This window comes from Drosophila nasuta, chromosome 3 (assembly GCF_023558535.2).
Source record: "Drosophila nasuta strain 15112-1781.00 chromosome 3, ASM2355853v1, whole genome shotgun sequence".
NCBI lineage: Eukaryota > Metazoa > Arthropoda > Insecta > Diptera > Drosophilidae > Drosophila > Drosophila nasuta.
Window position 1 is genome coordinate 23088512 of NC_083457.1, and position 231564 is coordinate 23320075.

General features: G+C 41.7%; 35 protein-coding genes across 56 annotated transcripts; 17 read left to right on the forward strand and 18 right to left on the reverse strand.

The window, feature by feature from the left end:
- Positions 1-11177: 11177 nt before the first annotated feature.
- Positions 11178-12547, reverse strand: LOC132793656 (MIP18 family protein galla-1). 2 transcript variants are annotated; one of them, XM_060803673.1, is made up of 5 exons: positions 12440-12547; positions 11927-12382; positions 11747-11859; positions 11537-11687; positions 11178-11476 (listed from the first exon to the last, which is right to left on the reverse strand). In XM_060803673.1, the coding sequence occupies exons 2-5, from the start codon at positions 12138-12140 to the stop codon at positions 11379-11381; spliced, it is 576 nt and encodes a 191-aa protein (XP_060659656.1). In that variant the 5' UTR covers positions 12141-12382; positions 12440-12547; the 3' UTR covers positions 11178-11378. The 2 variants fall into 2 exon arrangements, with proteins under 2 accessions (XP_060659656.1, XP_060659655.1); XM_060803672.1 differs by having other exon boundaries at positions 11927-12535.
- A 756-nt stretch (positions 12548-13303) lies between these two features.
- On the forward strand, positions 13304-16423 carry LOC132793655 (maternal protein exuperantia). The gene is made up of 5 exons (XM_060803671.1): positions 13304-13463; positions 13753-13924; positions 14028-14180; positions 14259-15424; positions 15641-16423. The coding sequence occupies exons 2-4, from the start codon at positions 13766-13768 to the stop codon at positions 15402-15404; spliced, it is 1458 nt and encodes a 485-aa protein (XP_060659654.1). The 5' UTR covers positions 13304-13463; positions 13753-13765; the 3' UTR covers positions 15405-15424; positions 15641-16423.
- Positions 16424-16696: 273 nt separating this feature from the next.
- Positions 16697-22089, forward strand: LOC132793654 (protein fem-1 homolog B). 2 transcript variants are annotated; one of them, XM_060803670.1, is made up of 7 exons: positions 17998-18132; positions 18196-18295; positions 19505-19787; positions 19852-20594; positions 20652-21067; positions 21135-21361; positions 21419-22089. In XM_060803670.1, exons 1-7 carry the CDS (start codon positions 18113-18115, stop codon positions 21580-21582), a joined length of 1953 nt encoding a protein of 650 aa, XP_060659653.1. In that variant the 5' UTR covers positions 17998-18112; the 3' UTR covers positions 21583-22089. The 2 variants fall into 2 exon arrangements, with proteins under 2 accessions (XP_060659652.1, XP_060659653.1); XM_060803669.1 differs by lacking the exons at positions 17998-18132; positions 18196-18295 and adding an exon at positions 16697-17095.
- A 4-nt stretch (positions 22090-22093) lies between these two features.
- LOC132793660 (uncharacterized) lies at positions 22094-22929 on the reverse strand. Its single transcript, XM_060803680.1, has 2 exons — positions 22320-22929; positions 22094-22257 (listed from the first exon to the last, which is right to left on the reverse strand). Exons 1-2 carry the CDS (start codon positions 22666-22668, stop codon positions 22163-22165), a joined length of 444 nt encoding a protein of 147 aa, XP_060659663.1. The 5' UTR covers positions 22669-22929; the 3' UTR covers positions 22094-22162.
- Positions 22930-23452: 523 nt separating this feature from the next.
- Positions 23453-43272, reverse strand: LOC132793653 (slit homolog 1 protein). Its single transcript, XM_060803668.1, has 6 exons — positions 42357-43272; positions 26805-27222; positions 25554-26744; positions 25344-25490; positions 25195-25280; positions 23453-25133 (listed from the first exon to the last, which is right to left on the reverse strand). Exons 1-6 carry the CDS (start codon positions 42407-42409, stop codon positions 24542-24544), a joined length of 2487 nt encoding a protein of 828 aa, XP_060659651.1. The 5' UTR covers positions 42410-43272; the 3' UTR covers positions 23453-24541.
- LOC132793659 (lysozyme c-1) lies at positions 26630-29598 on the forward strand. 3 transcript variants are annotated; one of them, XM_060803678.1, is made up of 4 exons: positions 26630-26716; positions 28773-28861; positions 28927-28990; positions 29046-29598. In XM_060803678.1, exons 2-4 carry the CDS (start codon positions 28820-28822, stop codon positions 29177-29179), a joined length of 240 nt encoding a protein of 79 aa, XP_060659661.1. In that variant the 5' UTR covers positions 26630-26716; positions 28773-28819; the 3' UTR covers positions 29180-29598. The 3 variants fall into 3 exon arrangements, with proteins under 3 accessions (XP_060659661.1, XP_060659660.1, XP_060659659.1); XM_060803676.1 differs by lacking the exon at positions 26630-26716 and adding an exon at positions 28405-28709 and having other exon boundaries at positions 29046-29576; XM_060803677.1 differs by lacking the exons at positions 26630-26716; positions 29046-29598 and adding an exon at positions 28382-28709 and having other exon boundaries at positions 28916-28990.
- LOC132793657 (lysozyme) lies at positions 29685-32153 on the forward strand. Of its 2 annotated transcripts, none has more exons than XM_060803675.1 (4): positions 29685-29772; positions 31415-31588; positions 31643-31795; positions 31872-32153. In XM_060803675.1, exons 2-4 carry the CDS (start codon positions 31417-31419, stop codon positions 32054-32056), a joined length of 510 nt encoding a protein of 169 aa, XP_060659658.1. In that variant the 5' UTR covers positions 29685-29772; positions 31415-31416; the 3' UTR covers positions 32057-32153. The 2 variants fall into 2 exon arrangements, with proteins under 2 accessions (XP_060659658.1, XP_060659657.1); XM_060803674.1 differs by having other exon boundaries at positions 29709-29930.
- Positions 43273-43874: 602 nt separating the features above from the next.
- Positions 43875-45715, reverse strand: LOC132794220 (DNA methyltransferase 1-associated protein 1). The gene is made up of 4 exons (XM_060804513.1): positions 45514-45715; positions 45054-45443; positions 44399-44988; positions 43875-44327 (listed from the first exon to the last, which is right to left on the reverse strand). Exons 1-4 carry the CDS (start codon positions 45612-45614, stop codon positions 44107-44109), a joined length of 1302 nt encoding a protein of 433 aa, XP_060660496.1. The 5' UTR covers positions 45615-45715; the 3' UTR covers positions 43875-44106.
- A 116-nt stretch (positions 45716-45831) lies between these two features.
- Positions 45832-46282, forward strand: LOC132794224 (DNA-directed RNA polymerase III subunit RPC10). The gene is made up of 2 exons (XM_060804518.1): positions 45832-46027; positions 46097-46282. Exons 1-2 carry the CDS (start codon positions 45887-45889, stop codon positions 46280-46282), a joined length of 327 nt encoding a protein of 108 aa, XP_060660501.1. The 5' UTR covers positions 45832-45886.
- Positions 46283-46290: 8 nt separating this feature from the next.
- On the forward strand, positions 46291-47069 carry LOC132794221 (threonylcarbamoyl-AMP synthase). Its single transcript, XM_060804514.1, has one exon. The coding sequence runs from the start codon at positions 46291-46293 to the stop codon at positions 47038-47040; it is 750 nt and encodes a 249-aa protein (XP_060660497.1). The 3' UTR covers positions 47041-47069.
- A 155-nt stretch (positions 47070-47224) lies between these two features.
- LOC132794222 (mitochondrial inner membrane protease subunit 2) lies at positions 47225-48209 on the reverse strand. The gene is made up of 2 exons (XM_060804515.1): positions 47929-48209; positions 47225-47872 (listed from the first exon to the last, which is right to left on the reverse strand). Exons 1-2 carry the CDS (start codon positions 48020-48022, stop codon positions 47457-47459), a joined length of 510 nt encoding a protein of 169 aa, XP_060660498.1. The 5' UTR covers positions 48023-48209; the 3' UTR covers positions 47225-47456.
- Positions 48210-48295: 86 nt separating this feature from the next.
- Positions 48296-49070, reverse strand: LOC132794223 (transcription factor MafG). Its single transcript, XM_060804517.1, has 2 exons — positions 48931-49070; positions 48296-48850 (listed from the first exon to the last, which is right to left on the reverse strand). Exons 1-2 carry the CDS (start codon positions 48961-48963, stop codon positions 48485-48487), a joined length of 399 nt encoding a protein of 132 aa, XP_060660500.1. The 5' UTR covers positions 48964-49070; the 3' UTR covers positions 48296-48484.
- A 399-nt stretch (positions 49071-49469) lies between these two features.
- LOC132794217 (protein rigor mortis) lies at positions 49470-56447 on the forward strand. Its single transcript, XM_060804511.1, is given in 10 exon segments — positions 49470-51189; positions 51249-51561; positions 51619-51736; positions 51738-51782; positions 51853-52006; positions 54039-54907; positions 54965-55130; positions 55188-55338; positions 55401-55658; positions 55720-56447. Coding segments are annotated over 10 exon segments (3852 nt in total). The 5' UTR covers positions 49470-49601; the 3' UTR covers positions 55910-56447.
- On the reverse strand, positions 51784-53982 carry LOC132794218 (cilia- and flagella-associated protein 206). The gene is made up of 3 exons (XM_060804512.1): positions 53223-53982; positions 52817-53166; positions 51784-52761 (listed from the first exon to the last, which is right to left on the reverse strand). The coding sequence occupies exons 1-3, from the start codon at positions 53863-53865 to the stop codon at positions 52018-52020; spliced, it is 1737 nt and encodes a 578-aa protein (XP_060660495.1). The 5' UTR covers positions 53866-53982; the 3' UTR covers positions 51784-52017.
- Positions 56448-56906: 459 nt separating the features above from the next.
- LOC132792473 (uncharacterized) lies at positions 56907-64668 on the forward strand. 3 transcript variants are annotated; one of them, XM_060801873.1, is made up of 5 exons: positions 56907-57134; positions 57809-57896; positions 60730-61215; positions 62580-62819; positions 62876-64668. In XM_060801873.1, the coding sequence occupies exons 3-5, from the start codon at positions 61033-61035 to the stop codon at positions 64028-64030; spliced, it is 1578 nt and encodes a 525-aa protein (XP_060657856.1). In that variant the 5' UTR covers positions 56907-57134; positions 57809-57896; positions 60730-61032; the 3' UTR covers positions 64031-64668. The 3 variants fall into 3 exon arrangements, with proteins under 3 accessions (XP_060657856.1, XP_060657858.1, XP_060657857.1); XM_060801875.1 differs by having other exon boundaries at positions 61045-61215; XM_060801874.1 differs by lacking the exon at positions 57809-57896.
- Positions 64669-64823: 155 nt separating this feature from the next.
- On the reverse strand, positions 64824-70527 carry LOC132792469 (WASH complex subunit 2). The gene is made up of 3 exons (XM_060801867.1): positions 70099-70527; positions 69704-70041; positions 64824-69648 (listed from the first exon to the last, which is right to left on the reverse strand). Exons 1-3 carry the CDS (start codon positions 70198-70200, stop codon positions 64947-64949), a joined length of 5142 nt encoding a protein of 1713 aa, XP_060657850.1. The 5' UTR covers positions 70201-70527; the 3' UTR covers positions 64824-64946.
- A 44-nt stretch (positions 70528-70571) lies between these two features.
- On the forward strand, positions 70572-72968 carry LOC132792471 (PIN2/TERF1-interacting telomerase inhibitor 1). Of its 2 annotated transcripts, XM_060801871.1 has the most exons (3): positions 70572-70778; positions 70837-72434; positions 72562-72729. In XM_060801871.1, exons 1-3 carry the CDS (start codon positions 70706-70708, stop codon positions 72583-72585), a joined length of 1695 nt encoding a protein of 564 aa, XP_060657854.1. In that variant the 5' UTR covers positions 70572-70705; the 3' UTR covers positions 72586-72729. The 2 variants fall into 2 exon arrangements, with proteins under 2 accessions (XP_060657854.1, XP_060657853.1); XM_060801870.1 differs by having other exon boundaries at positions 70837-72968.
- Positions 72843-75317, reverse strand: LOC132792474 (DDB1- and CUL4-associated factor 11). The gene is made up of 7 exons (XM_060801876.1): positions 75063-75317; positions 74732-75002; positions 74517-74663; positions 73915-74457; positions 73702-73857; positions 73537-73643; positions 72843-73473 (listed from the first exon to the last, which is right to left on the reverse strand). Exons 1-7 carry the CDS (start codon positions 75234-75236, stop codon positions 73327-73329), a joined length of 1545 nt encoding a protein of 514 aa, XP_060657859.1. The 5' UTR covers positions 75237-75317; the 3' UTR covers positions 72843-73326.
- A 389-nt stretch (positions 75318-75706) lies between these two features.
- LOC132792470 (hillarin) lies at positions 75707-90484 on the forward strand. Its single transcript, XM_060801868.1, is given in 10 exon segments — positions 75707-75806; positions 80380-80881; positions 82958-83099; positions 83168-83361; positions 87286-88263; positions 88265-88281; positions 88741-89227; positions 89290-89403; positions 89461-89624; positions 89694-90484. Coding segments are annotated over 9 exon segments (2457 nt in total). The 5' UTR covers positions 75707-75806; positions 80380-80692; the 3' UTR covers positions 89866-90484.
- Positions 90485-90620: 136 nt separating this feature from the next.
- Positions 90621-92924, reverse strand: LOC132792472 (uncharacterized). Its single transcript, XM_060801872.1, has 2 exons — positions 90803-92924; positions 90621-90709 (listed from the first exon to the last, which is right to left on the reverse strand). The coding sequence occupies exon 1, from the start codon at positions 92446-92448 to the stop codon at positions 90853-90855; it is 1596 nt and encodes a 531-aa protein (XP_060657855.1). The 5' UTR covers positions 92449-92924; the 3' UTR covers positions 90621-90709; positions 90803-90852.
- Positions 92925-93225: 301 nt separating this feature from the next.
- Positions 93226-115195, reverse strand: LOC132794276 (heterogeneous nuclear ribonucleoprotein K homolog). 5 transcript variants are annotated; one of them, XM_060804588.1, is made up of 9 exons: positions 115013-115195; positions 105041-105144; positions 104865-104921; positions 103073-103116; positions 101852-101924; positions 101690-101785; positions 94112-95071; positions 93870-94039; positions 93226-93320 (listed from the first exon to the last, which is right to left on the reverse strand). In XM_060804588.1, the coding sequence occupies exons 2-9, from the start codon at positions 105137-105139 to the stop codon at positions 93287-93289; spliced, it is 1533 nt and encodes a 510-aa protein (XP_060660571.1). In that variant the 5' UTR covers positions 105140-105144; positions 115013-115195; the 3' UTR covers positions 93226-93286. The 5 variants fall into 5 exon arrangements, with proteins under 5 accessions (XP_060660571.1, XP_060660572.1, XP_060660573.1 ...); XM_060804589.1 differs by having other exon boundaries at positions 93846-94039; XM_060804590.1 differs by lacking the exons at positions 103073-103116; positions 105041-105144; positions 115013-115195.
- A 701-nt stretch (positions 115196-115896) lies between these two features.
- Positions 115897-118870, forward strand: LOC132794275 (autophagy-related protein 9A). The gene is made up of 2 exons (XM_060804586.1): positions 115897-117720; positions 117788-118870. Exons 1-2 carry the CDS (start codon positions 116028-116030, stop codon positions 118789-118791), a joined length of 2697 nt encoding a protein of 898 aa, XP_060660569.1. The 5' UTR covers positions 115897-116027; the 3' UTR covers positions 118792-118870.
- An 11378-nt stretch (positions 118871-130248) lies between these two features.
- Positions 130249-131544, forward strand: LOC132788099 (uncharacterized). Its single transcript, XM_060795417.1, has 3 exons — positions 130249-130347; positions 130415-130675; positions 131467-131544. Exons 1-3 carry the CDS (start codon positions 130249-130251, stop codon positions 131542-131544), a joined length of 438 nt encoding a protein of 145 aa, XP_060651400.1.
- A 4367-nt stretch (positions 131545-135911) lies between these two features.
- LOC132789158 (NADPH oxidase 5) lies at positions 135912-144697 on the forward strand. Its single transcript, XM_060796953.1, is given in 15 exon segments — positions 135912-136809; positions 136811-136856; positions 138520-138614; positions 139283-139397; positions 139463-139560; positions 140503-140623; positions 140677-140827; positions 140884-141094; positions 141159-141385; positions 141445-142711; positions 143086-143416; positions 143507-143677; positions 143755-144071; positions 144131-144227; positions 144288-144697. Coding segments are annotated over 15 exon segments (4020 nt in total). The 5' UTR covers positions 135912-136234; the 3' UTR covers positions 144486-144697.
- A 70-nt stretch (positions 144698-144767) lies between these two features.
- Positions 144768-149180, reverse strand: LOC132789159 (inhibitor of Bruton tyrosine kinase). The gene is given in 9 exon segments (XM_060796954.1): positions 144768-145857; positions 145921-146602; positions 146662-146785; positions 146839-147311; positions 147313-147432; positions 147556-147699; positions 147766-147893; positions 147949-148522; positions 148589-149180. Coding segments are annotated over 9 exon segments (3582 nt in total). The 5' UTR covers positions 149020-149180; the 3' UTR covers positions 144768-144951.
- A 590-nt stretch (positions 149181-149770) lies between these two features.
- Positions 149771-158583, forward strand: LOC132789970 (sodium/potassium-transporting ATPase subunit beta-1-interacting protein). Of its 6 annotated transcripts, none has more exons than XM_060798339.1 (7): positions 149771-149844; positions 150710-151265; positions 151453-151590; positions 151707-151787; positions 151873-152064; positions 152191-152251; positions 153095-156176. In XM_060798339.1, the coding sequence occupies exons 2-7, from the start codon at positions 151206-151208 to the stop codon at positions 154744-154746; spliced, it is 2184 nt and encodes a 727-aa protein (XP_060654322.1). In that variant the 5' UTR covers positions 149771-149844; positions 150710-151205; the 3' UTR covers positions 154747-156176. The 6 variants fall into 6 exon arrangements, with proteins under 6 accessions (XP_060654322.1, XP_060654324.1, XP_060654328.1 ...); XM_060798345.1 differs by lacking the exon at positions 149771-149844 and adding an exon at positions 157032-157179 and having other exon boundaries at positions 150720-151265; positions 153095-153149; XM_060798341.1 differs by lacking the exons at positions 149771-149844; positions 153095-156176 and adding an exon at positions 157032-158583 and having other exon boundaries at positions 150718-151265.
- A 237-nt stretch (positions 158584-158820) lies between these two features.
- On the reverse strand, positions 158821-170497 carry LOC132789971 (angiotensin-converting enzyme). Its single transcript, XM_060798346.1, has 8 exons — positions 170255-170497; positions 169708-170184; positions 160399-161381; positions 160046-160337; positions 159423-159989; positions 159221-159361; positions 158992-159164; positions 158821-158931 (listed from the first exon to the last, which is right to left on the reverse strand). Exons 3-8 carry the CDS (start codon positions 161111-161113, stop codon positions 158912-158914), a joined length of 1908 nt encoding a protein of 635 aa, XP_060654329.1. The 5' UTR covers positions 161114-161381; positions 169708-170184; positions 170255-170497; the 3' UTR covers positions 158821-158911.
- On the forward strand, positions 162875-202099 carry LOC132789967 (sodium channel protein 60E). 4 transcript variants are annotated; one of them, XR_009632757.1, is made up of 29 exons: positions 162875-164348; positions 166009-166031; positions 166131-166745; positions 180832-181040; positions 184677-184885; positions 184948-185358; positions 185532-185751; positions 185811-185945; positions 186013-186808; positions 186866-187080; positions 187145-187315; positions 187377-187570; positions 187632-187734; positions 187792-187920; positions 188763-188777; positions 189150-189377; positions 189437-191709; positions 191771-192098; positions 192163-192263; positions 192877-193051; positions 193156-193452; positions 193912-194066; positions 194998-195131; positions 195185-195854; positions 195958-196317; positions 196416-196524; positions 196587-196768; positions 198949-199164; positions 199245-199369. XR_009632757.1 is itself a non-coding variant. In XM_060798335.1 (28 exons), exons 3-28 carry the CDS (start codon positions 166703-166705, stop codon positions 199411-199413), a joined length of 8031 nt encoding a protein of 2676 aa, XP_060654318.1. In that variant the 5' UTR covers positions 162875-164348; positions 166009-166031; positions 166131-166702; the 3' UTR covers positions 199414-202099. The 4 variants fall into 4 exon arrangements, 3 of the variants coding, with proteins under 3 accessions (XP_060654318.1, XP_060654320.1, XP_060654319.1); XM_060798335.1 differs by lacking the exon at positions 198949-199164 and having other exon boundaries at positions 199245-202099; XM_060798337.1 differs by lacking the exons at positions 188763-188777; positions 198949-199164; positions 199245-199369 and having other exon boundaries at positions 196587-196772.
- On the forward strand, positions 175351-177053 carry LOC132791001 (keratin, type I cytoskeletal 9). The gene is made up of 2 exons (XM_060799775.1): positions 175351-175463; positions 175543-177053. The coding sequence occupies exons 1-2, from the start codon at positions 175446-175448 to the stop codon at positions 176749-176751; spliced, it is 1227 nt and encodes a 408-aa protein (XP_060655758.1). The 5' UTR covers positions 175351-175445; the 3' UTR covers positions 176752-177053.
- Positions 178853-184098, reverse strand: LOC132789972 (mitochondrial thiamine pyrophosphate carrier). 2 transcript variants are annotated; one of them, XM_060798347.1, is made up of 4 exons: positions 183972-184098; positions 183759-183851; positions 183236-183658; positions 178853-179995 (listed from the first exon to the last, which is right to left on the reverse strand). In XM_060798347.1, exon 4 carries the CDS (start codon positions 179993-179995, stop codon positions 178970-178972), a length of 1026 nt encoding a protein of 341 aa, XP_060654330.1. In that variant the 5' UTR covers positions 183236-183658; positions 183759-183851; positions 183972-184098; the 3' UTR covers positions 178853-178969. The 2 variants fall into 2 exon arrangements, 1 of the variants encoding a protein (XP_060654330.1); XR_009632758.1 differs by having other exon boundaries at positions 179939-179953; positions 183972-184097.
- On the forward strand, positions 199411-202099 carry LOC132789974 (sodium channel protein 60E-like). Its single transcript, XM_060798350.1, has one exon. It carries the CDS (start codon positions 199526-199528, stop codon positions 199823-199825), a length of 300 nt encoding a protein of 99 aa, XP_060654333.1. The 5' UTR covers positions 199411-199525; the 3' UTR covers positions 199826-202099.
- Positions 202100-203199: 1100 nt separating this feature from the next.
- LOC132789969 (transient receptor potential cation channel protein painless) lies at positions 203200-213129 on the reverse strand. The gene is given in 5 exon segments (XM_060798338.1): positions 203200-206102; positions 206160-206219; positions 206221-208134; positions 208196-208442; positions 213024-213129. Coding segments are annotated over 4 exon segments (2745 nt in total). The 5' UTR covers positions 208415-208442; positions 213024-213129; the 3' UTR covers positions 203200-205550.
- Positions 213130-213271: 142 nt separating this feature from the next.
- Positions 213272-214260, reverse strand: LOC132789973 (uncharacterized). Its single transcript, XM_060798348.1, has 2 exons — positions 213552-214260; positions 213272-213487 (listed from the first exon to the last, which is right to left on the reverse strand). Exons 1-2 carry the CDS (start codon positions 214221-214223, stop codon positions 213377-213379), a joined length of 783 nt encoding a protein of 260 aa, XP_060654331.1. The 5' UTR covers positions 214224-214260; the 3' UTR covers positions 213272-213376.
- Positions 214261-215100: 840 nt separating this feature from the next.
- LOC132792214 (uncharacterized) lies at positions 215101-216007 on the reverse strand. Its single transcript, XM_060801474.1, has 2 exons — positions 215321-216007; positions 215101-215253 (listed from the first exon to the last, which is right to left on the reverse strand). The coding sequence occupies exons 1-2, from the start codon at positions 215990-215992 to the stop codon at positions 215116-215118; spliced, it is 810 nt and encodes a 269-aa protein (XP_060657457.1). The 5' UTR covers positions 215993-216007; the 3' UTR covers positions 215101-215115.
- Positions 216008-216926: 919 nt separating this feature from the next.
- LOC132791527 (uncharacterized) lies at positions 216927-229403 on the reverse strand. The gene is given in 12 exon segments (XM_060800489.1): positions 216927-220742; positions 220744-220875; positions 220939-221202; positions 221263-221301; positions 221303-221748; positions 221810-221890; positions 221949-222185; positions 222260-222370; positions 223930-224136; positions 224248-224346; positions 224686-225207; positions 228711-229403. Coding segments are annotated over 11 exon segments (5310 nt in total). The 5' UTR covers positions 225116-225207; positions 228711-229403; the 3' UTR covers positions 216927-217478.
- Between the last annotated feature and the right edge of the window lie 2161 nt (positions 229404-231564).

Sequence of the window (231564 nt, forward strand, 5' to 3'; positions counted from 1 at the left end):
AGCCGCGCATCCATTTAATTGAAGTGAAATAACATTTTGTGTCAGCAACTGTATTGTCAGTGGTTGTGTGTGAGTCTATGTGTGTGTGTGTTTGTTGCTTGTTTACGCTGCAACGGCTGGCACACATTGCGTATGCGCAACACTGCACAGCACAGCACAGCAAAGCAGAGTTGAACTCAAACGCAAGAAAGTGAAAATGTTTTGTACTCACATCTGGCAAATGTGTTGCAACTGCGACTAACATGCAATTTGCTGCATTCACTGGGCGACACTCACAAATACGGGTTGAGTGTATCCAACTGAATGATGCTAAGTGCGACCATGAGTGTGAATCCCTCTGTTTGTGTGTGTGTGTGGTTCGAGCCAAGTTACAATACTATATATTGATGCAACACATAACAGTGGCAACTGTTTTCGAGTGCAAGCTCAGGCAGCTGTCGTTGCTGCCTTTCAACTATGGAGTAACTGTCTCTGCTAGATACACAGATCGTTGTTGCTAAGCAAACATGCCCGCAATTTGGCTAATGAATTTGCAGTTTCTTATTGATAATAGCAATTGACAGAAGCAGACAGAGCACACAACTCAAATATATAATTTATTAATGCATTTGCCAATTACTGCGACATGAGCATATTGCATTTTAAACATTTCTCCCCAAATGTTAATTTTGAATAAAAAATGTATATATTTACTCTTGGCATTCTTTATAATATATATGAAAACAAAATAGTTGAAGTATGAGTTGTAATACTTCTTTGTTTATATTTACAAAGTCAACCTCTTGTTTGGTAAAATGAAAAATATATCATTTATTATTGATTTAAAAAATGCCAAATTTCCAAATGAGAGGTTATTTCTTCAAACTTATTTTCTGTTAAGTGCTCTTAATTGTAAATTATTGGAGTCCATTCGTAAATATCACTCCAGTGCGGTATTCTATTTTATATCAACTCGCTTTTACTTTTATTAATTTCCGTTTCATTCCCTCGATTATTCGAAAATAAAGATGCTCGGAAAACGAAAAGACATTTCACGACGCGTGGTATTTATTTAATCAATAATATTTAGCAGCTTTAGCGAAATTAAATAATACAACACCAAATAATTTCGAGCATTGTTTAAAAGAGGAAATCAAAATATGAATTACAATGTTACATATGACTGCAATCAAGAACTTTTTTTAATTGAAGAGGTTTAATTGTAGATGAGTGTTGTTGGTCACGATTGTAATATTATATTTCTACAGAATAGCAATACTTTGCAACCAATAAATGTAAATGTAGAAAAAATGACTTAAACTTCTTGGCTTTTAATCGAAATAAGATATGAAAAACAATTTAAATGTAATTAATAATTTTCTGTAAGTGATTTGCATTTCACAGCATCTAATTCTATCTTTATAATGAGCTCTTCTCAACATCTGTAAGCCTGAATGGCTCTAAATAGATGCTTTTATAGCCGTAATAAGCCACACATGTTATGCTTAGAATCATGTTGCATAATCTCTTAGCATGGAGGCGCACTCATGTCTATCAATCGTGGGCATCAAACTTGAGTGGGTCAGTGGAAAGTGTGCTGATGTGTTGATGCTGCTTTTAGCAAGGCCTTGGCTTAGTTTTTATCATTACACTTTGTGCACACAGTGCAGCGGGGAAAACATGAAGAAGCTGTGTGTGTTGAAGGAAGCGGAAATGCGAGGAAAAAAACTTACACTGGCATTGTCAAGTGTGGAATGTGCACACACATTCGGTCAAGTCAAGTTTTTCTTTTTTGCATTTGCCTTAACTGAACTTGCTGTTTTCATTTTAATTCGTTTAAACAGCAAAATGTGGCAAAAAACTTAACTGTCTTTCGCTCTCTGACTGGCTCAAGGTCCAGAGCAGTGGACCATTACGTTAAGTGCCGTGAGGCAGGACGCTCCTGCAGGATATGCGCTGCATTTGTCACTGTGGAATGCATTTTAGCAAAATGTTTGGGCCCGCACGTTTGAATTACATGACACAAATAGCAATGGCAACAGCCACAACAACAACAACAACAAGAACAAGACGGAGATGATGCTGCCACTTGCCACTTGCCAGTTGCTGCCACCTCCCACACACACTCTTTCTCTCTCACACTCTCTACAGTTGCTGCCTTTGTGCGCCAGCTGAAATTAATATTTGCACTCAAAATGCAATTTTCCAGGCATTTCCCTTACAACCCAACCAACATGCCTTGCTGCTGCTTTGCTGCTGCTGCTTTTTGTTGCTTTCAGTTTGCATTTTCCGTTTAGCAGCGTGACAAATGCTATATGCTACGCGCACTCTTAAATGAATTTGCCATTTCTCTGAGTGTGGCAAGTGCCACATACATTTTTCGGACACTCCAACAATAGTTTGTGGTTGGAGTGTGTTGCATGCCACACACTCCCACTTACTTTAATCATACACCCTTTTGAGTGGTCAGGTGTCAAGGCCCAGGCTAGACAAACAGGCAAACAGCCTAGGCATAATTAAGCATCTGCTCCAGCTGCTTCGACTACAACTTGCACAATAATTGCATTATTCATGAGCCCTGTTCGCTGCAGCTGTGTGACTGTGTGTTTGTCTGTGCTGTTTTGGCGACTCAATTTCATAAGAAGCAAGTGTGCAAATGCTGTAAACAAGCTACGGAACAAGTCGCAACGCTGTTAACAAGTTCAAGAACTCAATTTCGAGAAGACAGCAACACTGCAGTTGCAGTGGCAAGGAGTTAGCTGGAGTTCTTGCCAGCAGCTTAGCTCTGTCGCCCTTTTTTGTTGCCTACTTCGCGGCGTGTTTTAATCTCACAAGCAAATTCATATTAAAACTCTGCCGTCGACTTGCAACTTGCAGTAAAACTTGTTAATTTTGCATACCAACTGCAGTGTGCACACTTTATTCACACACTTACACTCACATTCACATACAGACACTCACACATTCACACTCGAATTTTGTGCTGTTGTGTTTGCTTTTCAAGTTGCTTTTGTTTTGGTTTTTGTTTTTTACTGCAACATTCTGATGGCAATGCACTTGTGTGTGCCCAATCTAATGCACTATTGTTGATTCAACCAAATGCGGCAGCTGAATGAAAGCTGCAGCATCATTAGCTCTTAATGGCGGCGCCACTATGTGTGGCACTCATGTAATATTGCATAATTACTATATAAGCTATCTTCAATCAAGCTCGAATTAGGTAAGTGTAGTAATGTAACTATATGATTCGAGATTCGCTTGTACTTTTATGTTCAGTTATAAATTTATTAATTGTATACTAACTGAAACTGCCAAAACAAAAAAAAAATTATCTATCATTAACTATTCCTGAAATTTTATTATTATTACGAAATTATTTACGAAATGATTTCATATGGCAAAAAATACACTTCAAGTGTAGGATCTCAATTGCTATAGTTGACAATCTGGTTTATAAATTTGGCATAATTCAGAATATATTCGGTTATTAATTTGGTCTAATTCAGTACATTTTCGGAATATATTAAGTGTATTACCAAAATCAGCCGGTTTTGCATACATTTTTAACATTTAAGTTAATATTTTATTAACTTTTTATTTTATTACTCTTATAGATACCGAATTTACATTAACACTATAATAAAATACAGATCATATAAATAGAATAATTTTCTCAACAATTAACTTCAAATTATATGCATTAATTACAATATCATATTTAACAAAAACGCAATTCTTCCAAATCATTGAATTTTCCTATTATTTGTTTAATAAGATAAAACAAAACCAGTATATGCATTCGCCATTAGATAAAATAATAAAAATGATCCAATGAGCATTGATAATTAATTTAGCTGCAAATGACAATCTCAGCGAAGAGTCGAGTTAGTTTCACTGTTTGTCTCATTCCACTCAGCTAACAACAGCAACAAAAAACAACGTCAACAACAACGACAAAAAAACGAAAAAAAAACTTGTATAGACAACAAGAACAACAACATTGCCCGCAGTGGATGCAGATACAAATACGATTGCAGTTGCAGAGAGACAGATGCAAATGCAAGTGCAGATATGTTGGCTGAATTGGGCGCACGCTGCGTATGAGTGCTCGTCGCACATAGGGGGGGGGGGAAGCTTGTCTCGCCGCCAGCCAAAACAAACATGCAACGAAAATGCTAATGAGCCTCTCTGTAATTAATTTTCACATAACACACACTTACTTCAAGCGATAGAGAGAGAGAGTGAGAGAGCGATGGAGTAAAAGAGAGGAAGGCTTAGAGCAAGTAAAGCAAAGCGAGAATTGAAGATGTGCGCAACAAACTTTTGATGCAATTTCAACTAATTAAAATTGTATTACCTGGAAAATACTATAAACGGCAGCAGAAAATGAAAATTGAAATGAACATGCTCGTCGTCGTCTGTCTGCAAACGTGTTAATAGTATTTGTGTATTTGATAGAAAAACTAATTGAATTTCGCCAAACGATAGTTAAATAGAATCCGTAAAAGGAGGCAGATTACTTATACGCCATGTCAGCCGAAAACGTAACGTAACGAAAGCAAATCTGTATGACAAATAAAGGCACGTTTTCAAGGCCAAACTCAACATTTATTCATGACAAACACACAACTACTACTCATAATACCCGGTCATGAATCGCTATTGAAAACTTGCATATCCATACAAATACGCGTATAATTTGACAATAATCCAAACAGAGCAAACAACAGCGAAGCGTCGCCGACAGTCGACGTCAACAATGCCAAAGGAATGCTCTAACAATAATCTCATGAGAACAGAAGTTACCAACTGCATGGAATACGGCATATGCTCGACTCACGTCGAAGAGCGACAAGCTCAAGCAGGAAGAAGGAAGAAGGAAGGAGGAAGTGGGAGCTTGGCTTTTTGCACATCGTAGGCAATTTATTGTACATGAAATGAGCATAAAAAAGCTGGCATAAAATCAGAAAATAATCCACTGGCACATCGAGCTGCCACAGCAACCGCAGCAGAAAACAAATTCGAATGAAAAACTTTCTAATGAGTCCGCATTACAATTTCAAATTTGTAGCGCAAATTATTATAAAAGTTTTGTGTGCTGAACAACATACTCGTCGTGCCGTGCCCCGCCCCCCGTACCGCTCCTCTTTCCTTACGTTCCCATCCCAGCCAGCAAGTCGTACTCAAACTTATGCAGAGAAGTCGGCATACAAATGCCACAATCATTTCACTCGCCTACACTCGCATACACACACTAATACAGACAGAGGCACGCATAAAGTCACACAGATACTAGAACATTTGCTGTTACGGATACACAAACTTGTAGATACATTTACAAGCGTATTACGACGCAGCCTAGTTTTTTGTCAGTCATAGAGTTATGTGATACCCTGGAATAGTTACAATTGCCTGTTGAGGTAGTTGTGTTATAAATAGTTGCATACATTCAATATATAATTCCGATTGATATACAAATTTTCGATATTCTGTTGACTTTTTAAGCAACTCAATTGAAAGTAGAAAGTATATTAAATAAAGCATCTTGTCTGTCTAATTTTGAAGCACATATTTGTGCTCTATGTGATAAAGTTGCTTGTGAAAAATACCCTGTGCATAGCAAATGTTACCTCAACTTAATAAAGGAGTCGTGTAGATATTACTATTTGGCAATCTAATTAGACAGCTTGAATCTAATGTGAATAGTCAAAGAGTTGATCAACAAACATGGGGCGCAGCTTGTTTAAAATTTAATTAACTTACAACAAAGCAAAAAATGTCATTTTAGCTACACGCAGCTTAAAGGATATCTGCGAGTCAATAACTCAACTTAAAAGTGCTTTTTTTTTAACTGCTTTTCGCTCTTTTAGAAGTTTATTTTATTCATGGTGGATGCACGTTGTTATTTACGACTTTTTTCTATAGTTTTGGCAGTTAATTATTAATTTATAATTATTTGCTAGGCAGACAGTGCTGTTGTGCACGACCTAAGGGGGAGAGAAAAAGCACTTGAAACAAAAGTTTCCGATTACCCATTAAAATGTTGCAACAGTTTTGCTTTCAATTGGTGCCCGCAATTAAATGTTTTTGACAGTTTTGGCCATTTAAATGTTTGTACCGGCCACGACTGGAGCAAAAAATAAAAATATATAAAAACACAAAATGAGAGCCGGACAAATTGGTTTAGTACGCGGGGCAAAGGAGGATTGCGGTGGCGGAAAGGAATGCGGTAGTGGCAGCCATGCAATCTCGAAACGAAATAAAATAAAACCGCGCACAACAATTTGCACCTAATTCAGTTTATTATTTCATGATTTCATTTATTTCAGCCTGCGGTCAACGTAATATACAAAAAAAAAACATATACACAGTGAAAATATTAAAAAAAAAAAAAGTACACATCGAAATTTTAATACACTTTCTTTTGAACAGTCACATCTTAAGTATGTTTTGAGTTAAGCCTTAAGTTTAATTCATTTTCTTCATTAATTTGATGTACATGAATTAAAATTCATCTGATTGAATATGCAGTTCATTCAACAACTTGACAAACTAAATATTCTCTCTCTCGTAAGGTATGAAAATAAGTTTAGTTGCCTTAAATTCAGTGGCAAAGTGAATTTAAGCGCAAAACTTTGAGTTGCCAAGTCACAAAGAGAGCGGCTGAATGCGGGAGCAAGTTGGACACACGGTTTTGTGGCACGGTGTTGTGGCAAGGGCAGGTCCAGTAAATAACTCAGTTGTGAGAGTTCTGACTGTGTGTGTTTATTATGTATGTAATACGAAATTGTTGCATAAGTAATTTGCCTGCCACAAAAATGCGTGTTTGAGTGCTGTTTTGAATATTTAAATCATTTTATTCGGCCAGCACTTAGGCAGTGCCACAGTTTGTGGCATCAACCGCAGTCGGTTGCACTTGCTGCGCTATCAATTATTTAAACAAAATGACCGCCAAAATTCAGCCACATGCCGCATGCCCCATTGCCACATTGCCCCACTTGCCCCATTGCCACAGTGTTGTGCATTTAGCGTGTGACGCATGAATTTAGATTAAACATTTTAGCGCCAAGTTAAATTCTCCTTGCATTTTGCATTTGTTGTATTATTTATGATTTCAATTATGAATGCATAATTTTTGTACACTATTCACATATTTAGACGCCTTTATAACATTAGCTGCCAGTTGCCACTTGCCACTTGCAAAGCAAATTGAGGCCAACAAATAATTAGTAGTTCGTTTAATAATTGCTATTATTGTTATTATGTGGCACAAACAGGCGCATTATCAACAAATATAATTCAGTTGAGTATACACTGCATGCATATTCATTCGACTATTCAAATAGGCAATCATTCATTCATTCTCCCCAAATAGGATATTTCATAATCCCACAATTGATTGGCGTCCTTTGGAATAATTTCAACATAAATAAGTGTTGCATACTTTTCAGCTGGCACTCAATTTTCGATAAATTGATTTCATATTGTTCCTAAAAGTAGGCAGCACTTTGTTAAGTAGTACAACTTAAATTTTAACCTCAACTTAATTATGTTAGATTTACATTTTCACACATTACTATTTTTTTAAATATATGTAGAAATTAGCATAAATTTAATGCATTATCGATTAGATTACCTTTCAGCTGATAGTTTCTGCATGCAACTCCCTTCAAGAGCTGATTGATTTCATGTTGCTCCTAAAAGTATGCAACGCATTATTTTGTGTAATTTGAATAATTTCTGGCCTCAAGTTATGTTACTTGTGCTACAATTACATTTTCACTCCTGTTTATATTAAAAACATGTGCAAAGTTGCACGTATTAAATGTATTATCGATTGGTTTACCTTTCAGCCAATAGTTTGTACCTGCAACTCCATTCAAGTGCTGTGTATTCAATTGCCTGCTTCTCAGCCCATTTATCAGCATTGTAAGCAGCATTCAGCAGTTGTGCACTATCGATTAAAAGGAGCCAAGGGAGGAGTTCTCGAGAAGAACACGGATGCGACAGATTCATGGCACGGATATGGCAGATTCATGCTACCAATGACCAGGCCAGAGCAGGCCATTGTGTGGCCATTCAGTTGCATTGTTAATTGCACTAACAAACGTCTTCTTGTTGGCCTGCTCAATGAGCATAGCATAGTAGTAGAAGGAGGAGGAGAAGGTAGAAAGCAAAGCGGATGGCACTTGATGTGCATTCGACATTAGTTCGTTAGCAGCAGCAACACTTAAGCGGCGGGTCGGAGTGCAGCTTAAGGTCCAGGTTAGAGTCCAATTCCGGCAACGAATCCAAGTCGAGTCTGGGTCCGGGTCCGGGTCCAAAGAGCGGCGACCTCATGGCGTTGCGGGGCCAATTTGATGGCAGCAGTGCAAAAGTCAGTTTAAGAAGCAGTTCAACACACAGATATCTACATAAATGCAGCCATATAGATGTCTCTCTTGCCCTCTGTGTTAATGTGTGTGTGTGCATCTGCAGGAAGCACAAGCACGAATAATAAAGGGCCAACACACACACACACACACACACACAAACAGAAACAGAGACACACCTTCTATGTGTGTGTGCAGCACGGCGACAGTAACAAAAGAGCTGAAAATTAAAAAGAGACAAGCAATTAAAATGGCTTACAACGCTGCGCTGACTGCAATAACAACAACTACAACGAGAGGAGTCGACGGCAACAGCTGTAACTGTAATTGTTGTAGTCGCTTCCCCGTTGCCAACCCGTTGGCGTTGCTCCTCAGGCATAATTGCTGACAGGATGCGACGCACGCGACCACTTCCGCATGGCAGCTCCAACAGCAGGCAGTGGATGGGGGGATGGGGTCGCTACCCCTCAGACCACATCAGCATCCGCGCATCTGTGGGGCTTGAGCTGCTTTCATAACGTTGGCACATTTTACGTGCGAAATAAATGGCAATCCGAGTGCAACAGAAATTAAGTGCAGTGCAAACAATAAAAGTCCAGGAGCAGGAGCAGAACAGAAGACTTTCTGTTCCAGCTTTTGCTCGCAGCATCAGCTTCAGCGTGGTCACGACTTTTGCTGATGCGTAAGTTGCCCTTACCGTCGACGTTGCCGTTGCCGTTGCCGTTGGTCACCACAGTAGCTGCACTTTCCTGTTGGCTTTGCATAATGCGCATACGCAGCGTAAGCAGCTCGCCAACAACGCCCAACATCAAGTGTTACTTCCGCTTTTAAGCGCCTGATGAGCGCATCCACAGCAACAGCAACAACAACAACAACAAAAATAATGTATGTACAATTGTATGCGCGACAGCAAAAGAACAACAATGACAATTCGTGACAGTTGCACGTGTAAATGGAACGAACCGAATTTTAAATGTTCTTTGCAGCAAATGAAAACAACAAAGTTTGTGTAATAAATGCAGTTTTTTTATGGCTATCATTAATTTTTTATTTAGCTTTTAAGAGTCGACTTTTGTTAAATTGAATTTATTTATTTATATTTCTCCTTTTGCTATAAACTAATGCTTATTTTAGTTGCATTCATTAAATGACTATTAATTGAATGTTTCTACCTTATTTAGTATATCAAATACAGTTCATATTATTAAATTTGTATCGCTACACTTCAAAGTTCGTTTTCCATGAATTAAAAGTTGTGAAACAATAAGTATAACCAAATATATTATGTGCAATTTAACAAATTCTTGAGTATTATTTTTTCATAAATAAATTTAATAAACATTATTGTTAAAGAAAAAAAATAAAAATTCAAATATTTATAATTATAGTACAACAATTCTAGAACCTGTAGATCATAAATTTTGACTTCAATAAAATTTAATTCTTTTATTTACCCACCTAAAGTGACAAACTGTACTTTTAAGTAAGCAAACTTGAACACCTTAATCATACCCTGTAGAATGAGCAGCAAGTAGCAACTGTAATAAAATACATGCAATATGAGCACTGACTGAAATCCAATGAACATTTAAAAGTAAATGCAAACTGTGCACTGGCAATTCGTGGTGTCCTTTCGCCTCTCTTCGCTTCCCTTCCCCCTTCTCTTGACACTGGATGTGCAGCCAACCACGGCAATCATAATAATGGCACACAATTGCAACTGCAATGCCTATCGGAAGTAAATCTCGGTGACCGCAATCTGTGCAACACTCACGACATATATAAATATATATCTGGCATTTTCTGTCTGTTGCACATAACATACATATAGCAAGGGGAAAGCAAATAATTTAAGGTGCATAAAAGTCATGGAAAGTGGCTTAACTTCCTTTGATCTTCTTGGCTCGTTTCGATCTTAGCCTGCAGTCTGCAACCTGCAGCACTTTTTTTAATTGAAGCTTGCTTCAATATTTGCCACGTCGCCTTTGGCGACAATAGACAATTTTCCTTACCTTTTTCTTATTCCCGTTTTTCTCTCTCATCCTTGTGATGACGACAGCCTTGGGTGCGACAACGTGCCTGAAACGTGGTGTCCACTTTGATTGCCGACTCCAATTAGCGTAATATTCGCAATATGCTTTTTCCCATCCGTTTGCCTTTTATTATTATTTCTTTCCGTTTTCCCGACGTCTCTTGCACTCTCCCTCTCTTTTTAGTCTCCCTCTCTCTAGATCGATAGAATATTGGCTGCTTGACGGCGTTGTGACGCTGCAGTTGGAAGTTCAAGCAGCAGCTTGTTTTAATTGCTCAACAAGGAAATGTTCACATAAGTGCCGAGCAGTTTTCTTTTATGTGCAATGTCATTGGTACTTCTTCTTAAAAAAGAAACGTCACTAATTAAACGAATCAAATGCTTAAACACACTGCTCTCAAGCAATCAAAAAGCAACAAAAATCTTTTCAAATTAAATTGAACTGATATTGCTGATAACTTAAGCGGCAACCAATATGGCCGAAATGGCCGCAAGAATTCATTCACAAAATTCGCTAAGATAATGGACACACATGCTGCACACGGTTCGAAACGGGTTGCTTAATAGATTAACAAGCAAATGGCTTCCAGCAATATTGTAGCGCAGATAGCGGGAGTGCTGTAGAGCTCCAGCTTTAGAGAAAATGGGCCGTTGCGTGCCGCATTATCAGTCAACCAGCAGCAAATAACACAAAAACAATTAATCATACCGTCCAAATGCGAGACTGCTCGACTTTTCTAGTGCGACTGCAGTGCGCTCTCAACAATATACAAACCTATATAGAGAAAACTAAAGTGGCGTTCCTTTTATATATATATATTACTTGTTAAGTCCAGAAGTTAACGATACATCTTATAGCTTACAGTATAGGCCACAAACACTTGGTAGACTTAATATTAAAGCGACTTAAATCATTATTTACATGCAAGGGGCACAGCTCCCAGTCTCCAGACTATTCCTATTCCTTATACTCCATGCAGTACCACTCTTTTCCCTCACTCTTCATCCTTGATGCAATTCTCGACCAATTCTCGCAAATTTGGATTTTCCATAGCAGCTGCAATGCGTTCCTTATCATTGATTTGCTTGTTGACTAGCAAAATAAAAAAGTTGATATTAAACGAATATTGAAAGGTAAACACACAACGCTCACTCTCTTCCTCCGTTTGATGGGCGCCCTTCTTGATGTAAATGTCCAGCTTAATGTTATGGGGCAAGCCACGTTCCACCTTGACGCGTATGCAGAGACCAATCAGCGTGGCGAGCGAGCAATGCGGCACCGTGGGATTAAATTCGATGCGCACCTGCAAGATCGACTCTTTGATAACAAATCACTCTCTTAAAAAACAATTGTTTATCGCACCACAGAGACATTTGAGCGGGTCGGTTGCATGACAAAGATTCCATCTTCGTAGATGACATTCAAATCCTCCAAGGTGCAGGGCTTCTCTGGATCTCGAATGGTGCGCAGTAGATCTTTAAGCAATGATAGCAATTACATAATGTGAATGACTATGTGACTTTATTATTAATTCGTATTTACCGTAGATAGTCTCTTGCAGATCGGTAGCATTGCGGTAGCCAAGCTCATGGAGCAGCGCGTCTTCGCCATAAGCGATCGCTCCATTATCCAATGACATTTGACTTGTTTTCCGCGCAAGCTCTGCGGCTGTTGTGCTGCCGTTGCTGTTGCTGTTGCTGCTGCTGTTGGCGACGCTGTCCGATTCAGAGAGTTTGCGCTTGATGTAAGACAACATATTTAGCGTTCTGTTTTGTGCTGTTCTGTTTGCTCTAATTATTCCCCAGCTGTCTGTGTATGCGTCTAAGTGTGTACGTGTGAAGATAGGTGTGTATGTGCTGCTCTGCTGTTTGGCACGTTTGATTGGGGCGCTCTTATCGCGTCAGTGTTTTTATCTTTTACGCGTTGTGTCGAACCGTTGTATTCCTCGTTTCGGCTGTGTGCAGTGTGCGTCGTTGCTCTTGTTGCTGCTTCTGTGTGCTTGGACAATGCAACATAATCTTTGTTTCGTTTTTACTATTATGAACTTTGATTTACCGATTTAGTCAAACAGATTTGCGTGTTAATTTTCGTCACAATTCGACACTATGAACACAAAATTTCACAAAACAGCTGGTTTTTGTTTTGGTCGTAACAGGGTTGCACAACCAACTTGTGCGATTATCGACAGAAAATAAGGTAGCGTCTAGTGTAGCTGTCAGTCGCTCAAAAGTGCACAAATGTGACGTCACCCGCGGAGAGCGCCACTTATGCAATTTGAATGAAGTTTAAGATGTAAATGCAACTGGCATATAATGTTTAAATAACCATATGTCACAATGTTATTGGAATATTATTGCAGCCCTGGTATTAACGATAATAAAAATCCTATAGCCATGCAGTATGTGTAACGGACAAATTTAAATTTATTACGTAATTTCTATAATATCGAAATAAATAAAATAAAAACTAACGAAGTAATTACATACTGTAATTGCTTTCGCACTTTGTTCGCACTTTGCTGAATTAGGCAACACTGTTGCTTATCAACGCTTCTTGGCTTCTTTGCTTCTGCGTTTTGGGCCTAATAAACTTGTGTACATACAAACATACAGACATACAGTGCATTAGTTTCTTTTGCGCCGGCTCGTTTTACTTTTGAACCAAGGGGAGAATCAATAATCTCAACTAATTACAACCTATAATGTGACTATATTTATTCTTCCGCCATAGAAAAATATATTAAAATAAACAAAACAATTTGTCCATTGTGGTAAATAACTGTAACTTGGCATGGCATCAAATTTAACTTAAACTTTTAGGATCTTTGCCCATTGTGCTTAAACAGCAATGTGATTTGAAGAGTAGTAGGCTCTGACATCGAAAATTTAGTGCACTAAGGCGAATATAAAATTTGTTTTAATCATTTCGTTTTTGTTAGTCTTACGAATTGTTTCTTCTTTGTGAAAGCTCGTCGAACGGAAGCAAATCTCGCTTTTTTACCCTTTTGAAAAATAAAGGAAAAAGTTCGTAAAAAGCGAAAAAGCCCATTGAACTGAACGCGAACGAAAGTGGTAAAAGGGTAAGACAAGGGAAATATTTTTTTTTTTCATTTTTTTGCAAGTGTGTCAGAATGCAATAGTTTGTGAAGAAAGATGGCGTGAGCAAATTAAACTGTTTGGGAAATGTCCCGTAATTTGTATATTCCATATATATGTACAAAGTTTAGAAGATAGTTTTTGCTAAGCAGCTCGCAATTCATTTTCAGTCTTCGTTCGGTGCACAACGCCATTTCTCCATATTTTTTTTTCACCAGTGAGAAATTAATAGAATTAATTTTGTGGAGTGTATTAACAGTTTTTTTTCTGCAGATCATATACTAAAATGGTTGCGGATAACATTGATTGTGGCGTTGCTATTGCTGCTGCTGCGGATCAATCCTCTGCCGCGGCAGGAGTTTCCATTAAGGATGAGCTGCCAAGTGGCAATTATGTTGTGGTATCAGTGGATATCGATACCACTGGACGTCGCCTAATCGACGAGGTAACTTGTGAACTGGAAATGTAAACTAGGGGAAAGGGTTAATGAACTTTCATTCAACCGTAACCTAACTTTTCGCAACTTTCCAATCGTTTTCCTTTCGTAGATTGTCCAATTGGCCGCCTACACCCCGTCGGATCATTTTGAGCAATACATTATGCCGTATATGAATCTAAATCCGGCTGCCCGTCAGCGCCATCAAGTTCGCGTCATTTCCATTGGATTCTTTCGTATGCTGAAGTCGATGCAGACGTACAAGGTGAGTTGGAATGCAAAAATATTTTCAGAATCAAATCTACAAGAAATTCTCTTCCCATTCAAAAATACTATAATATAGATCATTAAATCAAAATCTGAGGTTGCTGCGCTCAAAGACTTTCTTGAGTGGTTGGATCAACTAAAAGCCAAGAATCCCGATTCGGATGGCATTGTTCTTTTCTATCACGAGGAACGCAAATTTATACCCTATATGATTTTACAATCGCTCGTAAAATATGGCATGTTGGATAGATTCAACAAGACGGTCAAGTACTTTGTGAATAGCTTTAATCTGGCCAAATCCTCCATTGGCGACACTAAACACTATAGTCTACGCAATTTAACCAAGATACTGGCCAAAGCCAAGGAGGAGAATGCCAAGGATAAAAGCGAGAACGTGGCAGATAGCAACACTATTACCAACAAGCGCATCAAGAATGCCATCCATAAGGATCGCGACGAATTCGATGGCAGTGCCAGCGTTCGTGCCAAGCTCGCTTACACTGTTGCTCTCCAGCTGAGCAACTCTAATGCGAGCGGTACAGCTCCGGCATCGGCGGATTCGCAGAGCAATCTATTTAATGCCCTGAAGCCCTACACTGAACCTATCAGTGGCGATGTCAAGGAGCTGGACACGCAGAACTTGAACCTGGAGCGCCAGAACTCGTTTCGTCCGGTCTTCTTGAATTATTTCAAGACTACACTGTATCACCGTGTTCGTGCTGTGAAATTCCGTATTGTGCTCGCCGAGAATGGTTTCGATTTGACCACATTGAATGACATATGGACGGACAAGCATGCCGCTGGTTTGGAAGCAGCTCTACAGGGCATTGCCCATCTAAAGACTGAGGATAGGACGGAATTGGTTGAGCTGCTGGACAGCTTCTTCGATCCCAACAAGGTGACCATTAAGCCGGTGGTTAAGCACAGCACAATGAGGCGTCGTAACAAACGCAATACGCTTACCCAAAAGTCTGGCTCGCATTCAGCTACCAGCGAAGAGTTTGGCGCCGGTGGCGATAAATCGCAGAGCGTATCCTCCGTGCCGGATTCCACCACCAAGACGCCGTCGCCCCTTAAGAACGGTAGCCGAGCGCAGCGCAAACGCAACTCGCGAGTCAACCTCGAAGTCAAGGAAGTGAAATCCACAGATGCGTCACTGAATAGCTCGGCGCCTGCTAGCATCTCAGTGCCCAGCTATATGCCCATTGCAGCCAGTAACTAATCCCGAGCGGCGCAAAATAAGTAATAATTGTATTTGATTTTTAAAATCTTATATTTTAATGCTTTTATACTTAGCTGAAATGCTTATGTATTTATATATTCTTATATATGTAGTTTAGCATTATCCAGCTTTAAAAATGCGCTTTTATACATTGTATATTATTTAAGCCAATTGAATTATTGAATTTATGAAAACGTTGAAAAACAAATATTTATTCATTTTACATTATTTTACAGCCTCGTGAAGAAATTGTCATAAAAAAACCTACACGAAGTTGACAAAGAATCAAATGAGAAACGAAGAAATTTATAATAGCGAACTCTTTTCCTTTTTGAAGAACGACACAGATTAGAAACAAATTTTGTCCAAATTTTAGTGGCACGTATAAATTTCCTGTGGTAATACGCATCATGTAAATGTAATTAAATGTGGAGTGAACACGCTAGTGAATGGATACACATAATCCTATAATGAACAACAGATTAATCGGTAAACCCGCAACACAAAGAAGTAATTCCTAACAATGGATCATCGGATTGTTGCATCGTCCATTGCACACTCGTCCATTCACAACCAAAAAATGGATATATTGTAATTGTATATGCAAAACAAACTTCGTTGCGTTTAGGGGACATCATTTTTCAGAACTAAAATACAAGACAACACTGGAAGGAAAAATGCATGAGCCGCCGGTAAACGCTTCGATTAGATAAACATTGGGTAAACCTTAGAACACAAATGGAATATACTAATATAAAATAGGTTACCCAATGTTGAAAATGTGCATGAAGAGAGAATAGCTAACCTACACTAAATATAATAATAAGAGAAGAAAACTATAGCTGAAGAATCTATACTAAACATTAAGCAGTAAGACATATATGTATGTAATTGTTTATAGAGAAAAACAAATATTTCAAGCTTATATTTCACACAAGTATTTCATGTTTGCACATAAGTTTGGCTTTCAATTTCAATAAATATATGAAATTATAAGGCATTTAAAAATGTAACAGAAATGTTTTGTTTTTAAATTTATCGAAATCTCTACGACAGTGTAACCAGCTCGCTATTTTCTATGTTCTGTGTTTTTGGTATTTATCAATGTCACGGCGAATTTTTTAAAATATAGAATTTAATAGATTTGAGAGAAATATTCGCAAGGAAAATACATTAACTAGAAAATAAATTAATATACATTACGCATAGCATTGATGATAATTGATTGGAACATCGATATTTTCAAAAATATGCAATCGATGCATCGATAAGTGTGGGCGATGTTCCTCCACATCTAGTTAGTTTGTTGTTGCCCGTTGCAGTGATCGCCTTCGACTGACGAACGGACGAGAAAGAATATAAACACAGCTAATTAATTGCACGCTGCGTTTTAGCGTCGCAGCAACAATCCCATGATGATGATGGAAGTTGATCCCGACGAGGAGCAGCAACAAGAGACGAATACGTCCATCTATGAAGATACCCTAGACTTTGGCTACTACAACATGGCACACGGCATGCTCATCGACATTGAAGAGGAGCTGCGTGAAAAGTTTCCCAATGAGGAACGCGTTCGCTTCTCCCAATTGAACACATTATATTTGGCAGCTCGCAGCAACCATATGATGAGATTTGTGGAGGCCCTCAACACGATCAATTCGCAACAAATGCAAACGCATTTGGTAAACACAGTAAGTGTTTCTACCTCTCCCTCTCCCTCGCACCACACTTGCCACTCTCAATGTTGTTAATTTATTTTGCGTAATGTCCGCAAATTGACTACTGCGTCATTAATGAAAATTTCCACCTATATATAGGTATTGTTTTTAATACGTGCATATAGATGCTCGTAATTCGAATAGAGCGTATTTCGCTCGGCCAGCTCATTTGGTTGTTCTTTGTTTATCGCCTCATCTCGGATGCGATGCGAGATGCTGCTGCTTCCTCTCTATAACACCTAAATACATACACATGTGTATTTAATAGCTTTGGCAAGCGGTGACGGCGTAGTAATTGTTGTTAATTTTCAATTAATGCCGCATGCACAGAGAAACATGCTGTGTCACGTTGAATTAGAGATTGTGCCACAATATTGAGGCAAATTACTCATTTGCAACTCAACGTGCGATCTTCTCTATTCGCTGGACAGGCCAACAAGAACTTGGCCCGTTGCCAGCCACTTTTAGCAGTTCCTCAAATGTGCGTTGTTTTTAATCATGAATAATATTTCACATAAATACGCGAAAGAGCAACTGCAGTTGTCTTAAAGGGGAAATCGAATTCAACTGCTGTATTGGAATGTGACTAAAACAGCTGCGTACTGTAAACAAACCCCCCTCCCCCCTTTTGCAACTTCCTTGTGCTCTCTCAGCTGCTCAAATGAGCGAGAGAGCAAAACATAGAGAGCGTGAGAGTGCGCTTACTCTCTTGCCATCCCTTGCGCTCTCGCAGGCTCTAAAGCTGGTCAGCTGTTGTGCGGGTTTGGAATGCACAGGCGCACGCTCTTCTACCCTGTATGACAAGAGTCCTTTTATTATCAACCCCCATCTATATATGCATATGGCATACTATGTGTGCTGGGGGTTGGGCGCAGGACACGAAGTTTTATCGAATTTTTCGTGACTGGCTGGCTGGCGTCAGGACCTTTTGCAGTATTAGAGCCAGGCAGCTGCTTGCAGTTCAATTTTTGTTTGTCAGTCAGCAGCGCCATGCACGCGGAGTTATATCGGTAAGGATAACATAATATGTCCTTCCATATCGCCTACCCACTACTGCATCATTATCTTTATAGTACACGCAAACGCTGGTACGAATCCGCCTGGCCAGGAGCGAGCTTCTGGCGCGGCGCTAGCGACACATTGCCACTAACCAGCTATATAACGTATCCGGCGGTAAGTCTACCCTGCCTTCGCTCAGTTTCTTGACCCACTTAGCTATTTCTGTAGCCAGCACAGACAACAACAAACAGCCAACAGCCAAATGGGCATTTAACCATTTAAAGCCAAAAACGCAATTTGCCCTGAAAATGTCGCTGCTGCTGATGTTGTTGTTGCCTTGGACTTTGGCCACACAATGCCTGGATCTTGTCTCCTCAGCATCCATATGTCAGCAGCCAGACAAAGAGTGTGTGTGTGTGTGTGTGTGTCAGCACAGTTTGCAATATTTACATGTGGCATGCCAAGCAAACGGGGGAAAACAATCGGGCGACGACAAAAGAAAAGCTTTCTTTTTGCTCGTCGCAGATTTATGCTGTAAAAAGTGCTCGACGCTCAACGCTCGATGCTCAACGCACTATTTTCAGCCTCAGCCAGCCTTGACTGTGAAAATTCGAAAATGTGAAAACGCGAATGATGCGCACGCATCTCATAAGCACACAACTCAAGTGCTAAACACGCTATAGCTACAGTAAGAGCACGCTATAGCGAACCATAAAAAATATCTATAAAATCTTACTTTATGGTGATATATAGAACGATGCTAGTTACAGTAAAGCTATTCAAAGTCTTTAAAAAGAGCCAAAAATATAGTCCGAAAAAGCTGTATAAATAAGCAGTTTAAAAACCTTAAAATGTAAATAAGAACATAGAATAATTGAGTCATGTCAGTAAAAATAACAAAACAACTAACTAAAAGTAAATAATCATTTAGTCAGAATCAGCTCAGTAAATTGGATTAAATAGGTAAATAAGACATCCAGAAAAAGAAATAGGCAAAAATTGAGTCATCTCTATAAAAATAACAAAACAACTAACAGTGCATTCAGAGACCGTATATATAAAGAATATATATTTTTGTGCAAAGATAGAAGCAGAGTTTACTCTCTTAAAATAATTAAAGCCGTAACCGTAAGCCGAATTGGAGTCGCCTAAATTTAAATTACCAAAGTAAAATTAGCAGTGTTATCATAAACCATATAAAGAGTATTCTTACTTGTATAAACAACATAGGTATTTTGACTAACAATTTGACAATTTTTCAGAAGTGTAATATAAATCTAATCTACATAATTATCTAATCCTCCTATAGAGTATATTATACGATCGTTTCTTTCGTTAACTTCGTGCCTAGCAAATTTCATACTTGTTTTATCTCATCCGCAGAACTTTGATCAGCCCGATGGTCAGTCCCTTACCCCGCTGACCATGGCCGCAATGTCCGGCAATGTGACATTCGTGAAGACGCTACTCTCGCACTACGATGTGGATCTGGAGCGCGAGTGCAATGTCATCTTTGATGGCTTGGTCGTCTATGGGGCAACAGCACTGTGGGTAGCCGCTGGCATGGGGCATCTGCAAATTGTCAAAATGCTTGTGCAGGCAGGCGCCTCTATCAATCACAATACCAAGGCGCAGTCTTCTCCGCTGCGTGCCGCCTGCTACGAAGGTCAGTTTCATCTGCGTGTTACCTTGAAATAATTCTAAATAAATTTTGTATTTTCTACTTGCAGGTCGATTGGACATTGTGGAGTTTCTGATCGAGCATGGCGCCGATGTGAATGCCACAAATTTATTCAACAACAACACGCTGATGATTGCCGCCTATAAGGGACATCATTTGGTCGTCAACACGCTGTTGCAGAACGGTTCACGACCCAATGATCAGGCTCTCTGTGGCGCTACGGCGTTGCACTATGCCGCAGAGAGCGGACATCTGGATGTGGTGGTGGCATTGCTGAATCATGGTGCCACACTGCAGCTAAATGAGGCTGGCATCTCGCCAGCGTTGCAGGCTGCCGAGCGATTGCACGAGGATGTGGTCGAGGCATTCATACAGCGTCCGGGGCTAATGAGCAAGGAGGAGCAGATCACAGCGCTGGAGTTGCTTGGTGCTACCTATGCCAATGACAAGACCAAATACGATGTGCAACGTGCACACAGCTACTTGATGCGTGCCATGCAACTTCGCTACAGCGATGCGCGGCATGTGGTCCGTAAAAAAGTGCAACAACCGGTGCCCGCCTATGACAGCTGGTTTGAGACCGAAACCCTGCCCGAACTGAATGCCATCAAGCTCAACCATCACTCCATACACATGGAATCGCTGGCCATACGCGAGCGTGTGCTGGGCAAGAACAATCCGGAGCTGCCACAAGCCATCATATATCGCGGTGCGGTTATGGCGGATCAGGGACGCTTCGAGCAGTGCCAAGTGCTGTGGAACTACGCCATCGATCTGCGCATGCGCAACAATGTAAGTTACCTGCAAAGAGTTTCGATTGCATTCGCTAAATAAACCTGCTTTTTACAGGTCTCCGTTGAACGTGATTTGCTGCGTTTCGCGCAGCTGTTTGCGCAAATATTGCGCGTAGAAAACCATCGTCTAACGCTGGATCAAGTGCTGCCCGTGCTCTCCAAGTGTCAACAGGAGATTGAGAACAATAAGCACAAGATGCTCAACACCAAGCCAAACACATGCGCCAGCCTGCTGCAGGATCAAAACAATCAGAACTGCATCACAGCGTTGTATTTAATCAAAATTGTCACACAGCTGGCACGTCGCAAGAAGGATCAGGACATCAATGAGGAGCACATACAGCAACTGTTTCTTGTTGTGCGCAAGTTCATACAGCACGACACCCGCCTCCAAGATGGTCAAACGCTGCTTCATCTCGCCGTCAACGGCGTGACGCCCGTCGACGAATTCTATACCAACGAAATTTGCAAGTGAGTGGAGAGAGAATTAAATAAGCTCTAAATGGAAATGCATCTAAATATCTCTACTTTATGTTAGATTTCCCTGCTATGCTACTGCTCTGGTGTTGGTGCACTGTGGCGCCTCGGTTGTAGCTGTGGATGCTGCACGCAATACGCCGCTGCACATACTGGTGACCAAGATAAACAGCTCACAGGATCGCCAGGGCGAAATGGCGCGCATTTTGCAGCTGTTTGTGGAAGCGGGCGCACATTTGGATGCGGTGAATGCGGCTGGCCAAACAGCTGCCACAGCCTGCAAGCAAGGTAATATGAAGTTATCTCCTGTCATTATAAAATACTAATATTATATTGCATTTGCAGTTAACTTGTCCAATCTGTTGCATGGTCATCAGAACGCGCACACGAGTTTGAAGTGTCTTGCAGCACGCTCGATTGCCACAAATCGTTTGAACTTTAGGGGCATGATACCCACACAGCTGGAAGCTTTCATCCAAATGCACAGCGTGCACAAGGTGCTTACATAGATAGCCAAAAGAAAACAAAAAAAAAAATGGATTGACCACCGCAGAAGTCAATGTCAAAACCTCTAACAAACTTAAGTCATTAGGAACTGTGTATATTTTGGAGTCACCGCACATATGAATGTTTAAATGTGTATCGAATTTAGTGACTTAAGTTAGCCAAATGCCAACAATTTTTATATATTTTACACACAACTCACACATTGCGCACTCACACTTTGTTGAAATTATTTTGTTTTTATTTTTTTAATTTCATTATTTTTTTTCATTCATTATTTATTTATTTTGCAACTCACACTTTGGACTGACTGTTTGTTTATAAACAACATATGTAAAATCATTTTGTACATTTTCTATGTGTATTAATTAATTAATGTTAATTGCGGCGGCGGCATCGTTTAAATCAATTGAATTGATTTTGTTGCTCGACCCCAGAAAAAGAAACAAACAAACACACACACACAACACAAATGAATAAAATATCAAATACGCAATTCAAATTAATTGTTATATGTATTTACAAATCGAAAATCACAGCTGATAACGAAACTATGTACACTAACTTAGTACGATTATAAATTCCTTAGATATTCACATCGCTAATCTTATGGTTATTGTGACGCGCCTGCGGATAAACCTGCGGCTGTCGCATTACCTCCTCATACGTGGGCGGTGGCGCTGCAAAAAACAATTAATTTCCATTACAATTAATTACTTTGAAGTGCTAGTCGACCACATACCGTTGATGACATAGTCCTCGTCGTGCATGAAGGCGGGATTAATGACGGCATCTGTGGGATACGTGCGTTCGATGGTGCGCTCCTCGAGGGTTGAACGATGCGAGTAACGCTGCAAGTTATCCGACTGTCGATGAAAGTTATTCATATAGTGATCCTCCTGTTCGATATCCTCGCTCTGCAGTTGTATCACATGCACCGAGGGACGACGCTCTCCGGTCTCAGCGATGGCATCGGTGTAGTTCTCGCTGAAGCGAAACGGCGCCGTCAGTGACTTTTTACACTTGAGAAACAGCACGATCAATATCCAGCCCAGTATGAGGACCAAGTACACAAATCCCAACATGCTCATCGAGAGGCCGTTCTCGTCTCAGGCAGGCATCAAACGCCTGCCTGTCTATCGCAGCTGCCTGCTAAGTATTTACTTTTATTTTGTAGGGATATTTTAACTGGCCAAGGCTCGTTGTTGATGTGTATCAAGAAAATCGATAAGCAAAGTGTTCGCTCTTGTTGTTGTTGTAGTTGTGGTTCGCGTGTGGCCAGCACTCTTGGTCTGGCCGTGCTCATTGTTGTCGCCAAACTGACAGCGCTCACAACGGCGCAAAGAAGGCGAGGCCCCACAAATGGGGACGCGTCGCCATATCACCACAGTGACCACAACACAAATGGCCAAAGGGAAAAGCTAAAGGCAAGCGAAGCAACTGGAAAAAGGAGCAAACGGAGCAGGAGGTCACAGTGCCAAACTCTGTGATTTCTGTTTGCCCATGACGAGTTGACTGACAGCCAATAAATAGCTAATCCTTTAGAGTCACATTAAACATGCAACTCTGCTAGTCTAAAATTCCATAGAACTGCTACCAATTGTTTCACGTTGCTCCGCCTCCTCTTGCTTCCTCAATGAGCTCATTTCTCTGATATAATTGGCTAATTTGGGCAGAAGCATGACGTCACACACACGGCATCGGCATAAAAAAGTTAATAGTCCACTTAACATTATGCGGCCCGTTTGTCAGCTTATATCAAATATGCATGTACAAAAATAGTCTACGAAATGGCCCAGTTGACCTTATGCGAGAGGTTCATTTCCTCCTCCTCCTTCTTCTCTTGGATTGTGTTCCCCCGTAAAAAACAATTGCAATGGGTGTAGTCAGTTTTTTTGTTTCTTCTATTCAACATTTATTGTGTCCTGTTGCTTAGTTGGAATTCAGTTTTGTGTGCTTTCGTTTTGTGGTTAATAAATTATTAAAGCCTTATGCCTAGGGTCATGACTTATAAAATGCCTTAATGCTAAAAGCTAACAGGGTATGGGCGTAACCATACAACCCCTTCATCTAGTCTATGTACGTGTGGAAAGTTTTGTGCTTTTGTGTGGCATTTAAAATGTGGCGCTAACAGAATACCATTATCGTCTCAAGGAATGTAATTATGGATTTCTAATAGATAATAGACGGTTATGGATGAATAAACAAGCAGAGTGCAGACTATAGAATGCATAATTAGATCGATAGTCAGATTAAATTCATACATCTAGCAAACCCTTGAAAAGCATTCAAATAGAATACTTAGGATTATATATAAAAATGAAAAGCTTGCATAAATTATATAGTTTTTTTTTTAAATTTTTTTAGGATTTGTTTGGTAGGTTTGCAAACTTGAAAAGCAATGTGTAAGAACTAAATAGAAGATATATTTGTGAAGTAAAGAATATATTCTAATAACAAGTTTAGAAAGGAAAGTTTTATATAATATATAGTTTGTAAATTCAATAAAAATAAAAATATTTCTATTTGCAGTACCCTAACATCTCATATCTCGAAAATCTCGTAGGTAATTCAAAAAATAGTTTCAATATTCAAAATTTTGGAATGCAGAAAAGTAAGGTAATATATAAGAATAGTATTACCAATAAACATAACATAGGTACAGATTTATAGTATGTCAAGAAATTATTTATGTAGCTTCGCAAATAATGCAGTAAATTTTGCAGTTGGTGAATAAATTTAATGAGTTAGTTTATGGCACAATTTGGTAAGTGTTAGGCCAAGTATTTGGATTAGTGCAGGAACCCTAACTACAGCTCGTCTATATAGTAAATATATATGGTATTATAGTTGTATATATCTAAAGTATTCGGCACAAGCATAATGCATAATGATGATGCTTGCACTATCACAAGATCCCAGTTCGAGGATTGGGTTATAGATGCCCTCGCAATTTCTCTCTCTTCAAAGACTCGTCGTTGCCTGCAGCTTGAGGTACCGCGTTCCATTCTCGGCATCCGCCAGTCGAGCGATGTGATCGGAGGCGGCATAGCAAGTGGTTGCTGTGGGCGTGCCAGGTCGACTGTTGCCACTGCAATTGTTGTTGTTGTTATGCATGCTGCTGCTGTTGCTACTCAGACTAGCATCGCCTCCATTTCCCCCACCTCCCACACTGCGTCTTATGCGCGTGGCACCCCAAATCAACACGACAACCGAGGTCACCAAGATGCCCAGTCCCAGGCCAGGCAGAAAGCTCTTGTTCAGCGAGTCGATGACATCGTAGTTGTGCAGCAATGTTGGTGCCACGGGCTGTGGATGTGTCTGCTGTTGACTGCCCACAATACTGTTAAACTGTCGCTTGTTCAGCGGATAATCCTCGCCAGCGGCGTGCTCTACCTCCAGCTCATGGGGCGTATAGTAGGGACGTCGTTGGTGCTGACGCAACACGGGCATGGAGCCAGGACTGCTAAGTTGCAGCTGCGTGATGTTGGAACAGCCAATGTTGAGCTCTTCCTTGGGCTTCTGCTCTTGAACCATGACCAGACAGAAACGGTAGCTAAGGAGAGTGCAGAAAGGTGAATAAAGAACGATACAAGAATTTAAAGAGCTTATCACACCTTTCGCCTATGTCCAGTGAGGAGCTGTCGGGCACAATGACGCTCACAGTGTTCTGTCCATTGACTACCTTGCTCTCGCAGTGAATCTGCAATGGAAGAATGGAAGTTATAGCAAGAGAAGAGTCTCACTATCCACTTCAACAACTTACTGGTGAGTTATCGATGAGAATCTCGTTGATGTTCTCTTCCTTGTAGACAAAGATGGCATCGCACATGTAATCCTTTTTGCTCAGATTCAGCAGCCAGGTGAGTATAAGACCATAATCAGCCGAGTAGTGCAACTCATGTAGAATAATCTGTAATTACGCAAGGAATTTAATTAAATAGCTCTATGAATTAAAGACTATTTAATAACTTACCTCTTCAGACAAATCTTTGACGTGAGACGTCGTCTGATTGGGTTTGGCCAGCGTCTCGAGGTGCTCCATAATGTTTACATTGTCCTTCTCCACATTGTCCATATCGCAGGTCAACGTCTCCACCGGCACCTGCAGCAGCGGAGCACCCTCGAGACGCGGTGGCGTCACACAGGAAGCACTCAAGCTGGAGGAGAGTTTAGACACCTGCAACCACTCGGCAAAGGGACGAATGCTGCAGTCACAGGACAAAGGATTGTCTTGCATCTGCAGGCTCTGCAATTCATGCGCCCGATCCATGGCATTCCTGGCCACAATGGAGATATCGTTGCCATCCAGTCGCAGTTCACGCAATGAAGGCAACGGTGCTATCAGATCCGACGTCAAGGCGCGCAGAAAGTTGTGCGTCAGATCCAAGACAGTGAGACGCGTCAGATGCTGCAACGAGGCACTCGAAATGGCCACAATGCCATTGTAACTCAGATCGAGAGTGTCCAGTGCTCCCAGTCCATAGAAGGCATGATCCTGCAGCACATCGACCTGATTGTGACGCAGCGAGAGACTCACGAGTCGTGAAAAATTCGCCAACGCTTTGTTCTGTATACTCTTGATCATGTTGCGATTGAGGTTCAGATTCTCCAGATTGCGCAGCACAGGCAAAGTTTGCTCGCTCAGCGGTCCATTCAAATTGTTGGCCGTGAGATCGAGTTGACGCAACGCGAGACACTGACTCAAGGCCTTCAGACTCTGTGGATAATCACCTAGGCGATTGCCACCCAACTTGAGTACTTCAAGTTTACGCAGACCGCTGAAAGTGCGCTGAGAAATGCTGGAGATTTGATTGTTGCTCAACTCCAGATACACCAGATTACCTAAGCTCACAAAGTCTGCGGTGCCCAGCGCCTTAATCTTATTGTTGGCCAAATCAAGACGCTCCAAGGCGCCCAGAGTAGAGAGCGCATTCCAGGGCACGCTGAGCAGCGCATTGCCGGGCAAACCCAAGGCCTGCAGCGGTCCCTTGATGCCCAGAAAGGCAGACTTGTGCACACGCTTAATCTCGCCGGAGGAGATGACCAGACCATGCAGCGAGATGCCATCAAAGATCTTGGCATCACTCAGAAAGGTGACATTGCGCAACGAACAGTCGAGCAGCGAGATGGAATAAGGTGAGCTGCGCAGGCGATCGGCAAGTAACTAAAAGTTGGGAAAGATTGGCATTAATTGGAGAATTGAAGTATGCAACTTGTTGCTCACCTGCAACCCGTGCAAATCGATGTTGCAGCGCAGCGTGTGCGGCAAATCGCAGCCACACTCGAGGTCTGCATTGCGAGTGCCCGAAATGTTGGGACATTTCCATTCCAGTTGGCCGTCGGAGTCGATGGGCAGCGGCAACGAGGACACCTCCTCGGCCTTTCGCTTCTTGGGTGAGCTCTTGTTGAAGTACTTGCTGCCGGGCAGCTTCGACTTGAGTTTACTGGGCGGGGCTGCATTGTAGGCGGGCACAGCAGCAGCTGATATAACATAAGCACTGGGCGTGGTCGCCGTTGAAGTTGTCGTAGTTGTTTTCACAGTAGTTGTAGTTGTTGTTGTTGTTGTGGAATCCTCGAGGAGATCCTTGAGTTCATTGGCCGTTGCCAGCGGCAGCAGCACCAAGAGCAGCAGGAGCAAACAACTGTAATGGAAAAGTTTTGCATTGCAGTTTCATGGGAATAAAAATAAAAGAACGCTTAAAGATAGATTTCTAGAAATTGCATTTGGCATTTGTTGTTATTTTGCCAGCAAATCTCGACAAGCCAAGTGAATTGGATTGTGCGTTTTTTTAGGTCAAGCGGCGTTTGACACTCTGACACACAAAAAACAGTTCGCTGCAGTTACAACAACAGCTACAGCTATAGATACAGATACAGATAGAAATAAAGATACAAGATACGCTGCGCTGATGTGCAAGACAAGACAATTTGCCAATTTAGCGCTTAACGCAATCAAAGGCGTGCGATTTATTGGATACATGCACCACACAAGCGAGCGTGTGAGTGAGTGTGTATCTGTGAGATAATTTGTTATCTTTCGGTGGAAAATGCATAAAAGCGAACGACATTCTTAAGCTAACTACACACATTTCCCAATTTCTTAATTTTTGCGTATGCCAAGTGTGAGATACTTTTATATCTATGGGATACTTGTGTATCTTTTAGTGGGACAGACATTTCACTAATTCCTAATTTTCAACCATTCCTGCTCTAAGATACCATTGTAGCTGTGAGATAATCTTTTATATTTTAGTGAACAATGCATAAGAAGGGAAATTTGCTTCCATTTCTTAATTTACACACTCCTACTTGCAGTAGATACTTTTGTATTTATGAGATACTTTTGTATGTTCGAGTGGAAAATGCCTAACTACACACATTTTCGAATTTCATAACTTTCACGCATGTTAGGTGTGACATACATTTGTAGCTGTCAGATACTTATGTATCTGAGGACTGCTTGTGAATCTTTTGTGTCGATCAAGCTGCTTAGCTCCACTAAGTGCATGTGTAACATCGATTTACTGGCCTTGCATTTCCCAATTTCCTAATTTTCAGAACGCATTTCACAGCTTGCAAGCTGAAAGCGAAAGCAAGAGAGAGAGAGAGAGAGAGAGAGAAAGACAAGTTATTCATGTGACAACATTGCACAGTTGTTGTTGTTGCTGCATGCTAATTGAGTTGTTCCTTTTGTTGCTGTTGTTGTTGGCGATGTATGTCAATTTGTCTGCGGCATAACGAGCTCGTCAGCAAAGAATTGCGTGCGAGGCTTTAAAAACCCCGACTTGCGCAGCTACGCGTGTTTAGTTGTAGTTGGGCAGTTGCTGGGGAAGCGCTTTAGGATTAAAGTGGTCCAGGCAACCAATCCATAGAGCTTAGAAGCGAAATTCCTACTTAAATTTTCGAGTAACAACAACAATAATAACAACGTCCTTGCATTCTGAGCACATATCCTTGGCATCACAAAAACAAATGGCTCTGCCGCATCACAAGTTCAGCGCCGTTGTCCTGAGCCTCGTCCTGCTGCTGTCGCTGTCGCTGTCAGAGACGCAGTCAAAGCTCCTCACACGCTGCCAGCTGGCCAAGGAGCTGTTGCGTCACGACTTCCCGCGCAGCTATCTTTCAAATTGTGCGATTGTTTAATGGCTGTGGAAAATGAGACCAACTAATTTGTGTCTTTTGTGTTTCGCAGGGGTTTGTCTCGTGGAATCGGAGAGCGGCAGAAGCACATCAAAGTCAATGCAGCTGCCAAATCAGAGCGTTAGCTACGGCCTCTTCCAGGTAGGTGCATCCATAAATCGCTGGCTTGTAGTGCCATTTATTTATTCCATCCAGCCAATCAACAGATAAACAGTAAGAACTGGTGTCGCAAGGGACGTCGCGGTGGCATATGCAACATCAAATGCGAAGGTGAGTGCAACCAATATTTGCCTTCAAGGTGTGTGTTTATCTTATGTTTCCCCAGAGTTCCTCAACGATGAGATCTCCGATGATTCGCGTTGTGCAATGCAGATCTTCAATCGTCATGGATTTCAAGCCTGGCCTGGCTGGATGACCAAATGTCGTGGTCGCACATTACCGGATGTCTCACGCTGCTAAGCTGCAGTTGCAGATGCAGTTGAGAACTCGACGAATTTAGTATTTTAGCTGTTAGTTTTAAGTCTCGCTTCATTTGCTTTCCATTGCATTTCAATTCAATTATATAAAACCTTAGGCGTATGTCGTATTTATTTTAAGATTAACTCTGTTCCAGGAATTAGCAAAAAACCAGCGTCTCTCTCTCCCCTCGACTGCAGCAGATAAGGCGACTGATAAGTCAAGTGGGATCAGCCATAGTCACTCAGGTATAACAACGAGTGCTCAACTGGCTGCTTATCACTGAATCGCCAACAACAAACCACAAAAAACAATAAGTACAACACTTTAAAGCGCGGCGCAAACAGTGTGTCAATAAGCAGAATCAATTCTCTCTCTCTCTCTAAAAGTTTTGCTCTTGCTTTTCCTCTCTCTCTCTCTCGCTGTGTGTGCGATACTTCCTATTTGTTTTTGGGCAGCGCAGCGTAAGAATACTTAAACATTTTAATAATTTTTTAGTAGCTGAGTTGTGGCCCACAGCGTCGCACATGTGGAGCGCCAGCAGCTCACATTGAAATCGCTCGCAAGCTCGAATACAAAAGAAGATACAGATACAGGTACACATACAGATACAGATACATTTCGTACTCGCCTCGCTAAACGTGAATAAACTAGTTATTATTGTTGTCGTTGTTGTTGTTGATATTATTATTATTATCATTACTGCTGTTTTTGGCGTCGCTCGCGTGCATTGTGCTCAGTTAATTAACAAAAGGTAAACATTGTAATTACTTTGTAATTAAGTCGAAAAGTTCATAAAACAATACAATACAAAAAAAACAAAAAAAAAACCGAAATACTATTGCCCAAAATTCGCCAGAGTTGTCGACACATTCGCTGAATACTCAATTTCTTTGAGAGGAAATAAATCAATTATTATGCATAGCACATTCGAGTATTGTTTCAACAACTCCCATCGAACCATTCATCCATCCATCGTGAGCTGAGCTCACCCAAAATGTTGTTGTTTTCTCTGCAATTTAACATTAATTAAAACGAATTCTTCTCATGCCTTTATTTAACGACTATCTTTATCTTCGCGTACACTTTGTTCTAACAATTTCGACTTTTGGCAGATAGCAAAAGTGATGTGAAGTATTCCGAGATACCAACAACAAAGTTTCTTAGTTCCCTCTTCTATTTGTTTTTCCCCCCTCGCAGCAAGTTGAAAGACAAATGTGCTCACTTGTTCTTTTCTATTGTGCGACGTTTTGTTTACATTGAACAACAGAGCATTGAGAGAACTTGTTGCGAGAATAATAGCATAAATTATTATTGTTGCTTGAGGTATAATCATTATTGTTATTAAAATTACATTTATTGTTAATAAACTGTGCTTAACAATTGACCAACATTAATCAATAAATATGAAAGGGAAACATCTTTACTATTCAAAGATTATTTATGTAAGTCTTGTAAATTATTGGAATTAGCTGAGTGCTTATGATAATTACTCTTTTATGTAGTATTTCATCATCAATGGCAATGAATGTGCAACGTCATTTTCATCTGCAAATATCCAAGATTAGATATCATCATGAAGGGAAAGTAAAATGTCACATATTTGCTAGAGTATTTTGCGTCAAGTGACAACGCATTTAAGCTCATTGACTATTCGTGTATAAGCACAATGAATGCCCTTTTGTTAATTAGATTTACCGCACACGAATACCTAGAACTAATTAATTTATCCTAAATTTCCAATTTACATTTTAAATACATGCAACGCCGTAAATTTAGCACCAGGTATTGAAGCAAGCAAATATAAAACAGCTAATGAATATAATTTAAATTAAAAATAAATTATTTTTAACTTGATTTTTAAATAAGCACTTGTCCGTTTATTTATCAATTGTGCTTAAAACAGAAAGAACAGCGATTACATTATTTATTTGAAATGTAATCAATCGATTCAAAAGTTTCATATAATATATATTAAAAAGTATTCAATAGATTAAAAAGAGGACTTTTTTAAAACCTTATAAAGTTTTATACTACTATATATCTGTTAATTGAGAAAGCAATCAATGGATTGATTGCAATGGATTTAAAGGGAAAACCTAGTCAAGCCTTATACAATATTTTTTCTATATGCAAATTTTATTGCCTTCCTTACCCATGCATAATATCATTGGTCATACATTAATTTCTGAAATTACCTATAATATTCATTTATTTATTCAACTTTATTCAACTCAGTCATGCTGCTGCCGGACATGTCGAATAGATCTGAAGTGCGTTTCTTGATTGTGCTTGGAGTCTTGGCGCTGATGCTTTGTGGATCAGAGGTTGAGTCCAAGAAGTACATGAGATGCGAGCTGACCCGAGTGATGGTCGAAAACTACAGGTTCCAAAAGACACTAATGTCAAACTGTAAGTTATTAAACATAAGAATAAACTACAATTAACTAATATTGTAATTTAAAGGGATTTGCTTAATTGAGCATGAAAGCAACTTGGATACAAATAAAGTGACACGGAATACTAACAATAGCAAAAACTACGGACTGTTCCAAATCAATAGCAAGGATTATTGTGCAGAGGGACGTAAGGGAGGAGTGTGCAACATGAAGTGCGAAGGTAAAGTTGTAATTAATGAATAATAATGCATTTTAAATTTGTACTATTTAATTGATGTTTTTTCACTTTTCTTTAGATCTATCTAATGATGATATTTCTGATGACATTGCCTGTGCAAAGAGAATTCAAGAGCGCGATGGCTTCAAGTACTGGAAAGGCTGGAGTCGGTATTGCCGAAACACCCAAAACTTGCCCAACTTGGATGTTACCTGCAAGCTTAGCTCGCTTTCTTCAGCTTATCGCAGTCCCAATGCCTATTAGAGCTTTTTAAAAGAGCTTATAGGTCAGCTGAATTACTTACACATTAGCTTGTAGAAAAGGAATTTAAATAAAATGAAATGACGATAAATATCAAGTATACGACCATTTCATGTCTGTGGCATATATGGTATAAAAAAGTAGTCTATTTACATTCAATTTTAAAATACTCATACACATTAATGAAACCCATTGAATTAAATTTTATCTAGTAGTCACATTTGATAATAATATAAGAAAAAATAAGTTTTCATGCATATACGTATGTATATGAAAATTGATAGTATCACAATTTAATTGAAATATTCTTTTCTTAATTTAAAATCTTAAATTGATTTTATTTTAATTCAATCTAATCATATGAATCATATAATTTTCATTTTAATAATTTAGGTTTAATTGTCTGGTTATTTAAACCAGTTGATCTATTAGAAACATTAAATTATAGGAAGAATTAGTTATATATTAATTTTAATTGTGTAATAAAAGGTTTAGATCGTCCAATGAATAAGCCACGTTATTCCAGAGATAAAGTTAGGCGTTATTGTGATAATAATGGAGCACAAATTTGACATTCGTATAATTTACGTTGACAAATATTGCCATATAGACGAGAGTTTAAATAGAGAACGCCCTAAAATTCGCTCAGATCTCTGCATCACTTCGTTGTGTATGTTTTATGAGTATTTACGTGCCGTAACTTTGGCACCACGCCCACACCTTTTTATTGAGCTCTATGGCACATGGCAAGCTTCAGCTTGTGGGCGTTATTGGAGTTTTTTCTCCTTTTTTTTTAGAGCTGTATAGTTGAAACGCCTCGGCATTTAAAGTCGTAACAAACACTGGCGACAACGAGTACGAAGCGAGCATCTGCATGAGATTCAGACTGTGCAGACTGTAGACTCCTAGACGAGACTCATGCTGTGTTGTTGTTGTTGTCAGCTGGTTGCAAGGGCGTAGGGCAACCTACGGATTTGGGTCTAATGAAATGCAGTTTGCTGTAGGTAACAAGAAAAAAACAAAAACAGTTTCATTGACATGGGCAACAAACTGGAGGATGATCTGGGCTGGGTTCTTTGAACTACTTTAGAAGATTGTGCCTTCACTTTTGTAATTGATAGCCAATTCTATGTGCTGCTGTTAATGTTGCAGTAGTTGTTGTTGTATAAGGTAATGCAAAACCAGCTTATACAATTCCTGGTAATGTCTACAATATCATTTGCATTTCCGTTGCAACCAAAAGCGGCGTTTCCGCTTTTAGCTGCCACCACCGCTCACACAACAATCAAAAGAGAAACAATGAACAAAATCTCGACGTTCTTTCACTATGCCACATGCCGCAGGGCAGCATGGAAGCGTGCAACAGCCACAGCCACAGCAACAACAATAACAATAACAATAACTGTGGGCAACAGGTGAAGCAGCTACAAATGAAACTCAAAAATCAGAGCGTAACTACAAATTACAATGCGCAATGCCTGTTGTTGTTCCATTAGAATGCGTTTTGCATATGTACGTGGTCAAAATAAATCACACTGGCCACAGCAACAACATCAACAGCAACAACCATAACAACAACAGCAGTTGTTGTTGCTGCGTACATTGCCTATTTGGTCAAAAAGGCACAGCAACAACATCCTCCGCACACTTGTTATATAGCCATCTCTTTTTAACTTGGACGCATTTCAAATGCAGCTCAGCTGTCGCTCATCAGCCTCTTCTTCTTTTGCTTGTGCTCCGCCTGTTGTCACGCTACTTTGGCCACACAACAAACAACGTAATGTTCGAAACGTTTCAGTGCGTTTAATTTCCGTTGTCGCTGTCGTTGTTGTTGTTGCTGTTGTTGTTGTCGCTGTTTTGGTCACTGTCTCTGCCCAGCTAATTATGCATAAAATGCATTGACAACAACAATGCAATAATCAAAGCACAACAACAACAATGATCCTAGCTTACTCAGCTGAGTCAGCAAGTGCTAATCGCATGTGTCTATATTTTGATATGCATGCTTGGTCACACTGTCCAAGAACACAACAAAGCTTTTGCGTAGACCGCGTCAAAGGAAACGTTGTGCATGAATGATATTTTTGCAGTCTGTTGTAAATGCCAACTTGTTAGCTTATGACCGTCGATATACGAGCTTAGTTCTGCTTTTAGCACTCGCTCGCTAATCCCCACGGAGAGCCACCAACACATCTCAAGTGAGACGCGACGCCAGCAGCATTGGCAGCATTAACATTCCACTGTCGCCGCTTCTCCCACACACAGATTGCAAAATTCACAACATCCAAGACGAATTGCCAATACACTTCTGATATACAACTGTACTTTAATGCTTGAAAAGTGCAGCTACCCCAATGCAATACACTCCAGCAGCCACAAGCGATGTGTAGGCGCAGTTGTAGCGCCAGCAGAAAAACCCATCCACAGAGCCAAAAAAAAAAAACTGGCTGAAATTAAGGCACGTCAACGGAAATAAACCTTTTTTGTAGTTTTTGTTTTTATTTCGCTGTATGAGTCAAAATGTGTTGTTGGTAACGGCATTGCAACGTTTTCTGTGGAATAAGTCGCGGCTGTTGCTGCCTCTTTTTGATTATTGTTGTTGTCGGGTTGCAGACAAGCTCTTGATGATGCTGGCAAAGGCAAAAGCAAAAGCAATGCTCAGATACAGATACAGATACGTATGATAATGATGTTGAAACTTTGAATGGCAACTGGGTGTGTGAATGAGTGTGTGTGTGTGTGACTGCGGCACCACACACAACGCACAGCTGACGATCTTTCACTCTCTCCCTATTCCTCTTTCTGCCTCTCTTCCTTTCATTGCTGTCATTAGCAAAACTGATTTAGAATTTCTTATTCAGCTTGCCTCGGCATAACAAGGCAAGATTGACCTGTTGGCCACTGCCTTCTGGCCATCAAAAAGCATTGACAACAAAAGGCGTTGTGGCCACATGCAGCGCCTTCATGCGCATGACGCCCACTGTGCAACAAGCAGCAGCCGATGGCAATGGGCAAACGGAGGCGATAATCGAAGCTGTCTCTGGCACCGTCTCCAGCTGCTTAAACTGACCAAACGATTGGGCAAACTCATAAACTATACCCTGTAAATATGGAGAGTATCAGAAGGCAACTGCGATGCCAAGATACGCTACAATCGATTAGGAATAAATAAACAAATACAACTATAAGCGCTAAAGCAATGAATTTGTAACTTTCAATTAAGATTACATTATTACTTTTTCATACAGACCGATTCTAACAACGTTTTTAACTTAACAAAATATTCTTGATTAGTATTTTATTTTTTCTGCAAATCTTTAACTTGCAATTAGCAATACTCTATCAATATTGCTTATAAGCATAGGCTAGCCATGTTCCCATATAAAACTCATATTTTTGTATTTCTATATTTATTTCATTTATGTTACTTCAACATGAAACATTGAGGCTACAAATTTATAATTTTCGATTAGCAATGCTTTATTAATATTCTTTAAAAATAAATTCTAACCAAGGTCTACCAGGCACTCTCACTAAATTAATTAATTTATTTTTTGTTTTCGAAAAAAAACAAAACCACATATTTTTGCGCTCCCAAAATGGCCAAAAACAAGCGATAAGCCACCGAACAATTAAAAACGCGTTTTCTGTTACTTTGCCTTCTTTGGATGTGGCAACAATTTCGTATCCAATTGATACGACAACGAATTGTGAATGCTCTGCCATTTCCAATGACGTCAATACAAGTGTAAAGTCATAAATTGTGTAATGTTCCTTTTGATTTTTGCCAACCAAACTGTAAAAGTCTCTTAAATGGCTGCGTTTATTGCCACACAGTGCCTATTAAAAGTGAGTGACACTTGCTGGCAAGTTGCAGCAATTTGTTGCAGCTGTTGCGGTGAAACCTGCAGATTGTGTTCCCTCTGCCCACATTGGTATAATGTACATTAGCTAAATACAATTTGCTACTCGTAAGTAACGAACAAAAAAAAACGAATGCTGCAGCAGGCAAATTAGGCAACATGTTGCTAATAATGACAGCAACATGTTGCCGCAAATCGAAAAGGCCAAAGGCTAAATTCAAACATATCAGCGCTTATGTTTGTTGTGTACCATTTTTGGCTCTGCTGCAAATTCAATATCAACCTGTTGCTGTTGGTCTTGCTGTTGTTGTTGTTGCTGCCGTTGCTGTTGCATTGTTATCTGTTGGCCAAACGCCAAAGCCGTCTGCCGAAATCGGCAAGCGAAATAAGCTCGAAAGCGCAACGAATTAAAGTTGCCGCAGCCCAAAGCAACAGTGCGGAGCAGGTGAATAGATAAAGTTTATATTTAAGATTTAATTGTATTCATAGCAAAGTTAATATAAGTATTTCATATATCATACTTCCGAAAAGGAACATTTAAATAAAACTACAAAAAATTTAAAAAGACAAATTAATATTGAAGTAATATTCTTTACATCATTAAAATTTTAAATAATACTCATACTCGTAATTTTAAGATTTCAAATTTCAAATTAGTTTTCTTAAGAAAACCAACAAAAAAATAAAGAAATTCCACTGGTTAAGATCCTTAAAATCTCTTTACCTTATCTCTATTCATTTGACCGCTGCTGTATCAAACACTTGTGTGCCGCAAGCTGTTGCCAGTGCGGCACGTACATGTGTGTTTCTCGATTATCTCGGCAAGTGTGGCAAACGAAATTTATGCGAAGCGCATGAAAATAGTAAAAGTTGCGACTGAAGCCAGCCAAAGGTCGAGATGTCACGCAACGCAAATAGCGAAGAGGACACACACAACAAACACACACACAGGCGGACACATGGCAGAGTGTCACTTTAAGTGGCAACCACAAAACGAAATGCCGCACGAAGCGAAGCGACGTGCAACAAACAAAAGCCACCGCAATGCCAGCTGCAAAGCAGATCGCTTTGAATGTGAACTTGAGTAAAGTGAAATGAGTGAATGAATGAATGTGTGAGAGTTGCGCACAGGAAACAGCCGAAAGGGATTTGATTGTTGTGCTCAGCAAGGATGGAATGAGAGCCTGCGTCTTCCTGTGCAGTCGTGGCATTGAGTGGTGGCTGCAGATTAAGACGGAAGCGGATGTTGTCCTTGCGATAAAGCAAAAGCAAACAAAGTCTGATTGAATTACTTAAGCCCAATGAGAACTTAACACATCTAAATAAATAAATAGTAAATTTCGGGCAGTGTCAAAATAGGAATTACGCGATACGGAACCGTGTCAAAAGCTAAGCCTATTAAATTGCCGTAAACGAAAGACTTAGGCAACGAACTCGCACGTGCCCAGCAAGGAATTAGCCAGGTATCTGGTCATGGTCCTTCGTTTAATTAGTTAGTTGGCCAGAAGGCAGGTCTTAATAGGCATCCGTTGCGCTGCATCATAAATTTGACGTTAAATTACTTTTTGAAGGCCAAAGGCAAGAACACTACACAACATTCATATGCAAATGTTGCACACAGATGAAATGCGTTTAACCAAAAACGAAACAGAAATGCAGCAAATAACGAACGCAGCAAAAAGGAGCACAGAAACCAAACCAATTTAATTTAAATGAAATTCCGTTTTCGCCTGGCCCAAAAACCCGATCGAACCGAAGTTCTTTATATTTCATTTTGAAAAAGAGAGACCTAAGCTGGGGCGCGTTGGCCACCGTTTGTTTGTTATTGTGAGGCATTGTTGTTATTGTAGCAGGTTCTGCAGTCCATAAAATGAATGATTTGGGCAACCTGCTGTAGACAAATCCCGGCTTAAAGTCATTCCAAAAATGGTTTGTTTACCTTTCGGGATTAGCCAACTTGGCCGTCTTTATCGCATTTTGCTTTTGTTGTCTTTGTGTGTACGCTGTGTGTATGTGGTGTATTGATTCACTTTGGATTTCCACATTTATTGACTGAACTTATTGCTGGCCTAACAGACCATGGCCAAGAGACTCGACGCCATATAACTTAACTCGTTTTGAATCGACTCAACTTGATTCTTCTCTCAATTGCCGTCACTTATTGGGCATTTTTAATTGTTCAAGTGCTTTTGATTTTATTTTTATTACTTTATATGCAGCCTACCTACACTCGCATATGTGTATGTACATATATATATAGTTTTAACTGTAGCTGTGTTCAATTAAAAAGTAATTTGCCTAACAACAAACAGCTTGAAAAGGCAGAGAAACAAGCAGCCTCAAAGACGACGACTCCCACACATTTCCGTTTCTCAGCCCACTCTCGAAATAATGTTTACCAATTTTTGTAGCAGCTCAGCGCGTTTTAAATATACAGTTGAAGAGACAGATACAGAAACACGTTTGTAAACTAATTTGCAGCGGCTTGACAATATTGCCCGTCAAGAAATAAATAACGAAACAGCCGCTGAAACAAAAATGCCAAAATAAAGCTAGAAATTAAGATGTAGCTGCAATAATCACAGTGGTAGAAGGCTTACAAAAAACATGTATGATATCTTTCAAAATGTTTGCAATTTTATATTTTAAGTTGATGTTAGAAACTTGACCCACTTTCGAGCAAAAAAAAACTATATAATATGCAAATTCTAGAGCGAGCTAGGCTTCAAAAGCTTATCAAAACAAGATCATTGTTATAGCAAATCTGAAGTTAATGCTCAAGAACTCGCATGCAAATGTGTGGGTGATAAAAATGCCGTAAAGTTTATATAAAGTTCTAGACTACAAAACACCCCCAGTCTATGGATTAAAAGCATAATCATTGCGGTATAAATTTGTTAACAAAGATTGAATATGAGATTATTTGTTCGAAATTCAAATTACTTTGTTGGCCAACGCCTAAAAGAAAACACAATATGCACTCAATGGATAGACATATGTTATATTTATTTAATGCTGAATAATTCATGTGCGGCTGTCAAACGGCATGAGTGATTTAACATGCCCTACGACGGAGTGAGTAGCCAGTGTAGCGCAGCTGATGACTGAAAAAAAAATACCAACCCAAGTTCACAGCCCACGCCAATGGCAGAGACGTTGACGATGATGCCGCCAACGCACGTGCATAATGCTAAATCGCCTGTTAATTGCGACATTTCGAAAGTCAACACACACACACAGAAAAACAATACTCAAGATTCAAAGTGTGCTTGTTGAGTTCATAAAAAGTCTTTAATTTTGTGTTTTCGTCTGTCAAAATTGATGAAATTTAAGCGCGAGAGAGGGAGAAAAAACAAATAACAGCGGAAGAAAGCCCATGTCGAATGTCAGCTGTCTTCAATATCCAATTCGTATGCATTTCTGATATCAATTGGATGCCTTTAAATGGCGCTCAATGAGCTGCTTAAGTGGGCGGGGCCAGTTTACGTGGTATTAAGTTGCGTATACGCTGCGGAAATAGATTTGGAATGGACCAGAATTTAAACTTATTGTACGATGTTGCGACGTTGCGACGTTCGCTTGACAATGCGGCAAGCATGTCATACAACACACACACACACACACACACATACATACTGTGTATGTTAGCCCACACGGAGCGCGTACATCGAGTCAATGTCTCTCTCTCTGTCTCTCTCTATGAAAAGCACCGAAAAACCCACACACAAAATGCCAGCAGCCGCTTAACTTGTATGTCAAGAAATTGTTGCTGTTGTTGCTGTTGTTGTTGTTCGCATTGGATGCTGCGGAGGAGTATGCTAAGTGAATGGCTCTAGCTATAGCTGCTAGTTGTAACTCTTGCTCTAGCTTTGTCGAGAAATGTGCTGCGCTCTGACTGTGTTCATTAGCAGAAGAAATCGACACGCCTCCCCGCCCACTGTCGCATAAATAATTTACGCTAATTCCGAAATGCAGAACTCATTCCAGAGACTCCCCAAAATGATGTTGCTGCTGCCAAGTTCTGTTCGATCTGCGTGACATCGATATCGATGTGCAGACTTACTTGATGTTGATTTTATGTGTGTGGCCCGCATAAGTAAAAGAAACGCAAGTGGGCCGCGCGCGCTCCCATTGCCAAATTTGGCAACTTGTTTTGTGGACCAGACCAGCAGCAACAATAACAAAAAAGCAACTACAACGGTGGCAAGTAAGTAGCACAGTTGTATTTCAGTTGCGATGACTTTTCTTTCTTTTGCTGGTTTTTGCTGCTTCGACTGCTGCTGCAAATGATGGCTTATAAATGACGCCCACAGCTTGGGCGCAAACAAAAGACTTAGGCAACGAACTTGCTGCCACAATAGAACAACAACAACAATAACAACAGCGAGCGTAGCACAAACCAAGCAAGCGGCTAATGAGCACATGTAAAGCAGTAAAAAAATTATATAAACATTAATTATGTACATTTTGTTTTCTATTTCGTCGTTTTTGGTTTTTATTCCTCTCTCTGTTGTCTTTCGCCCAAAAAAGGAAACGTTGTAGGCGTACAAAATGAAATGAAAATAAAACTGTAATGTGAGTGTTCGAGTGTGTGTGATTGTGCCTATGTGTGTGTGTGTGTGTGTGTGTGTGTGTGTGTGTGTGTGTGTGTGTGTGTGTGTGTGTGTGTGTGTGTGTGGAACTGGAGGCACATTCAGTGGGGTCATGCTGTGAAAATTATGAACTATGTTTATGAAATTAGAAAACATAGAAAGGTTGCCAGCAACAACAACAGCAACAACAATGGAAATGGTATCGAATGAACGAGAGAAAGAAAAAAGAAAACAACGACAAAGCGCTAATTGCGCTTAAACTGAATAACTGCCTCAGTGTGTGTGTGCGTGTGCTATGTATGTGTGTGCGTGAGCTTGTGAGGTGCGTAGGTTGAACAAACTTCTTGCTTGACTCCGTTTGAAGTCATTCAAGCTGTCAGCAGCAACAACAATCACATTACAATTTAACTCTGTCGGTTTAGGTTTTCATTTTCCTGAATATAAACACTCACACGCACACACACACACACACACAGTCGCACACACTTTTGGTAATTTTTGAAAACTTTAACGCATTTTGGATTCGAAATGACAGCAGGGAGTCGCAATAATTGCCGCCGCAACGGAAGTGCGGCTGTCTGACGAAGTTAAATGAGCCCACAACACAGCAACAACACAATACAACAACTGAATAATGACGCAACGCGCATTTAGCTAATATTATTTATTTAAATGCAAAAGTGACAAATAATAATGAATGCGAAATTAAGTACAATCAAATACTTCAACTACATACCATATTATTCCGCAGAAAAGAATTTATAGTATATGCCAAAAATGTTTTACAAATAAATAAATATTAATCATCTTCTTCATTCAAGAATTGCTCCGTTAACATCATTTATTATTCAGTGCAATACTCGAAAGCATGCAAAAATAAATCTATGAATTTTAAGCACATTATTTTAAAGTCAATTTAATATTTTTGTAGTGAAAATCTGATGTGCTTTTATAGTCGCCACAAAGATAAATTATTGAGTGATAGATGAATGACTAACATATGAATACTGTTCTTCAGTTCAATACAAATTTCTTCTCAATTTATGAGAATGTAATCTTAAAATAAAAACGTTATTAAAACTATTTTTCAGAGTATACGCAAAAGCTTGATGAAATAAGTGCAATGTATATTACCTAACTGGCACCTGTCAACTTTAGCAACGACACAAAAATATGCCAATAAAGCTAATACTTTGTTTAGCAACTGTAACAATTGCATTTGAGGCACTTTGTTACACATATTCATGCATTTTTTTAGCTGACACTTGTTGCGCTAAATAAACAAATTAAACCTGAACTTTACGCCCAGCTGTAAACCTACTCAATAATCAATATTATACTCAAAATTGTTTTTGCCATAAAAATGAAATAATTTTTAATAATACACGTATCTGTAGCGAATTGAAGTTCCTTCATATAGCTTTTATAATAATATTCGTTCGCTTAACGCTAATTAAATGAGTTTTAAAGCTAAATTTAACTTTGCGGTCCAAGGCTGAATCAGCAGACGCATCATTAACCAACAATTTGCAATTAGCCAGAATGTTAATCAACCAGAAAACGAAATGATACTATTTATTATACGCTACAAGATTAAAGATCTTAAAATGCAGATCAGATCTCTGATGTGAGATTTAATCATGTGGGTGGGATCGACAACAATGTTTCTGTAGCTGCTCCATTGTGTTCACAACGTAGCCAATTTAATGGTCTACATTTTAAGTGTCCCACAAAAAAAAAGAGAAGACCGAAAAAAAAACCGAAATAGAAACGCACATAAATAAGAGAAGATAATGTATTTGGCAATAAAATTAGCTCAGTGGCGTTAAAAGTATGGTCGAGACTCACCTCAGTTTGGGCCACATTCTGTCAAGCAGACCAGACGACGAGGATACACTCATTCCGATGACAGTGATCTGTTTGTTTTGTCGGTCGATTTCGAAGTTATCAGCGTGCGAAACTTAAACAGCAAAGTTTTGTTGTTGATGCGCGGCAATTTATCAGCGAGTGTGACAAACAGAACCGTATTAACTTGGCCCAATGTCAATTGTCTACCTGAGAAACGGTTCCTGCTCCAGAACGTAAGTGCTTATTTAAAATGCGATTAAGATCTTTACGGTGCACTGGCTGAGCCTGGGTCTGCGTCTAGCTCAGAACTAAAACAACAACAATGCACATTCAGTTGACACTGCTGGACATGAACATGACGCACAACCAAACACAAACACAAACACACACACACAGAGACACAGTCAAAATTCATTCATGAAAACGTTGTAGAATAATCAAATAACGCATATCAGCAGCAAGCGGACAGCAGACAAAGAGCCGGAAACGGATGCGACGTCGCGTTGTTGATTGTTGCTGCCCTTTGTTGTGTTGTGTGTTTGCTCGACTCGGCAGGATTCTAGCTTGTTGGGGATGATGATGACAGACGATGACGACGACAGCGCGCTCAGGTAGGCGTAACAACACAACTGACGATCGCCGACGGCATTCACAATTTCAGCAAAAATTGTCAAATTAACATTTGCATTTGCATATTCACAAACTGACTTTTTTATTCTTTGCCAATAACAAATGACTGAGGCAGCGAACTTTGCACTGCAGCACACTTCTGTTTACATTGACACAACTGTTGCATGCGGCAGCAACACACACACACAGAGAGAGATAGATAGACGGCGAGAAGACGAGCGATTTAACGAGCGCAACAGCAAAGCAGCTGCCACCACACACAACTGAACGCGCCGACGACAAAAACTCGACTGAGCTCAGGTAAACGAGTCTCAATGATTCGTTCATTTTCATTCACAAATACAATCGTTTCGGGTTCTCGTCTGCTTCGTCTGTGTCTTCGTCAACTGCCGCTGAGTCAGGCGTATACAACAGCAACAACAACGATGACCAGTCCAAACGCCTCTGCAATTGTGTGGGCAGCAGCAACAACGACATCGGCAGCAGCAGTCAACAGTCAACAGTTCCAACAGCCAGTCAATTGTACAGACAATTCTATATAGTTAAACTTGCCTTGGCATGCTGAGCCTGCCAAAGATTGCATGCCAGCCATATTTGGCCAAAGCCGCCACAGGAGCGTAACCCAAATACTGTCTGAAAACTAAGGCCAAGATCGTTCAGCATTCAGAGTCTGGTCAGAGCTACAACAAATATGAAAAAAAAAGAGTTGAAGTTGAGCTGGAAAATAAATAAATCACAGCGAGAAAAAGTTCTCACACTCGCACAGGCAATTGCATGCTGCTGACTGACCGACTGACTGTGTTGGCCATGCTGGTCGTGTTGACCATGTTGACCACACGCTGGCTGTTTGATTTTCCCATATGATGTCTGCCGCAAAACAATTTTCTTTCGTTTTTATACTATATATTTGTATGTGTGTATTTTTCCGTTTATTCTTGAGGCGTGCTAACAGCTAACTAGACTTGCGCGAGAGTAGCGCACATCTTGGGCTACAAATATGGTTAGTGGAAAACGGGTTAGCGCAACGCAGCAACGCATCAACTGTTACTGTTCTGTTGGCTGCCATGATTAGTACTCCGTGCGTATTGTTTGCCGTTTTTCCATAGAAAAGAGTTCAGCATTAAGTGGCACTATTCTCCAGCGTCTCGGTTTTGATGGGCACCAACGAGGGCGGTATATTGAGCGTCTTGCCCGGACAAGCGGCCTCATACTGATGCTTCAGACTCTCCATTTCGTAGATGCACGTGGACAATGCGGTGCGCAGCTCACACAGCAATACCATATCGGAACGTAGCTCATTGAAGGATGTGCATATGTCCTCTGTAGGTGGCGGAGCGGGATCTTTAAAAACAAATAGAGAAAACTCTTTAATAGTTTTATGTCTCGTGGTAGTAAACCGACTTGATACGCACCAACTTTGAACTCTTGTATGGCCTGCTCGAGCGCTTTCACCTTGCGTTGTCCTATATTCGCTGGCAGCTTCATTTTTTGCGAACGCAACGAGACCCCAGAGCCGCGCAGATCGGCAAACTTGATGCCACTGCTGCCAATTTCAATGGCATTTACCACAGAGTCCACCTTCGAGGGCCGCGGCGTGTGATGCACCTTTTTCTTGTGCAATTTCTTCTCGTATTTGCGTGTGCTTGGCGTATTAGCCGCATGCTCGTTTTGCTGATCCGCCTGAGAGATTAGCTTTTGCAGATCTTGCGTCTTGCGCTCACGTTCCTTCTTGCGTGCTTCGATCTTCTTCATTTCGTTTATTAGCATTTGCTCCTCCTCCACCTGCTGCGTGGTGCGTTTGAATAGCTTCTCCAGCTGCTCCTTTCGGCGGCGCTCATGCTCTGCATCATATACGAATGTTTTCTTCTCGATTGACTGATTCTTTGCCTTGGCAAGCAAAGCAATTACCTCGTAATAGCGCTCCTTGAGCTCTTCCACTGTTTTGGTACCATGCTGTTGGCGATTCCAACGATCCGCCATAACAATGAAGCGCAAGTCAAAGCTGTAAATGTTAAAGACATGCATTAGCGTTCATTAAATCAACTACACTTTATTTGATAGGCCTACCGTCTGGCCAGATCAAAGAGATGATCTGTTTGCACCTTGCTCCAGTGCTGAATATTGTTGCGCAGGTGGGCATTGTACTCGGTCATTGTATAGCTTGGTATCTCTAATTGTTTGTTGAACTTCGCAAACGGATAGTCCGTGGAATCATCACTGACTCGCTTCCAATGATGAAACACGGCCGCATCGTTGCGTGCCGGATTCGAAAACGGCGCCCATTCCCATTTGCGGACCTTTTTCATGCCCAAACGCGCCTTGTTCTGTTTGTAGCCGGCTCCAATACCCAGTGCCGTGTCCGTTGGCAATAGAGGTGGTGCATCCTTCTTGTCCGTGTACAAAAGCGCGAACACCTCACGATGCATGCCCTCGGGACGCCGCGAGGCATGTTTGGTGCTGCAGACACAAAATATTGTGTTATGTTTTTGTTGTTGTACAAATTTGCATGTAGTGCTTGTTTACTTACCGCTCGAAATTACGTTTTTTTGTCGCGAGGAAGGAGTCCCTTGTTATTTCTGGCGTATTGGCACGCTCAATGTCCAAAATATCACGCACATCAGCCGACATAATTCTTTAATTTTATAATAAAACAAATAATTCGCGAATTCAGTCAGAATTTGTGTACTTCTTGTTGTCAGTGTTCGTTAATGTTTACATTACCAGTGGTGGAAAGTCGATAGCGCAATAAACGGAGCTGTGTTATGTTATCGATGTATTATGTACTGTAACGAAGTAGCCGTTTATTGCGGCATTTTAGTATAAAAGTATATTTTCGAATGGTAACTTACGGTCACACAGTGCTAAAGCAAGCAGAAATTCCCACGCTGCTCGCATTCGCGATGTTGTTTTTTTGTCCATCGTGCGGCAATATTTTGATTATTGAAGAGGATACCTCAAGCCACAGATTCACTTGTAACACTTGCCCGTATATATCGAAAATTAATCGCAAGATATCCACCAAAACATTTCCGCGCCTCAAGGTAATTTGCGTTAAAAAAGCAATGTGATGCAATTTTGTGTAATTGTTGCACTTTTATTTTTCTTGACAGGAAGTTGACCACGTGCTGGGTGGCATTGCGGCCTGGGAGAACGTTGACTCAACGGACGCCGAGTGCCCGGCGTGCTCGCATAAACGTGCCTACTTCATGCAGATTCAAACACGCTCAGCTGATGAGCCGATGACCACATTCTACAAGTGCTGCAATCATCAGTGTGGTCACAACTGGCGCGATTAGAAATACTAATGCGCTATCTACAAACCGTAATCCTCAGACGCCTTTGCGCCCAATCTACCATGAAACCTAAACAACAAGACAGCCCAGCAACGCCGCCCGTAATCTGTCCAGTAGAATCGGTGGATGCCTTAAGGCTGGCCGAACAATGCCTGCATCAGGGCAAGGTTATTGCGTTACCCACAGACACAGTTTATGGGTTGGCCTGTGATGCCAACAACGAGGAGGCCATTCAACACATGTACGAGATCAAGGGACGCGATGAGCACAAACCCGTGGCCATTTGTGTCAACAATATTGCTGCACTGCGTCGCTTTGGTCACGCCAGCCACTTGAGTGACGAGCTGCTAACTCGCTTGCTTCCGGGGCCACTGACCATTGTGATTGAGCGTACGCCGCAGCTTAGCAATCGATTCTTGAATCCCAGCACCAGCAAGATCGGCATACGCATCCCGGACTTTAAATTTATTCGCGAACTGTGCGCTAAGTGGCACGAGCAACCACTCGCCTTGACCAGCGCCAATCGATCCAGCGCACCCAGCAGTCTGCAGATCAGTGAGTTCCAAACGCTGTGGCCGCATCTAGGCGCCGTATTCAATGCTGGCCGTATTGGACTGAGCGAGGAGCGGCGACTGGCTTCCACTGTGATCGATTTGGTCACGCCGGGTCGCTATGAGGTAGTGCGTGCCGGCGTAGCGCTCAAAGAGACGCTGGCGGTGCTGCACGAGTTTGGCTACACAGCTAAAAATAAGATACAATAAAGAACTATTGAAATACTAAACAGTTTAAAGCGATGCATTTTTAAAAATTGTAACTGGTTCTTGTCTTCGATAAGCACTGGTGGAAATGTCTTTTAAGGTTTGCTTCTAAGCTCAACAAAGAGATCAATTAACAGTATTGCGCGATGAAATATTAAATAATTCATATTAAATAAATCATTACGTATTTATAAATAATAGACAGATTCGTTAAAACAATGTCTCTACTTTATATCAACGGCATTTACAATTTTGAACATGGTATCTGCTTTCTGTGTTTTAAGATATTAAAATATATGTATGTTGTAGGAATACGCACACACATGCATATACGTATGTATATATGTGGTTACCATATACATACATATATATATATACATGTATATGTGCACAATAACAGCATTCAGTCTACTGGGCGATCAGTTGTAGTAGCTCGCCTTGGCCACCTGAATAGGACGTCGTCGCCTGGGCAGCTCGGTCTTCAATAAACTCCAACGTTCCGGTGGCCAAACAATAGCCACAGCTCTGGCCGACATCAGCCCCAAGGCAACGGGACCGAATGTGTTGCTGTCGAGCGAATGGCCCGTGTGATCGCCCTCTACCCAACAATGTCCATCGGGCACACGTACAATCTCGTGTTTATAGCCTAGAGTGGAGACCACGTCGCCCTGCATGCCCACCACACGCTTAATGATCTTTTGCGCCGGATCCTTGGGAGAGATCAATGATATGATGTCGCCACGTTCCACCGGACTATTGTGGATGCCCCAACGCAGCAGGAACACATAATCTCGCTCCTCAGCGACGGGATTTAAAGCGGGTTGCATGGAAGTGCCTATGCGTAAAATTATGAATGAAAGTGTAGTTGATACTTTGCTGTTTTGTACTTACCATCAACGCGGGCCACATAGCCAACGCAGTCAAGGAACGTGATGCCCAGCGGCAAACTGTACAGCAAGGATCTACCAAAGCGACGAAATGCCATGACGGCATGGCTTTGTGGCAGCTACTCTGGGAATGCGCGGGAGGGACCTTCTGGAATTCCTTGTATATATACAAAATCAAGTTGCACGGCTACCACATATATGCACACACATACATATATACATATACAATCAGCTTTTGATGCGACTTAGTAAGTGAATACATAACATTAAATATATAACAGCTGTTTCCAAACTATTTTGACATTCACATTCATGCGCTGTCAATTGGCTAAAGTTCACAGGGTGTCGCAGACAATTGTACAGGGTGCGACTTGGTTGTTCTCGTATACAAAGTTTATTAAAGTTAAAAGTCAAGTGGTTGACAAAGTGATGATGACAGATTATTACAACTCAAATTCCAGCTATTGTACTATGGTGACAGGTGTGTTTTGATTTTGATTGAATTTTGCAACTGGAACTGGAATGTGTGGATCAATTGCGCCACCATACTCATCAGCATATCAGCAGCCCTCCAACTCACTTGGAATTGGAATATCGTTTTGTATGGCAAATTGCAACAATGCCTTATATTTGTTTTTCCAGTTGTTCACATCCAGGCGTATTTGCTCATTGTCCTCATGCATTTGCTCCAACTCAGTCCATTCATACGATTTTTTCGTTTCCAGCTCATCCTTTTGTTCGATCCGTTTAATTCGACAACTTGCAGCATAGCCACGATTCTTCAGCGTGCGTCGCCTCTGCTTCATACGCACAATTTCCTCACGATTCAGGCCACGCATCTTCAGAGTCCTATTCAGATCTCGCACAGAAATCGTGACGAGTTCATCGTCCGTAATATCGGGAATTGGACATGGCGAAAGTGGTGCCTATGAACAATGAAAATTGTTAATGTGCCTGATAAATAATTTTCAATAAGTTTTTGTAAAGGTTTTTATTGTTTACTTACCAAGGATGACTTTCTCTCACGTTTGGCGTCCATTATTCATTAAAAACAATGTTTTATCAATATCAAATCTTGTTTTTATAAATATTTACCAACAAATTGCGTATATTTTTGCGAATTGCCATTCACTATGAACATAAAATCTTAAAATAGTGTGACCACTTAGAAATATTAGGAAAGTCAAAGATAGTATATTTTGGTATTCTATTTGATTGCACACATCGTTTGAAGCCCCAATTTGGGACATCAATTTCATTCGAAATCAAATAATAAATAAACAAAATTGTATAATAATAGACAGTATATTGCCAATAAAGTTTGCTAATAGTATAACTGATTACATGTCCAATTTATTTTATACATATTAATAAAATTCTGTTTATTTGCATGTATGGTAAATACACGTACCTTTCGCCTTGTCCCAAACATTAATAAAATATACCAAAATGTAACGTACAAAGTGTAACCAGAATTTAACTCTTGTGTGGTTTGCTTTGGTATTTTTCGACGTAAAAAAAGCTTATTTTGAAATTCTACCAGCGGACACACGCCTAAATAGAAGGATAAGTGAGAAAAAAAGGAAACGGAACAGGAAAATTCCAGCAGATGCGGAAGTCAAATTTACTGCAAAGTTCTCCATTTTATTTTCCTGGTGATTGCTAAAAGTGAACGTGATGAATACGGCCGCAATTTATAACAATGTGCCGACGCCGATTTGCTCGCAAACACCGCTTTCAGTTGCAACTCCCGATGGCGGCATTCTTTACACCGGCTTCAAATGCATCAATTACATTGCGGCACCCGCCCAAAATGAAAATGATGCCGATGAAGTGAAGACAATGTCAACTCGCATAACTGTTAGCGCCCTCGATGTGAGTCCTCTATGGGGTCGCAAGCAACACAGCGAATCATCCAATGCATCGAGCAAACAATTCGCCATCGTTGCCGAGGATTTAAGTGTCCAAGTTTGGGATTGCGATCTAGGTGAATCCATCATGGGACACAAGGCGCATCAGCATCAACACGAGGCGCGCGATGTACGAATGTATCCTATGATTAAAGTGCTCATGGGCTACATTTGCAATGGCAACATATTGTCCATGGACGCCAATGATTTGGTCATATACTGCGTTGCATCCAACACCTATTGTCGTCGTCCTACATTTATCTCGGCGCGCAACCACCAGTTGACTGTGCTACGCTGCTCTCCCTACAACGAGAATCTCTTTGCACTCGGCACCAGCTCGGGTTTTGTGATGGTCTGCGATATGCGTAAAATGAACATCGTCTATAAGTTCACATGCCAGCAGTCGAGTATCTGTGGCCTTGCCTGGCGTGAAATGACCTTCCCCAGGGAGCAGCTCACATCCAGCGATCAATGGCGCAGCACATTAGCAGCTCCAATCGTCGAGAAGGTGTCCAACGATTGCGACGATTTCGTGGGACTTGAGAAGCCAACTGCCAAAGAAGCACTCGAGTTTGAAGAGGCCTGCAAAGGCATGAAAGCGAATCCCAGCGCTAAACAGTCAAAGACTAAGAAGCAAACCGGTAAAGCGCCGCTGTGTAAATCAAAGGCTGCTGAATCCGATGATATCTTTGACATCTACAACACTGATCATCTGGAGTGCGAGTTCGGCGCACCAGCTCGTCAGTCAGCCAAGAAGTCCTCCCAGTATTCTGATGATTTTGTTGGTCTCGAAAAACCAATAGACAACGCACAACTGGACTTCATGGAGGCCTGTCGAAACATGAAGGCCGAAATAAAAGCGCATCGTGAGCATGCATCTGATGAGCCACAAGTGGAGGTCACTCTAGCCGATTGTCAAGAGTCTGGAGTGCGCGGTCCACGTAGCGAGAGCACCATCTCGCAGAAGGGCGACAATAGCGACACGGTGATTAGTGAGTCCAGCGAAGGCAGCTTGGAAGTCATTCAGTTCAGTTCATCCAGTGATGATGCCGTCATTGTCGACGGTGAAGCTGCCAAGCCCAAGCGCGAGGTGCTGCATCATATCTATCATCAAGCTGAGGTACATGAAACTCCTAAATCGCTAGAGGTGTTGAAAACACAAACAAAGCCGCAGCCAAGCAACAAGTTTGTGAAGGATGCAACCATTGATACGATTACCGTTGCCTCCGCCGAGTCTGCACCACGTCCTGATATACTGTTGGTGTCCATCAACGACAACGATATTATTATGATTTGGAACACTCTAACGGGCGCCCATTGTGGCAAGACTTACAGCAAGGGTAACAATGCCGCAAGTAAGGGAAAGATTTCCTAAACTGAGTGTCAAATATTTAACAAATTGTTTGTTTTTCAGGCAAAGCGAAAGAAGTACATTGGCTGAATGACAACATCATTGTGTCGCTGTGTCGCCAGCAGCTGGTCTATTGGACACTTGACTTTGAGCCCAAGCAGCAACGCTATAAACTGCACAAGGATCACGTCAACAAGAGCTCGGTGCAAGACATCGTCACAATTGCGCCAATTGCCAACAGCAACAGCATTTGGATGAGCATGAGGAATCGTCGTGTGGGCATTTTAAATCCCAAGACTGGACTACTCTCTGCCGTCTATGGCACTTTGGCCTTTGGCGTGCGCGCCATAGCTGAGTGTCCCGATGACCTGAACAAGTAAATTGAAGCTTCTTTCATAATTATGACATCCTCTAAAAGTCTTTTTATATACAGAATTGCCCTGGGCTGCTCAGACAAGCGTGTGGCGCTATTTGATTTGTCCAAAATACGATCACAATACGCGCCCATTGATAGTGTGAATGTAAACAGCATTGTTTACTCGCTAGCTTGGGAGTCCCGACTGCTTGCAGTTGGCATTTGGCACCTACGATGGTGGGGTAAGCATTTTCACTGAGATTTATTGATAAAAAAAAAAAAATCGAATAAATACGAATACACACATTACAGGTGGGCATCATAGACGTGGACAGCATGCGAGTGAAGACAACATTTCGCAACGTGTACAAGAAGGAAGTGTATTCACTGATGTGGCAGGATAACTACATCTATTTCATTGTGAATCGTGTGCTGGGCGTCTACACTGCTAACCAGCCGAAGAAAGGCAAGTTCAGTTCACATATGATGCCTTGTATTATAGGCCTGAGATTGAGCATTGCGTTGGCCATAGCTGACCTTAGTTTGGGCATCGCGGGTCTGACACTTGCGTATGCCGGCCAGATGAATGGTCTCGCGATGATAGTCCCAGGCATTCCATGTCACATTGATCCAGTTCGATGGCGACAAATCGTTCTCAATCATCAATTCTGTTTGACCCTGAAAATCCTTTTTCAACGGCGGTTCCACAGCTTTTGGCTGCATTTCCTTGGCAATCAGAATGTCGTCTAACTTGAAAAGCAGACAAAGATTGGCATTGTTGAAGATTGCCTGCCTAAAGGCGGCAATGAAGTGCTCAAAGCTAACTTCCCCAATGCGCGCATATGTCTGATCTTGAAAGCCGAACTTAATGTCCAGATTCATGCAAAGCTTTCGTTGCACTTTTGCCGGCAGCAACAGGCCATTCGTCACAGCCAGCGATAGCCCGCAGAAGTCCTTGATGTCCGCCTCGGTCAGAGTACAGAAATTGCCGTCGGTGCGGAACTCATTCAAGGCAGCCATGCACTCATCGTAGCTGCGTTGATGTGGCTTGTGGCGGCGATGCGCCATCACTTGAATCTCTTCAATTATTTCCAATGCCCGTTCGTCCATTGAGTTGGGCACTTGCATCTCCAGTTGTTCGCACAGCTTATTCAGCTCCACAATGTGATTGAAATAATGATTCAGATTGCTCCACACCTTGGACAAGTACACAAAGTGTGGCTGCCAAAGAAAGATATCTGAGATCAAGTCATCACAGCAACCTTAAACTACTTACAAAGACCAGTTCGGAGTCGATGGCCGTGGGCATGGCCAAGGTGTCGTTAATTTTGGCCACCACACAGTCATAGCGTTCCTTTTCCACACCAATCAAATACGCAGTGTGCTCATAGCTTAGCCTTAGAGTCGTCAGACAACGATGCAGCATTATGAATGTGATTGTAAATTGATTGATGCGCTGCAATTGCTCTAGCGGCACTTGATAGTGCAGCGTCGTGTCCTGGTTGCTGAACTTCAATTGCTTGCTAATGGCGCGCTGACAGTTGCCACTCATGTTATCCATGCGTTCCAGCAATTTTTCAAAAACGGTCGAAGTATTGCGCTGCGCCATCTCCAGATCACAGATGACTGTCATCATATCACTTAGCATGAGATTTAAGTTAATTTTGTACTAACAAACTCACCGTATCGCACATTCTCGCGATCTCCGTCGGGTCCGTCGTTGTTGTAGATGACAATGCCCGCCACCGTGGCCGCCAGTCGCTGCAGATACTCCTGTCGGTGATACTTCTTCTTGAGCACATAGTTCTGCAGATCACTGCGTCCAATCACACTGTTTAGAGCCTGTGCCGTTAGCTTCAGAAGCACATGATTCTTGGGCGAACCCAGATGATAGCTGGCCACAATAAAGACCTTCATTTTGGCAAATAGCTGATCCAGCTGCAGCTTGGTGCTCGTCTCCGGATACTGTAGAATGTCGTGTATAAGCAGCTTGAGTTCCTGCTGAAACTTCAATTCATATTGCTCTTGCACAAAGGATAATTGAATGCCATAACCCGTCTTCATAATCCACGACATGCGTAGATTGGCCATTGTTGTGTCATTAGGATTCAAATAGCCAGCGACAATGTCGCCAATGAATTGATTCAATTTGCACTTGCTGGGATCTTGCAGGTCAGTCTTGAGCAGACCACGGCGCATGTCGCGCACCAAGAGATGCACCATAAACTTGACAAACTTTCCGTCCGGCTCAATATCGCGTTCTTTAAGCTTGGCCATGATACGTTGGCTAATCTCGTTGAGAGTCTTTTGATGGGGATGCGACATAGTGATTTAACTGCAATTTAAAATGGTGCTTATAAAAAAGAAACTCGAGAATGTAACGCAATTTATGCGATATTAATGTGTCTTGTTATTTAAACTGTTGACAAGTTGCCCCTGGTTACAGTTGCTAACATAATGAGAAACTTTGTTTATTAATTTTTATTCTCTTTTTGTAGATGCTATTATCTTTACGAACATCGAGCGTCCCAGTTATCTGTGCGTGCGAGATGCCTTCCTCTTCGTCGGCACAGAGGATGGCTTCCTGCAGCTGTATGAGCGCAAGCCGGACGCTGAGTTGGCCTACACTAGTGTGCGTCAGGCTGCGCTGCTATCGCGCTACATAACCGACATTTCCTTCAATCCGCTGCAGCGTAATCAATTTGTTGTTGTGGGTCACGACAAGTTCTTGCATATTATGGAATTCCAGCCAGAGCAACGCGGTTGGACAAAGCAGCTTTCGTTGACTGCCAGTGATCCCAAGGCCTCCATAACTTCGGTCAAGTGGAGCAACATGGATCCGCATTTGCTGCTCAGCTTTCACATTGAGGGCAAGGTATGCTTGTGGAATCTTAAGGAGTTGTCTGAGCCACCGCTCACCATCAGCTATCACTGCCCCATGTGGTGCGGCATGTTCTTGCCCACCGACGAGAGTGTTATCATGAGCGGTGGCAAGGCTCTCTCCCTGGAACTGATCAGCATCAAGGATGCGTTGGCCAAGAATGAAAAGAACATTTGCTGTAAGAGCGATGCCCTGCTGAAAGTCAAATGGGCCAGCAAATCGATGACACAGCCACAAGGTGCTTCGCTGAATGCTTCGCAAAAGAAACGTTTGCGTCGTGAGAAACGTAAAGCTGAAAATCAATTGCATCCAGCTCCTGAGGAGCAACCAACGAAAGAAGCGGAAATGAAGTCGGAAAAAGTGCTGAGTGATACTATGCAAATGCTTAGCTTGAGCACAAAGAGCACGAGCACGCAGGCAACTCAGATTGAACGGAGCAAAGCCAAGGAGCTGGAGTCACAAGCATATCCCGATAATTTTATGGCAGTAAGTTGAATTAGAAAGCTACAACAGCACTTTACTGACTCTTTAAATATTTTGCAGCATAGCCGCACATGTCTGTGTCTAACCCAGAAGGAGCTTAACAAGTATGCACTGGAGAAGCTGGCCGTTGTACTGACCGAAGATGCTGCCAAGATCGACAAGTCCGTGCTAATGTCCAAGCTGTTCAGCACCAAGGTGATGGCCAAAGACTTGATTGCCACCGAATGTAAGTTGAGCATTTATTTAATTAGATTTTTGAAAATAACTTCAACTTGATTTTCAGTAAATAATCTAAAACAATCTAACAACAAGGACATTGCTCCGCTCTGTCTGACCGTTTCCACTTTTAAAGTGCGCGACGAGTTGCAACAACATATTGAAAACAAAACCCTTAACGAGTGGCATCTTTCATTGGCGCCCGCCGTCTCCTATGTGTGAGTTAAGCTGAAAGAAATCGTAAAACTTCTCTCGCTAAATTTGATTTGTTTTCTTTTAGTTTTTGGCAGAAGTGCTGCAAGGCTTATGCTTCACAAATGGAGGAGAAGGGCTTCATAGTGCATGCTGCCACCTATTTGGGAGCAGTTGATATGCAAACGGAAGCCATCAACTTGCTGCTGAAGCACGAGTATTTTAAGGAGGCGTTGGCCCATGCTAGGATTCATTTGCCAGCCACAGATCCCATGATTAAAACCATTATCAACAACTGGCTGGAACAGCTTGAGAAAACTGGCAACTTTGCAGCGGCTGCATTGATGTAAGTTTATCTACGTAATTCTAGTAATCAAACTAATTTCTATATTTTCTCACACCAACAGCTGTGTGCTGGACAATGAGATGCTTCGTGGCTTCTCGTATCTGCGCAAGTTCCGCAACTGCACACCGGAAATAGCTGATCTAATGGAACAGATCAAGCGCATTGGTCAGCTGGGTTCGCTGTTCGAAGATAGCTGCATGGACAGAGCAGAGAATGCAGCCGAGAAAGAACTCAAGGAGGAGGCCAACTAAAGAGCCTTCAAAACGATCCCATCCCTCTCCCAGTGGCCAAAGCTCAATAGGCTGTTTATAATTAAGATTTAGATTTAATTATGTGAAACAACACAAAACAAATGAGCTTCTTCAGGTGTTTTTTTAGTTATGTTATGAGAGATGTATTAATAGCGGCAGCTTACCCAAAAAAACATTGTTAACAACAGTGAAGCGAAGTATCATTTAATGATTTAATGTGTCATTTAAGTTGGAAATAACATTTGACAATGGAGTCGTCAGACATTTTGTGTAATTCATTCGAAAAAATAGTTAACAATGGCACAAAGATGCTAAAGCTAAGCAAATTGATTGATACACAAGGGGACCGAAAACGAATTATGATTTCGAATCCATTGTAATACCGTTGCGACTTTCGATCAAAGAGAAAAACAAAAACAAACAAACGTTACAAGAATTTATACGAGTTACAATACAAAACTGTCCAAGGCACGATTTAGTTAGTAAAAGATGCGTAGAAAGCAAAATAAAACACATACCAACAACTCATGAAAAGAAATGAACATCTTTTTTTTACGTTTTTAATTAGAACAACATCCCGAGCGGCGTCTGCATGTTGCCCATTTGTTGTCTGTTGACCGGCCCAAGTAGAAGAGGCCATGAAACAAATGTGTTACCGTTAGGCAGAGGCCCAGAGTCTGCTGCTGCTTGAGTGCGTATTGTTTTGGTTTTGTGCCCGACGAATCAAATTATGCAAATGTTGCATGACCTAAGAGAGAATGACCCTCTCCGGCGGCAACTAGAAATTAAGTTTTGTTTTTTAATTGTTCGAACTGCAGTAAGCTGGAAGCTAAAGACGCAGCGCAAGTGAGAGAACAAGCGCACGAGAGAGAATTAATCAAATAAAAATGATAATAAGTTTTTTATTTTCAAGCGCAGCTGCGACGCGACTGCGGCAGCGACAGAAGCAGAAGCAGCGGCAACAGTGAGCTGAAGCATGTTTCAGTTGTTGAGCAGCCGCTGAGCTCAGCTGACGCGTCGAGTTGCGAGTTGAGAGTACGAATTGCGAGTCGAGTCCGAGTCCGAGTCTTGAGGCGCGCGCGTTCGTTGCCTAAGTCATTTGATTTTCACTTTTAACTGTTTGGAAGCGCGCGCTCGCTGGCTTAAACCGTTAACCGTTACGCCGTGCACGTTACGGTTCCGCCACTCCAGTGTATTATATCTCTCTCGATCTGTGTATGTGAATGTGAGTGTACATATATTTAGTATTGTTGTCTTTACGCATGATTTTTCGCTGTTCTCACGTCGCACATTTAACTCGGACTTGACCCAGAGCTGCCAGCGAGTTGCTTTTTGGCCAACAGCGACTTTGACCGTTGTGCGCGACAATTAAACAATCGCAATTACAACGACTGTAACAAATCGTAATTATGCTCAAGTGCATTTCGCTTTTAGCTCAAGTGAGCAACAAAAGAAGACAACAAATGAAACTCGTTCAATTAGCCCAAGTGTGGTTGTGGATGGTAGTAAAAGTGTTAGAACAAGTGCGCAAAGTCGTTGGCGGCCACCAACAACAACCATAGCAAAAACTACATTACTCGGATGAGTTGTTTTTCCGCTAGCGCCTTGCCATTTCCCTGGCACACATATGTCAAATATTGATGTCTGTTTCTTGTGCCCGCATACTGCAACGATAGCAACAACGACTGTGACTCTGGCTGTGACAGCGACTTCTCCCCCAGCATGAGTCAACGCTGAACAATTTGTCGCTCGTCGTTTTTTTCTGTGCTCCATGTGTGTGTACGTGCGTGTGTGTGTGAGATGTGAGGCCGGGGCTGGGCCCTGTGGCGCATGTGAAATCATTTCTTGCTTCAACGATAATTTCTACAATTCGTGTGTGTTTGTCTTCTCCCTTCTCAGTTGCTGTTGCTGCTGCTGCGACTGTTGCTGTAACTTACGCCGGATTAATGCCGACCGCCCCCTCCCCACCGCTGGCAGCAAGTGAAAGGTAAAACCTATCAAAGCTATAGCAACTTCAATACAATACATTTTTATTGCATTTTGAAACGCATTCAAAAACGGCAACGCACTCAACTCATTTTTTTTTTTGTGTGTGTTGTATTTATTGCTGTTTCTTTTCTTTCATTATTTAATTCGAATACGAACAACGAATTCCTAAAGTCATATTTTATTTATTTATTTGGATTTTATTGGATTTTTTGCGTTACTGCTTTTGCTTTTGGTTTTCGACACATTTGCATTTGCATAATAGTTATTTCGCCGACTGCATTGTTGTCTATTCATGCATTGGCGGTGATCATGCCATTTGTTATTGTTAATATTACTTATGCCTACGATGATTGTTGTCGATGCTATTGAACTCGCCACTGCAGCAGTCACACGCCACAGCAATGCAACACAGCATTTAGTGCCACGACTCTTGCGAGTAAACTATGTATAACAACAACCTCTGCTCTGCAGTCGTCATGCATAATAATAAAATTAATATATAATTTCATAAACAACTCGCACACTTATTCAGATTCTCACACACACACACTCGCATACTCACACTCTCGCACACTCACAATGCAAATTGTTGTTTCCATTTCGAAATATTTGGGCGCGTATTTCACAGCAATTTATGCGGCATCTACATAATTTTGTAATCCCAATCCCTCAGTCACAACATGCACGCTCGTAACTCTGTTCGCTCTTTTTTCCTCTTAACTCTTTAAGCCGCTGAAAGGCGCCGCCACGACTGGGCGTGGCAGTCAAGGGCACGCTTACCTTACACTCTTATTTTGCATACTTCAACATGCAAGCCAGATGCCATACTCTCTCGCTGTTCAGAGCTTTGTGACTTGTTTATGGCGTTGGAAACGCATGCCGGGGGGAGAGAGAGGGAGAGCTTTCTAATCTGACAACCTAGTAATTACTTTTACATTATCCACAAAATATGCAGATGATGTAGACTTAAAACGGGAAATGCTATGCGACGGGCTCTATTGCAGTTAAGTTTAACTTAAATGAAATATTAAACTAAAGAAAGTGTTTGGAGTACTAAGAAAAATATTATGACAGAACAGCAAAGTTAAAAATAACTTATACTTTTTAATAATTATTATCACTAATAGATTGTTGATCGAAGCGAACACAAGAATTTATTAATCTGCTATTGAAGTTGAGATTTTTTTTTTTAAATTTGGAAAAAATGTATAACGACTACAAAAAATTGTTTAAACACAAAAATGTTATTCAGAAATGATAAATAAATAAGATCTGCAATTGTCAAATAAATTCTTGAATAAATAGCCAAGATCAATCAACATAAAAATCTCCAGCTAAGAAACATTTGATATTTGATATTATTAAATATAGGAAATGAGTTATTGTTTTCCGAATTGTCATTGTCAATATTTTGATGTTGTCTTTTCCTCTTATGTTTCTTTATTAGTTCGCCATATTTCCGAATCACGCTGATCTGTTGACTAAGAGCATTTAAGCAGCGGCGCAATAGAGATCTATTTATCTCCCATTATCAGCTTCTCTCTATTTCTCTCACTATCGCCCGTTTTTGTCTGCTCCCCTCGCTTGATCTGTCGCTTGCTTCCCATTTAGTTATATTTCACTTAACACATTTTTTAAGCAATAAGCAATGCGAGATAACAATTTGTATCCGCTGCTGTTGCCTTAGTCATTTGTTGTTATTTTTTGTTCAATGTGGTGCTGTTTGGTGGTGGTGCTAATAATAGCCGCAGTGCGAGTAACTCGCCACTAAACTCGTTTCGACAACTGCCCAAAAACCGGACAATTTGAGAACCGCTCGCAATGTTTGCATAGCCAGTAAAGAATTAGCAAGCAAGGAGGGAGAGAGAGACAGAGAGGAAGGGAGGCGAGCAATAATTCTTTTGGCTTGCAATTCTTTCCGGCCAAAAGAAAGTGTGGCACAGGCAAACGGTCAACGGGGCAAGCGCAGACAACATTAGCGGAATCTCAATTGGGGGAATGCCGCCTAAGAGAGGGGCGCTGACCTGTTGCTTTAAGGCGCGCATATCCGGCCAATGACAAAACTTTGACTTGCTGCTTATGGCAATGGCAACAAGCGACAAACAACGGCAATCGCACCCAGTAGACGACAACGTTGGTTGGTTCGTTGGCTGCGTGTGTCGCCCACGCACCACGCACAGAGGATGATCATTGTAATATCGTTATGATGATGGCACACCTGTTGATGGCATTGACAGTGTCTCCCATTCTGATGATGACGACGTCTGTCTAACGCTTCGCTTTGCTATAATAGTGCGATTACAAAATGGTTGACTAAGCCCCACTTAAATTGCTGTCAAGTGCTGCGCTGGCGTGTCTACGATTGTGAGTGTGTGTGTGTGTGTGCCTCGATTTTAATTGATTATTTATTTAAGATTTGCACACGACTTCATGACATAAGTAGTTAATCATTTTGCTGACGAGCGAAGATTCTGCTGTAGCTGACATAAATTAGCTGGACTAGAACAAAAGACTTAGGCAACGAACTTTGCCAGCTGCCAGCTGAGCGAAACTGGTTGAAAAGTGAAAACCTTCTGGTCAATAGCTAAAGATCTGACTCTGAATCCGAATCTGCATCTGAATGTGAATGTGAAGACTACAAAACACAGCGAGCACATGCCGTTAGTTGACCGCGAAACAAGTTCGTTGCCTAAGTCTTTTGTGTTGAGTTTTGCTTTTAGGCACTCACTGTATATGTAGCATCACAGTGGCCACAACAAACAAACAAACTATTCACACTCTCATACACACATCACTAACATCTTCATTTCCATTTCCAATTCCATTTTCAGAGCAACGAAACTCTGGCGAGACACCATGACAAGGCTCAATTAGGCCGCTTAACGCTTTCCCATTTCGTACTGAAAACTCATTGAATACCATTGAAGCATCCATCCACAATCCATCTAGAACTAGAACTTGCTTGTCATCGCCTCGCACCACTGACCTGCTACTTCAGCTGCTTCAAGGCCGGCTCCGCCAAGTGCTTGGCCGAAATCTAAAAAAAAATAAAAAAACGAAATCAAACCGAACCGAACCGTACCAAACACGAAGCTTATTTTCTTTTTGGTCAACATCAACACCGCATTACGATAATGAATTATCAGAAGGCCAGTGAAACGCATTCGCCGTCCTCGTTCAAGAAGCCCAAACGGCCGCCGGGCAGCGGCAAGAGCAACGGCAACGGCATACAAAACTTTTGGAACGAACGCATCATGGAACGCTTTATAAAGGCGAATCTATTCATTATCTGCTGCGTGGCAGCGGGGCTCTTGCTGGTAAGTAAACCAATCGTGATTTACTTTTCATACGTTTAGCTTGAAAGATGAACAACTTGAACATCTCTTCACCCATCTCACGTCTCGCTTCTCGTCTTGTCTGTTTGGTGTGGGTACCGTTATCAGTCTGCCCGAAAGACGAGAGAAACATTATTGTGCCATTAAGTGAAAATGAAATGAAATCGTTTTGCACAAAAAACTGTTAAATTTTCAACTTTGTCTACCCTGTAATCAGCTTAAGACAACAAAGTTGTTGGCTGCTCTTAAGTGGCAATTGAGCTAAATATTGAAGCAATAATTTTTAATGGAATTATGCTTATAGTTCAAGTATTAATGGGAGTAGCGAGAGAGGGAAGAATGGTAAAGCTAATACCCTAGAAGCAAAGATAGAGGGAAGAATAAGGAATGTTATACCTAAATAGCTAAAATAATAGTATTTATCTTTTAGTATCAGAAATATATGCTTATTTATATGGCAGTCAAATAATTGTTAATTAGCTAACGAATTTAATGAAGAAAGTTAGTTGATTGATAAGATATGATTTTTATTTTGATTTCTATAGTGGAGTTCTAAACAATAAAAAGTTCTCTCCACTATTTAGATTAATGTAAATTGTAATTGTTGCCCGAAACTGTTAATTTTATTAAATATATGTTGGAAAAGAACTTCACAATGCCAATCTTTTGTTAAGAAACCATTTTTATAAAAAGAATTAACCAAGATAAAACTATTTAGATTACATAGATCCATACTTTATTTATTTCTATACACATTGTATTTTATAAAACGAAATATTCAAGGCACATAAATGAGACCTAACATAGGCCTTCGACTCTCACCGGTTTCTCTACGGTAGTTAACCAATTAATTGTGCGTAAGAAATAAACTAAACAGGGTGTCGCATGGTCGAGCAGACTCGTCTGAACAACACTCTTACTTTTGCCGTGGAATTCGTTCGGATGTTCGTGACAACAATTTGACAGCAAGTCAGACAAAATGGACATCGCGACAGCGAGACAAGCGACAACCGACAAGCGAAGAGCTCATTAATTGATTGATGGATGATTGCGGAGCAAGAGTGTCTCCGCTTTTTTAAACAACTGCCAACTGACAACAGCCAGTTGTGCAAGTGCAGCTCCATTTCCCTCCTCATTTCCATCTCCATTAGTTGCTACATCTGCATTTGCAACCCCAATTGCTACTCCAATTCCGTTTTGTTTATTTTTGCATTTCATTTGCGTTTTTCATTTTCATTTGAATGTTTTTTTGTTTGCATTTGATTTGTACGTTTACGTTAACACTGATGTTTTCGCTTTCCTGCTTTTCTTTTGCCGCACACCGCACAATTTTCACCTGGGCATAGATTGTGTATCTGGGGGCGTTCTCATGTGAGGTCTCGTGGTTGCTGGAGGCGCACGGGGAGTTGCCCATCGCCGCCTACACGCTGTGCACGCTCTACTTCGTCATGTTTGTGGCGACCACCATACTGATCCATGGCCTCGTCAGCGGCCTGTGCTGGCCATTGTTCGCCTGGTCTGTGGTTATTGGCCTGCTCTCCATTCCAGAGCTGGTGCTGGTGATGCTAATGACAACACAGCATTGGGTGAGTTGCAATGGCTTTAACTTTTTCAACTTTACGTTAATTGAACATTTTTCTAGGGTCTGCAATCGGTGCATGGACTCACTGAGTTGACTTCCTATCTGATCAGGCTGATCATCAATTGCCTGGCACTCATTTGTGTCATACCCACTGGCATCAAGTGGCGTCGCGAGATGCAGGTGCTCAACCAACTGCAAGGACTTGCCACGCGTCTCTCGCTGCAGACTCCGGCGCCAAGTGTGCCCATGACCAAGGCGGACTCACGACGTTCCAGCCAGCGTTTGAGTGGCTTTGAGAATGCCGGCTATCAGTTGTGCGATGAGACAAAGCTGCCCTTAGGCACTGGACTCAACAATCATCATGTCAATGGCGCGGCTTCACTTTTTGGTTCGCAGAACGAGTTCAATGCCAGCATGTTTGCTCCAGCGTTGGCTCAACAGTTCACCAATGGCAACATGTTGCAAGCACAGCGCAACAGTGGAGGAGGCGGCGGAGGCAACAATGGTAGCCATCGCGCACAGTCTCTAATGGATCTGCGCTGCACACTGCCGGGCATGTACAATCCGCGACATGTGCTGGATACGGAGGACAAGAATGCCAAGTACTTTAACATCACCATCGATGATCTGAAGAACAATCTGCAAGACTCGCACAAACCATCGCCGCCCTCGTTAATTGGTTCCACCAGCAACGATCCCATCTACTGTTCGATTGAGCCCAAGCAGCTGACGCCGCCACCAGCTCAGCTGCGTCACTATCAGCATCATCATCAGCAGGCAGCAGCAGCTGCGGCAGCGGCAGCTCAACGTGGTGGACAGCCAACGAAGCTGGCACGCAACTGCATCTCGCTGGAGAATCTCGATGGCATTAACAAGGTGCAGAACGATTTGGCCGCCTATGGCAACAATCTGCTGCAGAACTACACGCAACAGCAGCAATACTATCTGGCCATGCTGCTCAACAATCCGTTGCAGCAACAGGCGGCGGCAGCAGCGGCCGCTGGACTCTATCGTCGACCCTCCGCCTGCAGCTCGACGGGAGGACACACAGTGTTGGCTCAACCGCTGCAACGTCGCGGCTCCCAGCAGCAATTGCAGTACTATGGCGGCTTTGGCTATGCCAACTATGCCAATCCTTATATTACGGCTAACAGCAAGTTGTCGCTGGGCAACGAATCGGACGATTATCGCAAATACCGAGATGTGGCTCTCTAGGTGGCATGCTACGCTTGCAACGTTAGACTAAGTTCCAAGTCATTGAAAACTATTTCGCATACTCATTACTCATTAGTTATGTAGGTTATAACAAACAGAAAGAAGGAAAGAAACGTTTGACTATCACAAATGATATTCCGAGGCATCGGCATAACGACCAAAGAGCCACAAACTAACTCAGTTCAAGTTCAGTTCGTCAACTAACGTTTTTATGAGTACTTATTCCTAGTTGTATCATTCCCATTAAAAGGCCTAATCAGTCAGCCTTCTTCGACTACGAACTGCCCTCGATCCCACAACGAAAAGCAGAGTTGTGATCCTTAAAAATACTTTCGGCAACTACTTACAGTCAAACTTCGCTAAAAGAATCTCATTTTTAAGGTAATAACAAGCAGTTAAGACATTTACAGAAAGATGTGATTATAGTAGAGAAGAAAACCATATTACTTAATTGTAACTCTGAGCTAAGTTAGCCAGCAGAATATTGGATAGACGCGAGGAAGAACAACGTACAGAGCAATAAGTAACATGCAGATGCAGATATTCTTTATGGAAACCTTAAACCTTATCATACAATTTTGATAAGAACTAAACACTCTTCCAACTCTACTAAAAACTGAGTTCAACTTAGCGACGTTTGACAGTAGCACAGCTGCCATCATTTGCAATTACTTAAGTAATTAAAAGAATAATTAAACTATTAATTACTAGCTTAATCGAGGTAATTAGTCAAGTGATTGCAATGGCGAAAGTAATTAAATAGCAACTCTGCAAAATTTTAGGTTAACGAATTTTAAAACAAAACTGGTTTCTGTAGCATAGTTTATTTTACGATACAACAACAACAAATTAATAACTGTAAATACATACTTTTAGTAATAAAATGTAATCAAATGTTGCACTTTTCGTTGTTTTTCTACGGACCCAACAGATCCGCCAGAGGATTGTCTGAATTTCCTGATCCCGAGCTGGGCAAAGGCTTTACCTGGTGTTTGCCAGGCTTGGATTGCTTGGGTGGCTGACGCTTTGCAACTTGTGCTGGCTTTGCTTGGCTGGGGACAGCAGCACGCTTTGTTCCTGCTCCACTGCCAAATAGATCATCATCGTCCTCATCATCGCTAAAGAGACTTTTGCTTGGCATCGTTGGTAACTTTGCTTTGGTTGTCAATGCTTTCGGTGGTGCCTCCTTCTCACTGTCGCTGTTGTCAAATAATGAAGCTTTCGTTTTGGTGGGCAGCACAGTTGCTGCTGCTTTTGCGTTGCCGCCGCCAAAGAGATCCTCATCATCATCGCTGTCATCAAAGAGCTTGTTTGAGCTAGAGGGAATTGCCTTTGGCTTTTGTGGCTCTGATTTTTGCGTAGCAGTTGGCATTAAAGGTTTCTCATCCACTTTCTTTACAGTTTTTTTAGTTTTCGCTGCCTGTGGAGCAGCAGTTGGAGGAATAGTTGCAGGCTTTGGCAAGGAACTGAAGAGCGCATCATCATCATCATCGCTGTCCAAGAAAGATTTAAAATTGGTCGGTGGCCTGTTTGTCAGCGCAGCTGAACTAGTTGTGGCTTTTACTGCCAGTTGCTGCTTGGGCAGAGCAACAGTTGGTGCAGCAGATGGAACAGTCTGAGCTTGAACTGTAACTGTGGGAGCAACTGGAGAAGCAGCTGGAACAGAAAGTGGAGTAGTAACTGAAACTGGAACAGTAACAGGAGCAGTAACTGGAGCAGAAGATGGTACATCCTTAGCAGCAGCTTGAACAGACGTTGGTGGAACTGTAGCTGCTTTCACCTTTCCAAACAGCGAAGAACTCTCATGCTCCGCCTCATCACTATCCAAGAATGAGACCTGCTTTAAGGCACTTGATTTAGTTGTGGATTTGCCGTCAATGTTGGAAGCGACAGCTGGAGCAGCAGTCGGTGGACTAAACAGAAAGCCGCTGTCATCATCGTCACTATCCAAAAATGAAGCAGCTACTTTGCGCGGCTTGTCAACTAGCTTGCGATCATCCTCCGGCGGTTGCGTGGACAGCAGAGCAGCCGGAGTGGCAGCTGGCGCAACTACTGGCAACTTCTTAGCCGCACCAAAGAGCGCATCGTCGTCGCTCTCCAGAAATGAGACAGTCTGCTTAGCTGGAGCCGCTGACTTCGACTTATCAATGCTGTCATCACGCTCCAAGCTGTTTTGTTGGCTGGGAATGTTGGTTGAATGCGAGGAAGAAGGTGCAGTTTCTACTTCATTCTGTTCCCGCAACGACTTGGCATAGCTCTCTTGACGCGCACGCCTCGTCGAGGGACGTCGCGCAGGACCTCGAGCTCGTGTCTTGCCCACGCACTGCAAAATATTTTCTGCATCCGCTGAGATGGCGCTGGACTTTTCCTGTTTCTTTACAACAGTGTGCCTCGTTTGCTCCTTTGGGCGATCTGTAGTTTGATCTTTAACTTCACCATTTGCCTGTTCTTTAACTTGCTCTTCTTGTTGCTTCTTGGGCAACTTGGGAAGCGTTCCAGCGCCAGGCAGCAACGCCTTTACATTGATGTTGATGTTGGGCATTTGCAATTTCTTAACGGGAGACGTTGGTTTCTTAAAGTCGGAGCTATTACTGGGCACACTTCTGTCCACAACATCAGTGGATTCCTTAGTGGATTGAGGCTTGGTTTGTGTATCTCGCTGAGATTCAGCATTTGGCTTAGACTGTTCCTCAACTTGTGTCTTAGTATGTTTCTCAACTTGTGTCTTAGACTGTTCCTCAGTCTTTAGCTTAGTCTGCACCTCTAGTTTCTTCTCGGGCGTTGCCCTGGCAGTTTCGCTAAAGTCATCGTAGAAGATGGTGTGTATTCGCTTGGTAGCAACGCCGTCTGCAGTTGGCACACTCTGTCGTTGCACAGGAGCAACAGCAGGCTGCTCTTCGCCATCATCTTCGGGCGGCACATCGCTAAACAAACGCATGCCACCATAATCACTATTCGATTGCTCTACAGGCTGCTCCGCTGATTTGGGCAGCGCCGGCAGGCTGGGCTCAAAGAAGTCGTGTTCATTGTCGAACATCTTGGAGGCACTTAAGCTGTTCAGGCTGCTGGTGCCCAACGACTGAAAGAACTCGCTGTCATCCGGCGGCTCATCTGAGAACAGACTTGAATAGTTTTGCATGATTTTCTGCGCTGCTGCAATGTCTGACGACTTTGGAGGAGGCATTTGTGATTCATTATTCGGCTTCTTATTGCTGACATCAGCCACCAGACTGATGATCGGATCCTGCAGCAGCTCAGCTGCTTCAACAGCAACCCGTGTGTCGGAGAATTTGCCAAGCATGTCATCCAAGACAACATCCGCTGGTAGCAGCTCCTTTTCAGTTTGATCCTTAAATTCTACGTCTTCTTTAATGTTCGTTGGCTCTGCATTCTCTGCAATCTCTTTGGATGTATTTATAATTTCACTTGTTGCAGTGGCTTCTACAATCTTTGTAATGGGCTCCTCATCGCTGAAGTCATCACTGAATAGATCCGTTTTGGGATTTGCAATTTCCTTAAATTTAGTCTCTGACGTCTCCGCAGCTTCAATTCCTGGCTGCTCCTTCTGAGGCACTTCTGGTAACACATCGTCTTCAGGAGGTTCCTCGTTGACTGCCATAATCTCACTCCGCTTCTCTGTATCAGCGGCAAATACGTTCTTGTTGGACTTTGGCGTTCCAAACAAATCGTCATCGCCCAGATCATCAAAGAGACTTTTGTGCTGTACACTAGATGGCAGCTCTTGCTCCTTTAGCTGCTCCGCGGACTTAGCTGTAGCTCCAAATATATCCTTGACATTGTCCTCCTCCTCCTCATCATCATCAAACAGCGACGGTTTAGAAACAATTTTTGGTTGACTTGTTACTTGCTGTTTCTGTGAAGTTGCTTTTGCTGCGATTCCGCCAAATATACCTTTCACATTATTCTCCTCATCATCATCGTCGAAGAGTGAGCTTTTTGGTATCGCTTCAACTTGGATTTCCACATCCTGCTTCTTTTTCTCCGTCTGCTGTTTAACAGACTGTTCTGTTGCTTTTGTACCAAATATATCCTTTACATTATCCTCCTCTTCATCATCGTCAAATAGCGCAATTTTTGCTTTCGTTTTGGGTGGAATTGTGACATCCTGTTTCAAGTTTTGTTCTTCTTGCTTAAATTGCTCAGCAGCAGCACCAAATATATCCTTGACATTGTCATCTTGCACTTCATCATCAAATAGCCCAGTTTTTGCTATAGTTTTGGGTGCAATTACAACATCTTGTTCCGTCTTTTGAACCTGTTGCATAGCTGGCTGTATAGCAGGTTTCGATGCACCAAATATATCCTTAACATCGCTTTCCTCCTCTTCATCGTCAAACAGGGACGTTTTCGGTATCGCTTTGGGTTGAATTGCAACCTGTTCTTCCCTCTGCGGTGATTTCATTGCATCCTGTTTCATAGCACCAAAAATATCCTTCACATTGTCTGCTTTCTCATCGTCAAAGAGCGACGTTTTTGTTATAGGCTTCTGGGCTGGCAACGCCGCCTTTGGCTTCTTCGCAAATATATCATCGATATCCAAGTCATCGTCGTCATCATCATCGAACAACGAAGTTCTAGTTATCTGAGGTGTTGGCTTTGCTCTGGAGGCGAAGGAGCTCAGAAAGTCGTCGTCATCGTCGAGATTGTCATCGAACAGCGATGTGGGCAGCGTTTTAGCTGGAGTTGCCGCAGCCTGAGTTGGTTTATGCACCGGCGTGACAATAGGACTCAATGGTGGACTATCATCGAAGAGATTAAGCTTGCTGGCCTTAGCAACGGGTAGAACTTCGACTGGAGCAGCTTTTATAACCTTGGCTGGTTCTTTAGTCAGCGTTTTAGTTGGCGTTTGATTACCACCCGACTTCGACTGCACTTTGTCTACAATCTCGGACATAAATGAATTGAACTCATCGTCATTGAAGAGATTCACCGGCTTGCGTTTAATTTGACTGGCGGCAGCCACGGGTTTGACCTCAGTTTCCTCTCTAGCTGGAGTAGGAGCTGGAGTTGGTATTACAATTGGAGTTGGAGGTGGCTCATCGAAGAGCTTGGGAGGCGATTGCCGACCTGCCAACATTGGCTTGCTTACGCTGCTGCTGCTCGAGCTGAGCGAGGCATCCTTGCGAGGCAAGCCAGCGACAGCTGCAGTTCTATGCGAAATAGCTGGCGAAGAATTCAGCGATGAAGACGTTGATGGAGGATCATCGCTAGGGGGCGAAGCACGTAAGGCGGAGAATAGATCGCGTTCATGAGGATTTCGTTGACTGCTGATAATAGGACGTGGCTGCGCCTTGGTGCGCACAGCTGGCTGCGGAGGAGAAGGATGAGGTGCTTGCTTAGCAACCACATTCATAACCGGCTCCTTGGGCAGCGATGACAGCGACGAAGAGTCTGAGGCCAGAGCTTTAGGTATTGCTTTGGAAGCAGCAATTTCCAGTTCGTCGGAGGAGCTGGAAGAGAACTGCTCTGGTTGCTCATCTTCACTGTTCTCAGCACTGTAATAAAGTCCAGCGTATTTATGCTCTTGCCACTCCTTGGAGCCAATAATATAAGGCAGTGGAATGGCATCATAAGGATTCTTGGCACGAAATACGGTGCTGTAATGAGTTGAGCTTAGACTAAACAAAATTCGACTGCAAAATTCTTGCTTACGTTTGATTTGCAGCGCCTTCTTCATCGTCATCCGAGTCGGGCACTTCGATTGTCAGTGGCTCAAAGTTCTTGCGAAACATTTGCAGATTGTTATGCAGAAATTCGCTGGCCATCTCTTCGCTACTTTTTGCCGGCAGTGCTGGTTTATTGCTCTGCTCCTCGGGCATAGCAAAGTCATCGTCGTCCACCTCTTCCACCCGATACTCGACAAACTGCTGGCCAAACTGCAGCGATCGCAAACTATTGGTGGCATTGTCCAATGCAATATCTGAAAGTCGCACATTTCGCTCGAATTCATCAAATTTGTGGGTGGTGCGTTCGCTGCTCTCTTGCAGATTCTGTAAACAACGAACAACATTGATTTGCAAATTGTATCTCTTATTTTCCACGCCCACCTGCGAGATGCGTTTCATTAGCTCCAGCAATGCACAATCACCAGCAAAATTCCAATCCGGTGCTTGTGCTACAATGGCAGTCACATCTGCGCTAATATCCATTGCACTTCAACTTTAGTTTAGCTTTTTTTTGCGCAAAAGATAAACAAACAAAAGAAATCGCCGCTGCAGCAGCTGTGTTTATTGACCACTAGCAATATACCCGTATATTTTAGCTGCTTTAAAGGGCAATGCACGTTACGGCAGCCTTCGTTTTATACATTCTTTATTTTTAATTATATTATTTTTATGTGCACACTCGAGCAGTTAATTATCTTTTGATATATTGATATAGTATAAATAATATTAATTGTTGCACTCCAATTGGAATTGGATTGTTTTGAGTTGCTGTGCAGCCCTTGCACAATTGCCATATCGATAACAACTATCGATAGTTTGCGATAAGCAACAGCTGGTCTCGCTGTTTTGCACGTGTTAACAGAAGTAGCGTTTTTTGATTGTAGCCTAATGCTTTAACTTAAATTTATTATTATTTATTGTTCAAAACAATTAATGAAAGTTATTTAAAAGTGTTTATATTTAAAGTGCTCAAGAATTAGTATTCAAAATGGCTATGCTTGCTGAACCACGACGCCGTAAAAAGTACAATTTGTGTCCGCGCGGCAAAGCGCTTTATGAAGGTGAAGAAAAAATGCATTAAAATTCAACAATTTGTGTTATAAGTTTTGTGCTTTGCAGATTCCGCACGTTTTGGCACGAAAATGCTCGAGAAAATGGGCTGGTCTAAGGGTCGCGGGCTGGGTGCTAACGAAGATGGCTCACAAGACTTTGTGCGCGTTCGTTTTAAAAATGATGCCGAAGGATTGGGCTACGAAAACCGCGATGATCAATGGACCATCCATGAAGAGGGTTTCAATGGCCTGCTAAATTCACTCAATGGCGGCAGTGCCGACGATGCTCCAAATACAAATGATAATAGCGGTGCAGCATCCGCTTCCGAGGACGAAGCTCGTCCTATGGGCTTCGGTTTTAGGGAGACGACACCTGAAAAAAAGGTTAAGAGCAAAACCCTGAAAAATAACATAAGTGGAGTCTCGCTGGAGGAGAAGTCCAAGCAGAGCAAAGCCCGTGTGCACTATAAGAAGTTTACGCGTGGCAAAGATTTATCACGATACAGTGAAAAAGATTTGGCCAACATATTTGGCAAAAAGGCTACAGAAGACATCGATGCACCTTTTGAGCCTGTTGTACCCGCAGAGCAGCAGCCAGCAGAGGAGGAGAAGCCTGTTGATCCCAATTTTGCTGGTGTTCACACAGTGAGCACTGGACTGTCAGTTAATGATTATTTCAAACAGAAAATGGAAGCTATGAAAAACAGGTTCAAGAACAATTCTTTTGTTGCTGCCGAGGAAGCGACACCGCTTCCAAATGGAGATGGCGAAGCTGCTCTGAATGATGCTGAAGAGATTGAAGAGACAGCTCAACCGGAAAAGAAGAAAAATAAATCAAAGCGTGCCAAGAAAGAGGAAGAGGAAACGGTAATTGAATCTTCCCCAGTTACAGAAACTGCTTCCAAGATAAAGAAGAAGAAGAAGTCGAAAGAAGTGGTTGAAGAAGCTGAAGCTGAGCCAGAAGTAGAAGCAGAGATTGTATCTGTCAAGAAGAAGAAAGAAAAGAAGAAATCGAAGCGTGCATCTGAGGAGCAGAGTGAGTTGACTGAAGAGAAACCGCCACTGCAAAAGAAATCGAAGCATGTAGCTGAAGAAGCTGCAGATGAACCAGAAATAGACACAAAGGATGTTAATGAGGTGAAACAGAAAAAGTCGAAACGTGCACCTGAAGAGGACGCTGAACAGGCTCAGGAAGCAGTCGAAGCCACTCCAAGCGAGGAATCTGCTACCAAGGAGAAGACGAAAAAGAAGTCAAAGCGTGCTGCCGAAGAAACAGCTACAGTGGAGCAGCAACCTAAGTCCGAAGTGGAAGCTGTGTCTGTTGAAGCTGTTGTCAAGGAAAAGAAAAAGAAGTCGAAGCGAGCTGCCGAAGAAATCGAGGAGAAGCAGCAACCCGAACCTGAAGTGAAATCTGTGCCGTCCGATGAAGCTACTTCCAAGGAGAAGAAAAAGAAATCCAAGCGGGCAGCCGAAGCAGATGCCATTGAGTTGGAGCAACAAGTGGAGGAAGCCGAGGAAACAAGCCAGCCAAAGCGTAAAAAGAAAAAGAAGGATAAGCAAGATGAGGATGTCGATGTGAATGAAACAAAAGAAACCCCAGTAGAAGAAGAAACTAACAAGAAATCGAAGAAGAAAAAGAAGCCAGAGAATCATAAGAACGTTGAAGTAAGTGCTGAATCTTCTAGTTCTGATGCAGATACTGAGTCTGACAACAGCCAATACCTTTCTTACGAGGAACTTATTAAAAAGCGAGACTCATTCAATGTATGCCCAATCTCTTCATTTTGCGCAGAAAAATTCTACATCTTCGATATGAAGGCGTACAGGAACTCGACGATAGCACACATAACCGGATACGATGTCGACGAAAATATAAAACTGAAAGTGGTGCAAGCAAAAAACGATAATCTGCGTATTTTCAATCTTTGGGAAGGCAAAACTAGCAAGTACATCAATGAACCGAAGGTTGGCATAACAAAACCCAAACATAAACATAAAGCAGCTGTGAGAGCAGTGAAGAAACGTCAATTATTCTCAGGAATTTAGTGAACATCAACATTGAAACACGAAAAATATAATTCAACTGAATTCTTAAAGGCGTAGTATAATATTAGTGTTGTACATAGTTTACATTTTAATATGTAACAATAATGTAATAGTTATTATTATAATAAACAAACCAATATTTTTTAAATGTTAGTTGAGTGATTGTTTGAATTATGTTGTAGTTGGGATGGATGGATTTGAAGGTGGTGGAGATTGAAACTTGTTCCGAGGCCTGAGGCCGAATCAACAGCGCTCCCTCTTCTGCTCTCTCTTCTGTGTGCCGTGTCTTCAGTCTTGTTCATTGAACCAAGAGGGACTTTTGTGTTTTGGTTTACAGCTTACAGGTGTTTAGCGCGTGTGATTACGTGGTACCTTAGCAAACTTATAAATTGATTCCATTTGTAATTTAAAACTTATGTATTGATTCCATTTGCATAGCCAAAGTAATTGTAGTGTTAAACTAACGTTAATTATAATGTGTATCCTATACAGTATGTATACAAAACTAACATTATGCTCTGCTAGTTGAATCCGATCTGTTAGCCAGGCGACGCGACCGCCGCAATGGCAAATTGTCTCGCGCGGAGCTGCGACGTCGCTTATGCGACACTGGAGCCATATTCCTCTTAAAGTTGTTCAGATGCACATGTGAATCCCACTAAAAATTTGAAAATTAACAATTAGCTATTGCGAATGTGAAGCTGGACGACAATATTATTACCGAGCTGGACACAATCTCGGACCGCACTGGGTGCCAATCCAAATCACGTATAACATTGCGATGCCCCTCGATAGCCTCACGAATTTTGCCCGTAAGCACATCGTAAACTGGAATAATACTTGTTTAAGAGAAATGACAAGTAAAATTTCCTCGTATGAAACTCACTTATAATACGACCCGTAGCACAACCGGTATAAATGAAACGCTGGCCAGTTTGCTCCGCAGGCGAGAACTTGGCGCGAAGCAGAGTTTTGCTCACACGGTGGCCACGATAAGTCATAATGCTGCTGTCGCCATCGAGCGCTTTGTGTGGATTATAAACTGCAAAATGGTTGCGAGTTAATACCAAGAACAGAATTAATAAATATGCAAGCTTACATTCGCGTGGTACGCGATCCCAGCGATAATCCCACCTGGCCTTCGAATTCAGATGTGAGCGAGAAGCCGGACGATTACGGTGACTGTTGGGTAGGCGCATGTCCCAGATCTTAATGCTTTGGTCCTTGGAATTAGACAACACATGATAACCATCGTTGCGGGGATCAATGTACGTTATGCCGTCATAATGCCCAATAAATGATAGCACGGATTTGTTTAGATAACGAGAACGAAATGACGTACGCAAATCGAATACTTTCAGAAGGCCATCATCACAGCCAGCAATGATAATATTGGGATCCTTGTCATTCACAAAGCTAACAGCATTCACATCAATATCAGGCGCGCGATGAGTGCGTAAGATTTGTGTGGCGCGTGTGGCAACATCACCAATAATAACCGTAGAATTACCACTGCCACCAATGATTTTATCGCCAGTGGGCGAATAGCGCAGTGAAAAGATCGCCACACGACTGCTAGACGTATCGTCCACATCGATCCACTGACAGTCGTCGTCGGTGCCATTCACGGGCATGATGTAGACTGCAAAAGTGAAAGTCGAGTATGAACAATAGAATCGTAGTGTTTGCTGCGCTACCTACATGAGCGTGACCAGGTGGAGTAGGCAAAGTGCTGTCCATTCGGACTGAAATCAGCATCGGTAATGCTCCATTGTACGTCACGTGCGTTAATACGATTGATCAAGTGGTAAGTGCCTTTGGAGCCATCGTAAATCCTCACAAAGCCATCTGCAAAGCACAAATTGCGCATTAACAATTACAATGTCGAAAAGTGGTAACAAAAGATTGATGGTGACCTTGACATGCTGTTAACAGTTTGCTGCCGCTTTTATTGAACTTGGAGACAAACACTTTGGCGTCCAAAGACATCAGTCGCATTGCCTTCTGATTGGGTATATAGAAGTTGGACAAGAAGCGCTGTTGACTGGGCGAGAATGATGAATAACCAGGCGCTGTAATTCCATTTTCACGATGTTGCAGCGCGTTCAACAGATTCCAGCGTTGTTCTCGCGATTTCTTATTAATCAAACTGCTGCGTGCCTTTATTTCTTTATACATGTCTGTTTTCTGTATCAGCAAGAAGAAACTTTCAACAATAGGGTTGATAAGAAATAATTTCGTGCTTACTTGAAATTTGTCCAGATTTGGTTTGTTTAGAATTACAGGCAGCTTGTTTGGTATGTAATTTGGACGTCGCAATTGCACGTCCATTGCGTCGACATTAAAATTTATCACATCGTAGTCCTCGGGGAACTCCCAAACATCCTCGTCGTCACTTGGGAATTGCAATGCATTACCCATTCTAAAGTTATAAACTAACAACGAAATGATACTGGATGTTCCAATTCTCTATTTTGTTTGTAGATAATTTGTCGATATAATGTGGAGGTCGGTCGATACGATACCTTTCAGTCAGCTGTCAAGTTATCGATGACAGGTGCAAAGTGGCGTTATGGAACACTGTTCGGTATATTTTAGAGATTTAAACTGTTTTCGTTGCTAATCTATAACATTTTGCTTTTAGTTTTAAAAATTTCAAATTGTTGGGAAAAGTGCGAATCATTTAAGACAAGATAAGTCAGATCACATTAAGGAAACATTTTAGTTTTCTTCAAATAGAGATAATTTGAAATGTAATCAGAAAGTTATAAGCAAAGATAGTATTTTTGACATTTTCAACGACATTAGAGACCATTTCCTGTTAGTTAACAGACCTCTATTACTTAACATGAATGTTTTCTACTCAAAGCTTGTTCATAGCTCAAAGCTCTTCAAGAGTCAGTCTCAAAGCGATCGTCGTGAAAGTAGCGTGTAATAGCGGTCGGTTTTATTTTACCTTTGCACTTGTATGCGTGTATAAGTGTGTGTTTGGTAATGAATTTTGTTACATTCCCGTTTATATTTCGTATTTGTGTTAGTATTCAGTTGAACTGTATGCTTGCATACATCAGAAATATGACAAAAATGCCAAAAATGTTGTACAAATAAAAAGAATCTGCGTTGTGCTTCAGACCCAAAGCCAAACTTTTGTGTGTGCTCACTGAACTGAATGTGCGTGTGTGAGTGTCCATATGTGTGATTTAGTGGCGAGTTTTGTTGCTATACCAGCTTATGCTTATGCTTTCTACAAGTGTGTGTGTGTGTGTGAGTCTGTGTGTGATATATGCATGTGTGTGTGAAATTTATCATAAATACTTTTGCACAACGCGCGCCCCTTTAAAACGCATGAGAAGAAAGTTGTTTAGCTGCGTAGAAAACAACACACACAGACACACTCGCAAATGATCACATAAACAGCACATAAAACAAAAAAAAAACCGAAACTGAAGCCCAAGCGCAAGTCGTAAGAACAAGAGGAGAGAACAATTGAAAATACTAAAATACAAAGTATAAAGTATGTCAAACAGTTGGGAGTCTGGGGAGCTGCGAGAGCAAAGGGCCCAAAGTGCATAAAGTCTACAAACAAGAAAACTAAAAAAGGCAGCTTTCCAGTTCCACTTGCATATATCGCGTGTGTATAATCAAGGCAAAAATAATAATAATAATAATAATACACCAAAAACAAAAACAGACGAGAAATAATTTACAAAAAGTGGAGCGCGCACAAAAAGTGAAAGATTGCAAGCATGCGCCGCTGACGTTGCGAGAGAGCGAGACACCAAACCACAGAGAGGGAGAGAACGAGTACATAGATGCAAGCAAGTGTATAGTAGTTAGAGGGGGAGGAAGAGCGAGAGAGAGAGATAGAGAGAGCAGGGTCAACCAATAGCAGGCACCTGCTCTCATTGCTCTCGCTGCTATTGCTATTGTTGTTATGCTTTTTATTTCCTTTTGTTTGTTTGGTTTTGTTTTGTTTTGTTTATTTAAAGTTCTCCCACTCTGAAAGGCAGTGCATTGTTATTAGGGGAAGGAGGCGGCACACATTTTTCAATTAGCAGCTTGAATTTAGCACACTTGCAATTAACACAACTTGCTAACGAAAATAAAGTACTTGAGCAGAAAAATGTACTTCACATAGAAGTCACTCTTTGGGGGCATTTGTTTAAACTATTAACGAGACATGCGCCCACTTTCCTCATTCATATTTGCGTATTTCATTTGCCAAGTGGAAGCAAAAGATTTCAATCACAAGCAGCAGTTTTATTTTCTCGCTCGTATTGTTGTTGTTTTTTGTAGCTTAATGCTATTCATTTCGTTTCGTAAGCGCGCAATTTGAATGTGTTTATTTTTCTATTTTCGTTTTTATCTTGTATCTTTTAGCTATTGCTGTAGCTGTAGCTGTGCAGCGGGCTCAAAAGTGACGCAATCATTTGCATTTTGTTTAAATAACTATGATTGTTTCATTGGTAATGAGTTTGAAACCAGTTATAGATAACAAGAAACGACATGCTACATTCGTTTATTGTTTTGGTCGACAGCCCCTCCACCCTCCCCCCTCTCCACACCACTTGCTACCTGCATTATGATTAGCTGCGCTAATTATGCCAATACAGTCACATAAAGTTGTTTGATGTTGTTGTTTTAGTTGCATTGCTGCGTTTACCGTTATTATCGATTGTCATTGTTATCGGATTTTCAACTCGCATCGAAGCGCCAAACAAAAGACTTAGGCAACGAACTTGCCATCAAATTGATTGATAAAAGTATATAAAAGACCAAATCAAATAGTCAAAGCAACACACAACGCTCTTTATGCAAATGCAACCCGCTCTTTTTATTATTAATCTATTTAAATGTTTTGATTCGAGCCACTTTCGATTCCTTTATGTCTAGTTCAGCAACTGATTTCTTGATAGAAAAAGCGAAAAGTGTTTGACATTTTCGAGTGTGAAATCATCACACAACAATGAATACAAATTACTTAAAATGAGTCGCCTAATAATATGTCAGCAATTTAATGAAAATGCTCAGGATTTGCGTAATACTGAAGCAAGATTTGGAAAAACACTTTAAGATATTTACATGCGGCCTTCAATGTCTGGCAAACGCTAAAAGTTTAAACGAGTTTTTTTTGCTTCTCTGTTTTCTTAATTTCCTGTAACGATTTATCACAGTTTGTCTAATAAGAAATTCAAATTTTTCCATGTGAACTTGAAACACGTATTCCGTTTAGAAATTGTAATTAAACTGTTTAGTCACGTTGATTAATGAATCTTAAGAAGATGTTGCAAGCGAAATTGACCAAAATGTTATGAAACTATAAAAAGCGGTGGCCTTGTAATTTGTTGCCAGCATTTTTCCGCATACATTATTCAAATGCATTCAGTTGGAAAAGCCAAGTGATACACGAGACAACTTTTATGCTTGGCATGTGCGAAATTCAACGCCGACAAAGCATACGAAATCACTTCTCCTCACTTCACTTCAGTTCTTCTCCTCAGTTCTTCGAAGTTCTTTATAAACGGCAATGCGATAGCGATAGCGATAGGAATACGAATACGAATAGGAAGAGTGCCCCCCTCCGAGAGTGCGCTTCTTAGTCACACTACGTTGACCACGGTGCTACGTGATGTAAGCCTCACGAGGCGTTTTGTCACAGCCGCCCAGCTCAAGCTCAGTTGGCAGATTGGCTGGATGATTGGTGTGCAAAAGTGCTTTCGAGCACTTGTCATTATTACAATTATCATTACACGCTAATTATGTCAAAATCGGCAACTAATTAGACCATTCAATCACTCCCATTTTGATAATGATCGCATCATCATAGATCTGTTGTTGGTGTCACATTGTGGGCGTTTCATTCATGGCTCGCATACGTGATTGTCAATTGATTTTGTGTGTGGGTTTTTGTGTGTTGCGGCGCCAAATCAATTTACTTAGCTGGGCCTATCAAGCGATTTATGGACAGCCCATTGACAGAACTTACTTACAGCTCCGATCGCTGGGTGATGTGATGTGATGAGTGGCTAGCTCTCTGGAATGTGTGGAAAGCAGTTAAATAGCCAAATTCAATAAATGCCCATAAATCAGACAAGTGAAACAGGTATTCGATGGCTGAACAATGCATAGATTAAAAGCAGCTGCCGAGCTTATTCTAAGCTGCTTAAAGTTGCCAGCTCATTTCTATCATTTCACTAATTTTGCCTGCATTTTCCATTATTTTGTTGCGAGCAAATTGAATTCAACAATTTCCGTGCCGCAATTTTGTAACGCTCGATCGAGAGCAAAACCTCAAAGCGGAACTTGGAAAACATAATTTACAGCCAATCAAAATAATTTGGTGTTACAAAACGCTAGCTCGCTCGCTCGCTGCATTTACATTTCCATGCTCGTCGTCGTCGCTTGGCATCGTTGCATGCAGCCAACGCGGGCAGCAACCTTCAATGAGCTTGAGTTTAGATGCCGCAATAGTTGGCGCTAATCATAAAAACCACCTCTCTCTCCCCCTGCCCTCCCCTCATCTCCCATTGCGCGATTACAATTGCTTAACGTTCATTAAACTTGAAAAGAAAGCAAAGCTGTCTGAGCCGCATTTGTTTTAATTTTGGCCAAGTGCAGCTCACAAACAACAATCAATTAATATTACCTGCATGTGTGTGCGTGTATGTGTGTGAGTTTTATGGTTTTCCATCTCTGATTTAATTGTGGAAAATGTGCAAAAAGCAGCAACAACAATCGCAGCAATTAATCAAATGGAAATGGCAAAAATTCAATGGCGACGGCCTCCTTCTGGTGCCAGGCGCGATTTGCCATTTGCAGCGCGGCAGTCTCTCGTCGTCGTGCAGCAGTTGCTTGCAACAGTGCAACAGTTGCTTGCCACAACAACAAGTTCAATTGTTGCACGTTTGCGGCAAGTTGTTGTCGCGAGGTCAATGGCAATGCCGTCGTCGTCGTCGTCGGTGGCAAACATTTGTCGATGGCATCATAGAGACGGAGACAGAGACTGAGACTGAGACTGAGACTCAGAGAGAGAGAGAGAGACGCTGTGATACAGACCCTTCACATTAGTCAGCACAGATTTATTTTTTGGTGGGATGCTGGCGATGCTGCTTGCTGCTGCCCATTTACGACTTGGTGTCTGTGTCCACTTGATTAAAATTCATTAATTATATTTTCACAGTCACAACTTCGGTGGCATACGCTTCAGCTTCGGCTTCGGAACAAAAATGAAAGTTTTTTGGCCGCCGCCGACGCCAAATACAAACAAAAAATGAAGCAACTTTTTGGCTTTGGCTTTGACTTTGACTTGGGCTTTGTCGTTGGTTTTGGCCACTTTTGGTATTGGCTGTGTCGTGATGTGATCTGTTGTTGTCGCTATTGCTGTGTTGCTAGCTATTGATATGACCAATTTAAGTGTATGTGCGGGGCAGGTATATAGTAAGGCATAACATATTAAAAGGAAATTCAAATGCCCACACACACGCAACACGACTTTTTCAGCCGAGGCTTCTTCTTAAACTATGCGATTATTTGATTTGATTTGATTTTTGTTTTCGTTTTGCAGCTACAGCCTTAGCAGCTGATGTGGAACATGGCGCACAATTTGGCTGGCCAATAAATTAAGCATTGGTGTGTGTGTTGAAAGTGTCACGACAGCAACAGCAACGGCAACAGCAACAGCAGAAACGAGTAGAACCCGATAAACGTGCCGCACCAGAAAATCGGCAGACAATTGAACAGAATATAAATTGCAAGTGAAATTAGAAAGAAAAGTGAAACAGCAGCAGCAGCAACAACACACACACACACACACACAGTGAGGAATAACCGGAAATCAGTAAAAGTAGCAGCTGACTCTCGAATCAACTGGAATTGCAATGTATCGTCCAAATTTCTACGAGTCCACATGCCTCCGCTGCAGCGAGACCGTCTATCAGGTGGATCGCGTGGGGCCGCTCAAGGATTTCACATTCTTCCATTCCGGTTGCTTCAAGTGCGTCCATTGCGGCACCAAGCTGACTCTTAAAACATACTTTAACAATCAACACAAGCAGGACGACAAAGAGGTAAGTACAAGAGAGAGATAGAGAGAGAGAATAAATGACTTAGGCGACAAACGTGCCACAACAAAAAACAAACATATTTGCACAGCTGCCGCCGCATTTTGCATACATGCGAGTGTGTGCATAATAATAAATAACTTTTTGTTATTGCATTTGGCGAATGTGTGTCACTGCGGTCTCTCACATGCATATTTGTATATCTATAAACATATATGTATATAGCAGATATATGGCTACAGCTAAAAGGCGGCCACCTGCTGTGAGTAGGTGAATAGCATTGAGTTGTCGCTGTTGCCGTTGCACAGGGCAAAAAAGCTAAGCATAACACTGTCACAAGTTCATAAAGTGTACAGCTTAAACAATTTGACTTATGGCATTGCCATACAAATTGCTTAAAACAAGCTAAACTGATGATATTTCATTAATTAACATCCGAATTCGGCTTCATTTGCTAGTTTTCCCTTGTTGCTAACACGTTTGCAGCAATACTTGTTCTCAAGTCGCCTCATTGATGAGAAACTTATTCATGAAAACGATTCACGTTCGACTTGTCAATTATATTTAATAGCAGACGATCTCATCGAGAACTTAATACTTATGCAATCAGCCATCGAATCGTATTCGCATTCGATTTTAATTCATGCACTTGTGCCAATCAAGAACTTATATCATTTGACTGGTTTGTTAATCCATGTGTGCTGATAATAATACTACAGTGATATATTATAGATTCTTTAGCTATCTATATATATGTCACTGGTATTTAAAAGCAGACGATCTATTAAAGGAATGCCAAGTGAATTTGAATTCCATAGAATATATTATTTTATTATGCTAAATAATCATTTGAATATCGATTTGGTTTTGATAATATTAGTGAAGTTATTTTAAAAATATCTTAAATTATATGCATTATTTTAAATATAGTATTTTATTAAGCAGTAAATTAAATTGAGTATTAGTTGTTATTTGAGAATATTATTATAGTTATTTTAAATAACTTTTTTTCACATTTGCGATTGTTACTGCATCCATTTTCAATTCTAAGAATTCGAAGTAAATTCTGTAGAAATAAATTCAATATTGATTTATTATTTCAAATAGTAATGCAGTAACTTAAAATTAAATTAAAATATATAAATTATTTGAAATATATTCTTTTAGTCGGCAGTAAATTAATTTGAATATTGGCTCAATTTAAATTTTTTATAATGCATTTATTTTGAATGATTTTAGAATATATTAAGCGAATTCCAATTAAATTTAAATTCTGTAGCATTTTAGTAATCTCAACCTATTTTTGAATATAGAATACTACTACTACAATACAACAATTTACAATTGTCAATGTTTAAAGAGAAGAAAAAAGAGTACAGGCCAATTTGGTATTTTCTACTTTAACAGAATAACTTAGAGATAAAAGCATAATGTAAGGTATAAAATATAAAAATTGTAGAGTTATAATTTAAATATTTAGTTGTATTTGTGTTTAGAAAAAATTATCTGAAATAAAATAAAATAGCAGGGCTCATTGGAAACTGAAATTTTATAATAATTAATAATGATTAAACAGGCAGATTCTAAATAAAAGGAGAGAGTGGAAAAAAATTATCTGAAATTATAATCGAGTATATACCTATCAAATAATTTAAGGTTACTAATTGCCAACTAATCAGCAGTACATATTTAAATTCCAATCTATAAATTATCTGTGCTATATTCTCCTACGTAATTGCTGCAATTGTAAAGATTACCTAACAAACTGGCTAATAAACTTTTTCATAAATCTAATCTTTACAAATCTGACCCAATCTGGAGTCCAATTGCAAGCGAGCTTTGTGTATTACAAACGAACGCAGTTTCATCATGATAATCGCTTTTAAATGCCTTTTTACTTGCCACATTCCACAGGGTTTTTATATGTATTTTTTTTTTTGCTTTCTTCTTACCTTTTGTGTAATTTCAAAATTTAAATTAACATTTTGTTGTGCGTACTTACGTGAATGTTTGTTGATTTTGATCTGCGATTTGAAGTGCTCAGTGGTTGATCTTTCGCTTATGTTGTATATTGTATTGCAGGTCTATTGCAGTTCACATGTACCAAAGAGCGGACCCGGGCATCTTGACCAGACATCGGTGGGCATCAGACAGGCCTTGAATGCGCCGCGTACCAACAAATTTGTGAACGAACAAATACGCGGCACACGTACCGAGATCGATGGTGAGTTTGCTTTATTTCCATTACAAATAACTAACAATAACGAACAATCGGATAACAATTGACTGCAGGTGTCCTGAGCTCGCGCCAATCAACGCCCAATGGCTATGGGGGACGTGAGGTGAGCTCGCCATCGCAAAACGATTCCGATTACAAATATGGACGCTTCGATGCGAGCGCTTTGCATATTGCGCACGCTCTCAAACAGACGGAGATACAAAAGGCCTACAATAAGGCGCGCGAGAAGCCAATTGATTTCTACCTGGTGAGTCTGGCTCTTTATCACCTCCTCTTTACTTCACTCTCCCCCCCTTGAGACTCCTTCATCAATGAGTATTCTAACTGAGTGGCAAGTGGCCGCAAATTAAGAAATTATTTAGTGCAGAACATCTAATGAAATTTAACTGCGCGCTCGTTGCTGGTTGATGGTTGCTGGTTGCTGGTCAGCAATCATTGCTTCAGACGTTTATAGCGGGTTGGCAACACACACACACTGATACAGATACACACTTACTTACCTAGTTGTGTCTTGTAAACAAACGGTTGTGCAATGCTCCGTCAGTTGCCCGTTTGCCATCGCCATCTACGTTTATTATGTCCGCCTCAAGTTGAGCCGACGAGTAGCAAGTGAAGTTAACTCAAGCTGAGTTCAGTTAGGAGGGGGAGGTGGGTATATTTAATTAATGCAATCGCAGCTAAACTCATGATTATGTAGGCTAGTGTGCTATTTACACTTGTTGTTGTTGGCACAAGTTTGTTGCCTAAGTCTTTTGTTATACCGAACCATTTCCATCAATCTTTGTCTCAGTTAACTTTTACTTGCAAGTAGAATCATATTTTTAGATATTTGCAGTGCATATTTCATGAAGATTTATTTGATTTGCCGCATTAATTGCTCCAGTTTATAGCTGAAGCTTTAATGTTAACTGTCCTCATGTTTTAATCGTGTTATCTCTTTCATCTTGATAATTTCACATTCATTCAATTGGGGGGAAATCAGAGTCCCGGATACAGGGTATCTGCTCGTTGAGCAGTCATGTCCGTCATTTATTACTTTGCAACTTTTATGCGTTATCTTAACTGCTCTTTGGCTTTTAATGGCGAGGAGTGTGGGCTACTTTTGATGGCTCAAACAGGGGGAGTCTAGCTTGGCTTCCACTGACAGCTGCAGATGATTCCGGGTAATGTGTGCGTCGCGTCGCCAGTCGAGTTGCGGTGTTGTGGTGTGTGCAACAAGCGCAAACAGTGGTCAAGTTATTTTTTTTTTGTGGCGCCTCGATTACAATTTATAGCAATGTGCAACACTTATCGGCAAGTGCATGCGTCGGACTAACGGTCAGAGCTGATATCATTGGCGTCGGCTTTGGCGCATGACTTGCCACTTGCCACTTGTGCAAGTTGACGCTGCAAATCTGGCAAATCTGCATGACGGTGAAAGCATTATAATCGCATTTTACGTAAACGAACAAAAAAACAAAAAACAGAAAAAAGACTGATTTCAAAAACGAAATTAAAATCGCACAATTTTTTTTCCAGTTGTTGGTGATCTGCCGTTGGTTTTGTTTTTGTTTTAATTTTTTTTGTGGCAGTGCCACCAAAATAGCATTTCTTTCACTTTTGAGAATGCCACACGCGAGTGATCAGCAACAACAAAAACCAAACACAACTCCTAAGCAGCGGCAAGCGCATATTATTGCAACGCTCAATTTAACAAATTTTGAACAGGTGTTTGATGGCTTTGTTGTTGCCACACCGCAAAAGCCGCAACATTCCCCTCCCGTCCCGTCCCGTCGCCGTCGTCTAATAGAAAATATGTGAAAAATTGCATGCATGCAATCATTAAAAATTTTGCATGTTTTACAACTGCCACGCACACTCACACTCACACACACAGACTGACAGACAGACATATGTACTACATACTCACTCACACACCCACCAAAAAAAAACACAGAAGAGAAGAAACATAAAAAAACATAAACTATGCAGCACAACTTCAGAGTTCACTTGAAGCTGGTTTAACGCACCGTGCACATTATTTTGACCAGCAGTGTGTTGCTGTCCAGTCCAAGCGTCTCAGCTGCCAGCATAGATTTCCATATACGGATATCTATGCGCGTCGCCGTCACTTGTTTTTCCGGCTGCAGTGCACTGCGCCAACGTTGCTAAATCTAAATTATGCGCACCAGAGTGAAAGTAACGACGACATCGTCGCAGCATTTGCTTCATCATTCAGCTGACAGCAGCGTAGTCGCAGTCGCAGTCGACAGCGACGTCGCAGTTGGTAGCTTCATTCTTGTTGGCACATTGCTTGCTGCTCTCTTTCACGCTTTAACTGGCACTTGCACTCCCACTCTCACTCTGTGCGTCTTCTTCTCGCACCCTTCGAGGCCCTTATGCAATGCGTATGCGTGTAATTGTTATTGTTAGTGTGACTGCTCTCACAAATACTTCCTCAAGCTTAGCTTTTGCTTTGAGCTTTTTGCGCATTTTTTTTTCAGACGCAGCAAATGGCCAATTTACAATTGATGTCAGTCACTCCGTCTTTCAGAGTGTGTGTGTGTGTGCAGCTTTTGTTTGTGTAACTTATGCAATAATTAATTTCGACGCTTTTGGACTTTCGTTTTCAGTTTGGTTTTGCTTTTTTTTGCTTTTCGACTGCTGTCGGCTGCCGTTGCTACTGCTTCTCGTTGTTGTTGCTTTTATTCTTTGCTTTGCTTTTGTCACTGTGGGCGTAATAACTGTTGTTGCTCTCAATATTGTGCGCAGCTTTTTTTTTTTTGGCTCTGGTCTCACTAAGCCGCTCACGCAATTTCAACTGTCCATTGTCAACGGGGCTATGAACCATTTAGCTGGTGTTGTTGTTGTTGTTACTGTTTGGCTACTTTGGCTGCGGCTGCTTATTACTCTTTTTGTTTTATTTTATTTTTATAGTTATTGTTTTGAACTTGACATTGAATTTTGGTTTTAATTGCATATTGTTATTGCTTTTGCTATTGTTTACATATGTGTTTGCGTTGTGCGGCGCTAAATGCTTCAAAATTCCCATGCGGAAGCATTAATTAAGGCATAGCAAAAGCATAGCTAATTTGTTTAATGCCGTATTATTTGCCAGACTTATGGCCAAGGAAGTGGAGTGCAACATGCAATTCACAAATGCAGCAAGCCCTCTGTAATTATGAAAACCAACAACAAACAGTAATTGAATAATGCTCAAAACAGAAATAACAGTCAATTGTGTGAACGAGCGATACAAATGTCATGCTTTTTGTATCATTTTTCACAAATGTATTTTAATTGCTTGGTGAATTCGTCAGAAGTTTCAAATACTTTCAAGCTTATGTCACCCTTATGCCATTGTCAACCCTCGTTGCGCTTTGAACTTGTTTTGCGATGCAAAAGCTGCAGCTGTCGCTTGTCAACACTGGATACAAATTTGACTTGAAAGCTATCGTAGCTTGTAGCTATCGTTTGTCAACACTTGAAATGCAATTTCATTCAAATATTAAGCTGACCACAAGCCACAACACGCTTAAGCTTAATAAGCTTAATTTAAATTCATAAATATTGAGTCTCCGATTTAATTTCGTTTAATCCACTTGAAAATTGAAAATATTTCATTTTTTATTTAATACGATTACTGTGTTAATAACCTGGCGTATACTTAATATTTGTAATTCAGTCTACTATTTCGCATATAATTGCTAATATGGCATAGTTAAAAATAAGATTCTTTCGTTTTTCAATTGCTTGAAATAATGATGGATTCGTAGAATTTCCATTACCGTTAATTGTAGGTGAAACTTTTGTGAGATGGTCTAAAAATCGTGAGTCGATTGTAGTTGCAGTTGGAGTTGGAGTTGCATTGATCGGAAGGTGCACGCAATGCGTGACCAGCGAGCGGGGAGAGGGGCGGGGAATTGCGGGTGGCATGTATCGCTTGGACTCTGCTGCTGCTGATGTGGCTGTGGCAGCTAATGTCAGATATTTTGCCAAGCGTCGCAGCTGAAGCGTGGCATTATAATTAGCCAAGTTAACAAGCCAAGCATTGCAAAAGCCGCAGCGAAAATCCAACTGCAACTGCAACATACAGCCACAACCACAAGTTAAGATATAGCCACAATTCATTGAACGCTTTCTCTGGTCCGTTTGCCATAATTAATCCTTTTTTCCCCGCATTATCTAACAGGCACGCGAGGAGCAGGCGCGCCTGGAGATGAAGCATCGCAAAGAGGAGGACGATCTGTATAGGAAATTTGCGCGAAAACGCGAAGAGGAGGATCGCAAAATACAGAACGAGTTCCAGGACGAATGGGAGCGCGAGTTGCAGCGCCTGACTCACAAATTCGAGAAGGAGCTTGCCACGTCGCGTCGCAATCGCGATGAGGCCAACATTCTGACGCTGCGCCACGAGCAACAGAAGGAGGATCTGGAGAAGAACATGACGTTGAGACGCAGCAAGAAAAAGGAGAGCATCACACGCAAGATGCTGGAGCACGAACGCTATGAGACTGCAGCATTGGTGGATCGTCAGTCCAGCGAAATGTTGGAGTTGATTAGCGCCCGCCGTTCCGAGTACATGCAGAGCGAAAGTATCTTCCTCGACGATGAGTTCAGCGAGGGTGCCGTGCCCATTGAGTACCCGTTGAATGCTCCAATTCCAGCGCCGCCAGCTGTCAGCAAATTTCAAATCTACACGGATCCCATTGAGTTCGAGGATGTGGATCGCATTGCCATCTCGGTGGCACAGGAGGATCAGAAAACCTTCACGGATCTGGTGCGCCAGCTCGTCGGTCGTTGCACCACGGACATTGAGAAGGCGCGCACGATTTTCCGTTGGATTACGGTCAAGAATCTGAATGCCATGCACTTTGACGATGATCTCAGAGGCGACACTCCCATGGGATTGCTGCGTGGCATCAAGTACGGTACCGAGAGCTACCATGTGCTGTTCAAGCGTCTCTGCAGCTACGCTGGTCTGCATTGTGTCGTCATCAAGGGCTACTCCAAGAGCGCTGGCTACCAGCCAGGGGTCAAGTTCCAAGATTCACGTTTCCGCAACTCTTGGAATGCTGTCTATGTGGCCGGCGCCTGGCGCTTTGTTCAGTGCAACTGGGGTGCACGGCATCTGGTCAACGCCAAGGAAGCGCCCAAACAGGGACGCGGCAAAAAACGACAGTTTGCGGTAAGTAATTTAGATGAATTACATCCACCTTCCAAAGAGTAAAAACCTTTATAAATTAGGACCGACGAACTATTAAGTAATTGCGAAAAGAAAACGTCGTGAACTCTATAAACCATTCTTGATATCTATGGATTAGCCATTTTTTTTCAGTTCGTCTGACTATCTATATGAACATCATAAAATGAAGATCATAAAATCTAGATCAGCCGCATACAGAAATAATATTTCTAGATAAAAATTGATCTTTATTTGAAAGGTAGCCAACCGTAGGAGAATAAATATATTAAAGTTAGTTTTTGAGGTTTTTGTTAGGATTGGATAATAATCACATGAAAATTAATTGTGAGTCATTTACTGATGCTTTTATCATGCCAAGTATTTGACCATTCCTTGATGTTCGAAATATTTATCCTATTCTTGCCTGCAACTGCCTGCTCTAACTGGTTGACAATCTTTTAGGTACGAGTATGACGACCATTACTTTCTCACCGATCCGCGGGAGTTTATCTACGAGTTCTATCCGCTGCAGGAGGAATGGCAACTGCTAAAGCGTCCCATAACGCTGCGCGAGTTCGAGAATCTACCGTTTGTTCGCTCGCTCTTCTTCCGCTACGGTTTGCACTTTGCCGACGAGGGTTACGGGGCAGTGGTTTTCACAGACGATACGGGCGCGGCCACTGTGCGCATTGCCATGCCCACGGACATGCAGAGTTGCCTGATCTTTCACTACAACCTCAAGTTCTACGACAGCGACGAAGAGCTCTCCTACGACGGCGTCTCGCTCAAGCGGTTCGTGATGCAGTCCGTCATTGGCAACATTGTGGCCTTCCGCGTGCACGCACCGTGCTCGGGTGCCTTCCTGCTCGATATTTTCGCCAATGCAGTGACGCCCCAGGAGTATCTGACAGGCGAACCCATGAAATTCAAGTCTGTGTGCAAGTTTAAGGTGCGTACAAAAAATTCAACAACTTGTGAAACTGTTATTTATGGTTATTCTTTGCTTTGCAGATCTGCTGCGAGGAGCTGCAGACGGTTATGGTGCCGCTGCCGGATTGTGCCAGCGGTGAATGGGGTCCCACCAAGGCCACTCGTCTCTTTGGACTCATACCCATCACACATCAGGTAAATAGTTTTATCTAATAAAGAGTCGCAGTTTAAAACAAATTCATTTCCCTATAGGACCCGCTCATCTTTGCCGGTCGCAGCTTGGATCTGCAGTTCCGCATGTCACGGCCGCTGACAGACTTCATGGCAACGCTGCACAAGAACGGCATCGAGGAGAAGAAGCTGGCCAAGTATGTGACACACAGCACACTCGATGACATTGTCACGTTCATCATCAAGTGAGTCCCACTTCGACTATCGAGTGCCTTGCGCTTAATTCGCAATTATTTATCTCTCTCTCTCTGCAGCTTCCCGGAGGAGGGTCAGTATGGCCTCGATATATACACACGTGAGTTGGGCGCGCCGCAACACCACAATCACCACAACAACAACAATAACAATTCCTCCTCATCGTCCGGCGAGAAGCATTTGCTGACACATTGCTGTAAATATTTAATCAACTCGTCCAAGCGCAATTGAAGTGCAACATCGAATGCGACACCTTTTGATTGCTACCGTCATCAACCAACAACAACAACAAGAACAACAAATGCAATATTAATGATTAGTTTGTGAATTAAGTAATAGCTACTAAAGCGCATCGGTAGTAGTTTCCACTGTACAGGTGCTAAAATGGGAAATCATGTCCACATCAATCATGCTCAATCAATCATTTGTTAATCCACATTTCAGGCTTCAATCATTTTTTATACAAGCATACGCAAATTGCGTATAACTAATATTAACAGATTGGCATTCGAATTGAATTGGAAAGAACAAAACAAAAACTAAAAAAAGACAATGTAAATACTCTAGACTCTAATCATTAGTCCTTAATTTTGCCTAGTAATACCTGATTGATCCAATTCTTATATATGTGTTGTACTTATTATCAATTAATATTAATGCCTAATAATTTATTATGAATGAATGAGACAGAGATGTCTTGTCTTTAATACAAAAGTTTTTTTATTTAAATATTGATATCTGAAATTGAATCAACGCTACAATTTGTTGCAACAATGACAATCACCCTGTAATTAAACACTATGATAATGTGAAATCAATATTAAACTTATGTATTTTTGGCATACTAAAACGTGATTTATATTTATGCTTGTACTATGCATGTTTAGCCTTTTACCTTCCGCAGTTATCTAGACATATTTTCCTTTCACCAGAATCTTTTCCCTGACAAGAAAGGGAATATATGTATTTCTGAAGCCATGAGCTTCTTTTAAGGATCTTCAAATTTTCGTAGATATTTATATTTTCTATTTACGCATTGATTCTGAAGGATTGGCATATCCTTTGAGTGCGATGACTGAAAAAAAGAAAAAGATTTTAATGATTGTATGGCACACTTAATCGCATTTATTTCACAATAAGAAATGGAGTCACAGATCGAGGAACGTACTGGGAAATATATATATAGAATATAGATAAATATTCAATCCCCATGGAATGTTAATAATCCTCGATGAATCCTCCATCTCTATTGCGACCAAAGGAAGGAGAATGTTGATTTGCTCGCGACAGAACTTCACTTGAGGGCTTCTTTTGGCCACTGTCAACTTGCTCCAGTCCTCGAACAGGAATTTTGCTCATACGATAAAAGATTGTATGGCCGTTGCTGGCGATTTCAGCTGCGCTCTGATCGTCAATGCTGAACACAACCTCAGCATCACCATCTCTGCTATCCGCTCGACCGACTACAGACCACAAATCGATGTTGTGCGTGTTCTGTGATTTTATTAATTGGAGAAGAAAGTCTTCAGACTTGCCAGCACTACGAGGGAGGTAAACTGTAATAATATGCTCCTTCTGTTGCCGCTTCATCTTAGTCTCCACGGGATGACCGTGATATTCTGGCAACTGCGGTCCGGTTCTCATTAACCAATCAGCTGAAAACTTATTGAAGCATTCCACTTCCAAGTAGCCGGTTTTGAATGCTACCGAAGTGAAGCGTAAAGGAACTCCCAGCTTCGAGGACGCCACCTCCATTGTGATTGCCTCCTCTAGATCTAGTTTTTCTTGGTGGGTTAGCTTCTCCCTTGGATAACCCAGTGGCATGAGGCATATTTTCAACCGTTCTTCGTTTTCTTCGAGTCTTTTGGATGGGCCAGGACGGTCATCGTCCCACGATGGTTTTCGTCTTTTAGGCTCAGGACTTTGTCTATTCAACGTAGGACTTGGCAATTTGAGCTCACGACTTGGACTTATGACTGCAGTATTGGGTCTATGCATCAGAGGACTTGGTTTTCCATGTTTACGACTAAGTTCGGATCTGTATTTAGCTGATGGCTGAGTTGGCTCTTTAGCCATGAAAAATGCTTCGTCGCGAGAAAATCCTTGCTTGATATAGCGGTAGAACCACTTAACGCGGGAGCCACAGAGTTGTCGTTTGTTTGTATTGATCTTGTGCTCTGCTTCACCCATCTGAGGCTCACTTTGCTCTGGGACAACGTGACGATTGCTAGCACCAGGAGACTCTCGGGAGCGGCGTGAATTCTCCTCTTCCCTGCCGCGCCAAAAACTTATCTCTGGTGATATGCGTCCCAGATCCAGGTCATGTACCGGGCTACGACTGTGCTGCCTTGCTTGAGTAAACTGAGACAGTTGCTGCGGGCTGTTGTTAGAGCGCCTCCCGAAGACGGACGATTCTCTTTCAGGATTGCGGTTGTACTCTGGTGCCATTTGATACTGATTTTTAAAGAATCCTTGACCATCTGCCGTACTGGTAGCGTATGGCCTGCGGTCTAGCTGAAAATGTGTATCTGGAATGTTGTCATCCTGAGAGGTTTCAGGAGCTGGACCTCTTTGATTGTCCATTAGTTGGAGCCTATCGTGAGTACTGATCAACTGATCCCGATTGCGATTCCGCTGTTGGTTTTGCGGAAAGTGCGGTGTTGTTTTTGGCCTCCCCATGCGCTGTCCAGTTTCAAAATTATCGATCATTTGCCTCGATGAATTCTGTACTGGCTTAGCTACATTGGAGTTATTGCGAAAATGCATTCGCTTTTGTGTTCGATTGTTGGTTTGTTTTTGGTTTCTTGAATTCATGTTTGCTAGTGATTCCCACGAGTTGCGGAGAAGTGTGTGGTCCGCCCGGGCAGAGATCCGCGTTGCCCGGGTAAAGCACTAAATGGAACAGGCGGTGGCCACTTGCCTGAGCTCGCCGTTAGCGACTGAACTATTTGTTGATCCGGGCTTTCAGCCTGGCCGACTCTCGGCACGGCACGAATCACACGTTAGTCCAGCCCGGAGTGAGATACGAAATAAGAAGACAGAAGAGAAGAGTGTTTGTGTAGGACTATGCTTTTTGCAGGCGGTCCCACAAGCGCCTGGACGATAAAACGGAAACAGCCGCCGTATTATCCGCTAGCTGTCCGGGGCTGTTTATTCCGTATATTCACAGCTAACCTCTTATGCCCCACCACACTGTGGGGGCACGAGGCCGTTCGCTATCCGCAACCTGCGACCCGTCCGGTGGCCTCCAGCTAGGCCCCTGGCAAGAGCAGCAATCTCACTGTGCTGCCCGTGCCAGACCGGATAAATAAATGATGGAATTATACATGTATTTATACTTTATTTGTTCATGCTCCTTATCATATAGTATATAGAATTTCAGGGGCGGGGGACACATTCATAATATATATATGTACTTCTTAAACTTCATCATCAGCATTGAGTGTTGAGGGGGACAATTAATGGTAAAAGTTACTTAAATATAGAAGTGAATTATTTTTAATTTCTAAATATTTTGGGGCGACTGTTTGTTTTTTATTTAGTACAATTTGTTTTAACCGCGCAGTTTTAGCACATCGATGGTTGTTGTTGTTGTTTTTGTAGTTGTATGTTGTTGTTATTGTTGATGGTGTTGGTTGCAGACTTGTCTCACTTAAATGTTGTTTCGCCTGCCATTTTCGTGTACACTGCAATTGAAAAGAGAACTTCTAAATTAACTTGTTCAATTAGGAAAAGTTTAAAATAGGGAAAACATTCAGACGGATGTCTCTGGGATTGGAACGGGAAATTTACGGGAAAAGGGGGGGAGCACCGAGAACCGAGTTTTTGTCACCTAGTTAAACATTTAAAGAGCATTTCAATGTTGTTGTTGTTAGTGGCACACCAAGAATGAAGAGCACAAATGCACGCCATAAGAAGACAAGGGATTTATTGTTATTACCAAAGACCAAACAACAAAATCACTAGTCTTCCATACGGAAAGCATTTCCCAAAGGCCGAACGATTAGTTATTCCATTTTCTCATTTTTTGATTGTTTAATGAAAGCGATTTGAGTGATGCAGCATTAATTGTATTATTAACATATGAATTCGATTAGCACACTTGCGAGCGAGGAGGAAAGGCGAGAGATGTTGATGACGATGGTTGGTTGATTGATTATGAGATTATGGTTTGTGTTAGTAAGTCATATGAAAGGAGATTTTGTGCATACTTTTAGTCTGTTTGCGACACCAACCTCTGTTGCAGCAGATACTGTGCCATTTGTATTTGCTTGGGTGTGCCCGAAATGGTGATGATGCGATCATTGGAACCGGGCAGGGGCTCATCAATGGTGATATACGCGCTCGATTCGTTGCGTATGCGTCGAATCCGGCCGCCACCCTTGCCAATGATGGCACCAGCCAGCTGAAAACACAGAAAGAAAAGAAATTCGATTAAACTCGAGTCGATGATTAAACAGTTTATAGTGCTACTTACATCCTTGGGTATTGTGACCTGTGTGCTGTTGTTGGGATCATGACCCTGCGGTATGTTGGCTGACGAGTTGGTGCTGTTGTTGGGTCCAGCATTATTGCCGCCGGCATTGAAGCCACCAGCGCCATTATTGGCACCGAGTCCACCGACACCGCCATTGTTGACAGTGCCCAGACCATTGCCCAGGCTGTTGTTGCCAGCACCAAAACCAGCGCCGAGGCCATTTCCCAAACTGTTGTTGCCAGCGCCAAATCCAGTGCCGCCGCTATTGCTGCCCTGACTCTGACCAAAGTTGCCCAGGCTGGGCAGATTGCTGGTTCCACCGCCGCCGCCAAGCTGATTGCCGCCACCAAAGTCATTGGGGCCATTGCCGAAGCCATTATTGCTGAAGTTGCCACCGCCAAAAGGTCCGCCGCCACCGAAGTTGTTGCCACCAAAGCCGCCGCCATTGTTACCGACGCCAAAGCCATCGCCATCCCCACCACCGCCATTGGCCCACGGATTGATGAAGGGATTATCACGGGGTCCGCCCATGCCGCCGATGCCAGCAGTGCCTCCACCGCCAGCACCGCCGCCACCGCCTCCACGTCCACCAAAGCGATCATTGCCCCGGCCTCCATTTCCACCGCCGCCACCACCACCTCCAAAGCCACCGCCATTGCCAGCACCACCGCCGCCGCCACCGCCTCCACCACCGCCATTATTGCGATTATTGCCTCGCTGGCTGGGACGTGTGCTGCCGGTGCCAGTGCCATAGCCGCCATACTCATCCGCATAGACGCGATCAAAGTTCATGGGATCATAGTTGTGTATGGGACCCTTGATGGGTGTGTCCCTGGTCAATGTGATGACCTCACGCACCGCATCGATGACCTGGTTCTGCTTGCCCACCGTCTGCACCACGCGATCCGTGCTCTGTGGTGCCACATTTGAGAATACCTTGAGGAATCGGCAGCCAATGCGCTGTAGGAGGTAATAAAAAAATAAGTAACAAATTAGTAAAAGACAAGAGGAGTAAGATATTACGAAAAGTTAAAAAACTGAGATATCCCTTGGGAAAAATAATTATTAAGTCACGGAATTGGCTCGAAGTTTATCCCGAATTTGGTCTCCGTAACTCTTTTGTATTTCGCTCCTCAAAACATTCATTTAGATAGCTACAATGTCCTTCTACTAACAGAAAGACAAGCGTAGCTGATTATTCAGTTCCAACCCAAAGGTTCAGACTACAGATTAAGAGTGGGAACACACACAGTGTCTGTGTGTCTAGCATAAAGCAGCTGCTTATCCTTTGCATTGAAATCAATTTGACCATGACACTGACCCCTGCTGCCAAGCTAAGGCTTACGACGCATCGTCAGCATCCTCTCTGCAAATTCCCATGCCCCTGGCTCACATTCTCAATCTGTGAACGTCCCCCTGTCCCTCTTGTCCATTAGCAACGCATCGCGCAGCTGTCAGTCGCAGGATGCAGGCACTTCTACGTTTGCTACCTGCCGTCAGCAGCAAATTTTGGTTTCTCCTTCTCCTCTTTTTTACCTCACATTTTGGCAGCTGCTGCTGCTCGGCTCCCAATTGTGTCGGGCTTAGTTAGGGGCATGCACTGTATGTATGTATGCACATAAGGTAGTCAGTGAACGCCGGAAGTGCTTTCCCCCCCCACCATACTTTTCAATACTCGAATCTCGACTGCTTGCTCTTCTCATCGTTTAGTGCTCGACGCTGTCGTCTGCAGCGGAAGTGTAAATGTGAAATTCGATAGCCACTTAGGAATGCATGTTTTCAACTCCTGCGTGTGTGCGAGTGTGTGTGAATGTTTGTGGAGGGGTCACAGATTTGTGCCTACGTGCATGGGAGCCTGCTTCCGTTTCCTTTGTTCCTTCCTACTTCTCCATCTCCCTTTGCTGTGTATGCAACGACGCGCCTGCACCAACAACAACAACAACGCAAACTCTGCTAAGTTGCGTTGCCTGTGGCCTGATGATTGCATCATTTCTGAGCCCAAATTGCGTGCTACTCTACGCTTTACCAAATGACCAAAGGCTGCGTCATGTTTAGCTCTCTCCCCCCCCATCTTACCCCCCCTATTCGTCCATTCCTTCAGCGGCTGCTCCCTTGGCGACAACTCGTTGCGTTGCGTGTGACCCCCAGACAACAATGGCGACACATACACACACACACACACACAGTCACTTAGAACACAAGGAGGTGGCACATCAAAAAACTGTGTGAAGTGGGCTTATGAATGGCAGGCGCAAAATGTTGAGTCACACACAGTGACAACTTAAGTACACACGCACATCGGAAAAAAGTGGGAGAAGGAGATAAGAATTACGAGGGAATGGGGGTCAGTCTGCTGCTTTTATGTCATAATATAAAACTTCAAAAGGCAAACACCGAGTGGACGCTCATTGAATTTATTATTAAATTTAAAACACAAGCAACGAAAGCCACAACAACAACAGAACCGACGACGACGAGTCGGTTATGTCTAAGTGTACGTGTGTGAGCGCGCGCAAGAGTGTGACACACATACAGCGACAAAGACGAGCAGCGAGGCTAGCTACAAAAAATGTAGCATACTTTTCGTAGAAATTGCGAAGCAGCCGAAAAATACGAAAAGCAAATGCTCATGTGTTTGTATGTGTGTTCTGTGTGTGTATGGCATGACACAGCCAAATAGAACACCCAGCACACACATTCACTAATACGTTTACAATATAATTAATTTTTAAACATTTGACACACCTTTACACATTTTATATAGCCGTTCGTGTATATATTAAATAATAACGAGACACCACTCTTGGCGTTTAAATTGTTTATTTGCTTGGACACAAATAATAGTAAACTAGAGCAGCAGCGTAAGAAGCGCGTACACAACCGTGCGCGACCAGCGCCAATGTCGAACTAATTGGGTTCAACGAATGCCAGTTGCCATGTAAAGCAAAGACGCAGCCTGCCTAGTCATAGTGACAGAGAGAGGACGACAGCAGAGAGCAGAGCAGAGTTTTAACAGCGCTGCCAGAGAGCAGAACCATTTAACAGCACAAGCAGCTAAAGGAGAGCGGCAAGCGCAGAGAAGCAGAATGAATTAAGATGAGGTTGAAGAGCAGAGCTGCGTTTCAAACGAGCAGAGTTGACTATAACAGGGCAGAGCTGTGCCTTAACAGTGTCATGAGCAGAGCGCATTAACAGCGCAAAAGGAAGAATGAAAAAAAATGCATACAAACACACATGCACATGAAGAAGAGAGAGCAGAAGAACAGGAGAGGACCAGCAAGGCAAGGCAGGCAGCATGTGCGCGCCTTTCTTGTTGTTGCTCGTGGCTTTGCTGTGGATGTTGCTACTGCCAGTTTAAAGGATACTCAAAAGCTGAATGACTGGCAGCTTGGCAAGTAGCAACTGTTGTTGTTTTTGCTCTTGTTTGTTGTTGTTTTTGTTAGTGTAGTTTCTGTGTTGTATTAGAGGCGCAGCTGCTGGACGGAACCGGTGTATTATTCAGCTTCTTTAGACTCGCATTTTTATGTCGAGTTGCTCTCTGTACATGTGTGCATGTGTGTGTTTGGGACATGCGCAGGATCAAGCATCGAAGTTGATGTAGTCAAGGCAAATGAAACGTAATCATTGATGCTATCCTCTTATTAATTTTTATTCCACTTCAACATCCGTTCTTCCGATTATTGTTGATTTGCTCCATGTCTCGCATATATTGGCAGCATTTGACAACATGCTTAGTACCCATTAGCAGCACTTGCGGCTGCTACACAGTGCTTGCCTCTAATTGAGTTCTTAGCCTTTGGGATTACAGAAAAATCAAGCTGCAATTAGAAAAGTTTTCAGCTGCAGTCGGAGAAAGTAGTTGAGCTTCTAAAGCAGCACTTAAACAAAGCGGAAGTATGTGGCGACAACAACAACTACAACAACACACATAGTAAGCAAGCAAACCAAGCAGGAGGTATGTGTATAAACTGAACCGGATATTGGCAAGCTACGATGCTCCTACGGAGGAGCAGCAAGGACCTGTCAGCATCAGTCGTGTGTGTCGTCGCAGCCAAAAGTTCCATAAACTTATTAATCAAATGATCAAAGCGGAACCAAAGTTTCCCCACACACATACACATTCACAAACATACCGAAAAAATAAAAGGAGAGCATCAATTTGTGCAGCTTGTAAAGAAAATACCAAGAAACAGATGTCGTTGCTTCAGCTGCCGCACGTAACTCACTGCGATTGTGTGTGTGTGTCTTGTGTATTGTAGCACCTGTTAGGTATTCATTAAGTGCTGCCACAGGCCTAAGCAAAAGCAGCAGCAGCAATAACAACAAAAACGCGTCCCAAGCGAAGCAACAATTGTAAGCCGCAGGCAACGAGCTCAGCTCAGCTCAGTGAATAGAGGGAGGACACAGACACGAGAATGGAGGGAGAAATGGAACAAAAGCCAATGGCACGCTGTTCGAGAGTTAGACAGGCATTTGGATTTAGAACCGACATAACCGAAAGAAAGACAGGACAGACAGAGTGCGGCTGCTAGGCTGGGATCAGAGAGACAGCGACAGCTGCTGCTCATTATTAGCGATGCCTTAAGAGATACCTCAACTCAACTCAGCTCAGCTGCCTGGCACAGGACAATTTTAATGGGCAACAGCTTGGTACAAGCTGCGTCTCCCACATGAGGAAAATGCATGTTCGTAAATTGATAGAATTAGGAGAGACCGGAAGACAGATAGGGAGCACATGTTGGCGCTGAAGTGACAAATTTGGCGCCCAAAACGGAAATCTGACAAGCAGAAGATCTTTTCTGTGTGCCGTGTGGCAATTTGTATGTTATAACCTTCTGTCAAGGACAAATACAAAAAAAGGAAGAAAAAAACAGCAGCAGCAGACTAAATAACCGGCTGCGTAGAAAGCCAAAAACAAAAAGTCAAAACGGGAAACTGAAACACGCAAAGCAAAAACCAAAAGAGGCAGGACGAAACAAGGTAAGAGCGCAAAGCCGCTGATAGAAGGATACGGGCAAACGGAGACGAAAGGCAGACAACAGACAGCCAGATGAAGACAGGCAGAATGTCTTTTGAACGAAAGAATAAAACAGCTGCTCGCCTTCGCCTCTGTCTGCCTGGCTAAAAAGACAAAGGAATGGGAACGAGCAGAGGGAACACAGGGAACGGGGTCGACTTGCCGCTGCTACTTTAAGGAGGGACACACAAAGCAACAAAAAGACAACACATGCTGAGGCAGAGGCAGAGACAGCGACAAAGACACGGCTGTTGCTCCACACGGCTGCTGATCACAAACGCTGCTGGGAGACGGCAGCTGCAAGGATGCCAGGACCTACATACGTATGAATGTGCGTAGAGAGAGCCAGCCCATAAACAATTTTCACATTGCCAGCCAGTCGCCATCATAAGAAATTCTCTGAAAAACTAAATAAGTAAACGCAATGCTTTCAGCTGCTTCCCCTGCCTCTTTTCCTTTTTGTGTTGCTGCCGTGTTGTTGGACTTGTTGACCTCCATAGCGAGCAACGAGAGTACAGGAAGAGGAGCAAGCTCAACTTCTGCCCGCCAGCGTTTTGCTGCTCGATTGCCAGTTACTCTCTTCTACTGGGCCAAATAGTAAACAAATGAGCAGCTCTTCTCACTGTAAAACATTATTTACATGTGTACTATGAAACTAATAAAAAACAGACCCTGCGGGTGTTTCGAGCCGGATGAAACGTAAAGCAGATTCATAGAACAAATATGGAACATATTTTAAAGCGAGTGTAGAGAATATGAATCATGTTTAAAATAGAGAATGTAATAATAGTATTTCGCCAATATCTGTTTCAAAGAATAATAAAAGACAACCATTGAGCTACGAACTGCAATTATTATTATTATTATTACTAACAATTTTTTTTCTCACGAAGCAAATACTTATTAAGCTTATACAATTGTTTAGATAAATAAATATATCTACTAAAATTCGCGACAATATTTTTCTATCTCTTTATTTTGTAAACATTCCTGCATTCCATTGCAAAAATATTTATTTCCAAGAGGAAAACTCATCAATTCTGCGGCATTAAAATCAGTTTTGTTTACATGCATACGAAAAAGCATAAAAGCCAGCATGTTGCCGTTTGTCCGTCTCTACAGGGTACATTTATGAATATTCATAAGAATGCAGCAACAGCAGCAGTAGAACTGGAAGTGGAAGAAGAGACAGCAGCAAGAACAGGGCAAAGTAACAACGACAACGACAAAGCGAATACCCCAGTCCGGAGACTTTATACTTTTATTTTTGCATGCGCACAAAAGTATGCAATATTAAATTCAAGCGCGCCTTTGCAAATGAAAGCGACAAAAAGAGAATGAGCGAGAGCGAGCAAGGCGAAAGTGAAGTAAATACTGTGTGTGAGCAGAGCAAAGTCGAGCCAGAAGCAAAATAATAAAATACAGCAACAAAAAATGCGAGTGAAAGAGATTCCAATTAAAATGCAGCCACTTGGGCAGCACAAAACTACTCATTGCTAATTAACGAGACCTCGACAAATAATTAAACCGAATGAAAGAAGAGAGCAGGTAAACATGCATGTATTTGCAACTAGCAAATAATAATAATGCTGAGCAACAACCGATTGATTTCGGTGAGTGAGAGTATGTATAACAATTGCGCAATTGAAAAGCGCTTGACACGATGTCGTTGCTATAGGGATGCATCAACAATATGCAATTGAATGAGAGATGACGACGACGGAGCTGATAACCAGAGCAGAAGCAGAAGCTGTAGCTGCCTGTGAATGACGACAAGCATCGGTATGAACAAGAGTACTGCTGATGATGATGGTGATGGCGACAATTGCGTTATGAAAGAGCTGACACAAGCACTGGCTACACATGCCAGCAGTATGTTGTGCATGAGACTGTTATGCGCTACGCTGCTGCTGCGGCTGTTGCTATTGCTATTGCTGCCATTGACAGCCATCGACATCGACAAGTTAGCTACACAACTAGAGCTGTAGTTGTTAGTCGCCTTGTAGCGAATCAATTGAACTCGTACAAAGTCAAAGTCAAGTCGAATTCTAAAAAGGAGCCCTTGAACTGTCCCGCCTCGCACCGTTCCGCCTTTTCCTGTGAGTCACTTAACGTGACTATTGAAGCAGTTGAAGAAACTTGCTCAACTTACTCTCCAAACCTGGTCAAAAAGTGACGCCTGCGGGGCAGCTGCTATAATTAACCTATGCGTGAGTGTGTGTAGAGGGCAATTATGTGCATGACAGCAAGGCGACATGCATGGCAGGACACATAAGGACACATTGTAACATGTGTTCCCACCGCGTTTCCACGGAAATACAAGTAGGTCGCACCCAACTCGACTCTAAGCTATCCGCTAACCATTCTAAGATATTACAAAAGAAAATAAGTACGTTAGACTATCGCAAATCGATTGGAAAATTTATCTGCAAATTGATCCTTGAGTTCTCAACTGATCTTTTTAATAAATTCGAGACTGGAATTGCCTTCTTGTGCCCGTTTGGCATTAAATACAATGCCCTACTCTACCGAGTATACACAATAGTTGATTAGGTACTCACGTCGCGTATCTCCTTGATCTTCTGTCCACCCTTGCCGATGACACACCCGGCCAGACTCTGATGGATTAACAAACGCACATCGAATTCCTCGTCGCGCTGCAAAAACATTTAATCAGATAAATAAAGATACAAATACAGTTGTATATAGATCATGTTACTTACATCCTCAAAGTATTTCAGCATTTCCGTGATGATCTCCAGCGTGGACTCGATGTCCGCCGAGATTTGTATGGTGCTATTGACGTGCAGAGAGAAATAGTTGATGTTGTTGTTGGAGATAGAGTAGGAGAGAGAATGAAATAGAGAAAGAGAGAGAAAAAAGTGTAAAGAATACACACATATTAAAAAAACAATACATAAATATTTTATATGAGCAAACTTAAGAACTAGTCCTAGACATTACATAATCATTAATCAACTTATGATATGGTAATAAAGAGTCAAAGAGAACAGAGATAGAGAGAGAGAGAGAGGGGAAAAAAGAGAAGAGATTGTTAAACGAGAACTTCTTAAGCAGGTTCTACCTCTGATGGACTTCGGAGGTGCTGTTGTTGTTCTTGTTGTGCTTGTTACCCATCATACCACATTCAACAAGGACGCACAATTGACGCTTACTGGTTTCTAAGGAAGAGATAATGCTTAGGGTTCGATTTGGGTTTGGTTCTTCGTTTTCGGTATGGGGTTGACCAGCGCATATTGTTAGTATCGGAGTGTCCCGTGCTTGGATTATACGAGTATTTAGTACTTATATACAATGGAAGTTAATGTCGTGCATTTTGCTTTTGGTTTGGCAGTGCAACGATTAGTAGCTAGTTAGCGTATATATTTTTGTATACATATGAAGATTTGGTAGAAATCGATATCGAGGGAGCACACATCTGACGGAGGGATCAAAAAAAGCAGCTACAGATGCGACACAAACAAAAAGAGAGAGAGAGCTGAAGGATTGGCTGCCCGGGATTTGGATATTGGACACATTTTTGAGAGACGTCACTTTTAAAAAACACATTCAGGACATACAACAGATAGTAAAAAGAGAGAGAGACAGAGATAGATAAAGATTGTGGTGAGAGAGAGCGAGAGATAGAGGCGACAACGCGTCCAGCAGGTAATAATGTGGGGAGAGATTTAGCAGATTTTTTTTGGTTTGGTTTTTTGTTCGAAAAGAATATGAGATAACTATAAAACAATATAATATTTATAAAGAGAGAAAAAGATAAGATACTAGCTAAGAGACCTAAGTAGTATATAATCAAGATTTGTTTTTGTTTTTGCACTAAGGATATAAGTTCTTAAATGTTTTTGTTTTTTTGGTTTCACTGTAAGAGATATTTGGTAAGCTTATACAAGAAAAAATTGGTATAGATTGTTGTTGTGGTTTACCGTTCAGGGCCTTGGGAATCGTCCACAGATACAGTGGCTTTATACTGCGCATTACATTGTTGTTTTTTTTGTTTGGTATTTTTTGTTTGTTGATTTTGGTTGGTTCATTGGCCGGGAGGACGGACGGGCGGGCGGGCGAGACGGTCGGTCGGGCGTTCAGTTGGGCGCATGGACGATTTCGATATGGTTATCGTTCAGTTGATTGGTTGGCCGGTTTTTGTTTTTGTTTATAATATTATTATTACATTTTCGTACAAATACACACACACATATAAAGATATATAGATATGCCGTTGTTGTTGTTGTTGTCATTGTGCAGGTTGTTGTGTGACAAGAGAGGGATGGAGGGAGGAAATTCCCGAGCACAAAATAAAACAACAACAACCAAAAGCACACAACACAATGGAAGGGACGATGGTGTGGGCCCATGGCATGGATATGTTCAGATTTTGTACAGATTTTTATATGCGTATATTGCACATTTTTATAACAAATGCAAATATATATATTAAAACGTATATATATAATACATTTGGGGGCAGTCGATTGAATTGTGCATTGTTGGCATCGGTTTGGATTTGTTTTTTTCGGTTTTGGTTTTGATTTTTGATGGGCGGCCGTCATTTTATAGGATCGAGTGAGTTATCGACATACGATTGATAGGCGTTTTGATCAGTGATTCATCGGGCCAGTTGCAAATACATATTCAGATCAGATCAGATTCAGATTCAGAGCAGTGGCAGTGGCAGGTGACGAAGCGAGACCCAGACCCAGGACCCATGGGGGGCGCCAGTGTGCATGTGGGACAGACCAGAGCAGACCAAACCAAATGATGGTGCAGAGCGGGCAGGCGGGCGGTCGGGCGGGCAGTCAATCAATCGATCGATCAGTTGGTCAGACGATTGTCATTATTTTTTCGGTTTTTTTTTTTTTTTATACATGAGTTTTGATTTTTTGGTGTTTTTTTTGTTTGGTTACATTTTTGGGTCGTACGTAAGAAGTAGAAGAAGAGAGAGAGAGAAAGAGAGAAAATTGTTCATTTAGTTAAAAAGGTTAAAAGCGTGTAAATTGTTCATTGTTCTTGTTTTTTTTTATTGAATTATACAAAAAAAGTGGCATTTTCATTGTTTGGTTGATTTTGGTAAATAAAGCGCCTAAATATTACTTCAAATTGAGACTGAGTCAAGGCGACAGATAGAGAGACAGACTGAGAGAGAGAGAAAGTGAGATGTGGAGGCTGTTAGCTGAGTGCGGGCACCCGAGTGATTGAGACAGAGAGAGAGAGAGAGAAATAGAGAGACAGCGATTTGAGGTCAGAGTTAGTGAGAAAGCGTTTTGATTATTTCACTTAATATTTTCTTTTGTGGTTGGCAGAGTATTAATTCTACGGTATTAAAGATCCGAGCATAAGACGGGAGGAAGAGGTCTGCTATTGCGGGTCCAGTGCGACGTAAGACTTCAAGACTTTTTTGTATTTGGTTTCAACATGGAAACAGAGAGATAGACAGTGAGAGAGTCTAGAGAGAGGTTTACACTAGAGAGACAGACAGAAGAGTTTGAAATTGCCTTTCCTTTGATCAGTTTTTGTCTTTTCATTTTGTTGTCTTGGTGCAAGGCGAACAGAGATAGGGGAGAGAGAGAGAGGTGGAAAAAGGTGGTATATAAATAATACTAGACGCTTCAAATTTGCAGTATTTTTCTTTTGTTTTGTGATTGTTTAAGTGTTTTCTTATTTCGTTTCCAGTTTAAATAGTTAATTCTGGGGTCTGTGCTTTAGCACATTTTATAGTACCTGAGTTCGCATCTTCTGTATGTGTTGACCTCCCTTGCCAATGACAGCGCCGGCAATCTGCAATGGAGAGAGTAACAAAAAGCGACGGCAGAAACGATATTAAGCTCAGTTGCGGATATAGCTGGATTAAACCGCCCATCACATCACCCCCGGATTGTTGTTTGTTGAACACTTACACTGCTCGGTATCAGTATGCGTACTGTCTCCTCATTGCGTCTGTTGCGCTTCTGGTCCTGTGGTCCATCGCCATCATTGCTTTCGCGCTTCATTTTCATTCTCTCTGCAAGTATACGAAGAACGGCCATAAAAGCCAGCAAACGCGTAAATCAGTTTGGCTCTTAAAAACTTGGCAGTTGGGATAAGCTCAGCTCAGCAGATTGCACATACGCCACATGTGCCAGTTAAACAACAACTGAACGTCACCGACGATGGTTCGACACCGATGGCTAAATTCAACAAGTCAAAAACTTGTCTCGACAACGAAACTGCGATACGCTTTAAACTTATTTTCCATACACAAACATCGATCTATGAATTCACTTAAAAATAAAAAATGTATTCTGACATCACTGCAAATCATTGAAAATAATTACAGTACTCTAAGCTGGTATTATTTTTCATTTAGAAAGAATATCGCCTAAGTTCTAAATTCCACAAACATTTCAATCCCTCGTAAAAAATATAGAATATACTTTTAGGATCGACAAAAAGTACAGAATCATTAAAGTATGACGCCAAAAAGTATGCTAGAATATCGGTAAGATGTTTTCTCTTTTTTCGACAAAAGTGAAAATCGGAAAATAAACTAATTGAATATGGTAAATTTTTGCGTTACAATCATCATAACATAGTGCTTGGACTCTCTTTGCTTTGGCATTCAGCACGAAATTATAATGAATCCCAAATGGCAGCGCTTTGTGGGTTTGGAATTTGAGTTTTGCCAAGCGCAATTAAACAACAATTCAATTCGCTGCTACATATCGAATTCATTGAAGTCGAATAAATTGCCGACTGGTTCTTCAACTGAACGAATGACTGACTGACTGTTGTAACTGCCGGAATGTAATGTGTGTTGGTTGCAAGTCGTGCTGCAGCTGCCACCGTTTGACAAAAGGCGTCTAAATCAGCAGCATTTGTCTTTCATCCATCTATAGCTACAACAATATAAGCAGCGTTCTATATAGTTAGTTGCAACGCCCTATATGCGCCCAAGCACAGCTGCTCAAGCGGAAATGCCAGTCAGCCCACATATTATACATAGTATATATAATATGCATATCTAACCATCTCTCATATTTAAAGAGAACCACATTTGTTGTATACTAAAAAGGTTCCTTTTAGTATTCCAATTGCATAATTGACGAATGCAACAACAGCAATGCCGTGTGAATGAGTCTACATATTCAATTATATTAAATAATATTTTCTGACTCACAAAATTGTACCATAAAAAATGAAAACAATTGAGGGGCTTTGTCAGCTGCCCACATTTAAGGTGTGTGTACGCTTGTGTGTGTGTTTGTGTATTTCGTTTCCATTTCTAGGCAAAGGCACTTGAACAACTCTCGGCTCAGATGTCAAAACATCAATTGTCCGAACTGTTAAGTTGTCAAAAATATGTCCGATACGCTGCCAACAGATTTAAATGGGCTTTTGTCTAAAGCCGCTGCAAACACTGAACTTCTTTCTACCGCTCAGTAAGTATGTTTACCCCCCATATGAGTGTACAACGTATTTACTCTCGCATTTCATTAAACTGAAGCTGTGTGTGTGGGCAGCACTTGTTAAAAGGGTTAAGCCAGAACACCTTGACGACTGCCTGTCTCGAGCTGCCTGTCTTAATAGCCAGATCTTGTGTAATTATTATTGATGCCCAAAGTCAAGTGTTGGCAAGCTGCTCGCAGACACTGTACCCAGCAGACCATAAACTTGAGTTCACAACCAACAAAATTTGCTGCTTTTCCCTGTCGCGAGTTTCGCACTTTTGAGTTACTAGCTATAAAAGATGTTGGTTCAAAGACCCTAGAACAATTGGAGGTACAGTTCTACTGAAACCTCAAGAGAACTGAAGATGAAGGTGTGTTTTCTAATAGAAAGCTAAATTACAAAGTTCAATCTTAATCCATTGGTTGACTCATCTAGCTATGAGATAAATGTGAGATAATCATTTGACAAATTTCTTGCTAAGAATTCTTTTCGATTATATAATGCGAATTATGATGCACAAATTACCTTTTCAGTTTAAAGCCCGTAATAATATCACAATTTTAAGGTTACACTTTGCATTTCTTTCAGAAATTTACAGCCAATCTTGAAGTTTTCGAATATTTTTCACATTTCTTCACACAACTAAAGAATTTTTCTATACTGTTTCACAAGTTACATAATATCGACAGGCTTGATTTTTGGTATCAGATGCGGAGCTTGAGCGGAAGCAGCAGCAGGTGCTGTCCTGTTGCAAGTGCGGTTGGAAAACTAATGAAAATAGTTTCCAGAAATTGAGCTATTTATAGGCGAATCCTTTGAAAGGGGCAGCCAATGAAAATCAAAGATCGGATATGGACAGCTACGGAAACGGAAATTGCTGACCAATAGAAATCGTACAAATGTTTCAAGTGACAATACCAGAAAACCCCATTAAGACAGGGGAAATATAGTTCAGTTATGGATATCGGATGCTAGGCAACCGACCCACTAATTGTGCCCCCGGGCCACAACAGAAGCTATAGGAATCTACTATATGTACATGCTAGATAAGTGGACGCGACAGACTAGAATCGCACTAGTCTAAATGAGAGAGCATTATATAGTATATATAGTATATTACGGGTGGGTTATACGCGTCGTTTAGGACAGTAGCAGTGCCATACCTATGATTGATAGATCTACACATATGTGGGATTTATACATATATATACACTCTATGTACATATAGTCAAATTACATATTGGCTCTTACGAGTGTGTATATAGTAATTGCCGTTGGGCCACCTAATGAAACCACAATTCTAAACTAATAACTAAGGCACTCAAGGGGTTGTCCGAAGGGAAACAGACGGGACGGGACGGGACAGGACAAACGATTGCAGTGCCTATGAATTTTAGATGTATGCAACTTCAGCTGATGTTTTCACATTATGCATTTTTAAGACATCGAATCGTTTAAATATTGATAGAACAAATGGGGAACCGCAAACCGTAACGCCCCTTCTTAGAAAGAAATGGGGAGGAGTTCAGGCGATTTGCGATTGATCCGCTAAACGCTTGTGAAATGCAACAAATTGCGCTGACGGTGTAAATATCATTATAAGGAGGCTGACGTGGCTCAAGGCTGCAACACCGACCACCGTCGTCTGTGCGTCATTATAAGCTTGCAAAAAAGAAGAGTCCCTGGACTGTTCCCCCATATGGAGAGAGGACAAACAAAATTGTCTTTTATTCATATATAATTAGAGCAATTTGCCACTCGATAGAGTCTTTCGATGACTCTTGCTCCTTTCGTTCTATGCACTTTTCACACACACACAAAACAATCGAGGGGCATTTGCCAGCAGCAAGCAGCCCACTTTCCACATTTTTAATGAGTCCTGAGACTTTCAACAGCCGCTTGGCCTCAATAGCCTTAAAGACGTTTAATAATAGGGCAATTGCTTTGACGAAGCCGCAGAGCAGAGGAGACAAACGGGTCTCGATTCAAAGGATTCAACTGGAGACAGTTGTAGTGGTCGCCTTGAGCTGGAGCTGAGCGTATCTTAATTGCGCATTGATTGAAGTAACCGCAGATGGTTAATCAAATATTTACAGCTTCCCACGCATGAAGTGGGCAGTGTGTGTCTCTGTGTGTGTGTTAAGGGAAAGGAAATCATCGGTGGAGGAAAGGCAGGAACAGGAAGGGAAAGCAATTGAGAGCGCTCTAAGCAAGTGGCCTGAAAGTGACATAAATGGACAGGTAGCAATTATGTGAAAATCATTTGATTGCTACACCACATCCTGTTCAAATAGCTTTTGACAGCGCACACGCGCCTAACCACAGCCACAACCACAACTTTCCAGCCCCCGCCACGCCTACACCTCTCGCACACAAACACACACAATGGAAGAGAAAGAGAGAGAGAAAGAGACAATAAAGAAAATAAGTTAACTTGCGAGGGGGTAGCAACATTTTTTCATATTCCCGCAGAGACACTCACACACATTCAGGTGACCACAAAAATGTGTGTGCTGACCAGAAGAGGGAGCGGGAACAGGAGTAGGGGGCGAACTCGCGTCGCTTCGCGAGCAGAGAAACAAGGCTCGAACAGCAGAGCACAGCAGGAAACGGTTATATGCTCTGCCCCCGAGAGCACGTTGTTATTTTATGCAGGACACAAAAGCAAGGAGCATACTTTTTCGTTGCCCTCCTCCTCCCCCTCTCCCACCTTCCGCCTTATCGTGACTGTCCGTTGTCCTGTCGTGTCCACTGTGCAAGCGTATTTCTCTGTCTGTGTGTGTGTGTGTTGCATGTTGTTCTTGTTGTTGTTGCTGCCCCTGCCCACCTTAATTGGACGCTGTCCACTGCTGTGCTGCCGTGTGGCTGTGGCGGGGCATATGCGTTCGTCAGGCACTCTATAATTTAGCGGAAAAACAGCTAATGGACGCCATGTCCACAGTCGCAGTGTCCACGCAACAACAATGCGACTGGGACTTGTGCCAAGGCAAGGAAGAGGAAGAGAACAGAGGACAGAGAGGGGTAGAGTGAAGGAAAGCGACGGCGGAAATGCACACAATTGACAATTCTCATCGCTTGGAAAATAGATGGAAAGCGAGCCACAATCTATTTAGCCATCTTGCTCGCACTCGCTAGCTTGTGTCTGTCTGTCCACTTCAAGGCTTTTATGGACATGTCAGCGTGCTCAGCGAACCCACAAAAGGTGGCAGCGCGATGTGCGAGTAGTTCTGGCTACCGCTGCCGCTGCCGCTGCCGCTGCCACTGGCAAACCATCGCGTGTCTACCTTCCTTCCCTCCGGCTATCCCCGATGTGATCCCTGTCGGGCCACAGCTAATAACTAATGTGCTTATGGCGTGTGCTGACCCCCCTACCTCTCCCCTTACCCCTCCTCGTTCCTTTGTGGTACAGTAAAACTTTGTCCACTTTCAGTCGGCTGTTTGGTGAATGTCTGTCTGCCTGTCTTGTCTTCTTGTCTCGCTGCTTTGACTCTGCCTGCTACGTTAAGCATTCGATTTGAATTATTAAAAGCCTTCGATTGGAAAACAGTTACCCCCACATCCCTCCCCACCCACTCCAACTTCACCTGACCATCTAGCAAGCAAAAAGTGCTCTATATACATGAGCATAATAAAACAGCTACAAATTTGTATCCAACTCGAATTCAGCAATTGCATCTTGACTAATTGCCTGTCTACATGACCTGTTTCAGAAAAACCGGATTCATATTTTTATATTCCTGGTTCATTAACTAATTTCGTATTTTAATTGCACAGAATACTGAATATAATATATAGGTGTACTTAAACTCATCTCTCAATTTTTTTTTGTTTGCTGAAATTACTGCTTCATTAAATAACACTTGGTGTTGCCGTCCTCGCTTTTTGTGTTCATGGTGAGTAAGTGTCTTTGGTTTGCTGTTAGCCAATGTGTTGCAATTAACCATGTTCACAACTCATTCATCAACATAAATCATTGTAGTCCGTACTCAGTACTGTCCAAAAGGTGTACTTTAAGATTTAAAAACAGCTTTGCTTTTTGTTTACTACCACTTCGCAGAGATTTGCCTTCTTCATTCACAAGTTGCATCATAAATTTCATGGTTGGCATTAATGCCAAACTCTCTATAGAAAATTGATTTGAAAATATTTGCATATACTACAGACTATTGTTCAATCTTCTCATAGTCTTCAGCCCATCCTCAAACTATTGTCAATTATCAATTCCATAATTTTTTGCATATTCATTGAACTTTGACAAATTAGTTTTGAGAGTTGATCCGAGAGGAAAACTTTAACTTCGTGGAAGATTAAATAGAGAATGTTAACTGTTATATTGCCTTCACATCTTCAAAGTAATTTTAATTATTATTAATTTAATAATGTCTCGACGAATTAGTTAAGAGCTAATCTCATAAGCTGACTTTATCTTTACCTTTATAACAGAAATTAACACTACACTTTCCACTCTCTGAAGCGGAAATTAAAGAGTTGATAGTTCCCACAGTCTTCGGCACATCCTCAAACTGTAGTCAACAAAAAGTCGGTAACTCTTTCGCATAATTTATAGATATAAATAATTCAATGATTCGATTAAGCAATATCTTTATGACAAATTAGTTTCTTATTCAATAAAAAGACGCGCTGTAATCCAAAAGCTGATCCCACAAGTTGCCTTTACCTTAGACGCATCTTCAAGGTTTATGGTGTGGCATGCAATTGGTTTTTTTTTTTTTTGCCAATGTAATTGCCATATTTGCGTTTTCAATTTGTGAAAAGTCATCGCAAGTGAAGATGATTGTATAATAAACAGATATCTCCAAAGAGATATGCAGAGAGAACGTCTCCGTGTGTGTCATGGGAAAACGAGTAATGCTGCAAGGCAGCTCAAGGTTTGGGGGGCCTTGTCTCTGTCTCTCTGGGTCTCTGTGTTGTGTATGGAAGTGGATGTGGATGGATGGCTGAAACGTGTTTTAGGCATTCGAGATTAGCATGAGACAAACAAACAAACACACTCTCGCATACGATTTATGCCGTTTTGGTGCCATTCAATAAGACAAAAGCTATCAAAATACTTGAGCGGAACATGTTTTGCACACACACACACACACATACCCTGTGCGAGACGGGAGAAAGAGAAGCAGATAGACGGCGTGACGACTCTTGTGATAAGTAACAACACAAAAATATGTCAACTTGACATGAGATTATTATTATATGTATGCTATAGCAGCTGCGATGCTGTATTGCTGCGGTCAACAATTGTGACGTCACCGATGTCAAAGAAAAACATTCACTATCTTGTTTACCATCAATCCTTTTTGCTGGCGGATGAACCGAAGCGAAACTACGCATTGTTGACCCGCATCCGAGATTTATTCAAAATTTTTGTCCAATTGATGCGGGCAAAATGTGACTTTCAAATGCAAAATGTAAATTCATATTTTTCCCCACATACACACATGCTCTAAAGAGAGTGCAGGCCACACACACACATGCACACACAATCGCACACACATTTCAGCTCACATTGTGCAATTGCGGGCCTACGGGGAAATCAGGAAACAAAATGCTCGTACAATGGCCCAATTGCAGCTAGAAAGAGGCGACTTGGCTTACATGGGAGTGTTTGTTGATGCACTTGTTTTGCCCAAAACAACAAAAAATGAAAATAAAATAAAATTCAATTTAAGTTAAGCTGATTGCATTTGCAGTGCTGGAAAACACCATAAATATTGTATGATATGGATGCTCATATATTATAAATAATCAAAGCAGACCGAGGCTATAACAACAACAACAACAACACCAGCAAAAAGAGTCGTGTCATATAGGCTGAGGTGTGTTTAAGAGTATGTGTGCGTGTGTGCGTTTGTAAATAGGCCGATATACAACACCCCCGTAAGAGAAATTTCATTTACCCGAATACCAAACCATTTCTTGTTGGTTTTTTGGTCAACGAATTTTGAACGTGTTTTATATTATTTTCTTTTTATGTATTTTTTCGGGCCTGTCACCAAAAAGTACAACAAAAACAGCTACACTTACTCGGCATATTTTCAAAGAGGAGCAACAAACGAACGAATCTCGCTCTCTTTTTCGCTCGGAAACAATAAATAGAACAAAAATCGACAAATGAAAAGCAATTCTTCTTCAGTCGTAAATCTATTGCAACAATAAAATCACAATTTATTTGCAACAACAACAGCAGCAAAATATCAGCTCAATGTCAATGAACGCAACAAAGATACACACACAACTTTAGAGAGCGAGAACGAAGCGAGATACAAGAGAGAAATAGAGAGAACAGCAAGGCAGAGCGTGAGCTTCGAATAGAGATGTGCTCATGAGAGGAATCTCAGTGATTGTTGGAAGCAATTGGTATAGATTGCCTCATTGCCAAAATATGCAAGACGGGCACACACACATACATACTTGCACACTCCGTCAATGCAAACAACAACAAGTCAACACGCTAAACGAATTAACAATGTCGAGGTTCTGGAACAGGCCCCAACAAAAGAAGAGCGGAGGTCTCCCCCCCCTTGCGTCAGCAACTACCAAAGATGGCAAATAAAAGTGAACGCTAAACTGGAAATCGCAGGAACAAAAGCAAAAGTTAATCATAAAAATTCTAAAGAACTTGCGATTATTTAAGCCAAAAACCACTGTAAAAAAAAAAAAGCCAAGCCAAATTATTCAAAAACATCATATGCTTGGCTACGCTTTGAGGAGCGACATTTAAAAAGGTGTGAAAACTCATTAGTCTTGCCGTTGTACAACGTGTGTAAAAAATAACATAAGAGAAACTCGTAGAAACCGCAAAAGAGGAAACTTTATTTTTTAACGCTACGCCAATTTTCAGTTTATATCTCTTTAAATCATTATCTTTACTTGACTTGAAACTGAATTCGCAAAAAAAAGCTCAGTATCATAACTTTAAGAGTTACTAAGCATTAAATCAATTTGTATTACAATTATTAATAGCTAACCTCCATATTTGTTTTCCTAATAGCAAAACTGCAATTTATAAGCGATAAACCTATTGCAAAACAATTGAAGTCAAGTTTATTGCACAAGTGCTTTCTTATCGCATTTATCGATAACGAACGCATTGCGTCAACAAAAGCCTTTAAATTTGAAGACTATCGGAAATCGAAAAAGTGAAAACCGGTATTACAAATATTTGCTAACACCTGTATTTACATGTAAATTCCTATGGGCCTATATAGTTAAGTAAACAAGCCAACAAGAGTTGCTATTTACCTATTTAGTTAGCGCAATAGACAAAGTAGACTAAGCCTTACCCTTAAAAACATCGATTGATGCTGAGCATCCAACACTACTACAACAAAAACATCTGCAGCATCACGATGGCAACTACTATGCATAAAATATAGGTTAGGCAGTTGCCATTTTATTTTGTTGTATTTTTTCTATCCAAATTTGTTGAGGGAACGTTGAACTTTGTGGCTTAGCCAAGCGTGGGAGTTGTTTTGAGTTGCAGACAAATGAAAACATTTTGTTTTGATTTTTATCTGACTACCGCTACGAAACAAAAAAAAAAAGCAAAACAACAACAAAGACAACAAATAAATTACATTATAATGAAGTTATGCCGGCACACGCGGTAGCTCTGCCATAGTTGAGAGCAGTCGCTTTTCTTCGTAGTCACCGCAGCAGAGAAGCAGCAGCAAAAAAAGCGCGTGGAAAAAACGAAAACAACAAAGTGGAGAGGTGAGAGAGATGGCAGCGACATCGACGTCGTTGTCGACTGCGACGCCTTTGCACTTAAATGCGGGAAGAAACCGGCGCGCGAAGTTAACAGCGACATGATAGAGAGAGCAAGCGAGAGGGCAACACAGCAGAGAAGAGAACAGAACAGAAATACGAAGCCAAAGCCGACGACGACGCTGTAGAAATTTTTTGAGCCAAGAATTTTTTTTTGCACGGTGGTTGTTAGTTAAATGAACATGGGGAAAGAGGGGAAGGAAGCCAAAACGAAACAAGCAGCAACTGAACTCAGGAGGAACTGCAGACAGTGCAAGCAAAAGGGCAGGCAAGGGCTACACACAATTGGCAATGTGCCTGTCAAGAAACTCTCGCATAGATTGCCGCGGGCTGCTCTGCTCAACGTCGCTGTCCAACAAGCAAATGCAATGAAGAAAAAACCAATATAACATTTTACAAGTCTCTCTGTGTACACATACAATAACTGCGGCTATTGGCAAATATTACGCACCTCACACACAATGGCCGCGGCCCAGGCAAACACACACACACACACTAGCACACAATTACGGTAAATGTGTTGAGATAATTGTGTTATTGCAGAGAAAACATGCAGCGAATGTGTTCAATGTTTTCAACATTCGCAATTTCTTTGTCACAAATTCTTTACGGTTGTTTTTTTTCTCTACCCGTCGCGTCGCTTTCCCACTTACCTTGGCGTTCCTCTTTTGTTGGCCGAATCGTGAACACAATCGACACTTATTGCAGATGACACAAACACCAAGATCGCAGGAAAATTATTTATTTAAATATAAGTCTTTATTTAATTTATTACACAAACACGAAATAACCGAGATCAAAAATGACTGTACGACGTCTGAGAGGAGTGAGTACGAGTATTTCGATTGAGTACTTTTTATTTTGCAGTTTTTGTCAGAACGAGGGATGAAAATTCGATGCTGTTATCACAAGCAGTCTCTGCAGCCCTGCTGCTAACGAATGCTGTTCTGTTTAGTCACTGTTAATGTGAATTAAGCGCTCTTGAAATTTAAATCTTGACGATATCATTCGACTTAACTTGGTACTTGATTCAGTTGATTTTTTTTAATAGTATTATTGCAAATTTGGTTGGTAGTTTGTATAGGTTTTTTCTTTTGGTTACACTAATTCAGTTTATCGTTTAACATCACAATTCCTTACAGCTGTTATCGAACAGAATTGCTCCACAGTGGTAATATTTTTTTCAAGTTAAAGTTTTATTTATCGCTTAAAAGTATGCAACATTCATTAACTGTGATCTTCCGGATCAGGTGTTTTCAAGCAGCTGTAAAGTGATTAGCCATCAGCTGTATATTGGCTTACCTTCAATCAAAGCCGCGTTATTAGTGTGTGATCCTTGCACTTTACTGAAAATTGCTATTTTGCTCAGTACAAACAGGACACTCGCGTAGTAACAATGGTTGTCGCCTAGCCTCGCAAAAACACAAAGTCAAACAGTTGTTCAAAAAGTGGCGGTTGTTTGGTAATAACGAAAGTGGTATATCTTGGTATAATTTACGACGTAAATTAGCATGTGTTGAAATGAAAGTTTGCGGTCACGCTGCGCGTTATTCTAACAGCCAAATTAAACAACAAAGAAGAGAACAGATTATTCATTTTAAATTATACTAGATAGGAGGAAAGTGATATAAAAATAAGTGAACAGTTGACCTTGGGCCTTGGTGCGTCATGTCAAGCCCAAATATTAACTATCGCTCCTTGGCCGAGGAGAACGCGAATCCGTTTCGCGAAGCACAAATTCGCGATGAGCCACCACAGCAGCAGCAACAACAACAACAGAGGCAAGCAACAATAACAAAAGCAGACGACGCAAAATCATTTACAGCTGCTGCGCATTTAGACGCCAATGACCATGATAACACTGTTGGCGATGTGGATGGGGAGGAAGAGGAGGATTTGCACGAGCACGAGGATACACCGCGCAACATCATGATACATATTGTGCCCGAGACGGGCAAAGAGTCGCATCGGTGGAATCACATCGAAGATCTCGACTCGTTTTTCTCCCGCATGTATACGTATCAACAGAAGCATGGCTTTCGTGTCATTGCGCTGGACGAACTGTTCCAGGTGCTCGAATTTAGCTTCGTCGTTTGGCTGTTCACATTTACAACGCATTGCATCAACTACGACGAACTGTTTGGCAACTTGCCAAATCGTACAAAGACAACACTGGACGAGGTGATAATACCAACGGGCGTGTGCATCACTAAATTTGGATTCTTCACCTACCTGATCATCTTCATAGCTGCCATCTATTTGGGCATTCGAGTGCTCAAAATGATCTATCACATTACACAATATGCGGACATCAAACGTTTCTACAACACTGCCCTAGGCATCGAGGACAGCGATCTCGATAATATCACATGGCATGAGGTGCAACAGCGCACCCGTCGCGTCCAGGCCGAGCAACATATGTGCATCGACAAGGAGCTGCTCACCGAACTGGACATCTATCATCGTGTGCTACGCTTCAAGAACTATCTGGTCGCGCTGATGAACAAGCAGCTTCTGCCCGTGCGCTTCCACCTGCCGCTAATTGGCGAGGTTGTTTCGCTCAGTCGTGGCATGCTGCTCAACATTGATTTTATACTCTTCCGCGGTCCGGGATCACCGTTCCAGAACAATTGGCAGCTACGCGATGAGTTTGCGGTGCGCAGCAATCAAACCGAGCTCGCCCAGCGTCTATCAAAGCTAATCTTCTGGGTGGCCTTGGTCAATCTGTTGCTGTCACCTGTGATCTTTCTGTGGCAGCTCATCTACTTTAGCTTCTCATATGCAAACATTTTGCGCAAGGAGCCAAGTGCCTTGGGATTACGAACCTGGTCCAACTACGGACGTCTCTATTTGCGGCACTTCAATGAGCTGGATCACGAGTTGGATGCACGCTTGAATCGTGCCTACGAGTATGCGGATCGCTACTTAAGCTCCTTCTCCTCGCCACTGGCTGCGGTGATTGCGCGCAATCTGCTCTTCATTAGCGGCGGTGTTTTGCTGTTGATCTTGGCGCTGGGCATCTACGATGAGTATGTCTTTCAGGTGGAGCATGTACTCACGATTATTGCTGTGCTCACGATCATTGGCGTCGTCTGTCGCACATTTATACCGGATGAAAATATGATTTGGTGTCCCGAGCAGCTAATGACCGCCATTTTAGCGCATGTCCACTACCTGCCCACGGAGTGGAAGCAACAGGCGCACACCGCGCATGTGCGCAACGAGTTTAGCAACTTCTTTCAATTCAAGGCTGGCTACCTGCTCAGCGAGATATTCAGTCCATTTGTGACGCCGTTTGTGCTCATCTTTGTCTTCCGGCCCAAGGCCATGGAGATTGTCAAATTCTTCCGCAGTTTTACAGGTAAATTTTCCAAGCTGCATTCTCAGAAAAGACGCGACTTGCTAATCACTTTATTTACCTTTTGCAGTTTCTGTGCGTGGTGTGGGCAATGTCTGTTCATTTGCCCAAATGGATGTGCGCAAACATGGCAATCCCGACTGGCAACTCAACAACAGCGATTTGCCCGATGTGGCCAATGAACCAGCGCAGCATTTGCCGCCGCATCATTATGCTCAGCAACAACAGCAGCAGCAGCAGCAGAGCATGATTGGTGGCAAGACTGAGATGTCGCTGGTGCGTTTCACACTCAACAATCCCGAGTGGCAAATGCCCAAGGAGGCTTCGCAATTCATCAAAGGCATACGCGAGCATGCCATCGATGAGCTGGTCAAGGCCAAGACGGCATCGCAGCCGGCTGCCCGTGAGAATCCGCTCACGCACAGCCTGATCTCATTTGGTACCATTGGCGAGGAGTACTGCTCCATTGCCAACTCCGTGCTGGCTGCCGATCTGAGCCCCGAGCAGCTGCAGATCTCGCAGTCCATCACAGCGAGTCGCGCTGGTGCTGGAGTGGGAATTGGCGGTGCCCATGCCATGGGAGCTGGCTATGTGGCCGGCAGCGATTTCGGAATGCTGCAGATGCTGCAGCAGAATCTGGGCGAACCGATGAGCAGCACCAGCATGCGTCCTGGCCTCATGTCCAGCAGCGTGGGGCCAGCCGTAGCCATGGACAGCATGCGGCGACTGCGATTGAGCAAGGCCGAGGGCCGCATTGAGGGACCGACAGACACCTTGCTCTATAGCCTGTATGGCGGGGATCCGCTGCTGTCGAAGAATCGCATTGGTGTCACCGTGGCCGACATGTGCCTTAGTGCTCTCTATCTGCACGAAGTGAGCCAGCAGAAGCGCTTGGCGCGTCAATCGCGCATCGACGAAGCGGACGAGCAGCCGGGACCAAGCAATAGGCCGTCACGTCCGCCGGGTCCATCCGGATTGGGTTTGGGTTCGGGATCGGGTTCAGGATCTCGTCATACCGTGATTACCTCAAAGGCTGCCGAGAGCACTCCACTTCTGGGCAACATACGCTCATAGCAGCGGCCCGTTTGGATCTAATAATCATAGCGTTTAAGGACAAAAAAAAAAACAAACAAATGCAGATGCAAAAACAAAACTCGATGAAACAAAACAAAACAAAAAGCGAAACGAAGCGATAGAGAAATCAAAAACATGTTAATGCAGAATACTAGATCAGAACAGACGAGAAAGAGAACCCTGCTATTAGTTCTTAAGTTGTAAAGTGTTTTTGTGAGTCGGTCGATGACTAGTTCTTAGCTAAACTAAAAAACTAATACTTAAATCTAATACTATAACTAATACTAACACCAATACTATTAAATTAATACATCTACTAAACGAAAAAGCAATAAATAAACTGCGTCAACGATTAAATCACAAATTGCCCAAACATTTCTAGCGATGGCACTCGTGACACGGTCCTCTCAGCGTGAGTGATCGATTCCTCATTTATTTGTTGTAGTGCGAATGAGATAGTGAGCGAAGAAAGTCGCTTTAAGGGACGACCTTATGAACAGCATGTGTTCCTTATCTTAGGATAATCCCAACGTATTGCGAGCAGACTAAAATTAGCCGGAAATTTTGTAGGATTTTCTTTGAAAACTCATGTGTTTTCCATAGAATTGGGCTCGGAAAGTTTATGATATTTTGTAAGAGAAGAAATTTCGCAATTTTTGGAAATATGTGTGTACATATGAATTTTACTTCGGAAATACCATTAAATGCTTTACGAAGCCAACATCAAAAAGGTATTCAGAGGAAAAAAAATATTGACAAGAATAATAAAATATTACTTAAATTTATTTGTTTACTGCCTTGCGGTTTAAAATTTCGTTTGAATCATGAATATCTTTTGAAATTGATTTAGAATGAATCACAAAAAAGTCATGTAAATTTATGGATAATAATTTGTATTGAAATTAGGCTCTGAAATTTCGACAATTCTGGATTCGAATTACTCCCAAATCTTGTAAGTTTGTCAAAGTTTCTACGAAATAATGTTAGTTGATGTTATTATAAAGACTCTCTCTGTGTTACAGAGCTTACAAACTAATTTGAAGTTAATTTAGCTGACAGATCTATTAAGTGTTTACATAAGATATACGAAACTTTTCACAAGATGAGGGCAATTGAATTCGAAAACTAGAAAATTATCTTTACTAAGCATGTGGAAAATAAAAAGCGTTGTTTCAGTAAATATTGAGGTATTTAAAGTGAATTATTCGCTTAACTGGACCAAGAAATATAGCTGTTAGTTGTTGGATTTGTGTTGTGGCAGGTTGTCACGTTGCCATCGCTGGTTGCTTGATGGCAATTGGTGGCATTGTTGGCAGACAGGTTGGATGCGAGAGATGCATCCAGCTGTGCTGCAGCGCCTCGAGTGTCACTGGCCACACACGAGCGCCATTTGGCGTTTGGTGTTTATGGCGAGTGAAATAGAGGCCTGAGTTATGCAGTTGTGGGGATAGTCGTGGAGGGAGGGAGAGCGGGTGGATCATAGATATATACATATGTTGTATATGCATCTGCAGTTATTAGCTGGCAGCTGCAGTGCAGCATTTGCCAACGGCAAGAGCATCAGCATGCAATGTCCAGGGAATACGGCCAGAGCATATGAATTATGAGCGTGTCGCGTGAGATTGAGCAGCTGTTGTGCTGCAGTTGGAGTTGCAGGAGTTGCAAGTCTGCAAGCAGCGAACAGAAACAGAACACGTTGTCTCATTTTTACGCTGCACGCCAATTTTGGGCTCCATTTGCTGGACATTAACTTGTGGCCATTTGTTAGCGATTCCCGTTTTGGGGGCGCCGCTATCGCTGGCCATCTGCCGACCAGCCGACCAAGCGACCAACTAGCTTGTCACAAGCGTCTCCTCTCCATGCTGGCCAACTAGCCAACTAACCAACTGGCCAACGGAGTTGCATGTTGTACTAATTGTAGAGCTCATGTAGCCAGTCATGTTATCCGATCCAATGCGTTGCGTTGCGTTTGCGTTCCATTCCATTTCGTTGCGTTGCGTTGCATTACGTTCCGTTGCGACCTAGGCCCATCCAGTTGTGGCTGTGCAAATGTGAATGGCCTGCTGCCTGCCATAAATGCCAGGCGCAATTGAAAGCGCGTCAGTTGCTAAAATGGAAATATTTCACGAGCCTTGTCAAACAATCGATTTTAATTTATGATTTCCTGCGGCAATTGAACACAACCGAACACCGAATGCAGCCGGACAGACAGTCTGACTGCCAAATCCAACAAAAATCCAAACAGCTATATAAGACAACTATGAGAGTGAACTGCTGGCAGATACTCTTTATTTGAATTTAGTATTTAGATTTATGCTGCTTGCATTAAGTAAGGAAAGTGTACTGCTTGCATTTGCAGGAGAAGACACTGCTTTTACGAAAACACCCATGATGCAAGCAGTTCACTGCTTTGCCTTGACCTTTATACGTTTGCATTGTCTTGCTATCTCACTTAAACTCAAATGTAAGCAGTTTAGTTTTTTGAATTTGTCTTCCAGTTAACCCCGCTAATACCCTGTTAGCCTTTGACACACTCTACAGGGTATCGCAGGCAACACGATTGGACAACGAGTAATGACACTGCATGTGGTGGACGTGGCAAGATCATATGATACGCACAGCAGGGCCCGAAATTGTGCGCCAAAATGTTGTAAAGAATTGGAAAGGCATCTAACAGAAGGCTGGAAGGCCGGGAGCCGTTTTAGCAGCAACGGCAGCAGCAGCAAATCACTTTAAGAAGAGTGGGAAAGAGAGCGAAGATTGACAGCCGGGACCACCGCGTTAGCCGTTTTGCCGAGCTCCGGAACCAGTTCAAGATCAGGCGTCACTTTACATTTGGCACAGCAGCGCTGACGACAGTCGAACAGTCGCCAAGGCACACACTCAGCACACAGATAACCCAAGCAGAGGCAGCGAGGCAACCAGGCAAGTGGTAGCGGCTTTTGATGCTGGCCATATCCAGATCAGCAGCTGCCAGTTTGCAATTAGAAGCTGGAGAGCACACGGAGCACATCAAACGTGTCTGTATGCCGACTGGCAGCGACTAATGATGATAGTTTTGCAGTTTGCAGTGGAAGTTGAAGTTACGAGTTGGAAGTTGGAGTTGAGGATGAAGCACATCTCTGTGGTGTGAAGCATCTGTGTTGCGTTTGATTGACAACTGATCAGCAACGTGACGATTGATCGCAAACGACCAAAACGACCCATCGAACGATCTACTGATCAAACGATCGCCATCGCTGCCTTTTGCAGCAGCTCCTTCGCTAACATATTATACTCTCGTATCTCTCACTCGATTCTCGATTTATTATTTTTTTCATAATTAAAAAAACCAGTTCCTTGGTCCGTCGTAGTCCACTTACAAATAGGCCTCTCATATGCGGTCAGATAGTTTAGTCAAATTGCATTGGAGATCGTGATACAGATTCCGCTGCTCGCTGATGTTGTTGTTGTTGTTGTCGCAATCTTCTTTTGGAATCGTTACAGCCAGCATTTGCATTGCAAATTCGAAACGGCAGCTCTTCTGCTTCTCCTCCTCCTCCTCCTCGTCCTCCTTGGAGACTTGGGCCATGTAATCGAGCGTCGATTCAATAAAACATTTAAACATTAAACTGCTTTTATGCAAATTGCCAGCGTGCGCTTAATTTCGCCTCCAGCCTGCAGCTTACAGCCAGAAAAAAAACCTCCAAAACCCAATCTCGAACCCAATCCCAATCTCAACTACCTGTCTAGAGCGGCTTGGCATCCGGCAACATTTGGCTTGAATTATCTCTAGATCGCATGCATGTAACGTCGCTGCCTTTGGTTAGTGATCCAGCTCTGATAACATCTAGAGTGGATCGTCTACAATTTTACTGTTGCTCTGCCTGTCCACCTGCTGTCCTCCTGTCCGTCTGTTCTTGCTTCCTCCTTCTTCCCCTTCTCTTACTCTATTTTACTCTTTTGCTAGGCTAATCAATAGCTTATCGCTATTAATCTCGGGCTTCGATTTACCTTTGGCAGCAACTTTGCTACTCGTTTTGTAGCTGGCAAATGTTGCCTGGAAGCGACTGCAAAAAGAAGATGCGCCTGCCATGGCCAATTCATTAACGCATCCAATTGCTGTCGTCTGTTTGTAAATGTTTGCTGGCCAAAATCGCTAAACACCGGCAATTACTTTAATTGGGCATTGCGCATACGCCGCGTGGGTCAATGCATTTCTTCGCTTGGGGTCAACGAGTTGAGCGGGTGTTGGAGGTGAATACTTAAGGATTGCTGTGATAATTTTCTAAAATATTGCTGGCTTAATTTGTTCTTGAAAAATAAATAAATAGAGATAAATGTTTGATCAAGAGATCCTAATAAATGCGTAGGGAAATATTAATGAGTATTGTAAGAATATTGAGAATAATTTTTAGCTGAACTTGTTTTACAAAAAATGAAATATTTCGAATTTATTTATTACAGTTTTATCTGGTGAAAAGGAAAAAAACCTTTCTCTACTGCCACTGGTGAGAATTACAATGGAGTATTCTAAGAAGTTATAGATTTGGATCGAAAACAACTTTCTATTTAACTTTAATAATTAATAACATATAAAATAGAAAATACATTTATTGAGCAGTCTGTGACAACTAAGGAAAGTATTCTATTTTATATACTAGCGCTGATTATTTATATTTTTAAGTTTAAGTTATTTGGTAGAAATTGTAGCTCAATAGATTTTACTTGCTTTAATTGGAAATTCTACTTAGATCTTCTAGGCAATTAAATAGAAATCAACTTTTTATGGATAACGCAATTCTTAACCTGACTGAGGGTATATACAAATCATTTTGATTTGATCATTTATTTGACAAGTTCTTATATTATAGATTATCTACCTAAGGAGATTGTTTTCCATTGCTTAATTATTATTGATTATTTGGTTTGTAAATTACTTAAGTACAAAAGACAACGCTTTTCATAAGCTGACTGTGAAGTTATTAAGAAATATATTTCATTTTATTTTGCCTGGTGTAAAGCTAATCAGATCGCGGTCTCATCTCATCTCTGCCACATCCTTCTCGATTTCGCTGCCAACTTCACAAGCTGCAATCGAGACAAACTATCTTTGCAAATCGCAAATTAATTATAATACGATATCCCCGGCAATTTCTAGAGCGAATGTTGTGCACATTTCATTGCTGCTGAGCATGATTGCTTTGTACATGCAACTACGTAATTGATATGGCGATAAAGTCGCAAGAATTCAGTGAGCAGTCACCTCGCATCAGTTATATAACACACTATATACACACATACATACATATATGAATATCGGATACGAATAGTTGGCCATCAATTTTGGGCAACTTATGGGCCCTGTAGGTCAATGCGATCGTGCGATTGGCAACGGGACAAAATGCTAGACATGTTTATTTATGAGGCCGCTGCAGTTGCCGCGCCCAAGACTCCAGACAGCCAAAGATGTATCTGCAGAAGGAGTAGAGGAGGAAGAGGTGCAGCTATGGGAGGGAGGAAGAGTTAACATGAGCCTGCCGGGCGGCAATCGCATCGTTGTCTCGTTCCGACTGCGTCGTCGGCTTGGCGCGTGGGCTGGAGACTCGAGACTGAGATGGAGACTGCGGCTGCGGCTGCTGTCGCCTGAAGTGGATTTTCTGTTCAACAAGTAGTTTATGATGTTTTTGTCAATTCATGGCAAAATTAATGACGCTGCAGAAAAGCACACGCACAACGAGCTGACGATGGAGTTGCACGATTGCTGAGGGGATCTGCTTGCCTGCCGTCTTCTCCATGCTCTGTGCCTGGCGAGGCGTTAAAAATTGTAGCCTATAAAAAAACAACAACGTTGAGAACCGCAAAGGAGTTGCGCTCCCTCTTGGCTCCTCTTAGCTAGTTGGGCCTAGAGTCTGCATTTAAAAAATGCCATTAGTCACATTTTGTGGGCCACAGTTGCTGTTGCTTTTGCTGTTGTTATTGCTATTGCTGTTGCAGCCGCATGACTAGTAATTTTTGCACGAGTAACTGCAACTCGTTTAACGGCCTTAAGCAGGAAGGGGGAAGACGAAAGGGGGGCAAGTGGCAAACACAAATATTTCTATTGCCGTTAATGGCGTTAATAATTTTCGCAGCTCTCGGAAGATCAAGCCCAAATGCAGCTGATGCAGCTCAACAGCTTCCTTCGCCTCTCCCTCTCTCTTTGTCTATCTCTCTGTGCTGCTCCTTGACGATCCCCAGGCCCAAGTGTCCAAGTGGAGCTTCAAGTAGGTGGTGGGATTAGCAGCGTTTGTCATGTTGAAGATGACGTTACATAGCTGCGAGTGACAGCCGCAATGCAAATAAATATGAGCAAAAAGCAAAAAGCTAAAATAAAACGGCAAAAGCGCAGGGGCGGCGCTTAATGCGAAATTAATTGAAAAAACACAGTTGAAATTGGTGTCTTTGAGTTGAGGAAGATTGAATGCTCTTGCAGCGTGTAACTCGAATTTAATAAGACTTAATCTACGTGCATTTAATCTGCTGGAAAACGAAAGTGAAGACAGCAACGAAATGTATTTTAATTGGGAGTGAAATTTTAGCAGTAAATTAAGGAAATATTTTGTCGCGCGTTGCTGACTTTTTAGAGTATCATCATAATTTTGGTATATCAACAAAACCGATATAATAAGTGAGGAATACGCTTTTCACTTCATTTAATTATATATGATGATTATACATACATATATCATATACTAAAGACAAGAATTGGAATACGAATAAATGTTGTTTAAATGTCTATTTAATTTTAAAGATAGCAATTTGATTTGAAATTAATGTTAGATTGTTTTAGAGAAAACAGAATTTTCTGCATATATGTATATAAGAGTTATAGAAAATAATAGTAATAATAATTTCTACGTATTCTTCAAGAGTATTTTCTAGTACATCATTACGCTTAGCGTTACTTAAATCAAGAGATGTAGAATATAATCATTTTGTACAGATCCCTTTAAAGAGTAATCAATTTAAGCTCTACTCATTTAAACAAATCTTTACTACTTTTTTTCTGCATATTATATCATGCATATCATACTGATTTGTTTTAAACAATATATAATTTTTTAAGAAATTTCCTCTTACTTTTCAACTATTATTTCTGCTATCAATTTTGAGCAGAGTATGTTAATCATTTTGCAAATATTTCAATAAGAGAGTGTTTTTTTTGACCTGGAAACAAATCAGAAATCAGAATGCGAAGAATTTTTCTCGTATTGTTCTGATGAGCCATAAAAAATAAAATTAGTAAATTACATAAAAGGTAATACCATTTTATTCCTATTATCAATATTCCCCTGCAAAAGGGTATGCCGCATAATGGAAGCGAGTGGGCAGCAATTGGAGAGCTTTGAAACTAGAGCAACTAGAGAACAGCAACAGCAGCAACATCAGCAGAAGCAGCGACAGCAACTAAAACTAAAAAGCAGCAGCTGCAAAAGCCGTATCGGATTTCGAGCTCTGGGACACACACTGGTAGCTGGTGGTTGTCAGTGCAGGTAATGCGATGCCACAAGTGGCAAGTGGCAGGCAGTTGAGAAGCTGAGCAGCTCAGCAGCTGGGCAGAGGCGGGCATAAGCACATGTTCAACAAGAGATCTAACAGAATCCGAGCTGACGACATGCGCCCCAAAAAAAAAAGAAAACAGAAAAAAAACATAGTTGTGAGCTCGAGGATCGGATTAACAGAGCGACATGTAGAAGCGCAATCGTGTTGCCATAAGCTGAAAACCCGCTGCACACTCACTGCGCTGCATTCACTCAGCACTCGGCTCGTCAAGCTCGTAAACAACACACTCTAAAGATTAGTTCGGTGTCCCAGAGAGGATATTAAATAAATTCAGCATATTTACAGCGGCAACAAAGTATTTTGAATGCTGCTCTAAAACTGGTGACTTGCCACTTGTAGCAAGCAGCAACTTGCCGCTAATTTTGCACTGCAGTTTCGCCTTTTTATATGGACGCCATTTTATAGGCTGCAATCGCCTTCAATGGCCACGCCCCCCTTTTGGCCAACTGACACCTGTGCCGGAGTGTATGCGTGTGTATTGGTAATGTGCAATTATAAAATTGAGAAAAACAAAATAAAAGAGCAAAACGCTATAAAAAAAAATATCACGCATACGCAAAGTTGGCCCCCGAAGCGAGCGAGCGAGTCAGTTAAATTGCAGCTGGAGTGCGTGCGAATGCAACAGTGTGTGTTTATGTGTGCTTGTGTGTGTGTGTGCGTAGTGAATGGCTGAGCGCGCACTTGCCATTTGATTTTTACTTTATTTTGCTTTTGATTTTGAGTTTTGCTTTTGATTTGGTCGCGTAATCGCAAACGCACAAAATGCCCCCAGACTCGTTTCGCTGACAAACGCTGACAAATTCGGCAAATGGCAAACTACAAAACTGCAGCTGAGGGCGAGGGAGTGGCCGCAAGGGGGGGGCGGGGCGGTGTGGAATGGAGTGGAGCATGGCTCCCCAGGCTCCATTGCCACAATTTATTTGCACATAAAAAATGCAGCGTGTAAACTCCAATTAGACGCTAATTTCAGCATACAAATGCATTTAAATAATATGCAAATCTGCGTGCAGGAAACAGCTACAACACTTATACGTATGTGTATGTGCCTGTGCGTGAGTGTGTGCGTGTGTGAGTGTGTGAGTGTTGCACATTCACTTGGGCTAAGGCTAAGGCTGTGAGTGAGGCCTGCAAAGTGAATGGCTGCGCAAAAGCTATTAAAAGCAATCAATAAATGCCTGCCAAACATTGAACGAAAGCTCAAGCCCCCCCGCAGCTGCAGCCAAAACCTTTATTAGCTCAATACTTTTAGCAGCGTTCGAATTAAAAGTAATTACTTCATTTAATTTTCGCTTAATTGGCGGCGCAACAAACACTTGATTAGCGCCACCTTTCGGGTGTCGTTTGCAGCCTCTATTTAAATTGGGCATCAAAATAACTTGTCAATAAAAGGGTGTCACAGTAGAACCACATCAAACACACTTCAGCTTAGCTTTGGTTTTGCCCACTCTAAACTCTAATTAATTGCTTAATTTAATTTGTTAAATTGACGGCGCAATTGGAGCAAGATAAGCGCCACCTTTTGGTGTGGTTTGATTCATTGAACTCAATCAATGTCTTTAGGCATGACAAATTTAAATTGAGTTAAAGTCAGCCACAATTAGTTAACAAATAGTTTTTTTAGTTTAGTTTTACAATTAAATAAGCATTTAACATAATAACTTAATTTAATTTGACGCTTAAATGGTTGCGCATTTGGGGCATATAAGCGCCACCTTTTGGGCGAAGGCAGCAGAGACTGCTTGAAGAAGCCTTCCAATTGGAACCAAGTGAACCAAACATGGAATCAATCCAACTAGACTAAATGCTGCATTAACCCTTTAGCTATCGAATCTAAACACAATTCTCAGCCAAAGCTGCCCGCAATTGGCTTTAAATGTCAACTGCTCACCACTCCTCTCCCCTCCAACTGCACTTCTTGGGCTGACGACAACCCGCAGGGTTTGCGTGACAAGGCAAAGAAAATCATTTGGCAATTATATGCGATATGGACTCGTAAATCCCAGCAGGCACACAGCACAGCATAGTGCACAGTATAGAGCACAGGGGGGAGGGCGGCGGATTGGCGACGATGCAGTTCGCCCACGAGTCCACGTCGCTTGGCCACGGTAATTGCCAATTATGCGACGAATCAAAGCAGCCAAATTTGGCCAAAAGAAAATCAAAATAAAGTCAGCTTTTTTTATTGCAATTTTCGAGAGTTTCGAGAGCCCCAAGCAGCTGTTGTTGTTGCAGTTGTTGTTGCAGTCTATTGCATTTGTTGTAATGAAGTCATTATAAAATATTGCGTCCAATGCACGCACTTGGCTGAGCAGGCCAGGCCAAGCTAAAGCCAGGCCTCTGGCTCACACACAGCATTCATTGGCCATAAATTCTCATTCGGCCCGTTTCGTGGCTCTCAGCTCTCAACCTGTCACGACAGCTGGGCCAACGTCTAATCTAATCCAATTGCATAGTTTTTTTCTTTTTCTTTATTTTTTTTTTCGCTCTTTTTTTCTTTGCGTTTGTCAGCCAACTGTGGCACGACTCCTGCCTCCGACTGCCTGTCTCCCTTTTAGCTGTGTTTTATTAATGCCAGAAACTCATTAAACTGACGCTGGGCAGCCCATAAATCCGCCTACTCGTTGCCCAATCCCGTGAGCAGGCTGCACGCTTTGCCAAGTTGCCACTCAGCTGACTGATCGAGGTGTCAGTGTCAGGCATCTGGTGACTTGTGGTGGCTGCCACCGATCTAACCCAAAGTCGAGCCGCAGCTTTATGACTCCACTTGACTGCAACTGACACACAGTTTGTTTCAGCTGTCTTGCCCCGACGACTCCCTGGACATGTCCATGCATTTACAATGATTTCCATGGTGGCCAACAGCAATTCGTACTTGCCACTTGCCACTTGCAACTAGCTACTGGCTACTGCAACAGTTACTGCAACGACTGCTCTCCCAAGGGCTTCATTTGGCTAAAGTATCGCGCTGTGCACCCAATTTTTAATCCACAGCCACAGCGACTGCTCCAAAATGATTAATGATTGCCAGCCACTAAATGGCAGAGGGCTGCTCCAAGAGTAGGTTAGATTTAAGTGTAAACTAATCAATTGTTACAAGAAGAACTAATTAGTAGAAAAAAACTAAACACTTGAGGGGGATTTTTGTAATTGAAAAATCTTCAATTAAGAGAGTTCTAATGAACATTAAGTATACGCGATGTAATTTGAATTAAGGTTTAATCAATTCAATTGTTTTCTTTTTAATAACTTTACCTTAATCAATAGTTCCCTTTGACCTAAAGCATGTTAAATTCATGATCAGCACACATAATTAAAAGACAATCACTTAATGTCTTTGAACAAACATTTCGGCAATTGAGCTCGTGCTTCAAGGAAATTACTCAGCAAATTTTAATTAAATTTGTACAGAATGATCTGAATAGTTCATTCACACTTTGAAGGAACGTATTTAGTAATTGAAATTTGTCCAAGGAAGACTTCTGAACATTTTCTAAACTAAATTGAATATGATTTGAATAATTGATCTTAAAGTTTTCTATTCAACAAAATTTCTTGTTAAATTGCGTCAAAGTCTATCACGATTAGTTGAGTTTTGGGAACTCATTTAAAATTGTAGTTCGAAAATGAGTAAAATTTTTAAAAGAACAAGAAAGACTGAAATATGGTTTTCTAATTTTATATACGTTATTTAACGAATTCCTTTCTAACTTTTTCCTCTTAAATTTTTCTAAACTTTACATTTTTCTTAGGCGACCCTTTCATTTTGAAGCTACCAAAGAGCAGCACTGAAATATGTACTTAGGTAATTGTGTCAGAAAGTCGTTGCATAAAAGCGTTGCATGCCACGCCTGCAACATCAAATTATTGTCAACCATGGCCTGGACAGGCAAAGTGTCATTTGCAACTGCAGCGCGTCCACCGCGTGAGACAAATGTGCCCAAAGTGCTCAGCAAAGTGGATGCCATCATGGCGGTGAGTCATCAAGGTTTCCATTCTGTTAATGTAACTTAATCAACGGTTCACACACACATACACACAGTTGCAAATGGAGCTGATTGAGCTGGCCGAAAAGTCCATTAGCAATCGACGCTTTCAGCTGCTTTGGATCTTTCTACAAACCTGTGCTTTGGTCATTATAAAGGCCTATCATCTGGTCATGTACATGATACGCGTGCTGCTGCATCACGAACCTGCGTTCCTCGATGTGCCCACAGCACTACTTTACTATGGCTATCAAATTATCATGGAGGGAATCAATATTGTGCTGACCATCATTGCTTTCTCCTTGTTGTTTCAATCGGTAAGTTTGAATTGAACGATTGAAACTAGAGAACACAATGAGATCTTGGTTTAGCGTTTTCATATGTTAAACTAGGCTATTCACACTGTTTGCCTTTTTAAGACTCGAGTATTTAGATGGTAGGATGTGGAATGAAAAATTATGCCTAAAGAGAAGAACACTTGAGAAATAATGTACTGTAGTATAATATATAAATTCTATATTAACATTAGTTAATATTTTAAGAATCAACAACAGGGATTAGTTTGATTGGTTTTCACCGATTTTTATGTCTTCAAAATTTTTAATACTTAATCACATTTATATTCATTAATACAAAATGAAAGCTAACTAACTGACAAACTAACAAAAGTAATTATTATTTTAGCAATTTTGTAATTCACAACATTCACAGCTGAAAAACTATAAATACCAATACTTTCAGATATTATTTCTCTACAAAAACTTTCACATAAAAAACTCGTAATCTCACTTTTATAAAAAATATGTTTTTGGAATAATTAAGCTAAAAAGTAATTAAGGGAAAAATAAAAATAAATGCTATTCTAAATGGTCATCTATATATTAAAATGTATTTAATAATTTCCCATTAAAATGAATTTAATATAAAGATGAGCAATAAGAAATAGCATTCATTCGTATTTTTCACTTTTTTGTTCTTAGTTTAATGAGTTCAAAACCATATTTTTAACATTTAATTTAGTTACATTCATGGTTAGTCTATCTACCAAGAGTTCTAACTATAATCCTTATTAAAAACACATCCACAATTTATTGCGCTCCTTTTTCAGTTTCAGCAGATGCAGCGCCATCTAAACAAATTTATTATCTACGCAGCCGACGAATCGCTGCGTTGTCGGGTGAGCTAAAGTTAAAGCTAAAGTTAAAGCTAAAGTTAAGGTTGCTGCAGCTTCACTTCACTAAACTTCTACTTTACTATTTCTTAACTCAACTTTCCCACACAGCTGTCGCAAATGAGCTCGAATCTGTACACAAATCTGCAAACCTATACGATTTATGGGCTTTATCAGTTGAATGGTTCGCTGCTGTCAACGGTGCGTATGCGCAATGTGCAATTACTGCTGCTGTTGTTGTTCTTATGATTATTCTTGTTGTTGTTGCAGATGATGGCCAGCATGATTACCTTCATTGTGATACTCATACAGTATAGCCTCGGCGACGATTGCTCCACGCCCTCCTCCACCTCCGCCTCCGCCGCCGTTGCGCCCGACGAGCGAGCTGATCAGTAAAACATTCACGTTCATCTCATGAGGCAGCCACTTGATGCCGTGTTTGAAGCGGGTTTGCCAGCCAATGGGCGGCACTTGCAACACACTCACACTCACACACACACACACACACACACACGAGCACACACAGATGGAGCATTGTAGTATGCACTTTTTGCGCGTCTCAAAAATTGTTATTGCACATTTAAAGGCGTCATTATTAGCGCTACATGGAGGCCTTAGAAGCCTTCCACTAATTGGGGCAAGTTGTGGGGCAAGTTGAGTTTAGTTTGTAATTCTTGTTATTGTTGTTGCCGCTGCAGTTGTTGTTATCACATAAATTGTGCGCACAAATCTTGATCTGCAAATCATTTTCGACAACTTTACGGGCTGTGCACTCACAAAGCACTCACTTCGAGCATGCCGTGAATACTGTGAATACATTCACGCAGTCGAACGTTTGCAAAACAATTTTTCGTGGGCAACTTTGGAGTTTTGTGTGTGCTGTGTGTGTTGTTGTTGTTTGCTGCCGTTATCTGTTGCATAGATCTGTGCCAGCCAACATTTTGTTGCCTGCCACATTTCCTGTGGCACGCTGCATCCAGGGGCATGCGGCAAAAAGGCATCACTTGAATTATTTACGCAACTAACTAAGCTGACATTTAATTTAAGTGCCAACACCAGAGCTTGTGCTTGGCTGGCCAAGAACTGTCTTCAACTTCAAAATTTATACGTGCAACGCGCTGTGGCAGCTAATGAAATTTATGCATTTATGCCAAGTTGCTTAAGTTGTGTGTGCCTGGAGGATGCCTCGACTCGACTCGAAGTTGGAGTCGAACGCCGCCGACGCTATGATCCATGTTAATGTCCATCAGAGGCGGCCTGTCAATTCGATTGTTGGACATGTCCATGTTGCCAGTTGCCAGTTGCCAGCCTGTCGCATTGCTGCATTGAGATCAATTTGCAATTAGCCGCACTTGCAACGGATATGGCTGCAACTATGTGTAGCTCTCTCTCTCTCTCTCTATTTCTTCAAACTATCTGTGGATGCCCTGCGCGCAAACGCGACACTTGCCAGCTGCGCGTTTCCCGTGAGAAATTTCAATTATTTTAATTAGCGTTGCGATCGCGGCTGCTTTATTAGGCGACGACTTCGACAACAGCAACCAGCAACCAGCTACAACAACAACAACAACTAACGACAACGACGACAACGTTGAAGGCGATGTTAGCGCGTCTGCGTCTGCGCAGAGTCTGAGTCTCCATCGCAGTCGAAGCGCCTTTCGGCCAATTTCCGCTGCGCCGCACGCGACGTCAGCATCGACGTTGACTGCGCTGCTGCTGCACTGCTGCAGTTGCCGTTGCCGTTGCCGTCGCTGTCGGTTGGAATGCGACTGCCAGTTGATAGCAGTGTCAGAACAGGATTCTGGATAGCTTTGTCGTCGTCATCGTCATCGTCGTCGTAGTCGGCGACGTCGTCGCCGTTGCCTAATGACATGTTTTGGATAATGATGACGGGGCAACGATTGCCCGGCAGAGAGTTTGTCGTTGTCGCTCTTGCTCTTGCTCTTGTTGTTGCTGTTGCTGTTGCCGTTGCGTTGTGGTTGAGGCATGTGGCGATAAAGTCGCTGGAACTTAATTTAAATTGATGACACTCGGCCACTTGGCCAGTTGGCCAGCAACGTTGGCCATTTGGAAAATTGACTACAAAGCTGCAAACGTTTGCCAAGCAAATCAATCTGCATGCCAACAGTCACTATCTGTGTCAAGTCAATGGACCACCCGTAGCATGCTCCAGCTAGCAATCACTCTCGTTCTCTTCCTCTCCCTCTCGCTTCGCTTTATAATTGGCCGCTGCGGTGTCAATTGCAGCGCTAGCGCCAGAGCTCAATTAAAGCCTGCCTACGCCGCCTGCTGCTGCGGCTGCTGCTGTTGCTGCCTCCTTGCTTTGGGCTTTTGCGCTCCCCCTGGGAGTCGGGCAGGCAATGTGACTTGCTGCCGACTGTGGAGCCGAGCTGTGCGCCCTGCTGTGTTTGGGAATGCCAATTTCAGCAATTAACAACAATGGCCATAAATGCGTAAAATGCGCATAAAATGACAGCTAGTGTAACTGCGTGCGAATGCGACAGACAGTCGCGTAAATTCATTCAGACAGAGATGGCAATAGCCGATAGCGCCGGATTATTAAACGTTAAACAGCAACTGGATTTTTTTGGGGCAGCTTAGCGATCTCAATTTGAATCTTAATTCGTGTGCTAAGCCTACGCCGCCATTTTGTGTAACACAACATTCATACATACCTACATATATACGAGTGTATACAACATGATACAACAAAAAGTAAGCGGTAGCTCTGATCCGATCGATAGGCAACGGCACAGGCAACGGCGTCAGCGGCGACCAATGACCGTAGCAAAGGCCAATAGCGAACATTAATCAACAGATCATATTCATATTGGCCATTGTTTATGCCTCTGCATCGTGCAATTATTAACAAAAATAAGTAAACGTTTTGTTCGTGCCCAGACAATCGACTTGGCGGATACCCTGTTGATAGCATATTTAAATTAGCAGCAACTAAGCTCTGTTAATTAACAGCTGACTCACGATGCAGTTGCTGCTGTTAATGTGTAATCGGTTACTTGGGCTGTTATCGACATCTCAAGTTATCTGCTAACAAGCACAGCTTAATAATCGATTAGCAGTTCATGCAATGCCAATGCTTGTTATCGCCATATTATGTTAATAAGCTAATAACTGGCTTATTATGAAAATTGCATGCGATTAACGTAATGTGCGCAGAGTTAAATAACCAACAATATACACTTTGCAGTATAGAAATCGAGGGTATCCAATTGCTCCACAAATCGCTTGGTGTTTGCCCTTTGGCTGGTAACGGAAACCAAAACTTAAATTGAGGCAGTGACTGCGACTTCCACAACAACAACGTTCATTCAAGGCATTGCAGTGAAGAGACTGAGAGGCGGAGAGATAGATGTTGTATATGTATGTAGTAGACCAAGTTCAATGACTCGATAAAAATAGCAGATATACATTGTTGAAAGTGTCTAAAGCTGTGACTGTGAATAGGGTATGAGATAGAGGTGCATGTTTGATATCTGACCTTGATTGAGATTGACTTTTTGGAAGCATTTAAAGACAGCTACATATTTTTAATGTTAACTGTCAGCGAATTGATTGGCTTTGAGCTGAGCTTTTGAAGTGTGAGCTACGTTTGATAAGAAAACCGCCTCGCAGCAGTCCGTTCAGTTATTTCCTGTTCAAGAGCCCTTTTTTAATAAAACGATTCGTAACTATTCGAAAATACCATAACAAAGAACAGTAGCTATAACAATATGATATAGACATTCATATTCCGTGAAAATGTGTTACAAATGCAGTCAGAGCAGAATTCGGAAACAGACACGTTCGTCACATAAACAAGTTTGATTATTACACAACACGGGCGTTGAAATTAAAAATGAAGACGTTGAAAAGAGCTGCGCTCTATATTCGAACTACCCACCAAAGTACTATTCTACTATACCACAAACACCAATGTTTTGTTGTACCCAGCAGCAACGGCAGCAGACACCTGAATCGAATTATTTGCACCTTATCATGTAAATATACAGCGCGTCTGTCTAAATTAGAATATCTATCTATGAAGCTCAATCAGAAGCAAAGCAAACGGCGGCAACGGCGTCAGAGATCTGCCCACTGCTCGAAAAGTAGCAAGACATTTTTATGACAGCCTTTTAGCCACACTGCGATTCCATTCTGGTCGCTAAAACTAAAGCTAAAGCCAAATTGAAATCTTCGAAATTAATGCGATTTTGGCACGTCGAAAGCAAAAACAAAAAAAATGAAACTGAACTGAAACGCGTTCCAAGATCCCCACACACTAATACACATAAACACACACTCACCTGCAAGCGAAGTTGAGCCGAGGGCCGACGCACGTCTCGCATTGGGGGCTGCGGCTCGTGTTGCGGGGCTTTCGCTTTCAGTTGCTGCTCGTTGCTGCGTCCGATTGGTGTTGCTTTTTTTCGCTGTCCGCAGTTCGCTGTTCGCCGTTCGCCGCTCGTTCTTCGTTGATCGTTCTTCGCCGCCGTTCGCTGTTCGCCGTCGTTCGTTGCCGTTCGTTTCTGTTCTCAGCTGTTTGCAAAACGCGAAAGCCAACGGTAAAACACTTAAGCGTAATCGATAAGTCCTTCAATCGATCCTTAAGCCGATTGCGCAAGTGTAAAGTGCAAGTGCTGTAAAAAATGTGTGTGTGAGTGATTCAGTATGTGTGACGCGCGCCAATAAGAAGAAGTGAAAAAGAAAAATGGATAACGATTCGCATACACAAGACAATCATCGAGGCTCAGTGTCCTCGAACAAATCACTGGAAATACCTGTTACACCCTCGCGTTCCCCCAAAAAAGTCTCATTCTCAGACGAGCTTCCCAGCAGTAGCAGTTATACGCCCAGCAGCAATCCAGCAGGACAGCCTGAGGAGCCCAGTGGCGTCAGCCAGGTGCTGCAACAGGCTGTGCAGTATTTGGAGCGTATGCATGGCACACATGATTATACACAGAGCAAAGAGGAAGTGTTCGAACAGTTAACGCCAGCAGCAGTGCTCGACTTGGATGCGGTGTCTGTTAAAATGGAATCCCCCAGGCTATCGGCCACCTCACCCAGCATACTCATCGCTGAGCCAGGCAATGGGAATGGAAATGCTAGTGACGCGAATGGTGGTTACGGCAAGCAGGAAATGCTGGCGTATGAGCCGCAATCGAATTTGTACATGGAACGATACAAGCTTAATTTAGATAAAAACTGCAGTTCTATGGAGCTGGAGGCGCGACGGGAGAAACAGCGTTGGCTGTTGATATCGGAGTGCAGTGCTCGCTTCGGCGAGGGGAAAACACACAAGAGAAGCGTTCCGCAAACTGTTTCTGGATGAGGTATGAATAGGTGTTATCAATGTGTTGCCTTTGTTAATTACGCCGAGACATATCAATGAACTATGCAAATGATGAAGAGAAACTTGAAATCCCGGAACGTATTTTCCCCATCTTATCGCTCTCAGTCTCTCTTTAACTTTCGTACTCTCTTGCTCTGTGGTTGTTTTTGTAATTTGACCTTGTGCTACATATTTTCTGGTCCTTTGCCCGCTGCCAAAAAAAAATATAAACTTGTTTTTTTGTTATTTTGATTTATGCCGTTTTCGTCTTCGTTGCGCTCTTCTCTCCCTCTCTCTCTCTCTCGGTTGGCTTTTTGTTGATTTTTATGGGTCTCAAGAAAGCTGTCCAACCAGTCCCAGCGTCAGTTCCAAGCCAAAGTCAGAGCCAGGCCCAAAGCACTCATGCTCATCTGTTAAATATGCATATTTTTCATCTTGCCGGGCAGCGCCTATCTGTCGTTGATCTGCCGATCTTCCGATCTGCGATCGAGTGTGACCAATGGATACATGCATAGCATCCAACACTGTTGTCCCATATGCAGACTGTGTAAATCGTGCATCTGAATGCCATTAAATATGTATACTAATAAGCATTTAATTAATGCTAATACGTACTTACTATACAATACTTCATACGAGTAATTTCCCCATTCCACCAACTTCCCACATGGGTTAAGGTCAACCATCTGCCTTTGTCTATCTTTCTCTAACCAAACGAATCAATCAGGTCTTTGATTATGTTCTCGACTGGGAAAGTCTATAAATCTGCCTCCCACTGTGATCGAATGTAAACAAGTGTTTGTTTAAATAACAATGATAACAAAACAGTGAGCACTCGCTAATTGCTGCCATTGTTGAGGTGTGAAATGCCCACAAATTAAAAATAATTTCATGTTGAGCTGAAATAATCAACAATAAGTGAGTCTCTAAATTGTTTACAATCAAAATGTCAAGTGATTTTTGAATAAATTAACAATTAGTTAATGTCGAAAGTGTGCAATCGAATTTGATTGATATGAAATTATTCGAATTTCATTATTTAATAAATCGCTAATTAAGGGGTACAACGTTTTGAGTTAATTTTTCATTTTATTCTATTATTCTATTTAATTTAAAATTTTAATATGCATTTTATTAAGAATTATTTAACTTTTTGTTTGGTGAACATAAATAATTAAAAAACAAGTTTGTCGAGTAGAATTCAAAAGTTTTCTTATGTGCAATAAATATAAATACGTAATGGAAATAATTTTATATTTAAATATTTATATTACTCATTAATTCAGCTTATAAATGAATTGGATCAATTTATATATTTTATGTGTATATTGGAATATAAAATATTTATTTAAATATGTACATACATATATGAATGCATATTTTTTTAAATTTTTTTATATATATTTGTATTTTACATATTATAAGTATTTATGATCGTTGTATCCACTTTCAATTTATTAGTAACTTAAACCAGTTAATTTGATTTAAATTCTAAAGGTTATATGTTAATTCAAAGAATACTTATACTAAGATTTTAATGTGAAGGTTCTTCTTAGCAAGTATTTACTGTAGCACTTGAATTAATTAGCACATTTGGTCAGCGTCGATTTGCACACAAATAAATATAAATTTATTTTTCTTACAAATTGTTCATTTATTTACAGGAATTTCAGCAGAAGCTCTTCCAACTCTTTGATCTGGAACGTAATGGATATTTACTACAAGATCGCTGGATCGAGCACCTGAAGGGTCGTCTCACGTAAGTACGTGGGATTGGCCAGATGAAGTTATCTGGCATCCAGTTCCCAGCCGCTTATTTGGCGTATTTTTTTTTTTTTAAGAGGTGCCAAAACAATTAGCCCGATGCCAGCACAAAAAGCTGTCTCCGTACTGATTTCATTCCCAAGCACACGCAGTCTCCACTTGCGTTGTGGTTGTTGTTGTCGTTGTTGCTCTAGTGCTGTCCAACTGCTGCGTGCTCCAGGCGGAGGCATTCCAGCTGCGCCAAGCTGAGAGAGCTGCTACCAAGCCAGGCAGCTGGCTAGCCAACGAATGCCAGCACTGCACTTTGCACGCCAACGGGCAACGGCGATGCCATCGCCAATGGTGATGCTATCTGTGTTGTATGTTAACATATACAACAGCTAACATAGTCCGCATGCCGTTGCCTCCCCACCGCACCTCCTCTCCTCTCCTCTGTTAGTTGTTGTCCGGGCCTTGCAGTGACTGTCACTGGCCTGCCTGTCGTAATGAAGTCATTCAAATACAAATATAGCGTGTCGGGCGCGGGAGTTGGAGTTGGAGTCGGCAAGCTGCAGTTTGCAGTTGCACTAGATGCTGTGCTCCAGCTTCAGCTTCAGCTTGTTACCGGTAATGGCAATGCTAATGTTAATACCGAGCTCTGTTTTTTTCTCTTGACTTTGACAGCGACGATCGGCAAATGGACTTTGCTGAGCAAATTGAATCTGTGGCCTATGTCATCTGCGGCGATAAGAGCCAAGTGAGCTTTAAGAACTTTCGCGATATCTGGCATACCCGAGGCGTAAGTGTCACGCCCACTTTACGAAAGTATCTCGACTTAAACACTCTATTGAAAATTCTTCACAGATATTGGACAAACTCTATCGCTTGATTGACAACGATGGCACGAATCTGATATCAACCAATCAAGTTATGGAGTTCATATCGCATTTAACCAACTCCAGGTGAGTTCTATTTTCAGCCAACGCATTGATTATATAACCGTAAATGAAGCAGGTTTCATCGGGAACATTTGATTAGAATAGCAATTGTTTTACCATGATAAAAAAAACTTGATCTCACTCATACTTGAAATATTCCTTTATTCAAGCGACAAACTTGTTTTCGTGGCGACTCAATTTTTATTCAATTTACTAAGAATCTGCGTTCAAAAATGTTTTAATTACCACAATATGAACATATACTGAGTACATTTTAAAGTTGAATACCTGCTAAAAGGGGTTGCATTATGCCTAACCCATATCTAACTATCTTCCACTCCCTAACAATGTTACAAATTAGAATTTGGGAGGTCTAAGGCAGTTAATTAATCAAATTTATTATATTACTCCGTCCATTTGAGTAAAGATTTCTTAGAGACATTAAGAGCTAGAGTTCGCGAAATTCTTGTCAGATAAGGTAACTGGGAAGTTACTGTCTGTCTTAAAAATAAGGAAAATTAACAAACTTCCGAATTATAAAGCTAAGCATTTATGACGTGTTCCGATCTACACTAAATAGAAACTACTTTATTCAATATCTATATCGCATTGCTCAAAACTAGAGCTTGCTAATAACTGTCAAGACATTCAGCGCGAGAATCTCATTGAGTTTTTATCTTCCCAGAGATTTCGTTTGTTTTCCAGTGAAAAAATTATTGGCTTGTTGGTGTTGGTGATTAATTTCAAGTTTTTATCAGAACTATGTTGACATTTATTTCGTCTGGTTTTACAAAAAACTAAAGATTTAGTATGGACAGCTTTGTTGACGGTTGATCAGCCATGTGATACAGCTGTCAATCTCCGAAGATTAGGCTCTCGAGTGCGTCACCCATATCGAACTTTTTTACATACTAAACTTACATATATTTATACATTTTATGATTTTTCTCCAATTTTATTCTTAAGACCCCGCACAGGCTTTGACAAGAGCTCCTTAGCTCGACTGGAGCAGCTCTTTCGCAACACTGTGGGCAATGATCAGGAAATACGACGCGAGGAGTTTCAGAAAATTGTCACCTCCAAGAATGTAGGACAATTTCTCTCTATTATACATTTCAGTTAAATAATTCCTCTTTTTAGCCCTTTTTCACAGACCGCGTGTTCCAAATCTTTGACAAAGATAACTCGGGTTCAATATCACTGCAGGAGTTTATAGATGCCATACATCAGTTCTCAGGACAATCCGCTGATGATAAGATACGATTTCTGTTCAAGGTCTACGACATAGATGGTGAGCTTTCTTGGATAGCCTAAAAAAAGTTCTTAAACATCGAAACTATATTGCAGGCGATGGCCTTATACAGCACAAAGAGCTGCACGATGTGATACGACATTGCATTAAGGAGAATGGCATGGAGTTCTCCGAGGATCAGATTGAGGATCTAACCAGCGCCATGTTTGAGGATGCCGATCCGCACAACAGCGGCGAAATCACCTATGAAGCACTCAAGAATCAGCTGCACAAGCACGGAGGTCTACTCGAGAATCTCAGTATTACGTAAGCAGTGTCAACTCTGCGATTAAATATCACTTTCAAGTTTCTTCCCTTCTCTGCTTCTTAGCATTGATCGCTGGCTGGTGCCCATTGCAGAGGAGGTGCCGGCGAGCAAGAAGACTGCAGGATTGTGGAATAAAATACCTCACCAGCTGACGCTGGCTTACATGAAGAACAATCAGGTGTTTGTCTCCTATCTGTTTTTCTACATTGCTGTCAATTTGTGTCTCTTTATCTCGCGTGCCATTCAATATCGCGAAAGCAACGGCTTCGTCATCATTGCCAGAGCTTGCGGTGAGTTGTTAAGACATCCCAGATTACTCAAATCATTACCCAATCATTTTGCTCTGCAGGACAATGTCTCAACTTTAATTGCGCCTGGGTTTTAGTTTTAATGTTAAGGCATTCATTGACTTATCTACGCTCGCGAGGATTATCCTCATTTCTACCCCTCGATCATCATGTCTATCTGCACAAGCTGACGGGCATCACAATCTCGGTGTTTAGCTTGGTGCACACTATAATGCATTTGTTCAATTTCTCCATTATTGTGATCAACGATCCTAAGATCAATGCTGGTCACTACACCATTACCGAGTGGTTGCTCACTGATCGTCCTGGATTGTTTGGCCTCATCCCTGGCTGTGCTAATCCTACAGGCGTAGCACTCTTGACCATTTTGCTAGTTATGTTTGTTTGCTCGCAGCCGTTTGTGCGTCGCAAGGGCAGCTTTGAGATCTTCTACTGGACGCATCTGTTGTATGTGCCTTTCTGGATATTGACGTTGTTCCATGGTCCCAACTTCTGGAAATGGTTTCTGCTGCCGGGATTAGTGTACTCCGTGGAGCGTGTGTTGCGCTTTGTCTGGATGCGTGGCGAGCATGGCAAGACGTACATTAGCTCGGGTTTGTTGCTGCCCTCCAAAGTCATTCATTTGGTCATCAAGCGACCGTACAATTTCAACTTTCGTCCGGGCGATTATGTGTTTGTCAACATTCCAGCGATTGCGAAATACGAGTGGCATCCGTTCACCATCAGCTCGGCGCCCGAGCAAGAGGACTACATGTGGTTACACATACGCACTGTGGGCGAGTGGACAAATCGCCTGTATCGCTACTTCGAGCGTGAGCAGCAAAAGCTGCATAAAGGTGAAGTCAACCAGCATATGCACGCGATTCCCACGCCCAGTTTTATGCTGCTGAATGAGACACGTAATCCCGCCATGGCCGACAAGACGCGGCTTTCGCAAACGCAAACGACGACGCCGCAAACGGATTTCCTGGCACGCAACATGGCCAGCATCACGTTAAATGCACCCACGCCACCTCAGCGTCCACCGCGGCAACATCGCAAGCTGGCGGCAAGTCCGCCAGAGGCTGCAAACACCACGGGTGTCAATCGTATACGCAGCATTAAGAAGTCACTGCAGCGCACCTTCTCTCGCAAGGAGACGGCTGAACCAAAGCCAAAACCCAACCAGGTTACTGGTATTTCGAATGGTGCTTTCGTTGGGGATGCCGGCGAGCGGGAAGATCTAAGCATGAAGCAACGGCCGCTGGAGAAGAGCATCTCTTTGCCCGACATTAGCATGAAGAGCAAGAAGCGAAGTCGACTCAAGGCGTAAGTAGAGGGGAATAAAAATAACTTTTTTAATGATATGATATGAAGATGCTTTACAATTTGAATTATATTATGTTAGCTGCATTTCAAGGTATCTTACACTAAATCGCACATTTATCAAGCAAAGAGTCAAAGAGTCAGAAGTCAGAGTAAACTTTCCTATTTTGATTGGCCTTACAATAATGGATTGAAATAAGCACACACACAGTAACATCAAATCTTTAAATCTGCTTTATTTGGTATAGATAATAAATTACACATTTATCAAGAAATGAAAGGGTCTCTCACAGTCAATACTTTCGAGTCAAATCGTAGTTAACCACCCTCCCTTCTAACTTTAATACTATTTTACCCCTTTCATGGCTTCTTTGCAGCCTTCGCGCCTTGGGACGATCCGAATCGGAGCGCGCCTTTGATGACAAGCGCATGCTACGCGCTCGGCACAACAGCGTGGGCTTGGCCTACCTCAGTCCGCAGAACAAGTCGCTGGCGCAAAGTTTCCGCTACATGCGCAACAAGCCCACAATCATTGCCTTTAAGACGCCCAGCGTGGAGCAATGTGATCTCCAATTGGCGACCACAGGGGAAACCAACGGTGAGCACGGAATGGCTGAGCAGGGACGTCTCTCACGGGCAGAGAGTGCGTCAGACAACAAGTTACAGCTGACACGACTAAGTGTATCCACGGATGACAGGCCGTTGGAGGTGAGTGTCTGCTACCTTAAGCAAGCTAAACTAACTTAATTTAAGATTAAGTCCTAATGATAATCCCCCTACCCTCCTACCATCTCTAAGGATAACACTCACATGGGCGCGGGTTGCAGAAAGTCACGCTTGCGTCGTCCCACATTTCTGCGCACGTTGTCCACATCCATAACAAATCGGTCCAACATGGGCAACGGTGGCATTGGCAGTTCCACAACTAATAGCGGTAGCAAGGTCACACTCGATGCGGGCGTCATGGAGGTTTGGGTCACACCACATACAGACACACACACACCACACATACACATATGCATAATGCTAATATTTTGTGCTTCTAGATCTTCATTGATGGCCCATATGGTGCACCCTCGAGCCACATCTTTGGTGCTCAGCATGCGGTGCTCATTGGCACAGGAATTGGCGTGACGCCTTTTGCATCCATACTGCAGTCGATTATGCATCGCTACTGGAAGGCGCGGCACAGTTGTCCACGCTGTCAGTTCGAGTGGGCGAGCGAGATACCCAAGTCTGTGATGAATCTGCGCAAAGTGGACTTTTTCTGGATCAATCGGGATCAGCGCTCGTTCGAGTGGTTTGTCAATCTGCTGTCGCAGCTGGAGATCGAGCAGGCAGAGTTGGGTGGCGCCATGGAGCGGTAATTATACACGAAACCTTTCACTTTTACTGTTCTCTCAAGTTCACCTTTCTCTTTAGCTTCCTGGACATGCACATGTACATTACAAGCGCGCTGCAGCGCACGGACATGAAGGCGGTGGGTCTGCAGCTGGCGCTGGATCTGCTGCACGAAAAGGTATTGTAGAAGTACTACTTCGGACTACCATGAGTTGTCTATATCTTCTCTATCCCTTAGGGCAAACGAGATCTGATCACTGGACTCAAGACACGCACGAATGCAGGACGACCCAACTGGGACAAGGTGTTCAAGCAGCTGCAGGCACAGCAGAAGGGCAAGGTCACGGTCTTTTATTGCGGTCCGCCTCAGCTGGCGAAGACGCTGCGCGTCAAATGCGATCAGTATGGATTCGCTTTTCGTAAGGAGTGCTTTTGAGATTAGAATCCTTTGCATTCACAATGTTTATCACATGTTTTTTTGGGTTTGGTATCTCGTTTTCCCAATCTAAGTAGTACCATAGTATATCCACTTATATATATATATATGCTGTATTTATTTGTCCTGTGTCTCGTATTTGTCTGTGTCTTATGTATTGTCCACCAAGCTTGTAAATATCTTATATATCACTATAAAGTAGAAAACACATGATTAATTAATTAATAATAATAAAACGTTGTTACTCAATGTGTGTTTTGTCCCTATGAGCTCCGCTCTCCCAAGCAAACCCACCCACACAACCAAAATTAATGCACCCTTTTCCAGGTGGATCGGAGTTCTACATCTAAGCGTCTGCCATGGCCGGAGACGCCACGTCTTTATTCTGCACTTGTCAACAAAGATTCAAAATTCAAAAACAAATCTTCACACACTCACACTTAAATCAGTTAATAAATGATTTAGTTCAATGCCTTGACCAGGTGCTGAAATTGATGTCACTTGGTCGAGACTTGCGCTCAATGGTGATAGTTTCGTCGTCAATTTTGTCCACGTTGTAGAACTCACGCAGCTCGGCAATTGCCGTCTCCTCGATTTGAGTTTGGACTAGAGATTTGTTGCGCATGCGCTCGTAGCTCTCGCGTTGCCTACGTTCGTCGGCTAGGATCTTGGAGAAGCTATTGCTCTGATCTGCTGGCACAGATGCAGGCGCCACCTGTCCACGCATCATATTCGCAAACGAGGTGGGATCTGCGCTGCTGCCCGTGGCAGCTGACGAGTTAAATGCTGGCTCTGGGTAAGTTGCAGACGTGTTGCTGGAGACGCCCCAGGCATTGGGCACCGCCACAGGCGTTGTGTTCAGCTCCAGCGTTGCTGAACTGCTGGCGCGCCAACTCTGCGACTCGGAAGATAAACGCTTGCGCTGCTTTTGCGACAACTTCTGGGACTGTGGCATCAGTGTGCTGAAATCCAAGTTGTAGCTCTTGCTGATAGGTGTGCTGGCTTCCGTTGGACTATCGGGCATTGGTGGCGTTTGTTCCTTTACTGGCGTCCGTTCCGTAAAGCTGCGTGGCGACATAACAACTAGTTCTGGGCTTGCCTGATCCTCTTGTTTCAGCACATTGTTTACCTTGAGTGCCGTCTCTGCCAGCTTGCGTTTTTGTTCCTTTTTATCCACGACACGTGACCAGTTCTTCACATCGCTTGGCGAGCTTGCCTGCGCTGCAGTCTTTTCATCAGCTGGCGATGCAGCGGATTCGCTGATGCTCAACGAACGCATCATGCTAGAGATCGCCTGCTTTTCATAGTGATGTGCATCCTGCTTGTTGTGTTCCTTTTGCTTGTGCCGTGCCGCTTCCTTCAGCTTTCCATCCTACAGAATAGAAAATACTCTATTAGCTGGCGTTCAGTTAAAGACAAATTTCATCAGACTCACCGCACTCATGCGATACTCCAAATCAACCTCGCAACCATCGACAAAGCTGAGCAATAGCTCATCTTCTATAGCCTCTGAGAAGGGTGTGATTTGACGATAGTCAAACACTGTCTTGAACATCTTTTGGTAATGAGTATTGAGCAGATGCAGAGTGCTCGCATCGCATTGCTCGATGCTGCGATAGGTCAGCACGCGGGCCAGGTTTTGGCAGATGAAGTCGAGGCAGCCTTGCTGCAAGAGCTTGCAATTGTACATCGCAGCAAAGTCCAACATTTCACCACATTTGCGAATGCTAATCTTGTCCAGAATTAACGATTCACAAACATTCTGCAGCGATTCAATAAAATACTGATCGCATAACGTTATCATATTGTAAAGAAACGTTTCCGAATAGTTTTGCTTGCAAAATGCCTCCGTATCCAAACTGTATAGATAATCGAGTATGGGCTCCAAATACTCCAAGGGCACGCTTTCAAAGTTAACAGTCGTGCGCTCTGCCCAGGAGTGCATAAACATCATCTCGAAGTACTCCAGTCGTGCCACCAAGACGCATTTGTGCGCTTCCAGTACTTCACCCTCTTCACAAACGATGCGCACATCGTAGAGCTCTGGGAAATCCGTGCGATGCATTCGACTGAATCGCTGTCTGTTGGGTAGTGGAAACTGCTGTTCTGATATGTAACTGCAAGCAAAAGGAATCCCAATTATTCAAGGTCATCTAAATAGTCTAACAAAGCTTACCTCTGCACATATTTGGCAAGTTCTTGCAGCTGAAACTGAACCAAATGTGCGAGAAACATTTCACACACTCGACTACGCTTTTGTGGCTTGTTCGGACCCAGACTGTGTTGTATGCAGTCGATATCTAAAGCAAGCAGGTTATTATAAAGTGTGACCAATCATATTAATCCCCCTTACCATCTTCCGTTGGCCAGTAGTTGCTATAGATGTGCTTCAGCACTAGTTCAAACATTTTGCCCGTCAAATTCTCAAAGTTTAAGTAGACATTTTTATCCAGATAGCAACGTATCAGTTCACGCAGTCCCGGCGCCCGACTAAATATGATAAACTTGTGCGCGGCAAAGCGTTCGCCATCCACATGCAGCACAACATCATGCACTGCATCCGAATCGCAGGTGTCGTGATAGAGCTTCTTGAAATGATGCTCACGTCGGGGCAGCGCTGGCTTGCGGAAGTACTTCATGTGCGACTCTTGGAGCACAGCAAACGAGGAGAAACTCTCATCGCACACAATGTCTACAGCACGATCAATGTTAGGCACACGCTGCAAATCGATTCGCACATAGTGTTCTCTAGAAATTTCAGTGCGATTCTGATCGTTATTCTGCCAGATGTCCATGTTATGCTTGGGCTTCTCTTGGCTGCCAGCGGGGGAAGGCAAGCTGATTGCATTTGCCGCGATAAACGCAGCCATCGGAGAGTATTAGAACCTGATTGCACTTATATAGGATCTTCTTCACCTGCGGCAAGCGAATGGGCGAGAAATTGCAGCTGTAAAGCAAATAAAAAATACCAATTGGAATAATGATTTGTAGAAAAAACAAACAATAAAAGGCAGCTTAAACAATATTTGTCGGAGCTAATTGCACAACAGTGGACTGCAGTTGGACTTACTTGTAGAACTGTTGCGTATTCTCGTACCAAAGGAACACTACATTCGTCTCCGTCAACATTAAGAGTTTGAGCGCTGCAGCGGAGCCTTTAGTGGAGTTCTTAATGTTGCCACCCATCACCGCAATGCTCTTGAGATCTTCATAGCTAAAAACAAAACAGATAGTATCTCGGTTAGGAATAGATAAGATATTTGATTTTCACAACACTTACTTGGGCGTCTTTATTGTTCTTGTCTTGTCCGCGTAGAACAAGAAGATTAGCTTCTCCTTTGTGTAGACCACAGTGGCAGCATTGTTGGCTTCCACAAAGTTAATGGACGTCCGATCCGGCAGCTTCATCTATAATTTAATTGGATATTTAGTCAGGTACTTAATTCTGGAGTATTCTACGTGCCAATGTTGGTGCTTGTATCGTCTTTGTCTGCGAACTGATGCCAAACTGCCCCTGATTGGCGCCCCAAACATAAATGCACTTGTTGCTGTAGGCAATGGAATGCTGATCACAGGCAATGACACGTAGCAAATCGCTGGCACCTTTGTCACGTAGCGAGACGACTTCCTTGAACGTGGCCAGACTTTCACCGGCGTCACGCACGCCCAGCTGATGATTGTCGTTGACACCGCAGGCAAAGACTAGTGAACGATTCGTGAGCAGCAATGAATGCTGTCTGGAGACGCTGAGGCAGATGATCTGTTCGTTGGTTTGCTTCAGTGGCACTTTGACACGCTTGGGCGCAGGCAAACTGTTCTCCACACCAATGCCCAGCCTGCCGCCCTTGCCATGACCTACGGCATAGAGGTGACCCTTGCTGTCGAGGAAGAGACTGTGATAGGCGCCAAGCGCCATGCGTTCGATCCACAAATTTGATTTGCGAAAGAAATCCACCGCCTGCGGTGAATTGGTATTCTGTTCATTGCCAATGCCCAGATTGTAGTTTTTATTCGAGCCCCAGACAAGAATTTCGTTTCTGCCAGCCAAGGGAGAAAGGATTAAGCATGACGTGGCTGCGCATTTATGATGGGGAGCTACTCACTGGGACGTAACAGTTGGCTCCACATCCCACTTGCGGCAAATGGCTTGCAGCGGACAGCGAGTGTCTTCGTCCAGCAGCTCTAAGCTGGCGCCATAGCGTAACAGCAGCACAGCGCAATCGATGCAGCCGTAGAACAATGCTCGATGCAATGGACTGCTTCCGGACTCGTAGTCGCGTTCGTCAATGTGCGCACCGTGGTTGAGCAGCCACTCTAGTATTGTGTAGCGTGCCACGGAGGCACACATATGCACGGCAGAGCGGCCAAGATAGTCGCGTATATTATTAAAATTTGCACAGGTTTTGGCGATAAATGCGGCAAGTTTTTGATCGTCAATAGAGCGTTTTGTAATTGCCGCCGTAATGTTGTTGCCATGCTCACGTTGCCTGCACTTGGCTGTGCAGTCGTATTCCTGATTTTTTATAGCTGACATACGGAGCTTATCGAAATTGAAATTGCCGGGGAATTGCACTTTCACGGAGATTGCGGTTGCGGCTGCGACTGTTGTTGCTATTATTGTTGTGGTGTTGTAGTTGTTCTTGTACTTGTTGTAAAGCAGACTAAGAGTATCGATACTTGGAGGTCGTCAGCAAGAACTGTTTTACGCTTTGAAAAATAAATAGTAATGATCTGAACAAAGATGTAAAGCTATAAGTTAAACCATGTTATCAGCTTATTACGAGCATACATGCAACATAATTACAATTTACCAAAATTGTGAAATTATATTATCTATCGACAACAACATAAAGATACTTAAAAATACTTGGGAATTTTATCTGAATAACTATCGTAATAGAATAATTTACATATTTGCAGCATATTTTTTACAAAAACTGTTATTTGTAAATGTAATTTGATTAGAGCAACCTTTAAAATAATTTTTTTCAAAAGTTGTTTTATTTTTTCCAAAAAAACAACCAAATACCAAACAGCCTTTTAAAATATTGCGCCTTTATAAAGTCAAAGTTAAATGCGTGTTAATGGGTAATACTTACACACAGATGTTAAATAAAAATGTTATAAAAATATCTTTTTTTTTATTAAGAAATGAAGACTGAGATAAGAATAATTTCTAAAAACCATTAATTAATATTAATATTTTTCTGTGGAAAATATCGATATTTCCCATGATTAATCGATGTACAAAAACGTTAAAAATAATCGATAGATCGATAGTGCCATCGCTGTTGCTCCAACTCTAGTTAGTTAGTTGTTGCATGCACCGCGTTACGGGGGAGCTCCGCGCACTTACTACGTAAGAAAGGAAGAAAGGGTGTTAATTATTGATAAAAAGAACTAAAAACAGCAGTCGCATATTATGTAAATGTAGGAACTCAATAAACGAACTTTAAACATAACGAAGTGACTGAATGTGTGATTCAATGATTATCAATGAGTGTGTGTGTGTGATTTGTGGTGCTCCTGTGTCCCAAGCGGAAATCAATTGAAATTGAGTCATAAGCCAGAAGTTAAACGCGTCATACACCGTTTGATATCCAAACAGTCACTACAACGTATTGTGTTGTCATAGGCATTAATTTGATTAATAGCGCACAAATTGAATTAATATGCAGAACAACAACTTTATAAATATCCACATACATCTGTTTCCATATAAATACGCGTTTACATATGTTAGTTTTTGTGCGTGTGTGTGTGACCTGTGTTGTTTGAAAATGAACTGATAGCAAAAATAGCGTTGGTGTGCAACTCGCTCATCTTTATTAATTAATTAATTACTTGACCCGGGCACTGGCACTGAAACTGGCCGAGTATGTGAGCGCTAATAGCTTGAGAATTGTTTAAAACAGCACACATTGTGTATACAACAACAGTAAGAAGCATGAACAGAAGAAAAGCAATGAAATAGTTCGCGTTAAGTTCGTGTGCACGTAATACTTGTGCACACACACATATACACCTGCATACGTGCATGTGCTCATATACTTGTACATATGTATATGTATGCATATAGTTTACGTAGAGATATGCTGCGAATGACGAGTGTATGAGTGAGTGAATGTGTGCCTGTGTATGTTTGTGTATTTATGCGAGAGCCAAGTTTCTCTCGGTAGCTGCTGCTGCTCATTTCGTTTTAATTTCTTTTTATTTACTTTTAGTTCACACAGATCAGGTTTTGCTACGAAGCAACGCCAGCCGACGTCGTCAACGAAGCCGAAGTGTAGTCCAAGTGCAGTCCGTAGTCCTCGTTGCAGCTGCATTACATTTCTTCGTCTCCCTTTTAACATATTTATTCTAAGGTGCGAAAGAGAACAAGTGGCCAAGCAGGTTGCACTCTACATACACATTCACGAACACACAAACACACTCGGACAGGCTGCATGAAGTAAAACATAAAACGCATCCCCGGAAATGCCAATAGAAAGAACAACAACAGATAAAAAAGCATAAATAAAGCAAGCGATTAAGGCGATCAAACCAAAAAACCCACAAACAACAAAGAAGAACAAATAACTGGGCAAGCAGAAAGAGCAAGCAACAGTGTTAGAGTGGAGCAGATGCAGCTTTCTGCACTGAAGTTGCTGCACTCACACACACACACCGACGCACACCTAATCTTTGGCACAAATTTCTGAATGGAATAATTATGTTGTGATGGGCTCGTGCTCGTGTACACGGCGACACTTTCTGCTGTCAATATGCTTCCTGCAAATGGTAAGCAATAATGCCTTTTGATTGTGCCCTGACCTGTTTACAAAATTATATCACTAATTTCGTTTTTTTTTATTCTTTTCCATTTATGATATATGCCTAATAACAATGCGTGCTATCTGTTCGTCAAAAAATTGGATTTGTTGCCCCTTCGAACCAAACAAAAACAAACAAACAATCGACACTATAGATAACGATTATCGAACGCCAGGTATTCGACTTTCTCGGATACATGTGGGCGCCCATATTGGTCAACTTCTTTCAAATACTGTTTATAATATTTGGCTTCTATGGCGCATATCATTTTAGAATCAAATACATCATAACCGTAAGTACACACGTGCTCGTCCTCTCCCCCTCTCTCTTGCACACTCGCTTATCGATGTACGATTAGGCGATAACGATAACCCCAATTTCTCATTCTTTGTTCTATTTTTTGGTCAGTATTTGCTATGGATGTTTGTGTGGATTGGCTGGAATGCGTTTATGATATGTTTCTATTTGAATGTCGGCAGCCTGGATAGGGTAAGTAATTGGGGTCATCTGATGCTTCCTCGCAACTAAAGTGCACATTTATCGAAATGTTGTAACACTTTATCGTTTCGTTTAGGAAAGCGATTTACTCAACATGGGCACGGGTAGCGTGTCGTGGTTCGAGGCGAATGGTTATGGCTGCAAGCCCACCTACAATATAACCGCCGATGATCCATTTCGTCCCCTACGCCCGGAGCGTGTCGAGGACTGTCTGCTGGACTATACACTCGTTGAGGTCATCCACTCTGGTGTACAGTGCGCGCTGGCGGTGAGCATTAATCAATTTAAAGTGCTCCAAATTGTTATAAATTATAATGTATGCTCTACTCCCACTTCCCATTCCCATATGCCTCATTCCCGTTACGCCAATTGTCCAATCTCTGCCCATATATAGCTGCTGGGTATACTCGGTGCGATTCTAATCAGCTGCATATTTCTCGATGAGGACGACAGATGTAAGTTACACTCGGCTCACATTTGGCACAAATATTCTCGTATATGACTCGTATTATTAATGTGAATCACTAATTTGGTGATGGGCATTATTTGCTTGACTTAGACTGCAAACCGGAAATGTATCCTGACCAAAGGCTTGCAGCCTTTCAATGCTAACAATAGTAGTTTATATTCTTACGTATTTATCTGTGGGTGTTTGCACCTGCCCCTTAACAACTTCCTACTCTCTCTCTCACTTTCTGTCTATCCACCCTACATTTAACCAGAACTTCATTGTAAATATGTATATTTATACACAACTTTGTAATAATATCCAAAACCTTATCCCAAAAGTGCAGATGACAAAATTATGCCGAATGTTTGTGAAACGAATTGAATCCATATGAAAATGAAATGAATGTCAAGTTATATATTGTTAATTTATAGTATTTGTTTTGTGAAAAAAGATAAAATGATATTGATTGTTTTTGTTATGTCCAATCAAACAACCCGGAATGCTTTTATCAATGATTAACCATCGTGTCAAATGTTTCGTGATCAAGAAAAAACTGTTATGCATACCATATACCATATATCATATCATACCATATTTATATGCTCGTAAATCGTACTTCATGTGATTATTTATGTTTATATGTGTCTTTTGTTTTTTTATTGTTGTTCAGAGTGAACGCAAACACTCGCCACACATAACCAGAAACAACGAACTATGATTGTGTATTGCTTATAATACAGTTTTTAAGCGCTGATTAATGATAATGTTAATGATGCCATTATATAGAAAACAATTACCATACACTATCCGTAATGTTAAAGCATTTTAATCAATTTCTGGTTTACAGTCGATTTCATGAACGGCGACGCGAAGAGTCCACAGCACACCGTCGTCCATCCAATGTACGTGAGCTATACAAGTATACCGACAACATCTGCAAGCGCCACAATGCAATCAAATAAGCAGCTGCAACTGCAACATCAGCAGCAGCAGCTTCAGCAGCTACAGCTACAGCAGCAGCAACAGCAAAACAACTCACTGCAATTCAATCATCAGCATCAACGACACAACAAATCGAGCAACAACCACAACAACACCAATACCAACAACAACAACTACAGCAATTGCAACAGCTACAATAATACACTCAATAATGTTCACCAGCCACAGCATCAGCCTCTAGCAGACACAGCAATTAACCATAACGCATACAACCCACATTTAACCCACACAAGTGGCAAAAGCGAGCAACTGGCCCATAACAACAGCAGCAGCAGTGGCAGCAACCACAACGTCAGTGGCAACAGTGGCAGTGGCAGCCACAGCAGCGCCAACAGCCATGGCAACGGGCAGAGCAACAACGCTAGCCTCAATCGCCTCAAATCTCAGAGTCGCCATAACAACGAGAGCAGCCAGATACAGACACAGAGCAACAACAACAGTCAGAGACGCAAGCGCCTCTATCAGTCCAAGGCAAATCCCCTCAACTCGGTCAGTCCCATGTCCATGTCGCCTCAAAGCGCACAAACCACGCCCTCTTTGTCCTATGCCTCGCTGCAGAACTCCAATCCGCAGCTGGCTGCCTCGCTGAGCAACAGCAACTATAGCATCTTTCATGCCGCAAACAGTGCCGCCACCGGCGACACTAGCAGCGCCACCAGTGGGCACTTTGCCCGCATCCACCACAAGCCGAAGCCACCCAAGTCTCAGCCAGATGTGAAGTACACACAGTTGGCTCTCGATCGCTTGTCCCGCAATCTAGAGGAAGACGAGGACAACTTCTCGCTGCAGCACTTGACGCCCAGCGAGAACGGTGTTACCTATGTGCCCTTCCAGAGTCCCACGCCCAACAGTTTGTTTGTGGGCGGCAGCGAAAGCAACAACAACTCTGGGCCACCGCACATTGTCTTCAACTCGTTCCACGAGTCCCACTCTAGTCCCCACAACAACAACCAATATTCCTTTGAATCCCAGCCCAAGTCTTTGCCCTTGGTTTCGGGCTACTCGCCCAGGCTACAGCATCGCAGCTACCTTGGCGGCAAGCAGCTGCCACGTCCCACACAAATCCCGATGCCCACGGTGCCCATTCACAGTTGCCATGGCGTAGAACAGGAAACGTTGGCGCTTTCGCCACCGCCACCGCCTGCACCACGTCCACACATCTTTCAGCCTCGACTCGGTCAGGCGCCCTATCCCGATCTCTCGCCCGAAATCGCCGAGAAATACGCCATGCCCACACAACATGTGCCCGGCTCACCAATGGTGAAGCGTAGCCAGCGTCGTCCCCGTCCGCAACCGGCACAGGCCAATTTCTGCGATCAGATACGCGATGCGCCGCCCGGTTACATTGTCCGCGCCCAGAGCGACGATCGCCTGGACGAGCAGCATCAAACGCAGCTCGCCCAGCAGTCGCAGCAGGCACCACATGTCAATCGACGCAGTGGGCGAAAGGCTCGTCCACGGTCCTTCTGTAATTCCATTGTGGGCGCCCAGGCATAGGATGCTCAAAGTGCTTCATTCCTCTTGATTAATTGACCAAAACTTGATAGACTTTTTTTTTTAGACATATGTATAATTTGTAGAATGATGGCGGCTGCTCTCCGCGTTCCACGATCTCTCGAGCCTTCTCGCGATTTGTGTTGCAAAATAGACGCTGCCTGCCACGCTCTCTCACTCTCACCTCTCTTCTTCTTTAACTGTCTCTCTTAGACACTCAAGTATGTCCAAGCTTTATTATATGACTGTGTCGTCTCTCTCTAGCTCTAGCTATCTTACTCTCTCACAAACTGTCTATTAAATCTTCTCCAGGTGCTGGGCAATTGCCGCTTGTGTCCCATGTGTTGTCCATAACTAACTCTGTATACTATATTTAGTATGTGTTGTCGTTTTTTGTTGTGGCTAACAGAGATTAAATGTTAGAATATTACATCGAGATATCTTCAATAGGTTAGGAACGCACAGATAGGAACACAATTATGAGTCCTTGTACAGTCCAGTACACACTACACTTCAAGGGCAATGCAAGTCGAAACTTGTTAGAATGCGGAATATTGGAATAGACTACAAATTCCTAAGTGAAGCACTGGGAATTGAGTGGTAATTCCATTTAATAAGTTATATTTAATATAATATTTGATTAAAACTTTGCTGTAACTCCCAAGAGTGTGCTTTGAAAGCTTTTCAATATTTTGAGTTGGCATAAATAATTTGCAAATTAAACGCACTCTTGGGTATGAATCAAGTGAACTTCAATTGAAATTTTGAATGATTGGGAAAAACCAATTAAAATGTGAAGCTGACAGAAAAAAAATAGCAAAACCTAAGCTGATTACAATTTAAAGTAAAATCAAAGGCTTAAAAACTTGTTTTGTCTTCTATTCCAACGAGTTCCAATTGCACATCAATTTAATATTGCAGCAAAGAACATTAGGAATAGAAAAGATCAAATTCAAATACGAATATAAAAAGAAATAATATGAATATTCACTTCAAATTTCAATATGAATAGAAAGAAAATATCATGAATTTCCACTTGCATTGCACTTTAAGTGGAAATTAGTTTTTAAGATTAAGCTTTAATTCGGATGCCTTGAAAGAGCCATTAACTAAATTTGTGCAAAGATACACAAAAAACACACGCATACAAACACATCTTAGAGACTTTCCATGATGGCTTTTGTTTAAACGGTATGAAATGTGATAGAAAAATTGTTACAAATCTGCAAAACGAGAAGCTAAATCAAAAAAACAAACGAAAATGGGAGAGAAGCAAAATCGAAACGCAAAGCGGAAAGTCGAAGAATGCCTTCATAACTTTTATGTTAAACTGTGATACTACAAAACCAAAAAACGATAAAAAGCGAAACTAAACACACACAAACAAAATGTCACAAAACCATTTAAAAAAAATGATAACAAAATAAGAAACGTTTCAAAAGTACATAAGTAAATCAATTTTGCCAAGACGCAACCAGAATGCCTTTGAAAGTGGGGAAGAATGGAGCGAGAAGCAAGCGAAAACTTCTCTGTGGAACTACGTAATGAATATAAAATACTAGTTGCCTTTTGTTGAGAAATAAATAAATAAATGGAAAGTCCATACAGTTATAGATGCCAGCATCGAGATAAAAGATAAATCTATATAGAGAGATTCGTTATGGTATACTACATAGTATAGTTATATACATACATAAATATATATAATATATATTTGAATTGTTAAGTCTAGAGTTTAAGCATAACACAGAAACACTACAATTGCTAATTAGTTACGCCAGGATCGATCGATCTACTATATAGAATCCGTATATATATAAATATATAGTATATTTACAGAACTAAACTAATTTGCGTGTGCCAATTCTTGCAAAGATTTCAAAAAGCGTTTCCAATAAATGTTCATTTACACAAATCTTTTGGCCGCCTTTAACTTTTCCGTACCGTAATATTATCCTCCCTCTTAAGTATCATATATTTATCTACCAATTATCGTATGTATGTATATCATTCTGGTCAACTGGCTTCATGTAGCGTACTCTAACCCTCCTCTCTCCAAGTAAAGACTGCGACTTCGCCTGAACACTCTTGGTCGCTGTCGAACTGTTTTTTCTGTAGCTAATCCTGTACCATTTAACCGCCTTCAAATCACAACAACAAATATCACAAATAAAAAAACAATCTCTGTCTAACCCCAGGTAACTGCTGCCACTTTAGTTCGTTATAATTCTCTTGATTCGCTTTCGCCTGCACTCCTATTAATCTGAGCTCTGTTCTGTATCCTGCAGTGAAGCACATTAACAAGCAGTCCAAGCATCGCCAGTCGCTATACTCCATCGAGTACAACAGCAGTGACACCATACGACATCGCGGCGATGTCATGCTGGGCTACGGTGATGGCGATGCCCACGATCAGGATGGCGGCGAGCTGAGTCCCAAGCCGATGACTCCGCGACGTGTCAAGCGGCGCTCGGTCATGGCGCGTGGTTCACATGGGCGGCAATCGAGCGGAGGCGGCAGCAGCAGTCGGCGTTCCCATCACGGCAGCAGCAACACCTTGCGATCCAAGCATGGGGGAGGAGGAGGCGGTGCTGGAGATAGCAGCAGTGGGAGCTATGTGAGAAGCAGCACACGCAGCTCACGGAGGAAATATCATCAGAATCCAGTCACGAAGCTGCTCGATCAACAACAACAACTACAGCAGCAGCAACAATATCAACAACCTCAACTTGGTTCGTTCCATCGCCAGGAGAAGCGTTCGTTGACCGCCTCGAATCTACAGTGCTTCAACGATGACATTGTGAACAACAGCAACAACGTTGCAGCCAGCCAGCTGGGCAGTCTGGGCAAGAGCAATAGTCACTACTATAACAGCTATCGAAAGAACATTCCCCTCGATCCCATCTACTACAATACGAATGGTCAGGGCATGCTTATGCCCGGCATGGAGCAGCAGGCATCGCCTCCATTGCCACCGCCACCTCCAGCACCCATTGGAGGTGGTGGCCACTACAATCCGAGCTATCAGCACTCGACCACACACCTTAACGATGTGGGTCATCCCAACGATGAGATGTACAACAATCGACCGCCTTCCGTGCGTTCCAGCTATTCAAATTTCCATGGCTCGCGTCCTCTGTCCACCGCCTACAACACCACCGAGAATGTGTTTGCTGGCCTGAGTGGAGCTAGCGCCAGTCCGCCTCAGGCGCCCTGCACACCACCGCTCTACCAGCAGCATCCACTGCACCAACAACAGCAGCAGCAGCCACATCATCAGCAGCAGCAATCTCAGTATTTGCCCCCTCCTCCTGTGCCAGAGCCAGCGCCTGCCTATGTGACCGCCCAGCCACATGGCCATATGTCATTCTCGAAGCGCACAGCTTCAAGGGAGAGCATACGTTCCATGGCCTTCCTCAACAATGGTCCGCCTGCCTATAATCTTAACTATCATACACCGCCCGACTCTGAGACGACCATGTGAACAGTCTATCCAGTGTGTAGCCTATATAACCCATTCAATCGACATCAATCATCCATCCGCATGCGCATCAAAGATCTCGACAATCTATTGAATCACGTCACCAACTGGATACACATACTATAACTATATATTTATATTTAAAGCTGGGCTACAAGCTAGTTAATCATCCAGCCAATGCATTCAGAATATCGCATCGTACCACAAATCATAAATGTTTAATCTATGTTTAACGTATATCTAAAAAAACAAACAAAACAAAAACAACAAATAATGTAAGCATAATCTTCTGTCGTTTTACCAAAGTGCCTTTGTATATATTACAACAAATAAACGATTCTTTTGTATTTGAATAATAATTAATGCTTTAGTAACTACATATGGTATATAAGTTCCTTAAACTTTTTTTTTGAATTTGCCAAGGTACACTTCACGATTTCTTGCAAACCTTTGAATATACTGCAACTCCTAGGAATAAACATCTTACAATTTCTGAGAATTTTAATAGAATTCTTCTAAAAAAATCCGAAACATTTTCTTCTAAGCTTTCTAGAATAGACATTTTGGAGCTTCAACTACTTTCTTACGAAACTTATAACTCATTCATTTTGAATAATATAATAGTGGTAAAAATTTTATTATAGGTGAGTAAGATATAGTTAACTTATAGAAATTTGCTTTCACGCTTTACGGATCCTTGCGACACACTAGAAAAAAAAGGGCCGAAGATTAAATTAGAAACATAAGAAAAAGAAAATCAAACTTACGATCATCTGCATCCCAACCTGGCTCGACATCCAGCTGCATGTTGCGCTCCTTGAGCCAGGTGAATAGTGGAGCAAAGTACTCGAGGATGCCACGTCCGCTCAACTTGCGTTCACCCGTTGCAATCTCCATGGTATCACGCCAGTGTCTCGTGGCGCCCAGCTCCATCATTTCGCTAGAGGAAAAAGCTTAAGATAAAATGAATGATTCTACTCTGTTTGGTTTTCTTACCGAATGAGATTGCCCACTTCCTTGCTGTCATAGAAGTCGCAGTTGTGCAGCGGAAACTTGGGATCTCCTGGCTTATATTGCCCGCTGGCCAAGCAGAACGAACGATAGAATTGAAAGCCCAAAATCTCCGCCATGAATTTCCTAATGAAAGATATTTAATTTAGATATAAATTTCTTATATTAACTACTACTCTTAACACACCTGGTATTGGAGCGATCGGGATGCATGCCGCGATAGAATCTGTAGTCCACATCAAAGTCCTTGGCAGAGCGCCAAACGGGCGGCATCACGCCCGCATATTTATCCTGCATGCGCCAATAGGCGCAATTGTAGTCCTGCACACCAATGCGACCATCCATGACATCCACCAGAAACTTGTCGTTGATGAAGTACTGCGGCACAGCCAACAACGTGTGCACTCCCATGCGGAAGAGACGATTGAGTGACTGCATCTCAGTGAGACTGTCGTTGAACAGAATTTTCAAGCGATGCAGATGTCGCGGTGTGCCCGAGGCCAGCACCACAGTCTCGGCTAACGCACTGCCAAAACCGGGGCAGGGTTCGGTGTCCAGTCCCAGCGGCAGCTCACGCTTGTAGATGTTGTACTGCAGCTCGGACATGGTGCCGTGAATCTGCATCATTTTCTTGTAGTCCAGCTTGGGGCAGTAGCGCAGCGCCACTTCCGGGGGAAAGTAGTAGACTTGCGGCTTACAGTCCGAGCCAGCTTCGTCGTCGTTCATGCGGCGGGAGTATTTCTCATAGAAGCCGCTGTTAAATGTTTATTAGTTCTATAATTTATAGTTGCAAAGCTATGCTGCACTTACTCGGACATGTGATTGAGTCCCAGTGACTCAAAGAACTCCGCTGCCTTCTTGTTGATCTTGACAGGAGTCACCAGCACCTCCTCGAGCCGATGATGTACCGAGGGCAGCTGATCCTTGGGAAAGGGCGTTTGAAAGATTGGCTTGTGATACCAGGCCTGCGACAGTATTTGATCCAATACGGGAGCTGTAATTGCGCCGTCGTCCTTAAAACTGAACTTGGGATACGCCTTGATGGCACAATGCCTCAAATAGGCGTGCAGCTCCCGATACAGCGGCATTATCTCCCATATAACTAAATCAGGAGGTAGGAGGTAGCCATAAATACGCAACACAACCTTGAACAGCGAACTTACCCGACTCCATCTCAGCCTGAAAGTTTTCCGTGTCAAAGTTGAGATACCAAGTGCGCGAGGGCGTCACATGGCCATTGTAGGTGGCCGCAATACGCAGCAGTCGCACATAGTCAATAAACGTCGACTTGGCCGTATCCTTGTCGTTGATGGTATTGCGCCAACTGTACCAGTTGCCCCTTAGGTCCTCATAGCGCTTCAGTCGCATATTCTGATTGTAGAGCTGCGGATACATCGATGTCGGCTTACGATTAGCGCAATCTTCCGCGTTGCAGATCATATGGCCACTGATGAAGTTCTGCATGGCACGTAGCAGATCCTTCGACTGCTCGTAGTCATTGGGCCGCAGTCCCTGCAGCTGCAACTTGGCCAAACGTTGCACGCGTCGTCGCAGCTTCGGATCACGCAACTGCTCCACGGATACCACACTCAAATTGGCAGCCAACTCGTAGGCAAGTTTATAGGTTTCGATGTCCACCTCCTGCTTGCTGGGCGCCTGGCCACCGAGTGTCGACTTACCCTTCGAGGTGAGCTGCAGAAAGATGCGCTTGCGCATTTCCCAAATGCCACGCATACGCTGCGTGGCCACATCGAGTATACGTCGCGTTGACGCTTCATATTCGGCAGAGTGATTGGAGGCGCTGAGCGAGGATTGCGGCACACAGTCGCCTGTGACTGCCAGCAGCAGCAACACTAGACAAAAGGGTTGCCAAAACATGGCGGCAAGAATGTGGGGTGTAGTCCTATGTCACGGCGGAATCCGTTGAATCACACTGCTCGGACTATGGAGATGTGATAACTCTCAAGGGCTTATCGCCAAATCCCAAATGCGTTGTTGTGTTGCGGAGCTTGCTTTTTCGTGTGTTGTGCCTGCTTCTTGCCAGTTGCGTTCGTTTCAAGCTTTTGTCGCGCACTAAATGTGTCCAGAGTGATTTGCGGCATTGAGGCATTTGCTCAGTTAAACGTGGGTGGTTCAAGAAGTTCAGCTAAAATTGAGTAAAAATTTTAAGGGTTAAAAAAGAGGTAAGAGTGTCTTACAGTTGACAAAAGCGGATATAAATATTATAAAGCAAACAATATGTTATCAATATCCAATTTGGATATGAACATTTTTTGTAGAATATATATCAAAAGCGAAACTATTTAGTTTAATATTTTAACTCTTTTCTGTCTTTATAACTCCAATTTTTTATAAAAGTAAAAGTAAATTGCATTACCAAACAGCAAGAGCAAGAAAAATCTGTAGAGAATATATGTATTTTTATATTGTTTTTTAATATTATTACAATTTAATAAATTAAATACTCTCCATAGTTGTGTAGATTATGTGCTAGTAAGCTAGATTTATTTTATAATTTTAAAAATAAAATGTAAAAAAATGTAGAAAATGACTTCTCAAAATAAAAATATGATACAATAAAGTTCAAGTAATCCTCAAAGTATGCAACAAAAAGTGAAAACTTTGAAATTTCAACACCAAATGGGTCAAAGTCAGGCGTTTCTTCTGATTCGTTGGAAAAATTAAAATTGTGATGTTGTTGGTTGATTTATAGCTTTTCTAAGCAACTGCTTAAACTGCCCATTTGAGAGCATTGATTTAGTAACAGTTCTTATCAGTTTCGCAATGAGCGGCGCTCTGAAGAATCTCGCAGAGCGAAACAAATCTTCAACTCTTAGCTGAGCTTGTTGTTTGTTTATAAATAAATGATAGAAGTCGTCTGGCGATTGCTGGCATTGCTGATCTCCGCATAGCCAAGGCTTCGTTTGAGGCTTCAAGTCACATTACGCATACGACATGTTCACATATTACGTATACGACGTGCGATAAACTTTGCATTGCGATTGAAAGAAATTGAAACTGAGCCAGCTTCCAATTCTTTTGTTAGTGAGTGGCCCATATTTGTGCCTAATAATTTTGACATTTTTAGACAGCGGCCTGCGGTGCAGCAGCAGCATCAGCAGCAACAGCAGCAGTGGCAACAGTAGCAGCAGCAGCAGCCGTTGTGGCACTGTCGAGAATAATGGGAAATTGGCCATGCCCCACAGCGCATTTGTTTATGCCGGCAGGAGAAAAGTGTGCCAAATGTGACGACGATGTGGCAATCACGAGACGGGACGAGTTCACGACAATGTGTGTATTGGTGTTGTGTGTTGGCCTGCGGTCGTTCCTTTTGACATTTTGGCCAAAACAGAACGCTGCGACACGCACATGGCGATACACGACACTCAGCACATGGCACATTGGGCCATCGGCAGTTGGCCAAGAGTTCGGCAGCTCGGCTCAAAACGAAGGCGAAAGCGAGTCGAGCTCGAGAGCGCGACAGAGAGAGAGAGAGAGCGTTGTGTCGTGTCCTGGCATGTGCGCAATATAGTGGGAATTTGTAGTGGGCTGCATGTGCGTGGAAGTTAGTGTGTGTGCGTTTGTGTGTTCTGGCTGCTCTGCAGATTACGTCAAACGGAAAGGAAAACCCGTTTGCTACGAGTCAGTCACCAACGAACCTTAGAATCGAGCAGTCGCCATGCAATGCACGCGTCCGTAGAGCGACACACAAATACAAAAGAATAAAAAAATAAAATAATCAAAAAAAAACGACACCAACAAAAAAAGAAAACACACTGACAGCGCAACAACAAAACGAACAGACAGCAAAACCAATACACTGACACACACACACACATTAATACGAACTGAGACTGAGGCTCACATACACACACCTACACTCACACACACAGCGAAAGAGTCTGAGAAAAGCAGAGATTTACAAGTGCAAGCAAAAGCAGCAGCAGCAGCAGCGAAAAAGTCTTCTGCGCCCAAAAATAGAGTGAAACGTGCATATATTTGTTGTTGTTGTTGTAAAGCAGGATAAAACGGAAACTAACCTACATTTTCGCGCTCTTTCGCACGCTTTCGCACAAGCCAACCAGCCAGCCAGTCACTACACAAATACAGAAGCCTCACACACACACAAATACAGTCAAACACACACATACACAAACAGCAACTGTGACGCCTGAGCTCGTGCTCTCTCGTTCCCGCGCTCGCGCTTCCTTCGCACACACTGAAGTAAAAGCAGAAGCAGTAGCCGAAGCCGAAGCAGAAGCAAAAGCAAAAAAAGAAATCAACAGTAAATTGTAATAACACTTCTCAGCTTAAGGTGTGTGCGTGCACCGTTGTCGTCCATGTGCTTACTCTTCTGGTTCTTGTTGTTGTAGTCGAGCATTATTTGTGTGTGTTAGTGTGTGTACGCGTGTATGTGTCTGCGTGCGTGCGTGTATGTGTGTCAAACAATGTGCGTGCCAGTGCTTTTTTTCGCCTTTGCCGTTGTCGTTGCCTGCTGCGCCTCCGCGTCCGTTTCCTTTGCCAACATTGTTGCATAGAGAGCCGCGAGACGACGCGATTGCGACTAAAATAAAAATGTAATTAATGTAAAATACATACGCACACACAAACATACACATTCACATGCTCGTACATATTATACTAAGTACACAAAAGCCACAAAACAACTGCTAAACTAAAACAAAAGCAGCGTACAACAACACCAACAACAAAAACAACGAGAACAGCAGCGAGAAGAGTAAGAGTAAGAGCAATAATAATAACAAAAGTGTGCCCAGCTGGGGCCAATTGAAGTCGCCGCAGTGAAAGCAAACGCAAAAGTGAAGTGCTAAAGGAAATTGCAGTAAGCGCAAAAAAGGAAAAAAAAAGAAAAAGCGAATACGAATACGAATGCGAATGCGAATATAAATAGTAACTGGTGCATTGGGCAAATTGAAATGTAAATACGCCCCATATCCCTCCCCCCAAAAACCACCCAAACACATACACACGCATGCAGCTGCATATATATGAGTGTGTAAGTGTGCCTGTGTGTGTATTTCTACTGTGCGATTACATAAAGAAAACAGCAGCAGCTGCAATTGCAACAAAATGCAATTAGCAATATTTAAAGGTAATTCATCGAACATTTCAATTTGCTTTCCTTTTGCCAGTATTTGAAAGTGGTTCCAATGTATGTATGTATGTATGTGTGCGGTTGTGTGTATGTGTGTGCCGCATGGCATTCATGTGGTAGTGCTTTGGGGTCAGTTTCAAGGGGCATGGGAGGTTCTGTGTGCGGCCTCACTGCGGTTGCGGCTTGTGGCGAACGTTTGGCCCATAAATTAGCGCTTGATGTGCACTTAACTAGCGCACAGTTCGTGCAAGAAAGAGTCCCAAAATAAAAGAAGAAAAGTGTAGTACAGCTTAAGGCGCAAGGCAGCTTCCGCTGCGTTTTATGTTGTTCTGCGAGGCAACTTTAAAGCTGTCCGTTTGCTCGCTCACACAGACGGGGGGCAGCTATAGCATCTCCCTGTCTCCCTGAGGTCACGCCCAAAAAAAAAAACTCGGACTACGGGCGAACGAACAAAGCAAAAGTTTCATCAAAAAATTTGTTGTTTGGCCCAAAACGAACAGCACTGTTAATGCGTCCATGTTTTTCTGCGCTCTCTTATTGTTGTAATAAAAATATTTTGACGATTTGTGTGCTTAGCCAAAAACAAAACACAAAAAATGAAGCAGTGCAGGTGCAAACGCCGCAGGAGTTTTCTTTTTTACTTTTTGTTTGTTGCTAACTGATTTCACTTGCTGCTTTGGTCGTTTTCTTATCGGCCAAACACACATACACGCACATACTCGTAAAGAAACAGACACAAGCACGCACACACAAATACATACATAAATATCTCTCTAAGGCCGGCCGCCTTTATGACTGCATTGTTGCTTAGCTCAGCGCTTCACAGCCTCCTTTGCCATACCGACCCCCGCTTCAATGACAGCGTGACTTCCGACAGGAGGCAGCAGAAGCAGTAACAACAACAGCAGCCGCACCTGTCTGCAACTATGCGAGAGGCAAAGGCAAAACTTGATATTGAATATTTTATGGCACTTCATCTAACGTTTTCCATTTCGCCAACGTCAGCGGTGTCAAGAAGTTTGTAAAACACAACAGGAAGCAGGCCTACGCTACGGCAGCAGCAACAAGAAGAAGAAGCAGCAACAACAACAGCAACTACAGCAACACAAAAGCTCAACGAAGTGAGCAGCATCTGAGCGTGGCCTCCTTCTTCGTCTTCTTCTTCTTCTTCTGTTTGCCTTTTACTTTTACGCCATTTATCAATTCTTGTAACTTGCCAGCTTATGTGTGTGTGTCTGTGTACGCTTGTGTATGTGTGCATGCGTTTGTGTATGTGATGCCATAATGTTAATTAACTTTATCTTTGTTAAGCTTTAAGTCTTAAAGCGTGCACATTTTCCGGTCGTCGTGTTTATCTTTTCCGTTACTCGCATTACGTACTCTTACATACGTTACGTAAACGTAATGCGAACGTATTACGTGCACGCATAAGCCGCAGTCGTTTACGTTGTTGTACTTGTAGTTGTAGTCGTGTAGGTGTCTTAAGCTGCGCATTAGCGCCTGACAATTTCCGTTTAATGACTGCGTCAATTGAGTGGGCGACACATGAGAGTTGCAATACACAGGCACACAAGCACACGCGAAGAGAGAACGACAAAGACATAATAGTAAATGAAGCCAAAACTAATAAGCTGCTTTTTCTTCTTTCTGCTTTCAGTAATCAGCCACAAAGCACAAAATGTAAGGCAGCAATAATCAACGGAACGCATCGCATCGCTAACTGAACGAAAAGCTCACAAAAGCCACTACTTTTTTTTGTATTTTTTTTTTATTTTGAAGCGAGGCGATGCCATTATTGGAAACTGTCAAACTCGTCAGATTTGCATAGCTTTAGCTACCACTACACTCAAACACACACATAGGCGAGCAATCTCACACGTACACAGTCGAAACTAATCTATACTTACACACATACAACTATAATATAGAGAGATGCTCCACATCATGAATGAGTCGAACGTGGTGGTGAGCCAAACAACAACAAAAGCAATAACAACAAAAACAGCAGCAGAAGCTACGATAACTACAAGAAAAGCAACAACAAATGCAAAAGAGCACTGAGAAATGTTAACAAAGGCGACAATATTAACGCTAAACACGACGACGATCCCAATGTACTGTACGTGTGTGTGAAGAGAACAACAACAACAACAACAACAACGCTTTAAGCTTTAAGCAGCACCCAACAAAACAGCAATCGACTGTGTGTGTGTGAAACAGAGAATAAAACGAGAGCGTAAGAGTGAGAGAGAGAAGCAGCAAGACATGCAGCTGCGATAAGAGAGCAATAGCAAAACCGCAAACCTCAACCGCAAAAGGCACAAGGAGATAAACAAGGACAATCAGTCAAAATGAGTGATGATCAAACGGTAGCCGCACAGAATGATGATAAAGGTGAGTGCAGAATGAAAAGTGAGCAAAAATTACTGGCTGAATGCGGAGCTGGAGACGGGAGCGCTAAATGAGCTATGCAATCTGCCAGCTACATAGTTTCTCCCTCTGCTCTGCTACAGCTTCAATTCTTACTACCCCACTCCCTCCACCAATCGCGGCCATAAATAAGTACTATATATCGGGCATGAAAGAGATTGCCATACACAGCGAGAAAATGAAATCAATCAGTTACCAAATCGACTCGCTGTGGTTGACAAAAACTGTGCTATGAAAAGAACTGATGTTCCCAGCACGGTTCTCAACATGAAAAACTTGTCATGAATAAGCTTAATAGATATATAAACTACATTTCAAGTTAGTATATAATTTTATATTTTGTTTAATTCATATGATGATAACTTCGAGAAATATGTTATATAATTTTATTTTTATTTTAGTTTCCGTTTTTATTTATTTTGTCAATTTATATTATAAATAAATTGTTTTCCTTATGTGTTTTATGTACGAATTTCTATACTTCATAAATAAATATGACAACAAAAATTTAACACAATGATTTTATTTATTTTTTAAAATAAATTTCTGATAATCTATGACACAACTCCAATTAGGGTTTTTATTACTTTTATAATATCTTATAAAATTGTCAAGTCTCGCAGAATAATTAAATTCTTTGGTTCAATAAGATAACAGCAAGAATCCATTAAATTTTGGTCTTGGTTCAATAATTCTATTCGAAATTAATGCACGGAAATCATTGGAACATTAGAAATGCTCAAAGCAAATTCTTTAAGCGATTTTTTCGGCTTGAGTTGAGGTTGTTAGTTTTCTGTCAGTGTAACAACACTGTAGGGCGGGAGGTGCCATCAAATCTGCGCATGGCCTGGGCATGCATATGAAATCAGCGACTGCGAGTACGCCACCGCCACCGTCACCTCCACTGCCATAGCCATCATCACCGCCACCGCCGCCTGCTCAGGCAATGCCAATGCCTCTGACACCGACACCCGACACCTGGCCCAAAGGCAAACACAAGGCGCACGCAAACAGGCAAAAGCAGAAGCAGAAGCCGAAGCACAAGCAGAAGCAGGAAAAGAAGCAGCCAACAGGACGAGAATTTTGGGCAAGGGAATCTCCATGATATGGCCGAGTATTTACTATACGCTTGCTTGTGCGTGTGTGTTTCAAGATTGGGACTGGGATTGGAATTGGGCTCAAGCTGTTTGGCTCATCAGCATAATTAAATAGCATTGCTCATTGTGTGTGCAGCTCAATAAAATTTGACTCTTGACTCGCAAGTCACAAGCACACACACACACACACACACACACACACGAACATTGAAAGGCAGTTGAAAAGAATCAGATACAGATAGAGATTCAGATACAGATAGAGATACAGATACAGATACTGATGTGTGGGTGGGTGATGTTGGTGCTGCTTCTGCTTCTGCTGCTGCTTAAGTGTGCAGCTGACTGGAAGATGCTCGAGGGCAATTTAAATAAATGATTAACTAAAAACGCAATCGCTCTGGGAGCCTCTGTCTCTGTTAATGACTGGCCATAAGTTACGCAACCATTCGACCTAAACGCACATTACGAGTGGGGAGGGGGGAAATAGTGATAGAGAATGGTGGGTGTCCTGGGGAGGGCGGGGTTTCAGTGGGGCACACAGAGGACAATTACCATTTGGACCAATTGTTGGCCTTAACGCTCTCAGCTGCAGCTGTGGGTCGTAACAATGCACAAAGGCCAAAGGCGAGGATGGGCGAAGAGAGGAGAAGGGTCGTGACAGGGGAAGGGGGACGGACGACAGTCGGATTACAAATATGGAAACGGAAACGGAAACTAATTAAATATGTAGAGCAAACTATTTTTTATTCGTTTTAACTGCAGTTTGTTGCAGTTTTGCAGCTTCTGTTTCTGTTTCGCTTTACCTTGGACTGCATTCTACTTTTATTTTTGTATTTTATGTGCAGCTCCCTTCTCTCTCTCTCTCTCTCTTTCTCTTCATCTCTGTATAGCTCTGTCTTTCCTTGTCTATCTCGCTCACTTTGCTTGTCCCTTGCAATTGAATTTGCCAGGAAGCGACGGCGTTTGGGGCCAAAAGAAAGTGCAGCTCCACTCTGTCTGGCAATTATGCAGACAGTTCCCAGTTCCCAGTCACCATTGAACTTGTGCAAAGGTCTGCGCAGCTGCAACTGCAACAACTGCAACCTACAACATTCAACGTACAACGTGCAACTGCAACTCGCAACTGGTTTTCGTTTTGATGGTTGGCCTTTTCTTTGCTTTTTATTTATTTTGTTTTCTTGGAAAAGCCAACATTTTTTGCCATAACTGTGTATATGTGTCTTTGTGTAATGCGCTGTTGTCATACCCGGCATTAAAAGGGCAGAGGGGTGTTGTAGCTTACCATATGTGGCACACAGCAAAAAGCTACTGCGACACCATAAAGTATATCGTAAAGACTAAAAGTTATAGCCAAGAGGATGTATATTATTTTAGAGGCGAACTTTCTTCAAATAATTGGAACAATTACTCCAACCAGGGACTGTATTGTTATTATGAGTCTTATAAAAAATGACAAAATAATAATTATTTTTATTAGGTAAAAAAAATAATTTTTATATTTTAACGACTTGATCAATAATTATTATCTTTGAGCTAAAAGAAAGAGCTCATAAAATAATAATTATTACTAAAATAGTAGTGCTTTATGGGACTTATGTTTAAAATGATACAATAATCATTATTTGGCATCAATAACATTCGCTAAAATGTATAAATTTAATCGTAAACACACCCTGAATGATTTATGAAAGTTTGCCCAAAATCAAATGATGTACTCGTGAGATATTAAAGAATCAATTGAGTGCAAACAAGTTCGTCAAAAGTTATCCATGCAAATTTTTTACAGGTAACTCGCAGTCGAGCACACTCGATTATAGTTGCTTACTTACTTGTTGTCAGGGACGTTTTGAGAATCATTTTGCTTCCGCATCAAGATTGTGTCTCCCATCTGCCGAAGATGTTGCAAGCAGGTTTCCCCATGTATTGTTTTTTTGGTGCTTTGCCTTTTTTTTTGGTTTGGCTGCCATCGGGAGGATTATGCAATATGGGGAAGATGTGCGTCGCGTTGCATTTAATGTTAATGTGCGACCGCCAACCGGTTGCCCATCATTGCCAGCCAGCCCTCTTTGCTCATCTGCCCTCTCTCTCTCACTCTTTCTCTCTTTCTTTCTCTTACACACTCACTCTCAGGCCATCCCACTCTCTCTTGGCCGCATTAACCTGATGATGCTGCTGCTTTGTTGCCATAGACATAGACGTAGACATAGTCATAGTCATAGCTGTAACCATAGTCATAGCTGTTGCCATTGCCCGTTAATCTTCATCAAAAGTTACACACGAACTTGATTTTCACTGATAGTTAATGACTTGTAAAGGCACGAAATATAGTTATATTGTATATAAATAGTATATGAAATGCATTTCGTATGTTTTTACCTAATCATCGTCGCTATCCCCCAACTGATTCCGGGTCCTCTGCCTCATGAACTTCGATGGTAACGCAACTGCAAAAACTTTGGCCATTTTTTGTTTTAATGGTCAATGTTTCTCATGTTGGATGCTTCTCTCTTATGAAGTTTCCACAGTACATTATTAAAGTGCTTATAATTTAACTTGTCTTGCCTTTTACTCCTGCGATTATAACAATGAGAGAACGTTAAGTTCCATTTGTATCGAGAGTTTTGAAGATTTATTTAAGATTTGTAATATTAATTTCGATTAAGATTAAAACGTTGTTAAAAGTGGAATAATAAAAAAATCTCTTTCTCTTTTCGATATATGGAAGCTATAAGTAATATAGATAAATAGAATATATAAATTCAGCATTTTTAAAAACAAAAACGCAATGCTTTATTTGTGATAAAAACTTACACGTTGTTGAAATTAAAGTTAAATGACCCCAATATACATCAAAAAACTCTTACTGTAGAATAATTAATTAAATGAATGTAACATACATAATTTGTGCTAAATAATTTGTGAAAATTAATCTCTCATGTTTAATTTGGAACAAATTTTCATTGAGCATAAATCAATAAAGTTAATTTAAAATTGAATTGTGGTGAAATTCAAATAATTTGTTGAAATTATAGTCGAAATAAGTTAAACATTTTCATTGAGTAGGAAATTTTTAATAAAAAGAAATGTGATTTATAAATGAATTCGGTTAAACTGAAATTTGTTTTTGAATTTAAAGTCAAAATGTGTTCCTGTTTAATTCAGAAATAATACACTTTCATTCAGCATGAATATTGCTGATAAACTACAAAAAAGTATGATTTATATACAATATGATTTCTGTTAATATACTTTTACGTCTGTGTTTTGACAGTTTTGCACAAAAATGTTTTCGTTTTGTTTTCTATGCATTCAAAATGTTAATTGAAGTGGACAAAAAAACAATATGTTTAACACAAATTCGTGCTAATAAATAACACAATGAAAGCTGAACTATAATGTATTGAATTGCATTTCACGCTTTGATTTATTGCCTCAATCTATTCATTAAGCTGCCATTGTTATCAGTTTTCCACCGAATTTCATTAGCTACACTTTTGTCTTCGACTCAGATTAATACTGTGTTAGAGCATCTGGACTGCGGTGCGATGAGGAAAGCGAGCTAAAGCGCTTGTTTCATTTGTAGCATTTGCTGCCCTCGTTGTTGTTTGTTGTCTTGTGTGTTGTTGTTGTTGTTTGCTCAAGTTGTTGGTTGTTAGTGTTGCTTGTAGATTGTTGTTAACTGCTGCTGAAGTAGTGTTTATGTAAGCAGCAGATTTTCGGATGCTTACGCTTTGTATTTTGTATTTGGAATTGTTTAAGTCGGTGTCGAAGGCATTTCATCGGCTCGGCGCTTTGTTTACGTTTTGTATCAAAAGCAAAATGTATATTAATTAATTTGGCAATAGATGGGAATCTGATCGCGCCCGCTTTTGACTTGCTTTGACTTGCACAACATTCCGAAACAAGAGAAATTGTAATCAACTAATTTGCATTGTTACATCTAGCCACAATTTACATACTGCATGTGGCTGGGCTACTAATGTGGCTAAAAGAGAAGACAGAACAGTTAATGGAAATTGTTCAGCTGCCGCCCACTTGGCTAATGAAACCCGCATGGCCAATGCCAAATGGTTAATCAACAGCGAAAGCAAAAGCAAGCACAAATAATGGACAGCAGCCCAGTTGCAGAGATATGTACAACAAGTATTACAAGTGACGACAGATTTGAGATACATTCGCAACTACAGATACAGATACAGATACATTTACATTTACAGATACATTCACAGCTGTCGCTGCAGTTGGTTGACAGGCGAACAGTGACCGAAGACAGATGCGGGCGCTGGCCATGACCTCCTCTATCTCTCTCTCTCTCTCTCGCTTCCTTTCTCCCTCCCTCTCTCTGTCAGTCGCTGATGTAAGAATCCCGCAAAATGAGTGGCAAATCAGCAGCAACGAAACTGAACCACAGCAATGTTGCAACCAGAGCATGACATGATATTTTTTGATGATGCCACTTGCTGCTGCAGCCAGTTGGTTGTGGCAAGTCTTAACCCTAATCAACAAACCCAAGCGATGCCCCGCTGCCAAAAATTACAAATACAAACAGCCACACAACAGCCAAACAAAAATTGCAATTACCAAACAAACTTTTGTTTGAGTTTCTTATTTAATTTTCTCTCATTTTCATTGTTATTCAACCTGCTTGAAATGCGGCTGTCACTGCTGCTGCTGCTGCTGCTGCTGGGCAATGCGCATTTTAAAAACTCATAAAAAAGTAGAAATCTGTAGAGCTGTCCAGTCCCAAACTTAGAAGAATAAGTTGCAACACATTCTTGTCATTTGCCACTTTCCGCAGTTTATTCACAAAACTTTAGATTCGAAAGTTTAAAATGTGCACTTCTGAAAATTACAATTGTGTTAAAGAAATATAAAATACATTTTCTAGCCATTTTCTTGAAAATTGCATAAACATTTCATCAATTTCATTCTCTATAAAATGAAGTAGGGAGAAAATTGAGACTTTTCTCTTTTAAAGTTTAATGATTAAGTTAGCTATTTAAAATCAAAATAATAAGCAAGTTGTGGCATATTAATAATGCATATTTTGTTACGTTTATGAAGCAATTAAATCGCACAGAAAATTAAGACATATCTTAATTACTTTACATAATTTATGACCCACAAAACTGTGCAAATTTTGCCGTAGTTTGAAACTTGTAACCATTTTGTTTTAGACAAAGTTTTATAGATAGTTAACATTCATTTTGGGGGTGCGGATATAACTCTGTTTATTCCTTCCGCATACTATAGCTATTAGCGAGCTTTAAACAAATAAATTCCACTTTAATGGGCTGATAATTTGAGTGACAAACATGTGAATGCGCTGTCGAGATACAAAGATACAAAGATACACAGATACAAAGCTATAGATAGAGTGTGGCTGTTAAGCAGATTTGAGGTAAAAGTGCAATTAAATTTGCCCGCAAATCCAATCAATTTGCACTTGCAACATGAAAAGGCATTACGAATGCGGCATGTTGATAGATTAATTGCATAGAGGCGCTTTTGTGTAATGTCGTTAATGGGTTAACAACAATAACAATACCCAGCACAGAAATCACAAGGCGCAATCGGAAAAGGGTTTTGGCCAATAAATCGAAACGAGGCATCGTCTGTGAGGTGGGGCACGAAACACGTTGGCATCCAGCGGGTGGTTATGCAAGTTGTCGACGCTGCTGTCGACGATGTTTATTGTTGTATAAGGCTCACGGGCAGCAATAACAACAACAAAGCGCAAGTGGCAAAAGGAATTGCCAATAGGAAGTTCATATCAGCAGCCATATTACCATAAGCATAAACGTAAACACAATCAAAATAACGGTTAACGGTCTAACCAGTATTGGGCCAACAACAATGTCATAAAAATCCAACATAAACAAGCTGCCACCAGTCACTGGAGCAAGTGAGACAAGGCGACAGATGGCAAACAGGGCTAGCAGCCATAGGGAGAGGGAAGAGGGTGAGAGAGCGGGGGGTACAACGAGGTGCGGCCGAGGGCGAACTGGTCAACTTGCATATTAATTTGATTTTCGATTGAAAAATTTGAAATTTAAACCAAAAAAGTTGCCACCAAACAAATTGAGGCACGAGGCGGGGCAAAGACGCAAAGACAGCCCAGCAGCAACAACAAGTAAAGGAAGACTGCTCGACGGCGAAATACCCGCTTGCAATAGAATATAGTATAATAATATATTTGTATATTTGAATATATTTCTATATTTTAATATAGTACAGAGAAATGTTATTGGAATTGTTACAAAAATAAGCTACAGTCGAGTTTGCTTGACCGCAACCCATTTTATCAGCAAAATAGTGCGGTATTAATTGTAAAATATACCAAATTAATATACCACAAAAATACTGAACATATAATTGGTATATTGATATAGTACTACATTCGAAATATACCATAGAGAGCAAAATATACCAGATAGTCAGTCATAGCAACTAATGTCGTTATTGATAATTTCCTTTCAGGGACATATGTTAAGTCTGCTATTGATAATAATAAAAACTAATGGTATAACTAAATTATGTCTGCTAAATTATAGGAAACTTTTAAGTTCGGAAAGTTCTTATTATGTGAAAAATCAGATATATAGAGCTATAGAACTAAAGTTGGCCATTTCTTACTTTTCTACGCTTTACCCTGAATATTATCTTTCGATTTGGTGACACAATCTCTAAGAATATTGATGTAATATCGATGTGGAAGATGCTTCAATCAGTTCAATAATAAATTCAACTTATATGTATTCACTTGCCATTGATCAATACTACCCTTCACTCCACTGCTTAATCGGGTATTATAACAGCAACAGCAGCATAAACAACAATAATTTGCCCAGCGGCAGACGATGAAAGTGGAGCAGAGCGGAAGAGCTGCTGTTGCTGCTGCTGCTGTGAAGAGATTTCGATCTTGAGTCGCCGTTGGTAACAAGTTTTTGGCCCGGTTTTGGCACAAAGGGCGCTCTCTGGCGCCGTCAGAGGTCAACACTCTCTGACCGCGCCGCGAGGGCAGCAGCCCGAACCGAAGCCGAATCAGAGGCGAAATGAAATCGAAAAGCAAAAAATAAAAATAAAACGAAACCGAAACCAAAACCGAAAAAATGTGGCCTTCAGCGAGCAACAAAAAAATGGGGAACTTGGATTGCCTGGTGCCCGAAGCTATGAGCTTGAAGCTGAGCTTGGCCAGTTGGGCGCACTTGCCGAATCCAAGAGAGTTGCAAAGATTTAACTTTTCTCTCTATAACATATTTCTCCGTCTGCAGTCTTCTCTAAGCGCCTCTCCATCTTCGCTTCTCTCTCTCGCACTCTCTCGTTGTTCGCCGCTCTTCTCCCATCACTCTTTTTGCTGCAGATTATCTCTTGCACTTGGCGCAACGTCGCATACAATATTACATAACGTAGCCGAAGCGTTGGCCCACCGACTTGATTCGCTGTATAAAACGCGGCGCAACGCCGTCTGCCGAATCATTTACAGTTTGTCGTTGTCCCAGCAGACGAGGCAGACGACCCATTTGGCAAATCCTTTCGCACAGTCCACAGCGAGTATCCGAGCGTGATGGCGGCCTATTTGATCGTGAGTCTGACCCCCAGCAAAAATCTCCCACTCCCGAACTTTCTCTCTATCCCTTCGATCCGTTTCCCTTTCCCTGCAGTTGAGCGCACTTTTGCTCGCCAGTCCGGCAACCTGGGGCAAGCCCACCTTTGGCCGTGAGCACGTCCACATTCGCATCCATCTGCCCGAGAGCGGAGGCGGCGGTGGTGGTCATGATCATGGTCACGATCATGGCGGCAGCAGCGGCGGCGGTGGCGACTTTTCCGCCTATGAAGTTCATGGCGGAGGCGGCGGCGGTGGCGGACATGGTGGCGGCTATGGCGGCAGCGGCGGCTACAGCAGCGGCGGCGGCGGTGGCGGACATGTCAGCACCTTTGCTGTGATCACCGAGAATCATCATGGCTCCTCGGGTGGCGGACACTTTGGCGGCAGCGGCGGTGGCTATGGAGGCTACAGCGGCGGCGGCGGTCATGGTCATGGACATGGAGGCGATGATGCCAAGCTGGCAGCCATTGCTGCTGCAGCTGGCTCTTCGCATGGTGATGGCGGACATGGTGGACACTATGGAGGCGGCGGCGGCGGTGGCGGTGGACACGATCATGGTGTGGCTCACATTGCAGCCATTGCAGCCAGCGCGGATGCATCTGGACATGGCAGCGGCAGCGGCGGCTATGGAGGCTACAGCAGCGGAGGCGGCGGTGGTGGACACGATCATGGTGTGGCTCACATTGCAGCTATTGCTGACGCTTCATCGCACAGCAGCGGCGGCGGTGGCGGTTATGGCGGATACAGCGGCGGCGGCGGCGGTGGCTACAGCTCCGGTGGTGGTCATGATGATGCTCATCTGGCTGCTGTGGCAGCTGCTTCCGCTTCCTCTTCGTCCTCCTCCTCACATGGATCGGGTGACTACAGCAGCTACTCAGCGCCTTCCAGCAGCTATGGTGCTCCTTCTGCCAGCTATGGTGCTCCATCCTCCAGCTACGGTGCTCCTTCCACCAGCTACGGTGCTCCTTCTGCTAGCTATGGTGCTCCCGCCAGCAGCTATGCGGCGCCTGCCAGCGGCTGGACTGGCTCCGGCTCCGGCTCGGGCTCCAGCTATAGCTCGGGTTCTAGCTACAGCTCCAGCTCAAGCTACAGCAGCGGAGGCTACAGCAGCGGTGGACACGATGACACTGTTGCTGTGGCTGCCATCTCTGGCGGAGGCGGCGGCGGTGGTGGATCCGGCCATGGCGGTGGCAGCGGAGGCGGTGGCTACAGCTACTCGGCACCAGCTGGCGGCTGGTCGAGCGGTGGCTCCAGCTGGAAGTAAGCGTTGAGCGAACTCTCCCTTGGCCATTGGTCGTCTAGTCTATGTTCATGTTCATGGCCCATTGGATACATACATAAGTTATAAGATTTCGTTCACATTCAACGTTAGTTCGTCCCCCACCCAGCACCCAACACACACAAACAACCCACATTTCCCATATCCACATCCAGCATCCAGCATCTGCATCGTATTTATATAACCGCCCAAAAAAGAAAGACAAGAAAATGGGGAATCCCCAAACCGATGTTATGTCGATGTACAAAATAAACTATGTAGTGTAATAAGTTAAAATCAAGCCAAAAAGTCGTCTCTATTCATGGCCAAAAAAGGTGGAAGTGTTAAGTTATGTCAGCCAACAACATCCACAACATCCGACATCACGATGGGGTGAAAGTGGTCAGCGGAGTGAAGATGGCCAACGCAGCTTATCGCGTCATCTACTCATCTTCGCAATCGCGTCATCTCATCATCTCATCATCTTGTTATGTTGCTGCAATGACCATCGAGGGCGACAAAGTGCTCTCATCTCTGATAGATGATTCAAGTTGTTCGTTAGATAAGTTTTGACCCATTCGTTGCAGCCAATAAACACTGTGCTTTCATCGCATAATCGATGGCAGCAACATTAGATATTAGATAATGCAACCCTTCAACATAAGAGCCCCCTGCGGTTGAGCACGAATACAGTAAACACTCATTAACAATGCAGTGATCATTGTGAAATTTGCTACAACTTATAAAATGATTAAATTCCTGACAACAATTTGTATTAAACTAATGTTATTATAGAAAACTTACAAACTTTGCGATTTCCGCACATTCATCTTGCTTTATTCGAACCGCTGATTTACAAATCTATAACAATGAGAGACGATGATGCATAAAATTTCACAAAAGCTACCTGTCGAAAATGTTCAAACCGTTAGGTATAATCCATTATGCAATAATATTGACGGAGAAATTAAATACAAAAATACAAAACAAAGTATAATTTTCAGACTACAAATAACTATAACTTTATATATTATTATTTAAACAAGTAAGAAAGTTACAGTCGAGTGTGCTCGACTGTGGGATACCCGCTATCCATTTTTAATAAAGGCAAAATATTGCGATATCATTTTCAAAATATACCGAAACTCAAAAAAATACTAAAAATATACCGAATGGTATGTTTGGTATATCGATATAGTACACCATTCAAAATATACCATAGACGGCACAATGTGCCAGATTGTCGGCCAAAGCAACTAAGACCCCTAGTAAGTAGGCGTTTTTGCCCATACAAAAGAATTTCTTTAATAACTTCCACAATTTTTATCTGATCACAACCAAATTTTCAGAAATCATAAATACTATTGTTATTATTGTCTATATCGCAGCTGTAGCTCTAAAGTTACGCTTGTTATTCGATTTTTTTGATTTGCGGGGGCGGAAGTGGGCGTGGCAAAAATTTGAAACAAACTTGATCTGCGTGCAAACATAACAAATGCTGTCGAAAAAAAATTATAGCTCCATCTCTTATAGTCTCTGAGATCCAGTGTTTCATACGGACGGACGGACAGACGGACAGACACACAGACGGACAGACGGACATGGCTATATCGTCTCGGCTGTTGACGCTGATCAAGAATATATATACTTTATAGGGTCGGAGATGCCTCCTTCTACCTGTTACATATATTTCCTGCCGGCACAAAGTTATAATACCCTTCTACCCTATGGGTAGCGGGTATAAAAAGAAATAAGCCAGACAGACAGATTTCGGTAAAATTATGACAAGGGCAATTTTGTTTACCGAATAAAAAGAATTAGTTATGGGAATTACTTACTTATTTATTTTGAAGTTAGTCTTATGTGTGTTGTCTGATATAACAAGGTCTTTCCACGATTTTGTCAATTTTTTTTATCAATTATGTTCACAATTACCAAACGCATCTATACAAACAAAAAATTATTAGCCAATTTAGTAAAATAACCGAGTTCATATCAGGAAGAATAATGGACAATGTATAGAATCACAACGTATTACACAGTTTGGATATGCGGTTAAGAAAGCAATGACAATAATAATATTATGAGGTCAAAACATATTTTAATATAATAGCATAATATGATAATAGTAGTGCACATATAGGTATGACTAGGCGAGTAGCACACCTTTCCAATTTAGAACACATAGTTAAAAAAGGGAGTAAAATGCATTCGATAAAACTAGCTACCATTTGCCTTTCTTCGCTTGCCTTTGCTTCTCCTCTTCCAGGGATTTTTCGTAGCGCTGATAGGGATGGGTCACATAGTGATTGAAGGTGTCGTAAATGGTAAAGTAGCAGGCAGCCATCACACCAGACTTGTAGAGAGTCGGCAACATGCCCTTGTAAAAGCCAGCGGGACCCTCGTACTTCAGGGTGTTGGCGATGCATTCCCGCACACTGCGACATTTTGGATTCTCGCCAAAGGACTTGCGATCGTCCTCGAAGTGATGCAGCATCGAGCGCTTCTTGATCACGTCTGCGGGATAGACAAGCATCTTGGAGAGAACACCCGCCGTGAAGCCACTCAAGAATAGCAAGGGGCCGGGAATTTGATGCTCCGGATTTGGTTTATCGAAAATATATTCACCGAACGTCACGAGCATCCGATTGAAGAGTTTGTAAAATACAAAATTGGCACCGACCAGCGGATAAATCTGCAGCAGTGTCAAAGCCAAGCCGCTCGTTATGCCGCGAAGTCCCTCATAGCGAAACACACGATACGCCCCGGAGACTGCACGCAATTTGCTAGTGCTACTGTCCGGATCAGCGGCCACCACTCGAGTGCGTACCACATCAAAGGGCTGGGCAACTAAGGTGCCCAGGCAGCCCGCAGTGCCGCCACATACAAAGTAGCTGAGGTGATTGTGGTCGTGAAAGAATTTGGTTTGGGCAGCGGCATGACGCAGTTGCTCATAGGACCAGAACTGAACGAAGGCATAGCTGATGCTCATCACCTGGCCAGCTACGTGACCCTTCCAGATGCCACGCATTCCCTCCTCGCGGTAAATAGTGGCGAAAGCCTGCAACATGCCCCCATATTTTGCGGATTCATTCGACTTGGACAGCGGCTCCACCTGCAATTGAAAGCGTATCTTCAGCACATCGAAAGGCTGACTGACGAAACGGGTCACGGCTCCTGAGACTCCACCTCCGACCGCTTGAAGTACCTGAACAGTTGACGAGTGAGCATTGGCACTGGGGGTTTTCATCTAGAGTGGGAATTGTATGAGTGGGAACAGTTCAAAGGAGTAGTGGGAACCGCTGGTGTAGTAAATGTATTTCTAGGGTTGATATTGAATATATATTTACCTATTACTAACGATTTTATTTCATATTGCAGATAATTTGATTTATGGTTATTTATAACCATCAATGTAAGCAGATCAAGGTGAAAATGGGAACAGCGGGTACATTTGAGCAGTTCAAATGGATAATGGGAACAACTTATTTAATAATTATAATTCATAATTTCGAATTCAATTTCTACCAATTATATGAAATTAAGCAATTTACTTTCCTAATTTCACTACATTTTCTTCCATTTATGACTACATATTTATTAAGCTTAAGGCAACAGGCTTAATGTGAGCAACTTAAGTTGAAGATGGCAGAGCGATATAATTGTTTAATAAATGTTCGACAAAATGGGAAGAGTAAAACTTAATTTTTCGATCGATTTAATTGCTTTAATATATCGTTTTTAAATATACTCCCTAGAGAAGTTTAATAAGCAGTGACCTATGTATGTTTAATTTTTTCAACACTACAAAAACGCAACAAGAAAAAATACAAGTAGAAACAGTTGAAAATGAAACAGGCAATGTTGTTGTATGCATTCAACTCTTCTCAGGAACAGTTGAACTGCCATCAGCAGCAGCTTTTTGCAGTAACAGCTGAACCGTGTCTATAAATTGACTTGATTGCTTTATAATATCCATGGCTTAACGCTAAAATATATGACCCCAGGAGTAGCCTAAGCACTGAACCAAGTTAATCTAAAATTCCCAGCTAATTCACATCCATCTTCCGTATTATCGTATTACAGTTGCCAAACAGCAAGTCGTTGCCTACACGCAAAAGTCGCAGGTCAAGCACGAGAATCGCCACATTCAGCTGGTGCGGGAGTATGGCTTCCATCCGCGGACGAAGGCCTCTGTGGAGGATGGCGATGTCCTGCCCCGCAAATTTGAGCCCTTTCCGGAGCACATGTACGGCAAACCGCTCGAGGAGATTGACACCTTCATATACGAAGAGGTAAGCACTTATTACCCTTTCCCTCCTACTGTTCCCCTCATTCATATGCATATTAGCGTGCCAGCTCAATTGTACACCGAAAAATCAAAAGAAACAAAACGACAAAAACAAATAAAACACAACAGCAAAACAAAACAAAACAACTAAATAAAAATGCTGCATTTGGCCCATTGCCATTTCCATTTCCATTCCCTTTAATTAATAAGTCACACAGGGTGTTTTGTGTGCCAGTTTTCTACTACAGCAAGCACTCTCACACACAGCCGTTTCAGTCTCTCTCTTCTCCCATCACCCTTTCCAACACTATTATAACCCATTGAAAGTGTGTACAGCAAGTGGCACAGGCGGAAATGGAACGCGCTGTCGCTGCTCTGCGGCTGCCGCGTTGTTTTGCAATTGTTCGTAGTAGTTGTTGCTGCATTTTGAATTGTACAAAAGTGCAAATGCAACGACTTAATGAAAATGAATGCACTTTTGATGCCAAACTGAGGTTAATGGAAATGCAAACGGCTAGAACAGCCCTCGTGGGCCACTTGAAAGCCACAGCCAAAAGCGGCACGGATATCAGCATAATGTCTAGCGCGCTCATACACACACTAACACACACATAGACAGCCACATCTCATTCGAAAAGCGAGAGTAAATTTAGCAACAGCTACGGTAAGAGCGACACTAATATAAATACAAATATAAGTACATGTATACACACATATACAAGTGTATGCATGCATGCTTGTACACACTGCGGAAAGGAAATGGGTCATGCACAGTTTGCCTTTAAAAAGGCCAAGCAATGTGACAACAGTATTTACGTGACGGTGGCTTAAACAAACTGCCCTGCCCTGGCATGGTCGTAGTTTTGTGGGAGCCTGTGTATTGTGTCCACGCTGCTGCTGCTATCGCTGTAGCCCTGCCCCCTAGGTTATGCAGCAGCCAGCGAGCCCGCAATGGACAAATTACAGACGAACATGCAAGTTTACTCAAGACTTGGCTGCGTTCCATTGCCCACTATAATACACAGACATTCACATACACGTATCGTGGCCAAATATTTTTTACCTAACGGTCAAAGGTTGACGGTGGGACGGTCAAATAGCGTAAATATGCATTCTATATACAATGTATGATGGCTAAGGAACACCGCCAGGGCTGGCGTAACATAAGTGTAGCGAAATGTTGCCAGACATTTGCACGCACGTTTGCTTGCATGGCATGGCAACGCTAACATAATATTCTCGTTTGTTTGCATGCATGTGTGTGGGTGCGTGTGAAAGTATGGTGTGTGTGTATGCGTGCCGAGAAACGCAACGAAACTCCAGGAACGGAAAATAAAAGTGCTTAATAGCATTTAATGGGCCACTTTAAGCCATCGCAGCAAGCGGAGAGCAAACATCTGCTGGGGCAACAACGATAGCAGTACCAAAAGCAGACTGGCGATAATTCAACCGCATGTTTGCCCCAAATGTCCACAGAGCAATCCGAAAAACCCGAATTTCCAATCTTAGTTACAACAGTCGACACAACTTTTCATTTTGCGCACACTTAAAATACACACGCTTATTCTTAAGCTCTCGTGTTCAACACTCACTCACACACACACTTCATAGCTATAGCGCACCCATTGTTGCCATCCCTTTCTCACCCTTCCACAGAACCAACAAAAACACTTAGCCAAACGGTCGACAGAAGCACATGCAAATTTACAAAGCAAGCACACAACACACACTTGCTGAAAAAGTGAGAGTGGGGTGGAAGAGGGGGAAATGGCCTAACTGCCGCCCAATCGTAATTTCTGCTTGTTACATTAAAATTTCTGCTTACTCGGCTGAACGGCATTTATGTGTGACAAACGACCTTCGAGCAGACGACGATGAGCTGGCTGCTGCTCTCCACTATACAAAATCCTTTGTCAACCTTAACAAGGGTGCGTGCTTGGTGGCTGCCTTGTCTCATTGGCATATTTAATTGAAGAAATCACAGTGCGCTAATGAACTGCTCGCTTGGGTCAAATCTGTGGGGCCCCATTGGCCCCAACAATCGATTTATCCCAATTCCCAAAATGCGGCCACAGCTTCTGATGATTGTACTGCTGCTGCCTCGCTACTAATTAAATAAGCTTATCTACAGCACTGCCCAGCAAGCCATGTCGATTTGGAGTATGTGTAGATGTCACCATGCCGGTAGTTAGTACTCACTGGTCCTCGCTTTTCACTTCTCAAAGATTCACGTGGTTCCGTAGTCTGCAAATATCGCAATACGACAAATGCAAAAATTTAGCCGGCGCTCCAACGCTGCACCACCTATAAATATTTTGAGCGGGCCACAGAAATTTGCACGCGCAGCCTACACATAGAAAATGTGGTTATGTTGAAAAAGCACGCTCGATTCGTTTCCGTCTCGCTATAATTTTTTCCTCTTAGCAAATTTACACACAACAAATTTGTAATTTTTTTTGTGGAACTTTTGTATAACCAGTAATTTATTTAGTTTCAACTTGAATTTTCAAACTGATTTTCTAAAAGCACATTTTTTGTTTTTCTTTTTGTTGAGAAATGCGAATTACTTCGGGCGTGTTATTGCCCAGTCGGTATGTTCAGTTTTTTGTACGTCAGAAGTTCCTGAAAGAGAGCGGAAAAAACCATTCATTAGCCATGTTGAAAAACACGGCGCACACAAAATATTGCTAGCGCTCCGCTGGGCAGTTTCGTTGGTACTTACCACTCTCAATGGGCGAAGTCAGTGCGCTTACTTGGACCTTGCACGCATCTTCCTGCGCTTACGCTTCAACCTACGCATACGCTTCTTACGCCACTGTAAATGCACATAATACACAATTTTATTAGTAAACAGCAGCAGATTGGATTTCTTTTCTAAAATTTTATCACTTGGTATTTTATTTTTTAAAGCACTTGAGATTTTTTATTTTATTACCTTAGCTCTCATTTTTCTTCTGGTCTCGAAGACGGTCTGAGAACGAAAGAACGATTGGAAAACGGAAGTTTAGCTGGCTACTTCGCGTGGCCAGGTTTTGACAATTGGAAAGTATCGATAAGTCATGTGACAGTTGCATGGCATCGAGTACTGTGAGCAATTCTGTTCGTGAGGAGCAAAACTGTTAGCAAGCCATAGCTATTAATTCACTGCTGGTATCGATAATTTTCAAATCAACTCGTTTAGCAGTACTAACAGTCTAATAATTTAATTATTTAAATTTATTTATTTATTGTATTTATTTTAAATGACAATTAAGTTAAAATTACTTTTGGTTGAAATCAATGCGCTCATGTTTTCGATAAAGTTTGGTTATTACTATTAATTTCAAATGGTGGACGTTAACAGAGGCTGCTAACAGAATATAATTCCAAATTAAATCAAATTTCTTTAAAATAGGAAATTAAAATGTGAGAGTGCATTTTTTTATTGACCTTTTGTATATCTTTATAACACCATGGCTACATGACTAAATTTCCATTATATTTTGTGGCTGTTATTACTTTGCAGTGCCATGTTAAATGTTTTCAAACCGCCAAGCTAATAATGTTAACGGAAAATTCATCCCAATCAGATAACCAATTTAAGGAACTATTCGGTGAAACAATTTTGAACGACCTAAAATTTTTTTTTTTTTATTTGCAGACATTTTGCGTGGTCTCCAAAAGATTCCGCAAGAACTACATACATCGCTTTACGGGCACCAAAAGCCTTTTCCTCTTCCATCCATGGAGTCCATGGCGTCGTGTGTGTGTCTACATTGCAACCAATCAATTCTTCGACTATTGCGTTATGGCGACCATTCTATTCAACTGTATTTTCCTAGCCATGACTGAGACTGTGGAGGAAGCTGAGTGAGTGTCTCCTTTTTGCTAATCAACACTTGATTTAACAAAACCCGCATAATCGCTTTCAGATATATCTTCCTAGCCATTTACTCAATTGAAATGGTAATCAAAATCATTGCCAAAGGCTTTTTGCTCAACAAGTATACCTATTTGCGTAATCCATGGAATTGGCTGGACTTTGTGGTCATCACTAGTGGTTATGCGACCATTGGCATGGAGGTTGGCAATCTGGCCGGGTTGCGTACGTTTCGTGTTTTACGAGCCCTAAAAACAGTATCCATTATGCCTGGGCTCAAGACGATCATCAATGCATTGCTACATTCGTTTCGCCAATTGGCCGAGGTCATGACTCTGACCATCTTCTGCCTAATGGTCTTTGCCCTCTTCGCCCTGCAAGTCTACATGGGCGAGTTGCGGAACAAATGTGTGCGCACTGTGCCCGCGGATTGGACAAACATCTCGCACCTGGACTGGCAAATGTGAGTGATTTAAAGAGTAGAAATTGTAATTTAGGTATATATACTTGAAAGCTTAGGAGGGTATGTTTTGTTGGTGACTACTATTGATGTGTAGACGTTATAGTCGGATCTTTGCTTTATATTCTCGTAAAATGTGGAGCAAGTAACTAATATTTTTTATCTGCTGTTTCTAGATGGGTCAACGATACGGACAACTGGCTGTACGATGAGGAAGAAATGCCCATGCTGTGTGGCAATCTGACTGGTGCTCGACACTGCCCCCTTGGCTTCATGTGCATCTGTGTGGGCGAGAATCCCAATCACGGCTACACGAACTTTGACAACTTCATGTGGTCCATGCTGACGACATTCCAATTGATTACACTCGACTACTGGGAGAACGTCTACAATATGGCAAGAATACAAGACAAGTATTTGTGGAACTCTTTCTAATCTCTTTTAATCTTTTGCAGGTGCTAGCAACATGTGGTCCAATGAGTGTCTCATTTTTTACTGTGGTTGTGTTTTTTGGCTCATTCTACTTAATTAATTTGATGTTAGCTGTAGTCGCGTTGAGTTACGAGGAGGAGGCGGAAATCACAAATGAGGCAAGCTGCAAGCGTTTAAAGAATCCACTGGAAAATCATTTAAAACTTTTTATTTTTAACATTTTAGGAGCGTAAGAAAGATCTGTTGGATCATCGAGATGATTCGACGTTCAGCTTTGATCCATCTGTGCTGAGCGTTAAGAAGTTAAATAAGAACAACAAAAAGAAGATCGATTCACGGAAGGGTGTGCTCCTCGCCTCCTACAGCAAAAAGAAGACACGACGAAAAAAGACCAAAGGTGGCAAGGACACTGCCAGCAACAATGGCAGCAATGGCAATGATCACGAACGCAATAAATCTCATTCGGCGACGCCCAGTCCAGGACCAAGTCCACGTCACAGCACCAGCGATCGACCATCAGCGTTAACGCTGCAGGCGCAAAAGCAATACCAACAAATGGAGCAACAACAACAACAGCAGCATCAGCAGCAGCAACAACAGCAGCAACAACAGCAACTACAGTTGCAGCAGCAACAACAACAACAGCAGCTGATCAAGAGCGAACAGGTGGCGGCCACATCGCAGCAAAAGACACGCATCAGCTTCAGGGAGGGCAATGTCAAGAATCCCAATATGCTATATCCCTCCGACTACAAGGGACAGCTGATAACGAGCAGTCGCCAGACGAGCTCCAATTCCAGTGGCGGTGTTAATCGCGAATCCTCGCAGGATGATTCCGGTGTGGTGGACGATCATGAGGAGCAGGACACGGCCACTGAGCTGGGCCATGTGTCTACCGTGGAATTGGCACTGTCGCCGCGCGAAGTGCGTCTCATCAAATGCAATGGAAATATAGCGCGCATCAAGAATCACAATGTTTATGCGCTGCATCAGGAATTCTCCTCAGAGGTGGTGGTCATAGGTAAGTATTAGTTGTATGCTAATCGAATCTAGTCATATTAATTAATATTTATTTTAGATGATCTCCCCGATCGCAATTGCGATCGCTGTGTGCACTGTTGCACCGACTACGAGAGCTGGCTGCAGTTCCAAAATTGCCTCTACAAAGTGGTGCGAGATCCATTGTTTGAGCTCGCCATTACGCTGTGTATTGTGCTGAACACAGCGTTTCTGGCCATGGAGCATCATGGCATGAGCGAAAGCTTTCGCAATGCCCTCGATGTGGGAAACAAGGTGAGTTCAAGACACCTTTCCAAATTCTAATAGACTCCATACTAATCTCTTCATGCATCCAAAGGTTTTCACGTCCATTTTCACATTCGAATGCATTGTGAAACTGATGGCATTGTCTAAGGAGTTCTTTCTCTGCGGCTGGAATATTTTCGATCTGCTTATTGTCACAGCCAGTCTTCTCGATATCATCTTCGAACTGGTTGACGGCTTGAGCGTTTTGCGTGGTCTGCGTTTGGTAAGATTACTTGGCATACTTAATTTAAGGAGAGGTACTTATTTGCGTTTTCGTTTTGCAGTTGCGGGTGTTGAAGCTGGCACAGTCTTGGACGACGATGAAGGTGCTGTTGAGCATCATTATATCGACAATTGGTGCGCTCGGCAACCTCACGTTGATCCTCGTCATAGTCATTTACATATTCGCTGTGATTGGCATGCAATTGTTCTCCAAAGACTACACACCCGAGAAATTTGATCCAGATCCAGTGCCAAGGTAAGTTTAGAATGTTTGACATACGCCGACCTTCATTAAACTTTATTTGGTTTACTTGCAGATGGAACTTTAATGACTTCTTTCATTCGTTCATGATGATCTTTCGCATTTTGTGCGGTGAATGGATCGAGCCTCTGTGGGATTGCATGCGTGCCGAAGAGGAGGTAAAGTCTTTGTGAAACTTGCCAAAAAAACTTGCTTTAATTGGATTGTATTTACAGCAAGGAGCTTCAACGTGTTTTGCCATATTTCTGCCCACTTTGGTCATGGGAAACTTTATGGTTCTCAACTTGTTCTTGGCCTTGTTGCTCAACAGTTTCAATTCCGAGGAGCTCAAGTCAAAGAAAGAGGTAAGTCCGATGCGTTTTCCGCTTGGAAATGCACATGTTTATCAGTATCTGTATATTTGTATGTGTATGTGTATGTGTGTGCCAATCAATGTTCAAATTAAACAAAGGAAAAACTAAAATCTCCACAAGAACCAATTAAGGACAAGTGCGAGCTTGTCATAAACTCCCAAAAAGCTAAACGAAATTTAGTTACAATTTACAAATTCTGTATTCTATATATAACTATATTCTATATGGTGTTTGCACTTGTTGTGTGTGAATGTATGTCTGTCCTCTATCCAAGTAATTAATTATAATAACTAACAAGAATCCATTAAACAATCAACTCACAATCAAATGCAGAATGAGAATTGAAACTAATTGAATTATACACAAAACACTGTGAATCATGTAAAGCACTTTTTTTAAGAACAAAAAGTGTAACATACACAAAATCACACCTTATTTAAATTAACCAACTAAATTTCCCATACACATTTTGACCATTGTGTTTGACTATTTATAATATTAATGTTTTATCTATTTATTTCGGCTCATGTCGAAAATAACATTTATACATTTTTTTGAAATTAATTATTTAATTATTTAGTGTATGTCTTATGCATTTGATAACCTGTCTCTAAGTCTCAGTGTCTAAGTCTTAATATAATCATATATGTCATAATCTTTCCATTTGCACTATCAAATCGATCTCAACCTCAAAATAACTAAAACTTCTGTTATTAACTTTGCACAATGCGTTTAAACTTTAACTACTCTTGACACACTCACACAAAATACACAAATATCCAAAAAAAACCCAAAAACAAAATATTTTAAATACACCAAAAAACGTTAAACAGATTTTCAAGAAAAAGGTAATTTAAACTTAAAACTACTTAAACCAATTGTTTGCTTAAATTTTTTCCGTTATCAAAAAGAACTATAATGAAAACCAAATGAAATTTAAACCGTGTGTATATAAAAATCCCTAGATGATGCATACCAATTGTTGTAAATTATTATTGTTAAATATTTGCTCAATTTGCAATGTTTTGTGTTCGCCTTGTTTGTTTGTTCTTAGCTCGTAATTATTCTGTGTATTGGAACCAATCTAAATGTCAATTGTATTTTCCAAAAGCAAAGAAAAAATATATACTATATATAAATCGTAGTGAACTCTTGAGTTTCTTGCAATGCTTGCCAATGCAATTGTTTAATGAATTTCGATGCTCTCTCTCAATGTATAGGAGGTGGGCGAAGAGTCGAAGCTGGCACGTAGCATAGAACGTGTCCGCGATCTTATTCGCAAGAAGCGGCAGGAGCGCAAGGATCGCAAGGAGCGCAAATTTGCCGAAAAGTTTCAGCAGATTGTGCTCGAGGCACAGCAGGCGCATGCCACCAGCCAAGTGGCAGCCAGGGAAGTCGACAAGACCGGTCTGCTGGCGGAAACCAAGTTCCATAGATTAAGTTATCAAGTAAGTGACTACAATTAATCCTTAAGAGAGACAATACTAATTAAGATTTATTTTTCTAGGAATCTATGAACCGTCCAGTTTCTGGCTCGGATTTTGGCTTTCAAATTCCGCTCAGCGACGGGCTGCACACGATAGTCGATGGCCTGGAATACGATGAGCCTGCTCAGCCCACCGCTGATGGCCAACAGCAAATGCAAGAGCAGCCGGCTCTGGACAGTCTGCCGCCCACTTACGAGTCAGCCATGTTGTCCGCCTCGATCAATGGCCATGTCAACGCTCAAGGTAATGGCAGCACCAGTGGCTGCGATCAGAATCTGACGCCAGTGGCGCTGGCAGAGCGTAGCCGGCTGCAGCATCAGATCTCCTCGGGCGTGGGCACCCAGCAAAATGATTCTAGGGATGAGGCCACCTATACGGAGTCCATTGAGCTGCGTCTGCTTGGCCAATATAACTCAACGGACACAGATCCGTATGCCTATGCGCCCGATCAACGCAGCGGATCCTTTGCACGCGGTGACTCGCTGCAGGATGCGGACGAGGCGTATCTCAAGTACCAAAAGTCACTGTTAACGCGTTCGCCCAGTTATCGCAAGTCCCTCGATCGCTTGTCGCAATCCAGCGGACAGTCACAACGCTCGCTGTTGCCCTCACGCAGCCTAAAGTCCGAGGAGAGCGCCATGCGACGGCACTCGAGTGGACACTCTCTGAACTCCATATCGCTGGAGCAAGACGAGCTGCTGTCGCAGGCGAATCTGCGCGAGGAGCTGCTCAATTGTGATCAAAAGGAATTGTTTCAGTTTCTGCAGGACGATGAGGAGCTGTTGGGCAAAAAGAAATTAACCACGAACAGCATCAAATCGAATCTCAGCTACATTTCCAATTCGATAATGCAAACGCTGGATTCGCGGCACAGTGGCAGCCACTCCAGTCATGCGAATGGACAGCCGGAGAGCGAACCGTTGATGGAGCACTCGGAATTTGACAATATCATACAGAGCTTTGAGAAGGAACTAGAGGAGATTAAACGCTCGACCAGTTCGCTCGAGCGCAAGATCTCAACGCTTTCGGAACCATCGCCAGCTGCCGATGAGGCAACGAAAGCGATAATGGATCACATAGCAATCATAACAGGCGCCTCGGAACGCACCGCGGCCGATGAGGTGGTGCATCCATTGAATCCCTACGATAGTTACGATCTGTCCAGCGTGCCGCGACGCTCGCAATCCGTTAGCGCTGCCGCCCAGCGGCAGTCCGTAAAGTTGAAGCGACGCAGCCTTGAGAAGCAGCGCAAGATCGACGAGGACTTTAGCATATCGAATGAAATACGCAAAATCTGTGATCAAATCCATGCACCATTCGCCGCCATGGAAGCGCTCGCTGTAGCCGCCACCAGTGGCAGCAGCAGCAACAGCAACAATGTGACCGGTGGCCAATCGCCATTTGCACGTCGCAAAAACGATCCATTCAGCGTCCAATTCGATCGCTTTAAGCGTCTGTCGCTGATCGAGCGAGTGGAGGAACTGCCCGAGGAGGATAAGCCCATATCGACGCTGCGCATCGAGTCGGAGAAGATGCCGCGAAAGTTTCTCAACAGTGACAAACTGCGCATGGATAGTCTGTCGCTGAAGAGCACCAACTCGTATGAGAATCTGCTCATCCAGAAGCAAATGTGTCGCGATGGCGGCATGGGGCATGCAATGGGCGTGCCGGCGACGCCGCCAACGTCCCTCAAATCGAGCATTGAGCCACCAACACTGGCGCAAATTTCATCGCTAAAGGCAACACCGCCGCTGGCTGCCCTCACGGAGCATCAGCAGCACTATCATGCCACAAGCATACAAGCCACAAGCATAGCAACCACAACCACAATACCAACAACAGCAATGCACCCAACGGCTGTGGGCGCGACCAGTAGTAAACGTCGCGCCGAGCATCCACAATCGACACTAGACAAAGCCGCATCCTTTCAATCGGCGCGCACCGAATCGCACAGTTCGGGCGCAGCGGATAGTAGCTCGGGATTGGGCCTCGGCCTGGCACTGGCCAGCAATCGGTCAATGTCCAATGGCCATCAAGAACAACGACGACGGGCTGGTGAGAAGACTGAAACGACTGAGCAGACCACCACGACCACCACAAAAGCGTCGTCGGCGTTCTCACGACTGACCGAAAAACCATGGCATTGTTTGGTTTCCTACGTAGACGATCTCACTGTCGGTGGGAGACGTAACTCGCAGGGCGCTTACAATGATCCCATGACTTTTCCGAGCTTTGGCCAGGCAAAGCCGCCAAAAGTGCCAGACGATTGCTTCCCCCAAAAGTGCTACGATCAGTAAGTTAAATCATCGCTATCTTTTAATATATTGAGTATCTCACCTCTGATCTGTTTGCAGCTTCTACTTTCGCTGTCCGTGGTTTATGTCCTGCATGGACACACCGAGTGCGAAGCACTGGACACGAGTAAGGACGGCAGTCTTGACGGTTGTCGATACTCCAGCTTTTGAGTGGTTTGTGCTAGTGCTGATCTTTGCGTCAAGTATTACGCTCTGCTTCGAAGACATCTATCTGGATAGCAATAAGACCCTTAAACGCGTGCTCTACTGGACCAACTTCTCCTTCTGCCTCATCTTTGTTGTCGAAATGGTGCTCAAATGGCTTGCGCTAGGCTTCTCCAAGTATTTTACCAGCTTCTGGACGATACTTGACTTTATCATAGTGTTTGTAAGTTGGCAATGCTTTCTTTTCTTCATCGATTTTATGAATTTATGTTGTATTCATTTTGTAGGTATCTGTTTTCTCGTTGCTTATCGAGGAGAATGAGAACCTTAAAGTGCTGCGTTCGTTGCGCACACTGCGAGCTTTACGTCCGCTGAGAGCCATCTCTAGGTAAGTATGGCACCTTTGGAGCCGGGCTTGTACGTAGGGTGCACTGCATTCAAATGAGATCTATTAATTAATCAATTGCTAAACTCAACTCTGTAAAATCCCCAATTAACGAAGTAAGCTCTCTACGTATGTAGGTTTCTTCTACTTTCTTATATCTAATTTCTTCTTCCAAATGAAAACAAGATTGGCAATCACGTTTGCCAGAGCTGTGCAGTGTTTAATACAATCTCGTCTTCTTTATGAATTTCGAATAGAAATACGTAGACCACATTGCATCGCCATGTCTCCTCCACTAACTAACTATATACTATATGTACATAGCTACAGAATAGTTGAATAAAACAATATATACTCATATCATATAATCTATGTAAATAAGTGATTATACTGTATATACTATACTATATATCAAACTTAAATGTAGTGTATGTTTTAAACCGAGATTAACCAACGAATCTGAAATAAGCTAACCCAAAAATTAAACGGCCCGATACTCGTTTGTAGATATTAAAATCGAAATTAAACCGAACCGTATTTTGTAGTACTCGTATGTCTCGTATCGATCGTGCCCATCCCGTAACTATTAGAATTTCATAAAACATTTCTATTCCAGGTGGCAAGGAATGCGGATTGTAGTAAATGCTCTCATGTATGCAATACCATCAATTTTCAATGTACTTTTGGTTTGTTTAGTTTTTTGGTTGATTTTCTCCATAATGGGTGTGCAATTCTTTGGTGGTAAATTTTTCAAATGCGTCAATGAGTTGGGCGAGTTGCTGCCAATTACTGTGAGTATCCCAATCCGAATCCCCCATTAATTTGTTCCCCAATCTCAAGTCGCTTCGACAGGTTAGAACTCATATTGATATTGATAATATATTTGACTTTGCAGGAAGTGAACGATAAATGGGATTGCATAGAGCAGAATTACACGTGGATCAACTCAAAGATTACCTTTGATCATGTGGGCATGGGATACTTGGCTCTGCTTCAGGTCGCCACCTTTGAAGGCTGGATGGAGGTGATGGCTGATGCCGTGGATGCTCGGGGAGTGGATCTGCAGCCACAGAGAGAAGCCAATTTATATGCGTATATTTATTTTGTTATATTTATTGTGTGCGGATCGTTCTTTACACTCAATCTATTCATTGGAGTTATCATTGATAATTTCAATATGCTCAAAAAGAAGGTAAGCGATGTGGTCTATGCCACATTCCCTGCATATTGTCCTGCATACTATATATTACATATACTCGACATACTTCCCATATCTATTTGTATATAGTTCCCCAGATTCCAACTCACACAAACGTACACTACAACTAAATACACCCACAAAACTCACTTTTGTACAGCTGTGCATTATTCGAGACAATGTCCCAAAATGTTTCCCCATCCCCCAACAAATATGTTGCTGTATTTTCGAATCAGTTAGTTGAGTGTGTTATATGTATATACTATATCTCAGTATATATGTATGTAGAGTGTGTTGTCTCTTCATGTACATGCTAAATGTATGTGTGTTTCCTATATAAATATATGTATATGTATGTCCATGTATTTGTATTTGTACCTCTCTTAACTCGTATTTGTATTTGTTATTGTACATATGAAATAAATGTTCATTCTATTCTCATCACTTTTATAGTATGAAGGAGGAGTGTTGGAAATGTTTCTCACCGAATCTCAAAAACATTATTACACCGCTATGAAAAAATTGGGACGAAAGAAACCACAGAAAGTTATTAAGCGACCTATAAATCATTTTTTAGCTATGTTTTATGATTTATCCAATTCGAGAAGGTAAACAAACGAAACGTTTCTGAACCCAGCAAATTATCTCTTAAATATATAATTATCTATATAGTTTTAATTAATTACTTACTGTTAGTCTTACTTACAAATAACATAATAACAATAACAATAACTCGTATTCTGGTATAAACTCTGGCCTAGGCACTAACATCCTCTCTCTATATAACTAAATCTCTTAAGATCCACACACAACAAATATCTATCTACTATGATTAAATGAGAACTATCGATTAATATAGATTTTTTTTCGATTTGGTGATAAAATTCATTTGAACACTTCACATTCTCCGCATTTGATAATGAATCGAAGAGCGTTTGCCGCTTCTTTATTACCCTAAAAAGCAAACAAAGAAGTCGCACAAACGCCGTCAGAAATGCAACCACTAGAACTCTAATTCTAACTATCTACTAAGACGTTCTTAGATGTTCTAGAGCACAATTTGTACTAAGTATTATAAATAATCTCTATATACATACTACCTATATATTTTATTGCATTATATCTTATTAAAATACGAAATATTCGGAGCACTTTGAATTGCATTTGAGTGAAGTGTGGGCATGCTCTCAGTACTATTTATAATAGAAACTAGACAGCGTAGCTATCTTTTATGGGTTCTACCAACAAAACGGGGGACTTACAACTACTTTCTTACTATTAAAATGTAAATTAAGCATGTATATAAATAGCTTTAGATTTAATCCTATACTTTACTACTAAAATGCTCCCCAAAGATTTTGTATATAAATCATAAAGAAGTTTTTCATTTGGGGAGCATCCTCACTTCGGCTAAATCGAAGCTTGCATATTTCTTTTGTATTCTTTATCACAATTACATAATGGCTATCTGTGACTTTTATTTCCTATATGTACCATTAACTTCAACTCTGTCTGTCATGTATGCAAAATCGTCATCAGATTCGAAATTGCGATCTTTGTACTGATTTTTCTCAATATGCTTACGATGGGCATCGAGCACTACGATCAGCCTCATGCCGTCTTCTTTATCCTGGAAGTAAGCAATGCCTTTTTCACAACAGTCTTTGGTCTTGGTAAGTACGTCGAAGTTTTTTATGGTTTATACTATAACTTTGATTTTCCACAGAGGCCATCGTAAAGATTGTGGGATTGCGTTATCATTACTTCACTGTACCGTGGAATGTGTTTGACTTTTTGCTGGTGTTGGCCTCCATCTTTGGCATACTCATGGAGGACATTATGATCGACTTGCCCATAAGTCCAACGCTGTTGCGTGTGGTGCGAGTCTTTCGCATTGGTCGCATCCTGCGTCTCATTAAGGCTGCCAAGGGTATACGGAAATTGTTGTTTGCCCTCGTTGTCTCGCTGCCAGCGTTGTTCAATATTGGCGCTTTGCTCGGACTGATCACGTTCATCTATGCGATACTGGGCATGTCGTTGTTTGGCCATGTCAAACTGCAGGGCGCACTCGACGATATGGTTAACTTTCAGACCTTTGGTCGCAGCATGCAGCTGTTGTTTCGCCTAATGACATCGGCGGGCTGGAATGATGTATTGGAGTCACTAATGATACAGCCGCCGGACTGTGATCCGTTCTTCAATCGACAAACGAACGGCGACTGCGGTCATCCACTACTGGCTATCACCTATTTTACGAGCTTCATTATAATCAGTTATATGATTGTGATTAACATGTACATTGCCATCATCCTGGAAAACTTCAATCAGGCGCATCAGGAGGAAGAGATTGGCATTGTTGAAGATGACTTGGAAATGTTTTACATACGTTGGTCCAAGTAGGTTTTTGTTAGCTAAGGCGCAAAGGGAGCTGTTTAATGAACTCAATATATGAAATAAGAAATATGATATTTACACTACATTCGATTGATTTCGTTTCAGATATGATCCACATGCCACCCAATTTATACACTTCTCGCAACTGTCCGATTTTATTGCCTCACTCGATCCACCATTGGGCATCTCGAAGCCCAATAATGTCGCTTTAGTGTCATTTAATCTGCCCATCTCTAAGGGTAATAAAATACACTGTCTCGATATTTTGCACGCGCTAGTTAAGCACGTGCTAGGTCATGTCGAGGAGACCGATAACTTCAAACAGTTGCAGGAACAAATGGATGTCAAGTTCAAGAAACAGTTTCCAACGCGCAAAGAATTGGAAATTGTTTCGTCGACGCGGATCTGGAAGCGCCAGGAAAAGGCGGCTAAGACCATTCAAACCGCTTGGAAGGACTATTTGCGGTACTAAATGCAGCCCACTAGAAACTAACCCATAGAACATTTTAAGCACATAGCACAATGCCTATAATGATAATGATTTCTTTATTATTGTTTCGTAGGCGTAAACGCGAAAAGGAACGGTCCAATTCAGGTGATAGCGCCACACAGAACTCCAGTCCCGGTGGCTGGCAATCGAAGCTCTCTGCGCTTAACTTTTTCCACCTGCAGGTGAGCAAAACAATTGAGTTGCCAATTGGTACAAGTATTAATAATTATCTTTTATATTCTAGGTAAGCCGTCGTGGCACTGCCTGCTCGAGTCGCGCCTCATCCCGCAAATCATCGCGTGCCTCGGATGCGTCAGATCTAAGCGAACTCGCTGGACCTTGGCTTAATCTGCCATTAATGCTGGTCTCTGGCGCTGATGATGTGGTCAAGGATATTAAGCAGCAAAGCGATGAGCTGGGCAAACGGTAGTTAATCCTTAACCTTATTCACACTCACATGCTACACACGAGACACACCCAAAAAACACACACACATAGACACTCAGAAATCATATACGTGATTCGAAATGCAATTTTTAGACGAAAGGCTTTCACAATCATGAACAGCAAACAGCAAAACAGCAACAGCAAACAGCAACATTGATGAATCTTAAATTTAACGTATTTTGTGTTTCACAATATATATTTAAAAATTGAGCCCTATTTTTAGCATATCCTCTTGTATCTCCCTAAACTATGAGTCCTTGCTCGCAGATATGGTCACAGCCGTATTAAGAAGTGGCTCCCAGCCTAGTGGCTTGAATTACTTAGGTAAAGGCAATGCTCATACCAGCTAGCTAACAGCAACAATCAAAAAAAAAAAACAAACAATTATCTTACAACTACAAATAGCAATTCTTACAACTTTGTTTTTTTAGTTCTCTTCTCGCCGCCACCAGCTCACTCATACAATATATAATAGTATATATATTTAAATATATTTAAAATCGTCTTTTAAACTACTAGTTTCAACATCCCAATCGCCCCTCATTCAAAAGCAAAGCTAAACCAAAACAACAAACAACAAAATCTCAATTTTTTATCAAAATCAATATTCAAACAGTCTATGCCAATAAATACTTAACTCTCATTTGCTGCAATATGCTCTATTACAACAACTACAACTACAACTAAAACCTATCTGCAGTTCTTAAATCAATTATAGTAAAATAATAAACAAACAATCAAACATTTGAGTAAAATTTGTAAGTAGAGGCCTATCCAAAAGTAACTATCTGAAGCAAGACATTGAATGCGTAATTTTAGTTGATTATCTTCTAAGTTGCTAACTAGCCGCTGCTTGCCCTTAACAATCTATCACGATTCTCATTTTACCTTCTTATAGTTTGCATTCCTCTTAATGTATCAGCATTCCATATACATATGTATTACTTCAATTCTACACTACAATACATGCAACAGAAATTCGATCTGATTGGAAACGGCGATCTTTGAAGTCATTTGCTTGAAATATCGCAAAGAAAACCAAAATTTTTGGGGAAAAGCCCCAACAAAAACTTACACTTAAAACATATTTTATATACACATATCTACGTATATATGTATGTATATTCTATGTATAATCAAATGTACAGCTTACTACATTCTTACAGCTTTTTTGTACAGTCTTATATGTGAGACAATTTTGAATTCGTATTTTCGTCAAAAAATTGCAGAGCCTAATATATGTATCTTATGTGCCGTACAGAAAAAAAGAAATAATTAATTGATCCAAGTATTTGTCTATCTGTCGTACTTATCTTAACTTAAACAATCTACAATCTACAAAAATCTCTACTCCTACCACTACTACTACTACTATTACTTAACGACTTGAAACATCAATGAAATTTTATTGTGTTTTGTGATTTACTATTATTATTTCTATAATCTATATCATTAGCGGTAGCATATTTGTGGAAGCGCCTAGAGCAAGTCGTCGCCGAAGCTTTTATAATTTCTTTTTGCGTCATCAGGATGCTGTCGATGACAGTTTAACCTCACCTTCAGTACATAGAAAAAGTAATTATTGACAAGTGCCTAATCCACAGCCAAATCCACATAAATTAAATTAAATTACCAACCACTCTCTCGATATTGTTTGTGTAAATACTATTTGTACATAGTCCACAGAGTCACTGATCCACCGTACCACCATATAGACTGCACCATTGATTAATCGAAATACTCATCAATTACATATGCATATAATCTATATATAAATATAATAATCATAATCATGCGGCTTCCAGATCTCTCTCTTGCACTATCTCTTTCGCACTCTCGCTCACTCTCTGTCTTAATAGTATCTCGTTCTTTCTTTCGACAACTCGACATCTCAATCTTAATCAAATCGTTGCTTTTGCCAAATACATCACGAACCATTCGTTGTACAGACACTCACAATTTGTTAATTCTCGTTAACTCGTTATTCATGACATAATCTCTCTCCTCTCTCGTATCTGTTTTACGTATACTCAATTAATCGCAACTAACTTACTCCTAATTACCTATGAACTTTGACCTCTGTCACACAACCTATTTGTACTATATGTGTGTTAATCACGATCCTATGACACTAATGCGTGCATTTCACCTACAAACAGCTGCAATAAACACCAACAACACCACCTCAACCTCAACATCCTCCACATCCGCCTCTGCCTCAGCCTCTGCTGGCGCCACAATCAACGTTGACCAACAGCAGGCGGCAGTAACTCCAACGCGTAAGCGCGCCTCTAGTTTTATTCGCAAGAAACCGCCCCTAGAAAGAGGTTTGTCAGCACAAAGCGCTTTAAGAGTTAACAAGAACGCTTTTGTCTGTATGTGTAAATCGTATTCAAACCACTTCACACGTGGAGCACCCATCACTAAAGTCTCCTCTTTTTTGCACCGTTTACAGCGGATGGACCAGCACCGGAGGTGATTGTAACGAAGCCATCGCCGGAACAGCAAACGCATCCGCTGGCGCATGGACATTCGCTCAGTCTGCGACCCGACAATGCAACGTTAGTGCATGTGCTGGTGCATCGCGAGAGCGAGGAGTACAAGGAGGAGGACGACGAGTGTAGCCAGTCATCGCACGTCAGTCACAGCACATCGAATAGCAATGGCAATGGCAATGGGCATGAGAAGCCGAAGCCACCGCAGATACGCATCAGTACCGGTTCCGCAGAAAGCGCCATGGATAGCTGTCTAATGCCCACGGTGCAGATCATGGTTGACAGTCCTAAGGAGCCGCCACGAGGTGACTTTAGCATGGACAGCGGTTTTGCCAATGCACCGACAACCCCTGCAATTGATGTCGATACGCCGATCGATGTCAATGTGCAGGGCGATACATCGCAAGTGTTCTACGATTACAATCCCGAGTCCAATGTTGTGCATACAACTGACATGGCTGTTACCATTGAGGAGGGAGAGCAACAAACACATGCACCTGTTGCCGAAGTCAGTGCATGCATTGACGACCAGCAAAGATGACCTTCAATCAATGCGGGAGAGTCAGAGAGACATCAGGATCAGCAATCCAACAGCAAGAGCAACAGCAATACGAGCACCATTACCAGCAGCAACAGTTGCAGCAGCACCAGCAGCAGCAGCAGCACCTCATCAGCTAGCCAGTCAACAGGAGTCGGCGGGCAGCGCCCAAGTTGACAATCTCCAGTCTGAGAGAAGTTTCCATTAGTATTTGGAAGCGCACTTATAGCCGGGGCAACGCACTTGCCCCTTTGTTATTATAGTCGATTAATTATACAAGTATATACATATGAAACAGACCTACTTACTAGTCGCTTTATACGATTCTTCAATGGAACTATCCAGTGTTTATATATATCCATTCAATGCTGGCTTGGTAACAGTGCGCTGTGCGTCCAGCCAAGTCTAGTTTAGTTTAGCTTAGTTTAGTTTAGTTAAATTTAGCTTAGCCTTAGCTTAGTTTAGTTTACAACAAAAAAATCAATATAAACTCTGTGTTAACAAAACGTGCATTAAACCGTACAGTGCGTACACGTTGTAATACTCAAATCAAATCAAAACAAAAAGCAACAGCAAATTAATACACTAACATTAACATTAATATTAACATTAACATTAATCTAACTATAAATATAAAATTGAAAATATGAGATAGTATAAATAGGGTCTAACTAATCGGTTGGTATTTTTGTTTAGTCGTCAATCAATCAGTCAGTCAAGTATATGTATATACAACTACTCGTATATACATATATATATAGGCCGATTTCGAAGATATTTTGAAGGTTGTTTTTAATTATACAATAAAATGCAATACGATACAGAATTACATAGAATTATACATAAATGCATATTGTAACTAACAAATTCGTGGCGTAGTCTTAGGCTCGTGTATTCGTAATGATAGAGTTTCTTTTTCTTTAGCACAATATATATACTTATCTCTACATATATATATATTTTGTACATATGCCAAAGGAAGTATTTTAAAGTAATGAAAAGCTAATAATATACATAAATTTATTCATAGCATTAAATGAAAATAAAACATACTATATAACATATATGTTATGTATAAATTAGTTAGCAACGATTGTATAAAATATTTACGAGAGGTTTTCTGTTGAGATATTCAAATTACCATTACAACTACGACTACAGTCTAGATTATATTATCCGTACCGATTGTTCAAGTACAAAAAATCGAAGTATTACCAAATAGTAGATTTCAATACTGTCCTTCGTCCCCTTGTGTCCCCATTCTCATGCTATTCAACACAATCTCAATGTAAACTCAATCTCAAACTCAAACTAAAGCCAAAACAAGAAGTCAAGTGATTTAACATTCCAAAAAAGCAATTTAACTCGAATCAAGTGCAATTCGCACAATAAATCGTTTAATAGCTAAGAAGACCCAATCGGGTTATAGACTCGTAATTATTTGTACTACAAAAACACACTGAAGATGTTATCGTACTTAATGCAGCTACATCATCAACGACAACTATGTACGTATGTACCAGATCTTTATTAGCCAGTTGAATGAAGAACCACAGTCCTACCTAAGCAATGTGCATTGTGTACCAGTGAGAACTTTTATTGTTATTATTATTATTATACTTAGCATACATACATATTAAATTATACATTTACTTATGATCTTAACACTATATCGAATACTCTTACCATAGGCATACATACTACCAAGTGTTTTTTATTTAGTCTAACTAAAACGTGAAATCAAAATTGCATTAATGATCGATCTTCTATACAAAGCTTCCACGAACATACTCGTACATACTCGTGCATACATTTATATACATAATTAACAAATTATATACATATGTACTACTATATCTTTACATACATATACACATACTTATACCAACTATATTTGTATCTACATATACTTTAGGCCTTGGCCGAGTTTCAAAGAAACTGATTTGAAATGTTGTTTTCTATTATTATTATACATATTGTATATTCTGTGAGAATTGATTGTGTGTGTTTAGGTTATACTACATAGGTATGGGATGTATGTATATGCAATCATATTAAGTTTCCACATCGAACACAGGATACTGGACAAGTCAAAAAAACTGATAACATACGACACTCTGCAGCAATCAGTGCAGCGCACACTTTTACACTTCTACTCGAAAACTCTTTCTAACTTAACAACAGACAATCAGACAGCGATTGATATAAAATTGAAATTATGGTACCAATTAAATCGTTATCTCCAATACAAAAAAAAAAAACAAATACAAAATAAAACGTACACACTTGTGATTTTAACTGCAATTTTTACACAAGAAAACTTAAGATCATAACTTTTAATTAGAATTGTTAACAAATTGCTAAACGGATAATAAATAACATGTATCAAATAACTAAGAGAATAACAACATAAATAAAAACCAAAACCAAAAATAAAACAGACAGAAACCAAACACTCGTCAATTAAGTGATATTTATAATTGGTACATAGGCGTAAAAAACAATAAGAAAAAAAGAAAAACAAAACAAAGACATTTGCAAGGATTATTATACATACATTAAAGTATATACATAATCTTATATTACGTACTAATTGCGTAGAATTTACAATAGAACTCTATAAATCAATACAATCTGTACATAACATAAACCAAGTTTATAATAACATCTATCAATAGAAACAAATTCAAGCGACAGCAAAACAAAGAAACCTAAACAAGCTTTAATTTCCAATGTCTTCAATAATAATCGCTTACCAAAATGTTCTTTTTTGATTAGGATGATCGAGGCATTATTTAAAGAGACATCTCTAGATAAGTCGCGAGATGCAAACACAACATATTATTTAGTCATAGAGTATAACGACAATAAAACGAATGAGGCATATATTGATTATAAACGCAACCTGTGCCAGGGGCCAGAGCTTGGACAAACCAAACAAACAAATTTCACAAGCAAAAAGTAACACCCAACCAACCAGAAGAAGAATCCCACAAAGCAGGTCATATGGAAATGCTTTTACCCTCCCAAAAAAAAAAACCCCAGCAATTTTAGTAGTCCAATTTAAAATTAAACAACTAAACAATGTACCAAACTGCAACAACAACCACAGCAACACCAAGAACAACAACAGCAACAAAACAGACAAAAGAAACAGAAACAGTCCTGTGCATTTAACATATAGCTCATAGCACCGCAGTGCAGCAGACCGAATCGGGTCGAAATACCAATACGATAATTACACAAAACCATTAACAAATAACAAAAATGAATATTTATATATACAAAAGTAATGAATAAATTGATATGTACATACTGGTATCGTAAGTACAGTTATAGTACAGTACAGCTGGTTTGATTAGGCATGCCTTACAGAAGAATACACACGATTTTATTTGTTGTAAATTAACGCGTTGAGGTTCAAAAAAAAGTTAACGTTTCATATATCAAACAAAAATAAAAAAAAAAAAAAAAACAAAAAGGAAAACAAATATAATAATAGTATTTGATATTTAATAATAAAAACATATATAGGCAAAGCATACAAATTGTTTAACATGCTCTGAAAACAATGTCAATTATTTTGATTTGCCGTTACAACAATATGAAATATGTATGTATGATGAACAAAACAAAAAATGCTGCAAAAGTGACAAGTTTTTGATATTAGACATGCGTTTTTAGTCGTCCTAAGCATAATCAAATATTATATTTACCTAATAACTGCATAGCTTAAACAAATTATCAATTATAATAATTATATTATTCATAGCTGCGCTCAACTTGCAAACGGATCAAACTCAAATCAATACTCAGCTTGTAGAACATTTTCCATATCTATTTCCATATTCCTATGTTATTTAATATTTGTTAAGCTTTTAACTTCATTAATAAAACAGTTTGATTAAATCGCTCATTTTATTTAATTGGCTTAGTTAGCCGTTGTTAGACCATGAAATTGATTTGATTTGATCCAATCAGTTATAAAACAAAGCAAAAAGGAAAACATTAACGATAATGAGTATATATAGTGACATAATGAACCGAATCATATCAAATCAAAACAAAACAAAAGAAAGCGATAAAAAACATTATGATAATGAAAAGAAAATAAAACATAAATCTAACATTTGCAATTAAATATTTACTCGGGTAACAATGGTACAGTAAAGATATTCGTTTATACAATATTTACTGTCTAAATATTATATAACCATTATACTTATACTACTTATACTTATACGTATACTTATCGAAAGTCAAAATTTATTAACGGATGTCAAAAAACGCAAACCAATTTTAAACTGAACATTGATATTCAAATTCAACATTTTTCGGATAACTGTGGCCACTGTGCGCGCACATACACACATACATATACATGCCAGCGCACTCTGTGTGAGTGTGAAAATTATAGATGGAAGATATATGATGTATAGTATATAATTATATAATTCACGATTCCGAGAATTTGTTGAAACAAAATAATGACATAATTAATTACCGAAAGCAGAGCAAAACGCAGACAACAAAATGTTTTTTTTAGTTCGAATTGTATATAAGTATATATAAATATATATTGAAAAGATCATAACTACTATTATAATAGTGATTATTTCAGTTATTCAGTTTATAACTCATAAGGGTTTTGTTAAATTTAATTATATTTATATATTCGTATGTTAATAAAACAATTTCTGACTACAACATGGCAATTTTCTTGTTATTTTTAGATGTGCTTTAGCTTAAATTTCTATGAATATAATTTCGTGTAAAAACATAGAATAGCAATTTATTTATAAAAGAGCTTTTAATTTAGCACCCAAAGCTATGCAACAGATTCGTATTTATTAATGTGTACAGTAGTAGCCATAATGTTGTTCAATACAGTAGTGGACGAAATATTATAACAACTACCACTAGAGTAGAAGCAAATTATATTTGTATATAACAATCATAATACTACAATCAAAATATGAAATTCATTCGATATACAACAAATTAGGTATTATTTATAATATTTTTTTTATGAACTTTAAAACAACGTGTAGGCGAGATGTTCAAGGATTAAGTAGTAATAGAAGACATTAAATTATTGTTTGTTAGACATGCAATTTTAATGATACAAAGCATATTAAAAAGTGTACTTAATAGTTGTAAATGCTTAGACAAATTCTTAATCTAAAACGTGCAGCTCAAATTCAAACTCAAACTCACTTCAAAATTGTAAATTTCAGTTTCCACATGCTTATGTCATTTCATATTAGTCAAGCTGCTAACTCTTTGACTAACTTATTTAATATTAACACTACAATTAAATACAAAATTTATAATATGCCGCATCAATCGTTGAATATTTTGAACATCAATCATTCGAATTAATTGGCTCTTTTAGCCGTTAGCCAATTTGTTAGACCATGAAATTGATTTAATTTAACACAGTCGAGTTAAATCTAGTTATGCGTGTATAAATAATGTGGAAATGTTAGTTTCAGGCGATCAAACGGGTTCATTCTCAAGGGTGAATGTAGGTTCTAAACAATACAATATTACATAAACAAAATGAACTATATAACAAAAAAAAAATGCAATACAAATGCGACTTTAAATGGGATTCTAAATGGAGCATGAAATTCTCTTACAATATTTCGACTCTCATTCAGTACTAAAATATATAATTTCGATTCCTCATTTTAATCGTCTTTAATGAGTTTTATAGGTTCTCCGGCTAATTTCTTTCCTGGTGTAGTAACTGGAGTAATTGCTCCAGTTTCTGTTCCATCAGCTGGAATCGTCGCTCTGTCAATTGCTCCCGTTGACGCTTCTGCTCTGCAGTCGATTTTTGATCGATTACAGCGAGGGCCAACTTAACGGTTCTGCTATCCATCTTGGAGCACTTGTTGCTGATCTTGGAACAGCAGCAGGGCAGCAGCCTTAAGGGCGGATCGAGCAGTTTCTTCTGCTGCTCCGGCACAGCATTTGTGGCCAGTGACTGGAAACTGGCCATGGTCTTGCCATTACCGTTGCTGAGTTCCTTCATTTCATAGACATTCATCTTGGGAATGAGCACCTGGTTGCCATCATTCGGCAATATGGAGATCTGGCGCACAGTCATATAGTTGGGATAGATGTTCAGCAATCGCTGGCAAATTGTACGGAAGGGTTCGCTGTTCACGATGAAGCCAGTGCATCCATTGCGCTCAGTCAGTACCTGCTCATAACGCAGCAAGGTATTGGTGCGACAGATGGCACCATTGAGCTCTGCTTGAGCTTTGATGGCCTGCAAAAAAGTAACTTCAGAATGCTGTGCAGGAAAAACGTTGACTGTTTAACTTACCTGGGTATCGGAAACAGCCAAACCATTCAGCAGATTGAAGAGCACAATTGTCATGAAAAAAGACGAAGAGCACGAAGATTAGGTAGGTCGAGAGGGTGTCAAACTTAATATCACCAGCATCGAACTCGCCCGTCAACATCACAATGGTCTTAATCAATGCCTCGATAGGATTCGAGAAGCTGTTGAAGTCTCCCTCCTCTTCACCTGGCTTTTGTTCCTGTTCTTGTGGTTTACCAAAGAGTATGTAGAAGCACAAACTGAAGGTGATCACAAAGATCGAGTAGAGACCAAAGCTCTTAAGGAAAGTGCTAGACACAGCGCGCAACATGAGCATATGTGTCGAGATCGCCAGCACTGGCAGGGAACCAACAAGCAGACAGAACTCTAGGGACACCAGAAGAATGGTTAACACTGCCAGCACTCGCTGTGTCTCCTTGTCGTAGTTGGACTCGATGCAGGTGGCAATGGCGAGTGCAATGAGTGCTATCTCCATGTAATTCGTCACTGAACACCAGTACTGCAGTGGCGCCATAGTGAACTGTACTACCTCGCGGATGATTAAATAGATTATGCCAATCCAGGAGAATAATCCAAAGAGTGCAGTGAGTGCCTGATGCTCGCTCTGGTGAAACTGGAGCAACGTGTGCATGATGATGGAGATTGTGAAGAGCGTGTAGAGCAGAAAGTTCAGATAGAAGATGACGGAGAGGCGATGCCACTTGAGGAACAGAAAGCTGGAGATTAAGGGATGCTGCAGCAAATGGCGCAGCTCCTTGGACTCGGCAATATGAGCAATGGGTGTCATCTCGTCCTGCAGATGGCGTGCACTTGCCGTGCCTGGCGGTATCTGACCTGGTTTCTCCTGGCGCATCAGATTCGCAAAGTTAACGATAATCTCAAAGGCCTGCGAACCCGCCTTCTGTTTATTCGTTGTGATGCAGGAGTCAAAGTGCTGCTCCAGCAGCTCGGCCGGCATATCGTGAATGGGCAGCTCATTGAACTTACTCTTCGGTCCAATGTAGGCGCCATTATGTAGCAATGTCTGCACAGCCTTCCAGTTGCGATACTTGGCGGCATAGTGAAGGGGCACTTGACCACTTGGATCTGCCTCGTTGATGTTCACATGCTCACTGGCCAGCAACAGTTCGAAGCAGCGCTGATGATCACAGAAATCGTCCAGTGGCTGTTCCTCTAGCCGGCTGATCACAGTGTTCAGGAGCGAAGTGCCTGGTGCCACTTTTAGTTCTGGATGATGCAGCAGCTTCTCCAATGCCCGCCAATTGCCCCAGATGATGGACAGCTCAATGGGCGCTGTAGCTTCACCGGTTGCTTTTTTGTTGATGTTGATGCCCGTGTTGAGAATCGCTTCCAAGGAGCGTTGTTTGCCCCGCTTGATGGACTCTACCAGCAACGGCTGATACAGCTCCTGTGTTAAGTTGCGCAGATTGTCCTTGTCGCTGATGTTCAACTGATGCTCCGCCAGCAGCTGCTCGAATTGCGACTCATCGCCATCGCGCAGCTGGCGCAACAGACGCTCGCCATCGATCTCTCCGTCCGCATTGGCATCGCGTTGTGGCGGCAACGGAAGCTCTGGATATTGTTGCTGTAGCATCTGACGCACCTGGCCATTGCGATAGCTATCGATGTCCAGGTTGGGTTGCCCCAGAAAGAGCTGCACCAGCTCCTGTTTGGCGGTATTAATCTTATTGTTGCGCAGTACATGATGCAGCGGCGTCATCTCACTCTGATCCACCAGATTGGGCGAGGCGCCATACTGCAGCAGGCTCTGCATACAGGCACGCACCTCATCCACATTGTCGGTTTTGAGATTTTTAGCCAGCGAATTGAGAGGCGTCAACTGTCCGTATTTGCGATCCACCTGCACTCCTGGTCGACTCAAGAGCACGGATAGATTGCGAGAGTCTCGGGAATCGGCCGCATAGCTGATTGCTGCCTTGTTGTGTTTTTGATTGATCTACACATAAAAGGAATTTCGTTACGATTGCAAAATACTGCTAGGAGTTAAAAGTACTCACGTAATTCACATTGCAGCCATGTGCAAGACAAGCTTCGATGAACTCCGCACATCCCGCAGTGGACAAAGCCTTCTCGTAGATGCTTGTGTTGTGCTCATCCGGGAGATTTGGCTGTGCTCCCATCTCGAGTGCCGCATAGAACTCACGTATATCCCGCTTGGCCAGCGCCAGACCAAGCTGCGCTTGCGGATCAATAAAGCCGCATCTGTTCAGCTCCATCTTAATGGTTTATCGCTAGGTTAATGAACTGTAATGGACAAGAAAAGATATAGAAAATTTAATTTAGAAACCTATGTTTATGCCGAAAATTCTTAGATTAAAAAACAATTTGCTATCGAAAGGGAACAATATGGCAGTTAAAGATCTTGCAATAAAAAACTTTATTTTATTTTTAAATTCAATAACTTAAATTTAAATTTTGTTTCCTTCTTTAAAAATAATTAAGGCATTTTGAATCTTAAAGTACTTTTTTTGACTGAAATTCTCTCTGTGCAGTAAACCCGCATTGTTTTCGCCACTGAGACGTAATAAGAAGCAGCTCATTGAAGGTGTCCGGCATATTTTGCTTGATTTTTGACAGATCTGGGCAAAACCTTGAAGAACTGTTTTGGAAAACAAAGCCAAGTTTGAGCTAAACTAACCCACACAGACAATTGACAAATGCTTCATGGTACGCTGACTTCAACGAGCTTCCCTTCATTTAGCTGTCGCTGGTCTTTTGGGCTAAAAGTTGATGCGTTGACCACTCGGTTTTGTGCTGAAAGCTGACTTACAGGTTTCCCCCCAACAAAAATCTAATGCGTCTCCGCATATAACAAATTTTTTCAAATCTGCGCTGTGGTAATTAAAGAAAGCGTTTTTAAGTGGTTTTTGTGGTACATTCCATAAGTATGTTATTAAATGGTAACAATTGAACCACAGACATAGTAAAGTAGCGGGGCTTCTGTTATTGTGTGTGAGTGTGTGGGAGTGGTGCGTTCAAGTGGTGATCACTTAACCTTGTGATCACTGCGGCAGTTGTGAGTCAACTCTCTGCTGAGCTGAGAGCTGATGACGCTGCCAGTTTGAAGTCTGATATTAGATTTAACGATCATAAAGAATAATCATAAAATAATCGACATATCAATATCAATTAGCAATCAATTTGTTACGCTTTACGGTTTGAATTTTAGCGCTTAGATCAGACTCGAACTCCGTTGTGGCCGCAGGGGCTTCATCGAGTGTTCAAATTGAAAGATTCATTGGCGGCTTCTTTTGTGCGGATTCTCTGCTCAGCTCTGTTTGCTTCCAGAGTCGATCGCGATCGCAATGGCGAAGTCAAAGATGAAGTCAAAGTTAAAGTCGATGCCAAAGCCATGTCTATTTTGATGCTTGAAATGTGTGAGAAATCGGCTAATCACACATGAGAATTGAGCTAATTTGAATATTCCTCAGCTGCTGTGTTTTAAAAATCGAATCTTATGCTTAAAATGCTGAAAACGTGTATGTCCACAGCTGGGAAACAAAAGACACGACAACGTTAAAAACATCATGTATCTTTTGCCAATCAGTTGAATGTACGACAACACAAAAAGCAACTAATAAGTAGCCGCTGTCAGTTGATAATTCTTACAAAAAATTTATTGTAAACGGTGCCCCGATCCGAACCGACCCCCCGTAATAATCGGAGATGCTGAGAAGCGTCAATAGAGGCAAGAGATAAGCATAATTTGCACAATCACCTTCGTTAATTGGTTAAAGGTTGTGGCTTCACTTCCCCCTTCATTTCTCACTAGATATTTTTACTTCCATATGTATTTACCTTAGCTCGTATTTACCAAGCCAATTAAGTACTTCTGTCGGTTGACAAACAATTTCATTGTTTGACACTCGCCGGTAAATAAACAAGTACAAGCCGAAGCAAACCGCAGAATGGCGTAATCTTAATACAGCCACAAAAGGTTAAGATACTTTCTTGTGCCAGAGGCGCATTCTTGTAGATATGATAAAAGATTAAATTACTAGACATAAACTAAAGGGTGACGTAATTAATAACGGTTAAGCTAAATTTAGAGTACTTGTAGACATTATGGAGATGAGACCACATCGATATTTCAGAAACAGTGCGCAGTAATATCTTTGTAGATACAAATGTATCTGATGGAGATACATGTGAGTACACATTAAGCAGGCGTGCTAGAGTTAATTGTAGATTTGAGGATGTGTTGCAATAAGTACAACAATCTAAGCAAGTTCATCACTCACTTCAACTGTCGTTAAAAATCTTTGCAATAAACTGCAATATCCGCTATGCGAGTGAAAGGAATTGGGAATTGAGTAATGAAACTGCATGTGGAATATGTTGCCAAACTCGTTCTCCGAGTTTTTCCTTGCAGATTTCTGCAACCAAAGCAGGAAAAAGAGTAACAAAAAAGTTAAAAAAAACAATAATTACTACAACATTCGGAGGAAGTTTTGCGCAAGTTTGTTCAGCTCTCCGTTCAACTCGAGTTTATTGCTCGGCTCGCATAAAACTTAATGTTTGTCAGCAATTTCTTGTATGTTGTTATTGTTGTTGTCAGTTTTTACTTTCTGCGTTTTTGTGCTTGGCTTCGAATACGTGACGAGCTGTCTTAGAGGCGTGACAGAAATTTCGGGGCATCGTGCTACACGCCTGCCCCGTCTGTGTCGGGTCGATTGAAAGATACAAGATACAGAAGCGATTGCGAAGCGAAGGCGATCTAATTCGTTTGTGTATAACAAGTTTATTGGCAACTGCGCTCTTTGTTTATTTAATTTATAGCCATTTTTATGCACTTTTCGCATTTTTCCGTTTACTTTGCTGAAAAAAAAGCTATTCAAATCCTATATACAGTCTTTGAGATTCTTATTAATTGCTAAACATCATATTTATTTTTAGGTAGCATAGTTTTTAAGTTTAAAAATCGTTTTTTTCTGGTGTCTTAATTTGATTAAGTCTGCAATTAGGTTGTAGTTTTGTTAAGAAACACATTGCCTGAGTAAAACAGCTTGCTTGAATCTGTTTGTTATTTTTTTTATCAACGCCGAAATTGTCATCATAAAAACGTCATAATTAAGATGGATGTGAATGGAGATGTGGTTGTAGCTGGAGATGGGGCTGGAGATGAAGATGGGTCTGAGCCGGCAAGCATGACTTCATGCTGAACTGAGTTTTGAGTGGCGTAGGCAAAAAATTTCATTTGTACTGCAGACAAAAAACACAAAATGTTTATACGAGGAAATATAATACAGATGCACGAACACTCACGCACACGCACACACACTCACACTTATGTTTGTTTAACTAAAGTGGATTTCAACGAGCTTATATAGTAGGTTGTATATAATGTGCACTTCATAAACAATTGGCTGGCCTACATGTGGAGCAACAATAATCCCGGCGAACACAATAACAAAAGCGAATATATAGAGCGAACAGAAGGGCAAAGAGCACACCCAGCGGGGAAGGGGAACAAAAACGAGTGAGTGCCCCGCACTTTCGATAATTTAGAATAATTAAATTATATACACACTCTCTGCTGGAAATGCACAACACAGTTTTGACTGACGCTTGTTGGTTTCTAGAGAATGCTGATATAATAGGAATTTTGCTCAGTTGAAATACAATTAATCGTCTGGAGTGCTAGAAACTAATATAGCATACAAATTGCTTCGCTAACAGCCACAGCCAATCAGTGTAGGGCTTGATGACGTATACGTAATTTACAAATTCAATTTACAAATCTAAATGCTGACCCCTTTCAGCAATTGTCAAATGTAGCTACGCCTTTGTGTGTTTGATTCATTAAAAAAACGTAAAGTAAAATTTATTGGGCGGAGCCAAAGCAAAAGGCAAAAACAAATAAACAGACAACAAACAGAGAAGGAATAAGAAAATGAAAGAAGAGAGGCGAGTTTTAAATGCGCATAAATACTCTATTAATATCAAATAATTGTAATGACTAATGGGCAACTAACTAATAGAGCGATAAGCATATTCAAATACGGCAGCATATCTGTGTTCTTAGAGTAATAGCTCACTCAACTGGGAATCTAACGGAAACATGACGAACCAAAAGTCCATGTAAATGGTAAAGTTTGTTGCGAGGGAAACGATAAACGGAGCTAAATTATGACTGCAGGCCCAGTGCATGGGCAAGTGAGTTAATTTCTTGAAAGCATATACAAATGTATATACTCAAGTATTAATTGAAGCAAAAGCCTGAGGCAGTTGCCATTTAAGGCAGCAAACAACTGTTCGTGTCTGCCCACAACAATCCAACAAGTTAAAGTGAATTTTTGGAAAACTTTTTCAGATGATGTCACTGGCTCCAGCTTAGTTTTAAAATGTCTTCTATTCTCTAATCATTTGTCAAATTGTATTTTTTAATTACTTTCAAACGTCATTAAAACAAAGGAGTCTTTTTTGTATGCATTGTTTTTTGCCGATTTCTGCAGTTTTTTAACCTTGACGTTAAGGTGCTAAAACGTGTTTATAACATTTTTTTCCTGCTACTTTTGTTGTGTGGGTCGTAAATGCTGATCTTTGCAACTGCGGTTTTACTCATTCCGTTTTTTTCTGCATTACAAGCGTGATTCACTTAACCGCCATTAATTCAAAAATCTCTCCGCGACAACACTCATCGATGTTGAATATTGAATAAGATAAATTGCGTAGCATCACTTAATTTGCATAATTCATGCCTTAATGATTCATCATGTATTAATTATTTTCAAAATAATAATTTAGCCACACAGTTTTTCAAACACCAATTCTTGAACTTGCAAGCAACAAAATGGCGATTGCTTGGATTTGATTAACACTCACTTAATATTTCCGCGGAGACGACTGCAGTCTGATAAATCCGAAGACCAACTGATCAGCAAGTGGCACCGCGTATCTCTCGTTAGCTGTTGTGGTTCCAGCAACAAGTTTCAAATTTCTCTGAATTACGACAAATATAATGCGCGTAAAAGTATGCAGCAGTAAATTGTTGGCCACCAATTTCAATACCACGTCTAAAGTGCTGCAACACAATATTTATAGAAGATACAGCTGATTTGCAGCTGTTGAAAGAAGATCATATTAAATTCATTTATTATTTAACAGATAAACATGCATCCAGCTCAGTTTATTAAATGCAGTCAACTGAATTTATAAAGTAATTTCTCTTTGATAAATTAAACTTCTGGGCCCCATGAGATAACTTCAAAGGCAATTCCTTTTAGTGCGTTAGCATCAATTTCATGGCTGGCCAACGTTTTAAGAATATTCTGCACATTCGTCGATTTCTGTGATGGTATAAAGTCGTTAATAGTTTTCATTGAGTAATAATAAAAACTAAAATATATTTACCATTGTTTTCTCGACAAGTTGCTTAAACTCGTCACTACGCAGTGCCGTATAAAATTTGGGGAACACGGTTCCACTTTTGCGTTTCTCATTGATTAGAGCTACAAAACGATCCCGAGGCAAATGCGTCAAAAGTTCCTGGATAAAGCTAACGAAGCTGCCCAAGCTAGCAGGCGTCTCAATGGTGTTCTGGGACTCTGGCAGGAATACAACGACCACACCCTCTTGTAGACTTTTTTGCGATAAACCATTTGATACAAAGTAGGCATACTCTTTCACTGCAGCGCCTTCAACGATTAGCTGCCGGTTGCGGCGATTATGAAAATGAAGCCGTTTCCTGATACTCGTATCATTGAGATGCAGAAAATTTATAACCTCAATGACTTCGGGCAATTGTTCCGCACGTTGTACCAGCTGCTTGAATTCCGAACTGCGCAGAAATTTGATTGCCTTGCGAAAACCAGAGTCAACAATTAAATGTTCTGCGACAACTTCATCAATAACCGCAGCCGGTATAAGATCCAGAAATTCCGTCAAGTCTTGTACCAACTCCGGTGAGTATGAGACTTGGTGATGAACTTTACCCGATTTGTACCACCAAATCTGCCTGCGGCCTGTCACAAAAGTTGTAGTGCAGCAAAGTGCAAGGCACACAATCAATAGAATCTTCGACATTTTCGCAAAAAAACAATCAAGCGTACTCGCTCACGTCTGCTCGCTCACTGCCGGCTGAACTTCAGATTATTTCTGTAGAAGCAACATGATTCTCACACATTTATATACAGTTGCAATGCCATACTCACGCACACATATATACACTCAAACTCATTGTCGTTAGCCTGTTGCTTATCAGCACAATTTGAGACGCCGGCGAGTCATCTGAATATGTTTATTATTTTAGTTTGCAAGAGAGAGAGCAGAAGAGAGAAAAGAACTGTATCCGTACAGTGGGTACTTCAACTATTTGGTCATTTCTCAAAATTTTAGTTTGTTATTGAATACAGTGATCTGAACTTACATATATACAGCGGAATCCGATCATAGCGACTTTCAAGGGATCGAAGATTTTACGTCGTTATACCCGAAAGACGCACTAACCGGAAGGAGCAAAACAAATTTTTGTTTAGTTTTGTTTATGGTTACCATGTTCGTAATTGGGGTTTAAGATAAAACAAAATCATTTTTTAATCAAAACAAAAAAATGTATAAATTTAATTCAATAGCATGGTTTTTTTCATAATAAATCGTATACCTACATGTTCCTTAGCATAAACTAAGGCGACAGTTAAAACTAACAGAGAATAGTGAGAATGTAATAACCTTCGTGTCGCCTCACAAGCAAGAGTGCCGATCACTGATAACTGCTTACATTTCTAACAGCGTCGTTTGATACTTAAATTTGTTAGCATTATTTCGCTGTATTTTTTTTTTTGTCGTAATAACCGGTTGAATTGTGAAAAATTTCGGAGGCCCTTTCATATAAGTTTGTATGGGGACCAACCAAGCCTTCGAGTTTTCGTCGCAATAACCGGACGGACACTATAAGCGGAGTCGTTATAACCGGATTCTACTGTAGTAATTTGTTTTTAATAAATTTGACTTCTGGGCCCCAAGATATAACTTCAAAGGCAATTTCTTTCAGTGCGTTGGCATCAATATCATGGCTGGCCAACGTTTGAAGAATGTTCTCAACATTCGGCGATTTCTGTTATGGTAAAAAAAATTTTTCAAATAAATGCATTTGGTAACCGTTAAAAGTTAAACATATTTACCATAGTTTTCTCCACAAGTTGCTTAAACTCGTCACTACGCAGTGCCGCATAAAATTTGGGGAACACTGTTCCAGTATTGAGTTTCTCAGTGATTAGAGCTACAAAACGATCCCGTGGCAAATGCGTTAAAAGATCCTGGGTAAAGCTCGCAAAGCTGCCCAAGCCAGCAGGCGTCTCAATAGTGTTCTGGGATTCTGGCAGGAATACAACGACCACACCCTCTTCTAGACTTTTTTGCGACAAACCATTTGATACAAAGTAGGCATACTCTTTCACTGCAGCGCCTTCGATGATAAGCTGCGGGTTGTGGCAATTATGGAAATGAAGCTGTTTCCTGATACTCTTATCGTGAAGATGCAGAAAATTTATAACCTCAATGACTTCGGGCAACTGTTCCGCACTTTGCGCCAGCTCCTTGAATTCTGAACTACGCAGAAATTCGGCTGCATGGCGAAAACCAGAGTCAAATATAGAATGTTCTGCGACAAGTTCGTCAATATCTGCAGTTGGTATAAGATCCAGAAAGTCCTTCAAGTCTTCTATCAACTCCGGTGAGTATGAGACTTGGTGATGTACTTTAGGCGATGTGTGCCACCAAATCTGACTGCGCCCGGTCACGAAAGTTGTAGTGCAGCAGAGTGCAAGGCACACAATCAATAGAATCCTCGACATTCCTGCAAAAAAACAAAATGTACTCGCTCACGTCTGATCTCTCGCTGTCGATTGAACTTCAGATTACTTCTGTAGAAGCAACATGATTCTCACATATTTATACAAAATTATAGTATACTCATGACCACACATATACTCACACTCATTGTCGTTAGCCTGATACATATCTACCATATCGAGATGACTCGATTTATTTTATTTATTTATTTTCTAAGTTTGCGAGAGGGAACAGAAGAGTGAAAATTATTGTATTCGTACAGTGGGTACTTTAACTATTTGGTCATTCTTCAAAATTTTCTGACAAATGTGATATGATTAGAGAATTTTCTTTATATTTTAGTTGACATTGGATGACCAATACAAATAAGGCGTTTTCTAAGAATATAAGAAGAATGGAAATTACTACTTCAAGTATTATTGTAACGTATAATATATGTAGTTGTAGACGATGAAGCAGTTCCTCAAAGGTGGCTGTTAATGTCATAAGATAAACATTGCGTTCAATGTTCCCCAAAAAAATCAATTGTCGCTCTACTCAATTGTTAAAATTTTTATGATGATTTGAGGACACAGCAAATAATCCTCTTAGACTCACATATTTTATACAAATTAGTTTTAGTATTTGATTTTCTATGTTATAAAGATCTGTGATAGTTTATATTAAATCAATATAGAATTTGAGCTGAGTTTTTTATTTAAACTGCAAAATCAGGTACGTTGGCTTAAACTTAGTACAGTAACTGTACTAATACTGCGGTCTGCAGTAAACACGTACATAATATTTATATGAATTCATATTTATCATATATCTAAAATATTTATATGAATAATTCGGAAATTATACGATGGCGTTTCGCCATATATGATACTTTCATATTATATTTGATAGAAAATACTTGCGGTAATTTGTTTTAAATAAAAATATGTATGTACATTCTTTATTAAAAATTCAAGGTTATATTATCTAATGGGTAATCGCTTAGACTAACTTACATATATACTTAGAGTGTATAATGAGACTAACATATTGATTGCACATTTCCGGCCCAAGACTTCTATTATTTATCACAATTCGCATCTGATAACTAAGAGATACGATGTAAGCTATACAGTAGCTATAATCTAGAAAAAGGCTTTATGGTATGTATTATTATTAATTGAACAGGATTCGAGGATAATGGGAAGAACGCTGATGTGTCACCCCTTGGGGTAGCTATTGCGGTATCAAATGCACTTCCCAAGGAATTCGTACTGTTACTTAAAAATAAATATATTCATCAATATAGTACGTATATATCCGTGATCTTAGCTACTCTTATGTTTAGATTCAATTTTACTTAGAAACTATAGAATTGCACCTCATGGTTTGGCAAGAATCGTCAAGTTATTGCACTTGTTTGATCAAGTCTCTTATGCTAAATGGAAGTCGTTCATGGTATTCAGATATATATATAAATAATCTATTTATATTGCACGTCCCTTAATACTAAGTTTTGCGTATCATCTTGTAGAGCACCGAGTGGGTTTCAATGCTCTCTGCGCCCGATTCCCACATGTCTTCGGCATTGGTTTCCTCATCCGATGATCCACAACAGGTGCTGTGACCTCGCCGCTGTTCGTCTTCAGAGGAATACGAGGACATGGTGGTGGTGCTTCCCCGAACATGCAGTTCATTGGTTTGGGAGCGTGTGAGCGTCTTATCCGACTCGGCGTCGCTCAGATCCTCACCAGCATTCGCTGAAGTGCGACTACCGGGTGAAACCATGTGCTCCAGATCCTCAAAACGAGAGGCATCCATCTCTAAGCGATTGCCATTGGTACTCTCCTCTTCGTTGTCTTCGATGGTATCCACACGTATGATCTGTCCTCGTCCAGACATCATCTTGAAGTTATAGCGATCGTAGACGTTGCGTTTGTACAGCTCTGTAGAGTCGGTGCTCATATAGCCACTGTCCAGCTGCCCAAAGCGCTGCTCATAGTAGTTTTGACTGCCCGGTTGGACCGCAGTGCTTGGCGGCGCCGCATCTTCGATGATGGAAGCGATGCCATCGTCACGTTCCAGTGCCTCCAAGAAACCCGATGAGGTCTTGGTGCCATATGTTGGCGCAGGACTTTGGCTGGGACTGAACTTGTTGGCAGCCATCGTCACGAACTTGCGCCAGGCGTTCTTCAGATCCTTGGCCTTCTTAGCGCGGTCTTTTAAACCAATGGCAATCTGCATGCCGGCTGTCAGCTGCGCTGGCTCAATTTCACAGCGATAAACGGTCTGCACATTGCTGACATTTACATTCACACTGGCATTGGCATTCGGACTGCCATTAGTATTGGAGGTGCTGTTGGAGTTACTACCTCCGCTGTTCGCAGCTCGCTGGGGATAGGCAATGCCCACGGGAACGCCGGCATTGCGATACATCTCCTTGGTGCGTTCCGAGAGATGGCTGCTGCTTCGATTCGAGCGAGAGCTAATGGACAGAGCGTCAAACTGATTGAGATCCAGGTCCTTAAGGTTCTTTGTATTATTGTTATTTGTGCTGTGATTATTATTGTTACTCGACTCCAGCTCATCTGAAACCTTGAGCTGCTCCGGCTCATGCTCATTCTCATTGTTGTCCCTGTCGCGTTTTTGCGACTTGCGGCGATTGAGATACTTGTTGAGACTGTAGTCATTGCGCAGACTATTCATCTTCTTGCCATACATAGCATCGTCCCCATAAGCGTCCAGTTGGTTCTTCTGCTCCACGGGGAATGCTTTGCCTTTGCTCTGCTCTGTCATGGCAGAGATCACGCTAGACATGGTGTTGTTGCAGGAATTGTCAAACTCCGAGTTCGCCATGGTGTCAGATACGCCAGTCACCTCGGTTATTTCGCTGTGCATGCTGTAGCTGTCTTCTTCCAGGCGATCATTGGGCGAAGGCGGTGGCGGTGGCAGCGGACGCTTGGTCTGCATAAGCGGCGCGCAGTAGTGCTGATTGGATTTGGGGCGTGGCGGCGACGGCGGCTGTCGATGTCCACGTGCATAGGCAGTTGAATTGGAGTCTGCTTTTGACGTCGATAACTTTTCTGCTGGCTTTGGCGAAGATATGGTAATGGTTGTCTTGTTTACACTCGCTCGAGTCACATCCACCACGGAGTGTGTGGGCGAGGTGGCCATACCGCGTTGTCTCCGCGAATGCTTCGCTTCTAGCGTTAGGATGCGACCTTCCTCCTCGGTTGGTTGTCTCTGCGTCGCATGACTCTCCTTGTAGTTGTCCTGCACGGCCAGCGGCGATTCGTAGATTTCTCGTAGGTTCCTAAACGAGTTCGAGGATCGAAGTATGAAGGAGGCTGTGCGTGGCTTGCTGTTGGCATTGCTGTTTTCGTTTGGAGTCAACTGACGACTTAGATCGGGCAGGGAATTGATCTGATTGTAGTCGGGGTCGGAATATTGATCGTTGCTCGACTGGCGACCATGATTGTCCCAGGCATTGATGTCACAGAAACTCTGCTTCTTCGGCTTACGATCCAGCGTATCTGGTTCAAACTGATCGCTGTCCGTGCGCTCCAAATCCGACGGCGGCTCATGTTCCACCTCGATCGTCATGCTGCCGCGAAAGGGCGTATCATATTTGATTCTTGCGGCGGTTTCTTTGTGTCGCTGCGAATGATTGTGATGCTGATGTTGGTGATGCTTGCCCGCAAGACGCTTCTTCATCTCGCCCTCCTTGCGAAACCCATTGAGTCGATCGTAGACCGTGTGACTGATCTCCATCTCCTCTTCTAGAGGTAGTGCTGTGCTCAAACTGGGGCTCAGCTGTGAGCTGACATCAGACGAGGGTGAGCTGGATGAATGCGAACTTTTGCGTTTACTCGGCTCTAGACGCTCCAGACTGTCTGTCTCATAGTCCACGATTAAATACTGTGGCGACTTGCGTCTGTAGATGGGTGAATCCGGTTGGAATTGCTTCAAGGATTTGCGACTCAGCGAACTGTAGTCGGGCGTTGGCACGGAGGGAATGCTGCTCTGTGTGCTGCTGTAAATCTCCTTGATCTTTTTCTCAATGGTGCTGTCGTAGTCCGGCGTAGGAATATGCGCTGCATACTCTCGCTTCAAGGAATCATAGATTATCTCTGTGGGCTTCATGTTTCGCAACATATTGTAGTGCTGTCGATCGAAGGAGTTGAGCGACGTAGGCGTCGAATTGGCCGCTGCAAACTGATCCAGGACTTCGCTGCGCTTGCGCAGTGACTTGGTAAGACTTGAATTGCTGCGCAGTGAACCAGTTGGCGTATCGGCCAACATAAACTTTGGATTGTTATAGAGTTCGCCTCCAGTCTCCGCAAAGCCATAGACATTGGCCGAGACGGCTGCGGTGTAAGCAGAGTAGCTATCAAATGAATTGCTAGGTGGAGTTTTGGGTTTAACAGGCTCTGGACTCGACTTGGCTGCCCTTGGTGGCTCCTCATGGATACGTTTGCTCGTGCTGGGCTCCTGGTCTTGCTTTGACTGTGGTTCCGCTTGTGACTTTTTCATTGGTGGCGGCGGAGGACGTTCCTTGGGTGCGGAAATCTCCTTGCGCATCGAGGAGTTTTTGCTTGGCGAACCACTGGGACCATTTTTCTTAGGTGACGCTGCTTTTGGCGTGGGAGTTACTTCCGTGTTAGGCACACTCTGCAGCCACTGCTCGATGCTGTTGCGCTTGTCACCCATACTCTTGGCCTGTAGATTCTGTTGCAGCGGCACATTGTACATGGTCGAGGAGGAAGCAGCGTTCGATTCCAGGGGGTAGTTCTTCCGGTATGATGTTGAGCGATGGCTGGTAACGCTTGGAGGCCATCTTATACTTGGCAATGGCAATTACCTCTCGTATCTTTTGCAGAAATTCAATGGCAGCTTGCGGTGGTTCCTGCAAACGGGAATACCTCATTGAATAGGAAGCGAAAGATTAATTGCTTGACTGTTGACTTACCGCCAGCAGATGTGGTTCAAAGTAAGCCGGATTGAAGTAAAGCTTCTTACGCACATTACCATTGACCATGGCTCGCAGATTCTCCAGCTTCTCTTCACTCATCAGATCCTCAATGACAGCCACATTCTCTGTGGGCAAACACTCGTTCTCCTGCAGAAATTCATCGGTCTCATGAGCAGGATTTTCGGCAACGTTATTGCCAGGCTTCGGAGACTTGTTGTTGCCCATGTTCAACTGTGGATGCACCAGAACCGAAACGGATGTCTGCTGTAGAATTAAACCACATTTGCAGCGAAGCCAAATCTAAAACCTAAGCTGACTTACCTTCATCTTTTCCTCCATTTCGCACTCGGAATTTGAATTGGGAAATGTCGCTGGCAAAGCCCGAATTATGCTCTCGTTCTCCGAGCTGTGGAAAATGCTGTAGCAGCGGATTATTCTTCACAATGCCCATGTCCTCTTTGAGACTGGACATGCTGGCCCGAGTGCCTGCATCATTGCCACCGCCCAGACCCATACTATTGGCCGAGTAGATGCTGCCCACGCGACTGAACGGAGCACCAAAGGTGACCTGATCATTCTTCGGATAGTTGATCTCATTGCCAATGTTATCCAGCGAGTGACGAGAGTTGTGTCGCCCACTTCGCTTGCGTTTCTTCATGAACAGATAGAGAAAAACGGAGGCCACATAGATGAGGCCCAGCAGCAGGCTGCAGATGCCAATAACCACATACTCGCGCATCGTCATGCCATCCGAAGTTGAGGCGAGAGTAGTCGAATTGGCGGGCTGAAAGAAGACCTCTGGTACATCTACGAGGGGACGAAATTAAATGAGCAACCTGGCAACATAAGGAGTAAAAAGATGCCTTACTGTGAGAGTACTTGACGGGACTGCCATTGACTCGGAAGGCGACACAAGGCGAGTGCACATTCTTGGGCGCCATCAAAGTGTCTGTGGAGACAACAAGTTATAGATTGATTTGCATTTAAGGCATTAGCCAACAACTCACCCTTGTGTGTGACATTGAGAGCCACGGTCATGTCGCGGCAAACCAAATGCACGACTATGAGGCGACCCTGCATCTTCTGGCGCAGCTCCGCCTCGCCCAGCCATTGCAGAAAGCTGCGTCCCTCGTCGCGGAACATTCGAAACGGATAATCGGTGTCGATGGGATTACGCAGATCCGACCAGCCATTCGAGCCCAAGTACTGAGCACCCGTAACCGCACATACTGGCGTATGGATATCTGCAAAGATTATTCATGCGAATTATAGGCAACTAATAGAGTGAAGATGGATGGATAGATGGTTGGTGACTTACTGGGAAAACTGATTTCTCTGCTGGGGTAAATGATTTGGCCGCGCAGTGGCAAAAACACAAATGGAATTTTCTCCGATGATGAGCCGCTGACAAATGGTGAGAGAGAGCATTCTGCAAAGCAAGCAACAAAAACAACGACAACAACGCGTATACGTTGCCCTCAATGAGAAAGTCTCGCATTATGATGGTCAAGTCACAAATAACAACAACAAAGAAATATCAACAACAACTACAAGAGAAAAATAAAATATACCCAATGGCCCAGTAATGTTTATAGACGCCAACTGTGATAACATCGAAATCGAGACTCGACTCGCCTCGTCTCTCGTCTCGCACTTGGCTTCGAATCGCGCTCAGATTGCGACGCTTATCAATTTGTAGCGCAAGAAAACAAAACAATTCCAAATACTCGCACTAAGTTTTTGTTTTGTTTTTTCCGAAAACCCTCTTACTTTCAGTCCAATTGTTATTGTTTTGCCTTTTGCTGGTGTAAAATTGCTAGCTGCTAGCGAAAGTTGGCTTTAAAATATTTTCCTTTCATAAATAAAAAAGTGCTGGCAACTCGCAATGATTTGTTCAATAATGGCAAATTGTTGTCATAATTCCAAAGGTTCAGCTACCGTTTGTTATTTTTATATGTTTAACTCATAACTTTAAGGCAAGCTTGGCTGGCATTTCGACATTTTTAAGACTCTCTTTCGAAAGGAAATTCGAGATTCTGAGATTTAGCAACTATTAAAAAAAGATTTCTTTTATGATGTAGGTTTTTGCTGATTGTTTATATGTAAGAATATAAAATATATTTTCGAGGAAAGGTGTTCAAGTCAATAAAAGGCTTCTCCATATTATTCTTTTATGTTTTAAGAGAGAGGCTTTATTTTCTAATTTATCTATAATGAGATTTTATTGTATTTGTATAAGAATACTACATAAAAAAAATACGACTAAGAGGAGATGCCGTAACTCTAAGGCAAACTTAGATTTTCTATTTGTTTTTTTTTTTAAGGGAAATGAAAATGTATATATTATAGTTATAGCTGCAAATTAGTTGAGTACAAGATGTTTTGGGTAACAGTAGATCTGAAAATTTATCAACTTATATCTTACATTTGAAGGCCTGACTTTCAGGAACAGTTTCTTTTGTTTTGAATTACCCTTTACAATTCTTATGCTGCAATATTTGAATTATGAAATTTGTGTGCGGCAGAGCATATAAGTTTCGGATATTGCCAAATTGGTCGGCCTTTTTATTTGTTGTGATGGCTTTTGTCGCAGTGTTTGCGTCACGTTTCGTTTTCATTCTGCAATTTCAATGATGGGCGCGGGATGAGAGCGGACGACTCGAGCCCTGCACAATTTTGTTATTATTACAGCATTTCTTTTTCGCGATGGAAGAAATAGTTGAGCAACCATTGTGGAGCCAAACTGGCAACTGTGCAACGGGCAACAAACAGGGAGACAATAGATGTTGCCACAAAAGCTGAGTGTTGCGACTGCTCTCACATGTGGGAAAAGTTCCCAGAGCGCATGCCACGAAATGGAACAGCGAACGAGCAAACGAATTGCAGCGAATTTGTTGACTAATTATTCCGGCTTGACTCCAAAACCACAAACGACAAACGAAAAAAAGGCCATAATGAAAACACTTCCGCGCTACGTTATTCACTTACCATGTATGTCATCCACACAGATGCCCAAATCCTCGCGATAGGCTCGCAAGTATGGCAAACAACGGCAACTGCAGCCCTCATCGGCATCCTCCGTCTGGCCCTGAGCCTGGGCATTGGCATTAGCCTTTTGCAGCTTCATGCGTCGCGTCAACAGCTCCAAGCGACCGCCAGCCAACGAGGCTGAGGCCTGACCCAGTCCATCAGCATCTGCAAACAAACACAAAACCCACAAAAAAAAACAGATTATAAACACGTTAATGGCAAGTTGGCGAGTGCCAAACAAATTTCCATATTAATCGAGCGAGCGAACACACTTACCGTTGCCATCGCTGCCCAGACGGACCACGGCCGCCGTGCCGCTGGAAAGGCCGATGCAGGTGTCCGCATTGCAACTGCCGCTGAGGCCGAGACGAAGACCTGCCGAAAGAGAAAACAGTAAGTCATCAGCTGGAAGACTGAGAAGGGGAGTCAGAGGCAGTCGGAGAACTGAGGCAGATTGATTTAAGCCGTCACAACAGAACGCGCCAAGAGGGGAACATAACAAAAAAAAACTGGCTTGGCGCATGATGATGAGCTGCGCCTAATAAGCTAACCATACTGGAAATTAATGCTGCTGTCAACGGCTTAAACATGCCACACAGCTGCAAGGAGGGCAGGGACATGGCATTAGCTTCAGCTTTGGCTATGGCCATGGATTGAGCTTTGGCTTTGGCTTTGACTGTGGATTAGACACTGGCATTTGAGAAGCGTACTTACCACTCGTATAGAAGATATCGCCATCGTAATGCCTTGTCAGATTGATTAGCTGTCCGTTAGTCTGCTGCAGATCCTCTAACAGTAAATTTGCTGGCATTAAATCCTCTAGTTGATTTCTCTTATTGTCTCTCCTGTTGCTGTCGTTTTTCCGCTCCGTTCTTCGCTTTCTGCTGTTGTTGCCGTCGCTGTTGTTGTTGTCGTCGTCATTGTGATTGCTGTCGTCGGCCGCGTAGAGAGCTGCTCTTGTGGCTGCCAAGGAGGTGGCGCCGATGACCTCAACGCCACCAATTGTCGCTGCTACAGCTGCAGCAGCGGGTGCTGTGGGCGTGGCTCTGCCACACTTGAACAGCAACTGCAGGAGCAACAGCAACAGTAGCAAACGGCGGGGGAGAGGGCGGGGTGGGGAAGAGCCAACTTTGGTTCCCCGCATCTTAGCAAGAGCAACATTGCTAATGCATGAGGAGCAAGTGCAGCGACCAGGTCGGGGTGCTGCTGTTCCACTGCTCCACTGCTGATGAGTCTCTGTGTCAAAAACGAGTATGAACAAAAATAGAAACATTTAAAACCATAAATACCAAGAGAAAACGAGGCGACTAATTAAAAACAAAACCAAAACGCAACAACGCGAAAACAAACTACAGCAACAGAAACAACAAGAAAAACAAATGCGAATTTTGAAAAGATTTCCCCACTGACTTTGCTTGTCCACACACTCCTATTCGCACACACACGCAGTGCACAACAACACTTAGTGAGACTCAGCTTTGGCGTTGACATTCTTTAAGCTAACGCTTAATGAGGCAAAAATTGTTGGTGTCCATTTTTGTAAATGGAGCAGCATCTACGCCAACTTGTTAACTTTGTTGTTGCAACTAGCATACCCTTTGAGCAAGAGGGTAACTTGGTATTCTAATCAAATGTGTGACACTTAAAGAAGCTTGTTTATTCTTTAGCTAAAATGGAAACCAGAAATGCATTCATTCAGCACTTCAATTTATTTCAAAGATAGTGTTTTTTTAAAGCATTAAAGACGGAAAATATTTTCTTCAACATTACCTAATTATATTTAATAACATTTAGTAATCATTTCAACTATTGTTAATTTCAAAATATAGCAACAATCTTAATTTCCCATAAATTGATTAGTGAACTTACAGTAAATTATTTACATTAAATGTTCATATGTTTAAATTTACAAAACTTGCTTAAAATATATTCAATTAACTGTTCAAATAATTCAAACCCATTTTATTGTTTTCTTAAATTAGACCTAAAAATTAATTACGTTTTTGTCAACCTAATATTGTAACCATCAAATTAAATATTATTCCACTTTTGTCAGTCTAAAAAAACACTTTTTTTAAGCTTAAAATTTGTGTCTTCACTGCCAACATATCCCACCGCATTGTGAAATTAGAATGCCCATTTCCATAAGAATGCCAATTTTGCGATGCAAAGCAAACCAGTTACATGGCAATCGGAAACCCAAATCTTTAACGGCAATAATCGTTTGTTCTGAGCAGAAATGCACATATTACAATCAATACGATAAAATTGCAATAAAATAAGTGACCAGCAGCAGGGTGTTTAATATTCGACATAGATATGCCGATCGCATTGGCAATCTGGCTGCTCGCTGTGGTTGCAGTTGTCGTCGTTTGGCTAACGGACAACATTTAAACAAATGTTGCAATTAAAACTCGTTCTGCCAGCAAATGTATACTTATAAACGAAGACATATAGTCTGCTCGTCTCCGCCCGGGGTGAAGTGTAGAATCGAGTGGAATTACTTATGCAGCCACCAACAGTGGCAAGCAGTTGCTATTGCTATTACTGTTGCTGCTGCTGCTGGCAATGGGAGTTGTCAGTGGGCTGTTGGCGGAGCAAGTGCGTCGTCGCCTGGGAACATGCTGCGTATGCGAGTGTGTGCCACAGTTGTGGCCGCGTTTAGTACCGTTACCAAAATGCGCGCTGCTGCTGCTGCAGTTATGCTTGCTTAATCTACATACACACAAATAGAAGACTGAGCGAGAGATAAGTATAGAGTCAGGTTGCTCAGTTCCGAGTGTGTTTATACCGCTAATCAGTTGCACTTTAGCTGCTTGACAGCGTTTTGGTTAATTTACATAAATATTTCACAGACAAAAAAAATTATTGGGGACTTCTAACTGTTAGTTATACTTAGGTTTTATAGTTGCTGTTGCTGTTGCTGCTGCTTCCATTCAAAAGAAGAACGAGCAGCAAAAGACAACAGCACCAACAACAACAGCAAAGTGGAAACAATCATTATGTCCGAGAATGAGAAGAAAGCGATAAAAGCAACAGTTTGCGGCCTAATTTGAAAGTAAAATTTCTTTCCAAACAAAGAAGAAGAAGTTCGTTGCCTAAGTCTTTTGATTTTGATTGAGCAGTCAACAGCATCAGTCATCGAACTGCTAAAATGCTGAAGCCGTTTGTACAGTTAGCTGGCACTAAAGCCCAAACAATATGTTGTTTTATTATCATCATCGACATATTATTATTGATTTGATTTGTGACTCTCAGCTCAGCTCGAAGCTCACAGCTCAGTCTGTGCTTAGCTTCGACTCTGGGCCAATCTCTTGCATTTTGAAACAATTTAATGGCATTAATGACCTGATTTCCAACTGATTTTGTTTATTTTTTCTTTTTTTTTTATATATTTTTTTTATTTAGCTGCAACAGCAGAGTGTTACAAATATAGATGGATAGAGAAGGAAAAAAAGCGCTTAGGTTGCAGATGAAGGTGATGGGATTTTGATGATTGTGCTCGCAACGTTTGCTGGGAAAACAACTGTTGGCCAGACCAGGTCTTGACTTTTTGCATTCGACTAAACTCAATTAACAGGTAATTGAACTTTGTGCGCCCCACCGACAGATAGACGAGGTACACACATACATGCTGCATCTAATTTATGAATGTATGTGTGCAAGTTGCTGCATGCCACCAGCCATGCACGTTCATTAATTATTAGGCAACACGATATGGCGTTAGCTCTCTGCGCATTGCACATTGTTCTAAGTCTGCGCATAAATTTATGTATTGCCACAACGAAACGAAACGAAACGCAACGCATTGTAACCTGCGGCGTGCTAGTGCACGCAGATGCACCAATCTCTCGCTAATGTTGTTGTTGTTTTTGTTATTGTCTATTGTCTGCAGTCGCTACACTTCCGAGTGCAGTCGACGTCACACTCGGAGTACTTTTAACACTTAGAACGAGCACAGAACGAGCTGCTGCTGTTGCTGCTGCTGCGGCTGCAGTGGAGCCAACTCGCTGCTATCTAATATATCTGCTATTTCGTTTTATACGTCCCCCTCGGAGCATACATGTATAATAACAAATTTGAAATTTATTCAACGTCCATTGTTGTGGCCAGAGGAGCGCATCATTTGCGCTCGCCGCTGACGCCTTAATGTGCTTTAATGTGTACTTATGCTTATGTTTATGCTTTTTGGCCAGAGCTCAAAAGCATAGCGCATACGAGTATATGGTATATGATTGTAGTCCCCGGCTAAGACAAGGGCCAACGGTGTTTTTAAAATAGTTGTTAAAACTAAATTACGACAGTGCACTGAACGCGGCTCTCTTATAGTCAGAGAGTCGGGCAGAGCACCAGCTCCAGTCGAGTGGCCAGCAGTTTGGCCATTGGCCGTGGCATTGGTCTTAGATCTCTGGGTAGGCACATACTATATATGTGTGTACTATACTTATGTATATGGGGTGTGTGCACTATGATAGCTTGACTGTATTTTTTTTTTGGTAATTACTTTCACCTTAGTAGATCGACTTGATCTCTTTTCAAAGTGCCTGCCCAGTGACCTAAACTCAATGGTCTGATAAGCTTAATTTCATTCAAATGCTCAAGCAAGGGCAGCCCACAGAATGGAAATGGGAATGCGCAAAAAACGAGACAAGACAAAACCTTTTTCTTTATGCCGTTTTTGAGGGAAAGGAAATGCAAATCTGACCTGGCAAATGTGTGTGTGTGTGTGTGGTACTCACAATCTGTGTTTTTTTGTTTGTTCCGGCCAATGAATAAATTAACACCTTCAACAGTTTACACAAAATTGTTGCCAATGGTTGCAATGGTTGTTCTTGTTGTTGGCAACTTGTTAACGGTATAATAAAGTGCTAGCTAGCACTTTACTCTTGTATTATTTTGTGTGTGTCTTCTTTTGGGTTTAGCTTAAGACACGAATTTGCACACTCGTTGTTGTGATGTTGTTTGTGATTTGTGTTGATTTGTTTTTCTTTTTTTTTTGTATTAACTGCACTCGAAACATTCAGATGCCCGCACTCACAATTTACACATTTTGCACATTTTTTATAACTGTTGCCACATTTGTGAAGACGAAAACACGACAACATTAATTAGAAATTATGTTTATTATTATTTGCGTTGCAAAGAAAGCGAACTAGACTAGCAACAACAACATTCGGTTTCTGTTTTTTTTTTTTTTCTGTTATTTTGTTTTTCTCTTGAGCCAAGCGCCGACGCTTTTCTTTCTTTTGGCCAAAACACACAGTTTTCAATCGCTGTCTCAGCTATGTCTCAGATGGAGCCGCTGGCACGTCTATCAAGGTCGCCGTCATCGAAGCGACTGCGGCTCCCGACTTCAAGTGAGGCGCTGCCGAGCTGAGCTGGAGGAAGTCGTCGGCGAAAACTTTTGTGTGGTGTGGTTTGTCGCTCTCAAACGAGTTTTTCATTTTCTTCTACTCGCATTTCTTTAAGCTCTTATAATTCGAAAGTATAAGTTTTGCCTGCTGCTGTTGCTGCTGCTGTTGTTTTGACAAATCGTATAAGAAATGTTGTGATGTGTGAATGTGAGAGCTCTTTAAGCACATTAATTAACATCGATGTCGCTTAAATCAAGCATACGCAGCGTCTGCGTGTCCCCATCAACAACAACAAACACAACGAACAGAAGACCAATAATAATGACAATGCACCGTTCAATGTGACGTGACATCGCCATTACCATCTCAAACTCCAACTGAAACTGCATCGCGTGCAGTGTCCAAGTAACGGCGCTCTCTCGCAGAAGGAAGACAACGTTCAACTAATGGGACAACCTGAATCCTCGTGCACGTGCCAAATCGCTGGAGGCGGCAGCATAATAAATGCATCGCTGTCTACCCCATTGTTTTCGGCCCGAACAACAAAGATTTTTTGCCGCATTTTTCGCTTGCTCCAATTTGATAAGCGGGCAACGTTTGTGAGTGCGAGTACGAGTATCATTTGTCATTGGTTCAACTTTAATTTATAACAATTTCCTCGCTTTAGTCACACCCGAGATGCATTGCGATGCGATGCGGCATTTGATGTGGCAAATGCAACTAGAACAAGTGAAAACTTTTGTGGCACTCGATAAGATACGTGAAGCGACGCTTTGAACGTGGGCAGCAGTCAGTTTGATAGGCAGGCAGTACTCGGTTTGAATGAGACCCGTTGCTCAAATTACACGGCCAATCTGTTTGACATAACGACAAGTTATAGCATATAAGGCGGCAACTCTTTCGAACAAGCCAAAAACAATTACAACAAACTGGTTTCAATTAAAAAACAGTTAAGTAGCAGCAACTAGATGGCAACTTCAAGTTGTCCGTTTCAAGTTGCCACGCATCGAAATGTTTACAACAACAAACCGCAGCAATTGCTAACTCCTTTAGCTGCAACAAAATATGAGTACGAATAGAGTATGTTAGTATGAAGTCTTCAAGTCTCGTGTCTCAGTTGCCATTCCCATTCCGGGCTCAGACTGGGCTACAATAATTATGCTTTAGTTGGCGACACACGAGTATAAACATTAACTATTAACAGCTGCATTTACAGTTGCTTTTATTTTTTATTTATTCTTTTTTTTCTATTTTAGAAAGTTTTTTTCTTCTTTTTTCTTTATAATCCGAAGTGATCACCGATCAGTGATCCGGCTGTTTGTGGACCATATACAGTTCTAAAGGCCGTCAACGTCTTCGATTTTTATGACCTAGTGAGATGGTCTGGAACTGCATTTACATCTCTTTGTTGTTTACGTATTTGTAACGGGCGGCGATTTGGATCTAAATCGAAATGCAGTTGCCTCCCGTTCGATGTGGCCAAGATACGACAAGATTCGGAATAAATTTGAGAGTGCGCGAGGGGCTCGATTGGAGATCTGTGCACAGTGTTGTGCTGTGCATCTTGCATCTTGTTGCGTTACCTACACACAATTATCCCCGTATCGGCTGCCAACATGATCCATAAATCTTTAACTGTAAATGCAAAAAAACAAAAAAAAAATACCAACTGCAGCGGCAGGCGAGGTAGCTGTGGTCCAGTTGAACGAGGCACATGCAACTAACAACTTGCAACTTATGCAAACTTTTGGACACACGTCTCGCGGCCAGCCACAAGAAAACCGCAGTCGGCGGGTTGCCTGTCTGATCCGTGGATGTCGTCGTTGTCGCTGTCTCAGGCGCTGTCGGTCGTCGGCAATCGGATGGAGCAAACCAGTTCATGTCTGGGGATGGGATGGGATGCCGTGCTCCTTGCTGGGGCTGCTGGCAGCCTTGTTATTGATTCACTTGTTGCCGTTGTTGCTCTTGCTGTTATTGCGGATTACTCTTCGCATTGCCTGCGCGCTGTGCCTAAACAAACTTGCAACTTTGCGACTTGCAACTTGTAAGTTGCAACTGCAATTGTATTCATAAATAACGCTTGAATAATGTTTGCATTGGCTCAGTATCTTTTTTTTTTTATGCTGTATGTTCTTCTGCGGTCGCGTTCTTGAAAATTATTATCAATTGCCTCATGCGCCGCCACCGCCGCCGCCAAAGCAATAAACATGAAAAGGCGCACACATGAGCCAATGAGGCA

Excerpts from the sequence above, each read along its gene's own strand:
- LOC132794220 (XM_060804513.1), bottom strand. The coding sequence starts at position 45,614 with ATGTCGGCTGATGTGCGTGATATTTTGGACATTGAGCGTGCCAATACG. Across the intron at positions 44,989-45,053 it reads CTCTTTGATCTGGCCAGACG|CTTTGACTTGCGCTTCATTG; the intron begins GTAGGCCTATCA and ends TAACATTTACAG. Across the intron at positions 44,328-44,398 it reads CATACAAGAGTTCAAAGTTG|ATCCCGCTCCGCCACCTACA; the intron begins GTGCGTATCAAG and ends TTGTTTTTAAAG.
- LOC132789973 (XM_060798348.1), bottom strand. The coding sequence starts at position 214,223 with ATGTCGAAGATTCTATTGATTGTGTGCCTTGCACTTTGCTGCACTACA. Across the intron at positions 213,488-213,551 it reads AACTTGTCGAGAAAACAATG|AAATCGACGAATGTGCAGAA; the intron begins GTAAATATATTT and ends ATACCATCACAG.
- LOC132793660 (XM_060803680.1), bottom strand. The coding sequence starts at position 22,668 with ATGAGCATGTTGGGATTTGTGTACTTGGTCCTCATACTGGGCTGGATA. Across the intron at positions 22,258-22,319 it reads CGAGGACTATGTCATCAACG|CGCCACCGCCCACGTATGAG; the intron begins GTATGTGGTCGA and ends TGTTTTTTGCAG.
- LOC132794275 (XM_060804586.1), top strand. The coding sequence starts at position 116,028 with ATGTCAAGCCCAAATATTAACTATCGCTCCTTGGCCGAGGAGAACGCG. Across the intron at positions 117,721-117,787 it reads ATTCTTCCGCAGTTTTACAG|TTTCTGTGCGTGGTGTGGGC; the intron begins GTAAATTTTCCA and ends TACCTTTTGCAG.
- LOC132792471 (XM_060801870.1), top strand. The coding sequence starts at position 70,706 with ATGGCTATGCTTGCTGAACCACGACGCCGTAAAAAGTACAATTTGTGT. Across the intron at positions 70,779-70,836 it reads CGGCAAAGCGCTTTATGAAG|ATTCCGCACGTTTTGGCACG; the intron begins GTGAAGAAAAAA and ends TGTGCTTTGCAG.
- LOC132794218 (XM_060804512.1), bottom strand. The coding sequence starts at position 53,865 with ATGTCGCATCCCCATCAAAAGACTCTCAACGAGATTAGCCAACGTATC. Across the intron at positions 53,167-53,222 it reads TCGCGAGAATGTGCGATACG|TCATCTGTGATCTGGAGATG; the intron begins GTGAGTTTGTTA and ends ATATGATGACAG. Across the intron at positions 52,762-52,816 it reads TCGACTCCGAACTGGTCTTT|CCACACTTTGTGTACTTGTC; the intron begins GTAAGTAGTTTA and ends TTTCTTTGGCAG.
- LOC132793656 (XM_060803673.1), bottom strand. The coding sequence starts at position 12,140 with ATGTTGTCTTACATCAAGCGCAAACTCTCTGAATCGGACAGCGTCGCC. Across the intron at positions 11,860-11,926 it reads TCTGCAAGAGACTATCTACG|ATCTACTGCGCACCATTCGA; the intron begins GTAAATACGAAT and ends CATTGCTTAAAG. Across the intron at positions 11,477-11,536 it reads CCATCAAACGGAGGAAGAGA|TCAACAAGCAAATCAATGAT; the intron begins GTGAGCGTTGTG and ends TTATTTTGCTAG.
- LOC132792214 (XM_060801474.1), bottom strand. The coding sequence starts at position 215,992 with ATGTCGAGGATTCTATTGATTGTGTGCCTTGCACTCTGCTGCACTACA. Across the intron at positions 215,254-215,320 it reads AACTTGTGGAGAAAACTATG|AAATCGCCGAATGTTGAGAA; the intron begins GTAAATATGTTT and ends TTACCATAACAG.
- LOC132793654 (XM_060803669.1), top strand. The coding sequence starts at position 16,817 with ATGATGATGATGGAAGTTGATCCCGACGAGGAGCAGCAACAAGAGACG. Across the intron at positions 21,068-21,134 it reads TATACCAACGAAATTTGCAA|ATTTCCCTGCTATGCTACTG; the intron begins GTGAGTGGAGAG and ends ACTTTATGTTAG. Across the intron at positions 21,362-21,418 it reads TGCCACAGCCTGCAAGCAAG|TTAACTTGTCCAATCTGTTG; the intron begins GTAATATGAAGT and ends TTGCATTTGCAG.
- LOC132792472 (XM_060801872.1), bottom strand. The coding sequence starts at position 92,448 with ATGAATTCAAGAAACCAAAAACAAACCAACAATCGAACACAAAAGCGA.
- LOC132793657 (XM_060803675.1), top strand. The coding sequence starts at position 31,417 with ATGCTGCTGCCGGACATGTCGAATAGATCTGAAGTGCGTTTCTTGATT. Across the intron at positions 31,589-31,642 it reads AAAGACACTAATGTCAAACT|GGATTTGCTTAATTGAGCAT; the intron begins GTAAGTTATTAA and ends TGTAATTTAAAG. Across the intron at positions 31,796-31,871 it reads GTGCAACATGAAGTGCGAAG|ATCTATCTAATGATGATATT; the intron begins GTAAAGTTGTAA and ends ACTTTTCTTTAG.
- LOC132794224 (XM_060804518.1), top strand. The coding sequence starts at position 45,887 with ATGTTGTTTTTTTGTCCATCGTGCGGCAATATTTTGATTATTGAAGAG. Across the intron at positions 46,028-46,096 it reads AAACATTTCCGCGCCTCAAG|GAAGTTGACCACGTGCTGGG; the intron begins GTAATTTGCGTT and ends TTTTCTTGACAG.
- LOC132789971 (XM_060798346.1), bottom strand. The coding sequence starts at position 161,113 with ATGTTTTGGCAACCCTTTTGTCTAGTGTTGCTGCTGCTGGCAGTCACA. Across the intron at positions 159,990-160,045 it reads GGACTCAATCACATGTCCGA|CGGCTTCTATGAGAAATACT; the intron begins GTAAGTGCAGCA and ends AACATTTAACAG. Across the intron at positions 158,932-158,991 it reads AGGTTGGGATGCAGATGATC|TGTGTCGCAAGGATCCGTAA; the intron begins GTAAGTTTGATT and ends TTTTTTTTCTAG.
- LOC132788099 (XM_060795417.1), top strand. The coding sequence starts at position 130,249 with ATGGCCTGGACAGGCAAAGTGTCATTTGCAACTGCAGCGCGTCCACCG. Across the intron at positions 130,348-130,414 it reads AAGTGGATGCCATCATGGCG|TTGCAAATGGAGCTGATTGA; the intron begins GTGAGTCATCAA and ends ACATACACACAG. Across the intron at positions 130,676-131,466 it reads TCTCCTTGTTGTTTCAATCG|TTTCAGCAGATGCAGCGCCA; the intron begins GTAAGTTTGAAT and ends CTCCTTTTTCAG.
- LOC132793653 (XM_060803668.1), bottom strand. The coding sequence starts at position 42,409 with ATGAGTGTATCCTCGTCGTCTGGTCTGCTTGACAGAATGTGGCCCAAA. Across the intron at positions 27,223-42,356 it reads AGAATGTGGCCCAAACTGAG|TTGTTTGCTCCTGCTGCTCT; the intron begins GTGAGTCTCGAC and ends TTTCCATTACAG. Across the intron at positions 25,134-25,194 it reads TCACTGGACATAGGCGAAAG|CTACCGTTTCTGTCTGGTCA; the intron begins GTGTGATAAGCT and ends CACTCTCCTTAG.
- LOC132794223 (XM_060804517.1), bottom strand. The coding sequence starts at position 48,963 with ATGGACGCCAAACGTGAGAGAAAGTCATCCTTG. Across the intron at positions 48,851-48,930 it reads GTGAGAGAAAGTCATCCTTG|GCACCACTTTCGCCATGTCC; the intron begins GTAAGTAAACAA and ends CATTGTTCATAG.
- LOC132789967 (XM_060798335.1), top strand. The coding sequence starts at position 166,703 with ATGAGTGATGATCAAACGGTAGCCGCACAGAATGATGATAAAG. Across the intron at positions 192,099-192,162 it reads TTGACTTTATCATAGTGTTT|GTATCTGTTTTCTCGTTGCT; the intron begins GTAAGTTGGCAA and ends TTCATTTTGTAG. Across the intron at positions 192,264-192,876 it reads CCGCTGAGAGCCATCTCTAG|GTGGCAAGGAATGCGGATTG; the intron begins GTAAGTATGGCA and ends TTTCTATTCCAG.
- LOC132793659 (XM_060803676.1), top strand. The coding sequence starts at position 28,553 with ATGGCTCTGCCGCATCACAAGTTCAGCGCCGTTGTCCTGAGCCTCGTC. Across the intron at positions 28,710-28,772 it reads GCGCAGCTATCTTTCAAATT|GGGTTTGTCTCGTGGAATCG; the intron begins GTGCGATTGTTT and ends TGTGTTTCGCAG. Across the intron at positions 28,862-28,926 it reads TTAGCTACGGCCTCTTCCAG|ATAAACAGTAAGAACTGGTG; the intron begins GTAGGTGCATCC and ends GCCAATCAACAG.
- LOC132792474 (XM_060801876.1), bottom strand. The coding sequence starts at position 75,236 with ATGGGTAATGCATTGCAATTCCCAAGTGACGACGAGGATGTTTGGGAG. Across the intron at positions 75,003-75,062 it reads CAAATCTGGACAAATTTCAA|AAAACAGACATGTATAAAGA; the intron begins GTAAGCACGAAA and ends TTGCTGATACAG. Across the intron at positions 73,644-73,701 it reads TGCTACGGGTCGTATTATAA|TTTACGATGTGCTTACGGGC; the intron begins GTGAGTTTCATA and ends GTATTATTCCAG.
- LOC132793655 (XM_060803671.1), top strand. The coding sequence starts at position 13,766 with ATGGTTGCGGATAACATTGATTGTGGCGTTGCTATTGCTGCTGCTGCG. Across the intron at positions 13,925-14,027 it reads GACGTCGCCTAATCGACGAG|ATTGTCCAATTGGCCGCCTA; the intron begins GTAACTTGTGAA and ends TTCCTTTCGTAG. Across the intron at positions 14,181-14,258 it reads AGTCGATGCAGACGTACAAG|ATCATTAAATCAAAATCTGA; the intron begins GTGAGTTGGAAT and ends ACTATAATATAG.
- LOC132794222 (XM_060804515.1), bottom strand. The coding sequence starts at position 48,022 with ATGGCATTTCGTCGCTTTGGTAGATCCTTGCTGTACAGTTTGCCGCTG. Across the intron at positions 47,873-47,928 it reads CTATGTGGCCCGCGTTGATG|GCACTTCCATGCAACCCGCT; the intron begins GTAAGTACAAAA and ends TTTTACGCATAG.
- LOC132789970 (XM_060798339.1), top strand. The coding sequence starts at position 151,206 with ATGGGCTCGTGCTCGTGTACACGGCGACACTTTCTGCTGTCAATATGC. Across the intron at positions 151,266-151,452 it reads CAATATGCTTCCTGCAAATG|ATAACGATTATCGAACGCCA; the intron begins GTAAGCAATAAT and ends TCGACACTATAG. Across the intron at positions 151,591-151,706 it reads GAATCAAATACATCATAACC|TATTTGCTATGGATGTTTGT; the intron begins GTAAGTACACAC and ends TTTTTTGGTCAG.
- LOC132789972 (XM_060798347.1), bottom strand. The coding sequence starts at position 179,995 with ATGAAAACCCCCAGTGCCAATGCTCACTCGTCAACTGTTCAGGTACTT.
- LOC132792469 (XM_060801867.1), bottom strand. The coding sequence starts at position 70,200 with ATGGATATTAGCGCAGATGTGACTGCCATTGTAGCACAAGCACCGGAT. Across the intron at positions 70,042-70,098 it reads TAATGAAACGCATCTCGCAG|AATCTGCAAGAGAGCAGCGA; the intron begins GTGGGCGTGGAA and ends CGTTGTTTACAG. Across the intron at positions 69,649-69,703 it reads GAAGGCGCTGCAAATCAAAC|CACCGTATTTCGTGCCAAGA; the intron begins GTAAGCAAGAAT and ends AACTCATTACAG.
- LOC132794276 (XM_060804588.1), bottom strand. The coding sequence starts at position 105,139 with ATGAAAATGAAGCGCGAAAGCAATGATGGCGATGGACCACAGGACCAG. Across the intron at positions 101,925-103,072 it reads GATTCCCAAGGCCCTGAACG|CACCATACAAATCTCGGCGG; the intron begins GTAAACCACAAC and ends GCACGTCAATAG. Across the intron at positions 94,040-94,111 it reads AGGTCACAATACCCAAGGAT|CTGGCTGGTGCCATCATTGG; the intron begins GTAAGTAGCACT and ends CTGTGTTTTCAG.
- LOC132789974 (XM_060798350.1), top strand. The coding sequence starts at position 199,526 with ATGGATAGCTGTCTAATGCCCACGGTGCAGATCATGGTTGACAGTCCT.
- LOC132792473 (XM_060801873.1), top strand. The coding sequence starts at position 61,033 with ATGAATTATCAGAAGGCCAGTGAAACGCATTCGCCGTCCTCGTTCAAG. Across the intron at positions 61,216-62,579 it reads TGGCAGCGGGGCTCTTGCTG|ATTGTGTATCTGGGGGCGTT; the intron begins GTAAGTAAACCA and ends ACCTGGGCATAG. Across the intron at positions 62,820-62,875 it reads TAATGACAACACAGCATTGG|GGTCTGCAATCGGTGCATGG; the intron begins GTGAGTTGCAAT and ends ACATTTTTCTAG.
- LOC132794221 (XM_060804514.1), top strand. The coding sequence starts at position 46,291 with ATGCGCTATCTACAAACCGTAATCCTCAGACGCCTTTGCGCCCAATCT.